Source organism: Monodelphis domestica, chromosome 2 (genome assembly GCF_027887165.1).
Source record: "Monodelphis domestica isolate mMonDom1 chromosome 2, mMonDom1.pri, whole genome shotgun sequence".
NCBI lineage: Eukaryota > Metazoa > Chordata > Mammalia > Didelphimorphia > Didelphidae > Monodelphis > Monodelphis domestica.
The window spans coordinates 191316889-191605246 of record NC_077228.1 but is presented as its reverse complement, the minus strand read 5'-3'; the positions used below and the strand labels follow the sequence as shown (position 1 = coordinate 191605246).

General features: G+C 37.7%; 1 protein-coding gene and 2 pseudogenes across 4 annotated transcripts; 2 read left to right on the top strand and 1 right to left on the bottom strand.

Moving 5' to 3' along the window:
* The first annotated feature begins 19112 nt into the window (after nucleotides 1-19112).
* On the top strand, nucleotides 19113-25902 carry LOC130457213 (dihydropteridine reductase-like; annotated as a pseudogene).
* Nucleotides 25903-61157: 35255 nt separating this feature from the next.
* Nucleotides 61158-287637, bottom strand: SPAG9 (sperm associated antigen 9). Of its 4 annotated transcripts, XM_003340183.4 has the most exons (30): nucleotides 287141-287637; nucleotides 217699-217819; nucleotides 183416-183486; nucleotides 157753-157847; nucleotides 144716-144869; nucleotides 122064-122262; nucleotides 121532-121631; nucleotides 119618-119739; nucleotides 116408-116465; nucleotides 114195-114347; nucleotides 113860-113911; nucleotides 110635-110765; nucleotides 107401-107457; nucleotides 105594-105767; nucleotides 104686-104815; nucleotides 94695-94784; nucleotides 94280-94447; nucleotides 93901-94072; nucleotides 92351-92569; nucleotides 91254-91449; nucleotides 89818-89943; nucleotides 88797-88877; nucleotides 88025-88092; nucleotides 86562-86710; nucleotides 77923-78094; nucleotides 74776-74889; nucleotides 73274-73312; nucleotides 72189-72365; nucleotides 70766-70912; nucleotides 61158-64812 (listed from the first exon to the last, which is right to left on the bottom strand). In XM_003340183.4, exons 1-30 carry the CDS (start codon nucleotides 287441-287443, stop codon nucleotides 64697-64699), a joined length of 3954 nt encoding a protein of 1317 aa, XP_003340231.1. In that variant the 5' UTR covers nucleotides 287444-287637; the 3' UTR covers nucleotides 61158-64696. The 4 variants fall into 4 exon arrangements, with proteins under 4 accessions (XP_003340231.1, XP_001363858.1, XP_001364104.2 ...); XM_001363821.4 differs by lacking the exon at nucleotides 73274-73312 and having other exon boundaries at nucleotides 287141-287629; XM_001364067.5 differs by lacking the exons at nucleotides 157753-157847; nucleotides 183416-183486; nucleotides 217699-217819; nucleotides 287141-287637 and adding an exon at nucleotides 156821-157497.
* Nucleotides 169755-171848, top strand: LOC103095449 (heat shock protein HSP 90-alpha-like; annotated as a pseudogene).
* Nucleotides 287638-288358: the final 721 nt, after the last annotated feature.

The window sequence follows — 288358 nt, the reverse complement described above, 5'->3', positions numbered from 1 at the left end:
TGTCTCAATCATCACCAGGAAAGAGAGAGCTCAAGCTGTGCCCTCAGAGAGATATAAAAGCAACTCTTAATCACCAGCAGACCCTGCTTTATAAGAATCCAAAGTGTAATACTCCAAGTTAATGAAACAAAAGGGCAACTAGATAGTGCACTGGATAGAGCCCTGGGCCTCGAGTCAAGAGACACTTACTTAGATGTGTGACCCTGGAAAAGCCTTTAACCCCATTTGCCTCAGTGTTCTTCTCTGTAAAATGAGCTGCAGAAGGAAATGGCAAACCACTCCAATATCTTTGCAAGAAAACCCTAAATGAAGTCACAAAGAGTTGGACATGACTGAAGTGACTGAACAAGAACGACAAGATATAGTTTTCTTTACAAAAGGATTCTTCCACTTCATGAAAAGCTTAGCCACCATGCTACTTTAGACAGACAGCACCCCTTGCATGTTCCAAAGAGAATTCAGTTACCTAAACTTGCTGTACATGGAGCTTTGGAGTAAAGTTTGGGTCCAGCAAAGTGAGAGAACAGAAAAAGAAGAGATCAGCAGAGTAGATAATACAATGATGATTTCTACTTAACATAGTGAAACAAAAGATCACTGAAGATGCCAGCTCTCCAAAAATGATCCTGAAAAATTCTAAAAATGCACAAGAAGGAAAAATTAAAAAGAAAAAAAGAACTATAAGATCTTCCATTCAGCTCAAGAATTTGCAAGAATACTGCCAGAAGGAATCTTCTTGCACACTTTGAATAGAGACAAGTCAGAAGAGGCAGAAGCCACAGCATGAGGTAATATAGCATGCAAAGATCCAGTACTTAATAAATATTTTTTGACTTAAGTATACTTGGAAAACAAGTCAAGGGGAAATAATTCTTAAATCATCAGACTCTTTTAAAACCATCACCAAAAAAAAACAAAAACTAGATACTGTATTGCAAGAAATCATAAAATAAAATTACTCAGATTTATTAAGAACCAGAGGACAAAGTAAAAATAAAAAGAATTCACGGGTCATTTTCTGAAAGAAAGCCCAAGCTGAAAACACCCTGGAATTTCCCTAGCCAAAATCCAGAGATTCAAAGTTAAAACAACAACAACAACAACAACAACAAAAACCACACACACTCAGCCAGAAAGGGAAAAAAAAAGAATTCAAATACCAAGGACCACAATCAGGTTATCTGACAGCAGTTACTACTACAAGTAAGTAGCTAGCAAATTAGATAAAGTTATAGACCTGTAGTCAGGAAGACATGAGTTCAAATTTGATCTCAAATATTTACTAGCTATGTGACCCTGAACAAGTAACTTAACCTTTATGTGCCTCAGTTTCTTTATCTATAAAATGGGAACAATAATATAGATAAAGAGTGATAAGTTTGTAAAGCACTGTGACAACCCTAAAGTGCTATAAATATTCTGGTGATTATTATTATTACTACAAAGGAGAAAAAATATTGGACCAAAGTCCAATATTCTAAAAGGCAAAATATAAAGGCTTTCAACCAAGAATAATTTACCCTTCAAAAATGAGTATAATCCTACAAGGTAAAAAATGCATTTTTCAAAGAAGAGAAGACATCTAAATATTTCTGATGAAATATTCTGCCAAAAGCTGGGTAAAACGAGAACACAGGAGACAAGGAAAACCTAGCAAGGTAAAAACAATAACTGAGTAATTGAAAGTAGCTAAATGATGATTTGGGGGCAACTAGGTGGTACAGACCTGGAGTCAAAAAGTCTCATCTCCCTGAGTTGAAAGTCAACCTTGGAAACCTATTAGCCATGAGACCTTGGGCAAGTCATTTTACCCCATTCTCCTCAGTTTCTCATCTGTAAAATGAGCTGTTAAAGGAAATAGCAAAGTTTTGCCAGGAAAACCCCAAATGGGTTCACAAAGGGTTGGACACAACTGAAATGACAAACCAACAACAAATGATGACTAAGTGCCTACATTCGAATAGAGTGAGAATAGATAGATGCCTTTGCAGAAACCCATTGCCTTCTAGGGACCCAAAGGGAGTAAGAAAGATGTATACCCTGGACCTGGGATGTTGCTTTTGAGAGAAATAAAAAGGACAGTGAAAGGGATACACTAGCAAATGAGCAACAAGAGGAAAAAAAACATCTTTCATAATATGATGCTCAAGAAGGAGAATGTACAAACAAGTAAGAGAAGGTGGGAGGGAAGGATAGGAGGATATGCTATAACATGACTCAAATCTGAACTGGGCAAAATAGGGTTGAACTCCTAACATAGGTTGGTGCAGTAATTCATTACACTCAACAGGGAAACAAGAAGAATCTGGGAAAAGTGGTGAGAGTAAAAAGGAAGTGTCAAGTCTTGTAGGGAAAGGAAAACAAACTTTAGCTTCAGTGGATGGATCATAAAGGAGGGATCAAAGGAGACAAAGAAAGTGTAAGAACCAAGGATCAAAATCCTGAGCAGGTGAAGAGAGGAGGGGCACAAAAATAGGATTAGACCATTTCAATTATACGTTACTGGAGCTACTCACATTTCTTTTTTCTTTTTTGCCATTTTCTGCTTCATTATAAAGACAGGAGTGGTGACAAAGAGGGGGAAAGTATAAAAGGATAAAGTAGAAGGGAAAATAAAATTCTCAGTCCTAACTGTGAAGGTGAATGAGATCAATCATCCACAAAATAGAGGAGACCACACAATGGATTAGAAATCAGAATGTGCCACATGTTGGTTACCTCTACACACACTCCCTGCAATTGAAATGTAAAGATTCACACAAACTTAAAATGAAGATTTAGAACCAAATTTATTATGCTCTAAATGAATTTTAAAAGCCAGGATTGCCAATCATGATATCACACAAGGAAATAGTAAAAATAGGTGTGGGGAAAAAGAAGGAAGGGAAAGAAGGAAAATTACATTCTATTTTAAAACACCACAGAGTCTTAGACTCTTCCTAACTGGGTGACCCTGGGCAAGTCACTTAACCTCCATTACCTGGCCCTTACCACTCTTCTGCCTTGGAATCAATATATAGTATTGATTCTAAAGCAGAAGGTAAGGATTAAAAAAAAATAATAATAAAGGCACCAGAGATAATGAAATAGCATTAATACATACATATATATATATCATAAATAGTTTTATGCACCCATATATATAGTTTTATATACCCATACATATATATATCAGATAGCATACCCTCTAAGTACTTAAAGGTAAAACTAATCAAATTACTGAGAGAAATAGATGGTAAAGCCAAGGCTATACAAGAGACTTCAATGTATCCCCTTTCAGTCCTAGACAAATTAAACCAAAAGATAAACAAAAAAAAAAATTAAGGATCCAAATAGAATTATTTTTTAAGTTACTTCTCTGGCAATTCCTTAATAATTAAAAAGAATATGCATACTTCTATCATGTGAATGGAGTCTTACTAAATATGTTAGTGCATAAAAACTTCATAAATGTAAAAAAGCAGAAATGTTCAACATATGTCATGACCACAATACAATAAAAACTATAAACAATCAAGGATTTTCAAATAAATAGTCAAAATAAAATGGAGGAAAAACAATTTCATTCTAAAGAATTGGTGAATTGAAGAACAAATCATACAATTAATAGGAAATTTCTTTAAAGAAAACAATAATACAACAAAGCAAAACTTTGGGGATGCAGACAAAGCACTTCTTACATGAAAATTTCTATTGCTAAACCTCTTCATTGAGAGAGGGATAAAGTGAGAGAGAGAGAGAGAGAGAGAGAGAGAGAGAGAGAGAGAGAGAGAGAGAGAGAGAAAGAGAGAGAGAGAGAGAGAGAGAGAGAGAGAGAGAGGGAAAGAAGGAGGAGGAGGAAGTGGAGGAGAAGGTGGTGGGAGAGAGAGAGGGAGAACAAATTAATAGATTAGGCATGCAGCTTAAAAGAACCTTAGAAAACCAACAAATCCAAAAACCCTAACTAAACACACAAAGAAAATAGAAAAAAATCAAAGAACCAATGAACAAAACTAAAAATAAAATGTATTAGTGGGAAAATCTATTTGAATTTATCCATTTAAACATACTGAATTAGCAAGACTTAGAAAGAGCCACAAAATGCAAAATAAATAATTTTGACTACATCAAATTAAAAAGCTTTTGTACAAACAAAACCAATGTAACTAAAATCAGAAGGGAAGCAACAAATTGGGGAACAATCTTCATAAAAACCTCTGGCAAAGGTTTAATTACTCAAATTTACAAAGAGCTAAATCAATTGTACAAAAAATCAAGCTATTCTCCAATTGATAAATGGGCAAGGGACATGAACAGGCAGTTCTCAGCCAAAGAAATCAAAACTATTAATAAGCACATGAAAAAGTGCTCTACATCTCTTATAACCAGAGAGATGCAAATCAAAACAACTCTGAGGTTTCACCTCACACCTAGCAGATTGGCTAACATGACAGCTATGGAAAGTAATGAATGCTGGAGGGGATATGGCAAAGTAGGGACACTAATTCATTGCTGGTGGGGTTGTGAATTGATCCAACCATTCTGGAGGGCAATTTGGAGCTATGCCCAAAGGGCGATAAAAGACTGTCTGCCCTTTGATCTAGCCATAGCACTGTTGGGTTTGTACCCCAAAGAGACAATAAGGAAAAAGACTTGTACAAGAATATTCATAGCTGCACTCTTTGTGGTGGCCAAAAATTGGAAAATGAGGGGATGCCCTTCAATTGGGGAATGGCTGAACAAATTGTGGTATATGTTGGTGATGGAATACTATTGTGCTAAAAGGAATAATAAAGTGGAGGAATTCCATGGAGACTGGAACAACCTCCAGGAAGTGATGCCAAGAGAGAGGAGCAGAACCAGGAAAACATTGTACACAGAGACTGATACACTGTGGTACAATGAAAGGTAATGGACTTCTCCATTAGTGGCAATGCAGTGTCCCTGAACAATCTGCAGGGATCTAAAAAACACTATCCACAAGCAGAGGATAAACTGTGGGAGTAAAAACACTGAGAAAAAGCAACTGCTTGACTACAGGGGTGGAGGGGATATGACTGAGGAGAGACTCTAAATGAACACTCTAGTGCAAATAACAACAACATGGAAATGGGTTAGAATCAAGAACACATGTGATACCCAGTGGAACTGTGCATCAGCTATGGAAGAGGTGGTGGGAGGGGTGGGGAGGAAAAGAAAATGATTTTTGTTTCCAATGAATAATGTTTGGAAATGACCAAATAAAATAATGTTTAAAAAAAATAAACATACTGAATTGAAAAACAAAAGCCAGAATTGGGTTGGGAAGGGAAAAACATCTAATAAAATAGATATTTAATTTGATATAAAATTAAAGGAATTAAATTACTAAAAAAGGAAAAAGACAAATTTATAATAAAGAAGAAATAAAGGAAATTATTAGAAACTATTTTGTTTTAATATCTAAAACAAAATTGATCAATGAAATGGATAAATATTTACAAAAATATTAAATACCCAGATTTAAAAAATAAACATTTTAAATAACTCATTTTCAGAAAAGAAAATGAATAAGACATAAATGAATACCCACATAAATCTTGGAACTAAATTAATTTACTAGTGAATTTTATCAAACTTTTTTTAAAAATTAAACTCTTACCTTCCCTCTTGGAATCAATACTGTGTAAGGGCTAGGCAATGGGGGTCAAGTGACTTGCCCAGGGTCACACAACTGGGAAGTGTCTGAGGCCATATTTGAATCTAGGATCTCCCATCTCTTGGCCTGGCTCTCAATCCACTGAGCTACCCAGCTGCCCCATTTTATCAAACTTTTAAAGAACAACTAGCTAAAATTTTAAAGAAGCAATTTGCAAAACTACAAGGAAGTTTTCTATATAATTCCTGCTACAAGACTATAAAGACTAGAAAGAATAACAAAGTTCATCTGGAGAAGTAAAAGATCTTGTATATCAAGGGTAAGAATGAGAAAACTATAAGAAAGGAAGTCTAGTAGTTGTCATTACTCTTGAGTCATTTCAGTCATATCTGATTCTTCACGACCCTCTTCAGCATTTTTCTTGGCAAAGATATTAAATGTACTTTGCCATTTCTTTCTTCAGCTCATTCTAAAGATGAAAAAATTGAGGCAAACAGGTTGAAGTGATTTGTTCAGGGTCTGAGCTAATTTGGGTCTGAGGTCAAATTTGAACTCAGGTTTTCCTGACTTTAGGCCTGGAGATCTATTGACTATACCCACCTAGCTGTCTATTACTAGCCATCTAGTACCAGATCTCAAAATATGCTACAAAACAGTAATCATAAAGACAATTTCATACAGCTTAAAAAAAAAAGTTAATCAATGGAACAGATTAGGTGCCCAGAATTCAGAAGCAACTGGACATAACAGTATAATGTTTAATGAACCTTAGGATAGGGTAGGATTTAACTATTTGAAAAAAATTACTGAAAAAAACTGGAAAATAGACTGGTAGAAATCACATTTTGATCAAATCTCAAACCATATAGCACAATAAGCTCCAAATGGATATATGACCTAGACATAAAATGGTTCACATTATAAACAAACTAGAGGATCAGAGAAAGAGATTTATTTCACAACTACAAAGAAGGAAAGATTTCTTGACCAAACAAGGGATAGAGAGAATCACAGGAGATGAATGAAATAATTTTGGTTATGTCCAAGTGAAAATTTTGATGATAAAAAAGCAATATGATTAAAATTAAAAGGAAAATGTTAACTGGGGTGGGGGGAGATTTAATGGCAATTTTCTCTGATAAATGTCTGATTACCAAAATACAGAAGGATTTGACAGAAACATATAAGAACAAGATCCATTCCCCAATAAATAAATGTTCAAAGAAAATGAGCAGTTTTCAAAAGAAGAAAGCCAAGCTATCAATGATAATATATATATATATACATATATACATAATTTATGCATATGCACTCAGTGCCCACAAATGACAAGCTGATACTACTGGGAGACTTCAATGCCCACGTTGGCCAGGACCATGAAAGATGGAAAGGAGTGCTCAGCAAACACGGCGTGGGCAAAATGAACAACAACAGCCTACTGCTACTCAGCAAATGCTCAGAGTTCAAACTCACCATCATGAACACTGTGTTCAGAATGGTGAACAAATATAAAACAACGTGGATGCACCCAAGATCAAAACAGTGGCATCTCATTGACTACATCATTGTACGCTGGCGAGACATCCAGGATGTAAAGATCACCAGAGCCATGAGAGGAGCTGAATGCTGGACAGATCACCAATTGGTTAGAGCGACTCTTCAAATGCACATTGTGTCTCGCCATCCAAAACACAGACAGTTCGCGCATTTTACAACGTGAGTCGTCTTAGAGATCCATCTTATTTGCAAACATTCCAGTCCTGCCTGGACAACAAGCTGTCTGCCAAGGTACCACTCACTGGAAGCTCAACCGAGAAATGGAACCAGTTCAGAGACGCAGTGAAGGAAACATCAAAGGCAGTCCTAGGCCCCAAAAAACACAACCACCAGGACTGGTTTGACAAGAACAACACTGCTATTGAAGACCTATTGAGCAAGAAGAACAAAGCCTTTATGGAGTGGCAAAATAACACAAACTCTGCTCCTAAAAAGGACAGATTCAAGTCTCTCCAAGCCACGGTGCAGCGTGAGATCAGGAAGATGCAAGACCGATGGTGGGAAAAAAAGGCAGAAGAAATCCAGCGGTTTGCTGATATGAAAAACTACAAACAATTTTTCAGTGCCCTCAAGACTGTCTATGGGCCATTAAAACCCACCACCACTCCCTTGCTATCCTCTGACGGTGACACTCTCATAAAAGATAAAAAAGTCATCAGCAACAGGTGGAAAGAACACTTCGGTCAGCTTCTCAACCGACCCTCTTCTGTCGACCAAAGCACCCTTGACCAGATCCCCCAAAACCGCTCCATTGAACAACTTGATGACCCTCCTTCAATAGAAGAAGTCCAAAAAGCCATTAAATAAATGAGTTCAGGCAAGGCACCCGGTAAAGACAGGATCCCAACCGAGGTGTACAAGGCCTTAAATGGAAAGGCGCTCCAGGCATTCCACATAGTGCTGACCAGCATATGGGAAGAGGAAGACATGCCCTCAGAACTCAGAGATACCTCCATTGTAGCCCTATACAAGAACAAAGGCACACAAGCAGCCTGTGACAACTACAGAGGCATCTCACTACTCTCCACTGCCGGAAAGATCCTCGCCCGTGTTATACTCAACAGACTCCTGTCATCTGTTTCAGAGCAGAATCTGCCTGAATCACAATGTGGCTTCCGACCAGATTGCAGCACCATTGACATGGTCTTCATGGTGAGGCAAATGCAGGAAAAATGCCTTGAGCAGAACCTGAGTCTCTACATTGTCTTCATAGACCTGACAAAGGCATTCGACACCGTGAACAGGGACGCATTGTGGGTGATCCTCAGCAAGCTCGGTTGCCCAGCAAAATTCGTCAAACTGATCCAGCTCTTTCATGTCGACATGACAGGGGAAGTCTTATCTGGTGGAGAGACTTCCGATTGCTTCAACATCTCCAATGGCATGAAACAAGGCTGTGTCCCATCTAGACCTGGGCGTCTACATCAAATACCGACTGGATGGCTCACTATTTGACCTTCGCCGCCTGACTGCAAAAACAAAGCCAACAGAGAGACTCATCCTGGAAGCTCTCTTTGCAGATGACTGCTCTCATGGCCCACCAAGAAAATCATCTCCAAACCATTGTGGACAGGTTCTCCACCACAACAAAACTATTTGGCCTGACTATCAGCCTCAGCAAAACAGAGGTGCTGTTCCAACCTGCACCAGGGAGGCCAACTAATCAGCCGTGCATAACTATCGACAGCACACAGCTTTCTAACGTCAACACTTTCAAGTACCTGGGCAGCACCATCGCCAGCGACGGGTCCCTAGACCACGAGATCAATGCCAGGATCCAAAAGGCCAGCCAGGCACTTGGGCAGCTGTGCTGCAAAGTCCTCCAACACAGAGGTGTAAGCACTGCGATGAAGCTCAAAGTGTATAACGCAGTGGTCCTCAGCTCGCTCCTGTACGGTTGTGAGACATGGACACTGTACCAGAAGCACATGAAACAACTGGAACAATACCACCAAAGTTCCCTCCGGTCAATCATGAGGATCCAATGGCAGGACCGAATCACCAATCAGGAAGTCCTCGACAGAGCCAACTCCACCAGCATCGAAGTCCTGGTCCTCAAAACCCAGCTACGATGGTCTGGACACGTCATCCGCATGGACCCACAGTGAATACCAAGACAGGTATTCTATGGTGAACTGTCAGCTAGACTCAGGAAACAAGGCCGACCAAAGAAAAGATTCAAGGATCAGCTAAAGTCCAACTTGAAGTGGGCTGGCATTACACCAAAGCAACTAGAACTCACTGCCTCTGACAGAAGCAGCTGGCAAACCCACATTAACCATGCTGCCACCACCTTTGAAGACGAGCGACATCGACGTCTTGATGTTGCGCGTGAACGCCGGCACCAGGCCACAACTGCACCTCCCGTAACAACTGGAGTCTCATGCCCCATGTGCCACAAAATTTGCGCCTCAGCCTTTGGACTCCAAAGCCACATGAGGGTACACCGTAGATGAAACTGCACAAAGACAATAGTCATTCTCGATCACCGAGAGACTACCACTACATAATTTAATGTTCCAAGACATTAACAATAAGATAATATCCATTAGACAGAGATGGCAAAAAATGGAAAATGACAATTGTTGGAAGGGATGTTGAAGAACAATAATGCTGCTGGTAGAGCTGAAAAGTGGTCCAATTATTTGGAAAAGCAAATTGGAATTATACTCCAAAAGTCATTAAACTTGTATGCCTTTTGACTCATCAGTACTTTTTTGGCCCTCCAAGAGATCAAAGAAAAAACATATCTATCTGGACAAAAATATTTATAGCAGCATTTTTTTTATTATAGCAAAGAACGCAAGAAGTTCCTATCAATTGGAGAATGGCTAAACAGATGATGGTATACCACTTTAAAGGGATATTATTACCATCATTAGCAATGCAAGGATCCAAGACAACTCCAAGGGACTAATGATGAAAAATGCTGTTCATCATCATGGAAGGAACTGGCATAGCCTGAATTCAGACTGAAGTATACTATTCTTCACTTTATTTCTTCCATGAATTTTCCTCTAGTGTAAGCAATAGATGTCCTTTCACTATATGATGAACATGGAAATATCTATTCTATGATAACACATGTACCATCAGTATCCTATTACTGGCTATCTTGGGAGGGACAAAAAGAGCATATATTGATCAGAAAATTATTGTTAAAAACTGTATTGACATGTAATCTGGAAAATTCTAAATAAAGGAATACTATTGTATTCTAAAATATATCAAAGGGTAGAGACAGAAGAACAACTTATACACTGATTACAACACTGTAGAGGGCAATAATTTTGAAAGGTTTGAGAAATCTGTTTAATGAATGCAATAACCAGTCAGGACTCCAGAAGACCCTATGTCTTGGAATAAAGGTGATGGACTAGAGGTATGGAATTAGTCATACATTTTCCAATGAAACTTCGAGTTTATTTCCTTTGACTTATTACAAGGGAGCGCTTTTATTTAAGGAGATGATGTGTTGTGGAGAAAATGAAAGTGACATCAAGATAAAGAAAAAAGAAATGAAAGAGGATCAATAAAATATTTTCAGAATACACAGAAAGGAGAAGAGAGGAACTCAGAAAGGGACACAGTTAAATTAATGTGTATATTTCTTTTTTTAAAACTCCAAACAATAAGCTGTCCAAGATAGATTCATTGTTTCATGTGTGAATTTTGTAAGTTTGTTTTTCCATCCTGTGTATGTAGAACTGTTCACATTTGTTGATGACTATCAAATTTATATTTTAAAATATGTATTTATTTTTTAAATAATACAAGGGGCAACTAGATAGCTCAGTGGATAGAGAGCCAGGCCTGGAGATGAGAGGTCCAGGGTTCAAATTTGACTTCAGACACTTCCTAGCTCTGTGACCCTGAGTAAGTCACTTAACCCCCATTACCTAGCCCTTACTGCTCTTCTGCCTGAGAACCAATACACAGTAATGATTCTAAGATGGAAGGTAAGGGTTTTTGTTGATGTTGTTTTGTTTTGTTTTTAAAAGATGAAGCAATGTAGGAGACAATTTAACAATCTTTGCTTTTTTAACCTTAGAATCATTGCATGTTATGGGGAAAGGTAGTGGGATGCCATAGAATAATCTTAGCACCAGAAGTCCTGATCTGCAGTTCCATCTCTTTACCACTAATTTATTGTGTGACCTTGTCTGTGACCTTTCCCTCTCTGGTCTCCACATTCTTATTTTATAAAATAAAGAGTCTGGAAAAGGTCTTTAAGATCCCATCTAGATATGATTTTTTTTTAAAGCAAAAGAGATTTTCCTTTGGTTCAGTCTCAACAAGCATTTATTAAGCTCCTATTATATACCAGGCACTGTGTATCCCTAAGTATACAAAGATTAAAAATAAAACAGTCTGTGGGAACAACTAGGTGACCCAGAAGATAGAAACCCAGGACTAGAGGCAGGAGTTGAAATCCAACTTCAAAGCTTTCTTAGCTGTGTGACCCTGGGCAAGTCACTTAACCCCCATTGCCTAGTCCTTACCACTCTTCTGCCTTGGAACCAATACATAGTATTGATTCTAAGATGGAACATAAGGATTTTAAATAGAGAAATAATAAAATAGTCCCTGCCTGAAGGAATTTACATTTAAAGGTAGCTAATAGCAAATGAGTCTAGGTTCCCTACCAAAGTGGAGAGCCATCATGGGGTAGGTGGTTGGAGGTCTGGGCAGGAAGAATTGGCCATAGCTGACCCCCACAGTGGAGAGAGATTCACAGATGACCTGAGATTGGGCTGCACAATTTCTCCCTGTAAGCTATCACATCATCTCTTACATAACCTTTCTCTAACCTAGTTTCCCTGAATTAGTGTCACAGTACACATTTCTCAGTGTTAAAAACAGAATGTCTAGTTTTCTTTTTTTAAGTATGAAGATAGGGTTGGCTTTTTATTTCTCTAACTGGGCTACCCAGGTAGCCACCATCCCACCCCTTCCCACCCCAAATCCCCTAGATAAAAGTGTTCTCTCCCTCCTGGCATTTTCCTGGAATACTTTCCATGGATCTTTGCTTTGCTCTTATTACATTCTGTCCTTATCATAATTATTAGTGTACATGTTTTATTCCCCCATTTGATAATAAGCTCTGAGGAGGAAAAGCAACCGTCTTATCAGTATTTGCTCTTTTTGATTGAATTAACCCCCATTCTGCTTTAGATTGAATAATAAAACCTGATTCAACTACTTCCAACCTGCTTAGGTGACTGCACAAAACCCTCTTTTTCCTTTCCTTTTCTTTCTTTTTCCCCCCAAAAAGGATGTCTTAGAATCATTACTAAAGATTGGTAAGGGCTAGATAATTGGGGTCAAAATGACTTGCCCAGAGTCACACAGCTAGGAAGGTTCTGAGGCTAGATTTGAATCCCAATTTCCCATCTCCAGGGATGGCTCTCTGAGCCACCTACTTGCCCCCAAAAAGCCCTCTTTAGTTGTTCTTTACCACACAAGTATTGCCCCTCACATAGAACTATTCCAGTTCAACTTTGCTATAAGGAAATATTCCAATGCCACAGAATACTTTGAGCTATTGTATCCTCTGGGTAAGCCTGAAAACGCCATATAAACCCAGTCTGTACCCTAGAAAAGTGAAGCTAATACCAGCAAGCAATCTTCCTTAGCATGCTAGTAAACTTCTTTTCCTTTGAGTTTATTGACTCATGTTTATTTGACTGCCAGTCTTTTAGATCCCCTGCTGGCTGAGTTTCTCCCTGGGTTCTCAAGGAAGTCAGACTAAGAAATTCCCCAATGACTTCCAGAAGACAGAAACTCTGTAGTCTTTTATCTTTTGTCTTCTCAGCTCTCAATACTGTTGTAAGGGATTTTACCAGGAACAGGAAATCCTGAAAACCAGGAAGTCATACAAGGCCAACCAGGAAGTCCTAGAGAGCAAGAGGGATTCCAGAACATTGGGGAAGAGATACTGTTGCTTTTCCCTAACAGTCAGGAGAGAAACCAGAGGGTTTTCAGTCTGGTTATTCTGGGGTGGACCCAGAGAGCCAGTGATTCCCTCTCCTGTGGGCTTTCTGGAGACTCTGCTTATCCTTGCTAATGCTGCTACTGCTGAGGAGTGGTTGTTCAACAGAGCTGCTGGTGACTTCCTACTGAGACTGCTGCTGGACCCAAAGAAGGACTCCAGTTGTGTGACATCTACTTTGGCTTGTTCTTGCTCCTAACATATCCTCCCTACTATTAAATAATAATTTAATGAGTTAGTTTAGAATAGTTATAGGAAGTTATAAGGGTTTTAATCTCTGTTTTGGAGGAAAAGTTAGTTATTCCCTGATTCCCTTTCTCTTCTCCCTTTAGTTTAATAAACCTGTTGTTTTGTTATGTATTTATAGTTTTGAACCCTTATTCTACCCACATATTTCAGTTGGTGAGTCAGTAGGGTGAATACACAAGAATGGGCCTAGGCCAGAGGAAATTAGTGGTAGTTTTATAACAGCTGACAGAGCACCTTGAAACATTCCATTGTCCTTCCTAGCACCTGGTTGCTCTCCAAGGTCCTAGTACACAGAACTCTGACTCTTGATTGACACAGAGGGAGGTTTAAATTTTAAATAGACTAAAGGACAAATGCACATATGTTAGGAAGACTTTTTTTTTCTGGTTCTGTTATTTGGTGATTGTAATTGCTAACCAAGGTGGATACTAATAACATATATCCTGTGTTTTATAACAACTTCCTGTATACTTTGAGCATCATGTCAAGAGACATGACAAATGCTATTTTGTATTTTTTCTGGGATTCTTTCCTCTATATCCCTTATGGGATTTTCATTTTATTCCATAATTACTGTTATATTATCTTGGGTTATGTGACAAGGAAATCACTTTAAAAGACTGATATATATTAATTTAAGGTCGCCAAGGAATTCAGCTATGTAATTCCTAAATGAAAACTCAAGTCAGCAGTCAACCTTTTATGGAGTTTAATTACAAACAGGAGGAAGAAAGGAATTAGAGATAGAGAGAGAGAGGGAGAGAGAAAGGGGAGAGAAGGGAATAGGGCTTAAATACCCCTTCTGTTTAGGCTGGGCCAAAAGGCCCAAGCCCTTAGATAGCTGAGGCAAAGAAAAGAGATCAGTCCCTATTACTCATGTGACCAAAATGGAGAAACAGTCTCAGAGGCCCCCACCTTCAGCTTCCTTCCGAGCAAGCTTCTCAGAGCACACTCCAACCACTCAGACAAACTCCTCAACCACCACCCTGAGTCTTCAGACCCCTCTATCTTTAAGGAAACCATCCAAGTTCCCTCCCCTCAGTTCTCACATCTACCAATCACTGTCCATCAATTTCCCTGTGCCAATGGAGGCTCTAGCTTAACCCAGGACCGCCCAGAGGTCTCTGGCTTTGCACATGTCTGTTGAAGGTCATATTTTCAAATAATTAAATCTTTGATCCTTTGCTACAGCCCTTCCTAAATCCTGTTAACTTGAGTAGGGTAGAGATTGGAATAATTAAATTTTGATCTATGCTGCAGCCCTTCCTCAATCCTGTTAGGACTGAGTAGGGTGGAGATTGATTCCAAGTATCTCCATTGTATCAATTCTAAAATCAATCATGACTCAAAGAAATTCCTGTTTTATGCTTAAGCATAGGTCAAAGTCCTTTCCATTGTTCAGCAAAAGGTTTCTGTCCTAAAGTAATCTTAAGAAGGGAGGAGGAGGAACCTCCCATGCCAACAGGGTTCACATTCCAATAGACTATCAGTAAGAAATTTTCCAAGTACGAAATTTCCCAATGGTGAAATTTCCAACATTTATAAGTCTAAGGAATTTTAAGGTTTACAGTTATGAATGGATGGAACCAGTAATGTCATTGTCTGTAAGAACTATTTTGGCTTATGCACCGTTGATATGCTTATGTATAATTGTGTTGTAAAAATGCAGATTCTTGTTTTTTGGTGTTGGTTATAAATTAAGGGCAATTGTTCAATGGATAACAAAAGATTCAGAAATGAAGCAAATGATAATGATAATGAAAGATAAAATAGAAACAATGGAACTATGTATGAAGGAAAGACTGATTTTAAATAATGGTATTTTGAATGATTTAAAGGATAGTGGTATTGATAAGGAATTTAATGAAGGAAATATTAAGAAAATATCCAGATTGGAAAGGGAGAATAAGAATCTCGTTTCTTTGTTCCCTCTAAGAGATATCCCAGTAGTTACCAGTAGGATGAGATATATAGTTAAAACACATAAGTTATTTACTTCAGAAGATTTAGAAACTATCAGACCTAGAATTCCATGCTTCTGTAATGAACCTAATAAAGTGATAAAGGAATTTCAGAGGGTGATAAAGATCTTTGACCCTGACTATGCTGATTTTTTCTTACTGATGAAGGAATTACTAACTGAGAGAGAGGAACCAATTCATAAAAGATACCAGAAATGATCCTTCTTTGACTCCATGGCCACAAGATTTTGAAGGAACAGATATGAATTCATCCCCTGATTATAGAAGGTTGAAATAAGCTAGGACATCAGTCATTGATGTAATGAAAAGGCATTCCAAACACCTAAATGCTTTGTCCAAATTTGAAAGCATAAAGCAGAAACTGAATGAATCACCAACGAATTTTCTAGAAAGAATTACAGATGCTGCTGAATTAATATTAGGACTTGATATGTTAGCAGATGACACAATTGCCCACATCAAGAGACTATTTGTTAGGGGCAGCTGGGTAGCTCAGTGGATTGAGAGCCAGGCCTGGAGATGAGAGGTCCTAGGTTCAAATCTGACCTCAGACACTTCCCAGCTGTGTGACCCTGGGCAAGTCACTTGACTCCTATTGCCTAGCTCTTACCACTCTTCTGCCTTGGAGCCAATACACAAGTATTGACTCCAAGACAGAAGGTAAAGGTTTAGAAAAAAAAAGAGAGACTATTTGTTAAAAAACACTTGTCCCGGGGCAGCTGGGTGGCTCAGTGGATTGAGAGTCAGGCCTAGAGATGGGAGGGAGGTCCTAGGTTCAAATCTGGCCTCAGCCACTTCCTAGCTGTGTGACCCTGGGCAAGTCACTTGACCCCCATTGCCTAGCCCTTACCACTCTTCTGCCTTGGAGCCAATACACAGTATTGACTCCAAGACAGAAGGTAAGGGTTTAAAACAAAAAACACTTGTCCCAAGATAAAGTAATTTTTTTTAAAGAATAATTGCCCAGACTGGGAAGCAATGGGGTTGGAAGAATTAAAAGAAATGCAACTTATTTCTGCATAGATAATGATGATAGATATGAAGATGGATACAGTAATTGAGGATTTGAAAAAGAAATTAAGAGATGCTAAAATTAAATCAAGGGATAGTGAAATAAAGGAAATAAAAGCAGTGGCAACACTTAGATCTGTGCAACCAAACAACCAATACAGGCCAAGAGAAAGGAAATCTAGATCCCCAAGATGTTTCTTATGTAATCGAGTAGGACATTTTGTGAGGAAATGTAGATTCAGAGGACAATTTTCTAGGCAACTTAATCAGAATAATGGATATAATAGGCAGTATAATAATGGATGGAATAACAGTAATTATCAGAAAAGAAATAGTAATAATTACCAAAATGCTTGCTGTCAGGGAGCTCAAGCACCTGATTTGAAAACAATGCAAGAGTGGGTAAAATCAGGAATGAGACCCAAGTAAACCAAATAGTTAGTGGACATAAGGGTGATCAGAACAAAGGGGCATGCTCATTATGAAGGTGTACCCGGAGTTCTCAAGTATTTGAAAAATCAAGGAAAAATGGATTGTAATTAAATGGAATTGAATGTAATAGATATAAAGTTAATGAATTTATAAATAATGTGATTGAAACAAAGGATAATGGAATTAGTAATTGTGAGGAAAAGGAAAGTTTTAATGTAAAATTAGTTGGAAATTCTAATGATTGTGAAATAATGGAAAATAGTGATGAATTTGATTGGATAAAGATAATATGATTGTAAATGAGAACAATGATACCATGGTAGAGGTTATAAAGCCCAATGAGAGTAGTGAAAATGCTGATGATGTTGTTAAAGATGTGAAATCCTGGGAATATCATGCAATTCAAGCAGATGTAAATTTGAATGGACAGGAAGTGACTGAGCTTTGTACTGATGTTACTGTGCTAGCACCAGTGTTGGAATCATTTCAACCACCAAATATTACAGAACCATATGTGTCTATAACTATTGGAGACCATATTTATGACCTTCTGTTTGATACTGGAACCAGTAAATCAGTTTTACACATTTTTCCTAAGAATTATAGAACTGTTGTTACAGTGGAAGTAATAGGTGCTACTGGTAAACCACAGAGAGTAGCAAAATTAGAACCAAAAAATGATTACTTTAGGTCCATTATTGGTGGAGCATGCATTTCTGTGTATGCTAGACTGTTTAATGAATCTTTTAGGTAGAGATTTATTATGCAAATTAAGGGCAACGATCCAATGTACTGATACTGGTGATATCTCATTACATCTACAAGAAGAATCTCTGAAAGCTTTTCCATTGGTATTCTTAGATGCAGTCAGTACAGAGGGTGACTTAGATTCAATCTATCCAATTCTGGAGGATATCCCTGAAGATATTTGGTCAAAGTCTTCCACAGATGAAGGTTTATTGAAATCAGCTACTCCTGTCAAGTGTTATGATTAAAATTTGCCAAATTGTGGCAGGTAAAAATTAGTTTCTTGCTAGAAGTATTATATTTTTATGAGGTTTATTTAAGACTAAGAATTTTTAAAAATCCAAGTAAGAAAGCATGTGCCTAGGTGGGTCAAGAGGCCCAATTCAATTTCACTTACATCATGAGAGACCCATCTGCTTAGAGGTGGAAGTAGGAAGAGAGCTCAGTAGGCAGAGAGCTCCTTTTAATAATAATTTGTCCTTGGCCCAGGTGAGAATTCAGGTGAGTTACAAAGCATCCTGGGAACCAGAGCAAGGACTTCTGGGGATTGAAGTCCTAGGTTCATATCTCCATGTTTACACAAGGTGAGGACTAAGGAAGGACCAGTTCCTTGTGTACTTCAATATCCCTTAACTAAAGAAGCAATTGAGGGTATAAAACCAATCATTGAAGCCCTAATTCAACAAGGAATCATAATACCTTGCTTCTCAGAATTTAATACTCCTATTCTTCCAATCAAAAAGCCAAAGTTAGATCAGAATGGCGACCAGCTGCTATAATTTCTTCCATTCCAAGTCAGGCAAGATATTTCACTGTGGTAGATTTATGCTCAGCTTTTTTCTCAACTCCAATTCATGAGGATTGTCAAAAGATCTTTGCTTTTACCTGGGGGAAAAAAACAGTTGACCTGGACTTGTTTGCCCCAGAGATTTACCAATTCACCTAATCAATTTTCACAAATTTGGAATAGAGATCTAAAAACTATAACATTCAAAGAAAGTAAATTGGTGCATTTTGTGGATGATATTCTTCTCGCATCTCCAAATGCTAAGATGTGCCTGAGAGATAGTGTAAAAATGGAGATTTGAACTCTGGACTCCAAACCTCAGGAGTCCTTGCTAGCTCCCAGAATGCCCTCTAATCTCACTGAGATTTCCACCTGGGTGAGGTCAAGAATTTCTATTTAACCTGGCTGTAAAGGCTATTGGGTCTCTTTCCTACTTCTGCTTCAGAGCACACGCGGCTCTCCATCTAGCAGGCAAGATGTGAGTGGTCGTGAATAGGCTCTTTGGGCCTAGACACGTGCCTTACTTACTTGTATTTTCTTTATATTTTAATCTTTAATAAACCTCATAAAAATATAATACTCCTTGCAGAGATAAACTAATTTCTACCTGCCTCAGTTTCCCCTAAATTTTAATCATAACAGTTGAATTTTAACTCTTACAATAGCAAGATTCTTTTGTTAGAATTATATAAGCATGGGCATAAAATCTCCAAGGCAAAATTACAATGGGTTTTGTCTCAAGTGCAATAACTTGGTTTTGTGTTATTGGAGGGTTCAAGAAGTATCACACAGAAAAGAATAGCAGATATCCAGAAAGTGAGTGCTTCTAAGACCAAAAAGCAACCCAGAGCTGTTCTTGGAACAACTGGATTCTGTAGACAATGGATACCTGGATATAGTAAACTAACAAAATGTCTAACAGATTTAACCAGGAATACAGAACCTGAACCTCTTAAACTAAAGCCTGAATATCTGTAAGCCTTATTAAACTTACAGAAGCCATTCTATCTGCTCCAGCTTTGGGTATTCCAGACTATACAAAACCATTCCAACTATTTGTCAATGAAACTAAAGGTATTGTTTCTGATGTACTTACACAGATGTTAGGACAAAGCTATCATCCAAATGGATATTATAGTTGTTAGCTTGATCCAATAGCTGCAAGTACAGTTCCTTGCCTAAGGGGTGTAGCAACTGCAGCAGTGTTAGTCCAGAAGTTAGCAGATTTAGTTTTGGGATGTCCATTGACTGTATATTGTTCACATCAAATAGAAGCACTAATGAGGAAATTTCATGCTCATGCTTATTTAGATCAATTAATTTCTGAGTATGAAATTATTCTCCTGGGTAGTGAGAACATCCATTTGAGAAGGCGTAGTAAATTAAATTCAGCTATGCTTCTTCCTGGTTTGCCAAAAAATAGTGAACCATTACATGAATGTGTAGTAGTAGATCTAGTGGATCTGCCTAGGATGGATTTGAAAGACACTTCTATTGAAAATCCAGACTTGGTATCATTCACAGATGGTTCTTCATATCTGTGTAATGGAATTTGATGTACTGGTGCTACAGTGGTCACAGAATTTGAGACACTGTGGTATGGCTCATTACCTAGTAACCTTAGTGCTCAAGGAGCAGAGTTGGTGGCATTGAAGCAAGAATATCTTCTAGCTGATGGTAAAAGTGCTAATATTTTTACAGATTCTCATTATGCATTTTCATTATGTCATGCAACAGGGAAGATATGGAAACAACAAGGTTTTATTACTCCATTGGGAAAACCAATTGCACATGCAGAAAAAATAACTGAGTTGTTGAATGCTATCCAAAAACCTAAACAGGTAATAGTGATCCATTGAAAAGTCATACTTGTGGCAGAGATTTAGTCTCTAAAGGAAATCACAGAGCTGATATAACTGCTAAGTTTGCAGCTCAGAATGCTCCAATGTATGTAATGAATTTGTAAACTATTGAGTCTGATGATTTAGAAAGAGCTCATGTAGACTCAGAAATTCAGAAGTGGAAGGAGAACAAGAGCTCTCCTTAGAGGAAGGAAAGAACATGGAATATGGGTTGCAGACACTGGAAAACCGCTGTTACGAAAAGATTTGTATACCTATTTGTGTCAAGCCATTCACACAAAAGGTCATTTTGGTACTCAAGCTATAGTAGACTCTGTAAAAAGGCAATGGGTAGCTCTGGGAATAAGTACTGCTGTAAATAAGATCTGTACTAGTTGTTCTGTTTGCCAAAAATTCAATCAAGATGCATTCAGAAAGAAAGGTAGATCTTTGGCATATTGTCTGTTCGAGAGTTTATAAATTGATTACATAAGTATGCCAAAAGCTGGAAGATACAAGTTTTGTCTTGTAATTGTAGATAGATTAACAAAATGGCCTAAAGCTTTTCCATCTAATACGAACACAGCTAGCTTTGTGATAAAAGTGTTGCTTAAGGAAATTGTTCCTAGGTTTGGTGTACCAATTACCATAGATTCTGATAAAGGATCTCATTTCACACAAGATATCCTGAAAAGAGTCTATGAGAATCTAGGAATAACACCTAAATCTCATGTCCCTTATCATCCCCAAAGTTCAGGTCAAGTGGAGTGTGTAAATAGGGAACTCAAGACTATGGTGGGGAAAAATTTGTGTTGAAATTCATCTAAAATGGCCAGATAGGGCAGGGCCCAGAGCTTGAAGTCACCAGTGGAGCCCTGTGGGCAGGCACAGATGATGGCAGCAGCCTCAGGGGACATGCGCCAGGTGGTGCTGGTGTATGGAGGCAGAGGGGCGCTGGGCATGAAATGTGTGCAGGCATTCCAAGCCAAGGACTGGTGGGTTGCCAGCATTGATGTGGTAGAAAATGAAGAAGTAGAAGGTAGAAAATGACAGTGTGATTGTCAAAATGACTGATTCCTTTATGGAGCAAGCTGACCAGGTGACTGCTGATGTTGGAAGGCTTCTGGGTGATAATAAAGTGGATGCAATTCTTTGTGTGGCTGGAGGATGGACAAGAGGCAGTGCCAAAGCTAAATCTCTCTTTAAAAACTGTGACTTGAAGTGAGCATATGGACCTCAAGCATCTCCAGTCACCTCACAACCAGACACCTCAAAGAAGGGGGCCTCCTGACTCTGGCCAGGGCCAAAGCTGCTTTGGATGGAATTCCAGGAATGATTGGCTATGGCATGGCAAAGGGAGCCATCCATCAGCTGTGCCAGAACCTGGCTGGGGAAAACAGTGGAATGCCACCCAGTTCTGCTGCCATTGCCATGCTTCCGGTGACCCTGGATATGCCCATGAACAGGAAGTCAATGCCCCATGCAGACTTAAGTGCCTGGATCCCATTAGAATTTCTTGTTGAAACTTTTCACAACTGGATCACAGGGAAAAAAAAAAAACAGGTCAAGCTCAGGAAGCCTAATCCAGGTGGTCACTACGGGAGGAAAGACTGAGCTAACACCAGCTTACTTTTAATAAGTTATCTCTGAGTGCACCAGGGAAGAGAGAACTAACACACTGTCCCCCCTCTGCGTAGTTTTCTGACACCTCCATGTTGTCCAGCAAGTCTGTGATTGGTATTTCATTCATTTAATGTGTTTCTGTCTCCTTTCCAAAAGTATCAAATGTTCATTAGAAATAAATAAAGAAGAACTACAAAAGTGAAGACCCCTCCAGGTGATCATGACCCGGAAGCTGTGCTCAGAGATGTCCTCCAGGGACATCATTGTTTTGTGCCTCCTTCTGCCCCAGTCATGACATGGGATGTGTTGGTAGCTCCCCTTATCTCCTCTTGGTAGTCATCTCTCTTCTTCACTTCTTCAGTGATATGTGTACATTGGTGTGTTCCAGTCTGCTTTGTTGTTTTTTTTTTTCATTTGTTTTGTTTTTTGGCCAAGACATTGCTTGATCCAGTATTTGTGAAATAGCATTAATCATTTCTGCCCTGACTTAAATCACCTTAATTGTCCATTAGCAGTATAGGTGAGGGATGGCTCTTGACCATTTGTTGTTATAAATGTTTCATGTGACTCCTGGGATCCCCTGTGAATGAGGGAGGGATGGAGAGAATAGATGGATGGATGGATGGATGGATGGATGGATGGATGGACGGATGGACAGATGTCCTAGCAATGGGAAGCATTGGTGGTTATCATCCCATGGTGGATTTGAGCCTTAATAAATGCTGCTCAGTTTACAATGTTGAATACATTAATCAAAATTGAACACATGATTTGCTGTCCAAACAGCATTGTTTGTACAATGACACAAGTGGATATTGGGTATTTCCTCCACACTGCAAACTATTTCTGTGATAGTTTTGTACAGAGCTAGATTTTTTCCTAATTGAATAGTCAAATGTATTTGTTTCTCATTCTCCTTTACTTCTGGATGTTAATAATTAATTTAAAATAAATAGAGATTATTCCCCCCCCCAAAAAAAAACATAAAATAAAATGGCCAGATATTCTCCCCATAGCTTTGTTTTACCTAACTACAAGAACAAAAGCAGATTTACATATATCATCTTATGAAATGCTCTTTGGACATGCTCCATTGCAGGCAAAAACTTGTAAGGCTGTTTATACATCTCTCTTAGGAGGAGATTGTCAACTTGCTTCATATTTAAGTGTTTTACAACAGCTTAGAGCACTGCATGATATGGGAGTATTGATCCAATCTGGTCCATTGGATTATTTTCTTCATAATTTTCAACCAAGTGATATGGTGTATGTGAAAAATTTTGCAAAAATATCAGCAACTCAATAGAGTTGGGTAGTTCCTTATACAATTGTGTTAGTTTTACCATCTTCAGTGAAAGTATTAGGAAGATGGTATCATTGCTCACATATTAAATTAGCTCATGGAATTAATAATGAAAGTATAGAATTGTTGGAGAAGAAAATTAAGAATAGTTCATGGAAAGTTGAGATTCATCAGTCAGATAGAGTCTGCAGTCAAAAAGATCAGTAAGGAGAGGACCATTCCAGTGGAAGAGGAAATTTGGATGGAAGAGGACATTGCAGGTGAAGAGGAGGATTCAGAAAATTGGTAGACATTGTAAAAAGATTGAAAGACATAAATATTAAGCAGATAAAGACTTTGAAGGGAATTTTCAATGAAGAGGATCAGTGATTGATAGAGTAATGGTTTTAAGGAATTTGGGTAATATAATATAACATAACATATATTCATAAGCATTCATCAATGCATTTTACTACCATGGATTTTGGAGAGGAAGAATTCTTCAAAGATGAGAAGGAATAATCTGAAGTTGTGGTAAGTATATTGCATGCAACAGTAAAACAGTAACACAACAATAACACAACAGTAACACTGGCATAACACTAACAAAACAACATAACATAGCATGAATAACAACATAAACACATTTACACAAAAACATAAACATGGTTAGGTTACATTGATTCACTAGTTGAATAAGTAAAACAATGTATAGCTAGATACTAACAATGTTATAGTTAGTTATAAAGTAGTTAATTACTAACAAAAATAGTTAGCTACTTAGTTTAAGAATAATAATAGTATAGGTAGATAAGATTAATTTTAGGAGATTTTATTAAGATAGGGTTGGATTAGAGCTTAAGGTTGATAAGATACTGAACTACACTACAAAATACATTGCAACATACATAACAGCATACATTACATAGCACATATAACATATAACATCACAGATCACACAAATTATAAATACATATGTAAATAGTGTATATTATAGTTAGGATTGTAAAAGTGTTTGTATTGTGGTGTGTATATGTATAGATATAACATATGTGTAAATATGAAACATACGTGCATGCAAATATATAGCATACATGTATGTGTATATGTGTAAAATGTATGTGAAAAGAGAATATTTACTAAATTCTTAACAGAATATGGTTATGTTTAATTTTTAGCTATTGTTAAATGTATTTTGTATAAGTAACTTTGATGGTTTGATTCTTTTATAAAAACTAAGCAATGTTGTGTTTATTGTATTTTTCAAAAAGTTTTGGTTGTTTGCTGTTTGTGCATTGTAATAGAAGTAGAATTTTCTGTATTAGTTGATAGTAGTATTTTATGATTTTACTGTTTTGCATGAATTTGTGTTTATCTTTTGATTTTGATGTTATTTGCTTATCTTTCCTTTTGCATATGTTAGATCTGTATTTTGAACTTTGTATGTGTTCATTGTATACTTTCCCTTTTTCCTTTCCTTAATTAAATCCCTAGAATAGAATAGTATTAGATAGGATAAGATAGATAAGTTTGGTTGTTTATTATTTGGGGTAGAAATTTTAGTTTAAGGAAAATATAAGCTTGTTAGTGCACAAATGCCAAAATCGTGTTTTCAACATAATTTTGGCTTTGTGCAAAGGGGGGAACTGTTTGTAAGGGATTTTACCAGGAACCGAAACTTCTGAAAACAAGGAAGTCATAAAAGGCAAACCAGGAAGTCCTAGAGAGCAAGAGGAATTCCAGAACATTGGGGAAGAGAGACTGTTGCTTTTCCCTAACAATCGGGAGAGAAACCAGAGGGTTTTCAGTCTGGTTATTCTGGGATGGACCCAGAGAGCCAGTGATTCCCTCTCCTGTGGACTTTCTGGAGACTCTGCTTATCCTTGCTGCTACTGCTACTGCTGAGGAGTGGTTGTTCAACAGAGCTACTGATGACTTCCTACTGAGACTGCTGCTTGACCCAAAGAAGGACTCCAGTTGTGACATCTACTTTGGCCTTGTTCTTGCTCCTAACTACCCTCCCTACTATTAATTAACAATTTAATGAGTTAGTTTAGAATAGTTATAGGAAGTTATAAGGGTTTTAATCTCTGTTTGGGGGTAAAAGTTAGTTATTCCCTGATTCCCTTTCTCTTCTCCCTTTAGTTTAATAAACCTGCTATTCTGTTGTATATTTATAGTTTTGAACCCTTATTCTACCTATATATTTCAGTGCTTAACATTGTTCTTTGTACATAGTAGGTATTTAATTAATGTTTGTTGATTCATAGATATTGTATTTTCCAATGACATGTAATAACAATTTTCAACATACAGTTTCTGAAATTATAAGAACCAAATTGTCTCTCTCTCTTCCTTCCCTATCCCCATCTTGGAGTTAATAAGCAATTTTATCTGGATTATACATATATTAATGCTGGTTGGATGGATGGATGGATGGATGGATGGATGGATGGATGGACAGATGGATGGATGGTTGGATGAATGAATGAAAGAACAAATGCTCTCCTGAGAACTGGGAAATATTTCAGCTCACCAATAGCTATCTAGGCTAGGTGATCTTAAACTTTTTTATGTCAGAGTGGCAATTAGAGGGTACTATCCACTGGGCCTGTTGGAAAGACCCAAGCTCAAACCCAGCCTCAGATACTTTCTAGCTGTGTGGACCTGGGAAAGTTACTTCACTTCTGTTTGCCTCAATTTCCTCAATTGCAGAAATGTAGGTAAAAACATCACCCACCTCTTAGGATTATTGTGATAATCAAATGAGATAATATTTGTAAAGCGCTTACACAGTACCTAAATCATAGTAAGGGCTATATCTTAAATGCTTATTCTCCCCTCTCCTCCAGGTACTTTTTTGGCAGTCTGGTAAAACCCATGGACTCCTTATCAAAATAACATTTTTATGTAATGAAGAGAAATGCTAAATTTGTTAGATATTAATGAAAATGAAGATGTACTTTTTTCCCAACCAATTTCATAGTTCTGAAGTCAATCCATAATCCTTTTGGGGACTATTGAATCCATGGAGAAGAACTTCTGATCTAAAAGAACAAAAACCAGGGCACTTTTGAACTACTTAAAATTGATTTTGGACCCTGGGAAAAGATAAGATGCACATAACAAAATGAATGGAAGCTAGGACTTTCCAGGAATCATGAATCATCAGATTATAAGATTTGCCATTGGAAAGAACCTAATGGTTATCTATTCCCAGTGCTCAAATTTTAAAAATGAGAAACCTCAAGCCCAGAGAGAATTGTGATTTATCTAAGCCCTCAGCAGTACTATAATAAATGTCAGAATCAAGATTTTAGCCTAAGTTTTACAGTTTTAAATGTTCTTTCCATTGTCACCACAATCTGGAAAGATCTCCTTTTGCCCTTGTCTGTTCCAATTACCACAGAAATGTTTGTATACAAATATTTGTATTTGAATACAAATATTTGTATATTCACTGTATAATCTCACTGGATGGAATCTCCTTACATATTGGAAGGTGTTGCTTGTCCTCTGAAAACCAAAGATATCACATCACAGAGTGATGTCTTGATTTCAGCATGAATAGGATTTAAGTGAGGCAGAGTTGCACAAAGTCTTCAGCCTTCTCTCTTTCAGAGTCCTCCAAATCCAGTGGGGAGACAAAAGTCAAAACAGTTGTCCATGGCCTAGAATGCAATGGATGACCTTGACCTCTTTGGGAGGATTCTCAGAGTGGTTCAAACTTTTGCTCCTTCTGAGCCACCATCTTGGCTCCCAATCTTGCCATCTTTGTTGTTTGACCAAACTCTAATGGCTCCACAGTGCCTGCTTCCACCACCTTCATGACTATTGGAACAAATTGTTCTCATCTTCTCCTTCTGTTAGGGGAAGTCTTCATATGCTTGAGTGAGGTTATGAGGTCATACCCTAATTCACCAATGGGCTTTTGAGGCCTATCGGTTACCTTCAAACTAGTTTAAAGAAGGTAGTGTTGGCTGCTTAGAAAGGAGAGGCACAGAGAGGGAAATTCATAGAAAAAAACTGAAGACAAATTTTTCTTGGTTATATTTTAGGCTGGATCAATATGTAGGAAAGTGTTGTTGGGACCCTCCTGTTCAATTGATTCCCCCTTACCTACTTGATGAAATTATAGGATATAAGGAGCAAGTAACAGAAATAATGAGGTGTTAAAATTCTGCCCTTTCAGACTTTGAGTGATTGCATTCAAAGCCTTGTACAGCACATTTTGAGAGGCTCATGCCCTGAGTGGCCCATTTGAACCTCATGAAGAGCCCACCCTTTTCAGATATGGAAAGACCAGTGTAAAGGAAATGTGAAGAAGTTTTTGCACTTTGTTTCCCCCTTTAGACACAGAGAAATTCCTCAGTCTATTTTGGGGTTTAGAAGAGGCTAACCATCAACTGCTGGACGATCATCCATGCCCCCCCTGGTGACCTTTAAAAGCACGCAAAATTCTGAGAAGAGAGTCAGAAGTGGAGGAAGAACACAGACCCTGAGAGGTGATCACTCTTTGTCTCTTCCCTTTTTATTTCATCCAGAAAACTGCAGGAAAAAAGTGATTTCTCTCTCTTTTCTCCTCTCCATTAATGGAGAAAACCGCACCCAGTACAAATGAGCTTTAGAGAGGATCTGGTCCCATGAGCCCAATCTGAGCAGCTTGCCCTGAAGAGATGTTCCATCTAGAAGGAAGGGCATAAGGATACCAGGAAAAAAGAGAGGACATTGGAGACCAAGAACACCAGAGATGTGACTTGCCTTGGCCATGTGCCTCCCTCCTGATAGACTCCTGATTTGTGCCCACTTTTGCCACTGAGGTTGTGTGTATTTTTGGAAGGATGTACCCCAAGTTGACAGGGTTAGTATACCCTGAGTTTATGGAGAGGGGGGAATGTTTAAAATAGCTACCGATTTTACTATGCTATTTCAGTAAATGCCTTTATTTGAGCTAATTGTATCCTCTGGCTGTTAAAAACAAAAACACAGATGATGCTTCCTGAGCTTTAGTTTAAGAATGTGGAGGGCATGACTATGTTCCTGGAGTAGCTGCCTCAACCTTTGAATGTGAATGAAGGTGGCATTAGGGGGAACAGTTCTGGGAGCCTGTGTGATGCCAAGCTGTGCCTCAGAAAGCTCTGTTCCATTTCAGAGAAACTACATCATCTTGCCAGTTTTATAAGGCCCTTGGAGGAGCCCCAATCAGAATTGAGACTCTTGAAAAGACACATCTTGGGAGCAAGTTGGTTTTTCCTTCCAGGCCTGGGAACATCCATGTAGAAACCCTCTGAGTCCCACCGATGGGAATCCTGAGAACTTGAACATGAGCCTTAAGGCTTGTACCTGAGTCAGGAATTGAGGTCTGATTCCAACTATTGACTAAATGGGGGAAGGGGGGAGGTGGTCAGCCCCCCCAAAAAAGAAGCACTGGCTTCAGGGGACCCTATTAAGAATCACAATGGGTCAGCTAGGTCACTCAGTGTCTAGAAAGCCAGGCCCAGAGTCAGGAGGACCTGGATTCAAATCTGACATCAGATATTTTCTAGCTGGGTGACCCTGGGCAAGTCACTTAACCCCCATTGTCTAGCCCTTTACCACTCTTCTGCCTTGGAACTGATACTTAGTATGGATTCTAAGGCAGAAGGTTAAGGGTTTTTTTGTTGGTTTTTTTTAAAATCATAGCCCTCATTCTATTCTTATTCTTTTCCAACTTGGGTTTTCAAGGGCATCTCTGTGGCTGGTCACTTGGGTGAGGGGGACAATAAGAGAAGGACTATAACTTGAAAATTGGATTTGGGCCCTGCTATTCACTAGCCAGGTACCCATCTGCCTAAATACACACACACACACACACACACACACACACACACACACACACACACACACACACACACACTCGCACTCCCCTCAGGAAAGAAGAGAAGACTGATCCAAGGAGACAAGGCTATAGAAAGGAGATGGATGAGATGGCTGCAGAGATGTTTTTGTTCCCCTTTGTTCTTCACTGTCCTTCATCCCAATGCAGTCTGTTAGGATGAACAGAGGAGTCACAGCCATGCAATGATCCCAGACAACTCTGAAGGCCCCAGGGTGGAAAATGCTATCCTATCCACCCACCAGACAAAGAAGTGATGGAAGCGGATCAGTTTTCACTATTTTCTATGTGTGTGTGTGTGCATGCACACACATGACAAAAATGGATTTTTTTTAAAGAGTCAGAGGATTTGAGTTCAAATCTTACTTCTGATGTTTATTACAGTGTGAGCTTCAGCAAATCACTTCCTGTCCAGTTTCCTCCTCTGTAAATTAAAGGAATTGGGCTAGATGGCCTCTGAGGTTCCAGCTGAGTCAGTGGGTCCTCCTCCCCTCATTCCTATTTGCTCTGGGTAGGAAAGAGAAAGGCCAAAGCAGTTACTATTTCTATAACCCTCTAACATTTGTAAAAACCTTTCCATACCTTCACATGGGATCCTCACAACAACACTAAAGGGAGATATTATTACCGTTCCCTTTTTACAGGGGAAGAAGCTGAGATGCAAAAATGAAATGATTTGCCCAGGGTCACATAGCTTGTGAATGTTTGAGCTCAAATCTACCTGATTCCAGGCCAGCTCCCTCCTGGAAGGCCACAGCTTTGTTCCTAGGGCCTTGGAAGGGAACCCTACACAGCTGCTGGATCTTTTCCCTTGGGGGAGGGAGGAACGTGGAGGGAAGCGAAGGTAAGTTCAGTGGGTTGGGGTAGGCTGCTTTCCCTGCGGCCTGACAAAAGGGGCAGGTGTGTGACTGCTGGCCCCCGGGAGGCTGTGTGACCTTTTTCTCCCCCCACCCTCTACCCCCCAGCACCCTCCTGTCTCCCTCCCTGCAAAGGTCCCAGCTCCCAGCCTCTGCGGGTTTTGTTTCTCTGAAGTCCGAAGGGTGGAGGGCACGCGCACGGGTGGTAATCAATACATCCCCATCTTCCTGGTCGGCAGGAGAGGGGCGCTTATCAAATGGTGCTGCTCTCAGCAGCCAGGCTTGGTTATTTATATCTCTGGCTTGGGTTACCTCCTGACCTTCAGCTCCAGCCCGGGCCATCGGGAGGGATTCTCATGGTCTCGCCCGCTCCAGAACAAACACACCTCTGTCTCCCCAGCTGGCCCCGGGCACAGCCTGACAATGAACAGCCTCGAAAGGGAAGCAGGATGTTGACATTCAGTCGGGACTCCAAGCAGCTCCCTTCGGAGCAGATCCTGCCACGTGGGAGGGGGGAGGAGGGAGCAGCCATGGGGAGAAAGAAGGAGGGCAGCTTGGGGAGGTGGGGTGGGGGGAGAAGCTTTAGGTGAGAGGTGGAGTCACTTTACTTTTTTCTGTTTAGGGGAAAATGAAATCGAATTCCCCTACAGAAAACCAGCCCGGTTTGCTTGGGGCCCCGGGGGCTCCACTCCCAATAGCAGTGGGTCCTCCTCTAGCATTCCTGCCATTCCTGTTTGCTCTGGAAGGGAGGGGATGGGTGGGAAAGGGAAGGTGAAAGCTCGACTTTATGGACACATCTCCATGGAGAATTTAGAAGGGGAAGGAACCCTGGAAATCAGAGGAATGAGAGCATTGATCTGGGGGGTGAAAGGGATCTCCAGGACCCTCTAGTGGGACACAGCTGAAACTATAGAACAATCAGCCACCAAGGCATTTTATGCTTAATGTTTAATGCCTTGATGGCTGACTGTTCTATAGTTTCAGTGGTGAACAACACTCTGTAGCCCCGTTTGGGGTTTTCTTGGCAAAGATACTGGAGTGATTCACCATTTCCTTCTCCAGCTCATTTGACAGAAGAGGAAACTGAGGCAAACAGGGTGAAGTAAACTAGGTCACAGTAAATGGCAGATGGCTGATCCCTGATGGAGCCCAAGGGGCTGGCACTGGACTCCTGAGGGGTAAAGGAGAAAACAGAGAGGGGACAACAAACTCTTTAGGCCCCCTTCCTAACTCTGTGGAACTTCACCAACCCCAATGGAGCCAAGCCATAGCTCTGACCACTCAGTGAACTCGGGGTCTGATGGAGTCAGCAGGTTTTCCTGCTTGTTTGCCAAAGGGGATGTCAGCAGAGAGATCCTATAACTGTCGGGGAGGGGGGAGGGAGGGGAGAAGGGAAGGAGGGAAAGGAGCAGGTGGGAGATAGCCATGGGGGGGGGGACAGAAAGGTTGGGAAAGGAGACAGTGACTTCATAGGAAGAACCCCGTCCAGAGATGGAGCAGCTGGGGAGGGGGGGAGGGGGGGAAGAAGGGTTGGCAAGAACCAGAAGCCTTAGGAGCTTCCTCTTCTGCACCTAGCCTCAGGGTTGGGGGGGAGCACTTTAGCTGGACCTTCGCCTGAGCCCCAGCCTGGAGTTTTCCATTTGGGAGGAGGGGGTAGTTTCTTTACAGGTTGGGCAAGGTTGTGGGAAAGGGAAATGGACAGGCCAACAGAATTCACTTAGGATCTTGGGCTTTAGAGTGGGAAGGGACCTTAGAGGTCATCTAGTCCTACTACTTCATTTCACAAATTAGGAAACTGAGACCAAGAGCGTTAATAAAGTGGTCTGTCTGAGGTCACAGATATAGTAAGTAGCAAAGGTGGGATTTAAATGTCAGTTCTCTCACTTCAAGTCTAATGCCATTTGCACTAGTGTTCATTCATTCATTCATTCCTTTACCAAACATTTCTTTCTAAGCTTTTTTCAATATCTAAGCTGATTATTTTTTAAATTATTATTAATTTTTTTACCAATTACATGTAATAAATTTCCTCCTTAAGTTTTATAAATGAACTTATCGCCTTTCCTCCCTTCCCTACCCCCTCCTGGTGCTGGCAGAGGATTCAATCTGGGTTATGCATGCTTTACCAAATATTTATTGAACACCCACCAAAAGCAATCCATATAACACTTTATGGTTCCAAAGCATTTTACAAGTTTGTTTGTTTTTTTTTTAACATCGAATACTCATAACAACAATAACAAGTTGAGTTATTTCCCAGGAAACTGAGGCTCAATTTGATAGTGAATGATCTCTAAGAAATATTTCTTCCCTTTCTAGTTTTACTTCATATTACTCTCTTACACTCACTTCTTCATGCTAGACTGCCTTGCCAGCTGTTTCCCATTACCTATAAAACATATCATCTCTGATAGCTAGGTAAAGGGCCAGACCTAAAATTAGGAAGACCTGGGTTCAATTTTGACCTCAGACATTTCCTGGCTGTGGAACCCTGGGCAAGTCACTTAACTGCAGTTGCTTAGGCCTTGCCCTTCTGTCTTAAGAGTCATTACTAAGACAGAAGCAAAGATTAAAAAAATAAAATAAAATAAAACATTTCATCTCTCACTTCCCTCTCTATGTGCAAATTTTCCCAAAATCTGAAATGTACTTCTGCTTCATAAAGTCCCACCTCCTTTCTTGGTTTCCTCCAATGATTAACTCTCTCTCCCTCTTGGACTTATTTGGTATTCATTTACTGGTGTATATGGAATATCCTTAGGAAGAGGCAAGCTTTTTGAGGGCAGGGATCATTTAGATTTTCTTGTCTTTGTATCTCCCAGTACTTAGCACAGTCTTCCACTAACTGAGAATTTTATGTTTATTGAATCAAATTATTCTAGGCTGAGAGACTTGTCCAAGGCCACTAAAAAAAGCAAGAAATAAGAGTTTGGACTTGAATTTGGGTCAGTGCATTCTGCTCTATCAAGATTTCTAGACTCCCTCACTCCTCTCAGAGCTATGCTTGGAGTGAGTGATAGGAAAAAGCACAGAATCTACTCTAAAGGTACTTATGCTTTTATTTTGTTTTTTTGTTGTTGATTCACATCCAACTCTCCATAACCCCATTTAGGATTTTCTCTGCACAGATACTGGAGTGATTTGCCATTTTCTTCTCTAGCTCATTTGACAGATGAAGAAACAGAGGCAAACAGGGTGAAGTTGACTTGCCCAGGGTCACCCAGCTAGGAAGTGTCTGAGGAATGAATCTTCCTGGCTTCAACTCCAGTACTTCATTTACTACCTTAGAACATTTCAGTGACCCAAACTCCATTGTGTACATGAGGAGCTGGGACCAGATTGAAGAGTCTCTGAATTCTCCCAGCAGCATTCATCCAGGGAACCTTGTGGCAGCCTCACTCTCACTCTCCCCTCTGTACTGGAAAGGGAGGGAGGCCTGGAGTGCAGTCCAGTTTGCTGGACCTTCCCAGAGAAGTTCAACCCACATCCAACATTCAGCCCTGGTGGCTCGCCTCCTCTCAGAGCAGGCTCCTCCTTCAGAGACGCCATGGGGACCCGCAGTCCCTAAAGAAGGAAATGCTGCCTCTCCATCCCGCCCCCACCCCACCCCAAAGAGGCTGGGAGAAGCCCACACAGTCAGAGACCAGAGAAGACGTCATGGATTTGGGGTTGGCAGGGACAGGAGCTGGCATGACAATAACGTATTAGCCAAATATAGAGCAGAAACACAGACAGGGGCAGGCGGGTGAACCAAGGTTCTCCACTCAGGGATGAGGCGCCCTGCCCCCAGCCTCCCTCAGAGAGGACAGATGGCTGGCTTTCTTATCCAGGTTCTTCTCCTTTCTCCTAGAAACTTGGGGTGTGGATTCGGCCTTGTTGGAGTTAGGGAAGGAGGTCTCCCTCAAGCTTCAGACTGTCCCACCCCCCTCCCTCATGCCCCCAAGCCCAGAGCTGCCTCTCAGTCAGTCTGGCAGCAAGCATTTATTAATTGCTCACTGTATTACTGAGGATCCAAAGAAGGGGAAAAACAAAAGCCCTTGACCTCAAGAATGCAAGTTCTTTTTTTTTTTCTATACCCATACTTTCTGTCTTAGAATTTATATTAAATCTAGGTTCTAAGGCAGAATAAGAGCTAGACAATTGGGCTGAAGTGACTCATAAGGGGTCACACAGGTATGGTATCTGAGGTTGGATTTGAACTCCTATCTCTAAGTCTAGCTATCTATCCACTGAGCCACCTAGCTGCCTCCAAGAGCTCATGTTCTAAAAAAAGAAAATAAGCACATAACTGTACCTATCAGAGATAACCAGTAAAAATGGAGGGGCCTGGAGAATAGGGGAAAGAAGAGGGGGAAAGACCTCTACAGATGGTGGGAGAATGTTGAGAGAAGCCAGGAGAGACTGAAGAATGGAGGAAGAACATTCCAGGCATGGGGAACAGCCAGTGAAAAGGCAGAATCAGGAGATGAACTGAGGTGTTTCTTAGACATTTTTCTTTGTGGCCCCATTTGGGATTTTCTTGGCATAGATACTGGAGTAGAAATATTCTCCAGCTCACTTTACAGATGAGGAAATTGAGGCAAACAGGATGAACTGATTTGCTTAGGGTCACATACCCTAGGAAGTGTTTGAGATGGGATTTGAACCCAGGTTCTCCTGACTCCAAGCCCCACTTTGTCACTTAGCTGCCCTGCTGTCTTGTGTAGGCAAGAGTAACCAGAGCCTAGAGAAATATGTGAATGGGAGACTGAAAAGGTAGGAAGAGGTCAGGTTGTGAAGTACTTTAAATGCTGAAGAAAGAATTTTATGTTTTGTACTGGATTCTGAAAGCAATTGGGAGCCATTAAAGTTTATTAACATAGTCACACCTGTCGGAGCAGTTGAGGATGGACTGGAGTACAGAGAGAGTTGAGGCATGTGTCTTACCCTAGAAAGAGCTAACAAGGGTGCCCCCACAAAGCCTGAAACTGTAGGACTTAGAGAGGTGGCATGGGGAAAGCACCAGCTTTGTAATCAAGTGGTCACTCTATTATCTACTATCACCTGCCCAGTCATTTACTATCTGGGTGACCTTGAGAAAGTAGTTTCACTACTCATGGACTCAGATTGTCAAGGAAAGGGTCCGATGAGGTGGTTTCTAAGGTCCCTTCCAGCTCTAAGATTCATGGAGTCTGTAAGCCCAGGACTATCCAACAAGTCTAAGGTGTGAGGGTGAGACTACTTTGTCCCAGACACTTTCATCCCAAGGTTCCCAGGCATTTTTATAAGCGTTGCTTCCCTGGAGCTCCTCCCTGGGTGGAAGTGTGGCCCTTCCCTCTGGTAAGGGAAGGAATAGGAGTGGGAGTGAGGAACTTTGAAGGAACCTGGGTTTCCTATCTTCCACAGAGAGCTAACCAGTAGGGTGGCCTTCCCTGCTCTAATCTTTCCAATTTCCCAAATAAAATCCGGAATGGACAATGAGTTGGGGAAGGAGTGAGAAAAGTAATCAGTCCTAAAAAGAATTAAAGCCGTTGGTGATTAGGGTGGCATTTGGCCTTGTGGCTGCCATCCCTCTTGCCAATTCCCCCTCCAAAAAAAATAATAAAACCCATATTGCTGGTTCCCAGGAGCGCCTGGCTCCCGGGGCTGAAAGTCAAGGGTCAATCTGCTGACGCAAATGGTCAGGGAAAGGGGCACTGAGTGGAACAGCTGGGGACACTGGCAAGGTCCAAAAGTGGCCACCCCCTAATCCCCTTCGCCACCCCCGGGAACATTCTGGCTCCAGCAGCCGCTGTGCCCACAGCTCAGCCGGACAGTTCTGATTCCGAGCTGGGAAGTAGCCCAGCCTTTCCCCGGATCTGGGGAAAGGGGCAGCTCCGAGCGAACACAGTCAGCCATGCCGGAGGGACCAGCCTCCTCCCTTCTCCGGAGTCCCTCCTCCTTCGCTACCCCACCCCCAAGTTCAATAAACTATCTGGAGTTAATAAGTCACCCGGCAGAACGTATGACGTCACAGCCCTGCTCTTAGGGACTTTGGATGGGGGGAGGGCGCGGAGAGGAGGGGTAGCTCTAGATAGGAAACGTATCTTGAGATTAGAGGGTCGTAGCTTTAAAGCTAGAAGGGACCTTAGAGGACGCTTCGGCCACACCACTCTTTTTACAGATGGGGAAACTGAGTCCCAGAGAGGTTGCGATCTTTCCAAACTCACAAAAATGGCGAGAGCGCGGATTTGACTCCCTTTGGCTTCCCCAAACAGGGACCAGAACAAAAACGAGCGATACCACAAGCCAAGACCCCAAGCCGGCTTCTTCTCCCCCTCACTGGCAAGTTTAGTTTTCCTCCCAGATCCATGCGCCGCCAACACGCTCGGAACATTTCATCGGGAACGGAACCGGATAAAGGAGCTAGGGCGCCAGTTCTCCTGTTGGATGATTTGTAAATAGCCTTTGTGCAGAAGTAGTGACACCCAGTGGTCAGTGCGGAGTGCGTGCTAGTGACCCTTCATCCGTACATAGAAACAGTCTGTTAGAGACCTAAGGGACCGGCTAATCCCTTCCCACCCCGACATCGCCTCCCACCATTATAAGAGTTCCAGCTGAGCCACAATTAGAATTTAGGTCTTCAGACTCTGCCCTTCTACTTCCCTGTTGGTTTTAACTGTTTCAGTCGCGACTGACTCTGACTTCGTGATCCCATTTGGGGTTTTCTTGGTAAAGATCCTGGCGTGGTTTGCCAATCCTTTTCCGGCTCATTGGACAGATGAGGAAACTGAGGCAAACAGGGTAAAGTGACTTGCCCAGGGTCAGGGCCACACAGCTAGTGAGCCTGGATTTGAACTCAGGTCTCTATCCAATGTGGCACCCAGCTGACACCCTCCTCCCCTTACAGGGAGCTTTTATTTCACCCACCCCAGAAAAGGGAAAGACAGAAAAGATCCTCCGGAGCCTAGGACAATAGCCCATGAGACTGATTAGCTTTCCCTCCCCCCGCCGCAGCCCCAGGTCTTTAAAACCCTGCGGGCCTGCTGAACAAATATTTCCCATTCTCCAGGGCTCCCAGCCATATCTTGGAAAGGTTGGCAAAATCCAGTTCTCCTGGCCCCTCTAGGCAAGGCTTTTACAGTCAGCCGCAGCCTAGTCCTTCTTCAAGTATCCTCAGTGAGAAAAATCTCCCCAGAGGGGTCTACACCAGAGACTCTAGAACTTGGGGAATCTCCCATTTTGGATAACACCCCCAAGGCTGGCCATAGCCTTGCTCAGAACACTAGTCCGTGACCTGTTCTCAGAAAAGGAAACAGAAGGAAAGACAACAATCAGAAACTGGAGGTCCAGGAACTCTAGTCTCTGGTTAAACCTAAGCCTGTGTCCAATGTATTTCTCTCCTGATGCTTCTGGGTAGGAAAGGAAGGCAGCTAGAGGGTGCAGTGGACAGAGCACTGGACTTGGAATCAGGAAGACTCATCTTTATGAGTTCAAATCTGACCTCAGACATTTACTAGTTGTGTGACCCTGGGCATGTCACTTAACCCTGTTTGCCTCAGTTTCCTCATCTGTCGAATGAACTGGAGAAGGAACTAGTAAACCACTCCAATATCTTTGTCAGGAAAATGCCAAATGGGGTCACAAAGAGAAAGACATGACTTGAAGAAACTTCTGAACAACAATTGTGGGAAAGGAAGAAATTCCCTCCTAGCACCTTGTTGTCCTTTAGGTTGGAGATTCAAATGATTATGGATATGGAGAAAAGAAAGGCAAAAAGCAGTCTTGGGGCAGACAGTTGGTTCAGTGGATAGAGAGCCAGGCCTGGGGGGAGTGGAAGGTCTTGGGTTCAAATATGACCTCAGACACTGCTTAGCTGTGTGACCCTGGGCAAGTCACTTCACCCCCATTACCTAGCCCTTACCACTTTTCTGCCTTGGAACCTAAACACAGTATTGATTATAAGAGAGGAAGAAGAGACTCCTTCCTCTGTATTGCATCCCTATTCAATCCTTACTCCTACAGATCATAGATTTTAGGGTTGGAAGGAATCTTAGAGATGATCATCTATTCCAATTCCTTTCCTGGCCAAAAAAGTGAGGATTGGGGAGGGAAATGGGGCTCAATGACACCTTAAAGACATTAGGAAGTAATGACTCTCTCGGGGTCACACAGATGGTGAATGGTACAACCAGGTTCTGAATGCAGGTCTTTTGATTTCAAGTTCAAGATTATGAAGCTGGAATAGCTAGGTAGCTCAGTGGATAGAGAGCCAGGCCTGGAGATGGGAGGTCCTGGGTTCAAATTTGACCTCAGACACCTCCTAGCTGTGTAGCCCTGGGCAAGTCCCTTAATCCCAGTGGCCTAGCACTTGTCTATCTGTGTTAGAGGTGTTACTGAGATAGAAAGTGAGGGTTAAAAAAAATTTTTTTTTAATTGTGAGGCCACAAGGTTTTTTATCCCTCTTAACCCATAACATGTTGTAGGAAAAGTTGGAGGAATTTGCTCCAAGCAAATGCTCATGGATTTATGAATTGGTTTTAGATTTAAAGCTGTTGGGTACCTTAGAAATCCAGTTCAACTCTCTTACTTTATTTTATTTTTTAACCCTTAATTTCTGTCTTAGGAACAACTCTAAGAAAGGAGGGCAAGGGCTAGGCAAATAGGGATCAGTAACTCGCCCAGGATCACACAGATAGGGAATCTAGATTTGAACCCAAATCCTCCTGACTCCAGACTTGGAGTTCTATCCACTGGGCCACCTAGATGTCCCAACTCCCTTACTTTAACAAAAGAGGAAACTGAGGTCTCTAGAAAGGTAAAATGTCTTGGCCAAAGCCATATCACTAATAATAAGTTAATAATAATCACTTCAAATAAGGATTTGAACCCAGGCCCTTTGATTTTGAATCCAATGCTCCCAAGCTCTCTCAGCATTAGAAGAAAAGAATTTACAAGGCTGGCCCTCTGCCTTAAGGCAGGTGTGCCATCATTCACTCTGAGGTCACTGAACCAGGGCATGTATTTTGCAAATATTTTTCGTGATGGGGCTGACAGGCTGAGCTGAACCTGCCATGAGTCATCCAGGCCCATCTGTGAGGTGAGGAGTGACTTAGAATGTGTTGGCTCCCCACAGCTATGTCTCACGTGCCCAGTGGCACGTATGGACATATGCCACACTGGCTACACATGGGTCATTCCAGGAAGGATGGGACCAGAGGGGCAGGAGGGGCTCAGTCAGCTCCCTCCTGCTACCCCATCCCAGACACACATGAGGATCACCCCCACATCCACCCACCATCCCCCTAAACACAGCCCTTCAGCCACCTTCCAGACCAGGGTGAATTCAGCATGAAGTGGCCAAGCAGAGAGTCAAGTCTCATTGAGCTTCATGCTTCTTCTTCCCTTCCTTTCCCCCTCTGCCTGGGGGCTGCTTTGGGAGGAAGCCAGGGCTTCTGCTCTTCAGTCCAGCTTCCTCTCCCCACCTCAAACTTGCCAGAAGTTGTTCTGAAACTCCTGCCCCACAGGCTTTGAAATTCCACCTCCCCTGCCATCTTGCTGTCCCCTCTAACCCTAGAGTGGTTTGTTGGTGTTGAGGGGAGAAGGATGAGAAAGGGAGGGAGTGTTTCACAGGCAAAAGACAACTCAGTCAGCTCTCAATCTTCCTCCCTATCTTTCTTTTAAAAAATCAATATATTCTCTTACAAAAATGAACAGATATAAGTGCTGATACACATATAAACCAGTGGAATTGCTTGTCAACTCCAGGATGAGGGGAGAGAAGAGGGAAGGGATGGAAAACTTAGGTGTAAATTTATTCCTGGAATAAAATAAAGAAAATTGTTTGTAAAAATCAATAAAAAAGAAATGTCTAAAAAGATGGTTTCAGAGAAACCTGGGAAGACTCCCTGGAACTGATGCAAAGCAGCACCAGAAGAATGATTTCTCTAATGGCAATAACAGTAAAGACAAAGACTTTGAAAGACTTAGGAACTCTGCTTGGAGTGAGTAGCCAGGATTCTACAGCGCCAATGATATCGACATATCCCCTTACACATTGTAGGGGTTAGAGCAGTACCCCAGTGATCTGGAAAATCCATGGAAAATTTTGGGGTCCTCCCTCCCTCCGTACCAAAGGAAAAGTTTGAATTTTTTCTTCTATGGCGTGTTTATGTATGTAGAACATATAAATTATGTATATTTATGGAATGAGAAGATAAGATATACAGATATGCTATAACACTTGTCAACGTGGAATCCAGAAGTCCCCAAACTTGTAGCTTGGAGGGATTTGGTGATCCCCAGTTTATTTAGTTGGGAGGTAGAAACCCCAGGTTTGTCCTTGTCACAGGAGACTTTCCTCCCTCAGGGAAGGTCCTACTTCACTGATCTCAGACTAACAATAGACTTTAAGATGTTATATCTCTCTTTAGTCCTTTACAAAGGGGCCCAGCCCGGGGCTGGATCTTTCACTTTGGTGTCCATTGTAAAGCATCAGCCCCTCACTGTTATTCCTGTTGGTATCTCCTCATTTTCCTTTATTACCATTGTAAAGTCAATCAACTGTCCCTCTCATCCTCAGCTCCTTGTTTCACCTAGAAAGGTATTTAAACTCCCTGACTTTAATGGCTCCTTGGAAAAACATGATTGGCTTTTCCAGGGGTCAATGGCCAGAGAGGCCAGAGTTCAATCCTTGGACTCTGTGCAGTTGCATGTGGCATGCAGGCCTACCAGCACTGAACCCCTTTCCCTTGATTAGAGAGTGATTTTGACTAATAGTTCTGGGTTTTTCCCAGTCAACAATACTCTACATATATTTTAGGCATTTCTGAGTTTCTAAACTTTTTCTGTGTCATCTGCTTGTCTTCTTGGGTTATCTATAGCTTCCCCCAAACTCTCCCAAATTTCTATTTGACTTCTTTTGCCAACCCACAACCACAATGTGTTGAAACCGCAATGGGGAAAGTTGCTTTGTTGAAGGGATATCTGTATTTTTTTTGGATGTGACCCATGTGGGAATGTTTTTCTTGACCATGCTTATTTATTAGGGCAACTAGGTGGTGCAGTGGTTAGTGGAAGATCAGGAAGACTTGAGTTCAAATTCAATTTCATCTCATCAACTCAGGGATGTGGGAGGGAGACAACACTCATATAACTTCCAAAAATTTATGTGTAAATGTGCTATTAAAATAAAATAAAGATAAAACAAAAAAACCCATCCAGTTTCAAGTGGATAGCAAAATGATGGATGATGGGAGTCATTTCAGTTGTATTCAATTCTTCATGACTCCATTTGGGGTTTTCTCAGCAAAGACACTGGAGTGGTTACCATTTCCTTCTCCAGTTCATTTTACAGGTGAGGAAACTGAGGCAAACAAGGCAAAGTTATTTGCCCAGGGTCACATAGCTAGTAAGTATCTGAGGCTGGACTCAAATTCAAGTCTTCCTAACTCCAGGCAAGGTACTCTGTCCACTGCACTGCCAACTGCCCTACTATCTGGATAATCCAGGGCAAATCACTTACCTTCTGTGCCTCAGTTTCCTCATCTGTAGAAGGGGGATAAAAATAGCACTTACCTCCTAGAGTTGTTGTGAGGATCAAATGATATCATAATAACTATAAAGGGTTTAGTACAGTGCCTGGCACAAAATAAATGCTATAGAAATGAGAATTATTATTATTATTATTAACAAAATAGTCCCCCCCCCCAATTGGGGGAAAGAGGAAAGGAGAACAAATAAATGCTCATCAATTAAAAAAATTAAAACTGCTCCAAAAACCAACTAAAGATAAAATAAGGACCCATTTGTTGGGGCATATGAGGCTCTGGTCTCAGGTGAAAGGGTGATGGGGAAATGGAGGAAGTTCCTCTGAAGGTCTAGATCAAGACTCAATGGCCAAACTCTTCTCTACCACTTGAGGAAAAGGTTTCCATGAATAAAGGTCCTCTTTGGACCAAGCCCTAAGATCCTAGGACTCTGGAGCTAATGGAGGCAAAGAAAAAGACATCTGGAATCTGGAAGCAGGAACCAGGATCAGGCCTTAGTTACCTTCATTGTCATGAACCAAGTTCTAGTTGTACTTCTACTACAGAAGGGAAGTCAAGGGAGAAAGGCCTTCCTCTGGAGAAAGAAGGGATGCTGGACCTAAACCTGGAAACAGTCAATGAACTAATTTTTAATTAATTATTATAAATTAGTGAATTTATTAAACACCAACTGTGTACAAGGTTAACTACTGGGGGTATTAAGGAAGACAAAAGCAGGATCTCTACCCTAAAGGAGCTCTTAGTATGATGAGGGAGACAACATCTAAACCACAATGCCCATACAAGATAGAATCAGTGTAAAAGGAGGGTAATCTCAGAGGGAAGGCACTAGCAATGTGTGTATCTGGGGGCAAAGGGGAAGAATGGAAATAGTGGGATTTAAGACAAACCTTGAAGGAAGCCAGGGCAGCTAGTCAGCACAGTGTAAGGAGCACCTGGCCTGGAGTCAGGAAGACTCACTTTCCTGAGTTTAACCAGCCTCAGACACTAGTTGTGTGACCCTGGACAAGTCACTTAACCCTGCTTACCTCGGTTTCTTCATCTGTAAAATGAACTGGAGAAGTAAATGGCAAACTACTCCAGTAACTGCAAAAGGAGTTACAGAATAAAATATGGCTGAAACCACTGAACAGCTTGAAGGAAGCTTCTATACTACACTAGCTCCCCAGTCCTGAGACCAAAGAACCCGACACTGATGCAAAGAAGACATTTGGATGACTCTCCTACAGGTTCAGTTGCTTATTCCAACAGAAGGCCCTCTGGGGATTCTTCACCAGGAGTCCAAGAATTTGGGATTTTTTAAACATCTCTTTTGAAAACTGAGTTTCTATGTCATTGATTCCCTTTGTGATAGGATGGATTTTATTCTGTGCATATAAAAATGTTATTTGGAAAAGGGGTCTGGAGGTGTCACCAGTTGAACCCCTGCTAGGAGATTTCCAGTGTGGACAATTCTACTAGTGCCTTTTAGGACCAGGGACCAGCCCTGTGATTTCATTGGTATAAGGAACTCCCACATGAGGAAAATCCCTCTGCCAATGCAGCTGTATGCCTCTTACCATGAGGAATTTTCTTCTAACATATAAAGCCTTCCTTCCTGATACTTTTCATTCCATTCTAGAGACAAAGACTAAAATGCCTACTTGACTCAGTGTATTTATTATTAGCTTAAAAACCACCCCAGACTTTCCTTATCTAGAACTCCAGAGACCTCTGAACAGTCACAGAACCCCAGAATGTGACCCACCTACCTTTCCTCTTCATTGAATCCAGAAGGCAGCTCATTCATTCCCAAAAAGAGGGATTTGTTTGTCCCAGATCATAGCTAGTCAGATGTAGAAGGCAGAATTAGAACCCAGGTCTCCTGACTTTAAGTCCTGAGCTTTCCCCAATACCTCATATCATTCCATGCTCTCCTCAAGGGTAAGCTCAGAGTTGGCTGGGACAAGTTGAAGAAATTTTAGGGAGGAAGGACAGCTAGGTAGCTCAGGGGATTATGGGAGGTCCTGGGTTCAAATCTAGCCTCAAACATTTCCTAGCTATGTGACCTTGGGCAAGTCACTTAACCTCCATTGCCTAGCTCTTACCATTCTTCTGCCCCAGATCCAATACTTAGTATTGATTCTAAGACAAAAGGTAAGGGTTAAGAAAAAAAAAGAATCCCTGAGTTAGGGACACCTGGGTTGCTCAGTGGATAGTCAGGCCTGGAATCAGGAGGACACAGGTTCAGGGAGGAAGAGAGAGAAATGAAGAAAAGAAGGAAGAAACAATGAAAGAAATGTTAGAGAGGAAGCAGAGGGACAATAGAAAAGGGAGAAGGATCCAAAAGCTGTTTGCAATTGAGGAGAGATCTCAACTTTGAGTTGTTTCTCCCAGCCCAAAGCACTGCCTGAATCCTAGTGATTATCCCAGTTGGGAAAATAATAAATACATCCCTCTGTGCTCCGTGGGCTCAGAGTTTTTGTCTCTTCCTCTCCAGGGCATCTCTGTTCCTTCAAAATGCTATTATTTTGTCAACTAGCCCTACCTGCCTTCTCTGTTACCAGGTTCTGTCCAAATATCTGTCTGTGCTCTTTGACACCCTTTGACATTCCTCTTTACCCTAGAAACTTGCATCCCCCTGGGTCACCTTTCCCCAGCTCATCTGTGAGAGCTAAGAGTCATTTGGATCAATAGGAAGGTCCGGAAGCTTTACCCAAGTGGAGAACTCTACAAATCTTAAGGATAGAGGGGTACCTATAACTTTGGGATGGGGCTTAGTGGTGCTTACTGAGAGCCAAGAGTTATGGGTAACTCAAAACACGGTATCCCTGTCTTCACTCAAAAGCACTTCCTAAAAGCTAGGATATCTCTCTAGCCCAACCCTCTATCCCCCCCCCCCCTTATACTGAGAGCTTCCTGAGGGCTTTCAGAAGTGTTTTTTTTTTCTCCTGCGGTTACATACAGTCTTGCTCTCTCTGTCTCTCTCAGGGTCTCTCTGTCTGTCTCTCTGTTTCTGTCTGTCTCCTGTCTCTCTCTCTTTCCTGCCCCCCCCCCTTCCCCAACAATTACCCTAAGAACTCCCTAACAGTAGTTCTGTGGTCTACTGCAATCAAAGAAGGAGCTCCTCAGGGCAGAGGTAGTACTCCCTCTTTGTGCCCCATTACACAGAGATCTCCCAAGAGTCTCCTCCATCAGAACGAGGACCCTTCTATCCAGTTCCCCTGGGGTCTGTGCTCAAATTACCGAGTCCATCCACTTGGACTGGAGGAAAATTCCATCTTTATTTTCAGTAACTTTCCTTTGTGATCCCGCGTCTTTTATTTTATGCATTTAAAAACACGATTCTGAGAAGGGCAGTAGAAGACAGTAGAAGACAGTAGACGTCGCCACTGTCCAAGAGGGGTCCGTGACCCAGCAAAACGGAAGAGCCCCCGCCTGCCCGAAGGCCCGGAATAAAGTTCGCCCCTCTAGCAATGGAAGCTGAAGGCCAGGCACCTTCCACTCTGCTGAGTAAGGATGGCTTTGTGCCCACAGGGCTGGTAATGAATGCGAAGCCAGAGTGATTCATTATCACACCGGAGCCTTTAACTTCTGGGCTAAGAATAGCAAATGTTGGTTCAGGTGTGTCCCTGCCCTTATCCCACGACTAAGACGGGCCCCAGCTTCGACCCGGTGCGGGAAATAAGGTCGAAGGTTTCCCCAGAGGAAAATGGAATTCTGCCGCCCCAACAGCTCTGGGTCTTCGGCCGCTTCCCTCTTCTCCCCAAAGAGACCCGGACCTTTGTGTGGCGCGCCACCCGCTTCCCTTGACTATTCTGCGAGTCTCCGAATTTGTGGGCAATGCCAGCGGCTTCTGGGCAAGCCCCCAGAGGGGAATCCGCTGTGCGGCGTGTTGGGAGAGGAGTGCGGGAGGAATGGGACTCTGAGGAAACGTGCTTCCCGGGCCCTGGAGCTTTCTGCCAGTCACATATGGCTGCTCCCCCAGCCTCCCTCCTCTGAAATCCAGGAAATGAGCTCGGCGGCTTCCAGGCTCAGAGAGGGCTTAGCTGAGGCTCTGACCTGCTGCTTACATAACTCGATTTTTTCTTTCTTTTCAAGCTGGCCTTCTATGAAGTCTCTGTGCAAAGAAGTTGCTGATTTGGTCGCATTCCCTTTGGAGGGGGCCGCCTTCGAAATGTAGGCCCAGACATTCCTAAGGGGCTTCAAAGCGGAGAGCTGGCTTGTACAGAGAATCTGCCAGGTCCCCTCCTTCTCCTTGGCCGGGCCGCTCTCCCTCATGGGAGAGGAAATCAGGCTGGGCTGGATTCCCCGAGGGGCCAGTGGGGGCCTCTGGGTGTATGTGGGGGTGCAGGGGTGGGGTGGGTGGGGGAATGTGCAATCTCAGTCTTTAGAGAGCCTGAGGGGAAAACGAGGTGATAGAACAGGCCTGGAGAAGATAGAAAGCTCCCAGAAACAAATCTCTAAGTCCCCCAAATGAGGCATTTCCAGGGACAGTGAGGTGTAGTGGATAGAAAGAAGGAAGCATTTGTTAAGCAACAACTGTGTGCCAGGCACCGTGAGAATAAGTGTGTTGCAAGCATTATTATGACAACCTGAGGGGGTAGGTGCTATTATTAGCCCCATTTTACAATTGAGGAAACTGAGATGAGCAGAGATTAGGTGACTTGCCCAGGGACACACAGCTAATAAGTGTCTAGAGCTGGATCTGACTTCAGGTCTTCCTGTCCTCTGGATAAATGCTTCATCCACTGTACCATCTCCCTTCCTCTATCCCTGAAGTCGGGAAGCCCTGGGTTCAAAACTGACTTCTGATATTTCGCTCTGACTTTGGGCAAGTCATGCAACCTCTCAAAGCAAAGACTGCATGTGGCAGAGAAGGTGTTACCTGCATTGGAGAGTTTCCTCACCTGGGAGTTCTCTGCTACCACTGAAAACACTGGTCCAGGCTCTATTCATTCATTCATTCATTCATTCATTCATTCATTCATTCATTCATTCATTTGTTTGGTTATCTATCTATCTATCTATCTATCTATCTATCTATCTATCTATCTATCTATCTATCTATCTATCCATCCATCCATCCATCCATCCATCCATCCATCCATCCATCCATCCATCCATCCATCTATCTATCTATCTATCTATCTATCTATCTATCTATCTATCTATCTATCTATCTATCTATCTAATTTGTTTATTAAGACACTTACCTTCCACCTTAGTATCACTACTGTGTGTTAGTTCCAAGGCAGAGGAGCAATCAGAGCTAGACAATGGGGATTAAGTGACTTGCCCAGGTCATACAGCTGGGTAGTGTCTGAGGTCAAATTTGAACCCAGGACCTCCTATCTCTAGGCCTGGCTCTCTATCCACTGAGCCACCCAGCTGCCTTCTCCAGGCTCTATTTAAGATAAAAAAATTTAAAAAGAGCACAGCCCCGGGGGTCAGAAGACCTGGGTTCTCATCCTAGCTCTGTTTGACTTGGATAGGTTGCTCCCCCTTCCTGGGTTTATGTCTTCTTCCAAAATATGAGGGTATTTGGATGGCTAGTTTCTCTCTGTAGTGGTACCGTAGAGACAGGGAGAGATGAGTTTGACTCCAGCCTCAGATTCTTACTAGCTGTGTGATCCTGGGCAAGTCACTTCACAACTCTGTCTGCCTCAGTTTCCTCATCTGTAAAACAGAGATAACAATTGTAACACCCCTTTCCCCCCCTCATTTGTAAAGTGCTATATAAATGCCATCTATAATGAGTATATTAGGAGTACCTTCCTGATCTGGTATTTAATAATCCTCTGCACCTATGCCCAGGGTGCACGTCCCTGCACGGGGGAAAAGGAGGAAGAGACGGTGGGCAGCTGGAAGGCAGCTTTCTTGCTCCTTTCACCAAGTAAGAGCCGGAGGACACAGATCCAACGCCCAAATTGTGCCCTCTTGTGTTCACGAGGCAGAAATGCTCAGTCCTTCCTGGGGCCCCATAATTCCTCTTTTCTCTCCCTTTTAGGGCAGCTGCATCCCTTGCCAGATTTTCTGTCTATTTCTCACCCCCAACCATCTCGGTCCCTACCGGATCTATCAGATTCCTTGTCCTCCCTCTCCCCTGTTCGACCACCTACAGAACACCTTCACCTCGGAGGCCTTGTTTTCTGGGTGCTCAGGCGTCCCGGAGCCGTGGCGCGGACACCCACCTTCTGGTGCCATCGCCCCTGCCACTCAGCCAACCAGCGGCTGACAGGACAACCTTTGTTCTGCTGCCGCCGCCAGGGGCCAGGCTCTTCTGCTCCAAAGGGAAGGAGAAAAGAGAGGAGGAAGCAGAGGGCACCTGCTAGGCCCCCGGCCCCTGACGGCTCTCTTGAAACAGGCGAGACTCTAATTCGAGGCACATCATGGGCTCCAGAGACATCTCTCGAACCCAGAGGGGCAAAAAGAAGAGAAAATGTGCCTCCAGAGATCTTTAAGCCAAAGTATAAAAAGGTCAAATGTTTTAGTAGCCTGGGAGCCCTAGAGCCTCTTATGGACCGATTTGGGGAGATTTAGGAAGTCAAATAGGAAAAAAAAACTATAATTTTAATTTTTACTAACCTCTAGCTGAAATTTAGCATTTTCTTCCATTATGAATGACAGTAAAAAACATTCTGAGAAGGTTCTATATTTTGTATATGTATTTATATTATATATGAACATGACATATCTATAGCATATAACTATTATATTGTATATTATATATTATATATAAATTTACATTATGTAAATATCACATTTATATTGTATATAAATATATTTGTATTATATACATTGTATTTATACAAATATCCTATATCTGTATTGTATATATTCATATTTATCTAATATAATAATAGATATATCTATCTAAATATAATATATTGAAATAGCATATATGTGTATTATATCTAAATATAATAGATCTATATTATATCTAAATGCCATATGCTTATATTATATTTAAATATATCTTGAAATAGCATTTATTTATATTCTATCTAAATATATTTTATATTCTATCTAAATATATCTCAAAATAGCATATATTTAGTATAGTATAGTGGTAGTCTCTCGGTGACCGAGAATGACAATTGTCTTTGTGCATTATCATCTATTGGTGTACCCTCATGTGGCTTTGGAGTCCAAAGGCTGAGGCGCACAGTCTGTGGCACATGGGGCATGGGGCGCCAGTTGTTACAGGAGGTGCGGCTGTGGCCTGGTGTCGGCGTTCACGCACAGCTGCAAGACGTCGACATCGTTCATCTTCAAAGGTGGCGGCGGCATGGTTAATGTGGGCTCGCCAGCTGCTTCTGTCAGAGGCAGCGAGTTCTAGTTGCTTTGGTGTCATGCCAGCCCACCTCAAGTTGGACGTTAGCTGATCCTTGAATCTTTTCTTTATATTACATCTAAATACCATCTATTTATATTCTATCTAAATATAATTTGTTTATATTATATAAATATATTTATCATACATTTATATTACATAAATATCTATTTATATTACATATAAATATTATATCTATATTTTATATGAAGTCTGTAGGTTTCTGAAGGCTTTTTAAAAAAATCTTACTTTCTGCCTTGGAATTGATAATAAGTATTGATTCCAAGGCAGAAGAATGGTAAGGGCTGGGCAATCAGGGTTAAGTGACTTGCCCAGGGTTGCACATCTAGGAAGTAGCTGAGTTCTGATTTGAACCCAGGATTTCCCAGCTCCAGGACTGGTTCTCTGTTCATTGAGACACCCAACTGCCCCTCTGAGGATTTTTAAAGGAGGCTGAGACAAAGTAAAAAAAAAGGTTAAGCATCCTTGGTTTGAATAAACTAAGGGATGGTAGATTTACAAAGAGGAATTGATGATCATAGCTCCAAGCTCTAATGACTCTGTGTAAGGCATTTACTATACTCTCATGGATTTGCTATTCAATTAATCAACAAGCATTTATGCACTTATTATATACCAGGTACCATGCTAGGTATGAGGAATATAAATACCAAAAAATGGAACAATCCCTAATCTCGAGGAACCTTTTTTTTTAATGTTTGTTTTTGTTTTTGTCTGTTTTTAAGCCTTACTTTCTATCCTAGCTGTGTGACTCTGGGCAAATTATTTAATCCTGCTTGCCTCAGTTTCCTCATCTGTAAAATGAGCTGGAGAAGGAAATGGCAAATGACCCCAGAATCTTTCTCCTGGACAATCCTAGTTGGGGTCACAGAGTTGGACATGACTGAAACAACTGCACAACAAAAAAGTGTAACTCAAGAACATCTACTCTGCCTTAAAGAATGAGCTCTTGCCTTGTGGAGGACCTAAAGGCCACATAGCCTGGCATAGTTACAGACAGTTGCAAAACTCCAAAGAGACAGTGCGGTGGTGATGAGAATGCAAAGAAGCACATTGTGTGTTTAGCATTTCTAGTTTTGGCTGTAAAGAGGAAAATCCTTTTCGGACTTCAAAAAAAGTGGATGAGATTAAACAACAGCAACAGAGCCAATTGCTGTCTGCAGGATTAGGGCCATGACTATAAGGAACAGCTAGTTTTTATTATAGCACTTGAAGTTTTCCATTGTTTTTTACAAATATAACCTTAGTTTTTCTTTCATGGTACTTTGTTGTTACTTTTTATTTTTCTTTATATTGTCATGCAAGACACTCTTCCTTCCATATGGAGAGTTGTTTTAAGAGCACACTCATACATAAACAGAACCCTAAACTAAACCCAGAAATACACTGATGCGAAAGAAGACTCCAACAGTTCTTTCTCTGGAAGTAGACAGCATTCCCCGTCATAAAGCCTTTCAGGATCGTCCCAGGTCATTGCATTGCTGAGTGGAAGTCAAGTTTTTACAGCTGATCATTGTACACTATTTCTGTTGCTGTGTACATTGTTCTCTAGGTTCTGCTTAGTTCATTCTGTATCAGTTCTTGCAGGTCTTTCCAGCTTTTTCTGAAATCATCCTGCTTATCCTTTCTTATAGCACAACAGTATTCCATCACCAACATGGACCACAATTTATTCAGTATTTTCCCCAGTTAATGGACATCCCTTCAATTTCCAATTCTCTGTCACCCCCAAAAAGAGCTACTGTAAATATTTTTGTACAAGCAGGTCTTTTTCATTTTTTATTATGTCTTTGGAATATCCATGGTACTTTGAATGAGAGGTTAAAGTAACTTGTTCTGAGTCACCCTACTTGTATCTGGGGCGGAATTTGAATTCAGGTCTTCTTGACTCTAGGTCCCATTCTCTAACCATTGAGCCACCTCAGAGTAGCTAAAGTGAGATAAATGCTAAAGAAATAAAGAACTATAGAACCTCCCCAAAGATAAGTTCCACCTTGATGGTCCAGGAATAGTTTCTTGAAGACAGGCTGTGAAGCAAGGGGGCCATATTGTAGAGGATATCCTGATATCAGAAGTCAGAGAGAATTGAGTTAGAAATGGGACTTTGGACAAAACTGTGCACCTTGGAAAGGTAGAGGACCCAGGGAATGGAAGCCCCAAAGTCCCATTACAAGAACTTCTGGATCCAGGGGCAGCTAGGTAGTTCAGTAGATTGAGAACTGGGCCTGGAGACAGGAGATCCTGGGTTCAAATCTGACCTCAGACACTGTCTAGCTGTGTGACCCTGGGCAAGTCACTTAACCCCATTGCCTAGCCCTTCTTCTGCCTTGGAACCAATACACAGTATTGATTTTTTTAAAACGTCCTTTAAACCCTTACCTTCCATCTTGGAATCAATTATTAGTTGATAAGGGCTAGGCAACTGGAGATTAAGTGACTTGTGTGAATCTTAAAAATTCTCAGACCCTACTTCAGAAGATTTGGTTAAGACCATTCCCTATTTTAAACAATGAAGGTACTTGATCAGGAATGTGAGAACTCTACTCCACCCATACTTAAGCATACTTTAGGGGAAGATAAAGTTGTAAACTCCTTTCTGAACAATGAAAAGTACTTAACCCATACTTAAAGTAAAGCAAAAGCCCTTAAGCTAAGTCTATTTTTAGATCTAATACAAAAAGGTGCTAAGTACCTATGAAGGTCAGGCAACTTGCAAACTTGCAAGGGGCAAAGAGGTGTGAACTTACTCAGAAGTTTTAGTCTACCTGGAGAAGTTGAGAACTAAAGAAGGTGTGAATTAAGAATGGTCAATCCTGTGAAAACATCTACTGTGATTGGTAGATGTGAGAACTTAGGGGAGGTGACATAGGAGAAAATGCTCTTTAAAAGGAGAATCAGAAGGCCTCTGAAGGGGAATTCAGCCTTGGAAGCTGAAGTGGAGCTCAGGAGCTGAACTGGTGGGTCCCTTTGAACACTAGAATCTTGATTGGAAGGATCTTGTGGTGAGTGATAAAAGACTGACTACTCTCTCTCTTAAGGCTCAGGCCTTTCATACTATATCTCTCTTATTCTCTCTCCTTTTTCATTAATTCCTTAATTTATATTAATTAAAATCTCTATAAAACCCAGCTGACTTGGGTATATTTCATCTTTGGGAATTTTCCCATGGCGACCACTTTATTTTTAATATAAAATTAAGATACTGTCTTGAAACCATATTTTTGTGGTCACAATTTATGCCACACAACTCTTTTAACAGTAACACTTGCCCAGGTCAAACAGTTGGGAAGTGTCTGAGTCCAGATTTGAACCCAGGACCTCCTGTCTCTAGGCCTGGCTCTCAATTCACTGAACTACTCAGCTGCCCCCCCAAATTTTTTTTCTTAAATAAAAAAGAATAATTCAGATTCGGCAGAAGTATCTATACATCTAGCCAGGCAGCAATATTAGAGACTGCCCTTGTAAAGAGCAATTTCTATATAATTATATCTATTTATGGATGTACACATCGCTGCATGTTCAGCCAATACTTCTGCTTTATTATTTTTATTCCATTGATTTGCTTATATACTTGTGTTTGTAGTAGAACAACATCTGTCTGATAGCTATGGAATTCTGTTCATTGTTTATTCGCCCGTCTGCTAATGGTTGTATTTATTTTTGTTCTTTCTGTCGAGACAGTGTAGCATAGTAAGTAGAGAACAGGCTACAGAGCCAGGGATAGACCTAGGTCAAGTCTTGCCTCTGACACATTCTGACTGGGTGACCATTAGCTTCTTGGGGCTCCCAAGCAATGTTCTAGTTGTGGAGAAGATGCTGACCTACATCGATCCAGGGAATTTCCCTATCAAGGAGTTTCCTCTATCAGTGAAATCTCAGGTTCAGTCTTTATTCTACATCCTTGTGGTTTATAGTCCCATGATTAGAGGCAGCTTGTTTTGGTGGGATTTGGTGTTGTTATTTTAGGGTTTTTTTTGAGGGAGGTGTACTTTTAAATTTTTTTAAATTTAATTTTATTTTTTAAACCCTTACCTTCTATCTTAGAATCAATACTAAGTAATGGTTCCAAGGCAGAAGAGTGGTGGGGGCTAGGTAATAGGGGTTACATGACTTGCCCAGGGTCACCAGCTAGGATATGTCTGAGGCCAGATTTGAACCCACATCTTACAGACTCTAGGCCTGGCTCTCTATCCACTGAGGCACCCCAAGGATATTATTTCAAGAGCCCATTCCAGCATTCAACACCTGAGAATGATATGGAAATTCTCAGACCCCTGAAAAATGATATGGGAATTGGGAAACTCAGTGAATGTGATAGTGGCACTGACCTCCTTCAGAAGTGGGGAAAGGAAGCCATAAGAGAGAAGGATGTGTTAGGTGAGAACTTGGATGGGAGCTGCAGGGGTAGCAAATAACTACTATCTTAATGACATGACGTGTGTTAAATTTCATTGTGGTTGAACTCTGAATATTTATATAGGTGGTCGCCAGGGATTTAATTTCTAAATCCCAAAATGAATTACTAAAGTAAATGGAATTTATGGTAGTTTATTTACAATAGAAGGAGGATATTAAGGAATGAGAGAGAGAGAGAGAGAGAGAGAGAGAGAGAGAGAGAGAGAGAGAGAGAGAGAGAATGAACTCTGTCTTCTTCTGATATCAGTTAGAATTTCTAAGCTCCAGCCAGGGGAAGAGAAAAGCAGGGCCACTAAATCAGCCTTTCACTCACCAACAGTGATAGTCTAAATGGAAAGAAGTCTGGGTGTCTGCCTTCATCCACTCTTATATCTATCACAATTTAAGTCTTCAACTATTTTAACTTACTACAGTTTATGACGGCAACAACTATTTTAACTATTACATCACTCCTCAAAGGTCTTTCTTCCAGTCTCTCCTCCAAGTCAGAGCTTCCAACTCAAAACTCAAATAGAAATACCTATCCTTCTGGCCTTTGGTCCTCTTTTTAAAGATCTTTTTCTCTTGTGTCACCTCCCCTAAATTTCATTCTACCAATCACAGCAGATGCTTTTCTCCAGGACTGCCCACTCTTTAGTTCACACCTTCTTTGGTTAGATTATACCTTTTGGGGTTACTTAACCCCTTTTTTGTGGTTAAAATGGGTAGATGTACTTCAAATACTGAGTTATCACCTTTTGGGGATTAAAATCTAAAAATAGATTGTGGATTACAATTCAATCTGCCCAATCAAGGAAGAGCTAAGTATCTTCATTGTTACAATCAGGAGATAGCTAAATCCAATCTTCACACCTGAATGGGCTATGGGCTGCTGTAGGAGAAAACATCTTGCCTTGTCAAGGAGGAAAGGGGCCAATATAATCAATTTGCCTGCCAGGAGCAGGATGAAAATTCTATTGGATTCTGCTCTATTGGTCTTCTCGACTTGGGAGCTCCATTTAGTGCTATTGGGGAGAAATAGCAGCCTACTCCTTAGCCAAGGGGAGAATATGGTCCAACACCTCCTGAAACATGGCATCATGGCTCCCATCCTCATATTGGCAAAGGACTCAAGGTCCAGCATTGGATGCCCACCTCAGCATTAACCTGGGTTGCTCCAATCAACAGAGGCTAATCGATGTCTGATAGGCACTGACATATACCAAACAAATAGGTAAAGGAGGTGCCAACAACACCCTTCTATTGGTTGGTCCTGATCCCAAAGGAATGAACTTTTGATTGTTTGGATTTGTTCTCCCCAGACCCCAGACTCGGGGGCTAGATGTGTGGCTATTGACTAGGAATTAGTGTAGATGAAGATCTTACCTATGACATCCTTCAAGGCTTTTTCCCAGACTATCCTTGCCAGAACCCTCAGTATATCTCCCATTAATGGCTGTCAAGGTCTAGTTCATGCTTTTCTTGTAGAGGGTGGAACCCTTGGTGAACCAGGCAAAATAGCATTCCTTCAAATCAGGAAACCATTGGTAGGGGGCCATTCTGCTAATGGAAGAAATAAGGCATTGGTGCTGGGCCTCAAAGTCTCAAAATCGAAACTTATTTATGAAAGGTACTAATACCCAAAGGACCCAAGGGTGCATTCAGTCCTGGATGTTCAATTTCCATTTAATGATAGCAAATAACAAATCCTGTGCCCTATGCATCTTACTAGAGGTACCATCTTGTATCACTCAACTTAAAATATGCACCTCTGGATGGAGAGTTGTAAGAATTGAATTAATATTGCCACCCAGATATGTATTTTATAAAGTTTATTAGAAAAGGTAGACAATCATAGTTTTAAATCTCATCATTCCTATAAGTAACCTGACCATGAGTTGCCTGGCCTGCGAGTTTCTTCCTCCTTCCCCCTTCCTTGCCTGCTCTCTTCCCACTTCTTCCTTCTTCATTCTCTTCTCACTTCTTCCAAGCCTCAAACCCAAAGCCTTGACTTTTATTGATGGACACACACAGACGCAAACCTGGTGAAACTGTGTTATGTGAGGAATGTTGATGGACAGGTCAAACTTCTCAGGCGGGGGAGGGAATGAACTTCCTTGACACAGAGTGATGGCATGACATTGCATCTTCTTTTTAGTAGCAACTAGGGTCTAGTAACAAGGGAAAACTATTTTTATTTATTTTTAATATTGATATCTTCAGTTTTTATATAACCTGAATTTACCATGTAATTCTCATCTTCCTTTCTCTCATAATCATCCTTTTTATAACAAAGACTTAAAAAAAATAACAAGGAAGAAAATGTTCAGTAAAACTGATTATAAGTAGATCTACCCCCTCCCCAAAAGACTTGTTATCTGCAATTTTCTATACTTGTGGCCCCCAACTTCTACAAAAGAGTGGGATGAGGTGTTTTCTTATTCTCCTCTTTGGGGTCAAGTTTTGTTACCTATAATTTTGCAACATTCATTCTTGACTATTTTGCGATGACTATTTTCATTTACACTGTTGGTGGTCATCGTTTATATATTTTTTACCTGTTCTGCTGACTTCATCTTGTATCAATTCATTCAAGTCTTTTCATGCTTCTCTGTCATTAGATATAACATTTCTTACAGTAGTGTAAGACACGTTCCTTAATTTGTTCAGCCATTTCCCAATGGATGGGCATCTACTTTGTTTCCATTTTGCCAGCACAAAAAGGAGTGACTACTTTTCAAAATGGTAATGGTACATGGCTACCCTGTGGAGCTCATGGCCCCAGAGCCCCAAATTGTTGAATCCAGCCACTCTTTAGTAGCCATCAAAGGTTCCATTCAGTCTTATCTTTATGGACAGAGACCTCAAAAACAAACCCGGGCCCCACGGGGTCATAAAATCATGAGGAAAGGAACCAGGAAAGGAGTAACTTTAGGTCTGTCACAAAGTGGGACATTCCTAGAGACTGGAGGGTCCCCAGCATGGTGTTACCACAGCTCTTGGGGTCTAGCAGCTTCTCTTATTGAGGAAGGACTTTCTCCTCTCCTGATAACACTGTGACTTGGGGCCCCTCAAAGTCCTACAACTAGGATGAACCAAGCTTTGGGGGAAACCTTGGCCTTCTCTCTAGTGGGACCCATTCCCAGAAGTCCCTGTCTGGAGAGAGATGGGCAGCCCTGGCCTGGCAAGCAGGCAGGGGTTTATGGGGTGACTCAAACTTGGGTGGGACACAAGGACCCTTTATTCTCCCATTCCCAGATGTCATCCATAGTTTTATGGCACTCCCAAGGGCAACAGATTCTCTTCTTTATCAGCCCATGCTTCCTAAGGCACACCCGATGCTGCTTGAGGAAGAGCATCATCAGCCTCCATCCACTGAGCCTGGTAGTGCATCAGCCCTTCGACCACTGTGGGGGGGAAATAGCTAACATGGCGACCTCACCAATGGGTCTGCCCAGGCATGGGGGGCAGAGGGCTGAGATCAGAGGGCACAGAAGACCCTCTGGCTAGGCTGCACCGAAGACCAGATATAGATGCTCCCTGCTTTGGTTAGGACCCGGGGACTTCCTCATTGGGCCAGGCACAGCTCCCCATCCTAGCCAGTGAAGAAGGGACAGGCTCAGCCTCCACTAAGGTCTAGTGGCAGCAGGGATTCCCTCTAGGCTGGGGGGGACACTGGCTCCCCTCCCCCCGAGGTTGGGGAATTTTGTAACTTATGGGACTGGAAAACTACCTCCTGGTCCCCTGGACCAAGTAATCCTGGAAGACATTTTCCTTGTTCTCTTAAAGATAAGCTAACCCCAGGGCCGCCAAGTAGCTCAGTGGGGAGAGCCAGGCCTAGAGACAGATGGTCCTGGGTTCAAAACTGGCTTCAGACACTTCCTGGCTGTGTAATCCTTTTGTCACAATCCCCATGGCCTAGACTTTCCCCCTTTTCTGCCTTGGGACTAACACACAGTATTGATTCTAAGATGGACGGGGAGGATTAAAAAAAAACAAACTACCTGGCCTCTGTACAGTACATGTTGCTTCTCCCATACCCCAGGCCATGAAGCTAGACCCCTTGTGAGGAAGGCAGAGCCAAAGCAAGCTTCCCCCAGACCAGGAATGACCATCATGTTAGCGTCTTCCTGGTGCTTTATAGTCTGCAGAATGCTTTCTAAATCCTCACAACCCCCCTGGGAAGTAGGTGCTTCTATTGATTCCTTTTACAGATGTGGAAACTGAGGCTAGGAGAGGCTAATGATTTGCTCAGTCATGTGAGCATCTGAGGCGGATCTGAATTTGGGTACTATCCACTGTATCCACTATCTAGCTGTCTGGCTGCCCAGTATATCCTTTGGAACGCATGTCATACCATCTGGTGTTGAGATTGTGGAGGCAAAAGGACCAGCGGATAGAACCTGGAGGCAGCTTCAGATACTCTCTGGCTCTGTGACTCTGGGCAAGTCATTTAACCACTATTTCCCTCAGTTTCTCCACCTGTAAAATGGAAATAATAGCTTCTTCCTTCTAGGGAGGTTGTGAAGATTAAATAAGATAATAATTGTAAAGTGTTTAGCACAGTGCCTGGCATATAGTGTTATGGAAATGCTGGCAATCAAGCAAAAAACAGACTCCTGGCCAAAGACTGAGGTCTTTTTTTTTTTTTAACTCTCACCTTCCATCTTAGAATCACTACTGTGTGTTAGTCCCAAGGCAGAAGAGTGTTAAAGGGCTAGGCAATGGGGGTTAAGTGACTTGTCCAGGGTCACACAACTAGTAAATATCTGAGGGCACATTTGAACCCAGGAATTCCCATCTCTAGGCCTGCCTCTCGATCCACTGAGCCACCCAGATGCCCCTGAGCCTTGGTCTTAAAAGGAAACACATCCTGCTGCACTACATCCTGGAATCTCCCACCCAAGGATTCATCTAGTCCTTCCCTCTCTGTTTCCTTCCTCACTAATCACAAGAGGGTGGGAGCTGTGGGTCATGGCTCTGCCCCTGCTTTGTCCTCTCTTGCTGTTCCTCCCTCTGCTGCCACTCCACCCTCCTCAGGGCATCAAGGCCTGGCTTGGTGTCTCTGAAGTCCTTGACCTCCTGCGGAATGGAAGAAACTCTCACACTGATGCAATGATGCCTCCATGGACCCATCCCAACAGCTCCCATCCTGGCCAGTTGAGCACAAGCCTCTAGAGGGGCAAGAATGACTTAAGATGCCACCGAGTCAGGGCAGCTGGGGAGCACAGTGCATAAAATGCCAGGCCTGGAGGTGGGGAGATGCTGGTTCAAATCTCCTCAAACACTTCCTAATGGGCAACCTGGGCAAGTCACTTAACCCGATTGCCTTGCCTTTGGCTGCTCTTCTGTCTGAATGTCATTACTAAGACAGAAGGCAAGGGTTAAAAAAAAAAGATGCTACCAACTCTCATTGGAGGAACCATTTCTTTCCTGTAATGGACATAAGAAACCACACAACTCATCAGTAAAAAATGGTATCTTTTATTAACAGAGCAAGCAGATAGGATTTGTCTAAAGCCTTCCTCCACAAAAAAAAAAGCCAAAAGGAAGCGAAAGCAAAGGACAATATCTCCTATTTGGTTGCTGCCTTACAGTTGACAAAGGAATTTCACATACATTTTTTTGGCTGGCTCAAAACCACCGTCTTTTTAACAGAAGGTACTTGTATGCTCTTTTTACAAACAAGAGAACTGAAACAGAGAAGGGCCTTGATCAGTCATGTGGTCAGACCGCAGAGTCAGGAGGATTGAGTTCTTCCCATCCCTTGTCCAGAGTCCACTGAGAAACCCGCTGAAGGCTTTTTATCCTTTGGTCTGTACTCACTAATGCAAGGGATCTTGGGATTGTAGGGCTAGAAGGGTCTCTGGGGATCACAGTCTGACTGGCCCATTGTTGGAAGGTAGCTGGCACAGTGGAGAACTCTCCAGGCTAGAAGTCAGGAAGATGTCAGTTCAAATCCTGCCTCAGACACCTACCACCTAGGCACCCTCAGACTGGCATGAGGAGAATGGGTGGAGTGGTCAAGAAGGGATGGGAATGACGAATGGACTGCGAAGAGGGACGAGTCTCAGCGAGGAGGCTCATAAAGGAAGCCTTCAGGCAGGGACAGTGGGGGCTTGAAGAGAAGGGAGGGTGGATGACATGAATTCATAGAAGACCCAGTTGACAGTGTTGTGACTTGGCATCATTCTGCAGCTAAGGAGGCAGAGGAGGCATACAGGGGTGGGGATCCAGGGGTGAGAACTGGCAGGCCACGCACCAGAGAAGGACCGGGGGGCAAGAAAGGAAGGCAATGCCCGCAACTGGTTTAGTATAGGAGCAAAACTGAAGGAGAAGAGTGAGACCAGAACAGGAAAAATGGGGACAATGGAGGGATGGAGGCCAGAGGTGAGACAGGAAGGATGAAGAATTGGTGTAAGAGGAGTGAGCCTGAGGGAGAAGTGGAAGGACAGGAGATTGTCATCACAGAGAGGGATTTCCAAGTTCCATGAAAGGGGGATAATTTTCTTGGAACGTGAGATTTAAGGTAGCAGCATCATGTGATAGGTGGCTAAGGAAAAATGGAGATGGAGGTTGTCTGTGCTGTCTGATAGGCTGTCCTTAATCCAGATACAATGGGGTGGAAATATCAGATTTATCCTGTATTAAGGCTACATATACCTGCTCACTGTACCTAGTTAAGAACATTTTTGGAATCTAGTTTTAGATGCGTGTAACTAGTGGGACAGCCAGTGAATTCCTTTTTTCTAGGGTTGCTGGGCCTGGGTGAAGAAGAGGCTCAGGCTTAGGCAAGGCTCAAAAAAACCCCGACATGACTTCTTTATGTGGATTGGACTCAGTGCCTTGGTGCCTGGCCCCCTAAGTTTCAAATAATTCGGGAAATATTTAAACCAACCTGAAAAATCCAATTATATTCACCCGGTAGCAACACCAGTTAAGGGGGAAAAAGCAAATGAATTGCTTCATAAAGGTCAGGGAAATCTCCTAGACTTCTTGGGCTTGCTATCAGGAATACTGCCTAATAAACAAATAGGACCTAAGACTGTACTCTGAGAAACCCTTTCATAATGCAACCTGGATAGCAGTTCCCTAGCAGAAACCAGCAATTGCTCGGAATTAAACTAACTCTTAACTAAAGTCCTTTGCCGGAACTACAAAGAAAGCCCCTTAGAATAATTACAGAGAACTTAGGAATGGAAACCATATTGCTATTATTGGGGTTTGTGAAAGTCATCCCTGCTGCTGGATCAGGTCTCAAGAGAATCCACCAAGTGGGTGGGGGGGGGGGAATTCAGAAAGGAGAATAAAATTCACATTGGCCTGGGAGAAAACTGAGTGAGTTTTGTCTTGTTTTGTTTTCTACTGGCAGGTCTGGTCAGGACGGAGCTGACTATTCAGTGACTAATAACACGCATTCATCTCTAAAACAATGACTTATCAGGCACTAGGAAGGTGATTGGGAATTAGGATAAAGTCCAGCCCAGGACTGACTAAGGCTATGAATTACTTTACATTCTGGGGCATCCCAAACTTACTGGGTGGGTCACCCATCCAAGAATCACATGGTTTTGACTAGCAAAAAGCAGTAGAGCAGCAAAGGCAGATGGGACTGGCATGTCGTAGGACAGGCCACGTAATGAAGTTACAATCAATAGCGCACAAGTTGTTCCAAATTAGATTTGCCGTACTGAACATGGGTTACAGCGTGAGCTACAGCATGGCTGGCTTTAATCTTCCTTTGGGATTTTCTACTATATTATTAAAACTGACATTACAGACTGCCTGTTACTACTGAGTAATCCGGCAAATGGCTTGTCTTAGTCTCATATGTGGGCTGTGACTCAGCTCCCACACTGCTCCAAAGCCTAATCGCTTGTTGTTATTCCTATCCATGGAACACATGACCCAGACTGACAATCAGTCTTCTCCACCCCCCTTCTGGTCACTGCCAAAGGGCACCAGCTTTGTCCCTCAGAAATAATGTCTACGGTGTGATTTTGGTTTTCTAAAAGGAGCTAGGCCTCGGCCTCTGGTGTAATGCAAAAGAAGACACTTAATCTCATGCATGTTTCATATACATATTTATATATATTTCATGTACAAAGTTACATTCTGAACCCCAAGGATTCAATAATAGAAATAAATACTGAAATAACTACATTACTAGATGAGCTGTTTGCTCATAGAAACAAAGCCTCAACCTCAAATGGGACAGCCAGTGGATCGCTGTACGGTAGTAGCACATGTCAGGTTACAGAGGCAAGGAGAACTCAGCATAAGATGTCTAGGACAAAACTTAAAAAAAAAAAATTAGACCATAAAATGTTTAGAATATGTTTACGAGATTTAAGAAATACGCAACTGAATTAACAAAGGAAACAGTTTTGTTGAGAAAGAAAAGACATTTAACGTATAGAAAATGTTCTGAGGGGCAGCACCAGTGGTGACAGGGGTGGGAGGCATATCTCTGTGGAAACACGTTCCCATTTCCACGGAACTACACTTAAGTTTTCTTCTATTTGTCCCAAGTTGTAGACCAGGGACTCAACCTGTCCCTATCTCAATGGGGTCCATCAAGAAGAATCCTAAATAAGGTTGAATCCTTTGGTAACTTTCATAATACTCACAGGGAAATAAATATTCAGTTACATACCATTTGAAAGATGAGGCTCTTTAGAACAGTTAGTAAAATAAATCAAGAATTTTTTGTTTTGTTGCTAAGGCAGCCTATGTTAAAGTGTCTACTCTCTGCCAACTCTTATCTGTTCAAATGCAGGAAGACCTTTACCAGAAAAAGAAGAAGAAGAAGAAGAAGAAGAAGAAGAAGAAGAAGAAGAAGAAGAAGAATAGCAGCTTTGAGAATTCATTTTCACTGTGACCATGCAAACATATTCATTCTGATAAGTTACATGCTGCATATTTTGTGCTCCAAATGTTTTCACACCATCAAAAAGCTGCAGCTACCAAGAGATTCACTCCTCTTTCCATGAAATTTAATCCACATGAGACTGATATTCATCAACATACTCTTAAAATTGCAGAATTCCTAGAGCAGACAGATTCTCCCTGTCACATGGGGACCATATATTCATGATGCCATGAAGAGGCAAGTATGGGAACCCTGTTGTAACAAATGGAGAATTCTCAATCATCCCTCACTTCTTTCAACAGAGTTTTTGTAGCTGTTGTTGCTGTCATTAAAACAAACAAACAAAACCACACAAGTTAATAAATCCCCTGTTTTACTGTACCCCATGTGGCAATTTTACAGGTACTGTTTTCCCCCTTTTTGTTCCATGCTAGAATTATTTGTCCTGGCAGCTCTTTCCAGAAGGCTGTCAATACACCAGGGTATCATTATAGAAAACAAGCCATCACTGGGGCCAAAGCAGCAAAGTATCTGAATGATTTAAAAATCCAATAGAAAATCTCAGAGCCCTCTCTCCAACCTTCCCACCACTAATACCGAAGAAAATTTAGCAGCTAAATGCTTTGGATAAAGTGTAGGATGCCTGCATTTCTTTTGCTAAAGCCTACAACATAAAAAAGGAGTAATTGCATCTGCCTTTTCCATCATTAGTGTTCCCCTCCCCTGCCCCAAAATTTCTCTTTAAACCCTGATTTCCTGAACTTGATTCTGTCATGCAAACCTATTACTGCTTGATCATCAGTGGATGGAGTGAAACTCTAGGATTCAAGCATGTCTCATATATCTGTACAAGGCCATAACATTGAATAACATTTTGTATAAAGTACCACAACAATTCACAAGTAGCTTTCATTTTCAAAACCAAAAACATATCAAATAACTTGTGAAAGAATGGCCTCAGTTTTGGTGATCTGGAAAGAAAAAAGTGACCTGAAAACTCAGAAATTGACTACTTTTGAAAATGCAACTTTTACTAAAATAGTCCTTCTTCCTAAGCAACTGTGTGGTAGTTTTACTGTACAGACTCTGTGCTGCTTATATATCTAGAAGGAAATGGTTTCTAAATACCCCTGCAGGCTATTAAGAAACAACTTACCCTAAGCATTTTGGTGCAACAAGTCATGGGCAGACATAGCTCTCTCTGTAGCTTTCAGAAACTTCTAGCAAACAAACAAACAAACAATCCTGTCTGCTCAGAATGCTTAGGTAGTTTCATACATTCTTCTGCTTTTCCCTTTTTTGAAGCAGTTACTAGAATTTGGAACATCTATACTATAAGTTTACATTTTAAAAAATTATCGCTTAATTTATCTCTGCTTAAAATAACAGAGAAGGAAAAGTAACTATAGATTATACACTTTAAAAAAGTTAAGGTGAGAATCATTATTGCAGCATTATGGTTTTAAAAACCAATCAAGTGAGAAATATTGGTGTTAAAACCAGAATCTTTAATCTGGTTGAAACAGAAGAAAGAGGGATGACCACAGTGAATGAAGAGATGTAGAATCAATCTTATAGTAGTAATACATATTGGCTTGGTTTCCCTCATGCAATCTTTCCTCATTAACCATGGCCTTTTTTCATTTCCACATGGTGCAAAAACTTGTGTTATTTACATCTAGAGTGCCAAGTGCTAGCTGTTCTATAGTTTTACACATATAATAGAAAATACTTTCTCTAATCAGATCTCTCACTTGGTTAGGATCTACTCCTCTACCATTAAAGGTTTTATCTTATTAACAGCAAGACCTCTTCAGAAACAAATAGGAAAGAGGCAAATTTTTACATGGGATGACAAAACAATTAAGAAAGCCAACAAAAAAAATGCCCCACCATCCCCTGTACAAGGAATACAAAACAATTTTCCTTTTTAAAATCATCTCAGTGCTGAAGAATGTCTTTTTTAAGTCTTATTAGTAACACCTTCAAGACTTATCAGTATGAAAGTGGGAGAGACTGTTCTCTAAACAATTTAGAACATTCAGAGCAACAGTCCTCATAAATTTTAGAGCTCTAAGAAGTCAGAAACATGAAACTTTTATTTAAATAACATAGTCTTAATTTCTTTAATACAAACCCCATCCCCCTAAAATCTGATGGAAACGACAAAGTTTTATATACTATATAAACAAGATTTGTCAGATTTGAAAATTAAAGTTAAAGTAATTTACAGTTTGCTTTTTTGCCCTCCAAGGACATTTAGATAAATCCAGATGATTCCACCTGATATTAGTTTTTGTCAGTTTTATAATACACAGGGGGAGAAAACTTTGCTATTTTGCTTAATAGTACAGTTTAATTTATCAAGTGTTTTCCATTAACTCCATTATTAGAGACAGCTAAAAAGTGATTCCATCAAAAGAAGTGAATTATGTTAGACAGTGGTACGGTAAACCACATTTGGATTGCTTACTATAGTTCACCAGTTTCAAGAAAGTAAACATTCTTTGATTTGTTCATAATACACTGAAGTTGCCTATAACACTGGTGCAGTAAAACAGCTAGTTCCTGTATTGTTATGGTAGGACAGATTTGGTAATAGAAAGTTAACAGGAAAAATGCTCAAACATTATGTAGTGAAACTGATTCCACAAAGAGCATTAAATAAAGGGGTAGGGAATGGGGGGAACCATGCAGAAGAGACTTCTCTCCTCCCCAGCTGTTCCTGCTGCATTCATTCATTGCCATGCATCACTTGCCACACAATCAAGTGACTTCTTTCAGCTTTGGCCACAGAGGGTTCAAGTGGGAGGGTGTCTCCCAGGAGTTCTGAGTCCCCACCTTCATCACCTGATGGAAAGAAGACAAAGTGAGCTGAATGCACCAAATTCCAGCAGGCAGAAGGACTGCCAGCTCAGTAGACCTGTCATTCCTGCTTAACTCAATCAGTTAAGGCACAGGTCTGTCCCCCACCTTAGTTTATGCAACGATAACATCAGGAAAAAAGGTAACACAAGCCACTGCTGAAACTATAAAATAGGGAAGTTTTTCTAGACTAGATTTGTGAAATGTGGTTGATTATAGCATTATATGATGGAAACTAATCCCAAGACAATGACATTGAAATCTATACATGAAGCAAACATAGCTTAAGTGGGCTAGTTCCGTATCCATCTCAAACAGTGTTTGATTTAACTTAGACTCTCAAACCACATCTGCTTTAATGAAGAAGGAATAGATAGAGAGCAGACAAATAATTAAACATTTGTGTGGGTTCATCATTAGTGATATGAGGGTTCTACAATAGGCCAGATTTGCAAATCTGAAAAAGGACAGTTAAGTATCTTCCTCTAGTTCCACATGAAGTCAAATATGTTATCAGTCAGACAATTTATATTTTCTTCCTAGGATTCCTAGGCCTTTAATTAATAGCACTTGACTTAACTGTGTATAGTGGGGATAAAGGAATGGAAAAGCTAGGTGAAAATGCAATTAAGATTTTATTGCTGGATGCAGTCAGTACGTCAATAAGCACCTATTTGCCAGGCACTGTGCTGTTTAAAGCCTTAAGTGCTTCCTAAAAATGATATACCATGTTATTTTTAAAAAGTCATTTCAGGGGGTGCAGCTGGGTGGCTCAGTGAATTAAGAGGCAGACCCAGAGACAGGAGGTCCTGGGTTCAAATCTGCCCTCAGACACTTCCTAGGTGTGTGACCCTGGGCAAGTCACTTAACTCCCCCCATTGTCTAGCCCTTACTGCTCTTCTGCCTTAGAACCGAAACCCAGTATTGATTCTAAAGTGGAAGGCAAAGATTTAAAAAAAAAAAGTCATTTTGGGGCAGCTAGGTAGCTCAGTAGCCAGGCTTGGAGACAAGATAGGCCTGGGTTCATATCTGGCCTCAGACACTTCCTAGCTGTGTGACTCTGGGCAAACCACTCAACCTCCATTGCCTAGCCCTTACCACTCTTCTGCTTTAGAAGCAATACAGAGTATTAATTCTAAAATGGAAGGCAAGGGTTTAAAACAAAACAAAAAAAATATCACTGCAAAGTTTTTCCACTCTTCTTTACCCACTCACTTCGCTGTATGCTTAGCACAGTCCCTAGTATATAGCAGGCACTTAATAAATGTTGAGTGGGAGGGAGGAAAAGAAAATGATCTATGTCTTTAACGAATAATGCTTGGAAATGATCAAATAAAATATATTTAAAAAAAATAAATGTTGATTAATTGATAGCTTATAACTAATCCTGATTTTACAGAGCACTATCACTCTGAAATAACCTAATGACAACTGGCATATTATTATGCCAGGATTTCTAGCAAGGCTCCTAAAAAGGTGTGCATCAGAGTTTAATGAAGATATTAAGTTAAGCTAATTTGCTTGTTTTGAGAAGTTGTAAAAAATAGACTCAAACTCTGGACTTCAACCCCCACAAGCCTTTGCTCCACTTCCCCAGAATGCTTTGGAATTCTCATGTGGGCCAAGATCAAGAAGGTATTTAACCTGATTGCAAGAGCTTTTGACTCTCTTTTGGACTTCCATTTTGGAGCAGAGGCGTCTCTTCCATGATGTGAGGTTATCTTGTCTAGGCCTCTGGCCTAGGCATGTGTTTTTTTCTTATCCTGTATTTTCTTTAATCCTTAATCTCTAATGAACCTCTAAAAATATAATACTCCCTGCAGAGAGAAACTAATTTCTACCTGCCTCAGTCTCCCCCAAATTTTAATCTTTACAAAGTTATGTCTTAGAAGGTAACAGAGTGCTTGAAGATTATAGCTGGCCAGAAGAAAGCAGAGTAGCTATAGAAGAGAGGTGAGAGGGGAGCATCTCAATAGTTATTTGGATTGTTCCCTTTTTAAAATACAAACATTCCTATGTACATTCTCATGATGGTCTTTTTATAGTTTATTGCAGTGCAGAAACTAAAGAAAGGCCTGAGAAAATAAATTTCTTGAAATGTTTGTGGAAGCATATAAAGGTATTTATATTAAGAAATTAAATAATTGATTTTAAAAAGGAAAGTTGGATTTGCTTGATCACATGGGTCGATGGGGATATGATTGGGGATGTAGACTCTAAATGATCACCCTAGTGCAAACATCCACAACATGGAAATAGGTTTTGATCAAGAACACATGTAAAACCTAGTGGAATTGCTTATTGGCTACAGGGGTAGGGAGGGAGAAGGGGAGGGAAAAAACATGAATCATGTAACCATGGGAAAATATTCTAAAATGAATGAATGAATGAATGAATAAATAAAAGCAAAATTGGCTTTCTACATTTTTTTTAAAAATCCTTACCTCCCCTCTTAGAATCAATACTGTATATTGGTTCTAATGGGGTTAAGTGACTTGCCCAGGGTCATACAGCTAGGAAGTGTCTGAGGCCATATATGAACCTAGGACCTCAATCTACTGAGCCACCCAGCTGCCCCCAACATTTTGCTTTTCTTAACACAATGGATTCACATCAGCAAAGTTGGCAAAAGATGGAAATAGTCAATGATGAAGAGGTTGTGAAAATACATTTGTTGGTGGAATGGTAAATTGATGAAAATCATTCTAGAAAACAATTTGGAAATAGGCAAAGATTGTTAGGCATACCCTGGCATGTGTGTGTGTGTGTGTGTGTGTGTGTGTGTGTGTGTGTGTGTGTGTGTGTGTACGTACACACACATAAAAGAAAGGTTACATATACACCAAAGGTTACATATACACCAAAATATTTACAACAACACTTTTTGTGGAAACAAAATAGATGTTCACCAAGTAGAGAATAACTAAGCAGGCCGTGGTCCAAGAATGTAATGAAATTTACTATGCCACTAGGGGAGAAAAATCATGATGAATAAAATAAACCATGGAAAAAATTCTATAAACTGCTGCAAAGGAAGGCAAGCAGATGCAGAAAAACAATATATACAAAGAAAAAAGAAAACTGAAAAGAAAAAAGTCTTCTTTCCAATCATCTTGATTTTAAGTTACTTCAACAAAAAGGCCATTTAAGTTCAATTTCCCATTATTAAAACAGTACAAGAAAAAAAGTGGTCAAGGCTCAAAACAAGCTTTAACTATAACCATCAAAAAATCAAGAACAGCTTAACTGTCAAATACAATTTTCCAGCCTATCTTCATGAGATATTGCCAACATCTAGTTGATTTACTTTTTCACTTTTCTTATTCACATTTTACTTATTCACTTTGGGGAGGTTCAGCATATGTGAAAATCACATTTAAAGAATTATTTTAAAATACTTAAGTAAATATTTTAAAAAATTATTTTAAAGTATTTTTATTAATTTGTTCCTCTGACCGGCTCTTTGCTTTAGACCAGCTACCATATTTCCTACCATGACAAGGTTCTGAGATTTTGCCTGCAAAATTGTATTAGGAAATTCCAGAGATGAATAGAAATTTGACTCTCAAATACAAGACTCAAGAGAGGCATAAAAAAGTAAATAGGTTAAACTACTTACATTCCTGCATGAGGAGATGCTACTTGTAACTCTTAAGAACTGCATCTTTAGTAAGGTAGTTGGGAATATATATAGGCTGAGGGCACATGAGTGAATTGAATATAATGGGGTATCTAAAAAAATTAAATTGAGAGATGAGAATAAAGTAATATGTTAGGAAAAGGGAGAGAGAGAGAGAGAGAGAGAGAGAGAGAGAGAGAGAGAGAGAGAGAGAGAGAGAGAGAGAGAGAGAGAGAGAGAATGGAGTCAATTAACTTACATAAAAGAGGCAAGAAGGAGCTTTCAGAGTGGAGGGGAAGATGGGGGAGTACAGGTGGGCAAAGTACTTGAACCATACTCTCACCAGAACTGACTCAAAGAGGGAATAACAATCATACTGAGTTGGGCATAGAAATTTATCTTACCTTACAGGAAAACGGGAGTGGAAGTGGAAAAGAAAAGGGATGGGGGCCTGATAGAAGGGAGGGCAAAATGGGGAAGCAATCAGATTGCCAGACTAGGAGGCAGTAGTCAGAAGCAAAACATTTGAAAATGGACAGGGTGAAAGGAGAGACAGAGAGAGAGAGAGAGAGAGATAGAGAGAGAGAGAGAGAGAGAGAGAGAGAGAGAGAGAGAGAGAGAGAGTAGAATAAACAAAAGAGAAAACAGGACTGAGGGAAATAGTAATCATAAATGTGAAAAAAAATCTGAAGCCAATTTCTCTGTGAAAGGGCACATTTCTAAAATAAAAAAAGATCCAAGTCAAATTTATAAGAATATACATTCACCAATTAATAAATGTTCAAAGAAAATGAACAGAGTTTTCAGGTGAAGTAATCAAAGCTATCTATAGTTATATGAAAAAAAATGCTCTAATCACTACTGATTAGAAAAATGCAAATTAAAACAACTCTGAGGTACCATCTCATACCTAACAGACTGATTAATATGACAGAAAAGGAAAATGACAAATCTTGGAAGGGAAGTGGGAAAACTGAGACATCAATGCACTGCTGGTAGAATTGTGATCTGATTCAACCATTCTGGAGAGCAATCATGTCCCAAAAGACTATAAAAACCATGCATATCCTTTGACTCAGCAATACCCTTACTAGGTCTGTGTCCTAAAGAGATAAAAAGGAAAAGGCTTTATATGTAGGAAAATATTATAGAAGCTTTTCTGTGGTGGCAGAGAAATGGAAACTGACAAGATGCCCATCACTGGGGAATGGTCAAACAAGTTGTGGCATATAATTTTGATGGAATACAATTGTGCTATAAGAAATGATGAGCAGGAATGTTTCAGAAAAGCCTAGAAAGACTTACATGAACTGATGCAAAGTAAAGTGAGCAGAACCAAGAGAACACTGTATATAGTAATAGCAATATTGTATGATGATCTAAGACAGTTCTGAGGACTTCTGAACTGATGGGAGTCTGAATGCAGATCAAAGCTTATTGTTTTACTTCATTTCTCATTTTGTTGTGGGATAGGGTTTTTGTGTTTTCTTCCAAAATGACTGATGCTGAAATTTGTTTTGCATGACTAAACATGTATAGCCTATATCAAATTGCTGACCTTCTCAAGGATGGAAAGTAAAGGGAGGAAAGGAATTTAGAACTCAATTTTTTTTAAATGTTAAAAATTGTTTTTAACATTGTTTAAAAAAAGTCAAAATAAGATGATGATGATCAAGATTATCAAGACAATGATAATCCAAACAAAGCTAATTTCTGTCAGCTCAGCAATGTGCCAACTTAGTCAACAATTCTGCTATCACCAGAACCAGAACATTACCACGATTCACAACAAATACTTGAAATATCAACTCAAGCCCTTGGCAATTTCAGATTAGAATTTGTGATCACATATGAAATATTAGTATTTATGTATGAGCCCCAAAGTCCTATACACTTAATTCTGGATCAATTCATACTCTAAAATATAGCACTTGCCAGCTGTACGGTTTAAACATCTTTAAATCCCTTTTGTGGCTATTTTAGGAAATTTCTGGTCTATAAATATTTTGACTAGCTCAAGTTAGCCCTTTATTTGTGTTCAAATAATTCTAACTCAAAACTGATATTTTTTGCTTTAAGAAAAAGTTCAAATTTTATTACTAAGTTAAAGATTTATGGTTCTGCTCTTTATTACCTGTGTGACCTCGGGCGAGTCAATGTCTCTGGACCTCATCTGTAACCTTCAAGGTTTCTTTTAGCTCTTTGTGAATCTATGCTCTTATGGCACAGAGATATCATAATGAGGATGGTTTTTTGGCAAAATTAAAATCCAAATTACACATGTATATGAAATCCCAATTAAGAGATCCGCATACTCACCCATTCTGAAATCAATATATCCCTCGCCTCCACTAATCACAAGCATTGATTTCAAAGTATTCTGGATGGATTCCTGTGTAGGTGGTCCTGGCTTGTCACCTGCTAGTTCTGTGCCACTACCACCACTTGGTGGGCTGACCACTTGACCTGTTTTCGATGAGAACAAAATTAAACATCACATAAACAAATCAATTTAACTCCTGAAAAGAAAAACTAGACCTTTTCAAAATATGTTAAAATGCCATTAATGTGGTTTAGTTTTAGATTAGTCATCTCTCAATATTTGCAGAGGTTAGGGGCAAGGGATCCCTCAAATATGAAAAGCAGTGAACTACTCTAGGCCCTTCCCTAAACCCTTATCTTTAATCATTCTTATCATATTTATTTAACATAAAAAATAAGTAAAACAACACAGTGCACCCATCAAAAGAGTTTGCAGTTTCTATGTGAGAGATTAGTATCTCTAATGCCATAGTCTTTGCATTCATGGGTATATCTGCAGCAACTGCTTCACAGACCTACTTCTCCAAAAAAGTACTGAGATACAATCATCACAGGGCAGGTAGGGGGCTCAGTGGCTCAGCCAGGTGTGAAAACAGAAGATCCTGGTTCTGGGTTCAAATGTTGGACTCTTGATATTTCCTAGCTGTGTGACCCTGGAACAAATCACTTAACCCCAACTGTCCCTAGCCCTATCAATTCTAAGACAAAAGGTAAGGGTTTAAAAAAAAGATGCATCATTACTGTGGGAGAAAATCACAAGACTGAGTCTGGATGGTCAAGAGACAAAGAGAAGGCATTCTCAAAGAGAGTGCAGTTTTTAGCACAATGAAACTTTTAATAAAACAACTATTTATATAATAAATATATTTATGGATACTTATGATACTAAATGACAAAATATATTCATAATATGTAGTATTTACGACTTATTAAATTAAAACCCCCTTTTTACATATATGCGTCATCTGTGATTTTCCATAGTATAACACAAATCTCCAAAAAATTCTCACTTAATTATTGATGCCAACTCACAAATGATCAAAACCACAAATGTGAACCCCAAGAATGTCAAGGGAAGACTATACTTAAGTTGTCCTCACCTAAGATGTCACTCACTTGCCATCCTGGCCATTCAACTCAAGAAGCAGTTACTAACTATATAACAGTACACAAAACATTGGATTTTGCACTCATTTTTCTCATTATTTCAGTCTAATTATGGACTTATAATTACTGAAAAAAAGGAGGGGGTTTTCCATGAAGTAATGGATCCCATAGCTTTTTACAAGTAAGCATTTCTATATCTAAATAAATATAGAAGTTCATTTACCAGTAGGAATCTTATAAGTTGATAAACTATGAAAAAGTTTGAGAATAAAGAGAATCCTATAGAATATCTCACAAGCAGAATCCATCTTACCTGGTACTGCAACAAAGAATTTGACTGCATCCCTGTGCCCATGGAAACAGAGTTGGGCATGAGCCATAGAGCAGTATGGTATAAATGTTCCTGGAGTTACTTTATCACTATTTTCATCACCATACACACGAATTACACTTCCAGGACGGTTTCCAGGTCCTACTGAGGTTTTATTTGCTAAAATAGAAAACCAAAGACCAAATATTTTCCCTTGAAAAATATTGCTAGTGTGAGAGGTTATTGGTTAATCCTTATGGTATCATCTAAAAAGCTACAGCCATTGAGATAAAATGAAACAGAAGGGCAGCAATGTCAATTCAGGATAGAGCTGGGAAAAGAGAGCATGCTAGTTATTTTTAAAGTACCTCAGTAAATGGATTAGGGGATTTGCCAGTCTAGCATATATCAAAACTTATTTTTTTAACAAATCTTGTAAAAATTCTTTTTGTAAACTAAAGATATTGAGCATCACAATTGGTCTTAAATTACTTTCTTTCTTTTGAAAAAAAAAAGACTAATTTTATAGTGAATAAAGCATAGACTTCCAATAGCCAAGTGTATTTTTAAAAATAAGATTTGTCTTTAGAATTAGACTGTTCTGCTTTTTACTATAAGTTTCCCTCAGTAACAAGCAACAGAATACTTTCCTTCTTTAGCCAGAAAGTAATGTCAAAAACAAACCAAGTACTATAATTTGCTGGCTAGACCTTGTGCTAGATAACTTTAAATCAGCTAGACATACAAACCACCCCCACTCCAAGGACTAGTCAATGAGTGAAAGAAACATGACTGATAACAGGAATAAACAATGTAGATTAATGACAGTTTTAAGAGATGGTTTCATGTTTTTACTGGAAGAAAAACAAAGCCTGGATGGAAGTTGAGCTGCAACAAAAGATGATACAGACTATACTGCTGAGCAGACTTGGTGGCCATGTAGCAACAAACAAACAGAAAACTGCTGCAGAGCAGTGACTGAGGGTGAATGGCATTAGGAACAGAGAAGAGGGGTTCTAAGTGAAACACAGCCTTGTAGTGGCCATTAGCAGCCCAGAAATAGAGTTTGGTTCAGGATCTGCACTTACCCCTCAGCCCCAGTAAACGTCCCTGGTGGAGGATTACAGCTACAGTGAGAAAGGAGGAAAGGGGAAATGGAGAGGTATGTGACAGTAGAGGAGAAGGAGAATGTGAGTCACTTTCATGTTTTGGTATCTGATGAACTGGAGCTCTAAAGCTCCTCATTAATTTAACAAAATCCCAAAAGGAATCAGAAAAAGCAAAACACATAGAGGTTCTTGTTTTCAAATTTTCAGTATAAAGAAAAAAAAATCAGTCTGATCCTTAAAGTTACTCTAATTCCAATGGCTCTAGATTGAAGGTTGAGAATTCCACAAAGGCAGTTTGCTGTTTTCCCCCTTTTGCTCTTTTTGTAAAGAATCCTGCTGAATTAGACTAGGCCAAAATGGAATTAACCCCTATAAAGTAATAATAAAACCTGGGACCCCTTACAAAAAATAAAATGGCAACCAAGACACAGAAGACATTTCATTTAAAATGTGACAAAGTCACAAGGTTTGGCTTTAATCAACTACCCTGATCACATGATCCCTATTAGCTCAGTTGCCACAGAGCAAACATGCTGATTTTTAGCAGACAGTATACTTGATTTACTGAAGACAAAGAGCCTTTACTGTGTTTAAACACCTCATCTTTCACTAAGAAATGGACAATACAGTACTTTAAGTCTATGACAACTAACAGATGAGAGAATTTGAGGTTCACACATCAGGATCTTGAAGGGTTCTTGGTTTAAGATGTTTGTTTTTGAGTATGAAGGGAAGGAGAAAAGACAACAATCTATTTATAGTCTTAAAACTTGGCATCTTGTGAGTAAGTGTTATTTATTTTATGGAATGTGGCACTTGGCTGCCTTTCTTCTCTCCCTCTCCAGGAATCATAACTGAACGTGCAACATAAAAACATTTATTTAATGGATGATTGATGTAATGGAACACAGTATGAGAAACACGCAATGCATGTGCTGTTCATAAAAGCACGCCAATCACATCCTACCCAAACAGTACAAAGCACACATCTTCACACTCAAGAATCTGCTGAAATTTTACTACACTGTTTTCAAGTGTTTACAGATTTTTTCTTTAACCTAGGTTTTAGCCATAGTAGAAACATCAAAATCTTTATTAGGGAATATTTTTAAATGAATATTCAAGTTACAAATCTGAATGGAAAAAAGGGAATAGTAACAGAAAAAAAGTCCTTTAAAAACAAAGTCCTAAATCTGAAAGGAGGAGCATGGGAGTGGAGGAAGTAAGGGGAGAGAATATATTCATTTAAAGATATTAATTCTGACACATGAAAATCATTTACTTAGGGATTTTATGGGTGTCACTGCTATATATAGAAAACGGCTCATTTTTGCCAGCAGTTTATTTCCTGAGATACTATAGATATGCTAGGTCCACAAAAGGCCTCTATCTGAAATTTGGGGGGAAAAAAGACTTAAGATGATGACTATCTCCTAAAACACTCCTATATGCATTTTAACTGTTATCCAAAATATACTTACTTTCTGTTAGTGGGATGGAGATAATGACACCATTTCCTGTCCCCACCCATAAACGATTACAAGATACCATAAGAGCGGTGATTCTCACAAAAGAGAAGCCCAATTTTCCAGTACCTATAAAAGAAAGACAATTTGCAAAATGATAGTGGAAGATATCAATACTGCAAGAAACACTGATTAAATACCTATGTGTCAGGAACTGAGAGAGACATTGGAAATACAAATATAAAAGTGAGACAGTTCCTTCCCTCAAGGGGCTTACATTCTATTGGGAGATACATGTTCAGAGATATGTAAATATAGGATATATGAAAAAGTAGACATGGTAACATGGTAGGAGAGCACCAACTTGGGGAAATCAAGATGAGTTTCTTAAAGAAGGCAGAAATAAGGAAGGAGAGTATTCCAGGACTAGGAATAACCTTTGTAAAGGCATGAAGGCTGGAGATGGAATGTCCTCTGGGGAAGTCTTTAAGGTTGGAGACAGAGTACTTAGGGGTAGGGGATGAAAAAACTGATTGAAGCTAGATTGTGAAGGGCTTTAAATGTAATAACAGAAGAGTCTGTACTTTATTTAACCTGAGGACAATGGGGCCCCATCAAAGCTTCTTGAACATAAGAATGCCATAAATAAACTTATACTTTAGGAATATCAATTTGCCTATTATGTGGGTGCTGAATTATAGAGAGGAGAGCCTAGAAGCCCAGAGACCAATTAAGAGGTTATTGCAGGGGCATCTAAGTAGATCAGTGGGTTCAGAAACAGGCCTAATGTCAGGAGGTCCTGGGTTCAAATTTGGCCTCAGACACTTTCTAGCTGTGTGACCCTGGGCAACTTTGCTCTTCTGCCTTGGATACAATACATAATATTGATTTGAAGATAGAAGATAAAGATTAAAAAAAAAAGTTACTGCAGTAGCCTCAAAGAGAGGTGATAAGGGCACAAACTAGATTGTGGGGAGAGTAAAAAGAAGGGATGAGATGCTATGGAGGTAACATTAATTAATCATGAATAATTAATAAGTGGTTGAAAATTGATGGGGAGGGGGTGGTACAAAAGCTTCAGGCAGTCAACAAGCATTCCTCAAGAGCCTACTATGTGCAAATTCTGGAGATATAAAGAAAGGGGAAAAATAACCACAAAAGAAAAACATGTAACTGATGCACCCAGAATACATACACACTCGGGGACATATGAAGCTTTAGTGGATGGGGGGATCTTTAGAAGGTGGGCTTTGAGTTGAGTATCAAAGGAAGTCAGGAGGACTAAGGATTGGGGGAACTCTTGAGGGGAGAGCACTCCAGGCAGAGGAAGCAGCCAGTGCAAAGGCCCAGATGCCAGATATGAAGGGTTGTGTTAGAGGAACAGCAAGTCATCCAGTGTGGCTAGATCATTGAGGGTGGAGGAGAAAAAAAAGGGTAAGAAGACGGGAATGGTGGGAAGGGGTGAGTGATGGGCAAGAATAAAGAATGCATCTGAGGGTCTGAATATCTGGGTATCTCAGAGGATGGATCATGCCTAGAAGGGAACTCAGAGACCATAAAATTCAACTCTCCTCACTTTAAAGACAAGGAAATATGAAATTTGGAGAAGTTGAGGACTTTGTTCAAGGTAACATGGTCAGCTAAGGAATAAATCTAGAATTTGAACTCAGATCATTTGAGTGTCTACCCAGCATTATCTTTTACTCTACTATCTCCCTGGTGGTGCCCTCAACAGAAACAGGCAAGTTGTGGAGTTGTAATAGGGCAGGTTTAGGAGGAAAAATAATTAGGGTTTAAAAAATACATATGTTGAGTTTTAAATGTCTATGAGCCATCCGGTACAAATGCACAGCAGGAGACTGGACCTCAGGAGAGAGATGATGTGGCCTGGGAGTCATATGCACGGAGATAGTAACTGATTTTGTGGGAAATGATGACATCACCAAGAAGGCACAGGGTGAGGCAGCACAGGACATGGAACTTGCTGTTATGAGAGACCCAGAAGAGCCACTGACAGGTCCAAAAAGAAGCATGGCAGGCATGGGAGAGCCCAGAGGACAGACCATCATGAAATGTTCCACACTGCCCACAGGCCAAGGGAGATCCGGGCTGAGAGATTGCGAAAAAGGGCTCGCTGTGACCTCAGAAAGGGCAGTGTCTGCTGAATGGGGAGGGATGAATAATTCTACTTAGACACCAAGCTATCTGAACTGGCTCAATGTGGCACTTGAGTCTGTTTCCTATAACTATCTGTATTTGGGTTTACCTCAAAGTAGTCCATATGCCCAGCATCGTGGAGTTAACAGAAAAGCAAATTCAAAAACTAGTTGGTATCGCATTATCAGTTTAGAGAGAAGACACAGCTAAGGAGAAGATCCAAACCAGGATGTAAGCACGGTGAAGAGAATGTTATATTTAACAGATCTGTTAAGACCAGAAATCAAATTCTGCCTCATATACTGAAAAGCTGTTATGACCCAGGATAAGACTCAGTTTGGTCCTCCATAAAATAGGGAGAATAACAGTATGTACTTACCTCACAAGGTTCTTGAAAAGATATGAGGTAACATATATAATGTTACTTATATAATAATAATAAGGTGCTTTGCAACAATCTTAAACTGCTACAAAAGTGTCAGCTATCGCCTGGTGTTTCTTTTCATAAACAAAAAGCTCCCTTCCTTCTTTATCTGAACCTAGGTAAGGCTTGAAGCAACTAAAGAAAATACAGCATTTGGGGCCTAGAAGCTGATAAGAAAATTAGTTGTAAAAAGTCACTTAGAAACAAAACTAAAGTCAATTCCTTTTTCCCTCTCTCCCTTCTTTCTTAGTTTCTTTCCCCTTCTGCCTTAAGATCAATTCTAAGACAGAAAAGCAATAAAGGGTCGGCAACTCAGGGTTAAGTGACTTGCCCAGGGTCATGCTGCTAGGAAGGGTCAAACTCCAAGCCTGGCATTCTATCCAGTGAGCCACCTAGCTGCCCCAAGCCAATATATTTTCATAAAAGTCATCTTCTACCTATAAGATTAAGTTTTATTTATGAGAATAGTTTATGCAAATTTATATTCCTTGACTCCTTACACAAGACTTTCAACAACTAAAAACTCCACCTGCACAATTATTCTGGAAGGTTGTTACAAGATAAAGGGCTTGGAAACTTACCTAACATTTTGCTTACATAAGGTTCAATGTCCACATCCTGTAGATGCTGATATGTATGTGCATGATAGAGGCGGAGGGTCGAATCCAAACGAATTGAGACCCACACCCCATCACCAACCCAGGCCAGTTGTCTCACTTGGCTCTCTTTCCTTGGGTGGGCATCAAATGATTTCTAGGAAAGATGATTCAAATGCCATAGTTAGTCTGGCTATGTAGAAATTAATTTTTATAACCTTTTCAAAGCAATTGGGTTGGTCTTGTGCTCTAAAAGGTGAGCATAAACTCTCATTTACAAAAAAGTTGCTAAAATTCTGGGACATAACTGCTCCAAGAAAGAGCACAAAGTAAGTACAGGTGATGGCTAAACATTGCATGATGTCTTAACATAGTCCAATATCATCAAAGATGCAAAAGCAACATTAATGATTTAAAAGAAAATATTCAAGTTCCACAACTGTGAGACTCAATATGTGATAGTTTTTAAATCCTTTAAGAAATTGTCTTTTCACATGTGCCACTGATTCCTGTGAATCAGGGTTGAACCCCATTAACCCCTTGATATTTTCGAGAAGGCAATCAATAAATGTAGAAGGATGTTCTTTTTTTTCCTGGGTCAAACAATCAAACTTTCCCCATGCGTTTGGCCTTTCAGATAACTGTTTTATCGCCTATAGCAAATCCTTATGGCACCTTTTAAGATATACCATGCTCCTGGGACTTGCAAAATCAAAATCCTCAACAGTTTCCAGTCAGCTGGTAAGTGAGGAATCTTCTCTAGTCTGTGCAATAAAATTCTTATGTGTCTGGGGCGTAAAAAGTTCTGATAAAAGGATCTCAACATCCCCAAAATCCAGTTCATATAAACTAAATGCACTTTTTAGTTCTTTCAAAGCATGGCGAGGAGGCGGAGTCAAGATGGCAGCCTAAAAGCAGCAAAAGTTCAAAGATCTCTGAAAACCCTTCCTTACCAATCACAAATTGAATGCTCCTAGGGGACTAAAAATCAAACCTAACAACAAGACAGAGCAAAGGCCTCCTGTTGGACTCAATCCAAAAGGTACACCCCCCCAAAAGCCGGAATTTGAGAACATTCAGGTTTAAGGGGAAGGCAGAAGGAAGGTCCCAGGACAACCCCCACCCCCAGAGCACTAAGCCTCCAGTGGCAGCGGGAACCTCTGGGTGGGCAAAGGTGCTTGTCTGGAGGGTATACCTTGTGGGCAGGGCTGTGCCAGGCTCAGAGCATCAAACACAAGCGGTGTGGAAGGAGCTGGAGAGGGAGCGCAGAGCGGACTGCCTGGCCACAGTGGCAGAGACCCTCCATATTGATCCAGCCTTCCAGGAGGCTTTGGCCTCAGAGCACATCCAACCCAACCCAGCTAAACTTAATCCCATCAAAAGTCTTCAAAGGTTAGGGAAGCCCAAGCTCCAACACCCCTCACCCATAGACTGCTGGACTTTAATCCAATCAAAAGCCTCCAGAGGACAGGGAAGCTCAAACTCCAACACCCCCCCGCCCCCACTGCACAGAGAGATCTTCTGTCAAAGTTCCAAAAGGGGAGACTGACAGAAAACCCCAAAACAAAAAAAAATGAGAGGAGCAAGAGCACAGAAAAATACTTGGAGTAAAGAAGGGGTAAATATGAGCAAACAACAGAAAAAGAAAAAAGAAATTATAATAGACAGCTTCTATACAGGCAACAAACAAAGAACAAACGGAACAGAGGAGAGATCATCAAATGATAAATCAGAAATCCCAGAGAATTGGATACAGGCTTTGGAAGAACTCAAAAGGCAATTCAAAACACAATTAAGAGAGGCTGAAGACAATTGGGAAAAGAACTTAAAAACTAAGATAAGTCATCTGGAAACAGAAAATAGTGTCTTGAAAACCAAAATCAACCAGCTTGAAAATGAGGCAAAGGAGATGAGAGATGAGGCAAAGAGGATGAAAGATGACCTCCAAAGAAAATCAGACCAGAAGGAGAAGGATGACCAAAAAGCCGGGGATGAAATCCAGTCTTTAAGAAGCAGAATACAACTAGAATTAAGTGACCTCACAAGGCAGCAGTATACTATAAAACAAAAATCAAAGCACGGTGAGGTTCTGAAAGAAATTTTGGTATTCTTTTCCGCAATGAATCCAAGTCCTGTGTAGTAAAGGACTTATGGACCTTTGTGTGAAGAATCCCAGAATTATCTGTGACCTGAACCACATCTCGGAGCAGCATGATCTTATGTGTCCCTGATGCATTTGCATTTGCAGGTGCATTACTGCCTTGTGCTACCGTATCATTTTCATTGTTATTTCCCCCTACTGCCTCTAATGGTGTTTCAATATTAGTATTAGTAGCTTGAGCATCCTTATCTGTCTGTCCCTTCATGCCCCCAGTCACCATGTCGGTTCCCTTCCCAATGCCTTGTTGTTTCTTTTTAGTGTAGTCCTGGCATATCTCAGTTAAGATAGGTATTTTCCCAAATAATGCCTCTAGTCTGTTATCAATGACTAGGATATTGGCTGTTTTCTTTTGGAAAATGAGGTTGGCTCCAGCTTTGATGTGTTTCAGAGTATTAACCAAATACTGTCAAGAAAACTACATATAGTAGGGTAAGGTTTGCCAAAGGAAAGTCATATCCACAGGGATCTGTGTCCAAGCTATTTTTATATTAGCCACAGTCCCAAGAGCATCATTAGCATTCCAGCTACTGTATTGTAAATTACACAGTAGCTCCAATATATTAGTAACATTGCCACCACAGCAGACCAGAACATGCTGCCCATTTGTCTTTTCCACCACCCTATATGCTGGCTGCCCTATCACTGCCCTTTTAAAATGGTTTCTCTTTCCCCTGTATTCCAACTGTCACAGAGTGGCAGTTGGTGAATGGCTTTCAGTAGTCACTGTTCTCCTCTACCAGGAATCAAGCTGTCTTTGTTGATCCTATCTGGTAACTCTTAGGCAGTGCCACTCAAAATGGCTACTGGACTGAAGAGTTCCAACTTTTGTTTTGTGACAGTTGGTCACTAACGGTTTTTCTATAATGAGGGTCCTTTTGAAAATCTGGGGTGCCAAGATGTAATGGAGGGTTAAGTCTGTCAGTATAGAGAGAGAGGGAGAAAGAGTAGAGTCCTCCTCTCTCAAAGTGGGGTTCAGGGGAGACAGTTGCTGTTTAAATTGGCCAAGGGAGAGGAGAGAGGGAGTGAGTAGTTCCCCCCTTCAGCCTCCCCTCAGCTATGGCTGCTCACCTCAAACTGCCTTTTGACTTCCTCCTACTATTAACGTATAGAGGTTCCCTCCTCAAAGAAAGAGTTACCCTCCCTCTTAAGCTGGAACTGTTTCCCACTCATGCTAGAGTCAGTTGGGGAAAAATGACAACTTTTATTCTAAAACTAATTCAGTTGAGGAATAACAAAAGGAAATGGCTGCAGGAAGGGTTTTTGTGAGGAAAGGAGGGGGGGGAAGGTATCCCTATTCTAGCTACCCTTATCTCCCTCCTCAAGTTGGGGAACCCAGGCCTTGGCAGCCTTGGGCCCCTGAGAGATTCAGGCTTGGAAGGCCCTGGTCTTGGCCCATGGGCATAGTTCAGACCTAGGGCACCAGGAGCTGTGAGGTGATCTTGTCATTTGCTTGGCTGTCTTCTCCAACTGTCCCTTCAGTTGGGAATCAGTGGGAGCAAGGGTGTCCAAATCACCAGGAGAAAGATGTAAGTTTTCCTCAGGAGAAAAGTCTTGACCAGACCTTTCCTTAGGCTGTCTCAGGATTGAGAGCTAAATGTCTCTCTCCAACAGAAACTCTTGCTCTCCCAAGATTCCAGAACATCTCCTGGGGCCCCTCCCCCACTGTGGCTGAGACTCCATCAATTTCTCAGACTATAACTCCAGTTCTAGGGTTTGAAACCTCTATCACAATATCTCTTTTAGGTAAGGAACATATGGAATAATAACATATGCCAGTAAAGCAGCCCTCTCACAAACAAATAGATAAGCATAAGAACAGAACCCAGATATTGAGTGTAAGATAAATCAGAAAAACAGAATGCCAGAAATGGGAGGGACCTTTGCCACCATGAGGTCACATTCCAGCCACCTTACCAAAGAAGGTGAAGGAAGCACAGAAAGGAGAAATGACGAGTGGCTTTGAAAAGAATGTTAAGAAGAATCATGCCCAGAACCTAGGGCTTCTAATGCTCAATTCTGTGCTCTTTTCATCCACTGCCTCTTAGATGTCTCCCCAATTTGGGCCCATGTGTATAACCTTGGTGTGGGGAGGGCAGAAGAGAGAGTGACAATAAGGAGAGGATGTCATTTACTTCCCTGACACAACACTTTAGGAAAACCTGCCACCATGGTCATGCTATGGCTTTAGAATTATATAGGAGCCAAAGTTGGTAGAATAGTTGTATTTAGTCACTGGTCCTCAAGTTTAGTCCCAACCTAAGAACTTTCTATCACAAAGCCTTCTCAAATAAGGAAAAGCATATCTCTGTAGTCTGGCCACTGGATCATGAATTCTTTGACCAACTCAGGCTCAAATGGGTTGAATCCAATCGACCCAAGGAACAAAAAATAAATTAAATATTCAAATGACCTTAAGTCTTCTGCAATGACAATGGAAGAGTAGTAAAAAAAAGAGCAGGGAAGCTAAGAGTATCAAGTTTTAGAATATTTATAAGTAAACCTTAGTTGTTCGTATATTTTAAATGAACTTCTTTGTCCAGAGGCCCAATGTCTATTTTATAAAGTTAAGGAATCATAAATCTTGATAGTCTTACTACAAATTAAGCCAGAAAAAAAAAAGCTAGAGATATCTAATTAGGACGATAGCTCATAGGTTCTCCTTGGATAGGTAAATGAAGATAATAAAATAGGGTTTACTGTTCACCCAAAATCAACACAAAACCATTTCATAGGCATTTGGTAATTTGCCATTATAATGCCCATATTAATATAAGTTTATGTATTTGCTCCACTCATTTCCCCCCAAAAAAGAAATTTAAAAAATCACCATGCAGGTAATTACAACTTATGTAACAACTATTATAGAGGATGAGGAGCAATAGAAATACTAAAAGGAATTTTCCAAATTAGATCAACATATACTTGAATCACTTCTATGCAAAGGTGAGCACATGTTAGGAGAAAAATATCCTTGGAAAATATGGTTCAGGAGGAAACTACACAGAGACTTCATATCTATCCATCATAGTTTCTTCAAGAAAGTGCTGGGAGGTGCTCAAGATAAAAATCAGTAAGAGGAAGAAATAATGTGGAACTGAGGAAATTTCTACTTGACATATAAATAAAATTTTGACGCTGGAAAAAGAACAAAAGAATAAACATGATCTAAGATTATCATCTTTTCTTAAGGCAATGTATGTAAATCAACTGCCACAATGACCAAAAAGAACCTAGAAACTATCTCGAGAAAAACTGTGGTATCTTTGTGAGCAGCAGCTTAGAACATGACCTTGTTTATAAAAACCTTACAGAGAAGGATGAAAAAGATTATGAGAAGAGGCACTCCCAAGACAGAAAGAAGTAATAGAGAGAGAGAAACAAGTTTTAAGAAAGCTTTGAGAGACAACCAACCAAGCTAAGATATCCCTAAGGATGACTGCAAGGACAACAAAGAATAGATAAAAGATGAGGAAGATATGTAAGTATCCTAAACTTCTAAGTTACAAATTCTTTTTATCATCAAGGACAGTGAAGTCTCCACATTTGAATACTATCATCACAGTCCCACATATTCTACATAAAGACTGGCAGCAAATATAGGTGGCAAGAACAGTTAGAGCTGACTGATCACACAGAGAGTAGATCTGTGCTGAATGAACTCCACTGTGAGCATGTCTATAGAGACGGGTCCTCAAGTCATACTGAAAGAAAGACACCAAAAGTGAGCAGGGGAAAGCCAGAGACCTTAATATATGCCCACAAAAGGAACTGAGAAAATATCAATTAGCTAGTAACCCATGTGTTACTCTTTTCCATTTCCATAAAATTGTTGTTAAGATTAATATACACACATGCGGGCAGCTGGGTGGCTCAGTGGATTGAGAGCCAGACCCAGAGACAGGAGGTCCTGGGTATAAATCTGCCCTCAGACACTTCCTAGCTGTGTGACCTTGGGCAAGTCACTTAACCCCCATTGCCTAGCCCTTACCAGTATTGATTACACTGTATTGATTCTAAGACAGAAGGTAAGGGTTTAAAAAAAAAAGATTAATATACACACAGAGTGTCTCTGATGTTATGTGATTAAAGGTTCTTCTCAAAAGTGCCTCCTATAGGAGTAGCAAGATGACGCAGTAGATAGAGAGGCAGGCCTGGAGACAGGAGTTTCTGAGTCCATACCTGGCCTTAAAGAGTTCCTACTTGTGTGAACCTGGGCAAATCACTTAACCCCCATTGCCTGGCCCTTTCTACTCTTCTGCCTTGAAACCAATGCTAAGTATTGATTCTGAGACAGAAGGTAAGGGATTTTGCTTTTGTTTTTTTTTAAAAAGCACTTCCTATAAACTGAGAGGATATTCAGCAGTTGGGGAAAGCCTGAACAAGTTGTGATATATAATTGTAATGGAATGCCACTGTGCTATAAGAAATACTGAGCAGGATGATTTCAGAAAAACCCAGAAAGAACTACATTAACTCATATAAAATGAAGTGAACAGAACCAGAACACCATACACAGTACAAGCAATATTGCACAATTTTCAACTAAATGACTTAGCTATTCCTAACAATGTCATGATCTAAGACAATCCCAAAGGACTCATGATGAAAAATGTTCTCCATTTCCAGAGAAAAAAGTAATGGAGTCTGAATGCATATAGAAGCAAACATTCTTCTCTTTAATTTTTTTGAGGCTTTTTTTTTTTAATGTGCCCTCTTCCACAACGTATGGAACAATATGGAAACGTTTTGTATGATAGCACATGTATAACCACTATTAAATTGTTTACTATCTCAAGGCAGGGATAAGGGAGGGAGGGAAGAAGAAAATGTGTAACTCAAAATGTTAGAAAATAAACACCAAAAATTGCTTTTACATATAATTGGGAAAAAATACATTACAGAAGAGAGGAAAAAAGGTTCCTCCTATGCATATGTCAATATCAAACAAAAAATATGTAGCCCAAGAGAGAACTTTGTTGTGTGGCTTATAAAACATGGAGAAGCATGCTAGTCAAAGGGGTTTGGATCACCATGTAATATCTGCAGAGTCCAAATGAAAGAAGTAGTTCCTTTAGAACACCAACCCATTCAGATGCTTCTTTTTGTGGATAATATTGTGCTGAATTGCATCAGGCCCCAGAATTATGCAGATCAATAAACACTCAAAAGAAAAGAGGAAGCAGACTTTCTTTGTCCAGACAAAAATATATAAGCAAATGGATAATCTGTAATCTTAGATGACATATATGGATAATGGATGAGAAGAGAAGCACTGGATTGCTTTTGGAAAACAGTTGTCTTTTCATGCCCATGGTTCACTGTGAAACATCTTCGGTGTTTTGGTGATGCTATATGATGCTATATGAGGATGAATGAGGAAATACCAATCTGAAGGATTCAAGCCATGGGTCACTCAAAGGAAAATGGAGAACTGGGAGATGAATCTAAATGCACTACAACACATTAAAAATGAAGAACTAAGCAGGAACAGGTATATAAGCAGCATAAAGGATATCATGAGTCAGGTAAAAAGAGGAAGTAGGTGTACCAGGTAGGTAGTATCAGGAGCTGAGGCTCATCAGGTGAGGAACTGCCTGCAGGCTCCACTTGATTTACTAAGAAATGGAGGGCAAATTCTGCCACCACACCACACAGACCTCTCTGAAGGGCTGATGGCAGGATATGGATGAGAAAGCACAGACTCATTGTGATCTCCACAATTGGGAGGAGCATCAATAATACTTTAATGAATCTGTGATCTCATTGTGATCTCTACAATTGGGAGGAGCATCAATAATACTTTAATGAATCTGTGATCTCAAGGACACCTATAGCAAGTGTTCCTGACTTGTTTCACTCTGAGACACCCCTGTGAATCTGCAATCATATACACACACACACACACACACACACACACACACACACACACACACACACACACACACACACACACACACACACACACTCTTTTCCCTGGTACAAATCAACAGCATGGTTGTTCATCTATAAATTTTGATGTTTTACATGTTGCTTTGAGGTCTGTGAAGCCCTTTATATATGTCACTTGATCCTCACAAAAACCCTGAGAGCTAAGGGCAGGGATTTTAAATCAGTTCTTCTTGACTCCAGGTCCACTGCTCTAACCATTACATCATGCTGCTTACCAGTATGTCTGTATAAAGGCAGGCAAGACCCTGCCTCCCCCAACCCCCATATATACAGAGCTAATATACACATGTAAACCAAACTCTTTCTCCTCTAAATCCAAGTTACTAATAGTCTCTATTATCCCTAGTTAAAAAAAAAAAACTGGCAAAGGACATATGAAGAAACTCAGCATGACAAGACATACAAAGAATATCTTTAAAGCATTCTCAAGTAAGAGAAAAATGATTAGTTCTCACATTCTTTAGAGGATAAAAGTAAAGGGACTGCATCAGCAAAAGATGGATTTTTAACTTGCCTCTATTTTCATGGCCTTTGGTTGAACCACATAGATTTTATTCCTATAGCCACACCAGACTTTATCGTGTACCACAGTCATGCATCGGATGGAATGGTGAGGCCGTCCTAGGTCCAAAAGGTGATAGTTTGACAAATCCCACTGACCATCTTTAAAATCAAAACATGGAGGGAAAATGTAAGAAAGCAGTTTTGTAGCAAATGTGCTATTTGTTATCTTATGCATATCTCTTGTGCAAATTATATTCTATATTTAAACAGAAAAATTCCGCTTGTGTGGAACAATTCTAATTGTTAATGAAATGTTACAAAGTACATATGAATGATTTCAGTCTATCCCTCCTTTTCTGGAACCATCTACTCTTAGGAGAAATTCATTTGAATTGATCCTCACTTACTCAGACTATTACAATGAAATCAGTGAAGTAATTCATGCTACATGCCCTGTCTATAGTAAGTTCATGACTGACTTTCTACCCACCAATACCATAACCCTTTAACCTATAGGCCTGGATGATAGTAATAACTGGAATTACTCATAAGGAATAGAATTTATCATTTGAAATAGGACATGAAACAATAAAAACTCATCCCTGAACCAAAATTTAGTTTGTTTTGAAAATGAACTTCTAATTTAGTCAAATGAGTTCACTTAATAAAACAAATATAATATTTTTTAAATTTTGGACAAGGGGAACAAAAGTGTCTCCACAAAGTATTTGATGGAATAAGTTTGGCTTAGCTGAACATGAACTCTTCTCAACAAACACTCACATTTCTAGAGCCCTTTAAAGTTTACAAAGTGCTTTCCTCATGACAACCCCATGAGATCTAGTATAAATATTACTCTCACTTTACAAAAGAATAAACCAAAGCTCAGATAACATATCCATGGCCCTCCTGCAGTTGCCCTTTGAAGCTGGGTGTACTGATTTCAAGTCTTATGTGTTTTCTACTGAATCATGTGACCTTCTGGGTACAAAGAGGTTCAGGGCTTGACAACAGTCACATAGCCAGGAAGTTAAGCATAGGGACTTCTGACTCAGTCTGCTCTTTCATGATATCCACAGCTAACTCTGTTAGATATATTATTTATTCTATCCCATGTCCCATTGCAGCCCCCACCATGACCAGTTTGTAAATGGAAGCTGTTAAAGTATGGCATAGTGTAGCTGCAAAACTGGAGACAATGTAAATATATTTTACTCTAACATAATACTATGTAAAGTATCACTAATTTGCCAAAAATTCAAGCTTTATGATACTACACATTATTAATACTTAATATTTCAGTAAAATTTTTCCTACTGTATCTTAAAATATGAAAAAAGGTATTTTGCATGAAAATATATTCTGCAAAGCAATAGATCTCGGAACATTTTAAATACTTAGACATTAGTATGGAGTCTCTTTTTATCATCTTTTAAGAATAAGTAAAAATAATATAGGAGTAAAAATACCTACCAACTCCTCTGTGAAAAATTGCTAGTGTTCCATCAGCTAGTGCAACCAATACAATTCCTTTTACATGTCTGCAAAAAAAAAAGAAAAACAATTCAGTAAACTTAACTTCTAGGGACAAAAAGCACCAAATATTACTGAATTCTCTATTCAAAGTGGGATAACCAAGTGAACAGGTATGGTTTTTGTTCTTTGATAGAACCTAAATAAGTAGACCATGCCAAAAACTTGGTTAAAAGCAAACTCCACAGAAGTCATCTGAAACCTTAAGTAAAAGAGGTACTTGTTCTTCCAACATAGCAAAGAATTTATAATATATGGAAAATCTTAGATATGTTTTATTTAAAATGCTCTGTGTTGTCTCCCTTTTAAAAACTAAAAATCCTCTTTTACTTCTATCGTCTCAGACACATGGTGAAGATAATTTTTTCCCAATCTAGCACCATTAAACTAAAGTTTGGTTGGGCCAGACATTGATTTTTTAAAAACAGTATAGTGATTATTGTATTTCATCAGGTGCAAAGGTAGACATTAAAAAAAAACAACAACCCTTACCTTCCATCTTAGAATCAATACTTTGCATTGGTTCCAAGACAGAAGAGTGCTAGGCAATGGGAGTTAAGTGACTTGCCCAGGGTCACCCAGCTAGGAAGTGTCTGAGGCCAGATTTGAACCCAGGGTCTCCCATCACTAGGTCTGGCTCTCAATCCACTAAGCCACCTAGCTGCCCCAAGATAGATATTTTTAAAAGAAAGTTCCATAAAATAAAACTTACACAATACTGAGAATCGAATCTTTAAGTTTAATGGAATGGAGACATTTCCTCCACTGGGCAACTGAAGAATGGACATATAAACTGTAAGAACAAAGGCAAGAGGCATTAGCCATATATTGAGTTTCAAGGAATCACCTACATGTAGCCACTGACAACTTAACCTAGGAAAAAGGCAAACAACAGAAAACTGAAGAATACAGAATAGCTGTTCCTGTGCTATTATTAAGAGTGATAAGGAAACAGTGATGTGGGCAATGCTCTGCCTAAATAGAGTGCTCTGCAAGTTGCCAACAGAATCCCCATGACAACATGGAGGGGAGAAGCCAAGCCTGTGTCATGTGCTGGCTGCTCTCAGCCTCTCTTTATCTGTCCCTCATTACAGAATCTTTATCCATGACAAGTGCTAGCCATAGAATGTTAAGGAAGGCACCTCTTCCATGCCTAGCCTTACCTAGGCAAGAGCATAATGCATAATAAAGAAACCTCACCCTGCTGCTAAGTAAACAAACCTTTCAAACTATAAAATGCCCACCCCACATAGCTTGCACAGTTCAGTTTTTGCCTTCCCTCATAATCATTCTAAAAATTCTTTGTTTGGGATTGGGCCTGCCCTGCCGCCAAATATATTCCTTTTATTTCTTGCTTTTCCTTCTCACACTTCTAGCCTACGTAAATCCTTGCCGCATTAGGAATCTCTCTTCTTCTGTGTTTAGATCATCCAAATTTAATGTTTAACTTGCCTCCTTTCCCAAGAATATTGTTATGTAATAATGGAACATTCTATGACAAAAGACCATATGGTTTACCATTTCAAGTGACAGCAAACACAGTTACAGAGCCAGCTGCTTCACAACCTCAGCATTTGCCCATATGTGGAATTTCTTTCCATTAACATAAGGCAAACCAGGTACACCAGTCATATTGCTACCTCAATTATTGCTTCCATCTCAAAAGGAGGCCAAGAACACAAATTAAGAGCCAGAAATAATCCAATATTAAGTTTTTGCTCCTTTGCTCTTACCATCCGTTCTGTGCTCCAAGCCACATGGTTGGTAAAAGGCTACTCATTTTCTGAGCTTCTTCTCGTACCAGGTCCTGTTCACTTGGCAATACGGTTATTTGATCTTTGTATACATCCGATTCATTACTGGGAGGAGAAAAAAATAATAAAAATGATAAGATCTGTAGTTGATAAATGAAATTTTCTATAGAATGAACATTTCCACTCAATCTTGTTAATCTAATGTTAATAAAAAACCACTAAAAATAAAGTCCCCCCAAGCCTAAAACCAAGTCCTTTATAATGTCAAGTAAGACAGAAATAGCATTAAAAAGTCAATGGTTAGTTCAATATATAGGAAAGAAATAGTGAAGACAAATAACACCTAGTTCCAATTATACTTTTAATGCGGGGAAGTTATTGGCAGTTTTATGATAGATTTCAGGCTACCAATCCAACATTCTTTCAAATAAAGGCATTTCTTTCTTTCTTTTTTCTTTAAACTCATACCTTTCATCTTAGTATCAATTCTAAGCCAGAAGAGCAGAAAGGGTTAGGTCAATCAAGTTTAAATGACTGTCTGAGGCCAGATTTGAATCCAGGTCTTCCCAACTCCAGGCTTGGCACTTTATCCACTATGTTACCTAGCTGCCCCTAATAAAGGCATTTCTTAAAACCCACAAAGGAACCCCCATAGGTATCTGCAAAATGCTTCAAAATAAGTCTATGAATCAAATAATATGTATCTAAATTTTGCCCAAAGATCCCATAACTTTTAAATAAATTGGCAGTGGTTAATTTGGAAGTTTTAACCAGGTCAAATATGGAAAGAAAAAGTTATTTTTCCAGTTTATCACTTACCCCATATCTAAAGAACTAACAAATTTAATTTATTAAAGGTGAGATCCAGTTCAGACAGAGTCCTATCCCACTCCTTGAAGAAAAGGAGAAAACAACTGCTAGAAAACCTAGCTGACCAAGACAGAATTCTAACCTTTAGGTAAAGCACAAAATCATCCAAAATATTCAATGTTGAAACATAAATTAATCCAGACAGGCAATTCACAAAAGGTAAATTTTTTAAATGGGTAATCATACAAATGGCAAAAGGAGAAAATGGCTAAAACAGAAAGTTTATGCTGACAAAATTGTAGAAGAAAGGAAAATGCCAAGCCATAGTGGTAGAAAAATAACCAAGAAGATAAGACCGAATATACTATTTCAGGACCAGATTAAAAGTCTCAAAGTGAAAAGGAAGAAAATGAGAGTAAACTCCACAGAAAGAATAAAGGAGCCAGAACAAACTGAAACCCAGTGAGAATAGATCAAGTATAACAATCTGTATCCCCTTGCAACAATGACCAGTAGTAGGATTTCTGCTGCTGGAGATTTTGTAGTTATTTATATCCATGAATTGTTGTTCAAGTTTCATAATATGTTGATATATTTTTGAATACCTTGAGTGATATACAGGAGATCCTTCTTCAGTATTCTGCACCCCCAAGGGATCTGTAAAGACATGTTCCGTGTAGACTCCAGGCTGGGTGAGATCCACAATATCTTCCCCTGATCCTGCATTGCCTTCAGTTGCTTCAGTTGCTTCTTCTGCTGTGGGAATGGTTTCATCTGCCTCATTATTTTCTGCTTCTGTTTCTAGAAAATAAAAATGGAAGGAAGCAATTTTAGGTAGGTAGGTCTTTTTGACTTCCATTTTCCTAGTATGTCACTTCCTTGACTGTAACTCTTCCCAGGGGGAGCTTTATTTTTCTTCTTACTCTTCATTTTTATGTTCTGGCCCTGTGATTTCATCATCATAGGGATGTGTGTGGAAGCTCTCTGTGCCAATGCAGACTGTCAACTCATCCATAACTCAATCTTAGAGAGCTGTTTGGGTACTTAAAAGGTAAACCATCTTGCTCACTGTCAGACAATAGCATGTGGCATAGGAGAGATTTGACTCCAAGGCTGTCCATTCCCTATCCCCTATATGCCTTTAGTATTTCTTTCATGTGTTTTTCAGAGAGTAATAAAAGGATGCTCTTTTTTGGAATGACCCAGGTACACAGTTTAGTCACCAAACTAACTTGACTAATTCCTAATCTTTTCTACCCATTTTCAATCTCTCCTCTATAGTAGTCTTTAATTTGATGCATCTCACAATAAATAAGTCTAAAGGTAGCATAAACCCCCAGCAGCTAGGTGGCACAATGGGTAGAGCACTGTGCTTGGAGTAAGAGAAACTCATCTTCCTGAGTTCAAGTTCTGTCTCAGATACTTACTAGCTATGTGACTTTAGGGAAGTCACTTAATAACCCTCAATTATTAAGTTTCCTCAATTTGTTAAATGAGATAGAGAAGAAAATGGCAATCTACTTCAGTATCTTTGCCTCAGTTTCCTCAATTTGTTAAATATGATAGAGAAGAAAATGGCAATCCACTTCAGTATCTTTGCCACAAAAATTTCAAATGGGTTCACAAAGAGTCAGACATGACTGAAAAACGACTGAACAAAGCTTGGACTCCCTTCCAACGTAAAGGAGAAACACTTGTATACCTGGTGGCTTTTCTATCACAGGGGAAGAACCATTGGTATTGGGTGAAGCAGCTTGTCCTATAACACCTTCTGCAGTACAGCCAACCACGGTGATACCGCCCAACAAACTATCTGTTTCTGTTGAACTGTTGCTAGTCATACTTCCACACAAAGAGGCTTTGTCCACTTGACTAGATTCTGTAGTCTCTTCTCCTACAGGGTAGTCTGTTTCTCGTGCCCCTAAGAAAGAAAGATACACTTGATTTTGTGCCACAAAGCAATAATGGTAATGATTTACATTTATATATTTATTATATTTTTTCATCTTTTAAGAGTAATTTTATTCAGTCTTCTTGTACATACTCAAATTCAAACAAGTGGTCAATCATTTATTCACCAGAAAGGAAAGACAAAACTTTGAAACAAAGTAGAATTATTCCTAATAAATGAGAGCATTCTGAAATAGCAAGCCTCACACAATATATAAAGTTCATGTATAGCATTTTCTGTCAGAAGGATTTTTTCTACTAATTTATATACTGTATTTGCATATATTCATTTTCTAAATTTTGACTAATATGAAAGACATAAATATTCTATGTCAAAGATAAGAACTGTTATTAAGATTTAAAGGAAGATGTTGCAAATTCTATATTTACAAAGATTAGCATCATAAAATACCATTGATATATTTAACCTAAGTTTTGTTAAAGTGTTTTTTTCCAAACAGGCAAGTTTTTCTCAAGAATATGAACCCTCAATTTTCTTGCTGACCTTAATCTTGTAAATAAGATGCTGCATAGTCAGGAACTAATTCATGATTTTGGGGCAATATCTAAGGCTTCACATTATATTACATTTGTGTATATTATATTTCTATTCTCCACCCCACCCTTGAAAATGAATAATCCCAAATTTCAAGTTAGGACAGATAATCCAAGTTGATTTTTAGCTGCTGGAAACCATATTAATGAGGCAAAGGCATGTTAGTTTTTCTATTCCACAGCTATAGGCTATCCTTTCTACCAGATGTCCTTTTTTTAAAAAATCTTATTTTTGGGGGGTGCTCCTTTGTTGGTTAGTTGGTTTTTTAAAAACCTTTACCGTATGTCTTCAAATTGATACTAAGTATTAGTTCCATAAAAGAAGAGCAGTAAGAGCTAGGTAATTGGGGTTAAGTGTCTTGCCTAGAGTCACACAGTAAAAGTGTCACAGGCCACATATGAACTCAGGTCCTCTTGACTCTAGGCCTGGCTCTCTATCCACAGAGCCACCAAGATGCCTCTTGCTTGTTGTTTCTTACTTAATTACAGTGGCATAAGGAGATCCTGGTAAGGAAATCCTTCTACCAATGCTACATCTACTCTAACCTTCAAGTTTAGCAGAACTGCCTGAGGCTTCAGTATGGCTTAAATTTGTTTCCTGGTCACTCACTCAGTATCCATGCATTTATTTTCTTGTAAAGCCCATTCTTCCAAAACTTTAGAATAATTTTGTTGGTGTATAGAGAATTTAATAATAAAAAAAACAAAGTAAAGAGTATTTCTGGATTCACTACACCTTCCTCTTACCTGGGACACTTGCAATGCAAAGAACGTGGGAGTTGCAAACGGTGAAACTATCAAGAATGTTGCCTGGCTGATTAGCATCAACAACAAGAACTTTGGAGGCTGAGTGAGTGCTGGTGCAGATCCAGACAAGACTGGATAATTCTTCTTGATGTTTTAATTCTTTCTGCTGTTCCTATATGGGCAAATAAGATGAAGAGGCAGTGGCTTATAAGTAGTATGTACTACACTGAAAGGCTCTTGGGTAGCTATTCTGATGACAGAACAATGTCACTTCAGGTTAATTTGGGTATCATTTGTGTTATGTAGAAAATCAGTTAAGAAAGAAAATGAATGAGTCCCTTAGAATAATGACCAGGAGCCCTCTGATTTCTCTGGTCACCTTGAGTTCCTGGTCTAAGCGGTCCAAGCTGCTCTGGGAGGCGCTTCGTTGCTTGTTGTCTTCTGTGTCCAGAGTTGTCACATCATTATAAAACACACTGGCTCCAACCACAGAGCCTCCATCTCTTGTCTTCCCACCAGATAAGTTGACACCAACGGCACACCACAGCTTAGGGGAAAGAGTTTAAGGAGTAATCAGTTTCTAAAATATTTATATCTTTCCAAATCTTTTTTTGGTGGAATCTCAAAGACTAAGATCACAGCAAGCAAAGAAATCTTATGTACAAGGCATTACTACATTCATTATAGTTCTCTTTCTTTTATGTGAAGTTATTCAATAATTTTCTATTTTATAAGATTAAAGTTGCCTAGAATATTAGGAAAATCACTTGCTTAAGTCCATAAACCAGACCTACCTTCATCGATGCATCCTTTTCATCTAAGGGTCTGAGATAAACAGGAACAGGTAAATTTTTCATCTTATTTTCACCCTGACCATTTGCTACCTATTAAAAAAAGGGACATATGAGATATGAGAGAAAATGTCAATAATTATTGAGCCCAACTCTGTTCTGATCTGAAACATGGGTAAAAAAGCCATGTTCATCAGCCAACAAACAATGTCCATTTCTTGTTTAATGAAGAAAGGAAGGTTTTGCAAATTATGTAGCTCACTTGATGTCGTGAGCTGTTAATGACTAGTAAGAGACCAATTAAAACCTGGCAATCTTACATAAAAGCCAGGTAAGGATTTTGACTTTTTTTTGATACTTTCTTAAAATAATAGATAACAGTATTGGAGTAAATGAAGTACTTATATTTGTAACTATACACACAAAGAACATTAAGAGCACCAGAGATAAACGTTGAATCTTTGGAATATTAGAGGAGTAGGAGTTTAAGCAGAATCCACCAGAATGATGCCAGCTAGGAAGTTCAATGAAGGCAAGGATCATAATTAAGTTTTCTATTTCCCCCAACAACTAGCATACTCAATAAATGATTTTTGAATGAAAGAGAATATGGCTACTTAGAAGGCCAGAGTTCACATTAGAAAATAAGCAAATATGAACTGAAAGCCTTTTTTACATTTACCATCTTTTCTATAGCTATGTAATGTAGTTAAATTATAATATCAAACACAAGAGAAAAAGATTTCAGGAGCTTATATTTTTAAGAGAAAGATAAAAATGCATGCATAATTCAATAAAATAAAAGGTCTTCTAAGATGCCCCAAGATCTATAGAATATTTGGAGGAGCAAAGGAGGGTGAAATCATGCCAGATTTGGATGAGATGGCAGATAAGGAGATAGATAGACGAAGGAAGATTTCATTGGGCTGGATGTTGAAGACAGATAGGATTATGATAGGTAGAGATCTGGGGTGAAAGGATGGGAGGTTTTCTAGATGAATGTAATGTCATGACCAAAGGCATGGATAGAGATAGGAAAGGATGAGCCTTTGGAGTAAGTGATCCAGTCTAGTCAAGGAATTGGTAAGGGATAGCAGGGGAAAAAAATAGTGGAAGAAGAATCTGGAGATTAGATGGGAGACTAGTTAGGAGTCTGCTCAGCTTAGAAAAGAGGTGGTTAGGGCCTGATTTTATAGTTATGACAGTGGGAATGAAAAGCAGGGGAGAGATACAAGAGCTATTTGAAGGTTGATGTTTTTCTTCACTTAATTTTTTTAAATTATAAATTTGATGGCCATCAACAAAAAAAATTGAATATGTAAATAAAACATAAAAGTCTTAGTATATCTTTTTGCACATTTTAACAAAACAGAACCAAACAAATGAAAAAAAAAAAGGTTTTCTCTATGTCTTCTTCTGAGTCCACTTATAGATTTTATGCTTTGGTTTCTTTTTTAAAATTTAGTTATAGTCACACAAATACTATTTTGAATTTATTCATCTCTGTTTATATCACTGTCTTTCCATATATAGAAAGTAGATGGCAAGGTACTGGATAGTGAAGAGTGAAATCAAATTTTCTTTGTCTATCAATCAGCAACTTCTAAATTAATCAGTCAAAAACTTAAGCACCCCTACTTAACACTAAGTAAGAGAATTCACACGTCACAATTCCAGAAGTCACTGCCAACCCCCTTGGGCAGTAGTAAGCAACTTGAAAGACTGGGATCAGTTCCCATGAAGTGGAGGAAGGGACAGAAAGTGACAGGGGGAAAAAGGTCTATAAAAAGTCCTGAACTTCTTCAGCAAGGGACTTTAGCTTCGCTTTTGGACCTCAGCTTTGGATTGCTTCTTTGGAGGACTTCTCCTGAGGACTCCGCCTTGTGACTTCTCTTTCTGGACTTGGCTTTTGGTCTTCTCCTTTGGAGTTTGTCTTGGGAGACTCTGCATCAGTGAGCTAAACTGAAGGAAGAGATTCTTTCCCTGAATCCTGCATTGGCTTGCTGGGTGAGTAGATGGCCTACCTTTCCTGGCTTCTGGAGAGATTGGTTCTGGAGAGGCCTTCCTTTCCTAGAGGAGGCTACGTTGGTGGAACCCTTGCTGAAGACACCACCAGGTCCTCTAGCTGAAGGTTATCAAGCCCTGCCAGGGCTGAGCCAGACACCAGATCAACACTGAGGGTGATAGGCTAGATATTTCTCTACCTTCTTCTTAAATTTCACCACTTTCACTCTTTCCACCTCTTTGCAAAGAAAGCTACAAATAGTCATTTTGACTTAAACTAAAATATTTTTAAATGAGTGAAAAAAAAGTGAGTTGTTTCACTTATAAAGATATTAAGTTGATAACTCCAGCGTCTCTGTCTGGGTCAGGCTAGAATCTGGCCAGAATGGAAGGTCTTAGACCTAATCCTGAGATAAACCACAATCTGACTGCTTTTCCCTTGTGAACAAGAGGGTTTATTTTAAAAGATTGAAACAGGGAAAGGAAAGGAGGGCTGGGGAAATTTCCCTAACTATAATTTCTAGTTCTCCTCCCTCCAATACTAAAAGATTCTCATGAATCTTTCTTCTTTTTCTTGAAGTTAAGTAGCACCTTAACCTCTCTGTCTGTTAACCCAAATTCCTTAATCTAGCTTTCCTGACTATGGCCTCTCTCAAAATAGTCTTGGTAGAGAAATACAGTTCAAGTAGCTTTCATAAGGTGGTGACAGAATGATAGTCACCCTCAAGGCCTTCAGCCCTGAGGCTAAAGGTTTCTCTTAAAAACACAGACAGGTTTATCTTCTTGGTTGGCTTCTTTATAGTATCTCAGTTGTAATTTTGAAACTGGAATCAAGAACACAGAAATCGATGCAGCACACTGGCCATCTCAGGATCCCGAATGGGACTATAACTCTTGAGGATTATCTACAACTATACCGTTGAGGAGAGACCATCTTAATAGCAATGAGAGAGTGTGCAGACAGTACAGTTAAGTGGACAGAATTTGAAAGAATTAAACAAAATGAGGAAGAGAACACCCTCCAGATTCATGGACAGAATAATCGAGTTTGGGGGTAGATACCTGGATTTTGACTTATCTAAAGAAAATTGCATAAGACAAGTTAGAAGGCACTTTGTCAATAACTCTTGCAAAGTGATTAGGGATTATTTTAGAACACATTGTCCAAGATGACCAGAGATGGAACTTGAAGAATTGTGGAAAACAGCTCTATATGTTTCAAAGGGAAGCAAAGAAAAGGAGGAAGAAAATAATAATCTCATGGAGGAAATGAAGAAAGAATTGAGATATTTAAAAGATATGATTACTAAACTGAACGGTGGGCATGATACTCAACCAATGGCACTTGCCCCTCTCCAGGAATTTAATTATTGATTCGTTACCTGCCAATTTTGTGAGAAGAAGGGCCATAGAATGGTAGAGTGTAGAATTTTACTCAAGGCACTCAGAAGGAGTCTGCAGTTTAATAACAACTACAGAAGTGATAATTATAGAAATAACTATAATAATGATAATGGAAACCACAACCTTAGGAATGATAGGAATGATAACTATAGGAATAGATATTGGGAAAATGATAACTCAAACCAAATGACCACACAACAATATAACTTAAGTGGTGCTCGTCCAAAAAATACTCGAGGTGCTAATGCCCCTCAGGGGGGTCCCCTTCAGGGGAGTGCCCAAGGAATTTCCCAAATACAATGAAGGTGGGGGGTGGGGGGCTGGGGCACAAGAATCAGAGGATACAACCTTTAATTTTCCGGACCCTGATGTCCTACTACCTGTTGTCCCTATCTACTGCCCCCCATACCAATGAACCCCATGTTACCTTAAAGGTGGGTAACACCTATTATGATTGTCTTTTAGACACTGGAGATTCCAGGTCTGTATGAAAGAGTACACCTGATTTAAATTGTTATTCTGTTGGTTCAGAAAGTGTAATGGGAGTGTCAGGAATACCCCAAAGTGTTAAAAAAAATTTCCCCTAGAATGGCGTCCATAGGACCCCTAGAAGTACAACATACCTTCCTTTTGATGCCTAACTCCCTGGGGAGGGACCTTCTATGTAAACTCAGAGCCACAATAACTTGCTCCCCAGATGGTTCCTTATCATTAGAAGAACCTGAGGAATCTTTAAATTTACTCTCTGTAATTCTCTCAGAGTCAGAAGGGGAAAGAGTATCCCACCTTTGTAATACCTGCAGATATACTGGAATCTATTTGGGCCACATCTCCTTCCGATGTAGGCTTACTTAAGTCGGCTGTTCCTGTGCAGATAAAAACTAAATCTAGCCCACCTCCTTCCATTTCTCAGTATCCCCTCTCAAAAGAAGCAATTGAGGGTATTACCGTAGTAATAAATTAATTGACCAGGGAATAATAATCCCTTGTAAATCTGAATACAACACGCCCATCCTGCCCGTTAAAAAACCAAAAAGGGGGCCTGATGGAAAGCACCTCTATAGATTCGTACAGGATCTGAGGACTGTGAACAACCATGCTATAAAGAGACACTCCGTAGTTTCCAACACACATATGATTATTTCTTCTATTCCTAGCACAGGTACGTACTTTACAGTAGTAGACTTGTGCTCAGCCTTCTTTTCCATACTCATAGATGAGAATACCAGGAATATCTTTGCTTTCACCTGGAAGGGGTCTAAGTATACATGGAGTCATCTTCTACAAGGGTTTGTGGAAAGCCCGAGTTTATTTGTACAAATTTTGAGCCAAGACACAGATAATATAACATTAAAAAAAAGCAAATTAATCAAATATGTAGATGATCTACTCCTGGCTTCAACAGACACAAAAGCATGTCAGGAGATAGTAAGCACCTTCTTTTGGAATTGCACAAAAGAGGACATAAGATCTCAAAGGATAAAGTTCAGTGGTGTCTCCCTAAAGTAGAATATTTGGGTTAATCCTGACTATGGGTGCCTGCTCTATTTCTCCCAAACAAATTGAGAATATTCAAAATTTAAGTGCTCCTACCACTAAGAAACAGTTGAGAGAAATTTTAGGAGCAACAGGGTTTTGTAGACAATGGATTCCTTGCTATGGGGAAATGACTAAACCCCTTATAGCACTAACAAGGGATTCGGTCCCTGAACCCCTCAAATTAGTGCCAGAACATCTGTCAGCTCTATCAGATTTAAAACAGGCTATCCTGTCTGACCCCACCCTAGGCATCCCAGATTACAACAAGCCATTCACTTTGTATGTACATGAGCTAAGAGGGGTAACTTCAGGTGTTTTAACTCAGACTTTGGGGCCTTCTCAGCACCCAATTGCTTATTATTCTTCCCAACTGGACCCAGTAGCATTAGGAGCACCACCATGTCTTAGAGGTATAGCTGCTACAGCCTTACTAGTGACAAAAACTGTTGATCTAGTATTAGGATGCCCATTAACAATTATGTGCCCACATGAGGTAGAAGCATTGCTGCTAAGGCATAGAACACAGGCATTCTCGGATCAGTGAATTACAAGATATGAAATAACCTTGTTAAATAGAGAAAACATTACCTTGAAACACTGTACAACCCTTAACCCTGCCACCTTGCTTCCAGATTTGCAAACTTCTGGAGAACCATTACACAATTGTGAAACATTAGTGCCCATGGCAGAAAAGCCTCGAGATAATTAATCTCTTGGACACTCCCTTAGACAATTCAGATCTGGTCTTACTTACTGATGGTTCCTCTTTTATGAGAGATGGCATACGTTACACTGGAGCTGATGTAATCATAGAATTTGCCACTGAGTGGTCAGCTTCACTGCCCTCTAATATTAGCACTCAAGGGGCAGAACTCATAACTCTGAAACATGGCTGTATAATTGCCAGTGATAAAAAGGCAACAATTTATATGGATTCTAGATATGCTTTTGGAATTTGTCACTTAGTCGGGATGCTATGGCTCCAGAGAGGATTTTTAACCTCAGCTAGAAAATCTATAGCTAATGCAGATATTATTAATGAAGTTCTTTCTGCTCTCCAGCTGCCTGAAGCCCTTGCTGTAGTTCATTGCTCTGCCCATACAGGTGGCACTGACCTTGTCTCTAGGGAAAATGATTGAGCAGATGCTGCTGCAAAGCTAGCAGCCATAGAAGGGCCTGAATTAATTTTAACATTAACAACCACTGATGACTTAAATTTATCACTTTCCTGAGATACATTTAAAATGGTCTGAAATCCTCCCTCTGGCCCTATTTTATCTTAAAAGCAGGCCTAGAGGAGACCTACACATCTCACCATTTGAGATGCTTTTTGGATATCCGCCTATACAGGCTAAGCCTTTCTCCCCTGCACAGACATCACTATTAGGGGGAGATACTACTATTGCTTCCTATATACAGGAATTACAGCACAAACTGTGTGAACTCCATGAATCCGGAGCTGCAGTACAAGCCAGACCACTAGACTTTTCTCTTCATTACCTGAACCCAGGAGACAAGGTGTATATTAAGAATTTCCAGTGTCTTGGAGTGACTCAGCCTTCCTGGGAAGGGTCATTCCAAATATTGTTAACTACATCAACATCTATAAAGATTGGAGAGAAGAACTCTTGGATTCATTGCTCCCATGTGAAGAGAGCATCTTCTGTTGAGACTGATTGACTGTATCCTATCATATGCAGTGGAGATAATAATCCATTGCCAAGTGGATGTTGTTTTTCAAGAACACATTGAATTCCTGATTTTTTTCCTCTTTCCCCCTTGTTTTTATTATTGCTTTCCTTTTATTTTGATTAGAATATTTGATTTTTCCCCCTTTTTTCTCATTTCTTGTACTAAAGGTACATACAATTAATATTTTTTTGCAGTAATATAAGTTATACACACACACACACACACACACACACACACACACACACACACACATATATATATATATATATATATATATATGCTTGCTATATATCAATGCATACCCATAAAGCTTTAAACTGTGGGAACCTGCCATTTATTGATAAAATGTTATGGGACTGATTAATGTTTGTGTCTGATTCTAGGAAATGGAATAAAACAAGGAGCACAGACTTAACCTGAATAGTGACAAAAAAGAGCACACAGGAAAAACTAGTGTGAGACTTGAGGTTGCATCTATACTCTTTGTGACATATTCAGACATGTACCAAAGTTTGACTATCATCCTGGCTCCCCATAAACCCAGAGAATGAACTGTTGCAGAAAAATGCCAGCAAACCTACACTACATCAAGAAGATCAAGAATGAACTTTGGGTGTGGTTGATTGAACTGAAGTTTGATTGAACATTTATTGTAAATGTACACTTTTATGACAAAGGGGACTGCCCCTAATTTGGCTTTTTGTCAATGAGCCTAGCAAAACATTGATTTTGCTTTCTCTCTTTTCTATTACTCCCTAACTATTGTAATTTCCTCTTAGAAATTGAATATTGTATACATCTATAGTTAGAAGTACTTTAGGACTACAAGATGATTATGTTAAATGATCAATGGGGAGACTAGTCTCCCAATGATCATGGGGGGGGGGATTGTGAACTTTAAAAACTACTCCACCCTACTTAGACCGTACTTTAGGGGAAGATAAAGTTGTAATCTCCTGATTGAACAATGAAGGTACTTAGTTCTCACCTTATAGTGAAGCTAGAACTTTAGGCTAAGTCTATTTTTAGATCTAATACAAAAAGATGTTAAATAACTATAAAGGTTAAATTAATCACAAAAGGTTAAGTAACTCACAAAAGTTAAACTTAACAAAGAAGTGTTAAGTACCTCTAAAGATATAATCAAATCAAAGAAAGTGAGAATTAAAAGTATGGGCAGTTCTGGAGAAAAAAAATATTTAATGTGATTGGTAGATGTGAAAATTTAGAGGAGGAGACACAAGGATGAAAGGTCTATATATCTGAGATTTTTCGTCCCTCAAGGGCTCTCTCTCTCTCTCTTTCCCTGATTAGTGGTAAAGAGTTAGCTGAGAGCGGGTGCTGAGCCTTTTGGTATCTTAGCATGGCTATAAACTATTGTCCTGTTCTGTGGTGAGTTTCTGGCTGAATTTTCCTCCTTTACTTTCCAACTTTTTCCTCTCAGAAGCCTCTAATCTTCTTCAGAGACCTAGAGGAGGAGAGTTTAAAACTCCCCCTGGCATAGCCCAGGTACGAGAAATCATATATCCTCTTTCCTCCTTCTCCTTAAATTCTTTCCCTCTATATTAATTAAATTACCATACATTTCCAGACTGATGTGGGAATTTTATTTGGTGACCATTTAAATCTAAATTTAAAGTCACAACCCTAAAATTATCTGACAGTCATCCTTGGCAGACCAAACAGATGAGTTGAGAGGAACCTCAGAGGCAGGGTTCAACGGCTTCCACAGAAAGTTAGTTAGTCTCCTAATAGGAAGTAATCTCTCTCTCAGCTCCAGAAAGACAGGAACTAAAGAGGGCTCCTTTCAGCCCTCTGGTCCTTTTTATAAAAAATCCTTGACAGTCCTTTGGAACCTTCACCTTGTGTTTCAAGGCATGAGCCAACTGCAGAGCAAAAAGCAAGCCTTTACCTTTGCAAATTCTTCCTTTCTTTTCTATATTTTAATATCAGCAACCACAATATTACTTTAGAACTTTCACATTAGCATAAAAACCTAAATTTTTATATTCTTACAATATGAGGAACATCTACAGAGATGAGAATGTAGAATTTTTATTTTTTGGATTGACCTGGAATTTTAATGTTAAGCATTGTAGGGCTTCTTTCACTGGGGTTTCTATTTTCCAGTTTCAGTTTCTACAGTCAACCTGATCCAGGGCCTCAGATGTAGTCTTCTTCTGCTTTCATTTTTAAAAGGTTGGGTTTATTTGTTTTGTTGGGGGGAGGAGGGAGTACATATATATAAATATATAGGGCCAACAGGTATTTCACTTAGAAGACAATGATCTAGTTGCTAAATGCCTTAAAAAAAAATGACCTATAGGTCAATGGACAATAATCCCCAAAGCACTACAAAATGAAAAATGTTAATAGTATGAATTTCAAGGAGAAAGCCTGAATATTAGAAAAAGTAGGGTCTGAAACTGTTATTGGAGATAGAGAAGTCCAATTCCCTCTCCAGGACCAGTATATATTAATTTTGAGGTGTGTGAGAAATTAGGATTCAGTGAAAACAAATAAATGGAAGGAATATGAGAAGAACTAGAATGAAGGGAGGTTTATTCACTACGAAATGGGAAGGTGGGGGTGAAAGAATGCAAGAAGAGGCTTGGGGTACTTTACGCCTGGTGAGGAAGTTGTGCAGACAGTAAGAGTAGATGGCAGATGATTTGTGTTGCTCATAGGCACCATGCGTTGGCGTGCAGGGGACAGGCTAGGGGTGCTGGGCCATGGCCATTCATCTACTTCTCTAAACTGGGAGGCAGGAAGGTCTAAAGAGTGCAAGGGTTTTCAGATCCTTGGTCACCCCACCAATGCTATTCTGGACTGGGGCACAAGGAAGTAGCCAAGAGGAGGAAGGAGTGCTTGGCTTTAATAACTTCACTCTAAGTAAAATCCAGCTTTCCTACACAATAAAATAGTCCTTTAGTCTCACAAGTGAAGTGAGATGGAGAAAAATTCTATTTGTTTCTGAAAAGCAGAAAAGTCAATTCAAAGATACGATTTGGGTCTTCTCAAAATATGAAAATATATGTTTGTGCATACACACAGCCAAATAGCCCAAGCTGAAATTTGTAAATAAGTTACCTCTCCTAGAACAAAACAGTGAACCCTATGAAAGGTATGTTAGAAAGCATATAGGTTTTGAAATCTATGATGATTCTGAAAGGCAGAAAAAGGGCTTTCCTTTTAGAAAGGTTTTTTTCTTTGCATTCAAATTAGCTTGAATGTCTAAATAAGTTTCTTAATATGGACAGCATCCATTCACGCAGCTTTTCCTAAGTAGATTTCACATGTGTTTGAATGAATACATACACACCTCTCCAGTATATTCAACATATCAACAGTGTACCTGTTTATACTTCTGGGGCAAACTCCAGCCAAAAGCTTGCACTCTGCCATCTTCCTTCTGAACATGTGCCTTCACCTGACGGTACTGTTCTCTCTTCTGTTCCCTTCGGGAAGCTAAACTGGCTTCAGTTCTAGACACAAAGGAATTTTTAAAAGAAAAAATTTATACAACCACCATCTCATTTTCTTTTTAATTCACCATCTACCTAATTATCAAATAAAGTGAAATATAAAGGCTTTTTTAAAAACTCAAATTCTGTTTGTCTTGAAAGAAATTTTCTCTTTATGTTTAAAATGTACCCATTACACATTTGTGTAATAAAGATTACTAACTTATTTTAATCAATGGGCATATAGTCAACTGAAATAAGATGAATCATCAACTAAGCACTTTCACTAAGGTTCCAAGGTTTGGTTATTCAGAAAAGATTAACCCTTACGTTTTACTTCACCTCCCTCCTCATATCTAAAAGTTACTACTTGTAATAGGGTTCCTTTATACATATTAAAAAATTACTAAAGAGCATTTTCTTAGAAAGAATAAAGATCATGCCTCTCTAATCAATTTTCTTTTTTGCCTCAAAAATGCAAAACTTTAAGATGACTTTAATTTTACTTTTTAAAAATATAATTTCCCTATATTTATTAGTTTAGGCCATCAGCCTAAGAAATTCAGCATAAAGAAAGGCATATATAAAATATTAAAATTTTACAAGAATTTAAAGTGTTCCTCTGATTCCTTTTATCATATGAAAACTGGTCAACCTCTGTCTCTATTAAAAAGCAGCTTCCTTGAAGATTTTTATCTTAATTGTTCATAACTTCTGGCACATAATATTATAATGTTCTGTAAGTTTTCCAACTCTTGTAGCATGACCATTTCTATAACCATGGCCTAAAGTAACTTACTCTTCACTAAGGAAGTCAAAAGCTTTTGATTTATCCCCAGGTAGCTGAGATAAAGTGCTGCTTCTTTTCTTGACAGAGGGGGTAACATGGGAGGTTGGTGCATTGTATTTTAGATTAACTGGCGGTTCAGGCTTCTTGGAGGTATTACTTGAGGAACTAAAAAGTCGGCTGAAACTGAAATGAGAAAACAAAAATGCCACATTTAAATTAAAAAACCAATCCTAGCTTTATGTCAGCTCTGCTAGATCATGGCCAAAACAACCTGTGTTTTGAGGAATGACAGGGTAAATCTAAGAGAGTGCCTACATTAAAAATATGAATTTGCATTCCCTCTTAATAACTGAAGCAATAACTCAAAACCAGCCTCAGATATGCACAAGGACAGAAAGGAAGAAAGTAATGCTTAACACATGAAAACCGGGGACTGCAAAGCAGCCCCCAGGAAGAATGTAAACACCCATTGAAACCCCCCTAAGTGACTTTCCTTATTAACATCCACTTATTATTGGAATTACTATGATTATTATTCTTACTTAGCCCCAGGAAAAACAGACAAGAGTAACATGCTTGCAGTGTTAATACAGATGTCCCACTCTGTGCCCCTAGGATATTACCAGGAGATCCCACTTACAAAATTAAACCTAAGGATTCTTATATACCCCCTTAGATAGGACCCTCTTTTCTAGGCATAAAAACTTCTGGCAAATCTGTGCTCTGAATTCCCCAACCTATATCTGGGTCATGTTGATTCTACCCTCTGACCCTGCACTTAGCAACAATGTTTTATTGACTATCTCCCTAGGCTTCCCATCTATTGTTAGGTTCTATGGAAACATATATGTTGAGAATGAAACTGTGCCAAGTAGATGTGTGATCATGAAGGTACAAAATAAAGCCAGGCCTCAGCCAAGGCAGAGCAATTTATCCTGTGAAACCTGTGCTATGAGTTGAATGTGAAAGCTGTGTCCCATCCATCATTCTGCCGACACTGTCCCACCTCCAAGACTCCATCCTCTGTGGGAGGTTGGCCCAGCCCACAGCAATCCATCACTCTTCTGAAGGTTTGTTGAAAAAGGCCACTTAGTGTAGCAGAATTTCCCTGTTTGGGTCAGTCTTAATAAGATACTACCAGTAACAATGTAAAAGTGGTTGCTGGGGAGGGGCAAGATAAAAGGTCAGCATTCGACCTGAATCTAGGCTACATGCTGGAACTCTTACAATAAAGTGTTGAAATAATTTCACATTGGTTTTGTTTTTCTAATTAATCAGAAATAGAAATAAGCTCATCGAACATTAAGTAAAGCAATCACAGCTAAATGAAGGTGGCAAGTTAATTGGAAAAGGACATAAGCACAGAAACATAATCATCAACACATAACCAAATGCAAAAGTTCAGCACACAAACACTACTCAAACCCCACAAACACTGTTTCCCATCTTAAATTCAAAATTTCTTATCAATCATTGAACCAATGACCCAAATACTAAAGGGAGACCATTCTGTCATATACTTCATAAATTCATCATCATCACTTCAATGCATTAAGGCATAGTTTTCCACTACTTCACTAAGTGCATAACCAACACGAGAGGATGCAGCTTACGAGATCCTACTTTTGTCTCCAAGAACAGTCTTACCCAGTTGGCATGCTACATGTCAAAAAAAAAAAAAGGTTCAATTTAGTGATCTTTAACAACAGGGGAAAATCGAATAAGATACAAAGGATATCAGTAACAAGTTATTTTTAACACAGAGCTTCCTACTTTGAGTGTTCTTTACTATTCTGACTTGTTTTTGGATACTTACAATTGCCAAATGCTTGACCTTTTTTTTTCTTGCATGGCTGGATTTTCTCTTGATGCCCTAAGGAAAAAATAAATATGCATATCTAAAGTCAAGCATCAAATATTTCAAAGCATGTATAAAAACATGAGTTAGATTCATGCTAACATAGAGTGGACAAGCCTGCTTGTTTTTCTGTGTAAGTTGCTATTTTTTTTAATAATGACTGGGATAGAGTACTTTAATATCTACAAAACATTATATATAAAAGTTTATTTAGGTCTCACACAACAATCCTTTAAGTACCACAGGTGGAATTATGAAGAAACTGAGACTTGGGGAGATATAGTTTGAACCCAAGATTTTCTGACTCCAAGGGCAGTACTTTAACCACAGCACATACTTCTTTTTGTCAAACAAATGACCTCCATTATTTTATTTTATTTTATTTTAAACCCTTACCTTCTGTCTTGGAGTCAATACTGTGTATTGGCTCCAAGGCAGAAGAGTGGTAAGGGCTAGGCAATGGGGGCCAAATGACTTGCCCAGGGTCACACAGCTGGGAAGTGTCTGAGGTCAGATTTGAACCTAGGACCTCCCGTCTCTAGGCCCGGCTCTCAATCCACTGAGCTACCCAGCTGACCCCAACTCCATTATTTTTAAAGGGATTTTAAAAAAAAGACAGGGCCTCTCTATCTTGCTTAAGCTGAGGGCAGAGCCTACTCATGGGCCCATTTACACTGAGATCACATAAAAGCAACCTGGGCTGATTTGCCTCTCCTTAGGCCACTAGGTGGCCTTTCCTCCTAGGAGCCAACTATACTGACCCAGAGCTGACTGATGGGCATAGCCCCCTGAAGCTCCCAACTCTTGATGTCATCTCAGGCTTGGGGTAGCTGGCACAAAAGACATTTGTAATTGTCTCTGGCTGGCTTTCAGTATTTATTCCATGTTTTCCCATTAGGAGACTCTGTAGCAGAGTCTAACAAATAATAGTCTGAAGTCAAAAGAACCTGGGTTCAGATCTGGCCTCAGATACTTCCTAGCTGTGTGACCCTGGGCAAGTCACTTAATCCCCACTGCCTAGTTCTTACTTCTCTTCTGCCTTGGAACCAGTACTTGTATCAATTCTAAGACATAAGGTACTGGTTTCAGAAAACAAACAACAAATCATACCTGTGTCAATAGTACCCCTACATCCCACATCTCAAAAGTTGCCATCTTGATGGTGACACCATAAATAGCCATCAAACACAAAACAGGAAGTTCTTTACTATTCAGCACTAACTGTAATTTGGCTAGGTTAGGAAGTATTAGTGATCTCAGAAACATTGAAAAGCTAGTGTAGAAAGTGAAGAGAGAGATGGGAAGAAGTCAGACTGATAGAGAGTGGGATGGAATTTTAGAAAAGATATGCTTTGCTCCCCTTAACTGGGAAAAGGATGAAAGCAGTCAGGAGCTTCACTTTCTTGCTTCAAAAAATGAAGGTAATTTTTTAAAGGTCAGTAGCATTTAAAATATAAATTACAGTTTTCTTTTAGTTTGGAAGCCAAATGATCAAAGACCAATGAGGTGCTGGAATTAATAATGTTAGTAAAATATAAACACTTTTAAGGAACAGTTAGAAATTCTACAATGGCCTCGGAACAAATTAAAACCTTTTTTGAAGTTGGGAAACAAAGTATGCCCAGAAGATGGGATGCATAAAATACTAAAAACCTACTACTTCTAAAAAGAAGAAAGCTTGCCATAATCATCAATTAATGTTTAATATTAGATGCTACAGAGTCAGTGTGGTAGCTAATAGCTACCCTAAGAACCATAAAAACCTGAGTTCAAGTCTTATCTCTAGTCCTATTGGTCTACATGGTTAGCAAGTCTAACCTTCACTCAATAATCCAAGCAACTCTTTAAATTGCCTAGAGAAGAGGATGACCTACATGAATAGAGGGAAGTGCTTTGCCCCCTAGACCAGAGGGATCAAGGTTAAGCATGCAGTCTTAAGGCAGCATGTGGCTCACCATACTAAAAATGTGACCTGAATTAGATTAATATATAATTGGGAATTTTAAACAAAATAAATAAAAATATATGAAATATAGTTAATATTGATATGTAGTTTTCTGAAAGATCCTTAGGTACAATTAAGTGGCCCTTGCTTCTATTTGAGCTTGACACCACTGCCATAGAACAATAAAATCACAAGGTTAGTCTTTATACCTATCCTTGATGGAAGTCATATTATCTATTAGTGGCCATATTTTGAGAACATAACTCCTGATGTTCTAGTTTTTTCATCTGTTGAAAAGAGATTAGAAAATAGAATTCTCTGAGAAGCTATATAATATTTAAATAACTATAACATATATAACAAAGCATACTATACATCATTTTAAAAAAGGAAATATGGCTTCCTAAATAAAAATACACACCTCCACAGAAGTTAATGTAATAGGAAAGAAAACATGCTACATAATTTTAAATCTAAGTTAAGAAAATCTAATAAGTGAAAACTCAAAATTAAAATTTGTGATGGCTTAGTATGACAGAATGATTATTCGTTTTACAAAATTATTCGCACAAAAGAATTCTTAGGAATAGTAAGCTCCTCTGTCTCTACAGTCCATTTTTAAAGAACATACTGTGTTAGCTCAATCCTAGATGATCTGTTCTAGGTACATGTGACCAATAGATGGCAGCATTAGGTGAAGAAGGAAGCTCTTTGTGTGTTAAGTGACAAGAAAGAATTCAAATAGGAGCTATACTTTTGAAAAAGTTAAAAAGAAATTTTATTTCCTGACACCTCTTATAAAGTATTGTCAGACTAAGGATGTGGAAAATGGGATCAACAGAACTGTTCATTTTGTTGAGCTGTTCTTTTTTTCCTCTTTCAAAATTTTTGTTGGGAATGCATGTGACATAAAAACAAAAGGAATGAATAAAGTCTAAGTGAATGAATAAATAATAACGTACTGTCAGGGATGATGAAATGAGATACTAATCACTTTCTAATGAGCTGACAATCACTGCTAAGCTACTAAGATAGTATTCATTAGCATGGCCACATGAACACAACCCTAACTGGCCCAATTTTATAACTGGTTCGGTAGCATTACTTTGGGCAATAAATAAGCTATCCTTTCAGTGGATTAAGCAAAGGGTTTCAACCAAAGAAGCAGGTGTCTAATGACCAAAGGAATAAATGAGACACTAAAATAATAACAAAGAATACAAATATGGCACCTTTCCAATACTAACCTTATCATCTCTGTCCATCGTACAGCTTCTTGAAGTTCCATCAACCTTTCTTTATATTGGTTTCTTTCCATAAGGACACGTGCCATCTCTACTCGAGTAAACCGTTTTCTCTGAGCTGTGGGTATGTCACTCTACAAAGAAAAAAAAAACAAAAGTATCACTTGTAGTTTCACATTAGATTTGAACCACAGACTTTATATAATCTGTTTTTAGAATTAAAAAACCAAAAATGAGTCTTGTATAACTTCAAATATCTGGTCATACATCCCATATTTATTGTGAGTTCACTAGTATTCTAGACTACTATAAGGTTTCTAAGAAAAATGTCCCCCCAAAATTTATTTCCTTTTTTTTCTTTAATTATACTTGTGATTTCATCTGTTAGGATAGGAGGTAATCCTTCTACCAAAGTGGGGGTCTGTACCTGCTATGCAACTTATAGTCTTGCCTGGGCACTGAGAGGTCATGTGAATTGCCTAGGGACACAGAAGTAGTCTGTGCAAGAGCAATCTGAAAACAACTCTCTCCATTCTGTCATGCTAAGTCTCTTCTAAAAATTAAACAGATAAAATGACTATAATTTACTACCTTAATAATAATCAATTAGGGACAAAGGTAAATGATTCTGGCATTGGTAATTAAGTGGTGACAGAGATTCAGAAAGCCAGCTAGTAGTAAAAAGTATAAATAGATACAAGTATTTTAAAATACTATTATGTAGGAATTTGAAATATGCAAAAAATGACTAAAATATTCATACCCTTTAGACCTATAGTGATTCTACAGTGTAAGACTTTAAAAAGTTTTTACTGACTGTTGAAAATTAATGATAAAAAAGAAAAGCTTCATATATGCTCAAATATTTATAGCAGCACTTTTTTGTAATAGCAAAACATTGAAAACAAAGTAGATGTCCATCAATTGGGAAATGGCTAAACAAGGTGCAGTACATGAATATAATGGAATATCACTGTGCTTCCAAGAAATGATGACTAGAAAAGCACGGAAAATTTATGCAAAACTGATGAAAAGTGGAGTATTAAGAACCAGGAAAATGATTTACATCTTTAGAGCTTTCTTTCTTTCTTTCTTTTTTTTTTTAAACCCTTACCTTTCGTCTTGGAGTCAATACTGTGTATTGGCTCCAAGGCAAAAGAGTGGTAAGGGCTAGGCAATGGGTGGTCAAGTGACTTGCCCAGGGTCACACAGCTGGGAAGTGTCTGAGGTCATATTTGAACCTAGGACCTCCCGTGTCTAGGCCTGGCTCTCAATCCACTGAGTTACCCAGCTGCCCCCTAGAGCTTTCTTGTTGTCTGTAAAGATGAGTCTGTGGAAATTTTCTCAACATCAACTACAGTGCTTTTAATGTGCTTTATACAAAAACATTGAGATCAACTGCTCATAGTGGTGGGATGCTAAAAATTTCAGATTTTATCTGGATTTGTTCACATGTTATGATTGTGCAAATAAATGCTCACTCCAAATTAGCAGTAAAAAAAAATTCCACCAACAATGTAACTAAAAAAAAAAACAAAAACAAAAACAACACAGAAAACTGCAAAATTTGAATGGTCACCCACTGTTACAACATAGGATTAGAGGATCAGAAGTTTAGAACTGAAAGGGACATTATTTCAGAGAACTGAATAAGTTAAGCAATTTGTCCAAGGTTTCAGGGCAGATATAACATAGTTGGGACTGGTGCTCTGACTCCAAATGCAACATTTAAATTAAGCACTGAGGCATTAAAATTTTTATGTAAAATTTAAAACGCTATTTTATTTGTCAGACTTAAAATAACATTTTCATTGAAGTTTGAGGCACTCTATATATAGATGGAAGAATTTCACAAGCTAACAATCTATCTTTCAAGTAATAATGTATTTCATTTAGGAGTTTTTAAAGAATGTCTGGTGATTTCATGAAATCAATATGCCATTTGCAAAAAGGAGCTCAGCTTTAAAATAACAATCACTCTTGCTTTATACTGTACCCAATATTTACAGATTGCGAGTCAACGTTACCTTTGGTGTTGCATTCTTTAAAAAATATTATATGACTTTAACATACATAAGAGACATTTTGGAAGAGAACCTTTAAAGTGGTAGTACTTTGACCTATCAAATTTAATGCCCCTTTGGAGTTTAAAAAAAAAAAAAGGAACATGTAGTAAGAGTCAAGGGTAATGAATGGGTAGCCCATATGCTCCATTGTTGTTCATACTATGTCAAGAGCAAGGGAGTAAATTCCTCAAGCCTTTGGGTGGGTTTTTCTAAGGAATTTACAGAGGGTTGTGAACGAAATACCCATCTGTATCCAGGAGAATGAGAACACAGATCTAAAGAAGTAACAACTTATTGCAAATTGACTAATGAAGATCGAGAGAAAATGCTAATGACTATTATTGGTTGGCCCAGTTAGCCAAGTTACTGTGTCGATTTGCCAACGTCTTAGCAGGTTTGAATGCCACGTTCCATGGTCAATTGAGACAGCCAACTGCTTCTCATAATTATGCAAAGGTAAAAAGAGAAACTTCTTAGCAGTGGTGCGCTGGCAAATGTTTAACAACCAGATTTCTAGGGAAGAAATATGCATGTGATGCATTTCTAAATTTAATCTTTATTAACATTTTCTCAATTTCTTTCTTAAGTCTAGATAGTTACCAAAACAACAAATCAAGCCCTGATTTGTGGCATTTGCTAATTATTAAGATGCATCTGCTCATGCTGAAAAGTTAACAGTTGGCTTTCGTGCGCCACATAAGTTAGCTCTACCACACCAATACCTCTTAAGCATACAAGAATGGATTAGTGTAAACTTATACCACTGCCCCAAAAGTAACTCACAGCACAGGTCATATTGGTAAAGAATAAGTAGTGCCACCTTTCTTTAAGGGCAGTTTGGAATATGATGATTGAAGGAGCAAGTGTGTAGTAATGGATATATTAGCATCATGAATAACTGCCATAATTCTGTCATATGATTGGTGGGGAGTGGCGGCACCAGGCAAAAACCCCTATAAACCCTGTAGGAATGTGCTGAAGTGCACAAGAGACCCTTGCTGTTAACAAAACAGCATCCATTTTCTTTTACAAGGTTTTAGTTCCTGTTTAAAATGTTACAACTCCAAACTACGTGAACCAACTTTTTCTACAATATATATTGCAATGCAATAGGGAAAAAAGCTTTTCATATAGATTAGATAGGGTAAAATGATACACCTACATCATCATCATCTTTTGCTTTTTGCCTTGCTTCTTCAGCTTCTGCTCGAGCTCTAGCCAAAAAAAAAGAAGAAAAAGAAATGTGATTCAAACTGAATGGACGGGAATCTTTTTAAAAAGTATAAAACTATGCCTAAGTACTATAAGGTTATCAGCATTTAATTGGTGACATCTCTTTCAACAAGATCTTTTTAGGTTTATTAGGTGCCACTTTTCAGGGCAAGTGATTTTGATGCTATGCCTAGTAAATCAAAATTAAAGGAAAATCATAACAGAAAGAGTGTTTCAAAATTCCTAACCGAATTCATTGTAAAGTGAAGCAATAGAATCACTTACTTCCTAAGTTCTTCTTCCAATTCTTTGTTCTTTTCCTCCAACTTCAGTTTGGCTTGTTTCACAGCTTCTAGTTCCCCTTGAAGCACATCCTTCTCACAGGTCAACTCATCCACTTTTGCTATCAAATCATTCTTCACTACATTCAAAGCATTTCTACAAAGCAAATATTTGAAAATCATGATTAACAATATAAATACTAGTTTTTGTACTAACCAAACCAATTCTGCCATAGCAGAAAATCGAGAAAAAAATTTTATGGCAACTTCCCTTTATAAAAGTTTAATTTCTAAAATATATAGGAACTGAGTCAAATTGATAAAAATAAGTCATTTCCATATTGATAGTCAAATAATACAAATAGGCAGGGCATTTGGGTTTTTTTTTTTAACCCCTGTCTTAAAATAAATTCCAAGTGTTGACTGTAAGACAGAAGAGCAGTAAGGGCTAGACAGCAGGGGTTAAACGACATAACTAATGAATAGGTAGTTTTCAGAAAATTAAATCGAAACTAACAAAAACCATATTAAAATGCTCTAAATCACTAATAAAGAAATGAAAATAAAATACTATCAAAGTACTACTTCACACTCACTGAATTGGCTAAGATGACAAAAAAAGGAAAATGACAAATGCTGGAAGAGACATGGGAAAACAAGCACACTAACTGATGCAACTGATGCAATGTTGTTGGAACTTTGATCTGTCTAGTCCAACCACCATGCACAGCATTTTAAAGGAACTATGCTGAAAAAGCTATAAACTTATATAACCCCTTCTAATACAGTTACTAGGACTTTACCCCAAGGAGATTAGGAAAAGGACTTATAGGTACAAAAAATATTTATAGCTACTCTTTTTGATGGTGGCAAAGAATTGGAAACTGAAAATATGCCCATCGACTTAGGAATGGCTGAACAAATTGTGGTATATGAATATAAGGGATACTCTTGTATTATTAGAAACGAAGGGAATGGTTTCAGAGAAACCTGTGAACCTCTATGAACTGACAAGAACAACCTACATAAAGAAAAAATATAGGAAACAATAATGTTAAAGGAAAATTTTGGTGTATATCTTTGCCCTTTTCCCACTTAGAGGAATAAAATAAAAATAAGAGGTAAGATGTAAGAAATGAAAACAAAGCAATTATAAAATGAAGTCTGAAAAAAAAATTTTAAGATGTTTTTAATAAAAGTATCCCTGTTGACTTACCCAGAAAATAATTTGTGTAACTACTGTCTCTAATAAAAAAGTAAAGACTTGAATTGGAAAAGAACTCCTGAAATCAAACATCTACTGCCTTTTGGGCAAATTCAGCCCTTGCATAGAAGCCTATTTTTATCTTCAATCCATTTATCTAAGAAAAATGTAAATTTAATGAATGTTGCAGAACTGAGAAACTGACTTCTCTCCAGACTTAATAATGTGGCAGATCATTCTTAGGCATGAAAAAGAATCAGGATGGTACCATAATTAGAGCACTAGATTTGGAGTCAGGAAACTAGCACTGGAATACTATCTCTGATATTTACTGGGCCTGAGACCTTGGGTAATTAAGTTACTCCTCAGCTTCAGTTTCCCCATCTGTAAAATGAAGATTAATAATAATACTTCTACCTTATAGGCTTATTGTAATGATCAAACTAGATATAACATATAAAGAAGCCCAGGAAATAAAACACTTGACTTGGAGTCAGGATAATTTGAGTTAAATTCTGATCTCAGATATGTAACTGCTATGTGACTATGGTTATATGACTTTACCTCTGCAGAGCCTCAGTTTCCTCATTTGTAAAATGGTAATAATACCTCCTTCACAGGATTGTTGTGAGAATCAATGGAATAACATATACTAAGCACTTGGCTAATCTTAGTTGCTGTATAAATGCAAGCTAGTGCTATTATCATTATTATGTGCCAGAAACTGAGAATCTATGGGTAAATGCACCAAATGGTCTCTAATAAGGAAAAATTCCCCCAAAAATAACTGATAGAAGATTTCAGAATATAGCCCAAAATATATACAAAGATCAGAAAGGAAATGAAGACCTAGGGTACCCTATGTACGGACTGTACAGCATACACTCTAAATTAGATATAGGTAAAAATGGGGAAGGGAAATTGGGAAATGCATCCTTTTGTTGGATGAAGTAGCTGAGGAGGAAGTCATGATGGAGCATTAGTTGAATTATTAAAATTCTGAGAATACCTACTTGGTTTCCAAGAGTTGTGTGTTTTCCAGAATAAGATTCTCAACTTCACGACCCATTCCTTCAAAACAAAACAAAAAAAAGATAACAGTGAATTTAGAAAAAAAAATATGGTCAACTAAAAACCATGCTCATTATTAATACTGTTTTAGAATTTTAATCTCTGTTTTTTATTTCATCTGGCAAACATCTCCATGGATTAAAAATTGTTAAACTTCCAGCACAATAGAAAGTCTTAAAGTATATTGATCTATCCCTCATAATTGATGCTTTCTTCTCTTTCTAAAGATAATATTTTTAAAATTCTGCTAAATATCAAAAGAAGAAACTACAGTTTCTATAGAACTGACTGACATTCCACCCAATTAAAGATTAGATGAAATGAAGGTGATGCAAAAACAAAGAGTCAATTTGAATTACTAAAAATATCAAGGAGGAAATGAAAGGAGTATAAATCTGAAAAGCTTTATACTTTACATAATGTGTATAACTCATATACTTTATATAACCTACTTTTTAATCAAGTAATTAAAAGGCTTGAATCTGAATCTTTTTTTAAATGGAGATTGTGCTTCTGATAATACATTAAAAAATAGAGGGAATATATTTAAAAAGGCCAGAGAAAGTAAAAAAGCTTTGCAGTACCCCAAAGCAGATGGCACCTTACCCAAGAAATTATGGTCTTAAAGCCCATGCATTCCATGTACAGCAAAAAACAAAGAACAAGAAACGTTTCATGTAAGAAACAGTATGAGTGTATATTGACAACCTATAAAGTTTTTATGAATTTTGTGGGGAAAAAAAACAACCACTAATAACAAAGAGTAGGAATCACTATGGTATGGTTTGGTGGAAAATGATGTGAAGGAAAGGAGGGGGAAGTGATAGAGTAGGCATTCTACAGCTTGGGAAACCCTTTCCAAGGAATGCTGAAACTCTGAAGTCCAAATAAATATTTTTTCCTTTTGCCTCATACTGAAAATAAATATGCTTAAGGTTCACAAATCTGTTGGTTTGTATTAGATTCTTTTCATTAAAGTGTCAAATCTCTTATGATCATGTTCAGTGATTTTTAGAAATATAATTTTTAAAAAATCAACATGCATGACATTCAAAGCAACAACTTCTATAGTTAACTTTGTGAGAAATATAAACTTCCAAATTAAAAAAAAGCCAACTAAAAAATGTATGTTTTCTGTCTCTCATGTACAGACACTGATACAGACAGACAGATATACACACACATAATGCATTGACCCCAATGTGTTCAAAAGCAATTTCTGTAAACAAAGGTTATTACAGATACTAATTTCTCATTTAGGAGATGAAGTTGGGCAAAAGTACCACAAAGAGTTAATTAAGAAAAGTCTAGTTAACATGAGGAAACCATTTTTAATACATTAAACTAAAACAAAATACATATCAATGTCTTCATAGAGAAAGGAGATTCATTCATTGAGATCAAGTAATTTGTAAAATGTATGTATTTGTACATTTGTAAAAAGTGTATTATAAAGCACAACATCTGGTCCACAGCAGGTGCTATATAAATCCTTCTCTTCCTCTCCTTCTTCCTTTTAGATCAAACTTGTGGTGTTAGTAAAAATTGCTTTTTAAAGATTTAAAAATCATTTAAAATTTAAAATCAGAAAGTTTCCATGAATCTATATTATTATTTAATCAGTCTTTTTCACTTTGTTAGAAATGTTTTGTCTTCAGATACCAAGAAAGACTTCAAATTCCAAATCCAAACTAAGCCTTTTAGTTAACAAATACTTAAACACATATTAACATATTAACTACTTACACTATAAATAATTAATTTAATAATAAAAGTACGTACAAGAAATAGGCTCTATCTTGGTTTGAAAAATTCTTGCTAATTACTATGTTTTCTAAAGCTTTTCTACAAATTGGGAGAAAAGGCTTAAAAGCTGAAAAAATATGCAGGGCAAAAAATATCAGTGAGCAGAAAAATGAAGAGAATGCACTGAATGACAACAGCAGCCAAAAACGCCTAGCTGTAGAAGCAACAATTTGAATGTATTTAAAAACATACACACCAGAATATTCCCCTGGGTAAGCAGCCCAAGAGAAAAGAGATTGGAGAATCTCAATTAGCTTGTTTTAGGAGACTAATAACTAAGCTTGCATTAATTTCAAATGAGAGAGAAAAGACATGGTTAACCAAACCAGATAGAAGTAATGTATGGCTCTATAGTATGAAAAAAATTTAAATATAAATGTTATATGGAAAATACATATTCTTGTACTCTGTAAAATCTATTATTAATGAAAAGGCACTTCCAACAAAGATTTCTCCTAGAATAAAGTTCTGAATAAAGATCCAAGACGTGATTAACATGAATAAATAAAAATAAAAGTATCATTTAAAATGAAATTAAATGTTTCTTCCATTTTAGCATCAATACAAATCTAATAGCCTTTGGATAACCCAATTTTCATTGAAATGCTTAAAACTAAACATCATCTTTGGGGAGTTTTTTGTTTTTATTTTGGTGGGCAGAAAATCCATCATTTTTGATGGTGGGAAGGAATGTTTTAAGAAATAACTGTCTTACACTGAACTGGAAAAGAAGATCTGATAACTTTTACAACACTTAATCAGAGTAAAAAATACTCAGTTATTTGAATCAAGATAAAGGAAAAGTACTTTTTCATTAGACTTTTGTGTTATTAGAAACTGATCAAGAAAAATGACTTGGGTAACAAGGAGATGGTGGTTTAAGGAAATCTACAGGCTAGTACACACAGAGGGCAGACAGGTTGATAACAATCAGTGAATGTTACACAACTTGTCATTTCTGGTTTTCTTATTTAAGCCAATCTTGATTTGTCTACCAATTAAGAGTTGCTAAAAAGAATTCTGGGCAATAATTGTGGTGATATAACCAAATTGAAATCTGAGAACTATTATTTTATCAACCACCAAACACTTGGAAAATTAGCTTTAACAATCTTATAAGATACTGAGGACAAACACAACTGTAAACAAAGTTAATCTTTTGGGCATATCCCAAAGCAGTTTTTTGTTTTAAGACTCCATTATTATAAATACACCTTCACAAAAAGCTATGAGAGTTGTAGTAGCCCACTTAGGATAGTAATTGGGCTCAGGAGGCTTTTATATATCACAAAACTTGGAAAGTCTTTTTTTGACCAGTAAATAATCCTTTGCCCAAGTTGCCATACCCAGTAAATCTGCTCCTTCATCTACATCTCCAATCAAGCCAGAACCAGCTGAAGACAGTTCTTCAAAGAGAGATTCTGTATTTCTGTCAAAAGCTTTGTTCTCTATACCTTTGGTAGGAGTGCTGCACAAGAGAAAAACAAACAATTGGGATTTTTTACAACACTGTAAAATGGGTATCTGAGTTACATTATTTAGAAATAAGACATTTATTTAACTTCAATATAATACAAATGATTATTGGGTAGGTCTTTTCTAAGTTTGGGTCTATAGTTCAGAGAACTTATTAACATTTGTGGGAAGCAGAAATGAGAGGAGGTTGCTACAAAAATCTATCAGGATAACTACTTTAAAATGTGCAGAAATATAGACTAAGTAACAAATGAAGGACATTACCCCAAAGTCTTGAATTTTAGTGTCACTTCAAATATCCTGATTAGTACAGTTTATGAATTCTCATTTCATCAGTCAGACAAATGGCCTATCTAGGGACAGTGCCACACAAGCCAATGTCTTTCCCCTGTTAATCTCTGATTGTGATTATTGCTGGAAATCACATAAGGAGATCAGAAAAGACACACAGTCTCCTAGACTTGAATGAAGCAAATTATTGAGGGGGCATCGATCCCAAGTATAGAGTTTAGCCCTGACGTCAGCATGAGTGTCACCACGGAGGGAGGAGCTAGAATGGTTTAAAAGGCAAGCAGGGGAAGGAGTCTCTCTCTTAACTTCCACTCTTGAACTTGACTCCCTGGGCTGATGCAAATGGCAGTGAAGAATAGAGGGGACCTATCTGGGCTGAAACCTGAGACATGATCTTACCTTAAATTAGAAAGGCTGAGACCTCTCTCTACCTCTATCAAGCTCTCTCCATTTTCATACCAGTGCCTAAAGGGCTGGGGTTTTGGCTCTCTGAGCTGTCCAGGCACTGGCTCTATGGCCTTAGCTGGCCAAATGAAGAATGAATTGTACTAAGGTTCTCTCTCAATCTATTTCTTTTCATTAATAAATGCTTATAACTCTGGTGCTGAGCCTCTACACCACCTTTTATTTGTTATAGGACTGATGAAAGAGCTAGGAAACCCTAATTTCCCTTACTTCTACTTGTCTCTTCATAGGACTCCCCAATTAGACCCTAGTTATTTTCTATATCTCTACATTGTTCTGGGTCCTTAGATCTATTTGTTGTTCAGGCCTAATTCTTTTTGGCCCTGTCTGGGGTTTTATTTGTAAAGATACCAGAGTGATTTGTTATTTCCTTCTCCAGTAGATTAAGGCAAACAGGTTAAGTGACTTGCCCAGGCTCACACAGCTAGTGAGTGTCTGGGGTCTGATTTGAACCCAGGTCTTCTGGACTCCAAGCCCAGTGCTCTATCTACTGAGTCACCTAGCTGCCTCCGATAAATCCACTAGTAAATGACAAAAGATAAATGCACAAAGCAATAAGAGTTCAGTTTCAGTAACAACAAGAATAGGCATTCCTTAACTTGATCTAACTAGGCAGCTAGGTGTTACGCTGAATAATACTAGACCTAAAGTCAAGAAGATCTGAGCTTGAATTCTACTTCAGATAATCCCAAGCAATGTGACCCTAGGCACATCACTTCCCCACACTCAGTCTCTTTTTCTTTATCAGTAAAATAGGAGTAAATACTACCTCTCAGGGTGGTTTTGAGGATCAAAAAAGAAAACACATGTAACGCATTTTTCAAACCTTAAGACTAAATGTAAGTTACTACTATTATTGTTGTTGTTAGTCCACAGTAAAGCACCTGAATTTCTCTCTTGTAGTAATAAATATGTTAAAACTGACAAAAGGCAGAAAGTTTGTAGAAGGGGAAAAAAACCAGAAGCATTCCACTTTTTTGTTTCACTTCCATGACAACACTGACTAACAAATCAACATCCTGAAGTACCTTGAACCTTTATATCCACTGAGATCTTTATCCATATCCAACTCAGGAGTGGATTCAATGATTGCTTGTACTTCTGATTTATCTTCATTTTCCTTAGAGCCTGAGAAAAGAACAATTTTTGTGTAAGCAATAGCCATGAATATGTCTATGTTCTAATGCTTGCACATTATCATTAAATTACAAATATTTTAAGCATTCTCTTCAACTTTCACATTCCAAACAACATAGTTAGAATATGCATGATATGTTTTAACAGAGAGGCAAGATAAAAACAGAGAAAAGAAAACAAATTATAATCTTTCTATCTTCATATTACAAAATGCTGTGTATCTCAGGCCTTAACTTACTTTCTTGTAGTTTTCTACCTTCTCTCTTTCCCTCCCTCAATTTTAAAGTTGTCCATCATCATGTCTTTGCTTACTACTCAGTAAGATAATTCTTTGTTTAGCACTAGAGCAGGCAACAATCAAATTTTAACTGGCATTCTCCCTCAATCCCAGAAGCTATAGAAACACAACTAAGAGCCACTCACCAATTGACACACTCCTAGTATCTTGAGCTACCTGTACTTCAATATGCTTGCCTGCCTCTGACTTATCTGCAGTCTTCAAATATCCTTCATTGTCCTCTTTCAAAGGAGTATCAGTAGGAATTGTTGCAACATCTGAAGCAGCTGTAGATGCCGGAGTAGTAGCCTTTGATCCTCCTTGGCTAATATCAGAAAGTTCATCCTAAAAATTGTAAACATACTTTGTAAATACATTTGAATAACAGGCCTGTGTTGAATGGATATATAAAAATGTTGAGAAGTCAAGTTACCCAGAGACTTCTCCAATAAATTTTAGAATATCAAATTCTGGAATTAGAAATAGTCATAGAAACTGAAAAGAAAACTTTACATAATATTTACAGATTTTCTTAAACAATCAAGAAATAAGCAGCATTATTATTACTAAATAACTACAAAGAAGACAAGGGATAAAAATATTATATCAAAGAAACGTACGGCTGGAAAAAGAGATGGACCAGATTTATAGAATGTCGTTTCTTCTTCTTTAGCATCACCATCATCATAATCATTATTTAGTATGAAAATAAAGGGATAATAACCAAGTGGACTGCCTGGGTGTTCCACTTGTGCTCAAATAATGGCAAGAGATACATTGTCCTAGCACAGGGAGTGATTCTCTGTGTAGATGTTACAGGATGACATGTACTAGGTTCCTAAGGAATTTTAAAAAAGCATAGTTGGGCTGAAATCTGTACCAGAGGAGCAAGTAGCCACATCAGTGAATGCATAGATGCAAAGTATGGAAGTAATATATACATAAGTGAAAACAAATTATTCTTACCAGATGTACATAATAGATACCCTCTAAAAAGGAAGTCAATAGTGTAAAAAATTGAGTTCAGGGGGCAGTTAGGTGGCTCAGTAGTTGAGAGGGAGGCCCAGAGACAGGAGGTCCTGGGTTCAAATTTGGTCTCAGACACCTCCTAGTTATGTGGCCCTGGGCAAGTCATTTAACCCCCATTGCCTAGCCCTTACCCCTCTTCTGCCTTGGAACCAATACACAGTATTGATTCGAAGATGGAAGGTAAGGGTTTAAAAAAATAAGTTGTGTTAAATATATATATTTTTAACTGGCACAAAAAAGTCACCAACATCAGAATATCTAGGAGTATTTACTGTACTTTCCAGTTATATATATATATATATATATATATATATATATATATATATATATATATATATATATATATATATATATATATATATATATATATATATATATATATATATATATATATATATATAGTAGTCTCTCGGTGATCGAGAATGACTATTGTCTTTGTGCAGTTTAATCTACGGTGTACCCTCATGTGGCTATAAAGTCCAAAGGCTGAGGTGCAGAGTTTGTGGCACATGGGGCATGGGACGCTAGTTGTTACGGGAGGTGTGGTTGTGGCCTGGTGGCATTCACGAGCAGCGGCAAGACATCGACATCGCTCATCTTCAAAGGTGGCGGCGGCATGGTTAATGTGGGTTCACCAGTTGCTTCTGGCCTTTTGGATCCTGACATTAATCTCGTGGTCTAGGGACCTGTCGTTGGCGATGGTGCTGCCCAGGTACTTGAAAGTGTTGACGTTAGAAAGCTGCGTGCTGTCAATTGTAATGCATGGCTGGTCCGTTGGCCTCCCTGGTGCGGGTTGGAACAGCAGCTCTATTTTGCTGAGGCTGATAGTCAGGCCAAACAGTTTTGTTGCGGTGGAGAACCTGTCCACGATGGTTTGGAGATGATTTTCTTGGTGGGCCATGAGAGCACAGTCATCCGTGAAGAGAGCTTCCAGAATGAGTCTCTCTGTTGTCTTTGTTTTTGCAGTCAGGCGGCGAAGGTCAAATAGGGAGCCATCCAGTCGGTATTTGATGTAGACGCCCAGGTCTAGATCCATCACAGCATGTTGTAATACTTGGGTGAAAAATAGGTTGAATAGTACAGGAGCGAGGACACAGCCTTCTTTCACCCCATTGGAGATGTTGAAGCGATTGGAAGTCTCTCCACCAGAAAGGACTTCCCCTGTCATGTCGACATGAAAGAGCTGGATCAGTTTGACGAATTTTGCTGGGCAACCGAGCTTGCTGAGGATCACCCACAATGTGTCCCTGTTCACGGTGTCAAACGCCTTTGTCAGGTCTATGAAGACAATGTAGAGACTCAGGTTCTGCTCAAGGCATTTTTCCTGCATTTGCCTCACCGTGAAGACCATGTCGATGGTGCTGCGATCTGGTCGGAAGCCACCTTGTGATTCAGGCAGGTTCTGCTCTGAAATAGATGACAGGAATCTGTTGCGTATAACATGGGTGAGGATCTTTCCGGCAGTGGAGAGTAGTGAGATGCCTCTGTAGTTGTCACAGGCTGCTCGTGTGCCTTTGTTCTTGTATAGGGCTACAATGGAGGCATCTCTGAGTTCTGAGGGCATGTCTTCCTCTTCCCATATGCTGGTCAGCACTATGTGGAATGCCTGGAGCGCCTTTCCATTTAAGGCCTTGTACACCTTGGTTGGGATCCTGTCTTTACCGGGTGCCTTGCCTGCACTCATTTGTTTAATGGCTTTTTGGACTTCTTCTATTGAAGGAGGGACATCAAGTTGTTCAATGGAGTGGTTTTGGGGGATCTGGTCAAGGGCGCTTTGGTCGACTGAAGAGGGTTGGTTGAAAAGCTGACTGAAGTGTTCTTTCCACCTGTTGCTGATGCCTTTTTTATCTTTTATGAGAGTGTCACCATCAGAGGATAGCAAGGGAGTGGTGGTGGGTTTTGATGGCCCATAGACAGTCTTGAGGGCACTGAAAAAATTGTTTGTTGTTTTTCATATCAGCAAACCGCTGGATTTTTTCTGCCTTTTTTTCCCACCATCGGTCTTGCATCTTCCTGATCTCACGCTGCGCCATGGCTTGGAGAGACTTGAATCTGTCCTTTTTAGGAGCAGAGTTTGGGTTATTTTGCCACTGCAGCTACAATTACAGATATAGTTTGGCATACACTGAAATAAGGTTATTTTAAAGCAAAGGCTAAGGACTGAGCAAAAGTCAATTGGGTGAGATACAGGGATAGGATCTGGAATTGGAGCCAACTAAAAACCAAAGACAGCTTGTGGGCTTGTGTAAAGTGTTCCTATGTACCATTAGTCTTTACACTCACACAAGTCCACATATCCAACAAACACTAGGAATAGCATCATCCTTAGATATAAAGCACAAAAATAACAGAAACTTTCAGCAAGAAAAACACTGGAGACATTAACTGCAATTCTATATGACTACAAATTACTCTTTTTTTACTTTTTCTTGGAAATTAAAATTCAATGGATATTGAAAAAAGTATTCAAGAAACATTTCAAAATCTCTCCAATTTTTGTCAGATGTTAAATTAAATTATATGGAGATCACCTAATCTAACTTTACATTTAGAGAACAGAATCTGAACTAGAAAGTCAAGGGCTCTGCCTACCAAGCAAGTGTTTTTTCCGCTGCAGTGCACTTTTGCTTCTACTCAACTTCTGTCTGGTCATTGTAAGGAAAGTCTGCCAAAAGGTATATTCTGGTCCTTAATGAAAAAAATTTAAGATTTTTTTTGGTATCATAACTATAATTTTATTAGAGACTGAAGAGATTCCTAGAGAAACTTCTAGCAAAGCAGATCAGCAGCTTCTTGAAAATTTTTAGTTTTGGCTATCTGGGGCCCTGAGACAATGGTCCGCCTAGGGCCCCAAGGCCAGTATGTTGCAGAAGCAAGTCTGGAATCCAGGTAGGTCTTCTGGCCTCACATGCCCCTGGGTTTAACTGTCTCCATGCAGATGATGCCCAGCTCTCTCTATATATATTGCCCTTCTCTCTCTCCTGAGTTCCAGTTGTGCATTTCCAATTTCTAATCAGACACTTCTAAGTACCCATAGGCATTTCAAATTCACGTCCAAACAGAAAGCATTATCTTTCTTCCAAAACTGACCCTTCTTTTGGACTTTCTTATTTCTGCTGAGTGCACCACCATCCTTCCAGGCACACAGGCTCACAATAAAAATGTTCACCTTAATTCTTGCACATGTAATCAGCTGTCACATCCTGTCATTTTTGCCTCCCCAACATCTCTCAAATCTGTCCAATCATATAGCCAATAGCCTAGTTCATATCCTTATCTTCTGATCAGGACTGCTACAAGAATTGGTCCTACTATCTCCTTACTCCAAACCATCCTGCATACAGCTGATAAGATGGTTTTCCTAGAGCAGAGGCCTGATTATACAATACCCCAAGTCACACCACTCCCACACCTTAACTTCTAGTGGTTTTTACTGCCCTAGGATTGAGCCCCTCTCTTTGGCATTTGAAGCCCACTTGGCCTCAACCTAGCCTTCTAGCCTCATTACACTCCATTCCCTCCTCCAACTCTTCAGTCCAGCCAAAATGGCCTTCTGGCCATACTTTCACATGACACCACATCCATCTTCCTCCTCATCCACACCTCATAGAATCCCTTATTTCCTTCAAAAGAGGCCTTTCCTCATCCTCTCAGCTACCAGTGTTCTCTTCCTCCTCTCCTCCTCTTCTCTCTCCTTCTGCTTCACTAATTCTGACCTCAGAAGATTGATGATTTGAAACACATTTCCTGATTCTGCATGAGAATGTAAGCTTTCTGGGAGCTGGGATTTTTTTTTTCTCTTAATATTCTCAACCCCTAGTCTATACATAATAGGTGCCTTAATAAGTGTTTGCTGATTGATTCACTCATTGATGTTTACTCTTTCCATAATATAACCTTTAAATCTTAATTTCTTCATTCTTACCTCAGCCACACACCAAATCTTACCATTCCCCACAAGTCTAATTAGAAATTCTGACCTTTCCCATCTGACCATAACCTCCTACGCCATGACCTCGAAATCCAATATCCCTTACACACATTATGACTTTACTTTCTTCCCTTTCCTATCTCAATGCAGTAGTTCGCCACTACAACTCTATAGGGATCCTTTGCTCTTGAAACAGCCTCCATGTTGTCTTGGCTAATCTGCCAAACTTCAGCCCTGGACTATTCCTATCACCTATTTTTCTGTTCCTGCTGAATGCAGCTGAAGGCAATCTCACAACCAGGCTCACTAGGTACCCTGCAGATTCATTTTATCCAACTTCAATGGGACATTCATTATCACAAAGGAAGAATAAAAGCAGTTTTTTCATACTTCCATTTTCTTCTAGACTTCAGTTGCCCTCTTCTTTCACCCATTCTTCTTCCAAAGGCAGAGTCCCTCCCAGAATCTCCATTCTGAGAAAAGGCCCAGATCAACCACCCCTCATTCTCCAGACTTTACCACCATGCCTCTGCATTGTTTCTCCCTTTCCTCCCTACTCCACCTCTACTTTAGCTCTTTTTTATATATTCTATTCCCTCATTAGAATGTAAGTTCTTTGGGGGCAGAGATTATATTTTTTTCTATTTGCATTTGTACAGTATTTAGTACATAGTAAGCGCTTAATAAATGCTTAATGGACTTGACTTTTACTCCCCACAGGAGCTATTCCAAAGATTCTTTTCTCCCCTCAGGTCTCCCAAACCTTCCCTACTCTCAGTTATTACCCTTATCTCTTACTTTTCAGGTTTTCTTCCTCCCCAGTCCAGTCTGAGACTTCATGACCCCATTTGGGGTTTTCTTGGCAGAGATACTTCAAGAGTAGTTTGCCATTTCCTTCTCCAGCTCATTTTATAGATGAGAAAACGGAGGCAAACAAGTTTATGTAATTAGGAAAACACAAATTAAAACAACTCTAAGGTACCACCTCCTCCTACCTATTGGATTTGCTAAAGTGACAGAAACAGAAAATTACAAATGCTGGAGGGAATTTGGAAAAATCGATAAACTAATGCACTGCTGATGAAATTGTGAACTGACCCAATCATTCTAGAGAACAATTTGGAACTATGCCCAAAAGTCTTAAAAAAAAAAAATCCGTCTAACCCTTTGACTCAGAAATACCACCAATAGATCTTTATCCAAAAAAAATTTATTTTATGTGACTATACATATTTGTAATGAGTTTTCTTTTTCTTGCCTCCTCAAAGAATGAGGTAGAGAGGAACTGAAAAATTTCATTTAACTGAAAAAAAAAAGAAAACATCAACTGTGTGCACTGATTGCCCTTTGTCCAGAGATTTATCAATTCCTTAAAAAAAAAAAAACTTTTTATAAATTAATTAAACGTTACCTCTTTATAAAAACCAAGGTGTCTTTTCCTCAAATCTACTTGTATATTCAATGAATTTATACTTGGTCATTTTTCCAATTTTTTTCCCCTTGCATTTATCATTTATTTTTTAAATTGGAACATTAGGATCTGCAGAACTCAACAACTCTTCTCTTGCTAAAAGCATATTAAAGTACTAGAATGCAACTTTCAAATCCAAGTTAATATAGCATCAATTTTCAAGCTGGTATGTTGTTTATATTTAGAAATGTATAACCAAAATACCCAGGATATACGCCTCTGAATAATCTTTATTATTCAGCAAAATCAATGTGCTCAAACAAGAAGGTAGAGGGGGAAAGAGAACACCTTCCACTTGAGCTTCAATAAAGTCATTTTCTATATCCACTAGCAAAGAGCAAATTCTGCCTCCTCCATTCTCAAAGCAAAAATCTGATAGATATCTGATAATCAGATAGAATGAGAAAAAAGTTTTCTTCATTCTTCTCATTAAGTCCCAGACCTTAAAGGTCACATGGGAGTTGTCCCCTAGGTTATTAGTAGTGAACATTCTTGGGAAAAGAATGAATAATTATAATAATAATGTAATAGCTGATATTTATATAGCATTTTGGCAAAGCATTCTAAATTTCACAGAAGTTCTGTATTTTACAAACATTACTTAATTCAATCCTAACACTATCTGAGACAGGCAGCACTACCCGAACTGGGCCAGATTAAATGATTTATTGTTGACCACATTGCTAAAAATGTCAGAGGCAGGATTCACATCTAGCTCTTTCAACTCTACAAGTCAATCAATCTTTTCACTATACCACAGAAAAATAATTTGAAAGTCTCTAGCCATAATCCACTGATTAATTCCATTGTGAACAGTTCATTTTAGATAAAATTGGGAGCCCTTAACAATAATCATATTTCCACAGGGCTTCAGAGTTTACAAAGAACTATAATTATCTCATTGGAGTCCAACAGTGGGGTTAAGGAGGTGGTCCATTAAGCACTAGTCATGTGCAAATTACTTGAGCCAAAATAAACAATTTAAATTAACTGATACAATAAATCTGGCAACTTTTTATATGCATGTCTTCCCTTTGCTGCAATCACAACTTAGCAATAAATTTACAAATTGACATAGATTTTAAATTCTTAATTGTGAAACTAAACTTCTCACACTTGGCAAATATTTCATTTTTCCAAGTCTCCTCTTGAGTACAGTCAGATTATTTTTTAAAAAAAGTTTAAATCAAGTAATTTCCCAGACTCAGGTTAACTGCTGTATATCCAATTAATTTCTTAACTGTCATGATATGTAACATGATACATCACTGTGTTATGGTATTCTCTCTGTGGGAATTTCTGTAATTCTGGGATGATTCTGTTCAGCATAACAATGTATTTATCAATCTCTCAATGGGCAACAAGATTGCCAGGTCCAATGAAAGTAAATAATTCCGCAGATATTTTTTTACCTTCCATCTTAGAATCAATACTGTGTGTTGTTTCCAAGGCAGAGGAGTGATAAGGGCTAGAGGTTAAATGGCTTGTCTAGGAGTCACACAGCTAGAACATGTCTGAGGTCACATTTGAACCCAGGACCAATCTCTAGGCCTGGCTCTCAATTCACTGAACCATTTAGCTGCCCCATCCCCAAACATTTTGTATGTGTTGGGGGGAGTGGAGGGTGGTGGTGCATGGGGTAGAATTTTACCCTCTGATCAAAAGCCCTGTATCTTACACGCTACCCCCTGGACTCCTCTGGGCAATAGTTTTGGTACAACTTTGAATGCAAAGAAAAATGAATTCCATCAATAAAAATCACCTTTTTCAAATCTTCTGTACTCTAGCTTTTGTACTGTCTTGCCTATACAAGTACTTTTTAAAAATAGCAACAATTAACTTAAAAAAAAAACAACTATTCTTCTTGCTGTTTTTCCAACTCAAAGGAGTCTATGGGACAATAAAGGAACGAATAATAACCTTTCCAAGCAGCCAGGTCCTTCTGCAGACATTTTCATTTATTCAGTAAATATTTATTAACCCCCAACTATATTCCAGGCACTCTACAATGTGTTGGGGGTACAAAAAGAAGCAAAAGATAGTCTCTGACCTCAAGGAGCTTACAATCTAAAGGGGGAGGAGACAATATGCAAATAAATATATACTATTTATAGTAAATAATACAGAATAAGTAAGAAATCATTAAAAGAGGAGTTAAGGAAGACTTCCTATTGAAGATAGGATTTTAGTTGGGACTTAAAGGAAACTGGAGAAGTCATTAGTCAGAGGAGAGGAAAATGAGCATTCTAGCCATAGGGAACTGTCACAGAAAATGCCAGGAGCTGAGAAAAGGAGTGTCTTTTTCCTGAAACAGTCAGGAGGCCAATGTCACTGGACTAAAGAATACATGTTGGGGAGTAAGTGTAAGAAGACAGGAACAGTATGAAGGGCTGCGTTATGAAAGGCTTTGAATGACAAATAGAATATTTTGCAATAGAGAAGTTAACAGGATTAGTCCTGAACTAGGAAATCTACTTCAGTGGCTGAGTGGAGGATGGATTGGAGTAGGTGAGACTTGAGAAAGGTTGACCCATTGGGAGATACATTGGCAGGTAGTAATCAAGAAGTGAGACAATGAGGAACTATACTAGAGTGGTGGCAGGGTTAGAAGAGAGAAGGGGGCACATTCAGAAATGTTGCAAAGGTGAAATGAATAAGTCTTGGAAACAATTGGATTGGTGCTATTAAGGCATAAGAAATAGTGATGCATACAGATACAGGATGGCTCCTAGGTTAGGAGCCAGAGAGGATGGTATAGTCTTCTACAGAAGTAGGCAAGACAGGAGAGTTTTGCTTTGCACATAATGAATTTAGTATGTTTACTGGATATCCAGTTCAAGGTGCCCAAAAGGCAGTTGGAGATGTGAGAGTGGAGGGTAGCAGAGAGAGAAAGGGGGAAAGGAAAGGTAGATTTGAGAATCATCAGCATAAAAATGGTCATTAAATTCATGGGAGCTGAAGAGGTCACCAAATAAAGTAGTATAGAAGACAAGAGAAGAGGGCCCAGGACAGAACTCTGGGGGGAAGCTACAGTTAAGAACATGATTTAGAAAAGAATCCAGAAAAAGGAGAGAGAAGCAACAGTAAGATTAGAAAGAAGAAAAACCAGGAGACAACACTGTCCTGAAAAAAAAAGTATCAAGGAGGAGAGAGTGATAATAGTGTCAAAGATACAAAATGTCAGGAAAGACATTTGAGAAAAGGCAACATTAGCTTTGACAACTAAAAGTTCATTAATAATTTTGGAGAGAGTTGTTTCTATGAAAGGATATTGTTGGAAGCCAGATTATAAGGTGTTAAAGATAATGAAAGGAAAGAAAGTGGAGAGGACACACACGCATACGCACACATAAAGCTATCTTTAAATGAAACCATATCTGAATTATTACTATTCTCAAATAATTTGTCCATCATTGTATCTCATTTCTACATGAGGAAGTAGATTCAGAAAATACAAAGGAAATATTTCATAATACCTTCACTGGCAATGTCCAGAATTTTTCTAATGGCATAAAACCAAAGCCCATTCATATTTCCTTTCACAGTACAATCATTTCCCAAATGTTTTGGAATATTTTTGTATTTTTCAATGGTTGTTAGGTAATGCCACAAAATTCTCACATTAAAGTAACTAAGAAATTTTAATTTTTTAAAAATGAGCTTCATTTGGTGAGGGTTTTTTTGGGTGGGCAGTAGGGAAGAAAGGCTGATACTGTAAAAAATAACAATTAGAGGCATATTAAACCCCACCTAAAAAAATTTTGGAACTGTTGACTGTATTTTAAATATGCCTAATTATGCTAATGAAAACGTATTTAATAATAGTAATCATTCATTGTAGAGCAGTAGAAATAAAGTCTAACTACTATATACAGATTCAAATGAGAAAATTCAGCCTAATAGAAATAATTTCTAAACTTAATCAAATAAAGAGGAGAGAAAATTTGTCAAGGTGAATGTGAGCTGTTTAGACAATATCTTTTCTGTATGCTAAGCACATCCACACAAGAATGCAGCATGCATTGCCCATTAACTTGACATACAAAACTTAACAAATCTGAATCTCCCATCAGCAGTTCTGCTGAAGCAATTCAAGGTTAGCAACTTTCAAATTCCATAGAAGGAATTTACATTACACTTTAGTTTACATTAAACATGCTCCCTTTTGTCATTTAAAGACTTGTAGACAAACAATTTAAAAATAATTCATATATTTGACTGAAAGTAGTGGTAAAACACAAAAAAGGAAGAAAAGAGTCAAAGGTCTTAGCAACATCTCTGTATTTTAGTTTTTTCTCTTACTTTGTTATAACTAAGATATATTGTAAATTTAAAATTCATAAGCATCAAAACAGTTAACTGATACTGCCAAAATACTTACTAATATTAGATAATCCAAATGAAAAATAAGATTTTTACTTTACCATTTTCTAGATCTTAAGTTTCTAAATTTTATTTTGTTTTTATTTATATAATTTTCATTCATTAAATATTTTTATTTATTTCTCACATAATAGATAGGTATACATGAAAAGGGCTAGGAGCTCTATCTTGGAAGAAAAGTTAATACAAGTACAATGCACAAATAATGCTACTGGATTATAGAAATTGCAATCCCAGATTTTCATTGCTTCTTTTATCCCATTATAATTTCTTCTGAGAACTTCCATTTAGGCATTCTTAAGCCATATTTTCACAGGCTAGTACAACTACCTAAATATAATATGAAGAGAATATACAAAATAAATCCTGAAAGACATAGAATTAAGATGCTAATAAATCAATATTTGCTAAGAAATATTACAAATTATAACTAGTTTCTGCCAGACTGTTTTCTAATTTTTCCAGAAATTTTTGTCAAATGGTAACAAAAAAAAAAAAAAACTTGGATCTTTGGAATTCTCAAAAACTAGATTACTATTATTTACTACTAATGACTATATACCTAATCTAGTTCAATCACTACTCTATTTGTTAACTAATCAAAACCAGACTGTTTTGATGATTACCACTTTGTAATATAGCTTGAAATTTGGAACTGCTAAGCCACCTTCCTTAACTTTTTTTTTAATTGAATCCACTGATATTCTTGACCTTTTGTTCTTCTAGATGAAATGTAACTTTTTTTTTAGCTCTATAAAATAATCTTTGGTGGTTTGAATGGTGTGGCATTGAATAAATAAATTCATTTAGGTAAAATTTTTATTTTTTATTATATTGGCTTAGCCTTCCCATTAGCAATTAATATTTCTTCTGTTGTTTAGATTTGTCTTTATTTGTGTGAAACATGTTTTATAACTGTGTTCATATAATCCCTGGGTTTGTTTTGGCAAGTAAATTTTCAAGCATTTTATATTTATATTTAATACAGAGTCTGCATCTATATTAAATGAAATTTCTCTTTTTCTAGCTGAATTTTGTTGGTGGTATAGAGAAATTATGATTTATTAGTTTATTTTATGTCCTGCAACTTTGCTGAAGTTAATTGTTTCAACTAGTTTTTTAGTTGATTCTCTAGGGTTTTCTGAGTATGCCATCACGTAATCTGCAGACTGTTAATTAACTGTTTCCTCACTGACATTTTTATTCCCTCAATTTCATTTTCTTGTATTACTGCTATAACTATCAGTTGAACATTCTTGCTTCATTCCTGAACTTACTGGGAAGTCTTCAAGTTTATCACTGTAAAAGATAATGCTTGCTCTTGATTAGATAGATATTACTTATCATTTTAAGAAAGGCTCTTTACTGCCTTGTAGAGGGGAAAGAAGAGAATTTGAATTGCAAAATGTCAGAAAACAATTATCAGAATTATTTCTACATGAAATTGGAAAGAAAAATTTTAAGTTAATTTTTAAAATGCTATTCAAAGCCAAAGAAGTAATTATTATAATCTGATTGCAGATAAACTCATGGCATTTTTAATTTTCTTTCTATCAGGAGTTTTTATTGTCTGTGATATGTGTCTTCTGTCATGACATGGAGAATATGGAAATATATATTGCATGAAAGTACTTATATAATCTTTAACAGAGTATTTATTGCTGGGGGGGAGGGTAGTGAGTTGAAAAATGTCAGAAAACAACTGTAAAATTGTTTCTATGTGGAACTGGAAAAACTTTTTTAAAATTTATGTAGTAGTAGTAGTAGTAGTAGTAGTAGTCTCTCAGTAACCGAGGATGACAATTGTCTTTGTGCGCTTTCATCTGAGATGAGTGTGCACAAAAACACTTGTGTGTGAAGGAGATTTAAGTGGAAAAGTCGATGCACAGAGACAGTCCCACTCTCTCGGCATTGGAAGCCTGGGTCCAGTGGCACAAAAAATCATTACACCTGGAGACTTCCTCAGCTGCATTGGATGGCCATGTTGTCTTTTGTGCTCCAACACGCCCTAAGCACTCCAGTGCTTTGCTGCGTTGCCCTCTCAGCCGTTGAACCTTCTTATTGGTTTCTTCCATCTGTTCGGCTGAAGCAGTCTTCACATGCTGGGTGAGCAAAGCCTTAGTTCACCAGGGGTCTACGACCCAATGGCTACCCTCACAAGGTTTAGCCGGCCTGTCGAAGCCATAGTCCGGGGTGTGGCCGCTGCTGCACGCTAGCAGCTACTAGGAGCCACAAGTGAGAGCTGGGTGTCAGGTGAGGGTCAGAGGTTGGAGAGCTGCCCTAGGAAGGCACGACAAGCCCTCCATACCAGAGATACTACTCCTCTCTGAGCACCTTATGCTCAAAGGAATAATAAAGTAAAGGAATTCCATAGGGACTGGAACAACCTCCAGGAATTGATGCAGAGTGAGAGGAGCAGAATCAGAAAAACATTGTACACAGAGACTGATATACACTGTGGTACAATCTAATGTAATGGACTTCTCCATTAGTGGCAATGCAATGACCCTGAACAACTTGGAGGAACCTACAAGAAAAACCACATCCAGAGGAAAAACTGTGGGAGTAAAAACACCAAAGAAAAACAACTGCTTGAATACATGGGTTGAAAGGATATGATTGGGGATATAGACTGGAAATGAACATCCTAGTGTAAACAACAACATGGAAATAGGTACTGATCAAGGACACAAGTAATACCCAATGAAATTGTGCCTCAACTGCAGGAAGAGTGGGTGGAGGGGAGGGAGGGAAATAATGTGATTATTGTAACCAAGGAATAATGTTCTAAATTGAGAAAAAAAATTTTAAGGTTTTAGTAAAATTTCCATACCCTTTGACCTGGAAATCCCATTACTAGGCAAATACCTCAAAGATTTAGTGATACAAAAAAAAAATTCTGATAATACACTAAAATATTTATAGCATCACTTTTTATGGTAGCAAAGAAACTAAAAATAAAGTATATGTCCACCTATTGATTAAACAAAATATTATATTTATGAATGTAAGGAAATATTACTGTGCTAGAAAAATAATGTATACGATAAACATAGAGAAGCAAAGAAATATTTACATGACCTGATGCAAAATAAAAAAGTAGAACCAAGAGAACAATATACACAATGACTATAACAATGTAAAAATAGAAAGAACCACAAAAAAAAATTTATGTAACATAATAATAATAGTGCATATTAAACTCAGGAATATCTCATGCATCAAAAGGTTCCACTGATTTCTAGGATAATTTTTTAAAATGAGAATGGGTCTTTTATTTTATCAAAAGCTTTTTCTGCATCTACTGATATAATCATATGATTTTTGTTGTTTTTATTATTATAATGACAACCATATTGATATGGTCAATTGTGCTGATAGTTTTCCTAATATCAAGCCAGCTCTGCATTACTGGTAAAAATCCTACCAGGTCATAATATATGATCTTTGTGGTATATTACTGCAATCTCCTTGCATTTAAAATTCTTATATTGATATTCATTGAGGAAATTGTTCTATAGTTTTGTTTCTCTGTTTTTTGTTCTCCCTGGTTCAGATAGCAAAACCCTATTTGTGTCATAAAAGGAATTTGGTAGGATTCCTTTCCCTATTTTTTCCAAATAGTTTATGTAGTGTTGGGATTAACTCTTCCTTAAATGTTTGGTGGAATTCAGTTGCAAATCTACCTGGTCCTGAGAATTTTTTCTTAGGAACCTCACAGATGGAATACTATAAAACATCTATTTAAAATCCTATAAAAAATGATGAGATGGATATTTTCAGAAAAATCTGGAAGGATTCATATGAATTCATTCAACATGAAGAGAGGAGAACCAGGAAAACAATGTACATAGTAACAGCAATACTATTTCTTTTTTCTTTTTAAAAAAATTTATTTAAGTATTTTTTGTAACAGTAATATTGTAAGGAGGATCAAATGTGAAAAACTTAGCTCCTCTGATCAAGACAAAAATTGAAGACAATTCCAAAGGATCCATGAGAGGGTACTCCATTCAACCTACAAAAGGAGAATTAATGAACTATGACTGCAGAGTGAGGCCTATAGTTTTCTAATTTCTTTTTTATTATGTTTTATTTTCTTTGTGTCTTCTTTTGCAATATGGCCAATATGGAAAAATGTTTTGCACAATTTCCTATGTGTAACCAATATTGCTTGTCTTCTCGAAGAGGGTAAAGCGGTAGAAGGGAGGAAGAGAATTTGGGACTCAATTTTTTTAATGACTTCTCAATACATGTATAATACAGATCAAAATGCTTTCCATCTCTGGAAGGGGGAAGGGAGACAGGAGAAGGGAAATAATCTAGCTCTTATATTTTGGAAAATGCATGTTGAACACTTCTTAGCTGTGTGATCCTGGGCAAGTCACTTGACCCCCACTGCCTACTCCTTACCACTTTTCTGCCTTGGAACCAATACCCAGTATTGTTTCCAAGACAGAAGGCAAGGGTTTAAAAAAATGTATGTTAAAAAAATTGTTATTACATGGAATTGGGAAAATAAAATCTCTTTGAATTAAAAAAAATACTGTTCGTTTCAAATCAAAATGATCCAAGTCAAAGACAAAAGGTACTCATAAACAGAATTATAGAAGAGCACTAATACAAAAGAAATGAAATAAAATATTTTTTCTCAAGCACTTCACTGGTTTTTCTTTTACTTTCCTACCTAATAGATGTTCAGTTACCTTTTGCTTTTTTTCTCTCAATTCTTTTAAAGACAATTCCAAAATGCTAAGGATGGGAGGATGTTGTAGGAGAAGGAGATTAATCTATAAATAAGTCACTCAGGAGATCAGTATCACTCTCAGCAGATAACAGTAATACTTCAATGAAGTATACTTTAAGAGTCTTGCCTCCTACAGCAAGCTGACATCTCTTCAGCAGATCTAAGGTCCAAGGAGTAGGGAAAGTAATCCTTTTATAGTCCTGGGGGTGATCTCTTCCTCTAGGTTGACTGTTTGCCCAGCCAGTAACCTCTATCCCAGGGCATCAACTGAAGTAAGTTGCTTGTTAGCCCTAGCTCAGTATCTGGGTTGGCAACTTGATCCAATTCTCTTAAGACTATCACAGGAGAATTTAGTTGCTGTCTCCCAGGTATCTGTGGAAGTGAAGCTAAAGATATATGTGCCATGATTGTCCAAGACTATCTTTACATTATTCTTATTTTAATTCACTATCTGTTAAAGGCCAAGCATGACCATACATGGGAAACATTGCAACTGACTCCTAGTGGTTTTCCCTTTCTCCAATTTCTCTATCCCTCCACCCCATATATCCCTCCACCCAGCATACCACTGCCAGATTACTTTCCCTAAAATAACCCTTTCTTTCAGCTACTACTTAATTAAAAATATTTAATCACCTCATCCACTGGTCAGCCTCACAGGGACTTCAGAAGTCCCTTATAAATAACCACTGCCACCTCTGACTTGGGAAGCCAGATGGAGCAATGGATAGCGCATGCCAGGCCGGGAGTCAGGAAGATTTCTTTTCTTGAGTTCAGATATGGCCTCAGACACTGCATGATCCTGAACAAGTCTTTTTTTTTTTTTGCCTATTTGCCTCTGGTCCTTATCTGCAAAAAGAGCTGGAAAAGGAAATGGCAAACCACTCCTGTACATATGCCAAGAAATCCTCATATGGTATCACAAAGAGTTGGACCCTACTGAAAATGGCTGAACAACAAACACTCCTGTCTTGCTCCATTACTTGCAATTCGGATTTTTGAGTATTGGGGAAGAGAAACTTGAAGCATTTCTGGTAACTTTGGAAGATGAGAAATAAAATTCAGGTCAATATGTATATATTAATGCCCAAGGCACCAAAGACACAAGTTAAGCAGTCATTGTCCTTAAGGTGCTTACAAGCTTCTTACAGAGTACAACACAAACATAGTACAGAGGAAGATGAGGAGAGAACAAGCACTAACCACTTGGAGGAACAGGGAAGCCAGGAATCAGGACCTGACTTAAGCCTTTGAGAAAAACAAAGATTCTAAGAGCATAATGCAAGAATGAGGAATGTGCTTGTACACATGCAAAGAGATGGAAGATGAAGGGTCAGGTTTGAGGACCAGTGTCAGGGTGAACAGAATGTTTAGATCATGAAGAAAAATTGTTGGAAAAAAGACTGGAAAAGTAGGTAGGAACTAGTCTATAAAGGTTTTTAAATGCTAGGAGGCAGATTTTATATCTTATAAGCAAAGGAGAATCACTAAATTTTTGTGAGTTTAAGGTCAGACATATATTAAGAAGATTATTTGGTAACTTTGTAGAGAAGGCATTAGAGACAGGAGAGATTAGAAAGAGAGCCCTGTGGCTCAGGACAGCTGATCTGAGATGTAGTGAGGGCCTGAATTAGAAGTGGTGGCTATGTGTGAGCAGAGAAAAGGAAGATGTAAGATATTATTATGAAAATAAAACTGATAAGACTTGTACCATAATGTATATGAGAGGAAAGAATGAATTTATGAAACCCAGGTATGCAAAGTATAATGGAACAATAAACAGAAACAGAGAAGTTTGGAGGAGGAAATTATTATTAGCAAGGAAAATATCGAATTCCATTTTGTTTTAAACATCTTGGGTAGCCTAGGCTACACCCATCTGACAGAACCAAGAGATGCCACATCTTATATGAGGAATAGCAAATAGGTCAATCTAGTCAGACTGTAGAATACATGACAGGACATAGTGTGTAAGAAGTCTAGAAAGGTGAGAAGAAATGAGATTATTAAGTGCTTTAAATGCCAAGCAGAGAATTTTATGTTTGATTCTATAGGTAATGGGGAGTCATTAGAGTTACTGACTAGAAGTGTAACACAGGCAGATGTTTTAGAAAAATGATTTTTGGCAGCTGGATAGAGATAGGACTAGAGTAGGGAGAGAGACATGGCAAGAAGACCAATTTGGTGGCTACTATTAACAGCCCAGGTAAGAGTTAAGGATAACACCAAAGTTGCAAAACTACATGACTAGGAAGATGGTGGTACCCTGTATAGCAGTAAAGAAATCTGGGAAAAGTACAAGTGTTAAGAAAAATTTGTGTTCAATTTTAGACTTTTTGAGCTAACATTCATTTCAAAACATCCAACAGGTAGGTGGTAATACAGGACTAGAGTTCAGGAAAATAAGGATAGATAGATAGATAGGTAGATAGATAGATAATCAGCATAGAGGAATAACTTAATTAGGGGGTCTGATGAGATTATCAAGAGAAACAGTAGAGGTAGAAAGAGAAGAAAGATTAGGACAGAAACTTCAGGGATATCTACAGTGAGCGGTTGGGTCATAGAGGAAGATCCAGTGAAAAAGAATGAGGAGTGTTCAGACAGGAACTGGGGAGGGCATGTCAGGAAAATTCCAAGATGAGAGAGGATAAAGAAGATGATCAGATTGCCAATTCTTAAGGGAGGCCAAGAGGGATAACGACTGAAAAAAAAAAACCACCAATATATCTGGGAATTATGAGAGCAGTAAGCTACAGGAGAGAGTAGTTTCAGTTCAACAGTAAAGTCAGAAGACAGGTTTAGAAGGGGAAAAAAAATACAGGCATGAAGCGCAAAAGATTTTTTTAAGGAGTCTAGCTGAGAAGATGAGAAAAGTTGGTAGGTTCCAGTGAGGTATTTTAGAATGGGAGAGACTTGGGCATATTTTAAGTGGCATGAAAAAAACCAATAGATAGGCAAAGACTGAAAAAGAGTAAGAATGACAATGAGGTAGAAAACAGGAAGATCAAAAGTGGAAGAGATCAAAGGTGCATACAGGATCTTTGAGGAAGATCCAGCAACAAGAATGAGGAGTATTCAGATGGATAAGAGAGGAGGGGAGGACAGTATCATGAAAACTTCAAAAGGAGAGAGAATATAGATAAATAACCAAGCCTTGACAAGAAGGGCCACTTCATCAGAGGCTGGCATCTTTTTCTTAGTTTGTGAAAAGTAAAATATGTTCAGTCTTTGTAAAGTGAACTTATGAAATGTGGCCATTTGCTAATTACTTAAAGATATGGCTTTTGTATTCTTTACAAACTTATTTGAATACAATTCTACTGAATTGAAATTTTCTACTAGAAGACTCAGAGAAAGAAAGAGCTTAGTATTAAAGGACAAAGCACCTGTGTCACCAATCTCTTTTTGTGTCACCATTTTCTTTAGCTCTCAGTTCCCTTGGTTACAGTTGGCCTGCTTTTTGTTGTTCTTTCAGAATATTTTTTATTTCAACCACTTGTGAGGAAAAACTAGGCTAACAAAACCACACTGAAAAATACAAGTCTGGATGTTCCTAGGTTAAGGCAGAACATATACATATTAAATATGTTGCCACTTTACAACACACAGTTAATTCAAAGAATCCTTATATGGAAAATCAGAACTACAATGAACCTTGGGGATCTAGACTAATTTTACAGCTAAAGAAATCAAGTCCAAGAGGAATTAAGTGACCTACCCTAAAGTCCACACGGCTCATTAATGGTTATCATATATAATCAAGAAGTAGGGCCACCAAAAGAGATGTTTAACTCCATATAGAAAAAGAACCACTGTTCAGAGTTTATAAAAAGAAAAAAGTCTACAACATTAAAAAAAGCAAAATTAGAAATATTTTATAAAACCAGTAATCGGAGACATCCTTTCTCCTTTTTCTGTTCTGCTCATTTCAAAAAGTGAAATAACTGCTTCCATCTCCCTCCTCCTAGTTTTTAACTGAGAAGTGCAACCATCACCCTGTCCTGCACAGATGAAGCCTGCAAACCGACTTGTGAGCAGTGAAGATATGGTCTTGGCACTGCCTTAATGAGAGAGTCTGAAGAGATCTTTAAAAAAGTCTATTATTGACCTGCTTTTATCTTTTCCAGTGAAATGCTATTTCTTCAATAGTATGCCCATAAAGTATGAAGCACAAGACAGAAATTTCTTTGAACACATACTGTGATTATTTAACTTCTTTGCCACAGCTAAATATGTTGAAGATTGTATCACAAAAGATTACAGAAGATATTTTTGCTGAAGTTTTTAAAAATCTCCTTTTATTTTGTAGGGTGGGGTACAGCTCAAAGTGGGAATGTGGGTCAGGATTTCTGTGCTTTTTTATAACTATATTTTATTATTTCAAAAGTTTGCATTTTGTGTTTTGCATTGTGAATTTCTGTAATTGTATGTTTTGCACTTGTATTTGTGAAAGTATGTTTTCATTGAAATTTTCTTTTCTTTGACTTATATACCTAGTGCAGGTTAACATAGATAAGGTATATCAATAAGAATGGGATAAGATAAGCATAAGATTAAGACTATTTTGGGGGGGAAATATAATAATAATAGCTTTAGAATTATATAGAATAGCGAGCATATGGGAGAGATTTTGTATTAGAAATTGGGTCTTGTTATATTAGTTTAGAGAAAAGAAGTAGAGAAGCTGGCTTGAAAAAGAATTAAGAGTTTGAAGCAAATCTAAGTCAAGTTTCAAATGGTGACTGTGTGTGTGAGGTTCGCAGTTGGCAGTCTCTCTCTCTCTCTCTCTCTCTCTCTCTCTCTCTCTCTCTCTCTCTCTCTCTCTCTCTCTCTCAGATAGAAGGAAAGGAGAGAAAGACCTGAAGGATCTAAGTGTTTTCCTCTCCTAACTTAGGAAACACTAGTGACTATTGTTGTTTTAACTCTGAGAAGACCAAAGAAAGACTTGGTCTTTGTTTTGGACTCTGAATCTGCTGCGGCTCAGAGTCCTAACTTGGTTCTTGCTGAGGCTCAGACCCTAGCCTTTGTTATTTTTATAAGATGAAGTTAAGAATTATAAGGATAATAGTATTAGTTTATTTAGAATAGTAAAAATTTGCATTAGTCAGATCAGGAAGGATCAGTGTAGCTTGTGGAAACAGGAGAAGTGATTACTTGCAGAACAAGAGAGTTTTATTTGGGTGGAGTTAGAATCCCTTTGAGTGAGAAATCCTTTTTATCCTTATATTTTCAATAAATATTTTATTTTTTTATAACAAGAGTCTCTTTAGCATCCTTGTGCCTGGCCCTGAAGAGAAGTTCACTTATAAGCTTCACTTCACTGATATAAACTGAAAATACTTTGTAAGCACAGCAAGCAGAGTATCTAAAATCAGTTTATAATCAATAATCAATTCATTGCTTTATTATTTTTACAATTCTTGCTTTTATTTTTACAGTTTGAAGGATCTTGGAACAGAGAAAGAAGACATGGTCAGTATATCAAAACCTATTCCAGCAAAACTATAATTGAGCAAGAGTAGTCTTTAGCAGCAACTTAACAGTGTCTCTTGTTTCCTGTGGTCTAACTTTGGCCTGATAATGAATAGCTGCACTTTTAACTCTGAACAAACTTGGGAAATAAGGATGGCAGAAAAGAGAGAAAATACCATGTCAGTCTTTACTTTCAAAAAGAATTTCATATAACATGTAATTGGTAATAAATAAACATTTTAAAAAGGTATTTCAATAGCAGCAACATCACAACATCAAGTTAAAATATTTTTGAGCATGAACCTGAGCTTAACTTATGATTTTGAAAGTTTTTGCTTAATGCAAGAAAATCTGAGACAAAAAAGGTAGAAAAACACGTAAAAATCAAATCATCCTCTATAACGTGAGTAAATTAACATGTTTTAAGTAAAATTAATAATATGGCCAAGTTGTACTTTACCTGTTTTATATATAATTCATGTTACATTAACCTCTAGCATAATTAATATTTATAGTACATGTATGAACATTTTAAGGAACTTGAAACATAGTAAGGGAGGCAGTATGGTCTACTGTAGGTATCGTTGGGCCAAATTCCCTACAGAACAAGAGCTAAGAATGATTTTTACATTTTAAAATAAATTTACTGTATTTAAAAATGTAAAAATCATTCTTAGCTCTCAATCTTACAAAAACGGGCAGGAAGTTGAGATTTGGTCCTCTGGCTAGATTTGGTATAGTGGAAAGAGTATGATAACATAATAGGATAATATAGAATCATTTTAAGTGGAAAATATTTATAGGAAATTCCAGTACTATAGTTCTGTGTAGCTTCCCAGATTAGAATCTGTCTTAGACCCTTTTTATAACTACATACTATATCTATATGTATATATATAAAACTAAAAACAAAATGAACAAAAATGAATGTGACATATACCCTGAAATATGTACTTACAATGTATATTATGTACATACTAACTTTAACTATATAAAACCATATGAAGATAGTTGGAATATAGTAGACAACAAGTTGGCTTCAGAGTTAAAGTCCGAGTTCAAGTACTACCTCGGATTCCTATTAGCTAAGTGATTTGGGACAACTGTCAACACACCAGCACTACGGAGAACCCTCTAAGACTTTAACATCAGAACAGCAGATATGCTTCAGTTCAGTGAGTTTCCTCCCCAGGAATACCTGACACCAAGGGTTCTTAGTTTTTTGTCATGGAACTTTCTGGCAAGCTAGTATAGCCTATTGACCTCTTCTCAGAATAACATTTTTAATTACAAAAAAAAAAGATATGTAGAATTATAAAGGAAACCAATTCTACTAAAATCATTATAAAATGTAAAAAAAAAAAGTTCACAGATCCCAGATTAAGAATTTCTGTCATATATTGGTAAAATAAGGGGTCAGCCTATTAAAATAACTCCATTCCTCCATAGGATACTATTTAAGTAGGGTATCTATAATGCATGTATGTATTTATATGTATGTATGCATGAATGTACATTAATAATAAACAGAAGCACACTGGAAATTATAAATCATTTAATATTAAGTATATACATGAATATAAATATATAAACATACATATGCACATACATGCATAGAAGTTTTTGAAAACTTCTTTATGATCAAATGCTTATATGAATCTGTAGTTCCCCTCATGTACTAGGCACTATAATTCTTAAAATATACAAATAGAGGGATTGGGGTTTGGACCAGGTGGAAAGAATTAAGCAATAAAAAGCTTACCTTAAGGCTGGTATGAGAACGGGGTTGACTTAATTCTTGGAATTTCCAATGTTCTGATCCTGGTGTATCAACTCCTTTCTGAGTATCAGGGGTAAGCAGTCCATCTCCTGCAGGCAGTGGGAAGATTCCTAATGATATAGGGCGTTGTTCTTTTCTGTTTTGGGGGAGAAGGTAGAGATTTTATTAATACAATTAATTAAAAAGTAATGAAATTAGTTTTGTGAGGGGGCAAATGGTTTCTCTGCTCAATTAACAATTAGACCTAATGATTTTCAATTAAAACTTATCACCTATGAGCACAAAGAACCTCTATGAAGACTGAAGAATAAATCCAAGTTTTCTACCATGTGAATATATGGTGGGGAAAATAATAGGTCAGAAAAAATCCTTCTTGACTACATCTGGTTTTATTGAAGAAACTGTCTGATAGTATGGTCTTTATAGTGAAAATAGTTGTTTTACTTATCTTTTTTTTTTTGGTGAAGTTAAGCTTCAGAAGCAAATTCTAATCCCAATTTCTCACCCTGATACTCCTTGCTGTTATACTTGAAAAATCTCAAATGTAGAACATTACTATGGCCTGCTCTTCTTGGGCACAGATTCCAATGCACCAGATATTTTCTTTTCTCTTCTCCTCTGTCAAAAGGGCCTAATTCTATGCTTCTTTATCTGCACTTAGATGCATAATCAGTTTAATAAATAATTTCTCACCATCATATTAATGAGAAACAATTATTTAATTATCTAACTGCATTTACATTTAAAAAGGACTTTGTGGAAGTCAAGACCTGAAAACTAATAAGTGAATCTAATGATGGGATTTTCAGGAATCATGAAGAGGTTTTTCAGGTAGATGAACACTACTACATCAAGTTGTGCATATGGCTTTCTAAAGGTAAAGCTAACTCCAGTTATATAGCTAAAGCTCAGTTACCAATTACCAAAATAAACATTAAAGCATATAGTATTATAGATTCTCCTTTTCTTTAAAAATGATAAATGAAAGTGAAGCTAAATCCTACTCCAAAATAGGATATTACTTACGAACAGTATTTATTTTCTGGAATTTCTCTTTTTCCTTTGAAGATAATACTACAGTAAATCTCTCAAATTAAGGTTCATGATTATATCATATTAATTTAGTACATTAATTATACATTAGGGACTTCCTTTAACTTAAGATAACTTATTTCTATGTTGAAATGGTATGCTCATGAACATTTTAAATGGACCGGAGAGTAAAATGTGGTAGGAGTCAGTACCAAATTTCTCAATCTTCTAATTCCAGATCAAATGAGTTAATACCTGGGCCATAAGAATTGCAATACAGAAGTAGAAAGTTCTCATTCCCCTCCAAAAAAAATAAAAGTTAAGTATCCACTAGATGAAAACAGGAAGAAAAGTAATATGTACTAGAAAACAAGAATCTAGTTTATCTAAACCGTTTTAACAGTTTAAAAAATTAACTCAAAGTTTTATCATTTTGCTGAAAGTCTCAAAAACAATTGGCATGTTTTTTTTTTAAACGAACAATGGGGTTCCAAAAATGAAACAATTCTTCTTAAAATACTTTGATTTGTGGAGCCCTTTATGTAGCCCAAAATGGGAGCTACTAATATCATTACATCATCAATTCACAAGAGAGAAAAGATGGAAGATCGGCTGAGTTCCCAAACAATATTGCTGTAAAGAATTTAAGTCATCTCAGAAACAATAAGGTTTTTTAAAAAGTGGCATTTTGCAGTACAATCAGAAAGGATTAACAAACAGACAGCCAATATCCAAAGCATTCATCTATGTAAGGATGAGATCAATGCTTTTAAGGATTCTTTGCATCAAAAAAACACATGAGGATAAATAGAACTCTATGCTATATATAAGCAGTCAACTCTTCATTTTTTTTCAATATTTGCAGTATTTTCCCCTTTCCTACTTAGAAAAAGAACTGAAATCAAAAAGGCAACAAACACACAGCTAAGTAGAAAATGCTTATCTAAGATTCTATGAGACTCAATTATGAGTATCTGAAAAGTGCTAAACAAGTATTTTACCTAGGCTTTGACAAACAATAGATTTGAAGGGGGGAGGGGGAGGCATCCTGAGCATTTTAGTGTCTTAGATCATGCCCTCAAGTCCCGCCTAATTTTATGATCTTCATAATTATTAAGGAATATTATTAAGGTAGTCAAGAATATACGACTGATGCTTCTAAGGGTAGCATGAAGTAGAAGAAATATCACTGTTCTCACAGTCAGAAGATGTGAGCCCTTAACTATATGACCTTGAGGCAAGTCACTTAAAAGCTGTTTCTTCATGTGTAATATGGGGTAAATAATAATCACTATACATACATAACCATAAAGACCCAATTAAAGAAAGAGAGTTGAGGCAAAAGACTACAAAATGCTAAAATATTGCCATCTTTATCTATGAGTAGAAAGTGAATGGATTGGAAAGGTGTAAAAAATTAATTCAAAGTTTTCTCATTTACTCCATGATAAAGGGCTCCACAAATCAACACCCCAGTTATGTTAGGGAGTTAAGAGGGGCTGAAGGAGAATTTGATTATCTATATCCAAGAGGTATAACAGATATTTACACCCTTTGAATATGGAATCAGAGAATCTTGCCCTTCCTTATAATTTTTGTCAGTATACATCTTAATTGTTCTTTGTTCTTTGAGGGGGAACAGAAACCCAAAGATGATATAATATATATAAAGGTGCCTTGTAAAGAAGTACTATAATAAACATTATCATTATTATTATTATTATTATTATTATTAGCCATTTAGATGTATTAGATACCATGGACACCAATTATACTTATAACCCTGAGTAGCTGGGTCACAAATATATGCTACTCTTTACAAGGGGAAGAGGCAAGGCAAGTGAACCACTGGAAATCCTGGAATAATAACTTAAAACACCAGTGAATGATAATGGTTTTCTATGAGTCAACCTAAAATATTTAAATATTTAAATAAGCATTAGGATGAATCACAAATAGATGATTAGACAAGTTACCAAACTGAATAGATTAAATAGATGAGTTAAACTAATTAAACAAATGAGTTAGTAAACTAAATGGTAACTAGATCAATAGATCAAAGACTGATAATATAACATTCAGATTTCAAGTAAAGAATTTATATAGAGGTCTCTCATATCATTCTTGTGGACAAGATGGAGAAATGTGATTTACATAATAAAATTAGTTGAATTCTGAAAAGTTCACTACCTGGACCAAAGTAATCATCAATCAAGGGAAATTTCTAATAGAAGATCTAAGGGATCTGCTATTTAACAATTTATCAATGACTTCAATAGTCACGGATGCCATACTTATCAAATATGCACATGACAAGAATCTGGAATAGATAACACATTCAAGGACACTGGAGCTTTAAAAAAAAAAGCCAATGTGCTAGAATAATGCTTTGAACCTAATAAGACAAAATTTAGTAGGAATAAATGTAAAACTATGTACTTGAGTTTGAAAAATGAATTTCACAAATGTTTGATGAGAGAAGTATGATTAGACAATGGCTCATGTAAAAAAGGTAGGGGAGAATTACTGAACTGCAAAATCAAAAAATAAGTTAAGAGCATGCTATGGCTGTAAAAAAAAAAAATCTAAAGTGATCATAGGTTGTATTGAGAGACACAGAATCCAGAATAAGGTAGATGGTAACCCTTCTATAGGACAGGTAGGTAGCACAGTAAATAGAGGACATATATTAACGTAATCCTGATTGCCCTAGATCCTCATCTATAAAATGAACTGGAGAAATGGCAAACCACTCCAGTATCTCTACCAAGAAAACACAAAATGGGGTTACAAAGTTGGACACCAACAACAAATCCCAATGTACCCTGATCAGAGTATTTTATTCTGTTTTAGGTATCAGATTTTTAGAAGGACACTGGCATTGTTATAGCATTTCCAAAGAAAAATGACCACAATTGCAATAAGGGGATTTGATAGGCTGAATGAGGAATGTTTTTCTGAGAACACGGAAGGAAGCACATGTCAGTTATCTTAAAATATTTGGAGGTTTGTCAAATGAATAAGGAGTTAGGCTTATTTGTTTCATCCCAGAAGCCAAAATTAGTCTTGATGTAGAGGAAATTTTCCCAATAATAAAAGCTTTTCAAAAAATTTCATGCAATGGATAGGCCAATATGGCAGCAAAGGAAAGTGATCAATGTTGGAAAGAATATGGCAAAATTAGGACACTAACACACTGCTGGTAGAGTTGTAAATTGGTCCAACCATTCTGGAGGGCTTTAAAAGATTGCCTGCCCTTTGATCCAGCCATACCACTGCTGGGTTTATACCCCAAGGAAATAATAAGAAAAAATGCTGAGTGAAAGGAGCAAAACCAGGAGATCATTGTACACAGAGACATTATGGCACAATCAAATGGAACAGATTTTTCTACTAGCAGCAATGCAATGACCCAGAACAATCCAGAGGAATTTATGAGAAAGAACACAATCCACATCCAGAGAAAGAATTGTAGGAGTAGAAACACAGAAGAAAAACATATGATTGATCATGTGGTTCGATGGGGATATGATTAGGGTTTTGATGTTAAAAGATCACTCTATTGCAAATATGAATAATATGGAGGCAGGTTTTGAACAATGATACATGTATAACCCAGTGGAATTGCTTGTCATCTCTGGGAGGGGGAATGGAAGAGGGGTAGGAAAAATAATGAATCACGTTAACCATGGGAAAATGTTCTAAATAAAAAAAAATTTTAAAGATTACAAAAATGGCTGTCTCTAGAAGCACAGAATACCTAGACAACCAACTAAAAAAATGAAGTGAAACAATTAACAATTTCAGGAAAGTTGCAAGATATAAAACAAATCCATATAAATCATTAGCATTTCCATCAATTATCAACAAAATCCAGTAGGTAGATATGGAGAAATTCTTTCTAAAATAACTACAAGTAATATAAAATACTTGGGAGTTTAACTGCCAACACATACAGACAGGTATTAAATGTATATATATACACATTCACACAAAATTTCAAACAACTCTTTACACAAATAAAGACATTTAAACAATTGATGAAATATAAATTGCTTATGGGTAGGCCAAGCTAATGTAGTAAAAATGACAATGCTACTTAATTTACTTATTCAGTGTCATACCAACCAAACTACCAAAAAAAAAATCAACTGTAGGAACAAAAAGTCAAGAATACCATGAGAATTAATGAGAAAAAAATGGGGGAGGGGTCAAAGAAGAGGGCCTAGCAGTACTAGATCCCAAACTATAATTACCAGAACAATTTCTTTCTGGGTAAGAAATATCAGTTTATTAGTGGAATATACAATATACAGATGCAAACACGTATAATTGCCCTCATCATCTTGATAAACTCAAAGATCTTGGCAACTGGGCAAGAACTCACTAATCAACTGTTGGGAAAACTGAAAAGTGTTTTGGCAGAAATTAAGTATACCTACATCTCACACTGTAGGTATAACAAGACAAGCTCCAAATAGATGCATGATTTAAGTATAAAGAGTGACAATAAACACAAATGAGAGGAGTCTAAAAGAAAGTACCTGTTATATCTATATAGTAACGGTTCATAACCAAAACAAGAGAAAGAGGCTTATAGAATATAAAATGGAAAACTTTGATCATATACAATTGTAAAATGTTTGCATAAACAAAACCAATGGTGCAAATATTAGAAAAGAAGTAGGAAACTGGGGGTGGGGAGATGGCTATCTTTATTGCAAATTTCTCTAATAAAGGTCTCAGTTTTCAGAAACATAGGGAAAAATAAGAATCTTTCCCTAACTGATAAACACTGAATAAAAGAACACAAATAGGTAGTTTTCAGAAGAAGAAATCAAAACAAATAATAGTCATAGTTAAAAGTGCTCTAAATCACTAATAATTAGAGAAATACAAAATAAAACAACTTGAGGAACCACCCCAAACTTATGAGATTAGAAAAATGATAAATGCTAAAAAAACTGTGGGAAAACAGGTACATTAATGCATTGTTGGTAGAGTAATGAAAGCAATTTCAACCTAGTGATACTGATAATAGGGTTTTACTCCAAAAAGATCAAATAAAAAGAAAGACCCATGTGTACAAAAATATATTTATCAGCTCTTTACATGGTGGCAAAGAACTGGAATCTTAAGTGGGATATGAATGTGATGGAATATTACTGAGTTATTAAAAAAAGAAGATAGTTTTATTTTATTTTAATTTTTTTGACATTTAAATTTTATTGAAAACATTGTTGTCCCCGGATAAAGCTGGGCCAGAATCACCTCCACCCAGATAAACACACAGCCAGGGGCAAATAGATATATGTATGCACACAACACAAAGATATGACTACATGTATATATATATATGTACATGTACACATTTGGTTTTAGAGAGACATACTTGTACTCACCCATACATACATACACACACATACATATATAAATATATATACATACATACATGCATACACTAAGCCATCTTGTGGTATGCCAGAAAGAGTCTTGGGTTCCAATGCCAACTCAGACAAGAAGATAATTTTAGAAAAGCATGCGAATACTTGTATGAACTGATGCAAAGCGAGAACCATGAAAAGGGTTTATGTTGTAAAAGGCAAACAACTTACAAAAACTTAAGAATATTGATCAATACAATAACCAGTCAAAATTTCAGAGAACTCATAGTGAAATATGCTACCCACCTCAAGGATGGCCTTAAAGGGTAAACTGAGGCTTAAATTTTTTTTTTTTTAATTTTTGGGCATGGACAATATGGAAATTTGTTTTGCTTGCTTTCTTAATTTGAAAGAAGGGTAAGGAGAGTTGGGAGAAAATTTGGAACTGAAAATAAAACTGAATTTAAAAAATAATGGGAGGGAGTTGGACTAGATGTTCAACTAAAATCCCTATCAGCTCTTTAAATTTAGTATGAAGCAGCTACGGCAGCAATGGGTTCCCCTTTTTCTGTAGATTTTGAGGCAGAGGGTGGCTGATTATTTGGCTGGGATGTCTGGATAAAATAACCTGTGAGTCAAGGATTCTGTGACACCTGAGATATAAAAATATATGTTTCTTAAAACTCTCATTCAAATTCCTCCTTGAATTTCACTACCCCTAAGAGGAATAATCAGACTAGTTAGGGTCTGTTGGGGATCTCAGTATTAGCTTATTTGTCAGTGTACTTGAAAGTCAAGGGCAACAAAGTTCAAAGGAAGGAGACCAGAATACAAAGGAGTCTTGAAGTAATCACATATGATCATTAGTTAAAAGAATTGGGAATATTTAGGGAATATTAGTATAATGAAGGGTTAGTACACAGGAATTAGATTTGTTCTTCTTGGCACCATAGAATAAAATTAAGAGCAATGGGTAGATTAGAAACCCTAGCAATAAAATCAGGAGTGAAGCAAGGAAGCCCCATTATCACCAGTATTATTTAATATTGTACTAGAACTGTTATCTTTAGCAATAAGAGAAGAAAAAGAAATTGAAGGTGTTAAAGTTAACAATGAGGAAACTAAACTATCACTCTTTGCAGATGATATGATGGTATACTTAGAGAACACTAGAGAATCAACTAAAAAACTAATTGAAATAATGACTTTAGGAAAGTTTACAAGATACAAAATAAACCCACATAAATCATCAGCATGTCTATATATTACCAACAAAATCCAGGAGTAAAGGAAAATCTTCCTAAACTATTAAAACTATCCAAAATTACAAGGTCTTTAAGGAAAGGCTGAATGACCAATATATATGCTATGGAAAAGAGTGCTACAGATCATTATAGATTATCTCATCAGCTCCTTCTCTCCAGCCCCAACCTTCCCCGCCCCCCCCCCCCATTCTTCCTCTTTCCCAGGCTTGTAACAGTGACTTTATCCTCCTTTACTCATTATCCCTGACTCCATATGTCCAATCAATTGCCTGGTCTTGCTATTTCTATTTCTGCAGTCACTCTTCAATCCGATTCATCACCTCTTGCCTGGACTACAATAGCCTCCCTCCTCAAGAGTCTTCTTTAAGTCTCTCCCGCTCCCCAGTCCATCCTTCATACAGCTGCCAAAGTGAATTCCTTAACTAAAGAACTGATAAAGAGTCAATTCCCTTTATTCAATAAATTCAACTTCCTTTCGGCACTAGCATCAAAAATAAACTCTTCTTGGGGTTTTAAAGCCCCCCTTTTCAACATGTCTAGAATTTATCTTTCTAGAGACATTATATAATTTACTCCCCTTCCTTCACTCTACATTTCATTCATGCTGGCCTCCTCTACATACTTCACACCCTAGACTTCATCTCCTTTATCTCTGAGCCTTAGCACTGACCATCATCCCTCAAGACTGGAAATCACCTCCTTATCTTAGAATAACTGTTTAGTGCAACCAAGTACTACTTTCTCCATGAAGTTTTTTCTAATATTCCTGATAATGCCTATCCTTCATCTTTTCTCAACTTTGTTATACTTAATTTCCTTGGGTTTATTGTGTATTCATACCTGAGTTCCTTATAACACTGTAATCAGTTATAGTTCCTATTCCTATCCTGCCTGTATTATCTATATTTATTCTGTATATATTTGTAGATGTTATCTCCCAGGAGAGGAAAGTAAGCTTCTTGATAGCAGGAATTCTTTTTTTTTTTTTGCCTTTATATCACCAGCACTGAGCACAGTGCCTAAAAGAATACAGGTACAATTTAATAAATTCTTGTTATTCAACTGACAGTTGGGTACAAGTTGGCTTCTGAAACCTCCCTTCTGTTTCTCAAATTATGTGATTCCTTATTTCCCTAAGCTCATGCAAAATCAGAGCAAAATATTTAAAATAAAAATGTGAAAAGGAATTTTAAAATATGTATTTCACACTAAAAAATTAAGAAAATGTTCCAGTTCTCTCTGAAACTACACTTAAATACTGCTTATGCAAAGTAAAAGAAGTTATATGCTCTTCAGCTTTTTTACTATTATCAAATCTGCAAAGGATCTGCTCTGTTAACAGAGACTTGGTTGATAACAGCAGGCTGCCAAAGAAGGAAATGATTCAGAATCAGACTACCACTTCATCATAATAATATCATGATATATTCACCTTCTTTTTATAGTGTCCTACACTTTGGAATAAAAATCCAGAACCCAGAGATTGTGCATTTTTGAAACACTATAGCTTTCTTGAAACAAAATGGCTTCCTTAGCAGAATTAAAGAATTCCAAAAGGATGAAAGATGATATACAACATATTCAAATGAATTAAAAGTATTGAATTTAAAGTACCTTACCTAAAATATCAATTTTATGACATCATGAATATTCCATTTCATTTTCATGGACCATATATAAAAGTGATTTAGAAAATTTCATCTTAAATTGGAAGCATAATGTGCTTCTTTGAATCATCTTCCATTACAGTTCCCTAGAGTATGCAGAAATAGTTTAATAACTATATTTTAAAAGATCAGACTTTATGAAACTCCAATAGTTTTAATTTTTTTCTTTTACATGCTTTATGCTTACTTAAATGCTAAACAAAGGGCAGCTGGGTAGCTCAGTGGATTGAGAGTCAGGCCTAGAGATGGGAGGTCCTAGGTTCAAATGTGGCCTCAGACACTTCCCAGCTGTGTGACCCTGGGCAAGTCACTTAACTCCCCATTGCCTAGCCCTTACTGTTCTTCTGCCTTGGAACCAATACACAGTATTGATTCCAAGACGGATGGTAAGGGTTTAAAAAAAATGCTAAACAGTTCAGAAAAACCACTGACAACCAATTTCTAATAGTAACTTTTTTACTATGTTTAAGTGTGCGTAAAATAACTGACAGTTTAAAAGTCAATGACAAGCTAGAGTATCTGCTTCTTTACAAAAATTTATTTAATCAGGGGGCAGCTGTGTAGCTCAGTGGATTGAGAGCCAGGCCTAGAGATGGGAGGTCCTAGGTTCAAATCTGCCCTCAGACACTTCCCAGCTGTGTGACCCTGGGCAAGTCACTTGACCCCCATTGCCTACCCTTACCACTCTTCTGCCTTGGAGCCAATACATGGTATTGACTCCAAGACGGAAGGTAAGGGTTTCAAAAAAATTTTTTTTTATTTAATCTTAAGTTGAAATATAAGTACATTTTTAAAAATTCAATTCTAACAATCACTTTCAAGATATGGAAACTCCTTGAGGCTAAAGTTTATTTTTTATAAATAATGCAATTATCTTTAATATTTTTATTTTTAAAAATCACATACAGATACAGATTCTGAAAGATCCGTGTCTGTATAATAATGATTTCAAGACTACTGATGCAATATTTTATTAGCTTTTCAAGCATTTTCACACATATCATTTTTGTCCATCACAACACTGTTTTCCATCACAACAATCATTTGATTAAAATATATATTAACACCATTTTACACATAAAGTGAGCTAAAGAGTTAAATAGCTTCCCCATTGTCACATGGCCAATGAGTTAAGACTTAAATCCAGAACTTCTGAGTACTAATCCAATGCTCTCTCTCCTATCATATTTTCAATAATCAAGTTAATTCTAATGTCAAATAGATAGCAAGCGACCCTTGTGTGTGTGTATTACAGTCAGCTACTCTCAGTTCTTAATATACCAATTACAACAAGGCCTGTTTCAAAAGTCTAAGGAGTCTAAAAATTTACTGGAGGCCAAGCATAAGTCAGCAACTTTTTTATTCAACTGAATTAAAATTTTTAATGTAGGCTTTCTATACAGTATGTTCAGTTACTTTTTCAAAAAATCTAAAATTCAAAGTAATTAATATAATATTCAGCATGTTTTCTAAGAGCATAGTAGAGGGGCTTTAAAATATGGAGAATAAGAATTGAGTTTCTATTCATGGGCTAAAATACTTTAGTTTCATAAATAATATGTTCTATAAATTCTTAATAATATCGATTTGAAATAAAGAACTAAATACCACCAAGAACTTATTATATAAATGTAATTTCTGGGCTTTAAAGACAATTTAATAATTTGGGCTATGAATATATAATCACAAAAGCCCTTAATTGAATGGGCACTGATTGTTTCTAAATGGATTAAATTCACTATTAGGATACTTTGGGTAAACTTTTCTTTTGTTTGAAATTTAACTATCAATTAAAGCTGCCCAGACAAAACAAGGAAAGGGAGGGGAGTTAGTTTTATTGGAGCTTTTTTTAAAGCTAAAAGGTAGACAATGGTTTTGGCTCTGTTCTATTAGAATGAACAGCAGCCAACGTAAAGAGATTACCAAATAACACTCCCCAAGCCACCACCCCCACTTCCCAACAAGCATGAGCATTTGCCACCCAAGTCTCTACAAAGAAAAGAAAGGATAACATCTGACAAAACAACAGTGAATAGGCTTTATAAAGCTTTCACAGCTTTAATGCCTAAATAATGAAAAAATGAATCTTCTGTATAAAAATATTTCAAAATCTTTTCAGTTTAAAAGTCTCCTTTTTTCCAAATGAGGAAAAGAATTGATTTGCTGATTTCTATGAAGAGTAATATGAAATAATAAGCCCAATGATATAAGAATTCCCATCAATCCATACAAAATACACCCCCATGTTTGGGGCGTAAGTTTCAAAATCTAGGATCTAAAAGCTTAGGTAAAGGGTTAGGTGCTTAATAAGAGACAGCATAAACTTGGGTTGCCTGACTCCATAACTGCTCTCCTATTCATTCACTTTGCCATTAGCCAGTTTCCAAGCACACGTTGTCCTTGTACTCACGTAGAAGCCCAAAGTAAACATTATTTCTTTCTTCCGCCATTCAGTTGCCCACAAAAAGCTTTCTCTTTCTAGGTCCCAGCTCCTAATCACTTTACCCACAAACAGGGCGCCTAGCTTCGGGCCAACCCCCATTGTTTCATTCTGCAAGCTAAGGAATACAGCAGAGAGCAGGCAAGCAGGAAGAGGTGGGGGTAGGGGAAGCCCTGCTGCTACCGCTGCTGCCTCCAGAGCTAAGGACCAGTAGAGGAAGGACGGAGGCAGGGCTGGATGGAGGGAAAGATGCCCAGGCGGGCGGCAGAGGAGCACCAGCAAGGGGAGGAGGAGAGTACCTGAGTATCCTGGGCAGGTTCTGCGTCAGAGCTGGCACACCAGTAGAAATAGAAAAGTGCACAAGCAGCAGAACAGAGAGAGACACCAAGATAGCAGAATTAATGACCACCGCCCCGCCAACGAAGCCAAACACAAATAGCAGCATGCATCCAGGACTCATGGCGCTGTGCTGGCATGGTGACCTGTCGCTGAGAGGAGCGAGAAGGCTACAGAACAAGGGCCACTGGGGGATCTTTGTAGTGCAAGTTTGTCATTCAGCCGCGGCCACAAAAACAATGCCATCAGCAGCTCTCCACTGGGCTCTGCAGCGGCGGCAGCGGCGGCGGCAGCGGAGGCAGCAGCGGAGGCCGAGGCAGCGACTCCCAATCAATGACATCACCCTACACTCTCTCCACCTCACAACCATAGAGCTGCCGCTCTGAGCATCTGTGCAGCAGCCGCGGGAGACAGCCAGCTTATTAACTGTTTTTCACCCTCCACGAATTGTCCTGGCTTAGTTCATTGGTCACACGGCCTGGTGATCTACATAATTTATTCACGATTCCACATGAACCAGATATCCAGTTAATAACCCTTTCAAACCCATACCGTGGCACCAAAAGCCAGACTAAACACAAAGTTATTTTCAAACTCCCACAAACTTGAGGATAACTAGCCCCTCTCTCCGAACCCCCCCCCCCCAACCTCCTAGCAAGATTTTTAAAATACCCAGATATCTCAAAGCTGCCCTATATGGCCATCTCATGATTTGGCCTTTTAATAGTCAAGGCTGCTTCCATTCTTTTCTACTCTGTTCTCTCCCACAGCATTCCAAGCATAGAACAGAACTTTCTGAATCAGCCTGACTGTTCTAGGACTGAAGAACACAGCGAAACAGAAATAAATAGATGCTTTTGCCCATTTTCAAGGCAAAATGCTTAACAAAGCTTACCTAATTCTACTATGAGTTGTGGATTCTAGTTGATCACTCCCTGATAGCTGATGAAGTTTTGTTTTTTCTAAGTGTTCCATATAATTATGGATCATCTATTTAAAAAAAAAAAGAAAGAAAAAAACATGAATTAAAATGAACATTACTCAGAATTAAAGTATACACTATATATAGGAATTTCATTTTTATACAATTTCATATTTATATCTGAGGACTACTCAGTGACATGCAAATAGCTATTAAAAATAGACATTTTTAAAAGAACAAAAGAATATGCAGATATGTAAGTTTAGGAATGGCACTGTTAGTGAAACCAACATCTTTTTAAATATATCAAAACACTTTTCATAACTGTTTACATATTATTTCTACTAGATTTCAAACTTGATAGGCAGTTAGAAAATAAGAATAAGGGAGAGAATGAAAGGTCACTGGTTAAAAGCATAAAAACATTTTTTGGAAATCCACAGAATAAATTAAGAAACAAAGAGAGTTGTAGAGGAAACATATAAAACCTGAAATAAGCCAGTCTCCTGATGTGATTTGTCACCAGTCAGACAAAAGGATAGAAGTGTAAAAATCATTTCCAATTTAGTATGTACAAAAAATTATTGTACATATATAGCTTTAACCTGGTTCTATGGGAGATAAAATCTCATTTCTAATTCAAAGAAGAAAAAAATTAACTTCATTAAGATATTTTTAAAAATATGAATTGTATACATTTCTCAAGTGATTTTGAAATATACCTGTCTCTGACTTCTCAGGTCATGAAATAAAATTTTAGAAAAACTGTACCCAGAATATTGATTAGAACCTTAAACATACAAGGTAAATTCTAAGAAATGTGAAGTGTCCAGTATGATTTAAAAATAATCTTCAACTTTTAACTTAATGAAAAAAATGCACAAAAATGCAACATGTATTTCAATTACATGCTTAAAATTTTTTTTTTACTATAGAAGTCTCATATTGAAAAAAAGGTAGAAAGATTTAAAAAATTAGGACCATGAGACTAACTACATTACGATGTTTGTGTAGTGTGGCAAGTAAAAATTCCAAGAGGCTGGATACTGGGTACAAAAAATCAATTTATTGATTAGGCTAAGCAATAACCAGTATTTTCAGCATCTTGACTCATTCAATACAATTTTGGAAGATTTTTATTGAGTCTTTCCTAAGTCATCTAATTGTTATCAAATAAGGAAGTAGGCCAATATTATTCTCTAGTCCAGGGGTCTCCAAACTTTTTACACAGGGGGCCAGTTCACCTTCCCTCGGACAGTTGGAGGGCCTGACTATTAAAAAAAATAAAACGAACTATGAACAAATCTGTATACCATTGTCTGGGATAGCGGAGGCTGTAATGCTAGCTGTGATGGGCCTGTCACACCTTGCACAGACCCATCACTGCCACCACTATAGGGAGCAGCAGTATAGCATACACAGTGCGGAATCCCCTCCCCCAGATCACTGCTCACCGTGCTGACATCTTCCATTGTGCAGCCACATAATCCTTTGCATGGTGCCTCGTTCTCATTCAGTTACTCTCAGAACAAGGCACCATGCAAAGGATTATGTCACCGGAAGTAGTACTTTACATGAGCAACTCTGCACTTTGCAGCGCTACCATATACAGTGCTCCTCTCACTGACCACCAACGAAAGAGGTGCCCCTTCTGGAAGTGCAGTGGGGGCTGGATGAATGGCCTCAGGGGGCCCCATGTGGCCTGCTGCCTAGTTTGGGGACCCCTGCTCTAGTCCCTCCCTAATCCTCTCATGAAGATGGGAAATCATATGCCTAATTATAGGATTCCAATAGTGAGATGTAAAAATACTAGATTATGCCTGATTCAGAATTATTTTCTCCAATTCATATAAATGGGAGATTCAAAGGTATTGTCCTACTGCCTCTCCCCCCCCCCCCCCACATATTTGGCTACACCCAAAGCTGTTTACAGTAAAAGATCAATCTTAGATTCCCAATCCTGATTATCCTAATTTTAGAAGCCATGCTGGTGTAAGGAATGTGAGTGTATTCTTTGAATTGTTAGGACAAAGGAATGAGGAAAGAAGTTAAAAAAAAAAAAGACCAAGCCCCAATTAGAAATTAAATTATACAAAGCATTATTTAAAAATAAAATTATTCTATATTTGTAATAAATCTCAAAATTATCTTCTCAAAAATATTCAAAATCTGTCTGCAACTGTGATATGAGCTGTACTTTATCAAGTGCAATTTACTGATCAAATCACAATTTTCTTTTGAACTAGTAACAGTAAAGCCCTTGTTTTATTGACAAATCAAAAAGTGGCACAAAAATTATCCAAAAATCCATCATGCCATTTTAAAAAGAGAATACTCTCACAAAAAGGCAAATGGGCGTAGAGGGTACTAAAGAGGGCAAGAGGAAAGCATTTAATGCTTTAAAAATACATTGAAAATACTAGAAAATAGTTACAGCATTTGAGTTTAAAAGATCCTTTTTATCCTATAAAGAGGCAATATTTACAGTCACTTGAGTTTTTTTGGAGACCTTGTGTCCAGCAAACCTTGGAAGTAAGTTACCTACTTTCTAGCAAATAAAAGAGCAGCTAGGGAGAAACTTTCTAAAAGCATAAGGGAATGGATTATAATGATATCTGAGTTTAGACTGGGTAAAAGTTTTAACTATTCTCATCTAAATCTACTGTAGTACTAGTCCTATCATAACCAAAACACAATTAACTTTAAGTGTTACCTGTAACAGTCAAAATCTCAAACAATATTGAGTTGTAATTTAGAACTTGAATGGATATGAAAGACATTAGAAAAAAAATTTTTTAAATAAAGCTAATTCTTCTTAGCAAATTTAATTTAGTTAACTGTTAGTTAAGTCAATCAGCTGATGTGATAATCAACCATTTCTTGAGCTTCATACCGGAATTAAAAATGGTAAGATTGGATGTTTTTTGACTCTTAAATAAAAGAGGCAGGGAATTCCTCCTTCATTCCTCATTATTAATACCTATTTTCTACAAATACAGTAATCAACCAATAAGCATTCATTAAGTGTCTCTGAGCTGGGCACTGATAAGCACTAGATTAAAAAATGAAACAGAGGTAGAGATAGGTTCTTCCTTCCTTCCTTCTTTCCTTCCTTCCTTCTTTCCTTCTTTCCTTTCTCCCTTCCTTCCTTTCTCCCTTCCTTCCTTTCTCCCTTCCTTCCTTCCTTCCTTCCTTCCTTCCTTCCTTCCTTCCTTCCTTCCTTCCTTCCTTCCTTCCTTCCTTCCTTCCTTCCTTCCTTCCTTCCTTCCTTCCTTCCTAGAAGCTTGTGGATTACATGTGGACACATACAGATAAGGAATTACAGGGTAAATTAAAAATCCTTGGGAAAATCAGGTGAGGTCCCTGGCTCTTAAGCTGGGCCTTGTAAGGAGCTAAAGTATCAAACAAGTGGAGGTAATAAGGGAAAGCAACCAAGGCACTGCTAAAGCATATACATCCTAAGTTCAAAGGAAAGACCTCTTTTCTACAATTATACCAGCAAAGTTCTCAGCTACTTATCTCTGAAATCAGAAATGCCTTTTTTTGGGAAACTTTAACCAAAAGCAATTGAAAAATGGGGAATTGAAGAATATCCTTTTCAAATGGTTGGGTCCAGGTCCCATTTCTTTTTTTTAAACCCTTACCTCCCATCTTAGAATCAATACTCTGTAGTGGTTCCAAGGCAGAAGAGCAGTAAGGGCTAGGCAATGGGGGTTAAGTGACTTGCCCAGGGTCACACAGCTAGGGAGTGTCTGAGGCCATATTTGAACCCAGGACTTCCCATCTCTAGGCCTGGCCCTCAATCCACTGAGTTACCCAGCTGCCCCACTCACATTCACTCCCCTGGTTCCCATTTTAAATAGTCTACAATAGCATATCCAGGTTGGCTTCCAAAGTATGAGAAGATCCCAGAATTCAAGAGTTGAAAGACATGTCAACATGACTCAAAGTCACCCAAGATTTGAAGACAAACTTCAGTGTCATCCCCAACTTCTGCCATAACTCATCCCATTGGTCCCATCTGTTGCCAAATATTATTTCTATCTTCACAATAACTCCCACATACATCCCCTTTTCTCCCCCATAGACTCCTAGTTCAGGCTTTTATCACCTGTTGAGCAGACTACTGAAATTGCCTTGCAATTATTCCTCCTACCGCAAATCTCTCCCTATTCCCCATCTTTCACTCAGTTTGTTGTTGTTCAATCATTTTCAGTCATGTCTGTCTCCTTGTGACTTTTTTTGAGGGTTTTCTTGACAAAGATACTGGAATGATTTGCCACTTCCTTCTCTGGCTCATTTTACAGATGAGGAAACTGAGGCAAACAGGGTTAAGTGACTTGCCCAGGGTCACATTGCTAGGAAGTATCTGAGGCTGGATGAGTTAGGTGTTCTTGGCTAGAAGCCTGGTACTCTAATTGCTGCCTAGCTGCCCGCTCAGTTACTAAGGTGATTTTTCCACATTATAGCTCTCACCCCTGTGCTTAAGAAGTACAAGTGGCTCCCAAATTCCTCTAGAATCAAATGTAAAATCTTCTCTTTATATATAAAGCTCTTTACAACTTAACCACTTCCTACCTTTCTTCTTTCATTTTACTCCTTTGCAGGTACTCTATGATTCAATTATCATGGCCTACTTGATGTCCCATGCACATGGTGCTCATCTCCCATTTCAGTGTCTTTGTACTAGCTAGCTATCCCCCATGCCTAGAATGATCCACCCTTCCTACTGCTTCTTAGTTTCCCTGGTTTCCTTTGAAACAGTTTAAATCCCAGCTAGAACAGGAGGCCTTTCCAACTCCCCATTTGCTATTGCTAACAATTAGAGGTACAGATGTAAATTTAAATCCTGCCTCAGTTGTATACTAGCCACATGGTCCTGGATAAATTACTTAATCTCTGTTTGCTTCAGTTTCCTCAAATGTAAAATAAGAATTATAATAGCAACTATCTCATGGGATTAAATGAGATATCCATGAAGTACCTGGTACATGGTAGGCTCTATATAAATATGTATTCCTTCCCTGCCTTCCCTCTTTCAGATTACTTTCTACCTATTATATAGACACACATGTTTACATGTATATCTATGTCTTTTATTTACATAGTTATTTATATGATATCCTTGCTATTACAGTGTAATTCTTTTAGGGCAGAGATTTTGGGGAGGCATGGGGGAGGAGAGTCAAGAAGGGACATCTGCATCTCCCAACACTTAGTAAAGTACCTAACATATAATAAACATTTAATAAATGCCTCATGACTGATAGTTCCTTTTCTAATGTTAAGAGGGCAGAAAATTTTCCATGTCCATTAGATAAAAATCTAGTTCTCTCTGAAAAGGAAGATAAGGAAAGATTTTATCTTCAGAGGTCTTTCTTTGAGAATATCTACCAGATATTTATTTCACTAAAGCAATTAAAAGAAAATAATCTTAAGAAAAATTTTGTCTTTTTAAAGAAATTAATATTTGAATGAATATGTCTGAATTCCATGGCACAGAGATATTTACGTATAATCAAAATATTAAGGTGAAGAAAACTAAGTTCCTTTGTTTAAGAAAGAAAAGATGTTTGCTGGACTCAAGAACCAAAGCCTAATTTTTAAGCTTGACATTCAATTATGAGGAAAATGCCAATGTTTAAATTTTCTGAAATAGTATGCTTCTGAGCAATTTCCAGGATTACAAGAAACTGATATAGTATGACCAGCATTATGATTACCTAAACAGAAAAGACGAATCCTGAGTTCTTTTGCAATTACTTGAGGTCTGTATACTTGTTTCTCTACTGTCTACTGAGCCACCTAGCTGTCCCTGTTTATTCTTCACTTTCTGTGCTGTTTTTTTTTTATGAGATTTTCCTTCTGAAGATTTCTTTCTTTTCCTTCTTTTGCAATTCTTTTACTTTATTTGAAGTATTTCTTGTAGTTTTGAAATGAAAAAAGGAGCATATTTAGATATAAGCTCTAATTCAGCAATCTTGCCTGAAATAGATGTAGTTACACTGAAAACCTATCCCCAAAAAATGAAATCCAGAATTCAAATTAAGCATTTACTACATGTTATAGTAGACAAAGTACTTAAACTTCTGAGTATCTAGAGATGATAAATTAAGAGCAGGAATAGGACCTTAGAAGTCTCCTAATCCAATCTCATTTTACAAATGAGGAAAATGAGTCCCAAGGAAATGAAGTGACTCACCCACTGTCTCACAGGCAGAGTCAGTTTCTTCATATGTGAAATGAAGGTAAAAACATCACAAAACACAAATTGTTGTTGGGATTTAAGAAATACAATTGGGGGGGGGGGGGGGACTGGCCAGCCAAGTAAATGGTTCCCTGCATAGAGCACTAACAGTAATTTAAGGGATGACTGTTTGCTTTATAAAAGAATTCTTTCACTTTGTAAAAAAGATTCACAGTATTGTATTAACACTATACTAGAATTGAAAGGAACAAATCCCTCAGATGAACTAACTTGCTTCTAAAAAAAAAAAAGTAGAACCATGACTTAGAACCTTCTTAGTCCTACAATGATATGTTATCATCAACCATTCAAACAAGTCACTGATTCACCCTGACTTCTTCAAGCCTAATCACCACATGTGTCTCCTGAGAGTTCTGATTGGTCCCTTGTCCTGATATGCCAGCTTGGAACTGGAACATTTATTCTGATCTTCCATGGTCATCCACTATGAGAACTCATATACTTATGTACTTAATAATCAAATGGATCTGTAATTTCAATCTATTTGGGAGAGCCCTCTAATAGTGTATTTCAAAACCCATTAATTCATGTTAGAAATAAAGACATCTCTAGGTTGAAGATCCAGACTTTAACTGTGGAAATTAAAGCTTGAGGTTCTTACCATGTCCACCCTGTGGCAACAACTCCCTTTAGATGTTCAAGTGTGTTTTTATAGATTTTTGACAATTAATTAGCATAAGTCATTAATAAGGCAAAAGGTACACTATAATTCTAGTATAAGGTCAAAGTAACCTATCTAGGCCCTAAGAGTGAGCAGAACCTATAGTGAGTGTAAATCTTCACAGGATCAAACAACACTTGGACACACCAGCATTGTTTTCCTCTGATCTCATCAGGTCTGCTATGCACTCACCATTCCAAATGAGCACAATTTACTTCCTGCTGCATGTGTTTCAGTTTTTATTCCTCAGAAGTCTTTAATCTAGTTAGTTCCTATAGTATTCTAATATACCAAACTATATCCTTTCTAATATTATGGCTAATATTCTATTATTATAATTGATATCTTGTATACAGTTAGTTTACTAACTGGGTCTAACTCCTAAACATCATAATTACAGTTACCTATTTAAAGGATTATATGTATTCACTTAGTTTATGATCAATAATATAAAAGCAATAAAGGCAAATTCCTTTTCATTACTGGTCAATCCCTGCAACTCTTGTTCATTTACTCTATGAGTTTGCCATAAGAGGTTCCATCCAATGTCCTAAAGATCTTCCTTGATTTCTCCTGATATTAACAGGGTATCAGTGAATTCTTTGGCTGTCCACCATTTTATTTATTCCTTGTTTGCAACTTTTATTCCTGTTCTTCAAAGTTCTTCATGCAATATGCTGCAGTCTGTTCACAGCCACCTTAAGTCTTTCCATTGCTGCCTGTATGATAATCATTCTTGATTATTTGGACATTGTTTTTTTATTCTTGTCTTGAAACATTGGTGAAACAGATGTTTAAAAAGATGGGCCTTTGATTTCATTAAAAGAGTAGGGTTGTTAAAATAGATTTATTAATTTCCCCAATGCAATACAGCTCATCCCTCTACTCTGGTTTAATTATAGGCCCAACTCATCATTCCTCTGTTCTTTCAGTGTCAGGCATACTTAACTAATGGTTGACTTTTGATTTCAGTACAAATGTGTGTCCTACTCTGAGCCACAGACATTCTTTATCCATTTGATCCTTTTTTTGTGGATGGTCAGATCATCCTAACCATTTAAATAGTCATAGATCTCTTCTAAAAGGGGCAACTGGGTAGCTCAGTGGATTGAGAGCCAGGCCTGGAGATGGGAGTCCTAGGTTCAAATCTGGTCTCAGACACTTCCCAGCTATGTGACCCTGGACAAGTCACTTAACCCCCATTGCCTAGACCTTACCATTCTTCTTCCTTGGAACCAATACACAGTATTGATTCCAAGATGGAAGGTACCGGCTCTTAAAAAATAAATAAATAAAAGGCTCTGTAATAATTACAGACTTGATGCAACTAGTACCATGTCATCCACAAACAGAAGCATCTGTAAAACTTCACCATCCACAGAGAAGTTCAACTTGGATTCAATGTAAGATCTCCATTATTGTGGTAGGTACATATATCTAGCTGTTTGTTGCTTCCTGATATTTATGATTAGAAGATCACTAAATAGGGTTATGTCTGTTATATATTTCAAGAAATCTTGAATGATTTTGATGAATGAATGGGAGGCATCTTCTTGGAAGAACCTATATTAATACAGAACATTACTCAACCAAATCAAATGCCTTCCCATAATCAACAATAAGCACAATGGGATCTTCTACTCCGTACATTTTTCAGTCAAATGCAAAATGGTAGTAAAGGTATACTCCATTGCTGAATATAATTTGTGAAAAATTAATTGTTCCTTACTCATATCCACAGAAAAGTAGTTTTAAATTACATATTTGGATAATTCAACATCAATCACTAAGGACTCTCATGGTTATATATCCTTTAGCAATGCAACCACTCTATAAACATTGGTATAATCTGGCTGGCTAATCTATTTTTGTTCTTTTTACTATTTCTACCTCCCAGATGAATGTGCTTGCAACTATGATATTAGATTCCAAATTCAGTGGTTCCACTGATCTTGATGGTGAAAACAAGTTTGTCATAATTTTTTTGAATCTTTTTATTTTTCTACTGTTTCTTTTCCTACTCCAGTTTCGTCTACAAGTTCAACCATTGCGTGATTCTACATATATATATATATACACACACACACACACACACACACACACTCTCTCTCTCTCACACACACACACACCATGTCAAATTTTTTTAAAAATGATTCTATTTTGTCTATTTTATAAGGCAATACTGTTCATAATTGTCAACATCCCTCTTTAAAAAATTTTTAAAACAAGTTTATATTGTAACTTAGTACTATTTTGGGTAGCCATCCCTTTCCACTTAGTAAGTCAAATGCTCACTAAGTACAGTCTTTATTGAGTTCTTTTCTTATTGTAGCAATAGATTTATAATGCTTAAATTTCTGCATAAAATTACTACAATCACTGTTCACATCATTTCTGGTATCTATTGCCCATTTCCCATTGCTATTACTTGCTTAAACAATTCAGGATTGAGTTGTTTCAATGATACACCATCTTTTTCATTACTATTCTTTCTTCTTGCTTTTTACAAAGTCCAGTCTTTGTTCTGACAAGACAATGGTATGATTGTACATAGATAACTGATTCAAGGTTAGCTTCCATGATGACAAAAACAAGTCTTTTCCTGTCCATGAACAATGTAATTCAATTTCATTTTTTGTGAAATATTTGGTAGCTGCCATTTCCAGTGTCTGCCAATTCTTTTCTTGAAAACTGTGTGCATGATAGAAGGGTGAAAGACTTCTTTGAAATCTATAAATGTTTAGTCTTTTTCATCTTTTTTCCTCATATTTCCTTTTCTCATATTTTTCTCACTGTCCTCATCTTTTCCCCAATTTCTGACTTAAGTCACAAAATACCAGTGTCTACAGATTTAATTTGGAGGGGTTTATAAGGCCTTCATTACATTCTTCTACTTCTTTATCATAAGCATCCAATATTAAAATACATAAGTTGTAATTATTTTCAAGGTGGTCTTCCTACAAATATTTATCACTGATAAAGAAAAACAAGGTTACTACATCTCAATTGTTGCCTTTACACATATGATAAAACCAAATCATCCAACTTCTTTCTTTGCCTCTCCAGGAGAGGACACAACTCATCTTTCACTTAGCTGCAACATCTTTGTTGTGGTTTCATTTAAAACAAAAATGTCAAATTTGACTGATGTGACTCAGCTCCTCCATCAGTATATCTACTTGTTCACTGGACTAAGATCCCACATTTAGAATGCCAAAAAATGGAAATTTACAGATAAACTAAAAACTATGTGATTCTTATCACCTTCTGAACATTTTCCCATTTCTATGGTGACTGAAGAAAAAGAGGCCAAGTATTTTGTGAGTTGCCTTAGTCAAGAAATTGGTCACCAACAGCCAACCTACATGATGGTGAGGTTCCTCTTTACTTAACTAAGCTGGTTCTTGAAAAGCATACTGAGTCTGCTGCCAAGGCCATACTTAAAGCCTTCCAGGACAATAGAACCTGCCAGAGCATCCATTTCACTTACATTGTCCCCAGAAACTCCATTCCACATGGAGTCATCTCCATTCCACAATGAAGCAACAGAACAGGACTTTTTGGAGTAATGCTTATTGTTTGTGAATCTAAACTTACTCTAAAAACTCTCATCATTCTGTTCCATATTTACAGGACATTTCCTAAGAAGAATTCACAAAATGTAAAGAGTAAAACAAGCCCTAATAAGATCCTTGAATCAATTAAAAAAAAAACACAACAAACATATATTAAATGTCTAGCATGGGCCAGTGTTTGCCCTCAAAGTGCTTACATACTTACAGGGAAGATAATATATAATAAGTACATAAAGAATAAACAGCAAACAGTAAGTTTGGGGAGGGAAGGCACTAGTGGAACAAGAAAGGGTTCATGTAGAAGGCAGTACACAAGCTAAGTTTTGAAGGAAAGCAGAAATGGTAAAAGTGAGGAGGGAGTACATTCCAAACATGGGGGATACTTAGTACAAAGGAGATGGGACAAAGATCATTATGTGAGGGACAGCAAGTAGACCAGGATATTAATTATAGAGTATAAGAATTGATAGTTAAGAAGGGGATAAATTTGTAAAGAACTTTGCTGCTAAACAAAAAAAGGCCAACATAGATGAGAAGATAATTTAAAGAACAAAACCAAAACACTGAGTTCTTTAAATAGGCTCAGATCTCCAAGTCCAGAAAAATTCTTAATGCAAGAAACAGCAGGTAATTGTGAAACCATTGCTGGTTATCTTTTGAGAAATCATTAAGGAGGGAGACAGCCAGCAGAAAAACAGAGAGAGCAATGAGAACTGGACAGGTGCTAGCTACAAAACCAGAAAATGAGTAGATGATATTCCAAATACTTTAAAAAGTCAAAGTAGAGTTTTTATAGGAATAAGGAAAAGAGAGGGGGAAAAACAAATAACAAGAATGTGTTCATATTTTTGTCATGAGAAAGCTACCAATACTGCAACTTTCAAAAAGACACACAAAGGCACAGCTTATAATTTTCAGACTTTGTTCACATGGATTCATACATGCCTTTTTAAAAAGGGAAGAATTTCCTAAAAGAGAACTACTTACAATGCAACTACATGCCATGCTAGTAAATTAGAAAAATATCATTGTATCTGGGGGAGAAAGTATCCCAAATGTGGATGAGGTTACTACAGAGTTGGTCTAAGAACATTTCTTGATAAACCATTGAGAATGAAAAGTGAGATATTATGGATGGGGTCCATGTGTGAAAATATAACATTAAAGCAAAATCTCTGACTCTCAGGAGCCTGTCTGTTAAGAGGGGAGAAAAATTCTGTAGGACATTTGCAAACTAGTATTTTTTTCTTTAATTTTTAATCTTTTCCTTTCTCTTGGATTCTTCTTTGTTGCCTACTACAATCATGCCCAGAACTCTTCTACCCTTAAAGTCTCCACTTCCTCTTCTTCCATAGATTGGTCCTGTGTCTGTGTTACCTCAGGCATCTTCTACTTGGCTTTACATAATTCTACTGTGTAGCTAATCTGGCCTTGGATTAGACACTCCATCTACTCTCTCCATAAGAACAGAATGCCAGGCCTGGAGCTAATTACACTTTTTGTGGAAAAAGAACGGGATAAAGAAGTCAGTGATGATGAAGCAGAGGAAAAAGAAGAGAAACAGGAGAAGGAAAAAGAGGAAAAAGAGTCTGAGGATAAACCAGAGATAGAAGATGTTGGCTCCGATGAAGAAGAAGAAAAGAAAGATGGTGACAGGAAGAAAAAGAAGAAAATTAAAGAAAAATACATTGATCAAGAAGAGCTTAACAAAACCAAACCAATTTGGACCAGAAATCCTGATGATATTACTAATGAGGAATATGGAGAATTCTATAAGAGTCTGACAAATGACTGGGAAGATCATTTGGCTGTGAAACACTTCTTGGTGGAAGGACAGTTGGAATTCTGAGCCCTTCTCTTTGTACCATGACATGCCCCCTTTGACTTATTTGAAAATAGAAAGAAAAAGAATGACATCAAATTGTATGTGCACAGAGTTTTCATCATGGATAACTGTGAAGAGCTGATCCCTGAATATCTGAATTTTATTAGAGGTGTGGTGGACTCTGAAAATCTGCCTCTAAATATTTCACGGGAAATGCTGCAGCAAAGCAAGATTCTGAAAGTGATTAGGAAGAACTTGGTTAAAAAGTGCTTGGAACTCTTCACTGAACTGGCAGAGGATAAAGAGAATTACAAAAAGTTTTATGAGCAGTTTTCCAAAAACATTAAGCTTGGAATACATGAAGACTCCCAGAACCGAAAGAAACTTTCAGAATTGCTGAGATACTATACTTCTGCTTCTGGTGATGGTTTCTCTTAAGGACTATTGCACAAGGATGAAGGAGAACCAGAAGCATATCTATTATATCACTGGTGAAACCAAGGACCAAGTGGTTAATTCAGCATTTGTTGAAAGTCTTCGGAAGCATGGTTTAGAAGTAATATATATGATTGAACCTATTGATGAGTACTGTGTGCAACAGCTACAGGAGTTTGAAGGCAAGACTTTAGTGTCTGTTTGGAACTCCCAGAAGATGAAGATGAAAAAAAGAAACAGGAGGAGAAAAAGGCAAAGTTTGAAAACCTCTGCAAAATTATGAAAGATATCCTAGAAAAGAAAGTTGAAAAGGTAGTTGTGTCAAATCGATTGGTTACTTCCCCATGCTGCATTGTCACAAGTACATATGGTTGGACAGCAAATATGGAAAGAATTATGAAGGCTCAGGCACCAAGAGACAACTCAACAATGGGTTACATGGCAGCAAAGAAACACTTGGAGATAAACCCTGACCATTCCATTATTGAAACTCTAAGGCAAAAGGCAGAGGCTGACAAGAATGATAAATCAGCAAAGGATCTGGTCAGCTTGTTGTATGAGACTGCACTGCTGTCTTCTGGGTTCAGCTTGGAAGATCCCCAGACACATGCCAATCGGATCTACAGGATGATCAAACTTGGTCTTAGAATTGATGAAGATGATTCAACAACTGAAGAAACCAATGCAGCTATAACTGAGGAAATGCCACCTCCTGAAGGAGATGATGACACATCATGCATGGAAGAAGTAGACTAAAGCATTCCAATTCAAGGAGCAAAAAGCATGTTTCCTAGACTAGTCTGAATAAGTTATTTTGTATAAGATGTTGAAAGAAAATACTTCATGTCTTCATTCCCTCTGATGTATATTTTCAGATATGTTCTCTTTATTTTTGTTAAATCACTTTTTTAAAAAATGTATGGCATGAACATGCGTTTAAGGGGAAGTTTAGGTTTCTTTTAACTTCTAAGTATAATCAATACTGTGATACCTTAAACAATTCAAGCAAGAACTAGCAATCATAGTAGTTTACTTTGGTTTTATTTTAGGGAGGGAGAAATAATATCTTTAATATGTCCAGACATTGTAATCCTAATGTTAGCTTACTAACATTCTTGTGGTCTGAAAACAGTATGTAGCTATCAGCTGAATAATGGAATTGAATTACTCCTTGGTCTCTAAAATACACTGTTGAGGTATCTTAAAATGTCTATAAAACTGTGTTTCTTTTATACACTTAAAAGAATTAAGTTGTATTCTATTCCACCAATTTATGCATGTAATAAACCCTGGAAGTCTAGGAAAATAAAAGTTAACACCAAGAGAGAAAAAAATAACACCTGTGGCCCTCCTACCACCACTAAGGGGTTAACTGGGGATGTCCTCTCATATCTTTTCATTTTAATCCTCTTAATTTTTATAATTTTGTTACCATCACTTTTGATTTTTTGATATGTAGACTTGTGTTGTTTTCCTGGCTCTGCTTACTTCACTCTGTATCAGTTCATATAGATCTTTCCATGTTCTACATTCATCACACACATATTTCATCACACAGAGCACAGTAATATTCCAGTAGCTCAATCACAACATATTTTGTGCATTTTATAATCACCCGGAATGAGATTTCTCTTATTATTTCTTTTGTTTTGTTATTATTCTATAGAAATGCCGCTGATTTTCAAGGATTTATTTTGTAAGTTACTACTTTGCTGAATCTATTGTCTCAATTATTATCTTTGTTAATTCTCTAGGATTTTTTTCAAGTAAACTGTCATATGAACAGTAAATAGGCAAAGCTTTATCTCCTCTTTACCTATTTTGATTTTTTTAACTTTTTTTCTTATCTTATTACTGTTGCTAGCATTTCCAGAACTATATTTTTAAAAAGTGGGATAAATGTGAATCCTTTTGTTAAGCCTGTATTTACTAGAAATGATTTTAGTGTATCCCCACTGCATATGATCATATGATGATATCTTTTTATATTTAAAAAAAAAAAGATTTGTCTATGACTGTAATATATAGGGTTGGGTTTTTTGGGTTTGGGGTTTTTTTTGTATTGTGAAAATGAAATCAACCCTCCCCTGATTGTGAAAATTAAATTAATTCCCCTGCCCATTTTTAGATTTAATCACCAAAAGTGTAAACACACTACTTACAACTGAGTAGGGAGATCTGCCCATTTTTATACTTAATCACCAAAAGTGTAAATATCCCACTTAATCATTTAGTGGGAAGGTCTGTGACCCATGTGTGCAATAGTGGGTGACAAATCAGAATCAAACTGACTGCCCCCTGGGCAGTCCTAAAGCAAAGCTTCAACTGTGATTGGTAGACTTAAATTAGGGGCAGGAACAGGAAGTGATGCAAAAGAATGTGTCTTTAAAAGGAGTTACAATTTCCTGTGGAGGAGATTAGTCTGAGATTCATGGGAGATTCTCTAAGATCTTCAGAGAGGACTTTGGCTTCTTCTGGAGTTCTGAGTTCGAGTTGGAGGCTGGTGAAGAATCTGCTTACTGGACCTGAGACCTTGAACTTGGTGTGACAGTTCTTAAATCTCTCTCCCTTTGGACTGACATGTGGTGAGTGAAAAAGCTGATTCCTTTCCTGGATTTTCTGAAGAGACTAGCCTCAGGAGAGACCTATCTCTTGAGAGATACATCCCCAGGTCCTCAGCTTTGCTGAGGCCTTTTCAGCTAAGGACTAACTTTCCCCTGCCCTGGCTGAGCCAGGGACTTGGGAGTAAATTACTTAGTGCTTAGGCTAAATATCTTACCGTATCCTCTCTCTGATTTCTTACTTCACTCTCTCTATATTTTGTAAATAAATTGTAAATAAATCTCTTTGAAATAAATTAAATTCTTGGCAACCCTATTCTTAAATAATCCAATCCAACCTTTTTATGAAATAATGCTCTCCCCCCCCCCCTACAAGTGTTATACTTTGTCAAAGGCTTTTTCTGCATCTATCAAGTTGATTATATGGTTTGGGATATTTGAGGTTTTAATGGTTAATTTGTTGAGTCAACTTCCATTAATGATATTGGCTTATAGTTTCCTTTCCATGTTGACCTTTTCCTGGTTTAGATTTTAAACTTAATTTAAGTATAGTCTTTTATGAGAATATATGCATCTCACAAAAGGATTATTAAAGCTATTTCCTTATTTCTTTTGTGTTCTCAGTTTTCTTAGCATATAATGTATTCTGATTTTTCTTTTTATTTCTTCTGGTTTTACTGTGATTTCACCTTGCTCATTTACTATTTTAGACATGATTTTCTGCTCTTCTTTTTTACTTCTATATTTGTTTCCAAATTATCTTTTTTCCCCTCTATATTGTAACATTTTCTCTTTTCTGTTTAGTTTTTTATTAGCTTCCTAATTTTTCAAAAGGCATATTCAATTGATTAACCTTCTCTTTTTCTATATTTTCTATATTTTGTAAGGATATGATTCCAAGTACCAATTTAGTCACATCCTAAAAATGTCGGTCTATTGTTTCATTATTGTCATCTTATTTTTTCTAAGATTTTTTTCCTTGACCTAGTCATTTTTAAGGATTTCATTGTTATATCTCTATTTGGGTCTGTTTCGTTTATTTGTGGGTCCTTGAACTGATTTCTATTTTTATTCCATTATAGTCTGCAAAAGATATGTTTACTATTTATGTCATTTTATATTTGTTTGAATTATCTCTGAGCCTTAGTACATGGTCAATTTTTGTTAATATATCACGTATTACTGACAAATTTTCTTTTGCTGTCCTAGATAGAAGATTTAAAGTCTTTTAACTCTAGTTTCTCTGGCAATTTGTTCAGTTCCACATTTTCCCTTCTGTTTATCTGTTAGACTAATCCAAAACTGAGGGATATTGAAGTTTCCTGTTACTATCATTGCTGTCAATGTGTTCTTGTGACTGATATTTCCTTTCAAATTTAGATGTTAAAGGATTTAGAACATATGCTGATTACTGAAATTAGGTTTGTTGTTTATGGTTCCTTTCCACATAATATGGTTTTCTTGTTTATCCCTTTTTATTATCTCAAAGTTTGTTTTTGCTTTGTCAGCATGACTGAAACTTCTGCTTCTGGAGATTCATTTCAGCCCCCCCCCCCCATTCCTTCAGTTTTATTTTGTGCATTGTTTTTGTTTTTCCAAGCATGTTTCTTGTAAGCAAAAGGGTAGGGTTTTGGTTTTTTTATCCAATCTGTCAGCTTTTTTGTTTTGTTAAACTGTTTAATCATTTCATATTTACAATTAGGGGAGTGAGATTTATGTTTTCCATATAGGCTTCTAATATTGGGTTTGGTTTTTTCACATTAGGATTTTTTCCCTCTTCTGCTATACACACAGTACCATGTCCCTACAGTTACTTTATCTTAATCTTTAAGGCTGTCCACTTCCCACTGGCTCTCTTCCTCCCACTCCTAATCCCCTCCTCTCTTTTGTTATCCTCTTCTCTTTAGGATTTTGTTTATTAGTTCCTTTTTTCCTTCATCTGTTTTTGTGGTTACATAATTCTTCTCATCTTTCTTTTCCTCTCAGTCAAGTAGATCTGCTTCTTTTCCTTCCCTTTGACTACTCCTGTTAATTATTTTCTCAAGTTTCATTTTTTTTGCACCCTTTCCAAAAAGGATTTCTCTCTTACTCTCATTATCCATCCTCTCTATCACTTTCAACCCTCACTCTTTCATTCATGACCTAATCATTTGATCTCTCTCTTTTTCTCTGAATTCCTCATGAAATCTCCAATTTATCCTTTCTAAGCTCTCTCCTCTAGGTGGTTTCTGCCCCTGCCTTCTAGACTTTGCCCTGGGGATTCTCCTTTTCTACTGTGCTTCACTCCCCAAACAATGCTAATTATTATAGGAATCAGAAGGGACAATGCCCTATAGTCTCTCCCCTACCAAGTTCCTAATTATATAGTCTAACACTGCTTACCTTCCCTAGTTACCTTTCTTTCCCTGTTTTCTTCAAAATCTCGCTTCCCTAAGGTAGTGATGACAGTGTTAGAAATTGAAAATATATCTATCAATTGGGGAATGGCTTAACAAACTGTGGTACATCTTGGTGATAAATACTATTGTGCTATAAGACATGCAGAGCAAAATAATAAACAGGAGCAGTGTATCCAATATTGTACAATAATCAACTGTGAAAAGTTGACTCCTCTCAACAATCCAATGATCTGGGACAATCCTGAAAGATTTATGATTGGGAATGCTATCCACCTCCAGAGAAAGAACTGTTGAAGTCAGATGGATGCAGATCAAAGCATATCATCTCTTACATCAGTGTATTTACAGTTTTGGGGTTTTGGTTTTGTATGAGTTTTGTATGCTCTTACAACAATGACCAACATGGAAGAGTTTTGCATGAAAATAAAAATAAAATTTTAAAAAACTATATAGCCAAAACAAAAAAAAATCTCTCTTCCCTGAGGTTTATGCTCTCTCACACCTGCAGGTGCCAACTGCTCCCAGAGATGTAGCCAATTATTTTTACTGTGGTCATAAATTCTGCTCTTTTAAATCTATCTTTCAAACTGCTCATTTACCTTTCAAAATGTGTTGTGATTCCATATAGTTCCCCCTCACAGGCCAGAATCTTCCATCTTATTAAGAAATGGATCATTTTCTTTCATTCTATATTATTTATTCACAATTGATTCACCAGATCTTAGGGCTATCTTTCTTGCTGTTGTTGCTGCTGTCTTTCCCTGATTTATTTGCTCAAGGACTTTGATTTTTTTTCTTCCTGAAATCTTTGATAATTTCCAGGGTTTTTTCCCCTCTTTCTTTTATTGCTCACTGACTTCCTCCCTCCCATCCCCTTTGACTGTGGTTTCCTTAGGGGCTAGATCTCAAAGTATCTTAATCTTCTCCCACAATGGGCACACAATTCAGGGTTCACTAGCCTGAGTCTCTGTCTCAGAGAGGCAATCAGCACTGACTCTATGCAGTGCTTTTTCCATCTGGTTTAGTAGAGTGTGCTACCCAGCTCACCATACACCTCACTTCCTAACCTGGTATCGTCTTGCTCTGTTCCTTATTTCCTTAGCCTGGTACCAGCAGTTCAGAGCTTTGCAGCACTGGTGCTATGTGACCCCTGATAGGCTTTTGCTCCTGATTGGCTGCAGCTATGCTGTCTGTCATGGCCAGAGAAAATTTCCACAGGCTGGAACCAATGTTTCTGGTTCTTGGGGTGGGGTGAGTTATGTTTAAGCCTGTGTCACATCCTTGGACTTGTTCATTTTTGCTTCACTATCAATAGTATGGGAGGTAAGGAAAGAGGTACCAAGGAAGTTCAGAGTCAGACAGTTCATGAATTGGCTTTGGTGGGAGGAGATGGGGTAAATTTTTACCTTCTTTTGGATTCTGGGTGTCCTAGACCATGGAGACAACTAAAGTTGCTTTATCTTTGGCACATACGCTCTATTTTCAAAAGGTCTGAGAGATCATGGAAATCAGAGAAAATGTCTAATCTTATCTTGTTGTTCCCATGACCTGGAAGTTTCCCTGCTTGTGTTTTAGGTTTTTAAACTCAGTTTTCTTACTCCTAAGACTTTTTCTTTGTATTTCCCTATTGCTCAATTTCTGTCTCCTTCATTGACAGTAAGTCTCCCAGTGAATCTCAATGATGTCTCAGACTCCTCACTTCTTTTCATTGCCTTCAGGCTCTGCCCCAAGAGGTTTCTCTCAGAGAAAGAGTTGGCCCTCTTTCCTTCAGGCTTTGTATAGCCCTGCATATATGCATGCTAGCACTCTAGTCCAATTTCCTCTTTTCCTTCATTCTCTGGCTGAAAGCTGCCATCAACTGGAAGAGTTCAGGCCCCATCCTTCCTATAGCTCCTTCTCTTCCACTAGTAGGTGAGCACAAAAGACTATTGCATGTTGCCAAAGAATGGTTGGGGTAAGGGCTGAGTAAAAGAGTTTGTATCAAAAGCAAAGAAACCACTGGATCCTAGTGATCTTTGGATCTTAGGGTACAGGCCAGTGGATGTGGAGAATGGAAGCTAATGAAGAGTCAGAGATGCTGGAGATGAGTGTTCTCAGCTGCCAATTCATAAGGCTTCTAGTTAGGTTTCTTTGATATTTGGTCTATAGAAATAGTTGTAATTGCTTTTCTTTTTTTTTATATAACACATTAGAATCCAAACAGTCAACACAGTGCCTGACACATAGACTAAACTTAATAAATCTTTATGGATTGTTTTACTAGTTGATCTCTAGAATAAAATAAACATGCTTTTTTATTTGACATTTCATATCCTTTGCAATTTGGTTCCAATTTACCTTTCTAGCCTGATTATACATTACTATCTTTCATATACTCTACATGGTTTAGCCAAACTGACTTTCATCCTATTCCTTAATTTGGAATTTTATCTGCCATTTACATGCCTTTGCACAATGTCCCTGATGCTTGGAATACATTCCTTCTTCACTTAGAATCCTTATCTTTCTTTAAAGTTCATCTTAAGAACTACCTCTTTTCTGAGATCCTTCCCAATCCCTCCAAGTGCTAAGGCTTCCACCAAAAAATGATCTTGTATCTATTTTGTATAGACATTAATAGGTGCATGATATTTTCCTTGAGGTGAGAGACTGGCTCTTAGCTTGGTGTTTCTTGTTGATGGACTGACTGATCAATCCTATCCTGATTATATAAAGCAAATTCATAATATTCCTCTCCTGCTTTAGTCTGCTTTAGTTCTTACTCTTGAGAGGAAATAGATAGCTGAGGAGGACCTACACCTGATAACAACTGTCTCAATCAAGAACACATAGTATCTCTTCCTTGCTTAGCATACCAGACATTAGATTCCTTAAACATATATGGATTAATAGTTTCTTTAGATACAAGAGATTCTACTGACAAATACCCATCCCAAAGGACATTCCCCTAAACAAGTAATCAAAACTAATAAGAGTGATTGGAACAAATAACACACTCACATTCCACTTTTTCAGTTTATTGTCAATGGAAAGGAAACGAGATATTTAGATTTGCTAGCATGGCACCAACACTGTTCAGCTCATTTGTTTTAAAACTGTTGTCTCTTAGCTTTAGTTTTATTTCTATTGTTATAGGCACAGTATATGCTTTTTTTCCCCCTCTGTGTTTTGTTCTTATCACTTCGCAAGTTTTACAATATTTTACAATATTTCTCTGAGTTCTTCATGTTTGTGATTCTTTATAGTCAATATAATCCTCTAAATTCATTTGCCATATTTTATTTGTGTATTTTCCCCAAAGATATTTAAATTTTTAAAAGAATTTTTATTGATATATTTGTTTTTACATCCTCTAAATATCCTACCATGTCCTCCTATCACTCCTCAGAGACCCACTTAATAAAGAAGAAACAAAAGCAAGGGAGAAACTTTTGCAAAATTTACCAACATATCAAAAAAGAATGATGTCATTCATAAGCAATTTTCCATACCCTGAGAACCAATATTTACAAAGGGTTGTAAAGGCAGGCAGGTCTTCTATATAATTGTGGCTAAAAGGGATATTTTTACATATCTGCTTAGCTTTCAAAAGCCTGCCAAATCCTGCCCACCCCTACCTATCTGTTAAAACTCATTTCCTAGCACCCAAAATAAACATCCTAAGATAGATGGGTCAGTCACTTTGCTATACCCCAAGCTCATGTTCATACTGCTTCTCCTGGCATGGACTGCCTTAGTTTGTGTTGCTAGGACATTTATGGCCCAGGTCAAGTCCAATCTCATCCATAAACTTTTTACCAGATATTATGAACTTCAGTATCTCTCCCTTCTGGTTGGGACTCTTCTACTTGGCAATTGACCACAATAACTTGCTTTACTAGATGTGCCTTAGGCTTGTTTCTCCAATCAAAATGTAAGGTACTTGAGGGTCAAGATTTTACCTTTCATCTCTTGTATCCCCACCAAAGGGCCTATCATCCAGGCTAGACTTAAAGCAGGCACCTAAGAAATACCTATTTGATTGAGAAAATATCCAATGTATTAATGATTAACCATCAGAAATCTCACAAGCCTAAGGCAGAGACAAGGAAAATTCAGATTTTTACACTAGAAATTACTAATCCTTCCCTAAGGAAAAGGAAAGGAAATCAGGGGCCATTTTGACCCTATGGAGGAAATCTCAGGAGGGATCAGGTGCCTTCATTTAAAAGAATAGCTCTGACTTTCCCTTTTTTTTTTTAAACCCTTACCTTCCGTCTTGGAGTCAATACTGTGTATTGGCTCCAAGGCAGAAGAGTGGTAAGGGCTAGGCAAGGGGGGTCAAGTGACTTGCCCGGGGTCACACAGCTGACTTTCCCATTTTAACTTCCTTCTTGCCTGTCCCCTAAAATATCCTTGGTAACTTTAATTCTTCCTTCCTAGCCTCTTCTGAAAGAACAAGAGGTGTGCCCCCCCTTTGGGGGGGGGGCATGGTCATTACTATTTCTCAGTTCCCTTTTATCCATTTACTGATACTCCTCTATTATTCCCATCTTCTACCCCATCCTCTCCGTACATACATTTCTTTCTGCCTTCTTTGGAAAGGCCTATCTATTATTCAATTTTTAATTTTTTAAACCCTTACCTTCCATCCTAGAATTAATACTGTGTATTGGTTCTAAGGCAGAAGAACAGTAAGGGCTAGGCAATAGGGATTAAGTGACTTGCCCAGCTAGGAAGTATCTGAGGTCAGATTTGAACCTAGGACCTCCCTTTTCTAGGCCTGACTTTCAATCCATTGAGCCATCAGCTTGCCCCTCCCCCCCATCTATTATTCAAAAGGGGCTTTTTGGTTTTGCTTTTTTTTAATGTATTCATAAGGTTGTTGAACTGCTTTTTCTCTATTTTTTCTTCTTTATAAAAGATGACTGATGAAGAGGAGAATATGCTGGAAAATGAAAATGTTGCAAAAATGAAAAAGATTAATAAATTAATTTTTAAAAATTAGAGAAATCCTTAATTAAAAAACTAGCTTGGCCATTATCTTGCTAGCCCCCATTTTTTGTAAAATTATTTTGTTCCTTTCATTAGAATATTATTTACCAAGTTCCTATTCTGTACATAGTACCCTGATTTACCCAGGTGGTTGTGTTATATATAGTCACCTGCACAGTATAACCTCTCCAATGTCTTTATCAGAAGAAAAAATTTTAGAATATATGTATAAAGCACAGACCTACATAGTATGCTGTGGGAAGTTAGAAGACATACAAAAGACATATTAGCAGAAGACATACAATTTAAATAAGACATAGTCTCTCCTCTCATATTAAGAACTAAATATATACATATAATTAATAACCATAGGTGATCAATGCAATAGAGAAGGGGGGAAAAACCAAGCATTAAATGAGGTCCAAGGGGCAAAGTGATTACAAAAAGAGGGTTTTGAGCTACATGGGAAGGAAATAAAGAAATATTTTGGGGAAGGTATTGCATTTGAACTGGATTTTAGTGGATGAGTAGGAACTTTGGCAAGCAAAGACAAGGGAGGGCATTCCAGACATAGGAAATACCAAGAACAAAAGCACAAAGACAGGAAGAGAGGGTGTGCTTGCAGTCTAGTCTACATGGTACATAATAAAGCACATCACAGAGGGGAGTAATAAGAGATCTCTGCAAAGGTGGATTTTAGAGGGCCTTGCATACCAGACAAGAGTCATCATTTATTTAGTAGGCAAAAGGGAGTTATGTTTTTTGAGTAGAGGAGCAATATAATTAGATCTGTGACCAGAATTTTTTTACAAGCAAGCTAGTACATGACCATAAAATGTTATTTATAAAAAAGTCATTTTATGAACCCTTTCTGGAGTAGAATTATTTCATGTAAAGCAAGATTCACTGACAGGAAAATGAAGCTTATCAGGGAGCACTGAGGAGTTAATAAATCTTTCATCAAAGACTTCCTAGAGTTTAAGAATTAAATGCCATTTTTCTTTCAAATCAGTAAATTTTTAAAATTGTTGCTAATTGACTTCTCTACAGCAAAAGAATTAGGACTAATACAGAATTGCCTTTCTTCCTATAACAATTCACTACAAACAAAAGCTAAAGAAAAGCAGGCTGAGATGAACAGTAGGTAAATGGAAGAGAGGAGATAAGAGGGAAAAAGGCCATTGTTTTATCAACTTGTTACTTTCAACCACAATTTGCCTTGACTAATGGGTAAAGTGTGATTACCAGTTTCAGTCTCATTTGGGGAATGGAAGAATAATTAATAATCCCATTTGGCTTTTCTTAAAATTTTCCTCCTTGATTCTGTTCTCCTCTAAAGGAATTAAACCAATTATAAGAAAATGTTTATATCTTTATAGAAGAGTCAGGGTGCCAAAGTTGAGGCAAGATTATTCTGTAGGATTAGAGATCCAATTTTATTGGGCAAATCAATGGGAAAAAAATGAATATATAGCATTTCACCTTTCAAAAACATTTCAATAATACATCTATTTTACATATGCCGAAAGGATACCATACATCATTTTTAAACATATCCCAAAAATGCAATGATAGCATTTGTAAGAATGTGTTGCATTAAGCCATAATATCAGTGATTTAGAGCTAGAATTTAGAGCAATTCATCTAATCCAACTTCTTCATTGTATAGATGAAGAAACTGATTCCCAGAGAGAGACTTGCCCAAGACCATATAAGCAATAAGCAGCCAATTTCCATTTTTCCTTGTAGGTGAACATATTTCTTTAATGTATTTTTTAATAAGGCAGGGCAATGTAGTGCACAGAGGACTGACCTAAAGTCAAGAAAGTAGTTCATGTGCCATCTCTGACCCATGCCAGCAGTATGACCCTGACCAAGTCAGTTTGGCTCTCAGTACTTAGAGAAAAGGTGCATCAGTCTGCATTTCCTCACCTAGGATTTCCCTCTACTAGTGAAATCAAAGGTCTCACATTACTGAATTCTTACTATGTATTTAAGGCACTGTACTAGACACCAAAAATCAATACTGTAATCTATGTAAGGCATGAAAAATGAATTCAGTAGCCTCAGTACTCAAAATATTTACTATTAAATGTGGACATTTTTATACACTGCATTGGTATTATAGTAACATAGACCCGAGTTCAAATCTCCTTAACCACTGTTTGTCTCAGTTTCCATAACTGTAATAGCATCTATCTCACAAGGCTATTGTGAGGAGCAAGTGAGATAATATTTATAAATGCATTTAGCACACTACCTGGCACTTAGCAGGCTCTACATAAATGCTTGTTCTCTTTCCCTGAAAAAGTAGTTAGGTGTGCTCCTTCTACTTTCCACTGAGCTCTATGGTTCCAGCCTTCTCCAAGATATTCTTCCAGGTATACTCTTGAACACCAAAATCTGTGTGTGATGTTTCATGATCCTGACAACATATGTGACTATGTAAGCTAAGCTGCAAAACATCAAATCTCATGTGTCAGGGAACACATTAATTTTCTAAAACCTGTTTTGGAGACATTTTCACTTAGTATAACTATGAACTATAAATCCATAGAACAGATTTATCAGACATAAAAATTAGCATAATAAATTTATAAGCTCACATCAATATCTTACCAATCCATCCTATTCCTTTTATGAATACTGGCAACAAAATAAATTATATTACCACTCTTTTTACCAAACTCTTTCCAAATAAATTTGTACTTACCCTGCACAAGGACACAAGTAATTCTTTTTAAACAAATGCCATTAATCAGTGGCATGCAAATTCAGGGCCAGTTATCTGATGAAATGACACATTTGTTAACAGATAAATACAAGATTCAACTGTTTCACAAAACATAAACTATTCTAGATTTCAAAGGAGTTTTAATATACACTAGATGAATTTCTTTTGTTCAAATGATGGCATAAAAGGGACCCAGAGACTTACTTCTGTGTGTCTTTGATGTAGTGCATTATATTCTTTCTTCAACTCTGATTCTCGCTCCTCTAGTCTGCTAACTGAAATGGAGAGAGACAGAAAGAGTCAGAAAGATCAGTATCACCAAATTATACACAATCAACCTGGAGGAAAAAGAAGCCAGTCTTAAAGTCAGAAATCTGGTTTATCAACTCCTAATCATTCTAGTTGATTTCCATGAAGAATTGAGTGATCTAATTTCTTCATCCATAATCATGAAGAACTGAGTGATCCAATTTCTTCCTACATAATCAATTCAAAATTTGAGAAAGAAAAAACTATTTTAAAATAGTATTGCTTTAGGAATCATTTTCTTAATGTAATTTTGAAAACAAGTCATCAGCTTTGCCATATATAGTCCTCCCTCACTATATCATGGTTCACTTATCGTGGCTTCACTAAATCACGGGTTTAAAATATATATATATATATATATATATATATATATATATATATTTCTATATCACAGAGTTTTCACTATATCACAGGATTTTGTGGATGAATAACATACTGTATACAATGGAAATGCAGTATGCTGTCACCACTTGCACAAGTTTACTAACATGAGATTGTACACAGCACACTATTGGCTGATGGAATAAAAGATGACCAACCACAGTACTGTGTTCTGTATCCAGGGCGCTGATTGGCTCAGTGACTGAAGCATCAGTCTGTTTGCTCTCCCATATTGTACCCATAATAAAATAAATAGAATGCTATTACTTCACAGATTTTCACCTATTATGGGGGGTCTCTGGAACATAACTCTCGTGATAGGTGAGGGATCACTGTACTTATTAACTCCTCTGAAAAATTTCCTGTTTCATCAAACCATTTAAAAAAATCTCCCTGGATCCCTCTCTCCACATCCCAACTCAGAAACTAAACAATTATATTACAAACACAAGACAGTTATCTTTTTTCACATACATGAAAGTATCAACATTTATTTTTTACAATCTTTTCTTCTCATGCTTTAAATCTCTCTGGACTTATCCTCCTGCAAATTTGGCTCCCTCTGCTGATGTTTTTTGGTAAATGCATGATACTTTAGTTTGGTCACTTGACTACTCTCGAATGTTTCTCTGAAAACAAAGTTTAAAATAAAAAAAATACTAACAGAATATTCTATTAAGAATTTGTGCTATGCAGAGAAAGGTCAATAAAGCAAATAAAAATATCTATAAAGAAAATTAAAAAGACCTATAAAGACCTGGCAAAATATCTATTTCATTTATTTTTAATAATAAAAAACATTCTTGGGGCAGCTAGGTAGTAAAGTATATAGAGACAGGCCTGTAGTCAGGAGAACCTCAGTTCAAATGTGACATTTCCTAGCTGTGTAACCCTGGGCAAGTCATTTAACCCCATTTACCTAGCCCTTGCCCTTCTCTCTTAGAGTCATTACTAAGAAAGAAAATAAAGGTTTCTTTTTTAAAAAAAGAAAGAAAAAAACATTCTTGATTAAAATTATCAAATATTCTTTCCTAACTCAGAATAATAGTCCAAGTGGAGCCAATTTGGGAATTAATCAGACACCTGTGTACACACACAGCAATTTGTGATGTAAAAGAAACACTATGGTTTTCAGTCTACCTAGATGAATACATCTACAAGATGTATTCACACAAAACAATTAGTGAAAAATACAAGCCAAAGCATAAACCAGTATTATTATTCAAGACACATAATACAAGCTAAGAGTCATAGGAAAGCACAGAAAGAAGAGAAATCAGCATGGCATGGGGCAATCAGAAAAGGTTTTCATGATCAAGATGAGGACTAAGCAGAACCTTAAAAAAACCTAGCAGGTCTCCTAGCTGTGTGACTTTGGGCAAGTCACTTAATTTCACTTGCCTAGCCCTTGCCTTCTGTCTTAAGAGTTACCAAGACAGAAAGCAAGGGTTTAAAAAACCCTGAAAAACCTGTCAGGTAAAAGAAGAGTATTCAAGGTAATAGGAATTACATAAGTACAAGGATAGAGGAAAAGTAGGTATGACACAGCAGATAGCACAGAGAGATGTGGCAGGAGGAGACGTTTAATACTAGGGGATACTTACTTAGTATCTTAGAAAAGAGCTTAGTAAATTAGGAGAAGGATAAGATAAAAGAGTAATCTGGGAATCATATAACAGATGGGTTGAAGAAGAAACGAGCCAAAAAAATGAGTTGCAGTGTTAACTCAGACATGATGGTGTGGTGGCAGAGGGTAGAAAAAGAAGGGTACAAATTTGAGCAATGAAATCCTCATAATAGGCATCTGATAAATGTTTACTGAATTAAGGGAGAAAAATGGTATCAGAGCCTGGAATACTAGAAGATTATCATTGAAACAAATGAGGAAAATAAGAAAGAGAACCAGTTTGCAAGATAAAGATGTTCAATTTTAGACATAAGTTTAAGGTGATATCAGAAAATCCAATTAGAAATGTGTTATAAGTAGCTAAAATTACCAGGCTCTATGAAACAACATAACAAGTGATGGCTGATAAAGAAGAGATGAGCTCTCCAAAGCAGTGAGCTGAAAGGCTTAAAGAAGCAGAGGAGACCAAGAATATAAAATGGCAGATGTTTAGACTTACAGCAAGGATTAAAAAGGTTAATGAAGGAGACAGAAAAGTAAAAGGATAGGAAGAAAATAAAAACCAAAGAGTCATGAAAACCAAGAGATAAAAGATTTCAAGAAAATACTCTGCTCACTCAACTACACTCAGTGCTTCCAACTTTGGCAATCTGGCTTCTGGTTTCATCATTCACCTGAAACTATTCTCAAAAGTTACAAGTATCTTAACTATCAGATTCTATTGGTCTTTTCTCAATTCTCTTCCCTCTTGACTACTTCTCTTCTCAATGAGGCAAGAAAGTTGATCAAAAGACAGGAATGCTATCTATGCCTGGAGTCAGGTAGATCTGAAATCAAATCTGGCACCAGACACAGTAGCTGGGTGTAAAATTAGGATAATAGCACTTAAGTTTCCAGGGTTGCTGTGAGGATCAAACAAGATAATATCTGTAAAGTGATTAAAACAGATTACAGTCAATAGTGCCTGACACAGAGTAGGAGCTTTTGAAAAATCCTTGTTTCCTTCCTTTCTCAGCAACCCTCTCTTGATTTTCCTCTACCTGTCTGATTCTTCTCAGTCTCCTTTACTGGACTTTATATCCATGTCACACCCACTCACTGTGGGTCTTCCAAAGCTCTATCCTGGACCTGGATCTCTTTTCTCTTTATATTCTCTCACTTGTTGATCTCATCAGCTCCCATGACTTCACTTAATCATCTCTATACAGATAATTCCCAGATTTATAAGTGCAACCTACCTCTTGAAGAAGAATTTAAGTTCTAGTCTCCTCCTCCTCCCAAAATCTCCCCACCTTCCCAATTTTCCAGGGCATCATCATCCTTCCAGTCACCCCAGTTTGCAACTTCAGTGTCATCCTTTAACATTCACACTCATTTTATATATTCAATTGATTTCCAAATTTTGCCATCTATTTCTCCACAATTTCTTGCTTACAAATCACATCTTTTCCCTCAGCTCCTTTCAAATGTAAGCTCTGCAAGGACAGGAATTGTTTTTTGTTTTTTTTCCTTGCTTCCCTGGAGCTTAAAATAGTAACAAAGAAAGTACTGACTAAATGAAAGGGTGACTGATAGTATTAAATACAAAGAAAAGCAAGAGTATACAGGCCCTCAAAAGATCAATAGATTTGACTGAAGGATGTCACTCACAATATTAGCTAAAGGAATTTCAAAAATTAATGGAATACTAGGAAAAGAAGCTAGATAATAGGGGTTAATCTGGGAATCGTATATTAAGAAATAAAGGTAGACATTTCTTTGGAGTTAGGTAGCAAAAGAAAGGAGAAAAAAAAGATAATTATAATGAGATTCAGTTTCAAATTAAAAGGATTTTTTTTTTAATAAAGAAGACTTCTTTTTATCTGAAGAAAAGACAAAAAGAGAGGAGTTAGCAGAGAAAATAACTGAAGGAATATTCTGCCTTGGAAAGACAAAGGGTTTAGGATTTATATCAGCTAGGAAAAACAAAGCTATTTCTGGGGAATTCTTCCTCTGAGAAGAGAGGGAATGATGAAAAGGTGATACAAAGGAAACATAAGGAGTTGGAGAAGAATGAACTCATATAGATGATATCTTAATTGCCAAACCCAGTGACTTTTTCTTAATCATCATCCTTCCTGACCTCTCTGTAGCATCTGGCACTATTAACTATATCAACAACATCCTGGATACTCTTTCCTCTCGAAGTGTTCCCAACAATGATATTTGTTGGTTTTCCTCCTTTCTATCTGACTACTCTTCAGTCTCCTTAGCTGGATAATCAACAATGTTCTGCCCCTTCAATGAATGTATGTGTGAAGGTTTTATTCTGTTAAAACGATTTCCCTGCTATACTCCTTAATAATTTGATCAGCTAAAGATATCTAGTCTTAGTCTCTCTTGAGAATCTGTTCCAGATCACAAACTATCTCCTGGATATTAGAAACTGGATGTCCCATAAACACCTCATACACAACATGTGCAAAACAAACCTCATTTTCATCCTCCCCAAATCCATCCTACCTTCAAACTTCCCTGCTTTGTCAAGAACACCACCATTTCATCAGTCATTCAAGTTTGAGATATAGTGCCATCCTCAGTTCCTCATTCTCCCTCATGCCACATAGTGCTCTCTCTATGTAAATGGCTATTACCACTGTAGTTCAGGACCTTATCACCTTACATCTTGAGCTATTGCAATAGCCTCCAAATTGGCCTCCCACTCTCAATCTCCCATCTAATGCATTCACGCAGCTGCCGAAGTGACATTCATAAAGTACACATCTGACTATATCAGTCTCTCAAAAACTTCAAGTGGTTCTTTATTGCTTCTAGGATCAAATACCAATTCCTGTGTTTAACATGTATAGTTTGTCACAATCTGGTTCTAACTTCCCTTTTTAAGAATATTACACTACTCATCCTTCTGCATCTTCTAGTGCAGCCATACTGACCTTATTGTTATTCCTCAAATAGGCATGCCATTGCTCTTTCCCATGACTTTGAACAGGCTATGCCCTAAGACCCGAAAAACATTTCCTCCTCACTTCCTCCTCTGAAAATCAACAGCTTCCTTCAAAGCTCAGCTCAAGTACCATTTTCAACATGAGTCCTTTCCAAATTTTCTTAGCTGCTAGTGCCTCTTTCACATCCTAGGAAATTAGCTTATTATTTACCTTTAGTATTTTGTTATTTACCCATATGTACTGTAATATCAGGATTTGGTAGGGGAATGAACAAGAAGGAAAAATAAAAATCAGGTTTATTTTTTTGGAAAGGGAAGAAGGAAAAGGGGTAAGGAGAATTATTATAATTAATCTTAAACCATAATTTCTATAAACCTATCTTAACCTAACTTATCTAAGCTAAAACAATAAGTTTCTCCAACACCAAATCTTACAAGTGGAGTCCAATCAAATGGGCCAGGATCTTCAGATGAAAACTGACCAAAGCAGGTCCAATAAAGAAGTGGGTCTTCAGTCCTCTGTTCTAGCTGCCAGCAGTCAGTTCAAAAGATTTCTCTTTCTTCAGCTAGTATCACCAAAAGCCAGAAACCTTTTGTCAAACCTCCAATCCAAGGTCCTTCAGGAGAGAAGTGCCAAGACTGTTGGGACCTTAGAATCTTTACCCAGACCTTGACCCATGTGACTCTCTGTCACATACTCCTGTCAATCATTTGCATTACACAGTTCTTTTGCAAATGTCCTCTTCCTATTATATTCTGCAATATTTATAGGGAAAGATAAGGATAATGAAGAATAGGGGATATGGAAGGTTTGTAGCAGGGAATGGAGGAGTTGAAGGGAAAGAGGGAATATGGCTGCCTGTGAGGAAAAGGAGAGAGATGCCCCCTGGTGAGAGGCTATTTTTGAATAAAATGGAGTGTCCAAGAAATGAACCACTTATGATAGCCTGTGGAGATGTCTTCTCTATGGATTAATGCCAAAGATGCCCCAGAGCAGGTAAACATGGACCCTCCTGAGGGACAAACCTTTCCCCAGACTTTGGTCGCCCAGCATGTGTCTGATAAGGACCGTTTGTAGTTGAATGACGGAACTGAGGTTCAGCTCCCTCTATGCCCCAGAGAAGATAGTCCACTTATCTGACTGCAATATTCAAATGAGATAAATTTTAATAACCAGTTCGGATTAGAGAGATATCAGGGAAAAGGGAAGAGGGATTTCCCTAAATAAGGTAGCAGTCTTTCTCAGCTTTGGAGCTGAGGCCAGGCCTCACAGGCTGGTGGAGGGTTTCTCTTATTTTTCTCTACGCTATATATGTGCTAGTTTTCTTAATTTCAAGATCTTAGCAGTAGACAGCAAGCAACAAGAAAAGTTCTGACCTTCAGAGCTGGGTGGACCTGTTTCTTCGGGCTGAAGAAAATAGAGGCACTTCTATCCAGAGACTGGAAAGGAAAAACTCCTCACACTCCCAACGCCAGGAAGGAAGTGCTTGTTACAAGACCAACTACCACGCCTACTTTCCCCTTCCCCCACCAACTGTCAGTCTTGTCAATTTCTTCTCTCTCTAATATTCTCACTGTTGCTTGTTCCAACATAGTGGCAGAAAATCCAGAACTTGTTTTAGTTTCCTTTCCACAATGTTGGAAACATGATTTTTGTATTCATACACAATCTAAAATACTTACCAATTACCTAAATTAAGAAATCTACCCAAAATAACAAACAACCTACACTCAACTATTGTACTCTAACTAATACTAACCTATTAGAGGGAATTTAACAAGGAAAAAGGAAAAGGAAAAGGAATTAAATAATGAACAAATACAAATGTCAAACTGAAGCAAAAGCAAAACAGCAAATAACATCAAACAAAAGATGAACATAACTTCCACGCAAACATCAAACTCAAAATACTCTTATCAGCTAACACAGAAAATTGTGCTACTATTGTAGTACATTAACATTAAACTTAAGAGAAAAATTTTTGAAAATTATAAACACAACATTGCATAAGTTTTACACTGAAAATCAAACCAAACAGTAAACTTACTTATGCAAATACATGTAACAATAAACACAAGTGGTTTATGTACACAATTTACATATAGTACATATACTATATACAAGTATGCTATACATATACACATATATACACTCATGTACATTTCATATATTTTTTACATATGTATATACACTAATACAATTAGGAATCCTATTATACATTCTACTTACATATATTTACATAATTATTTACAATATTGTTTGATATGTGATGTCATATGTTGTTTGTGTTGTATAATGTATGATGTAGTAAAAAGCAGTATCTAATTTTCTTATCTTATCAACTTAATCCTACCTAACTAATCCCTATCTTTAAAATTCTTCTAACTAGATTTCTATACTTAAAACTAAATTTAAGTATCTAACTACATTTTGTTACTAACTAACTTATCTATACCTAATTATAACACTGTTAGTACCCTAACTATACATTGTTTCACTCATTTAAGTAGTGAATCAATGTAACCTAATTATGTTTATGTTTTGTGTTTATGTCTTGTTATATTGTTACATTTGCTATGTCATGTTGTTTTGCTATTTTAATGTCAGTGTTACTGTTATCTTAGAGTTGTGTTACTGTTGTATGCAACATACTTACCCCTACTTCGGATCTTTCTTTCTCTTGAATAATTATTCTTCTGCAATTCTATAGTAGTAAATATATTTGTATTTGTATGTGAATAAATGCTATGTTATTTTGTACTATAATACATTATCCCAAAGTATCAATTCATTAGTCCATTTATCCTATAATCCCCATCATTGCTAATTTCTCAAAGTCTTTTAAATTTATAAATTTTCAGTCTTATAACACTGTTCATTAATTCCTGAATTCTCCTCTTCATCTGCATTGTCCTCTTCTATCCTCTTCCACAGGAATGGTCCTCTCCTTACTGATCTTTTTGACTGCAGACTCAATTTGACTGATGATTCTAACATCCTGCAATCTCTTCTTCATTTTCTTCTTCTTTGATGTCCATTTTCATTACTAAGACCATGTGCTAATTTTATATGTGAACAATGATACCATGAATCTCTACCCAAAACTTTTACTAAAGATGGAGAGACTAACACAATAGTGTAAGGACCTAACCAACTTTCTTGTGTTGCTAATGTTTTAGCAAAATTTTGACATATACTATATCTCCTAGTTTGTAATTATGAAGAGAATAATCCAAAGGATAAGTCTGAATTAATACTCTCATATCATGTAATTCTTTTAGTCTTTGTTGTAAAGCACTTAAGTAAGAAGCAAGTTGACAATGTCCTCGTAAGAGAGATGTATAGATTCTTACAAGTTTTTGCCTATAGTGGAGCATATCCAAAGAGTATTTCATAAGATGATAGATGTAAATCTGCTCTTGATCTCGTATGTACATAAAACAAAGTATGGGAAGAATCTCTGGCCATTTGAGATGAGTTTCAGCACAGATCTTCCCCATCATAGTCTTTAATTCCTTATTTACGCACTCCACTTGCTCTGAACTTTGTGGATAATAAGGAACATGATATTTTGGTGTTATTCCTAGATTTTCATAGACTCTTTTCAGGATGTCTTGAGTAAAATGGGATCTCTTATCAGAGTCTATTGTTAGTAGTACTCCATATCCAAGTATAATTTCCTTAATCAACACTTTCACCAGAAAGCTAGCTGTATTTGTATTTGATGGAAAAGCTTCAGGCCATTTGGTTAATCTATCAACAATTACCAAGTAAAACTTGTATCTTCCAGCTTTTGGCATGGTGATGTAATCAATCTGCAGACTCTCAAATGGACAATATGCCAAAGGTCTACCACCTAAATGTTTCTGTTTGACTGTCCCTTGATTGAATTTTTGGCAAATGGGACAGCTTGAGCAGATCTTATTTGCTATAGTACTTATTCCAGGAGCTACCCATTGTCTCTTTATGGTGTCAATTACAGCTTGAGTACCAAAATGACCTTTTGTGTGAATGGCTTGACACAAATAAGTATATAGGTCTTTTGGTAACACTGGCTTTTCGGTATCGGCTAACCATATACCATATTCTTTTCTTGCTCCAAATTTCTCCTTCCATTTTTGTATTTCTGAGTCTACATAAGCTTTTTCTAGATCATCAGATTCTATAGTTGATAAGTTCATAATATACACTGGAGCATTTCTGGCTGCAAATTTCGCAATTATATCAGCTCTATGATTTCCTTTGGCAACTGAGTCTCTGCCATAAGTATGACTTCTACAATGGATAGCTGTTTTGGCTTCTGTATAGCATCCAACAACTCAGTTATTATTACTGCATGAGCAATTAATAAAACGTTGTTTTCAGATCTTTCCTGTAGCATGACACACTGAAAAAGCATAACGGGAGTCTGTATACACATTTGCACTTTTACCATCAGCCAGAAGACATGCTTGCTTTAAAGTGACCAACTCTGCACATTGAGCACTAATGTTACTAGGTAATGATCCATACCACAGTGTCTCAAATTCTGTGACAAATGCAGCACCCATATATCTAATTCCATTATAACAAATATGAAGAACCATGTGTGAATAAAATCAAATCTGGACTTTTGATTGGAGTGTCTTTTAAATCCATCCTTGGCATAGCCACTAGATTTACTACTTCTACACGTTCATGTAATGGTTCACTGTTCTTTGGCAAATCAGGAAAATATGTAGCCAGATTTAATACACTACATCTCTTCAACCTGATATTTTCACTACCTAGAAGTATAATTTCATTCTTAGATATTCGTTGGTCTGAATAAGTTTGAGTACAAAATTTCCTCATTAGTGCTTCTATTTGATGTGGACAGAATACCATCAATGGACATCCCAAAACTATGACTTCTGAACTAACATAGCTACAGCAGCTACACCCCTACCTGAAGCAATTGGATCTTGACAACTATAGTATCCAATTGGATGATAACTTTGTCCTAAAGTCTGTGTCAGTATACCAGATGAAATTCCTTTCATCTCATTCACAAATAATTGAAAAGGTTTAGTATACTCTGGGATTCCAAGAGCTGGTATAGATAAAATCACTTCCTTAAGCTTACTTAAGGCTTGTAGATGTTCAGGTTTGAGTTTCAGAGGTTCTAGTTCTGTATTCCTAGTTAGATCTGTTAAACATTTAGTAATTTCATTATACCCATGTATACATTGCCTACAGAAACCAGTTGTTCCAAGAACAGCTCTGAGTTGCTTCTTGGTCTTAGGTGCACTCAGTTTCTGGATATCAGCTAATCTTTTGTGAGTGATACTTCTGGAACCCTCTGACAACACAAAACCAAGATATTCAACGCAAGGCAATACCCACTACAGTTTTGCCTTAGAGCTTTTATGTTCATGTTTATATAATGCAATCAAAATAATATTGCTATCTCTTAAACACACTTTAGCAGATGGAGATGCTAGGAGGATATCATATACAAAATGTACTATTTTACTTTCTTTGAATGTTATTGTTTTAAGGTCTCTTCAAAATTTGTGAGAATTGGCTCAGAGAATCACAGAAACCTTGTGGAAGACGAGTCCAAGTCCACTTGGTTTTCTCCCATGTGAAAGCGAATATCTTTTGAGAATCCTCGTGAATTGGAATAGAGAAAAATGCTGAACATAAATCTACCACAGTGAAATATCTTGCTTGACTTGGGATGGATGAGATTATAGCAGCTAGACTTGGTACTATAAGATGTGTCTATTACATGATCATTTACAGCTCTCAAATCCTGAATGAATCTATAGATGATTCTGCCATCTTGATCAAACTTCTAACTTTTTTTATTGGAAGTATGGCACTGTATTCTGAGAAGCACAGTATTATGATCCCTTGTTGAATTAGGGACTCGATTATAGGTCTTATCCCTTCTATAGCTTCTTTACTCAAAGGGTATTGAGGAACACAAGGAACTGGTCCTTCCTTGGTTCTCACTGTTATCAGAGTAGCTGATTTCAATAGGCCTACATCTGTGGAAGACTTTGACACATGTTGTTTCCCCTGACAGACTGCAAGTTTCTACAGTGCAAGGTCTATTTCCTTGGTTTTTGTATCCCTTGAACCTACCATAATGCCTAACCCATAACAGTTGTTTTATACAATGTGTTGATTGCAATTGGGCAGAGTAGAGGCTTGGTTTTCTTAATGAAGAAGCAGAATTTTCTATTAAAGTTTAAGGTCTAGTTTAATGAGAAAGGTGGCCTCTAACACTCTTGGCAGTAAGTCAACTAACTGGTCAATAAGAAACTGATTGAAAGATTGCTAAGTATCTAAATATCTACCAAGGTGAAGAAATCTTAAAGTGAAATCACTAACTCAGTATTCCTTCATTGAAAGCAAAACCCATACTCTATGTAGCTTTTGGTTCCAAGTATTTTCTAAGTATCAAAAAAACTAGATTTGGAAGAGGGGACTAAGATTATTACATTTCATGTAGAAATTTCTGATAATCTAATTAATCATTTTTCCCCTTAGCATGTTACTTCATGCCTCCCTCCTCACACATTAAGTAATAAATCTGTTTAATTCATTGCCATGTGACATATTCTTATAATCACTCCAAATTGATAAATGAACTACCTATCTGTTCTTTTTCTCCCTCTTCCAAAATGTATATTGATCTCAAAAAAAGATCTACACTGTTATTGGCATTAACATATATCATTTATATGTATATGATCACAAGATAATGGGAGCAAATAATGAGGCAGCTAGGTGTCTTAGTAGACAGAAGGCTCTGGGACTAAAGTCAGACAGACCCAATGAGTTCAAATCCCATCTCTGACACTTAGACTCTGAGCAAGTCAATTAACCTGTTTCCCTTATTTTACTGGAGAAGGAAATGGGAAACCATTCCAGTATCTTTGCCAAGAAAATGCCATGGGCAGTATGGTTCAACTAGGTTAAAAAATAGTCAAACACAACTGAACAACAACTTACACAGACACATGGGGACAACTAGCTCAGTTTGCTACTGGCTTTGATATTATCACTTTATACAGATTTGAAATCAACTTAGTAAAGCTTAATGGAACCATATTGTCTGACTATATTCTATATAATTTAAGTGAACCTGTGATTTTACTGGCATAGTAAAATCTCTTACAAAGAAAATTAGTAACCACTCACATAAGAAGCCCTCTTAATGATAAAAGAAAGGAGAATTAAATCTCCTGGATGCTAAAGTCTGGCAGGAAGAGCAAAAAATCTAGCATGCCCTGGTTCCTACTGTTTTAGAAATCTGGATCATCAACAACATATAAAAAATTAAGTTATCTTTGTGCATTCAGCAATTAGAGACATATGAACAAGCTTTGATTGAATTTTGGTTTTTAAGTGATATGCCTTTAAGTCTCATGGATTCAATAACACATAAGTGAATAGGATAATGCTGACAAGGGCAGAGAGTGAGTCCTACCTTAGATTGTGATCTCCCTCACTGAGGGTGAGCAGGTACCTTTTGCCTTTCTCTGTATCTCCAGTATCACCACAGTGTCTGCTACTTGGTAAGTGCTTAATAAATGTTAACTGGCAGATTAACTGGTCTCTGACCCAGCATTCCCACTAGGAAAATTTATAGAATTTCTCTAAGATTAGGGCAATAGGTGAATATAATGGAAATATTTTTATATATTTTTTAAATTTTTTCCATGGTTACATGATTCTTGTTGTCTCCCTCCTCTCTTATCTCCCCCATCCCAGAGTTGACAAACAAGTTCACTGGGTTATACATATATTATCACTCAAATCCTATTTCCATATTATTCATTTTTGTAATAGGTTAATCTTTTAAAACCAAAACCCCAAATCATATGCCCATATAAACAAGTGATAAATCATATGTTTTCTTCTGGATTTCTATTCCCGGAATTCTTTCATTGTGGATAACATTCTTTCTCACAAGTCCCTCACAGTTGTCCTGGATCATTGTATTGCTTTTAGTAGCAAAGTCATTTGATCATACCACAATGTTTCAGTTACTGTGTATAATGCTCTCCTGGTTCTGCTTATTTCACTCTGTATCAGTTCATATAGGTCTTTCTAGTTCTTATAGAAATCAAGCAGTTCATCATTCCTTACAGTACAATAGTATTCCATCACCATCATATACCACAATTTGTTCAGCCATTCCCAAATTGAGGGGTACTCCCTCATTTTCCAATTTTTTGACACCACAAAAAGCACAGCTATAAATATTTTTGTACAAACAGAACCTCCCTCTCCCCCCCGCCCTTTTTATCTCTTTGGGATTCAAACCTAATACTGGTATTGCTGGCTCAAAGGACATGCATTCTTTAGTCCTTTAAGTATCATTCCAAATTGCCTTCCAGAATGGTTGGATCAATTTACAACTCCACCAGCAATTCATTAGTGTCCCAATTTTGTCACCTTCTCTCCAACATTTATTATTTTTCTTTACTGTCATATTGGCCACTCTGCTAGGTATGAGGTGGTACCTCATAGTTGTTTTGATTTGCATTTCTCTAATCAGGAGAGATTTCAAATTTTTTTCATGTGGGGAATGATAATGGAAATAGAAATGTGAATGAAATGGAGAATCTTGGAATGTGAAAGAGAGCCATGGGTAGGCTCTTCCCACTGAGGAATTCAGAAAACTAAAACAACAGAATAAGACTTTACAAAGATCAGACAAAGTATGGTGAAACTGGACCAACTCTGTGGCTTCCCCAGGCAACAGAATTCTATAAGTTTGGAGAAATCACAGATTTAATTCTGCAAAGCAAGTTAAATCAATCAGATTATGCCTTTTTAAATAACTAGGATAGAGGGTTTTAAGTACACTAGATCCATAGAATGATTTCCCTCTAACTGGGTCCAGTAATGGCAAGGGAGAAATTCCTAAAAGAAATGCATTGGCAGACTGTAACTGCCACTACTAAAGTTCTTACAAAATAGATCCTTCTTCCTTAAGTGCTCCTCTGCACTGTCTCTGATCAGGGCACTATTTTTTACAGAGAAGATCTTAGATTTTGTCTGTCTTTATTTAAAGAAATGGAAATTCAACTGGAAGAAAGGGGATCTCTTGGCTGACTTGATAGCAATTTTGAGTCTCTGGATAATAATGAGGGTAGAGACACTCTATTCCCTCCTCCACAAGGGGATAGTGGAAAAAAAAGACAACAGCCCCTGAATTGAGGAATCTAAAGGGACAAAGATTTTATCCCCTATTTTGGGGCTCCCTCCCAGAGAAATCAAGGTTTATATGGTGGAACATTGAACACTCAATAGGTAGCCAGGAAGGAATGAGTTCCTTTATCAACTTGGGCCCTAGGATAAGTCGAAGGCAAGAGATTTATGATTCCTTTCCTACAGTTGTCCCTGGATAAGAAGGAGAAAGGGGTTTTCAAGGGCTGTCAAAAGTGTTGCCACTGTTACAATAACCCAGTTTTTTTTTTTATTAATAGCTTTAGGGATCTATAAAATACTTCCCATGAAGTGGTGGTATATTATGGCAGTAGTGATGCTTATTGTACTAGAGCCATGTGGCAAACATATGGCATGCATGCCAAAGGGGCACTCAGAACCCTCTCTGCAGGCACGTGTGAAGTTGTCCCAGCACAGAATCCACCAGAGTTTGTTACTAGAAAGTCAGAGGGATTGGGGGGGAGGGGTTGGGGCCTAACTGCTCCCCTACGCCCATCCACACACAACTGAGGACATTTCTCAATCACCCCCCTCTAAAAGGTTCCCCATGATCATAAGGCAATAAAAATAATGATCAGTAAGGGTACATGGAGAGCAAAATCAAAAATCAATTGGAAATTAAATAATATTATGCTCTAAAATTGGTTAGAGAACAAATCAAAGAAACAACTAATAATTTCATTGAGGAAAATGACAATGGTGAGACATCCTTTCAAACGTTATGGGATGCAGCCAAAGCAGTACTCAGGGCAAAATTCATATCCCTGAGTGCACACATTAACAAATTAGGGAGGGCAGAGATCAATGAATTGGAAATGCAACTCAAAAAATTTGAAAGCGAACAAATTAAAACCCCCCAGAAGAAAACCAAATTAGAAATCCTAAAAATTAAGGGAGAAATTAATAAAATTGAAAGTGAATTGAACGAATTGATAAATATTGAACTAACTATTGAACAAATAAATAAGACAAGAAGCTGGTACTTTGAAAAAACAAAACAAAATAGACAAAGTACTGGTCAATCTAATTTAGAAAAGGGAGAGAAGAAAAGCAAATTAGCAGTATCTCAGATGAAAAGGGGGAACATACCTCCAATGAAGAGGAAATTAAGGCAATCATTAAAAACTTCTCTGCCCAATTATATGGCAATAAACATGCCAATCTAGGCAATATGGATGAATACTTACAAAAATACAAATTGCCTAGATTAACAGAAGAAGAAATAGAATTCTAAGCAATCCAACAGGCCTTCAAAGAACTCCCTAAGAAAAAATCCCCAGGGCCAGATGGATTCACAAGTGAATTCTATCAAACATTCAAAGAACAGCTAATCACAATACTATACAAACTTTTTGACATAATAAGCAAAGAAGGAGTTCTACCAAATTCTTTTTATGACACAAATATGGTACTGATTCCGAAGCCAGGCAGGTCAAAAATGGAGAAAGAAAACTATAGACCAATCTCCCTAAATGAACATAGATGCAAAAATCTTAAACAGGATACTAGCAAAAAGACTCCAGCAAGTGATCAGGAGGGTCATTCACTATGATCAAGTAGGATTTATACCAGGGATGCAGGGCTGGTTCAATATTAGGAAAACCATCCACATAATTGACCATATCAACAAGCAAACCAACAAAAATCACATGATTATCTCAATAGACACAGAAAAAGCCTTTGATAAAATACAACACCCATTCCTATTAAAAAACACTGAGAAAGCATAGGAATAAAAGGTTCTTTCCTAAAAATAATAAACAATATCTATCTAAAACCATCAGCCAACATCATCTGCAATGGGGATAAACTAGACGCATTCCCAATAAGATCAGGAGTGAAACAAGGATGCCCACTGTCACCTCTATTATTTAACATTGTACTAGAAACACTAGCAGTAGCAATTAGAGAAGAAAAAGAAATTGAAGGCATTAAAATAGGCAATAAGGAGACCAAGCTATCACTCTTTGCAGATGATATGATAGTCTACTTAAAGAATCCTAGAGATTCAACCAAAAAGCTAATCGAAATAATCAACAAATTTAGCAAAGTTGCAGAATACAAAATAAACCTGCATAAGTCATCAGCATTTCTATATATTTCCAACACAGAGAATTAGAAAGAGAAATCCTATTCAAAATCACCTTAGACAAAATAAAATACTTAGGAATCTATCTCCCGAGACAAACACAGGAATTATATGAACACAACTACAAAACACTCTGCACACAACTAAAACTAGATTTCAGCAATTGGAAAAACATTAATTGCTCATGGGTAGGACGAGCCAATATAATAAAAATGAACATCCTACCCAAATTTATCTATCTATTTAGTGCCATACCCATGGAACTTCCAAAAATTTTTTTTTTTACTGAATTAGAAAAAAACCATAACAAAGTTCATTTGGAAGAACAAAGGATCATGGATATCCAGGGAAATAATTAAAAAAAAATACAAAGGAAGGTGGCCTTGCAGTCCCAGATCTCAAACTATACTATAAAGCAGCGGTCACCAAAACAATCTAGTACTGGCTAAGAGACAGAAAGTAGGATCAGTGGAATAGACTTGGGATAAGTGACCTCAGTAAGACAATATATGACAAACCGAAAGACCCCAGCTTTTGGGACAAAAATCCACTATTTGACAAAAACTGCTGGGAAAACTGTAAGACTGTGTGGGAGAGATTAGGTTTGGATCAACACCTCACACCCTACACCAAGATAAATTCAGAATGGGTGAATGACTTGAACATAAAGAAGGAAACTATAAGTAAACTAGGTGAACACAGAATAGTATACATGTCAGACCTGTGGGAAGGGAATGACTTTAAAACCAAGCAAGACATAGAAAGAGTCACAAAATGTAAAATAAACAATTTTGATTACATCAAATTAAAAAGGTTTTGTACAAGCAAAACCAATGTAACCAAAATTAGAAGGGAAGCAACACATTGGGAAACAATCTTCATAACAAAAACCTCTGACAAAGGTCTAATTACTCAAATCTATAAAGAGCTAAATCAATTGTACAAAAAATCAAGCCATTCTCCAATTGATAAATGGGCAAGGGACATGAATAGGCAATTCTCAGCCAAAGAAATCAAAACTATTAATAATCACATGAAAAAGTGCTCTAAATCTCTGATGATCAGAGAGATGAAAATCAAAACAATTCTGAGGTATCACCTCACACCTAGCAGATTGGCTAACATGACAGCAAAGGAAAGTAATGAATGTTGGAGGGGATGTGGCAAAATTGGGACATTAATTCATTGCTGGTGGAGTTGTGAATTGATCCAGCCATTCTGGAGGGCAATTTGGAACTATGCCCAAAGGACGATAAAAGACTGTCTGCCCTTTGATCCAGCGCTGCTGGGATTGTGCCCCAAAGAGATAATAAGGAAAAAGACTTGTACAAGAATATTCATAGCTGCACTCTTTGTGGTGGCCAAAAATTGGAAAATGAGGGGATGCCCTTCAATTGGGGAATGGCTGAACATATTGTAGTATATGTTGGTGATGGAATAGTATTTTGCTAAAAGGAATAATAAAGTGGAGGAATTCCACGGAGACTGGAACAACCTCCAGGAAGTGATGCAGAGCGAAAGGAGAAGAACCAGGAAAACATTGTACACAGAGACTGATAACACTGTGGTACAATCGAAGGTAATGGACTTCTCCATTAGTGTCAATGCAATGTCCCTGAACAATCTGCAGGGATCTTGGAGAAAAAATACTATCCACAATCAGAGGACAAACTGTGGGAGTAAAAACACCGAGGAAAACCAACTGCTTAACCACAGGAGTTGAGGGGATATTATTGAGGAGAGACTCTAAATGAATACCCTAATGCAAATACCAACAACATAGAAATGAGTTCGAATCAAGGACACATGTGATACCCAGTGGAAACGTGTGTCGGCTATGGGAGGGATGGGGGGGGGGTGAGGAAAAGAAAATGATCTTTTTTTCCAATAAATAATGTTTGAAAATGACCAAATAAAATAATGTTTAAAATGGAAAAAAATAAAAAAATAAAAGGTTCCCCACCACTGTACTAGGGTCTCCTGTATTCAGAAGTAGGTTAGGTCAGAGGAATATGGCCTGAACAACTGGTATTGCTCCCTTGTTGCCTGAAGCAAAAAATTCCAGATTATGGATAGCTTGGTGGTAGAATTTTTATGAAATTCTTAACACCTTTTGGGGCAGCTTTCTGAACCAGCATTGCCAGACTGACAAATGTAGAAGCAGATCTGAATTGTACCTTTTAATATTATGAAAATTTTATTTTTACTGAATTTTATGGCACATGAGTGTTTAGTTACATTCTAACCTTGTACCTGAATCACTGCCCTGACCTGAGTTAGCCCTATCCCAAAACATTCTTAGGACACAATGACATTCAAACTTGATATCTTATAGAAAGGTACAAATAAAAATCCTTTTGATTCAATTAGGACCCCCATCCACTGTACAATCAAACTACAAATCTGAGTTCTCTTAAATTTTCCTACTCGGTGCCAACTGTTTTAAAATCCTTGCTAACAAAGTTAGTTTTATGAAACAACAGGAGACAGAAGCAATGATACTTTGAATGCGTAATAACTTTCTGTTTAAATAAGTAATAACTTGTATAATAAGGGAAGAGAAATGGATTTGCAACATGTGAAAGAGAGATTTTATCAAAAAGGGGATCAGCAAAAAGGGGCATGTTCATTATGAAGGTGTAGCCAGTGATGTACAGAGCAAGAAATAACTAGGCAAGAGGAATTGGCTAATGGGGTACATGATAGGAGCAGTGTAATACAAACTAACAACAATGTAATAAGTACTGAGTGTAAGGAAGAACAACAAATAGATACAGTAACAACAGTAGCTAGTATGTGCAATGAAGCAATAGTAAACTGTGAAAACATTCAAAAGCAAGAAGAGCAAAATGTGAGCAATGAAACAGAAATTTCTCCTCATCCCTTGTTATACTTGGTTTCACTTATTTTAGCTATCTAGAGGAGAAAATAGAATTTTCTTTCTGATTATGGAATTCTAGTTGTGAAAAGAGCATGAGAGATCACCAACTTCAACCTGATCAAGTGATTTACCTAGTGCCACATAGCTAACTAATATATTTTTGTTTCTTATGAAATGAAAACTTTGGAACTGTACTTAACTTTGAAAGATATCTATTGTATGTGGAAAGTTCATTTGTTAAATCCACAATGACTACCATATTTATTTTATGTTCTCCATATAGTCCCATGTTTATGGTACCAAAGAAAATGTATCCTGAAATGGTTTATCTCATTTACTTGTAAAACTATGATCACAAAACACTAATAAAAATGTTTAAGATAACCAACAGTTCTTTCCTAATGCCAACCTTCTCCAAGAAAAGAATTTTGTAAAAGAACTTGAAATTATGGCCTACAGAATTCTGCCCACTTCTAAGTTATTTCAGGGGCTTCGTTTGATGGTACAAATATTTGGTTAGATATACCTGGCCCCTAATTCAGAAATTCACTTCCAATTTAAAAAAAAGAAATTTTGACAACTCAATGTTAACAGCATGTTAGGTAACTTTTTTTTCCTGTACAAGTATTTTCAAGAGTGTATTAAACTCCAGAAGTCAGATGAACAGCATTCCAATACTTATGTCAACAGTACTAAGTCACTTGTGGTTAGCTACCAGCTCAATACTCACCCTAAACATAACTGTAGGCAAACAACATCCCTTGGCTTTTAAAAAGACTTTTGTGAGATTTAATATGGTAGTGCTCTACTCCCTCTAGTATAAACAACAGATTTCTTACTCCTCTGTCTAGAAAAAATAAATGGAAACATGTCTTATCTACTTTATTCTAAAATAAATAAAACTCATCTGTTACTTTATTGTACTGCTAAATACAGGTACATGAACCTTAGTAGTTATTGCACCAATTCATGAGGTTAATAAATATTTATTGCTAGGAAACAGCAAATAGGGTTCCAATGTAGCAACCCTTAAGCAGTCATTTTAGTCATTTATCTTAAGCCCCAGTATTCCTTACAAAACATTCAATCTTTTACAGAACAACATTAAAAAGTAGTGTTCTCTTATTATAAAGGAAGAGATGAAAGTAATTACATCAACTCAAAAAGAAGAAAAAAAATCAGAAAATTTCTAAGTCCCTCCCCGATTTGCACTTTAATGTTCTACTTTCACAGGATTACCTAGAAGAAATTCTTTCCAGAGAAGTGGGCACATTTCTGGTTGTCTCTAGCTTGCAGGTCAAAAAAAAAAATATAAGAATACCCATGAGCATAAACAACATTTTAGATCATTCAGAAGCTATTCCTTTGCTTAATCTAAGTAGTCAGAGTATCTGATCAGGGGCAGCTAGATCGCCCAATGGATAGAGTGACAGGTCTGAAGTTGGGAGGACCTCGGTTCAAATGTTGACTCAAGACACTTCTTAGTTGTGTGACTTCTGGAATATCACTTTATCCTAACTGCATAGCCCTTGCCACTTTTCTGCCTTAGAACTGATACTGAAAGAGAGGGTAAAGACTAAAAAAAAAAAAAGAAATACATATAGATATTTATTATTTGATTTGAGGAATACTGTGACTATAAAGATAATTCTAATCTTTAAAAAACCCTTTCCTCAAAAAAAAAAAACAAAAAACCCTTTCCTCGCCTTGATTCATCCTTTGCCTTCTCTAAAATTAGCAGCAGAAGTAGAATATTAAAAGATATACAAAGGTACAAAAACATCTCAAAGGACATATTCCTTCTGAATATACATACAATATAAAAGGACCACTAGCTTCATTATATTTATATGTGAAATTTAAAGTACAATTTTTAAAAACAAGGAATTTCTAATAAAATAATTCCCACACAAACTCAAACAGCTAAAGAATCTCATTGAAAGACCTAAAGAATTTCATTATCTTGTTCTTCAAAATCAACTACAACCTGAGATTAGACAGAAACAAAATTATAGCTTCAGTAAATCTATCAAAAGTTGAAACATCTAAGTGACTTACTGCTTTTAAAATATCCACAATATTCTAAATGACTAAACAAATCAATTCATCAAAAAATATTTTTAAAGGAATGGAGAAGAAGGTGGATAGAAAAATTGAAACTAACACATATCCTCGTCAAAGAATAGCCACAAGAGAAAATTTTGCCTCCTTTTTCAAATTATCCTGCCATAATAGTGTGTGACAATGACAAGTGAGAATGAGGGGAGGTCTCATCTTTCCAAAGAATGATGGATTGGTTAAGGCAGGAAGAGCTACCTGCTCTACCTGCTCAAAATCAGAGCTTACCTCCTTAGATTGATGGCCTTTGCCAAGTTTGGAACACCTTCCATCTCTGTTGTCTTCTGCCCAATCAGACTGCTGATAGGCCTAGGGGGGAAGAAAGAGAAACAGACCTGCTAGAAAGCCAAATCCAACTCATATGCCTTCTCACAAAGAATCATCAATTCTTATTGTTTAAGGAAGGCAGACAAACCAACTATTACTAGCTCTCAAAAGATTGACACAAAGCCTTTCAAAATTTTCTCCTTAAACAATTTAGCATCAAATGCCCTAAAATATTAAGGAAAACTCAGACGAAAACAAAAGAGTACTTAAAACACTAACCTCAGAAACAAGTCCTCTATGTAGTCTGTAAGCCTAAGGAAAAGTTATTAGATAGATTTTATAAATTGTAAACTAATGAAACAAAGCCTTAGAAACAATATATATTCAAAAAGTGTCATTAAAGACTCACAAAACAAATTCTTAGAAAAGATTTAGACAATGTCAAAGATTAAAGCTGAAAGGGACCTCTAGAAAGCCTGTGGTGTAGAACCTCTGCTTTTAGAAAGAAGTGTCCAAACTATCTAGGATAGAAGGTTGACTGACTTGTCTTCTTGAAGGTCTCCAAGTCTGAAGAGTCCACAACCTCCTTCAGCAACAGTGAAGATTTTTTAATCATCCTAATGACCAAGAAATACCTTTTTTTTTTGTGACCAACTAAACTCTCCTTTGCTTTACACCATATATCCTCTTATCTTCAGTCTTTCACAAATATACAGAAAACTGTTTGACATACACCTCAGCCAAAGCCTTCATCTATTTTGTAGTAACTAAGTCACCGCTGAACCTGCTCTGTTCATAACTACAATGACCTCAAACCATATGCACATAATGACTTTCCATGCACAAACCTTTGGCAGGGCTTTCCCACCCCACTTAAAGCACAAAGATTGAAATGGCTAAAACAATACCAGAGTATATCTTCAGCAAGCTAACAGTAACCAACAAGCAGTTAGATAAGTTCCTTCAGAATTTTGAAATCATTACCACCAATCTTCAAGGACTAGCATGTATAGGACAAAGAAATGAATTCTCAAGTACTGAATATATAAAACCTGAAAATGAAGTTAAATCAGAATTATAGGTTGTAGAATGCAAAACCAACTCTAAGATTATATGTTATCCAATGAGAAAAAAAGGAATAAAAGATCTCATCTATCAATATTATTTCTAAATCATTTAAATTGTCTATAAAGCAACTATCTATTTTATTCCTCCACTGTATTTCAAATTACAGGATGCATTCTCAATAATTCTAAGTTTATTTTACATAAAATGTGATAACTTCAAAAATATTCAGAATTTTGTAGAACTAATTTTTATTAAGTAGCCCTGAACAAGAATTTTAATTAAAATAGAAAATATAGGGGATAGCTGGGTGGCTCAGTGGATTGAGGCCAGGTTTAGAGATGGGAGGTCCTAGGTTCAAATCTAACCTCAGATACTCCTTAGCTGTGTGACCCTGGGCAAGTCATTTAACCCCCATTGCCTACTCCTTACCTCTCACTCTTCTGCCTTGGAACCAATACACAGTTATTGATTCTAACACAGAAAGTAAGGGTTTAAAAAAATAAAACAAAACATAACATAACATAAAATGTAAACCATAATCTTAACCAGTGGTTATGTGACTATAATTCACAAATAAGTATATCAACAAATCTGTAAACTTTAATTTTTAAAAAGATTTTAAGTCACCATTTGAAACTTGTGCTAACATATGAATAAAGAAAGTAGCTAGGGCTAGCTTTACATTAAAAAAAAAATCCTAAAAGAAACTTACAAGTATAGCTAAAGGGATCTCCCAAATTTACTATAAATTATAAATATAAAATAAGGTAAAATCTAATTAATTATAATGCTACTTCCTCTATGAAACCTTCCTTGAGTAACCCTAAGAGAAAATGCTCTGCTCATCTGAAAAAATATTCAAATCCACCATATTTTTCTATGTTAACCTATGAATAGGCATATTCTAATTTTTAAAATGATCTTTTTTCCATTTAGTAGGATTCGTGTGAAGCTGTCTCTCAGAGACTAGGAAAACTTGACAAAATCAAGAGCAGATATGAGCATCAGATTCTAGAGTGACCTATAGCAATCCTAGCAAGGCATTAAACACTTAGCCAAATCCTTACCCAAGTATCCACACACAGCATCTTTTTTTAAAATATATTTATTTCAATCAAATATTGTAAAAGAATAGGTAAAAATTTGTATAGGCAAAAAGTTTGGGAGCAGAGTTAACCTCTTTTTAAGTATTAAAAAGATGGATTTTGGAGAGAAGCATGTTAATATAAGGTTTCAAAGCCTCTTGAGAATTAACTTCAAGGAGAAGTTAGGTAGCACAGTGAATAGAGCACAAGGCCTGGAATCAGGAGAGATCTGGCCTCAGATACTTACTAGCTGCATGACCTGGGCGAATCACTTAATTCCAATTACCTAGCCCTTGCTGCACTTCTGATTTGAGAACTGATATTAAGACAGAAAATAAGAGCTTAAAAAAAAATATGAGCAGCTGTGTGACTCAGTGGATTGAGAACCAGGCCTAGAAACGAGAGGTCCTGGGTTCAAATATGACCTCAGATAGTTCCTAACTGTATCACACTGGACAAGTCCCTTAACCCCTACTGCCTAGTCTTTACCACACTTCTGCCTTAGAACCAATAAATAGTATTGATTCCAAAGTAGAAGATAAGGGTTTAAAAAAAATTAACTCCAACATAAAATAAATCACTACCTAAATATAAGTCAATTTTTCTAAGGTACAAGCTTTCTCTTTATTAGATATATCTATGACAGATACAAAGTTCTATTCCTTTTTAAAAATTTCTATCGTATCCAATCTTTGGTCTCTTGATGGGTACAAAGAAAGGTGTAGGTAAATCAGTATAATTTTCATTTTAGTGGAGGCTGCAAGTGACAATTTTGAAAATTAAAAATATTTCTCTCTATAGTGTTAAGACTACAAATTATATACACAGAACCAATCTTCAATTTCTGCTCTATCTAGGAGTGCTAATCCTGAATGGCATTGTTCCTATAGGTTATAAAATAACATGCTAGCCTCTGGCCCCAAAGCAGTTAGTTCCTTAGTCACAATAAAAATAGGACCATTATACTAAAATCAGAACTTCTGAAATCAAAACTATTAATAAGCACATGAAAAAGTACTCTACATCTCTTATAATCAGAGAGATGCAAATCAAAACAACTCTGAGGTATCACCTCACACCTAGCAGATTGGCTAAAATGACAGCTATGGAAAGTAATGAACGCTGGAGGGGATGCGGCAAAGTAGGGACATTAATTCATTGCTGGTGGAGTTGTGAAATGATCCAACCATTCTGGAGGGCAATTTGGAACTATGCCCAAAGGGCGATAAGAGACTGTCTGCCCTTTGATCCAGCCATAGCCCTGCTGGGATTGTACCCCAAAGAGACAATAAGGAAAAAGACTTGTACAAGAATATTCATAGCTGCGCTTTTTGTAGTGGCCAAAAATTGGAAAATGAAGGGATGCCCTTCAATTGGGGAATGGCTGAACAAACTGTGGTATATGTTGGTGATGGAATACTATTGTGCAAAAGGGAATAATAAAGTGGAGGAATTCCATGGAGACTGGAACAACCTCCAGGAAGTGATGCAGAGCGAAAGGAGCAGAACCAGGAAAACATTGTACACAGAGACTGATACACTGTGGTACAATCGAAGGTAATGGACTTCTCCATTAGTGTCAATGCAATGTCCCTGAACAATCTGCAGGGATCTAAAAAATACTATCCACAAGCAGAGGATAAACTGTGGGAGTAAAAACACCGATGAAAAGCAACTGCTTGACTACAGGGGTTGAAGGGATATGACTCAGGGAAGACTCTAAATGAACACTCTAATGCAAATACCAAAAACATGAAAATGGGTTCGAATCAAGGACACGTAATACCCAGTGGAATCGCGCGTCAGCTGTGTATGGGGGGGGGGGGTGAAAAAGAAAATGATCTTTGTTTCCAATGAATAATATTTAGAAATGACCAAATAAAATAATGTTTAAAAATAAATAAAATAAAATCAGAACTTCTACATAAAATACAATGCACTCAAAGCTAATTAATGAGAATGGGCAATGAGTAAGAAAGAAAAGACAAAGTACAAGGATCTACCAGAAATGAATTTCTTTTAAAAATCAATTATAAATCATTTTAAGCTTTAAAAAAAGTTTCTACCAAATACATGATTCTAATAATGGCTCCTCGATGAAATGAATGAAAGGCAAAACTTGGGCAAAAACTAAAAACAACACCCTTCTCCACAAAAAAAGTAATGCATCTTTTATCCAGGGACAACTCCAAGAGCTGAGAAAAAAAGTAAACTATAAGAAATATACGTAAAGAAGCTAGAGGCTAAGAGTTTTCCTCCAATAGAGAACAAAGGAGAAAGATACCCTCATTCCCTTCCCTGGGTATTGTTTTAACCTAGACACTACTACGATTACTTTGGAATCATGTCTGATTCAGATCTCCAAAAAAAGATTCAAGTTCCAGAGTAGCTGGGGGGGGGGGGGGGGGGCTAATTTATTATGCCTTTCACTCTTGCTCACTGTACAACTATTCCTTAATTGATAAATAATGAAAGGATATAAGCAGGAAATTTTCCAGGAGAGAAATCCCAGCTATCCAAACCATGTTCCAAATCACTGAGTGGAGAAACACAAATTAAAGACACTCACACCCACCAGATTGGCAAAGATAACAAAAAGGATAAGTGACAGACATATTGAAGAGACTAGGAGAAAACAGGTACACTAAATGCATTGTTGCCAGAGCTGAGAATTAGTACAACTATTCTGGAAAACTAGTTGGAGCCATATCCAAAATATCACTAAATTGGGCATAATCTTTGCCCCAGGAATACCATTATTATCCCCAAAAAGATAAAAAAATAAAACTGGATCTATAGATATAAAAATATTTGTAACAGTTCTTTTTCTGTGGTGGCAAAGAACTGGAAAATAAAAGGATACCCATCAACTTAGAATGGATAAACAAAGTATGGTTGGAAGAAATTATGATCTATGCATTTAATAGAATGTTATTGTGCTGTAAAAAAATATGATGGAGATGGTTTCAGAGAAATCTGGGAAGACTGTATGAACTGATTCAGAATGAAGTGAGCAAAATCAGGAGAATAATTCATATGATAACAACATTGTAAAGACAAATGAGTTAAAAAAAATCTAAGAATTTAATCAATGCCATAACCTATCATGATTCCAGAGAACCAATAAGGAAGCATGCTACCCACCTCCTGATAGAGAAGATTGACTCAAAATTCAAAATGAGATATAGATGTTTTACATGAGCAATGAAGGAATTGTTTTGCTTAATTATACATATTTCTAATAAGGGCTTCTCTTTTTCTTTTTTTAATTGAAGGAGGGAGGAGAGCAAGAGGAAAGGTCACATCGGATGGTTAATTCTGTTTCATGTATGTATTTCTTGCCTTATGAACAAAGTAAGCAATAAGAGCCGATATCAATTTTGTAAGCTCATAGAATCTATGTACATTATTTTTTTTATTTTAAACATTATTTTATTTGGTCATTTCCAAACATTATTCACTGGAAACAAAGATCATTTTATTTTCCTCCCCGCCCCCCCCTCCCATCACCTTTCCCTCTCCCATAGCCGACGCACGATTCCACTGGTTATCACATGTGTTCTTGACTCGAACCCATTTCCCTGTTGTTGGTATTTTCATTAGAGTGTTCATTTAGTGTCTCTCCTCAGTCATATCCCCTCAACCCCTGTGGTCAAGCAGTTGCTTTTCATCGGTGTTTTTACTCCCACAGTTTATCCTCTGCTTGTGGATAGTATTTTTTAGATCCCTGCAGATTGTTCAGGGACATTGCATTGACACTAATGGAGAAGTCCATTACCTTCGATTGTACCACAGTGTATCAGTCTCTGTGTACAATGTTTTCCTGGTTCTGCTCCTTTCGCTCTGCATCACTTCCTGGAGGTTGTTCCAGTCTCCATGGAATTCCTCCACTTTATTATTCCTTTTAGCACAATAGTATTCCATCACCAACATATACTACAATTTGTTCAGCCATTCCCTAATTGATGGGCATCCCCTCATTTTCCAATTTTTGGCCACCACAAAGAGTGCAGCTATGAATATTCTTGTACAAGTCTTTTTCCTTATTATCTCTTTGGGGTACAAACCCAGTAGTGCTATAGCTGGATCAAAGGGCAAACAGTCTCTTATCGCCCTTTGGGCATAGTTCCAAATTGCCCTCCAGAATGGCTGGATCAATTCACAACTCCACCAGCAATGAATTAGTGTCCCCACTTTGCCATATCCTCTCCAGCATTCATTACTTTCCATAGCTGTCATGTTAGCCAATCTGCTAGGTGTGAGGTGATACCTCAGAGTTGTTTTGATTTGCATCTCTCTGATTATAAGAGATTTAGAACACTTTTTCATGTGCTTATTAATAGTTTTTATTTTTTTGGCTGAGAACTGCCTGTTCATGTCCCTTGCCCATTTATCAATTGGAGAATGGCTTGATTTTTTGTACAATTGATTAGTTCTTTGTAAATCTGAGTAATTAAACCTTTGTCAGAGGTTTTTATGAAGATTGTTTCCCAATTTGTTGCTACCCTTCTGGTTTTAGTTAAATTGGTTTTGTTTGTACAAAAACTTTTTAATTTGATGCATTCCAGATTATTTATTTTGCATTTTGTAACTCTTTCTAAGTCTTGCTTGGTTTTGAAGTCTTTCCCTTTCCAAAGGTCTGACATGTATGCTAGTCTGTGCTCACCTAATTTTCTTATAGATTCCTTCTTTATGTTCAAGTCATTCACCCATTCTGAATTTATCTTGGTGTAGGGTGTGAGGTGTTGATCTAAACCTAATCTTTCCCACACTGTCCTCCAATTTTCCCAGCAGTTTTTATGAAATAGTGGATTTTTGTCCCAAAAGCTGGGATCTTTGGGTTTGTCATATACTGTCTTGCTGAGGTCGCTTGTCCCCAGTCTATTCCACTGATCCTCCTTTCTGTCTCTTAGCCAGTACTAGATTGTTTTGGTGACTGCTGCTTTATAATATAGTCTGAGATCTGGGACTGCAAGGCCCCCTTCCTTTGTATTTTATTTCATTATTTCCCTGGATATCCTTTACCTTTTGTTCTTCCAAGTGAACTTTGTTATGGTTTTTTCTAAATCAGTAAAAAAAATTTTTGGAAGTTCCATGGGTATGGCACTAAATAGATAAATGAGTTTGGGTACGATGGTCATTTTTATTATATTGGCTCGTCCTACCCATGAGCAGTTAATGTTCTTCCAATTGTTCAAGTCTATTTTTAGTTGTGTGGAAAGTGTTTTGTAGCTGTGTTCCTGTGTTTGTCTCGGGAGATAGGTTCCTAAGTATTTTATTTTGTCTAAGGTAATTTTGAATGGGATTTCTCAATTCTAGTTCTTGCTGCTGAGCTGGATTGGAATTATACAGAAATGCTGATGACTTATGTGGGTTTATTTTGTATCCTGCAACTTTGATAAAGTTGTTGATTATTTCGATTAGCTTTTTGGTTGAATCTCTAGGATTCTTTAAGTAGATCATCATGTCATCTGCAAAGAACGATAATTTGGTCTCCTCCTTGCCTATTTTAATGCCTTCAATTTCTTTTTCTTCTCTAATTGCTACTGCTAGTGTTTCTAATACAATGTCAAATAATAGAGGTGATAATGGGCATCCTTGTTTCACTCCTGATTTTAATGGGAATGGATTTAGTTTAACCCCATTGCAGATGATATTAGTTGATGGTTTTAGATATATACTGTTTATTATTTTTAGGAATGGCCCTTCTATTCCTATGCTTTCCAGGAAATATAAATACAATTTATGTTATGTAAAAGGAAAGGAATGACTACTATTGATACACTAATTCAATAAATATCTATTAAACACTTACTATAGGTAATACACTCTATTAAGTGCTGGGAATACAAAGACAAAATGAAACAATATTTGTCTTCAAGGAGTTTACATTCTCTTTAGAGGATACATCCTATATACAGGAAAGTAATTTCAATTTGAAGATGAAGAGAACATTTGACAACCAGATGTCTTAGGAAAAGATTTATTCAGGAATGGGGCAGATAAGCAGGATAATGAAGGAAACTAGAAGTCCAGGAGATAGAAGTAAGGAGGACAATTCCAGGAATGTGTAATTATTCAAAGGCAAAGAAGATGGACTACTTAAGTTGGGGGAAAGCAAATAAACCTATCTGACAGTAACAGAGAACAAGAAAAGGAATAATGTAAAATAAATCTACAAAAGTTGGCTGAGCTCTCTCTTAGCTGTCAAGCATATCTGGATTCTCAAGCTCTTTCTAAAATGGGTGATGTGTAGACACATGCTGGCCTCAAACCTAAAATGAACTTCAAGGCTTCTTTTGCTTTGTGTCCTTTCCTTGATTGGAGATGGCCCAACAGAGATTTCAGCCTTTGCAGAAATATCAGGAGAGGACAGGTCAGGGTGCTAAAAGCCATGAAGGAGGTAATCTCCAACACATCTTTTAGAGGAAAAGATGACAGCCTCAAGGAGAATAAACCCAAGCCATAATCTATCCTTACAGAAGTTATGGACACTGATTTGTTTAGTAATGTGGAACTGAGGAAAAGTTAAATTATCAGTCTCCCAGAAGGGTATATATGGAATGATGCCTCAAGTATTTGTTAATACATAATTACTAGCCTTTTAAAAATATATCTTTTGCAGAAGAGAGAATCAATAATTATCCCATATGTTGGGGAGAGGAGGAAATTAAGCTGCAGTCAAGATTAGAGAAAGCTTTAAATGCCAAATTGAAGAATTTGTATTTTATCCAAGGGGTAATAGGAACCATTTTTAAGTAAGGAAAAGATATGATAAGATCTATGTTGTAGAAAAACTATTTTTATAGCTGTGTGAAGGATGGATTGGAAAAGGGAAAAACTACAATTTTAAAAGAAGATGAGCAAGGGCAACTAGGTAGCACAGTGGATGAAGTGTCAGGTCTGGAACGAGAAGGACCTGGTTTCAAATGTGTTCTCAAGGCCCTTCCTAGCTGTGTGACCCTGGTCTCTTAACTTCAGTTGTCCTTAATGCTCTTCTCTCTTATAATCAATACTTAGTATTGATTCTAAGAAAGAAAGTAATAGTTTAAAAACCTTTAAAAAGGATATGAGTCAATTGTGATACACCAATAGGATGGTTGTCACATTGTAAGTTAGCTAACAAAGTGTCCAGGTAGCATTCAGGAAACAACTCATAAATAAAAAAGTCTTTGCAAGTGCCAGGAGAGTACCAGATAATAAAATGGACAACCATTTTATAATAATAATAATAATAATAAAAATTCCAATTATATAAAGAAAAATTTGTAGGTTGGAAACTGTCCTTTTTAAAAAAAAACCATAGATAGTAGAATTAATACATTTTCAAAGCACAAAAAATGTTTTAAAGATGGGCCTTTCTAGGAGAAAGTTTGGGATCATTAAAGAAGTTCTGTGATTTCCCAATGGCAGCATAGCTTACTGCTTCTCAAGAATTTCTAACTATACATCACTCATTTAATTCTGGGCCCAACTCATTGTCTATCTGTACTATCTGTCCAAGATATAGATACATATGAATGCTACAGGCTGTCCATCTAAATGCATTACATAATCCTCACAAGACATTCTCATTCTTTTGGCTTTTCATATGTGGATTACTGGACAATTCTTAAGTGACAATTTTTACTAAGAAGCTCTGCAATAGCATCTGAAAAACCCCACGAAAATAAACTTCTTCAACTTGGAATTTGAGCTCAGAATTCAATATATGCCAATATTCTACTGATGTGTTGTAAGAATGGCAATGGAGATGTGTACAGAGTTGAGAAGCCTGAAATATATAACTCATTGGGAATTTCAAAGATGAACCAGAGAATAAGGAATAGGTAGACAGTCCGAGGGTTCCATTGGTATCCTTGTGATTTCTGAAGAAAGTAAAAAAGACTCTACCCAGGATGTCAAGGCTAGCTCCTGTGTTGAAGTTATAGGAGTATATGGACAAGACTCACACCAATGGCAAAGTATGTATGGATTGCAATCTGCAGAACTGAAGGGAATCTTCAAATTTATGAGCTCACAGAACCGTAAGTCTGAATAAATCATTTACAGTATTTCCTATAACAGGTTGGCTCATCCTGGCTGTGACTCTGGGCAAATGACTTAATCTCTGAGTGCTCTAAGACAGTAATGGTGAACCTTTTAGAGACCTAGTACCCAAACTACAACCCTCACACAGCATGTGAGCCCTCCCCCCACCCCTCTTCCCCCAGACAGGAGAGGGAGAAAGTACTCCCATTTGGCTGCTGGGCAGAGGGATGGGTCATGTAAGAAACTTCCTCAGGCGCACATGGAGAGGGGAGCAGGCAACATGACCTTAGGCAGTCTTCCAAAATTATGAGTTGCTGAGAAGGCATCAACCAGCATTGACAGAACAGTTTCCCTATACCAAAGAACACAGATTCAGTCTATTTCATTTCTTTCTTTTTTTTTTTTAAATATAAGCCCATACCTTCCGTCTGTGTATTGGTTCCAAGGCAGAAGAGTGATAAAAGCTAAGCAATGGGGGTCAAGTGACTTGCCCAGGGTCACACAGCTGGGAAGTGTCTGAGGCCAGATTTGAACCTAGGACCTTCCATCTCTAGACCTGCCTCTCAATCCACTGAGCTAGCCAGCTGCCCCCTCTAATTCATTTCTTATATACTCTGGAGAAAGTACATGGAGATCAATTATGTTCTTAGGAAATATTTCTAATTTTTTTGAGGTATTATTTTGTTTTCAATCAAGACAGCTTGAAATCTGATCTCAAATTGGTTTTATCTTATTCTAATGCAGAGATGAAGATTCTTTGTTAAGGGATGGGGTAGATACAGAAAACCAGTATAGCTGTGGCTTTACTTTACACAGTTTCATTTATCTGTGGTATATGTGGTCAACCCAAAGCACTGGAAGGGCAAGAACAGAGAGAAATTACATAAATATATAGGGCAGCAGATGTTCACTTATATCCACTGTTTTAGCTGTCAGGTCTTGGAATGCAGTTCCAGAGAATTGAGGGAGTGCTTACTTCAGCAGCACATATACCAGAGGATTCAGGTGCCATACTAAGTGCCATACTAAGCTTTCCATCAGAAGACTTTTTAAGCTGTGTTAACTGTAGGCAAATCACAACTTCTGAGCCTCGGTTTCAAATTTGGGGATTTCAAAAAATGGGTATGCCTTCTAAACCACCAACTTTTCATAGAGTTGCTTCAAAGAAAGTATGATATAGATTATAATGAATGATTATTTTGTTATATATTGAAAGTCATATGGAAACAACAAAGGAGGGAAGAAAAGGAAAGGGAATATGGCTTTTTCCTCCTCAAGAGCAAATGATTAAACTAAAGCAAACTGAAAATAAAGAGAACTACAAAATTGTTATTCCATGTCTATTACAAATACTTTGAAATATTTGTATTTATTACTAATAACCAATTCAGAGGCAAACAGAAGGAAAGAGAAATAAGGAGGCAATAAAGGAGGAAAAAGTCACAGAAAGAAAAGGAAAAAAGAAATGTTATGATTCAGAATTCTGGAGTTCGATCAAACTCTTGACCATCTGTTTCAGGCATGAAACATGCTTGTAAACTTTTTTCAAGTTCTTTTCATGAGTGAAATGCCACTTTACACAAAAGAAAATACATGGAATAATACTCAATGAGGGTTCATTCATTCACTCCTACTGCTTCATAGAAGGAAAAATTACTTACCTGATACATTTATCAAGGTGATGTCTGAAATAAAATTCATAGTAGGTCACCTATTAATTCTGTAAAATGCAGGTTCCCTACTGTTATCTACCCTGGGCAATTTTGGCATTAAAAGAAAACAAAAACAATTCAGGGGTTAAGACATTATACTTTGGATGCCTGGGAAATAGGTCAAAAATCTCAAAACCAAATAATTTCTTTTTTATATTCAAGGAGGTTTAGAATGAAGCAGAACCTATGAACTTAACCAATTTTTAAAGAAATAATCCATGTAATTTTTTCCTTATTCTTGAAACCTTGAAAAGTTCAAGAGTATATTCCAAGTAGTAAGAATAGAACAGAATAACCTTGCAACAAGAAAAATCCAAACTTAATGCAATAAGGGGCAGTTAGGTGGCTCACTGCTAGAGAGCCAGGCCTGGAAACAGGAAGTCCTAGTTTCAAATCTGACCTCAGACACTTCCTAGCTGTGTGACTCTGGGCAAGTCGCTTAACCTCAACTGCCTAGCCCTTATAGCTCTTTTGTCTTGAAACCAATACTTAATATTGATTCTAACACAGAAAATAAGGGTAAAAAAATTAACAACAAAATAGCTGAGAAAAACCAGTCTCTTCAATCTTGACACATTTAGCCATAAGCACAAAATTAATATGAAGCAAAGGCTACACTTGGTTTTCTGGTCTTGCAGACTTTAGTCAAGAATTAACAATTCAAGGCATGTATTTAAAAACATAGTCAAACGCCAGGATGAGTCATGGTGTTATTAGAACCCAGTGTTGACAGTATACTTATGAGGAGTGATATTTTTACTTACTCTGGTCAGCATAGTTTTTTGCTTTGAGTTCAAGTTGTCTTGTTTGGGACTCTAAGGATTCCACTCGAGTTTGTAAGTCCTTTTTTTCCTGTTCTTGGGAATCTTCAAATTCAATAAATTTCTAATAAAGAAGAACATATATTATTTTCACTAGAGGAACTGAATGTTATTTAGAATTTTCAATTCCTGAGTCCCTTGCTGACAGGGACTAAGGATAAGACGGAACTCCTAAGAGAAATAAATCTTGAGATGTATGTAACCTAATATTTTAGTTTATCTCAAAATTTTTAGAAAATAAATTTTATTTAAGATATATTCATGACCTAATATTTAAGCACAAGACAAAAAGAAAAAGAATTTTGCTAACATCATCAAACATCCAGTGCTTTTTTCCACTTTGTATAAAAGAAAAGTCAAAGTAAGTCAACATATTCTGCTCCAAATTCAGCAGCTACCATAAAACCAGAAGGATTCTTATACATTTAGCTGAATTCAAAACAGAGTACAATTTTAATTCATACCACCTGTAAGACAGCACATTGCTGAACGAAGAGTAAGTTGCTCAATGAATTTTGTTAATAGTAAATCATTGTTGTAATAGGTTTATACCTGAAATATATTGGTAAATTCTAAAACACAGAATTAAAGTTAAGGTTACTTATAAGGTAATGTTGAAAAAGGTATATATAGAAATCAAAACTGAAATTAAACTATGGTTAAATATAAACTGACCTGTCTAAAAGCATAAAATATTTTCAATCTGTAGTGTCAAAACCCATAATTATGACAAATGGTCCCCACTTTCATGAAAAACTCCTTAGTGATTATATGATATAAATTTATCTTCAGTCCTTGGTATAAAACAATCTGTCCTCAAAAAATTAAATTGTTTAAATTTTAAAGGTCAAATATGCTTAATAATACCAAAATATCAAGAAAGCACTTTCAACTAGGGGAAAATTCAATCAAACTGCTTGAAGACTGAAATATATATATGTCACAAAATATTCTATTAATTTATGCCAAACTACTACATTTATAGAAAAAAAGGTAATACCAACCTCACACTTATTTTTAGATTTCTGGCTGAAAATGAGTGAATATAAAACTATATAGAAGTGTGTGATATTTCAAAACAATGCCAAGCATAAAACAGGTATTGTGACAGACCATCCTGCCAAACCTAAAGATAACTCTTTTAATTAAACACAGGTAAAAAAAAATTGCATGGCTATAGAAACCTTTTAGATTGGATTTGTTTTTTACATAATATCAAAAAAGAAAACCATTTAAAATAGATAGATAGATAGATAGATATAGATATAGTGTTTTTCTTTGTAATTTTTTCTCAGAAAACCAGATGATATAAGATCCAGGTTAACCACCTAAAAATAACACACTTTAGAAATATTACAAAAACATTTATAAACATGGTCACAAATGTCATTTAAGAAATGGTATTTCACAAAGGGCTAAGTAGGCAAATAGTATTTTAAATGACTCTGCAATTTCCAAATACCTTACTTTCTTCAGTTTCTATGTTACCACCCTCCCATTTGATAAAGGAGACAATATTATGGAAACACAAGCTAGCATCTACCTTCTTTCTTAGCTACTGTCTGGAGGAAAAAAAAATGTGAATAATCCATAGTCTTCTAGCTCTGCTGTTTGTATAACAAATGGTCTATAATACTAGGATCTAATGACATACAATAAAGAATCCTCAAATTTTTCTTCATCTTTAACTTCAATATGATTCTTGGGAATTGGCATTTAAAGTACCTTAAGTGAATATAACCAAAAGGAAAGGAGATTAGTAAAAAGCCAAAATAATACCATAGGCCTATGGTGAAATGAGTAATTTACTTTTCCCGTGAATAGTAAGCTCTCATTTTCACATTTCTCTTGAAAGAAAAGGTATACCATCAATCTCAAAAGTATTAGCTGTCCTTGTTCAGGAATACCTGTTTTTCCTCTTTGCATTCTGAAATAATTTAATATCTTTTCTTTGAAAATGTAAGGTTTTTACCACAGTGATTTAAACAAAGAAACAGTATTAAACAAATATTCCATTCTCTTTCTCATTCTACAATGGTGTTTTCTGATTGGAAAGTACAATATTAATAACTATATAAGTGACTTGATATAAGTGTTAGAAGCAGTGTAATACTAAAGATGAGATAAATATCAATAATTAAGAAAAAGTGGATGAATGACACAATGGCTACTGAATCTTTTAATATATCATAGTAAGGACAGCGAGATGGCTCAGTGGATGTCAAGCCTGGAGTCAGGAAGACTTGGATTCAAATATGGTCTCAGACAGTTCTTAGTTGTGTGACCTTGGCCAAATCACTTAACAGCAATTGCCTAGCCCTTACCATTCTTCTACTTTGGAATCAATACTTAGTATCAATTCTTAGAAGGTAAGGATTTTTTAAAAATTATAGTAATAAAATCTTTTAAAATACTAGGCTTTACAGATGATATGATGGTATCCTTAGAGAATCCTACAAAAAATAACTAAAAAGCTAGTTTAAATAATCAACAACTTTAGCAAAGTTGCAGGATACATAATAAACCCAATAAGTCATCAGCATTTCTATATATTTCCAACACAACTCAGAAGCAAGGATTAGAAAGAGAAATTCCATATAAATTCAACCTAGACAATATAAAATACTTAGGAATCTCAATGCCTAAACAAACACAGGAACTATATAAGCACAACTACAAAACACTTTCCACACAATTAAAACTAGATCTAAATAATTGGAAAAACATTAATTATTCATGGATAGGATAAGCTAATATAATAAAAATTAAAATCCTCCCCAAATTAATTTACTTATTCAATGCCACACCTATCAAACCACCAAGAAACTTTTTTATCAAATTAGAAAAAAAATATAACAAAGTTCATTTGGAAGAACAAAAGATCAAGAATATCAAGGGAAATAATGAAAAAAAAATTGTGAAGGATGGGGGACTAGCAGTACCAAATCTTAAACTATACTATAAAGCAGTGGTTATCAAAACAATCTGGTACTAGCTAAGAGACAGATGGATCAATGGAATAGACAAGGTAAATGTCCTCTACAAGATAGTATATGATAAACCCAAAGATCCCATCTTTTGGGATAAAAACCCACTTGACAAAAACTCCTGGGAAAATTGGAAAACTGTATGGCAAAAATTAGGTTTAGATCAATATCTCACACCCTATAACAGTGATGAGGAACTTTTAGAACTGTGCCATGCTCCACCCACCCAGAGTGCATGCCATGCCCTGCCCCAATTGCATGCCCCACACCTTGACTGTGAGAAGTGCCCCATCCCACCCCACCCCCTGCAGGACTGCCAGCCCTGCTGAACTCCACCACAGCTACAGTGGAGGGAGGCTTGAATGCCACACACACATACATTCAGGGGCAGGGCCAAATTAGAAAAGATGAGGGCCTGTGCTCAGAGAGAGGTCTCCGTGTGCCATCTATGTGTGAACCTATGGCACATGTGCCATAGGTTCCTCATCATGACCCTGTGAACCTCAAAATTTCTTAGACTTATAAATGTTGGAAATTTCATGATTGGGAAATTTCATACTTGAAAAATTTCCTATTGATAGTGGGTCTTGACTATTGGAATGTGAACCCCATTGGCATGGGAGGTTCCTTCTTCTCCCTTCTTAAGATTACTTTAGGACAGAAACCTTTTGCTGAACAATGGAAAGGACTTTGACCTATGCTTAAGCATAGAACAGGAATTTCTTTGAGTCATGATTGATTTTAGAATTGATACAATGGAGATACTTGGAATCAATCTCCACCCTATTCAGTCCTAACAGGATTGAGTAAGGGCTGCAGCCTAGATCAAAATTTAATTATTCCAATCTCTACCCTACTCAGGTTAACAGGATTTAGAAAGGGCTGTAGCAAAGGAGCAAAGATTTAATTATTTGAAAATATGACCTTCAACAGACATGTGCAAAGCCAGAGACCTCTGGGCGGTCCTGGGTTAAGCTAGAGCCTCCATTGGCACAGGGAAATTGATGGACAGTGATTGGTAGATGTGAGAACTGAGGGGAGGCAACTTGGATGGTTTCCTTAAAGATCAGGGGGGTCTGAAGACTCGGGGGGGTTGAGGAGTTGGCCGGAGTGGTTACGGTGTGCTCTGAGAAGCTTGCTCTGAAGGAAGCTGAAGGTGGGGGCCTCTGAGACTGTTTCTCCATTTTGGTCACGTGAGTAATAGGGACTGATCTCTTTTCTTTGCCCCAGCTATCTAAGGGCTTGGGCCTTTTGGCCCAGCCTAAACAGAAGGGATATTTAAGCCCTATTCCCTTCTCTCCCTTTTTCTCTCTCTCTCTATCTCTAATTCCTTTCTTACTCCTATTGTAATTAAACTCCATAAAAGAGTTACTGCTGACTTGAGTTTTCATTTAGGAATTACATAGCTGAATTCCTTGGCGACCTTAAATTAATATATATCAGTCTTTTAAAGTGATTCCCTTGTAACAACCCTATACCAACATATTCAAAATGAGTACATGAATTAAATATAGTGATATCACAAGTAAATTAGATGAATGTAGAATAGTTTATCTGTCAAATCTATGGGAAGTGAAGAATTTAAGACCAAGCAAGAGAGAGAGAACATTACAAGATGTAAAATGAATGATTTTGATTATATTAAAAAGGTTTTGTACAAACAAAACTAATGCAACCAAAGTTAGAAAGGAAGCAAAAAACTGGGGGAAAAAATTATAACAAAATTCTCTGACAAAGGTCTAATTTCTCAACTATATAATAAGGAACTAAGTCAAATATATAAGAAATCAAGCCTTTTTTCCTAATTGACAAATGATCAAGAGATATGAATAGGCAGTTTTCAGATGAAGATATCAGAACTATCAATAATCATATGAAAAAGTGTTCTAAATCTTTACTGATTAGAGAAATGTGAATCTAAAGAACTTTGGGGTACCACCTCAAACCCATCAGATTGTCCACTATAACAGTAAAAGAAAATAATAAATGTTGGAGGGGATGTGGCAAAATTGGAACAATAACGAATTGATGCTGTAGTTGTGAATTGATCCAAACCATTCTGGAAGACAATTTGGAATTATGCCCACAGGACTTTAAAAGAGAACATGTCCTTTGATCCAGCAATACCACTACTAGGTCTGTTCCTCAAAGAGATTTTTTTAAAAATAGGGAGGGAACTGTTTGAACAAAAATATTTATAGCTGTGCTTTTTACAATGGCAAAAAAAATAAAAAAACGAGGGTATGTCCCTTGATTAGGTAATGGCCAGAACACATTGTGGTATGTGATGATGATGATGGAATACTATTGTGAAAGGGAATTTTTTTTATCTTAACTTAATCAATTACTTGCAGTGCTCCACCCTTTAAACTTAAACAGTCAGGAACTTGTAAATCCTAATACTAAGAGTTCACACCCTCAGAGGATAGGAGGTGGATCCCATAGACACTGCCCCATGGGCAGTGCTATACAAATTGAGAGACTTTGAAGAGTTCCTGTGAAGAGGGGGAGAGATGGGAAGTAACATGGAAAAAGGAGTATAAAAGGCGAGACCAAAGGACAAGACATACTCTTGGCTTCCTTGGTTCTTCGGGGAGAAGACCCTCTCTCAGTGGTGCTTCAGTGGGATACTCTTTGTCTCTGGTGAGCTCTAGTCACCTTTTCCTGGAATCATTCTAGATTGGAGCTTTCTTCTCTGGAGAAGCTTGGTGGATGAGTGACTGGAGCTGAAGGAAGAAGCCTACGCTGGTGGATTTCTGCCTGAAGACTCCAAGAGGATTTCCAAGTAGAGATTGAGACTTGAGGGAGCCCTAGCTAGGAGCTGAGTCAAACTTCACTGGAGCAACACTTAGGGCAGTAGGCTAAACAAGGTTCTCTCTCCTTCCTACACATCCCACTTTCAATATCTCTACCTTGTTGTAAAATAAAAGTGGTTAACAGCCATTTCTCACTTAAGGGCTAATATTTTATTTTTTTAATTTTATTTAGTCAATTTAGAACATTATTCCTTGGTTACAAGAATCATGTTCTTTCCCTCCCTCCCCTCCACCCACTCCTTCCCATAGCCAATGTGCAATTCCACTGGGTATTACATGTGTCCTTGATGAGAACCTATTTCCAGGTTGTTAATGTTTGCACTCGGATGATTATTTAGTCTATATCCCCAATCATATCCCCTCGACCCATGTAATCAAGCAGTTGTTTTTCTTCAGTGTTTCTACTCCCACAGTTTTTCCTCTGAATGTGGATAGTGTTCTTTCTCGAAGATTCCTCTGAGTTGTTCAGGATCACTGCATTGCCACTAATGGAGAAGTCCATTACTTTCGATTGTACCACAGTGTATCAGTCTCTGTGTACAATGTTTTCCTGGTTCTGCTCCTCTCACTCTACATCAATTCCTGGAAGTCATTCCAGTTCACAGGGAATTCTTCCAGTTTATCATCCCTTTTAGCACAATAGTATTCCATCACCAACATATACTACAATTTGTTCAGCCATTCCCCAATTGAAGGGCATCCCCTCATTTTCCAATTTTTTGCCACCACAAAGAGTGCAGCTATAAACATTCTTGTACCGGTCTTATTCCTTATTATCACTTTGGAGCACAAACCCAGCAGTGCTATGGCTGGATCAAAGGGCAGACAGTTTTTTAGCGCCCATTGGGCATAGTTCCAAATTGCCCTCCAGAATGGTTGGACCAATTCACAACTCCACCAGCAGTGCATTAATGTCCCAACTTTGCCACATCCCCCCCCCCCAGCATTAATTACTTTCCTTTGCTGTCATGTTAGACAATTTGCTATGTGTGAGGTGATACCTCAAAGTTGTTTTGATTTGCATCTCTCTGATTAAACAGATTTAGAATACTTTTTCATGTGCTTATTAATAGTTTTGATTTCTTTAACTGACAATTGCCTATTCATGTCCCTTGCCCATTTATCAATTGGAGAATGGCTTGATTTTTTGTACAATTGATTTAGCTCTTTATAAATGTGAGTAATTACACTTTGCCAGAGGTTTTTGTTATGAAGATTGCTTCCCAATTTGTTGCTTCCCTTATAATTTTGGTTCCATTGATTTTGTTTGTACAAAATCTTTTAAATTTGATATAATCAAAATTATTTATTTTGAATTTTGTGATTTTTTCTAATTCTTGCTTGATCTTAAAATCGTTCCTTTCCCAAAGATATGATATGTGTACTATTCTGTGTTCACCTAACTTACTTATAGTTTCCTTCTTTATATTCAAGTCATTCACCCATTATAAGTTTATCTTGGTGTAGGGTGTGAGATGTTGATCCAAACCTAATCTCTCCCATATTGTCTTCCAATTTTCCCAGCAGTATTTATCAAATAGTGGATTTTGGTACCAAAAGTTGGGATCTTTGGGCTTATCATAGACTGTCTTGCTGAGGTCATTTACCCCAAGTCTATTCCACTGATCCTCCTTTCTGTCACTTAGCCAGTACCATATTGTTTTGATGACCACTGCTTTATAGTATAGTTTGAGATCTGGAACTGCAAGGCCACCTTACTTTGCATTTTTTTTTCATTATTTCCCTAGATATCCTTGATCTTTTGTTCTTCCAAATGAACTTTGTTATGGTTTTTTTCTAATTCAGTAAAAAAGTTTTTTTGGTAATTCAATGTGTGGCACTAAATAAGTAAATTAATTTGGGTAGGATTTTAATTTTTATTATGTTAGCTCATCCTACCCATGAGCATTTGATGTTTTTCCATCTGTTTAGATCTAGTTTTAATTGTGTGGAAAGTGTTTTGTAGTTGTCCTCATATAGTTTCTGCTTTTGTCTCGGCACATAGATTCCCAAGTATTTTATATTGTCTAGGGTTATTTTAAATGGAATTTCTCTTTCTAATTCTTGCTGGTGAGATGTGTTAGAAAAATATAGAAATGCTGATGACTTATGTGGGTTTATTATGTATCCTGAAACTTTGCTAAAGTTGTTGATTATTTCAACTAGCATTTTAGTTGATTCTCTAGGATTCTTTAAGTAGACCATCATATCATCTGGTATCCTCATTGCCTACTTTAATACCTTCAATTTCTTTTTCTTCTCTAATTGCTACTGCTAGTGTTTCTAGTAAAATGTTAAATAATAGAGGTGATAATGAGCATCCTTGTTTCACTCCTGATCTTATTGGGAAGGCTTCTAGTTTATCCCCAGTGCAGATGATGTTTGCTGATGGTTTTAGATAGATACTGTTTATTATTTTTAGGAAAGGCCCTTCTGTTCCTATGCTTTCTAGTGTTTTCTTTTCACTAGATGTGAAATATAACACACTAGGAATGTGTGTTATATTTTGTCAAAGGCTTTTTCTGCATCTATTGAGATAATCATGTGATTTTTGTTTGTTTGTTAATATGGTCAATTATGTGGATGGTTTTCCTAATATTGAACCATCCTTGCATTCCTGGTATATGTAAAATACCCATGGAAGTATGGTTGATGTATTAAATACTTGATCAGATCAGTTAATGATCAATGTATATGCAGTTCTAAGGGCAAGAGAATTACTGGGCCTAAGCCACAAAGGCTTAGCCCTCACTTTGTCAAACCTCATTCCTCTGAAAAGCGCTTGTAGGTGAATCCCCACCTCCTCTGATCTTGTCATTGTCTATACAACCAATGTGAATCAACTATGCTTTGTTACTATTCCATTGATCCTCGCAATCCACAATAAAGCCTGGGATGAGGTGCTCAGTTCTCTCTCTTATTTCCTGCAACCTTGAAATTCTCTCTGCTGTTTCTGTCTTTATCTTTCCTAGTGCCACTCTTGGCCACATGCTTTATATCTCGGAATTCTTACTTCCACGTGTTCTATTATTTATCATATTTTCTTTTAATTATTTTTCTAAGGAAAATAATATCAGGGACCAGCGCCACTCCCCATTTAAATTAACTTGTCTGTGTCTCTTTATTTATCACCCATTTTCTCAGACTCCTTGCTCCTTCTCGAGCCCAAACCCACTAAGGAAAACTTATGTAACAGCCGCAGGTCTGACTATTATAGTATAAATCCTACCTGGTCATAATGAATAACCCTGGTGATCTGGAGTCTTTTTGCTAGTATCCCATTTAAGATTTTTGCATCTATATTAAGGAGAGTGGTTTGCAGTTCTCTTTCTCTGTTTTTGACCTGCCTGGCTTTGGAATCAGTATCATATTTGGGTCGTAAAATGAATTTGGTAGAACTCCTTCTTTAAAAATGAATTTGGTAGAACTCCTTCTTTGCTTATTCTGTCAAATAGTTTGTATAATACTGGGATTAGTTGTATTTTGAATGTTTGATAGATAACATTTGTGAATCCATCTGGTCCTGGGGATTTTTTCTTAAGGAGTTCTTTGGCGGCTTGTTCAATTTCTTCCTGTATTAGTCTAAGCAATTTACATTTTTGTAAATATTCATCCATATCACCTAGATTGCCATATTTATTGTCATTTAATTGGGCATAATAGTTTTTAATGATTGCCTTGATTTCCTCTTCATTAGAGGTGAGGTCTCCCTTTTCATCTTGGACACTGTCAATTTGGTTTCTTTCCTTTTTTAAATTAGATTGACCAGTACTTTGTCTATTTTATTTGTTTTTTCAAAGTACCAGCTTCTAGTCTTATTTATTAAATCAATAGTTCTTTAACTTTCAACTTTTTTCATTTCTCCGTTGATTTTTAGAATCTCTAATTTAGTTTTATTTGATGATTTTTAATTTGTTCACATTCTAGTTTTTTAATTTGCATGCCCAATTCATTGACCTCTGCCCTCCCTAACTTGTTAATATATGAACTTAAGGATATAAATTTCACTCTGAGTACTGTTTAGGCTGTATCCCATAGATTTTGAAAGGATGTCTCATCATTGTCATTTTCTTCAATGAAATTATTGTTTCTATGATTTGTTCTTTAACCGATTTTGGAGAATCGTATTGTTTCATTTCCAATTAATTTTTGATTTACCTCTCCATGTACCCTTACTAATTATTATTTTCATTGCATTGTGATCTGAGAAGGTTGCATTTATTATTTCTGCTCTTTTGCACTTGTTTGCAATGTTTTTATGCCCTAGTACATGGTCAATCTTTGTGAATGTACCATGTGCTGCTGAAAAGAAGGTGTATTCATTTTTGTCCCTATTTGTTTTTCTCCACATATGTACTAACTCTAATTTTGCTAAGATTTCATTCACCTCTCTTACCTCTTTCTTATTTATTTTTTGGTTTGATTTATCTAGTTTGGATAGAGGAAGGTTCAGGTCTCCCACTAGTATAGTTTTTCTATCTATTTCATCCTTAAGCTCCTCTAGTTTCTCCTTTAGAAATTTGGATGCTATGCCATTTGGTGCATACATGTTGAGTACTGATATTTCCTCATTTTCTATACTGCCTTTTATCAGGATGTAATTATCTTCCCTATCTCTTTTGACTAGATCTATTTTTATTTTGGCTTTGTCAGATATCATGATGGCGACTCCTGCCTTCTTTTTATCAGTTGATGCCCAATAGATTTGGCTCCATTCACTTACTTTTACCCTATATGTGTCTACCTTCCTGATATCTGTTTCTTGTAGACAGCATATAGTAGGGTTTTGGATTCTAATCCACTCTATTTGTTTGCATTTTATGAGTGAGTTCATTCCATTCACATTCAGAGTTATAATTACCAGCTGTGTATTTCCCTGCATTTTGATTTCCACTCCTAGTACTGCCCTTTCTTCTTTCACTATTTCCTTCTACACTAGTATTTTGTGTTTAATCAGTCCCCCTAATGCCCCCCTTATTTTACTTCCTTTTCTACCCCCTCCCTTCTTATTTCCCTCTTATTTCCTTTATAGTCTTTTTAAACTACCCCCACCCTCTCCCTCCCTTGTATTGCTTCCCTCCCCACCAGTTCATTTGTTACCCTTCTACTTCCCTATAGGGCACAAATCAATTCTCTACCCCCATGTATTTGATTGTTCTTCCCTCTTTGAATCAATTTCAATGCATGTAAGAATTGAGTATTTCCTATATCCAACCTCTTTACCCTTCCAGTGCATTGATGTTTTCCCCCTCTCCCACCATGCGCTTCTTTGTGACATATAAATTTACCCCATTTTGTTTCTTTTCTCATTTCTCTTAGTATTAACCTCTTTTTAAAAAACTCTAGTTGTGTATATATGTGTGTGTGTGTGTATATATACGCACATACATATATATTTATGTATACATATGTCTATATATATATTTATTTCTTGGCATTTCATCCTATATAGTTTGTCATTGTTCCCTCTAAGCATAATTATTCTAGCTACCCAGGTGATAATAACAATTTTTAACAGTTACCAACATCCTCTTTTCTTGTAGGGATACATATCATTTTAACTCATTGGGTCCCTTAAAAAAAGTTTTTTTTGTTTGTTTTGTTTCTTTCCCCCCTTTCTTAATTACCTTTTGATGATTCTCTTGAGTTCTGTGTTTGGACATAAAATTTTCTGTTCAGGTCTGGTCTTTTCTTTATGAATGCTTGGAATTCTTTTATTTTATTAAATGATCATACGTTCCCCTGTAAGAATATAGTCAGTTTTGCTGGGTAGTTGATTCTTGGTTGTAGACCTAGTTCCCTTACTTTCCGGAATATCATATTCCATTCCTCTTGGTCCTTTAGTGTAGATGCAGCCAGATTCTGTGTTATCCTCACTGTAGTTCCATGGTATCAGAATGGCTTCTTAGCAGCTTGTAATATTTTTTCCTTGGTCTTGAATTTGGCTATAACATTCTTGGGTGTTGTCAGTTGGGGATTAAGTACAGGAGGTGATTTGTGGATTCTTTCCATCTCCACTTTTCCCTCTTGTTCTAGAATATCTGGGCAGTTTTTTGAGATAATTTCCTGTAGGATAATGTCCAGACTTTTTCTTTTGTCATGGTCTTCCAGTAGACCAATGATTGTTAAGTTGTCTTTCCTGGACCGATTTTCTAAATCTTCTGTTTTGTGAATGAGGTGCTTCATATTTTCCTCAATTTTTTCATTCTTTTAATTTTGTTTTATAGTTTCCTGCTGCCTTGTGAAGTCGCTTGTTTCTAGTTGTAGTCTGGTTTTTAAAGACTGAATTTCATCTCTGGCTTTTTGGTCATCCTTCTGATCTTTCATCTCCTTTGCCTCATTTTCAAGCTGATTAATTTTGTCTTTCAAGACACAATTTTCTGTTTCCAGATGACTTATCTTGCTTTTTTAAGTTCTTTTCCCAGTTGTCTTCAGCCTCTCTTAATTGTGTTTTGAATTGTACTTTGAGTTCTTCCAATGTTTGTGTCCAATTTGCTGAAGTTTCTGTGTTTTTTCTTGGTGTTCCTTTTCCTTCTCTGTTACATTTGCTCTTTGTTCATTGCCTGCATAGAAGCTGTCGATAGTAATTTCTTTTTTTCTTTTTCCGTTGTTTGCTCATATTTGTCCTTTCTTTCCCCCCTGTAGTTGCCTGTAGTCTTGCTCCTCTCATTATGTGCTGGATCTGTGGGTTTGGGCTTTTCTGTCAACCTTCACTCTTGGAGCTTAGCAAGACTCTCATTGCAGTCTGTGGGGGAGGGAACTCCACAGCTTGTAAACGGCAACCACAATCTCACTTTTATAATTCTTATATTGGGTCAGACCCAATTTTAATTCTCATGCTATTGTGCTATAAGAGATGATGAACTGTGTGATTTCAATAAGAATCGGACCTACACTAACTGATGAAGAGTAAAATGAGCAGAACCAGGAGATCATTGTACATAGTAACTGAAACACTGTAGAATGATCAAATGTAATGGATTTTGCTACTAATAGCAATGCCATGATCCAGGATAATCCCAAGGGACTTATGAGAAAGAATGCTATGCATATCTAGAGAAAGAACTGTCAAATTAGAAATGCAGAAGGAAAACCTAAGATTTATTACCTTTTTATATGGGTAGTTGATTTGGGGTTTGGGTTTTAAAAGATTATACTATTACAAAATTGAATAATATAGAAATAAGTTTTGAGTGATAATATATGTATAACTCGGTGAAACTGCTTGTCAACTCTGGAAGGGGGGAGGGAAGAGGGAAGGAAGAGAACATGAATCATGTAACCATGGAAAATATTTTAAAAAATAGAATTACATTAAGATAGATAGATAGATAGATAGTTAAAATAAAATACCTGGGACTTCTGATAAGTCTTCAAAGATCTAGTTGACTGAAATGGCTAGATTGGAAAAATATTTATGCCAGTATGAAGTGAATGAAAATTCTACATTGTTCAAAAATATCAATACTGTTGTTTAGCAGAATAACTTAAACCAGTATTGGTGAACCTACGGCATGTATGCCAGATGGGGCTGCTCCCTTCCCCCTCTCCATGCACGCCTTAGGACATTTCTCAAACAACTCGCCCCTCTGCCCAACAATCCAATGGGAGCACTTCCTCCTTCCCCTATCTGGGGTAAGGGGGAGACTCATATGTAGCATGAGGCCTGAAATTTGGGCATTCAGGGTTCAGACTTTATGATATATGTTCCATGATCCCAAAGTATCACCTGTGGTTGGTATACTTCAAATCCAAAAAAATATTACAGACTAGAGTCAGGAATTAGAGCCTAGCAGGTAGGATATATGACAAAGCTCAGAGGCAGTGAGAGATAAGGAACAAAGATCTAAAAGGATAGAGTGTAAGTAAATAAATACTGATTATGAGATAGTCAAGAAAAAAAGAAAAAAAACATGATAATGGAGGAAGCTGTTAAAAGATCTATAAAGTTCAGTCAGATGACAAACATGAGCCCTAGAGGAAAAACATTTGAAAACCACTGAATTGAATCAAATTATCATTGCTTAAGGGTAGGAAGAGGTTGGGAGTGAGAGAAATTACTTTATTCTATCCCTAATCTCTCTCTCCTTTTCTGTAAAGATGATATGATTATATTCATTAATAAATAGTAAGGATGGGGGGCAGCTGGGTAGCTCAGTGGATTAAGAGTCAGCCCTAGAGACGGGAGGTCCTAGGTTCAAATCTGGCCTCAGCCACTTCCTAGCTGTGTGACCTTGGGCAAGTCACTTGACCCCCATTGCCTAGCCCTTAACACTCTTCTGCCTTGGAGCCAATACACAGTATTGACTCCAAGACGGAAGGTAAGGGCTTAAAAATAAACAAACAAACAAACAAACAAACAAATAAATAAATAAATAAATAAATAAATAGTAAGGATGATATTTCATTATAAGCCACTGATTTTTTTTCCCCGTATAATTTCTCCTTTTCCACTCATGTTTACAATACCTTAAATCTCCTGGTGACATAAATGGATGCTGCCAGATCTACATAGTAGCAGTAACAGCGAACAGATTTTATCTCCTATTAGAAAGCCTTATTAGCTTGTTTATATATTTATTGTCAATGACCTTCTTATGTCTCACAACTGCCAGCTAAAAGAGGGTGTGTTCACTGTTATCATGCTTAGTTTCAATCATTGCCCCTTTCTTCTTACTCCTTCCTTGATTTCCCTGCTCCCAGCTATGTATGATCTTCTCATTCCTCCTCTGCCATCACTGTTCTCAATTCCCAGTTTTACTTTTATTAAATAGCAATATATTTTGTTTTGATACAGATAACTTTCCAAAAGAACTCTACCCCTCAACATAATGAACATTCCCTTAAATGGTTAAACAAAACCATTCTGAAGTTTACATAAACAAATGTGTGCTAATACTTTACTTGATATGAAAACACAGATTGAATTATCTAGAAAAAAAGAAATAAACTATTATTTAATAAACAAAAGTTGCTGTATTTTTAAGGCTCACTTATATTTGCTATTTTCCAAACGTTAGAGGAAGAACAAAAATCGGAGGAAACAAGGGTTTAATTACCACTTACTGGTTTGTTCGTAAATCCCTTGAATCTTTCTGAGCCTCAGTCTTTTAGTCTATAAAAACAGGGAAACAGCATTTGTACTACCTACCAGTGATATTTTGAGGAAAATGCTGTTATAAAAATGTGAATTGTTATTAATATTGTTGTAAAAATATTTGTTACCATTCATATAAGAAAGCAGCTGAACACAGATAACTCACTAATTAGCAAAAGAAATTTGTCATTGAAGGATGTCAGTTATTTTTAAAGAGAAACAGAGATTAGAGAGGGAGGAACTAGAAGAGTAGCAGTTCAAGAATTCCTTGTAAAATTCCTTTTTTCTTTTTTTCTTTTTTTTGGGGTTGTGGTGGGGGTTTAGAGAAGATACTCTCTATGTCACTCAGATTATTAGGGCACTCAAGGACCATTGTCAATACTGATTGGCAAAGAAACTTTAATGTGTTCCTCTATCATTCTGCCTTGGGCTAATTCATCTCTCTTTATTCAGGCTGCTGGCCCTCTACTTCCTGGGATTACCATGTTAGTGCTAGACTTGATGAAGACACCTGATTCATTTTAGGCCTACTGCTCTTCAGATCTGAACAAGTGATCTACCAGTATATGTCATCATGCTCAAACACAAATTTCTTGCAGTAGCATTTTCTCCAGACTAGAAAACAGTATTTAAGAGATAATTCTTAGAGGTCAGAGGGTAGCCTCAGTGATCATAGCTGCATTCTTTGAGAATTTACCCATCCTGGTCCAAATACTGCTGCAGTTCCACTAGTTCAGTTCTGAGTTAGTTAGTACCTATGCTTCTGGTACCAGAAAGTTCTCTGTAATAGTAATCGTCATAGGCATGCAACAGCAGAAACTTTATAAAAATTAGTAAATTAGAAAAAAAAAAGATGGTGGTGAAAGGAAAAAAGTAATTCAACATGAAATCCCCCAAATTCCTTAATGTCTCATGGTCAAAATAGTTTCCACAGCAATGTGTCTCTAATCTTATGAAGTCAAAGTGAAAAGTAGAACTCAATCTGTACAAATTCACTTTCTATTAAAAAAGTCTCCTATGCAAGTTCCTGATAAATTTTCTTGAAAGATTCCCAAGCAACCTTTGGAAAAAGAAACAAAACATTAATTCCTTAAGGGGATAACTAAGCTCAATTAAATGTGCTATGTACTACACATTTTAATTTTTAAAAAATTCATATAGTGGGGGCAGCTGGGTAGCTCAGTGGTTGAGAGCCAAGTCTAGAGATGGGAGGTCCTGGGTTCAAATCTGAATTCAGACTCAGCTGTGTGACCCTGGGCAAGTCACTTGACCCCCATTGCCTAGCCCTTACCACTCTTCTGCCTAGGAGCCAATACACAGTATTGAATACTCCAAGATGGAAGGTAAGGGTTTAAAAAAAAAATTCATATAGCTAGTCTTCACAAATGAGATCTTAACCTTTTTTACAATTTAACATTCCCAATTAAGAAAATTTCACATTAACTATAGTCTTGTATATTGAACAAAATGTAATTTTGGCAAAATACTTCAATGTTCCCTCACAGATTTAAAAGTGAATTATGAGCAGCTAAGTGGCTCAGTGTATATCTAGCATCATGCCCAGAGACAGGTGGTCTTGGATTCAAATGTGACTCCTGATACTTCCTACCTGTGTGACCTTGAGCATGTTACTTAACCTTTACCACTCTTCTGCCTTGAAAACAATTCTTAGTATCAAGTCTAAGACAGAAAGTAAGGGTTATTTTTTTTTTAAGTGAATTACGTTCCTATCATCACAATAAGACTGTTAAGGCACCAAAACCAAAATTGGTGATCTTATTCTATCTCATTCCTGACCTGGTTCAATCTCTTTGGCTAGATTGACATCCCACTGAGGAGAGAACTGACTAATGCTTATATGATGTTTATACTTCACTGTGATATGAATTCTTTTCATTAAATTTTAGTATTTAGTAGGTATAGGATCACAGAATTTCATTGTCTTCCAAATGTAATTAAGCTAAATTCTAATTCCTAATCCTGATGCAAAGAATTGTGGATGACAGAAATACATTTAATTTAAATTTCTGCAATTTATGCTATGCTGTTTGGTCAATTTGATTTGCCAAAGTCTAGAGTTGGAATGCTCTGAAATGTTCAGCTCAAGAATGAATCACCAATGTGGAAAGCTAAAATGAAAATTAGAGAACACTTTCTACAAGACTCATTTCTTTTCTTATGTGCTATTTCCCTTTTTTTTTTTTAAGATCACCATAGGGGGCAGTTGGGTAGCTCAGTGGATTGAGAGAGCCAGGCCTAGAGACAGGAAGTCCTAGGTTCAAATCTGACCACAGACACTTCCAAGCTGTGTGACCCTAGGCAAGTCACTTGACCCCCATTCCCTAGCCCTTACCACTCTTCTGCCTTGGAGCCAATATACAGTATTGACTCCAAGATGGAAGGTAAGGGTTTTAAAAAAAAGAAAAATAAAATAAAATAAAAAATCACCATGACAAAAAGACCAATTTCTACAAAGCTCAATTTTCCGTATCAAAACACACACACACACACAAAAAGGAAGGCACATGCCTGACAATAAGGCTTAAACCCAGGCCTTGGAGATTCCTAGGGCTATCTTTTCTTTCTGCCGTTCATCTCTCACACTATGATAAATGTAAAAACATAAAAAGGGGAAAAAATAGATATTTAAAATTTCATTCTAGACAAGGAGATAAACTTTTTGAAAGAGTTAATAAAAATAACTACTAAAAATATATAATCTGTGGGGACTTCATGTTTTAAAAATAGATCACCTCTACTTTTTCAAATAATAGTAATTACAATAAACATCTTTAATAACTGCCTCTTTCCCTTATCATTAACCAAAAAAGGACACGACAAGATAGCAATACTAACATTACTTCAAAAGCATTATTGCAATGACAGTAACTAGATACTGTAAAAATGGCAGGGAATAACATAGGCTGATGTCAAGGTCTTAAAAAGAACAACCCATGATGAAGCAAAATGTCACAGACTCTCTCTTTCTCTCTCTCTCACAGACTCTCCCCCCTCCCCCCCCAGATGGTTTCTCAGGAAGGCAAACTTCAGAAGACGATGGAAAAGTTTGTGGGTTTATTTTTCATAAAAGACATCAAAGCACAAACAATTCATTTAAGTAATTGAATGATTTAAAAAGAAATACAAACTACATCAAAGGCTGACTTGTGTAAAGTCAATGTAAAGCATGTGACATATTGCTAAATATCTCCTAATTATTCTCCATCGTGCTCATAAGGATACATTTTTAAAAATGGATTTCATTTATACTGAATAACTCATTGAGAAAGTCTAATAAAATTGTAATGTGCTGGGTTTGTTCATACCACAAACTAAACAACAGTGCTTTCAAAAGGCTAATGGAAAGTCATCATGAGATCTCCTAAATAGTGTTCATGTGATCATCTCAAGGAAAAAGTTTAACCAGCATCAAGATCCAACATTCAAAAAGCAGGTGAACAAACCTTTATGGGTTTCTAGACTTATAATCTGTAACATGCTCCCTTCTGATACCATTATGTAGAGATAGATTAGAATTATTCAGATCCTACTAGAGAGAGGTAGAAAATTTTTGTTTTAGATATTTTAGCATACTTTAATGTATGGTCTATTCAACAAAATGTTCCATTTCATTCTATTTTAGAACCTCTTAAGTAAAAATTTATATCATATTACTGAGCCTTTATTACCTAAAATATTTTTATATAGGGCAGCAATAAAGCTATACTTTCTACTTAAATGTTTTAAAGACAAAAACCTACCCAAAACTTTTATCATCTCCATCTCACACTAGAATATCACTCATCATAAAGTTTAACAAACTAGAATTCTATTGAAGGAGGAAGAAAGGAAGGGAGGGAGGGAGGGAGGGAAGGAAGAAAGGAAACTGGGCAAAAAGTAAACCTATTTTATCCTGAAATGTTTATCCTGAAAGTTTTAAAATTTTTTCTCACTTGGTAAAACAATCACAAAAAGACTACTGCAAAAGAATGAAGCAAGTGAGATAAGAGAAAAAGGGGAAAGGACATTTATTATAGAAATCTAAATCATTATGCTGGTCTATACAAAATAAAGCTAACACAATTCCTTTTAAAGAATATTTAAATTTATTCTCATGTATTTCCTTTATTTTTAATGACAGCCATGATTTCATTGACAGTCATTTTTATATTTACTTTCTTTTTATATGAACTTTACTTCTGAATATATCCCATTCCTACTCTTCTACCTACCAAGACTTCCTTTGTAACAAAGAATAAAAGATTAAGAAAAGGTCCAAAAAAAGCAGTTCAATAAAACTGACTAAGATATCAAACAATTTGACATTATATGCAATGTTCTAGGCCCATGATGGCAAACCTATGGCACATGTGCTAAAGATGACAGGCAGAGGCCTCTCCATGGGTGTAGGCCCCAGACTTGGCTGGCTTGGAGACTGGCCCTATCCCCAAACACAGGGGGTGGGGCATTCTAGCCTCTGTCCACAGGTGCAGGGGCTGGGGGCAGCTGGCTGAGCACAGTTGGGCTAGGCTCAGCCCAAAGCATGGTCCCTCCCCTCCTCCCCCCCCCCCACAGGAGCTGAGCAATGTCAAGCACACCCTATGCCATTCCCCCCCCCACATACCCCACACCCCCAGCCAAGATTGGTGATAGATTTTACCCAGCTATCACCCTGCAAAAGGTACAAAGTCCTTTTAGTCTTTGTGGACCCTTATTGGGTGAATAGAAGAGTTAACAGTCCTACTTTTATAAGCAAAAAATTGATTGGATCCAGGCCCTCCATATTGCACTGACCCTAATTAAAATAACCCCCTGAACTAATCTAGGGCTGAGCCCCATTCACCAAGCCCAAAGAGAATATGCAAATCAGATCTTCCCCAATCCTTCAAAGGAGGATGGAGATGAAATCACACACTCAGCCCAAATGAGGGAATTGAAACAGCTCGATAGGAGGGTCCCCATCTAGCCATCCTATCCACCCCCATGCTATAAAACTGGAAGGGCAGAATACATGGACTCATGTCTCTCTCATTAAACCCTTTATCTCCACAGAAACAGGTGGGTTTTGAACTATGTGCACCCAGCTACCTGGACAGATAATTCCCTAATTCAATTAGCAGTAGCTAAAGAGGGTCCCACAAAGGGAAGAAAATCTTGGCCCCAGTTCCCTAGCCTGAGGTCTCCAAGCCTCAAAGGTCTACCAAGTGCCTGAGACTTCCAGGAAATTTACATCAACCCATTATAGCCCCAGCCTTTCAATTTGAATATCCCCAGGCCCAACACTGGGGGGGGGGGGGGGGGGGGGAGGGGGGAGATATGCTCATTCAGAATGGATGGGTTAATCAAGACCCTTTCCAAAATAAATGCTTTGATAAGGGCTGGGTCACTGACCCTTTTCCTTTTAATATGACTCATGCACTGTGTAGAAATTGCACTGGGAACCCTGTCACCTCCAGGAAGTAATTGTATATACTTGTATCCTAATGTAACATTGGCAGCCAGGCCCCTGCATGCAGTCAGAGGGCGGGCACATAATCAGGGATGGGACATGGCACAAGCAAGGGGGGGAGGGGCGCGCATGGTCACATTTGAACCCAGGACCTTTAGTCTCTGGGCCTGGCAGAGGCACCCAGCTGCCCCCAAAGTTACCAATTCTTAATTGTCAAATTGAATATATTTTTCTCAATTTTCATCCTTGAAGCCTTCCCTACCCTCTCTAATTCCAGGACCTTCTTTCTGTTAATTGTTTCCTGTTTATCCTGTAATAGCTTATTTTGTACATATTTGTATGTCTTCCTCATTGGATTGTGAGCTTCTTGAGGTTGGGAACTGTCATTTGCCTCTTTAATATTCTTTAGAGATTAGCACAGTTCCCAGGCACTTAGTAAGTGCTTAATAAATGTTGACTGACTGACACTAGCACCTCTCCAACAGGGTTGCTGCTGAAATCAATAAGGATAATCTTTTTTTATATTTTTATTTATATTTCTCATATTTTCCATATTTCCATGATTCATTTTTGTTCCCTCCCCTCTTCCTTCCCTGCTCCTGGAGTTGACAAGCAATTTCACTGGGTTATACATGTGTTATCACTTGATACCTATTTCCTTATTATTCATTTCTGCAATACTCTTTTAAAACCAAAACCCCCAAATCATATACCCATATAACCAAGTGATGTCATGTTTTTCTTTCTGCATTTCTACTCTCACAGTTCTTTCTCTTGATGTGAAGAGCATGCTTTTTCATAAGTTCCTCGGGATTGTCCTGGATCATTGTACTGCTACTAGTAGTAAAGTTCATTACATTAGATAGTTCCACAAAGTTTCACTTTCTGTGTACAATGTTCTCTTGGTTCTGCTCATTTCACTCCGTATCAGTTCATTGAGGTTCTTCCAGTTCATATAGAAATCCTGCAGTTCGTCATTCCTAACATCACCATCCTAAACCACATAAACCACAATTTGTTCAGCCATTCCCCAATCAAGGGGCACTCCCAACAGAGATAATCTTTGTAAAGTGTTTAGCACAGTGCTTTGGCAGATAGTAGGCGCTAATTTTTAATAAATGCTTATTTCCTTCCTGCCTACCTCTCAGAACAGAAGATGGTATATATTTTGGATTTGGTCATGCTATTGAATATTATTGCTTAATTATTTTCCTTTGTCACAAGTAAGGGTTTAACCTGGTGGGGAGATAGGGGATACTGAAATGACAGTGATGTAAAGTTAAAAGGCATCAATAAAGTGTACTTCATTTTGGGTTTGTTTGTTTTTTTTAAAGAATAGAGAGCTTTTAAATGATTGACAATGGCAGCTAAAACCAACCTCTGAGGCACCTAGGTAGTACAATGGATAGAGCACTGGGTCTGTAGTCAGGAAGACTCCAGTTTAGATCTGGCCTCAGACACTTACTAGATATATGACCCTGATCAAGTCACTAATGGTATTTGTCCTTAAAAAAAAAAAAGCCAAACCATATCAATACCTAAGCTAAATATAGAAGTAGTAAGAAATAAGGGTAGAGATTTTACCCCAACCTCTGTGCGCGTGCACACGTGCGCACACACACACACACACACACACACACACACCCCACAAGGGAGAAGAGCAAGCAAGAAAAGTTGTGGGAAGAAAAAAAATAATGATGAAAGTGGCAAGATAAAGACCCACTGACCGGAGGCAGAAATGAGAGCATTAGGACTCCTCCAATACCTTCTTTGCAGTGATGACAGGCTACACAAGTGTTGTACATTACAAGTATGATCTACTGATTAATTACACTGATTTTTCTTTCTCTTTTTAATCTTAAAAAATGAATTGTTATACAGAATGGCTTTCTGGTACTGGGAAGAGAAGCTACTGAGGTGCTATGATGATATAAAAAAAAGACATCAATAAAAATTTGCTTTTAAAAAAATGACAGAATAGAAGAGATCACTCAGCAGACAAAACAAGGAAGAAACATGAACTAGAACAAAAGGAAGTCGTAGGAGACAAACCATTTAACCTTTCTGGGCCTAAGTATCTATATCTGTTAAAAATTAAAAGGCTATGCATGCCTTTTTATCTAGTAATACCACTACTAGGACTATATCCCAAAGAGATTTTTTTTAAATGGGAAAGGACCTGTTTGTCATTACATTCCTCTGTTGACAGAGGGATAAATTCAGGAGGGTTCCTGGTCTTGCCTTCTTTGCTTCTTGGGTTGCGACTGGGTGGTAAGCAGGGTTTTTGAACAGGTAGATTAGCCATGAGCATGTGGTTTTATTTTATCTTTTTATTCCTTTATTTCTAATTATCATTAATAAATCTCTTAAAATATAATACTTTTAATTACTGCATATTAATTTTAATTTTTATAATAATGGCAACCATGGAAGTTGGAGAAAGAATTCTCAATTTTTAAAGATAGCTTTGCAAAGCCATGTTTCTCCTGCCATGGCTTTTTGCCCCACTCGCCACCTCCACCCTTGAGAACTCCAAGAGAACTTTGAACTCTCTTTGGAGTTGCTGCCCTGCTTCTGTCAGTTTTTTCCCTCCACTTTTTGCAGGCCGCCCGCCCTACTGGCCCAGCCACGTTAGTTTGAGTGACTTAGCCAGGGACTCTTAGCAGAAAAGAGATAAGTCACTTTTCATGCCCATCTGCTTGAGCCAGCATTCCTTGATGCTGCATCTGGCATTGCCTCCTTCTGATCTTCCTGATCCCACTTGTTCCTGATCCTGCTGCTGTAGCTGTTCCTCTTGCTGCTGCCACCACGTCTTTAAGAACATACAAGCATACAAGCTGGGAGTCCTTGAAGCCACTGGTAAAAGCTAGGGTGCATTTCCCTTAGGCAATAAATAGCCTCCTAACTCTCCATGTGTCTGGGGAAGCAAGCTATTCCCTAGCGTTTTACCCCAAGGGGGAGGCAGAAGGAAAGTTACTCTTCCAGACAAGAAGTAAAATTTCAAGAATGGCTCACTCTATGAAAGAGCAGAACCTTGTCTATTTCAAATAGCTTCCAGCTTTAGGACATTTTTTTCTTCCTACCATTCCTAGTACTTTCAATTATCTTGCCTGAGATTCAGGGGAGAAATTCATCTCCCTGCAACCCCTTACCATTTGGGCCTCCCCAGTCTCTAAAATGCATCAAATTTGGGATTCCTCCACACCATGTTCAGTGAGGAATTCTCCCTCACTATGGGAGATCCCAGCAGTGTGACAAAAGGAATCTAAATAGAGAAAAAACTTTAAAGAGTCTGGAGGTAAAATTTTTAAACCTTTTTAGACTCCAATGTTTTATGAAAGTCTCTGTATCTTATTGCATTTTGCTGATTGTCTACTTTAAGATTTAATTTTGTTGTTTTAAGTTTATATATTAATCTGATCAATACTATTCTATTACATTAAATCATTTTAATCTACTGTGTTTTGGTTATTGGATATATTCTGTTACCTTTCCCCTATGACTACTGAACAAATATCATTGTAAAAGCCCATAAATAGCCTTTTCTTCCATTTTGCCTTTTTTAATTGTCACATAGATGATGATGGATAGACTTCATCAAAACTGGTTACAATTATATACAACCTTTGGAGAATTTAATAAGCTAAATATCTCAAATTGATTTTAAAGGGTCTTCAGACATGACATTTAGATTTTTTTCAAGAGCTCTGAATGATCACCTTGCCTGCTTCTGAGTTATTTGTAACAAGAGATAAAGGATTCATTTAGTAGCTGAAGTGCAAGTATAATCCCCACCTCCACATTAGCAAAAATGTAAATGGATGAGACATAACAGTGTCATACCAGAGGAGCTTGATACCCCCTGGATGGCTCCCAAGAGGGAGCATCTCCCATTTGTAACTCTTCAGCTTACTCTACATTTCCACCAGAATGATCTAGATTCTTGGTGATGTTTTTAGACCCAAAATCAACAGTACAGAGCTTTGTGTCTTTTCTAGATTCATCTGCCACATTTTGTAATGATGGCAGTAATAGATTTAAAAAAAAATCTCAGCCAAAGTTGAAATATTTGCTGCACCTGAAAAAAACTTGTGACAAGTATCCATGAGTTCATAAGTTTTTTTTTTTAATGTTACCCAGCAACTCAGGTGAATTCTAATTATAGTGGGTTTGTTTGCTATTATAACTAACTGGGCTATTGTGAATTTTGGGGACTTGGGTACTTTCTTTACACGTACATTATCTACTCTACTGTTACTTCTAAAAACTGTTACTTTGTGAAAATCATTTGCACCCACACCATGGATCATAACCAAGTTAAAAAAAAAAGGAAATGGAATTCATTTTCTTAGTGAGAAACCTTTGTATTCTACCTTTCCTTGGCTGATACAGTGTGTCACTGATTGTAAGCTAAATATTTTTTATTTATATTTTTTTGAGCTTCCCATTATTTATCTAGTCAATTTAGAACATTATTCCTTTTTTACAATAATCACATTATTTCCCTACCTCCCCTCCACCCACCCTTACCAAAGCCAATGTGCAATCTCATTGGGTATTTCTTGTGTCCTTGATCAGAACCTATTTCCATGTTGTTGGTATTTGCATTGGGATGTTCATTTAGAGCAGCGGTTCTCAACTTCTCAATTTGTAGCAATGAGAATACATAATGCATATCAGGTATTTGCATTCCGAATCATAACTGTAGCAAAATTACAGTTTTGAAGTAGCCACCAAAATAATTTTTTGGTTTGGGATCACTGCAACATAAGGAACTGCATTGCGGAGTCATGGCATTAGAAAGGTTGAGAACCACTGATTTAGAGTCTACCACCCCAGGTATATCCCCTTGACCCATGGATTCAAGCAGTTGTTTTTCTTCTGTGTTTCTACTCCCACAGTTTTTCCTCTGAATGTGGATTGTGGTTTTTCTCATAGATTTCTCCAAGTTGTTCAGGATAACTGCATTGCCACTAATGGAGAAGTCCATTACATTCAATTGTACCACAGTGTGTCAGTCTCTGTTGTACAATGTTCTCCTGGTTCTGCTCCTCTCACTCTACATCAATTCCTGGAGGTTGTTCCAGTTCCCATGGAATTCTTCCACTTTATTATTCCTTTGAGCACAATAGAATTCCATCACTAACATATACCATAGTTTGTTCAGCCATTCCCCAATTGAAGGACATCCCCTCATTTTCCAATTTTTTGCCACCACAAAGAGCACATCTATGAATATTTTTATGTGTCTTTTTCCTTATTATCTCTTTGGGGTACAACCCCAGCGGTGCTATGGCTGGATCAAATTTTTTTTAAAAAAACATTTTATTTTTACTGTTTTCCCTTGCATGTGCAATATAGTATGAGTTTTATTTTTTCTCTCCTTTTTGCATTTGAAGTACATGTCACCCATATTGAGATTTTAATTTTTTTTATTTTGCAGTAATATAAGTTTAAAATACATTTGCCCTAATGGCAATGCATACCCAAAAAGCTTTAGACTATAAAAATTATGCCATTGATTATTTAAAAATTATGGGACTGCTTGATGATTCTGTCTGATTCCAGAACAAGGGAAAACAAAAAGAGCCATTGCACAGTGCTAAAGAATCACAAAGCTATCTACATAGTGCCTAAAGAGCACAAAGGTCAAAGAGACAAAATCCCCATGGGACTGATGTAATTTTGAACCAAGACAAGAGGACTTGAACTTGTTGGAGTTCGAGGTTGCACCTGGTTTGACATATGTCAGAGGCCAGACTACCTCTAAGTCACACTCTACCAAGTATCTCACTTTGGTTGCCTTCCTGACTCCTATAATCTAGACCCTTTTCTGTCTTTCATAGCTTGGCAAACTTTTTGTAGTCCTTGCTACTGATGGGGTAAGTGCATAATTATATAAATCACTTTAAATGGACTCTGATTCAAGGACCTGCTATAGGTTTATTTTCCTTAGAATTTTTACACATAAGACTTTGATATTTTATATTTCATCCACAAGTTATTTTTTCTCTTCAATTTGGAATTTTTGTTGTTTTTGATTTCTCTTGCTAATTGATTCATATAACTCATAACTCAGCCACGCATCCCTAAGTGATCCCTGTGTTTTTTATCATCTTCGGGGGGAGGGGGGGAATGTGTAATTATCCTATAATACAAAGTTTAAATTATTTTGAGAGAAATTTCAGCATAAGAAACATGCTACCTCTCCGAATGCAGAAAGTGAACTATTTGGACAAGGCACCATGAAGATGCCTGCACAGACCACAAGCTCTATCAGAAGATCCAGAGTGAACTTTGGGATGTGGTGATTTGAACTGTGTGGGGTTGAATGAATTTGTTTTTGTACTTATACTTTTATGCTGAAGCGGACTGCCCCCTAATTGGCTTTTTGTCAATGCACCTAGCAATCATTGGTGTGTTCTTTTTCCCTTTTATACCCAAATTATTGTAATTTAAAAGTTGATTATGTTAAATGATCAGTTGGGGAGATGAGGCCCCCAAATGATCATCAAGAGGGAATGAGTAATTGAAAATCTGTTACTCTAAAAACTACATTTCCCAGGAGCCCACTGACTTCCTGTCATTACATAATTCCTGTAGATAGAAGAATAAATTCAGTGGTGTTCCTAGTCTCTCTTTCTTTGCTTCCTGAGTTGCAACTGTGGTGGTAAGTGGGGCTTTTGAAGAGGTAGATTAGCTATAGGCACATGGTTTTATTTTGTTACCTTTTTATTCCTTTATTTCTAATGATCATTAATAAATATCTTAAAACATAAATTTTTAAATTATTGTTTATTAATTTTAATTTTTACAGCTGGAAAGACCTATGTGAACTGATGCGGAGTGAAATCAGCAGAATCAGGAGAACATTATACACCATAACTACAATATTGTGGAATGATGAAATGTGATGGATTTTGCTACTAACAACAGTACAATGATCCAGGACAATTCTAAAAGACTTTTGAAAAAGAATGCTATCCACCGCTAGAGAAAAAACTGTTGGAGTAGAAATGCATATGAAAATATGATTTATCCCTTGTTTATCTAGGTATGTATTTTGGGGTTTTGGTTTTATGAGATTGTTCACTTACAAGAATGAATGACATAGAATGGGTTTACGAGGAAGAACACTATCCACATTCAGAGGAAAAACTGTGGGAGTAGAAACACAGAAGAAAAACAACTGCCTGATTGCATGGGTCAAGGAGATAGGATTGGGGACATAGAATAAATGAACATCCCAGTGCAAACATCAACAACATGGAAATAGGTTCTGATCAAGGACACATATAATACCCAGTGATATTGCACATTGGGTATGAGAAGGGCGGGGGGAGGGAAAGAATATGATTTTTGTAACCAAGGAATAATGTTCTAAATTGACTAAAAAGTAAATGAATAAATAAATGAAAATTAAGTTTAATAAAAAGGAAGAGAACGGGTTGGACTGTGGCCTCTGAGAGGTTTTTTTGCCCTTTTTTGGAGTCCTCTTAGTTCTTCCTGGTGCCTGGCAGGTAACGCCATGAATTCCTATGGATTTGCCCATTTATGGTTCCTGCTGGTGCTGGGCTGTAACGTCATACATTCCTGTGGTTTTTACCTTTATATACGTTATGTGAATCCAATAAACTTTGCCGCTATGCATTTCATATAGTGTCCATTCGTTACTCTTCATTTTTGTTACCCCAAGTAAGGTCACACAGGACTGGCCGAACCTGTGCTGGAGCCTTACAGGTGGCGCCCTTGGGACAGGGACTTGCCGTCATAACCCCGATTCCTTTGCTGGTCATAGGATGACGAAGAGTAACAGCCTCTGCCGCGAGACTGCAGCTCGGGTGAGCAGAGGATTCGAACAGAGTTAAAGAGAGTACCGTACTTGCGGGCTTCCTCTGTTCCCCAATATTTTCTATCTCTTTTTTGTTGTTGTTGTTTTTTAGTTTATCTCTCAGTAGTTATGAGTAACTCAGTTCCTGTCCTTTTAAAGGACGGAGATTGGTGTAAACCTTAAAATTTCTTAGACTTATAAATGTTGGAAATTTCACCATTGGGAAATTTCATACTTGAAAAATTTCCTATTGATAGTGGGAACTCTATTGGAATGTGAACCCCATTGGCATGGGAGGCTCCTCCCTTCTTAAGATTACTTTAGGACAGAAACCTTTTGCTGAACAATGGAAAGGGCTTTGACCTATGCTTAAGCATAGAACAGGAAGTTCTTTGAGTCATGATTGATTTTAGAATTGATACAATAGAGATACTTGGAATGACAGAACCAGGTCTTGGAAAATATAATTTCCACCCCACTCAGTCCTAACAGGATTTAGGAAGGGCTGCAGCAAAAGATCAAGATTTAATTATTGAGAATATGACCTTCAACAGACATGTGCAAAGCCACAGACCTCTGGGCGGTCCTGGGTTAAGCTAGAGCCACCATTGGCACAGGGAAGACATGGACAGTGATTGGTAGATGTGAGAACTGAGGGGAGGGAACTTAGATGGTTTCCTTAAAGATAGAGGGGTCTGAGGACTGAGGAGGGTTGGTTGGAGAGGTTTTTGGTCTGAAAGGTGGTGCTTTGAGAGTTGGCTCTGAAGGAAGCTGGAGGTGGAGGTCCCTGAGACTGTTTCTCCATTTTGGTCCCGTGAGTAATAGGGACTGATCTCCTTCCTTTGCCTCAGCTATCTAAGGGCTTGGGCCTTTTGGCCCAGCCCAAACAGAAGGGGTATTTAAGCCCTATTCCCTTCTCTCCCCTTTCTCTCTCCCTCTCTCTCTCTATCTCTAATTCTTTTCTTCCTCCTGTTTGTAATTAAACTCTATAAAAGATTGACTGCTGACTTGAGTTTTCATTTAGGAATTACATAGCTGAATTCCTTGGCGACCTTAAATTAATATATATCAGTCTTTTAAAGTGATTTCCTTGTCACATTGGCAAGCTCAGCACCTTATACATGCTGCCTTAATGGCACATGGACTTAAAATACAGAAAAAGGTGCTAAAGAAATTTGTGTTTTATATAAGACAATTAGTACCATGGTTTCCTGAAGGGGAGATTATATCTAGTTCAGAAGGGGATCGTGTCGGATCAAAGATTGGTTCTGACGGAGTGACACCACCTCCTGATTTTGCAGTCATTTATAATGTAATCTCAGTTCAAGGCTGCATGAACAGTTCCAAGATCTCCTGGGAACGGGTTAACTCCCCTGTTAACACTCTGGGGAGGACTGGGGAGGATAGGTTGTGTCTCTCGAGAAGAGCTTTAAATCTGGTGTTCTGCTTACAATATACGTTCACTATCCTTCTTTGATAATGTTCCAATCTTTCTTTCTTGCGACTTCTCGGACAGCTCTAAGCTGTCCCCTATTGAGGACCCCCTTCCCCCCGGTTCTTTTATTGGAACCCTCCCTTCGGTTCTCTTTGGAGAACCCCCGACGCTGTGTGCTGGTCATGCAAAGTTTCGATGCTATGGAAATTCTCTCGGTGGTAAGTATATGAGATACTCTAAGGGTGAGAATGAAATTATATTTTTTCTTTAGAATGGATCCTAAAACACTGATTTTTTTTCAAAGCATGCTTGTCACAATGTTGTGTGTTTCTGTTTATCGTAGTGTTTGTCAAAGTCTCATCTCTATGTATTCTTAAATCGGACATTCACAAAAAGAAAAAATAAAATGGGATAGTTGCAAGATTGAACTTGCCTGTCAAAAATCCTCAGCAGAGGACAAAAGCAAATACCTACCTGTTCAATGATTTTTTCCTCTTTCTTCCTTTGGATGGGCCCCCAAAGGAGTGAAAAAGAGAAAAATTCAGAGCAGAAAAGGGAGATTTTTTACTCCACAATTAGAGACAAAATACTTTTCACTTAAGATTAATGGTTTGATGTATACAATTTGGGAGGATTGCTAATGATTTTGATATGATACAAATATAATTTCGTGTATTATGGTAACTATTTTTCATGTTAATAATGTTAACCAGATTTTATTGAGCACAACAAAGTTCATGGTTAGAAGTTTATTTTGTTAAATCTTGCTATGCATAATGGGTTCTGTGAATTTGAGAATTGTCTAAATGTGGCTGATAGCCAGACTGATACAGATAGGGAATATTTTATTCTATAAGGACAAAAAATTGCACTGGCCACTTTATAGATGTAAAAGTCATTCAGAAAAAGTTATTATGTTGTTGAGAAGAACTTATGCTAGAAATTAAATTTGGGATTTTTTCAAATCAGATTTATTTTCATGCATGTGCTGTCAGGAGTAGTAACAAGAAATCATATGACACACAAGAAGTTTAAGTGATTAATCTGTTCATGGGATTTAATAATATTAGTACTAAGAATTTGGTATTTTGCAAGAGAAAATTTCTAAACGTTGTTGTCTTTGACTAAGGTTATATGAATTGCTTTTATAAATGTGTACAATGTATAGGAAGGAATGTATAGGAAGGAATTTAAGGGTATATAATATGCAAACTGCAGCCTTGAAATCAAAAAGGGCTTGTCATGAGGATTAAATACAATTCAGGATAGTACCTTTCCTCTACTTACAATAATGGTAAAGAGGAGAAGCCAGAAGAAATAAGAGTAATGGATAGAGATATTAGTTGATACTGTGAATTCTAGTGTAAAATATATACAACAAATTATAAATTGGAATTTAATCAGGTATGTAGCAATATTTTGAGCTAAAAAAAAACTAAACTGGAGGATCTATTCTACTTTAGACAGAAATTTGAGAGGAGTGCACGTAAATGCTTTGTACTTCAGTTTGGTTAAACACTGAAACATCGCTAAAGGACTTAAAGTTATTTGGGAGTTGTGGAATTCAAACTAAAATCCACTGAGAGTAAATTTTTATGAAAGAGGTTTGATAAATTCAATATTTTAAATTGTAGTGAGCTCACTTGTTAGAGAAGGATGGGACAAGGCTGTTAAGTAATAAATCTAAATCAAGCCAAGTAGCCTTGGGATAAAATTTCTCAGAAGCTATTAACCCCTTCCTTGCACACAGGAAGGAGAAACAAATGCTTATAATTATTCTACACTGATACTTAGAAACTGAAATAGGGACCTCAAAGAGTTAACAACCACTGTGTGATATAACTTAAGATGAGTATATTTTAATTGTAGATTCAGAGGTTTTAAGATGCTCAAACAAACAAACTTTGCCAGCCCTGTCTGACCAAGTAGCTTGTTTGAAGCTGTGGAATTTTAATGCAAACATTCCATGTCCAGAATGATAAGATTATTCAGCCAACAATATGTAGCTTCAGCCCTTCATTAAGACTACATTTTCCTGCTCTGTACATCATCCATTATATGGATTATATTCTTATTGCGGCTGAAGATGAATCCCAAATAAGCAAGTGCTATAGTCAATTGAAAATTACCTTAAAAAAATACCATTTAGTCATTGCTCAAGAAAAGATTCAAAAAAAACATGTCCCGTACTCTATCCAGAGGCTCAGTTATATGCAACATCTGTTATACCTCAAAAAATACAATTACGAAACGACTGCCTTAATACCTTAAATGATAATCAGAAATTGTTAGGTGATATCAATTGGGTTAGGCAATATTCATTTCTTACTACAACTGAATTACAACCGTTATTCAAAATACTGGAAGGGAGTTCAGATTTGAATTCCCCTAGAACTTTGACACCTGAGGCCTCTCTTGCTTTAGAGATAGTAGAAGACAAATTGAATCAGGCTCCACTCAACCACTATCAGCCTCAATGAGCTGTGAAAGTGACTATTTTTGCAACTTTAATATTACCAACAGGTGCCTTAACTGAAAAACAAAGAGTCATTGAATGGTTACATCTAAAAAGCAAAATGGGAAAGGTTTTACAGAATTATGACTGTCTTATGGCTCAATTAATATGGAAAGGCATAGAACATGTGGTCTCAGATTTAGGACGGTATCCTCATGAAATCCGGGTACCTATTGCTAAAGATATACTACAGAAATATTTACAAAGTCATGACGAATGGTCTTTACTATTAGTGTACCCCATTGCTATTACCACCTACACTCCACAAGGTTTATTTTCCTTTTTGTCACAACATACTATTGTTTTTCCTCATATTCTATGAGATCGTCCGGTATCAGGACCTAATGTTTATGTTGATGCAAATGCTAATTACAAGGCAGGAGTATACAAGGAAGATAGCTCACCTGTCTTTTTTTACCACTCCTTATTCTTCTACCCAATAAAATGAATTAACAGCTGTTTTACTAGCTTTTTGGTTATTTCAGGAGCCTTTCAACCTTATAATGGACTCTAAATATGTTTTTCAGTCTTTGCAGGGTATAGAACAAGCTATCATCAGATCTACTCAAAGCAATGTACAAATGTAAATTACAAACTGTCATACAACAAGGGACACATCCAGTATATGTCATGCATGTACGCAGTTATACCACTCTGCCTGGACCTATTTTTAAAGGAAATGATATTACAGATCAAGCTTTAATTGCTCAATGTTACCTAACTAATATGCAATTAGCTGAGGAATCACATCATAGATTTCACCAAAATAGTACTGCTTTACGCAAAATGTTCCAACTCACTAAAGAACAAGTCAGAAGTAAAAGTGTCCTAATTATGTTCCAAGCCACCCTCCAATGCATATTGCTGTGAATCCCAGAGGCTTAAATAGTACAGATATATGGCAAATGGATGTGACCCATGAACTGCCCTTTGGACGACTTAAATATATCCATGTCACTGTGGATACTTGTTCAGGATTTTTATGGGCTTCCTGCTTGACGGGAGAAAGAACTTCTCATGTTATTAATCACTGCTTAATGACTTTTGAAATGACTGGTCCCCCCAGAATATTTAAAACAGATAATGGACCTGCTTATACTTCCAAACAATTTTTTCTTTTTTGCCAAACTTGGGGTATTCACCTCATAGGTATCCCATATAATCCACAAAGACAAACTACCGTGGAGCACAGTAATCAGATCTTAAAAAACATTTCTTTTAAAACAAAAAGGGGGAGACAGCACCCCACATCGATGATTAGCAATAGCTGTATATACTATAAATAATTTGATCTTTACTTCCAATAATATATCCAGAGCTGAAAATTTTTTCTCTGCATTTTCTTATGAACAAAATTCAGGTACCACCACTCCTGTGCTCCTTGCCCCAGAACAAAAATTTATCATGTGGAAAGATGATAATCAAACTTGGCAAGGACCACCCAGTGGTCCTGCAAGGCCAAGGTTTTGTTTGTGTCTCCACAGGTAAAGACAGAGTATGGCTCCCTTCCCGCTGAGTTCGAGAAATTGACCATAAAGAGAAGGACAAGGAGAGGACGTAGGAAGCCTCGCAAGGAGACTTGACAACATCTCCATAAGATACTGACTCTTCTGCTTCTATTCCAGAATTTAAGTACAGCTACTGGAATAAAGAGATGGTTTTTTGGGAATAACCACCTTGGGTAGAGCATGTCAGCATGGGACACGCTTTACCGGAAGTCATCTTATATACTAAAACTAACTGATATTCCTGGCATTTACCATTTTGAGAGACAAGCTAAGGACAACAATCAGGCCAACAATTTGTGCCTTTCAATTGGACTGGACTGGTTGAGGCACCCCCAGAGTGCCTCGCACAAGGCCATCCTGCATGCCTGCCCCTCAAATCTCTGCAGGCACATTATTATGGTCATCCTGACCTGTCAGACTCTTTCTGGATAGGACCTTATCGTGTAGACAAAGGGGTAAAATATGAAGGTTACGGCCAACTGCAATATCTAGGTTGGCTAGGGGAATCTTGTGATAGTATTTGGGGATAAGAAAGACCTATTTGTCCATATGTGATGGGATATGAACAAAGAGACACTGTTAATATGTTTCCGCCCTTGCTGTCATGTAGATCTAAAAGGGCATCGTGTATTCATTGGAAAAATATGATTTGGGTGTCTTGGCATAACGACACAAGGTATATTGGAAAGAAACTAGATTCTTATAAATTTCATGATTGTTTTATAGGAGGATACAGCTCGCAGATTTTGACTGATTATGGAAAGATAGCCCTGGCATTGGATAAAGTAAATATGTCTCATTATGTTAATGTTACTTATAATGGAAAAGTCCAAAAACCAGTAAATAGAAAGTGTTACATTAGACACTGAAGCTAGACACTCAGGGGGATGGTATCACTCACCAGCAGATAGAGCAATGGAAAAACTGTCTCAACTAATCAGCTCTAGGAAAAGAAGATGTATTTCTTGCATAGTTTTAGGTATTATAGCCCTTATAGCCGCCATTACTGCTACAACTGTCAGTAGTGTTTCTTTAGCACAAAGTGTAGCTAAAATACGGACCCTGGAACATGATGCGGAATACTTACACGGGCTTGCACAGAATGTAACCAAGGCTTTGCACATACAGCAAGATATTAATATAAGGGTTTTTTATGCTTTACAACAAATATCTAAAGATGTATTGTTATTAACCAATCAAGTAGAAATTTTAGCTATTAAGGGTAAATTAAGGTGTGATTATCACTATTCAGCCTTTTGTCTCCTTCCTGTTAAAGCTAACACGTCTGATGCATTTGAAAAAATTAGAAACGATCTGCAAGGTCTTTGGCTAAAAAGTTATATCTCAGAGGACATCCAATAATTGAACCGTATTATTGAAGAGATGGATAGTTCCTTAGCCGAGGACCTTCATCCTGAACATATTGCTGATTCTTTGTACAATTGGATTAAATCAGGCCAAAGTTGGCTGTCTCCTTTAGCTCAAATGAGTATAACCATATTGACTTTCATACTGTTTGTAATTATCTTAGTGTTCCTTCTTCCCTGTCTATTCCAGCTCCTTGTGTCCAGCTTGGGTAAGGTTGGACAAGTTTTAGCTCAACACCGGGTACTGTTGCAAAACAAAAAGGGGGAATTGTAGTAGAGGCGAAGCCTCCTCTTCCCCCCACTTGGGCTGCAATAGTCAAGGATGTGGGTTGAACTTTGTAGGACCTACCCAGCTGTGTGTTCAAGGTTGGAATAGTCAGCATGAAGGAGGTATGATAACAACCATGAGAAACTTGTTTTTCTGCCCTTTTTTGGAGTCCTCTTGGTTCCTCCTGGTGCCTGGCAGGTAACGTCATGAATTCCTATGGATTTGCCCATTTATGGTTCCTGCTGGTGCTGGGCTGTAACGTCATACATTCCTGTGGTTTTTACCTTTATATACTTTGTGTGAATCCAATAAACTTTGTCGCTATGCATTTCATATAGTGTCCATTCGTTACTCTTCATTTTTGTTACCCCAAGTAAGGTCACACAGGACTGGCCGACCCTGTGCTGGAGTCTTACAGGGAGACTGTAAACTTTTAAAAATAAATCTAAAGCTTCTCCAAAAAAAAAAGATAAATGACATAAAAATAAAAAATAATTAAATTAAATTAAATTTTTTTAAAAAATTTTAAAGGTTTATTCTGGAGGGCAATTTGGAACTATGCCTAAAGGGCAATAAAAGACTATCTGCCCTTTGATCTAGTCATAGCACTGCTGGATTTGTACCACAAAGAGATAATAAGGAAAATTACATGTACAAAAATATTCATAGCTGTGCTCTTTGTGGTGGCAAAAAATTGGAAAATGAAGGGATACCCTTCAATTGGGGAATGGCTGAACAAATTGTGGTATATGCTGGTGATGGAATAGTAGTAGTAGTCTCTCGGTAACCGAGGATGACAATTGTCTTTGTGCGCTTTCATCTGAGATGAGTGTGCACAAAAACACTTGTGCGTGAAGGAGATTTAAGTGGAAAAGTCGATGCACAGAGACAGTCCCACTCTCTCAGCGTTGGAAGCCTGGGTCCATTGGCACAAAAAATCATTACACCTGGAGACTTCCTCAGCTGCATTGGATGGCCATGTTGTCTTTTGTGCTCCAACACGCCCTAAGCACTCCACAGTGCTTTGCTGCGTTGCCCTCTCAGCCGTTGAACCTTCTTATTGGTTTCTTCCATCTGTTCGGCTGAAGCAGTCTTCACATGCTGGGTGAGCAAAGCCTTAGTTCACCAGGGGTCTACGACCCAATGGCTACCCTCACAAGATTTAGCCGGCCTGTCGAAGCCATAGCCCGGGGTGTGGCTGCTGCTGCATGCTAGCAGCTACTAGGAACCACAAGTGAGAACTGGGTGTCAGGTGAGGGTCAGAGGTTGGAGAGCTGCCCTAGGAGGGCACGACAAGCGCTCCATACCAGAGATACTACTCCTCTCTGAGCACCTTATGCTCAAAGGAATAATAAAGTAAAGGAATTCCATGGGGACTGGAACAACCTCCAGGAATTGATGCAGAGTGAGAGGAGCAGAATCAGAAAAGCATTGTACACAGAGACTGATATACACTGTGGTACAATCTAATGTAATGGACTTCTCCATTAGTGGCAATGCAATGACCCTGAACAACTTGGAGGAACCTACAAGAAAAACCACATCCAGAGGAAAAACTGTGGGAGTAAAAACACCAAAGAAAAACAACTGCTTGAATACATGGGTTGAAGGGATATGGTTGGGGATATAGACTCGAAATGAATATCCTAGTGTAAACAACAACATGGAAATAGGTTCTGATCAAGGACACAAGTAATACCCAATGAAATTGTGCCTCAACTGCAGGAAGAGTGGGTGGAGGGGAGGGAGGGAAATAATGTGATTATTGTAACCAAGGAATAATGTTCTAAATTGACTAGATAAACTTATTCAAATGGAAAAAAAAAGTCATTGAGAAAAAAATTTTTAAGGTTTTAGTAAAATTTCCATACCCTTTGACCTGGAAATCCCATTACTAGGCAAATACCTCAAGGATTTAGTGATACAAAAAAAAAAATTCTGATAATACACCAAAATATTTATAGCATCACTTTTTATGGTAGCAAAGAAACTAAAAATAAAGTATATGTCCACCTATTGATTAAACAAAATATTATATTTATGAATGTAAGGAAATATTACTGTGCTAGAAAAATAATGTATATGATAAACATAGAGAAGCAAAGAAATATTTACATGACCTGATGCAAAATAAAAAAGTAGAACAAGAGAACAATATACACAATGACTATAACAATGTAAAAACAGAAAGAACCACAAAAAAATCAAAACTGAATGTTGCAAATTATAATGAACAATCATGGCCTCAAAAAAGAGAAATTAGAAGACATTCTCAATCTACTCCTTTGCAGAGTGGAAGGTCGACAAGTATGGAACATTGTACATATTCAGATTTTTTCAATGTATTTATTGGTTTTACTCATTAAAAAAATTTTTTTAATTCTTTTCCTTTAAATTTTCTTTTAAAAATTCTTTTCCTTTTTAAATACTATTTGTTATGTACAATGGTGCTCTCCTCTGGGAGGAGGAAGCAAAGTTATATTGGGGGGAAATTCTGACAATATAAAAAAATTAAACATATCAGTAAAAATTATGCTGGGTTTCTATATGAACTGGAAAGACCTCCAGGAATTGAGGCAAAGTAAAAGGAGCAGAACAGGAGAACATTGTACACAGAAAGTGAAACACTGTGGACCGATCAAATGTAATGGACTTTTCTACTAGTAGCAATACAATGATCCAGGACAATTCTGAGACACTTATGAGAAAGAACGTTATCCAAATCCAGCGAAAGAACTGTGGGAGTAGAAATGCAGAAGAAAAACATATGATTGATCACATGGTTCGATGGAAATATGATTTGAGATTCTGGCTTTAAAAGATCACTCTATTGCAAATATGAAAAATATGGAAATTAGTTTTGAACAATGATACATGTATAACCCAGAGGAATTGCTTGCCAGCTTCAGGAAAGAGGGAAGAAGGGTGGGGAAAAGCATAAATTATGTAACCATAGAAAAATATTCTAAATAAATAAATATTTTTTAATTAAGTTTGAGCTACAGACCTCTAAGGTCCCATTCAGATCTAAAATTTCACAATACATGAAATTCACTATAGGGATAAGCAATAATCGGTGTTTATAATGATGACCATAAGAAAAAGGTCAAATTATGTTCAATATACTCTCAAAAAATGATGGTGAACTTTTTAGAGATAGAGTGCCAGACCCCACCCTCACCCCATTCCCTGAGTGCTGTACCCGCCCACCCAGATACCACATGCCATGCCCCTTCCCCCAACAGAGATCGAGGTGCACCTTGCCCCACCCCCCCTTGGGGGGGAGGGGGAAGTGTTTCCATTGTGCTGCTGGGCAGAGGGGGTTGGGTGAAATGAGGAATGTCTACAGTGAGTGTATACAGGGTGAGGGGAGCGGTCCAAGCCCTCTGCTACCTGTGAGAGGCCCACCTTACCTACCCCTCTCACCCAGACACCCTCACCCTACCACACTTTGTGTTCCCATTGGGCTGCTGAGCAGAGGAGCAGGGAGGTGTGGCAGAGAGGGAGAGGGGAGCAGCTTTTCTAGCAACAAATTCTGGGGATGGAAGGTAAAGAGGAAGGGTGGCTGAATGCCCACAGAAAGTGCTCTGTGTGCCATCTTTGGCACCCATGCCATAAGTTCGCCATCACTGCTCTAGAAATGAGTCAGTGTAGTATTGTTGAAAGGTTATTAAATATTCCCACCAAAATAAAATTTTGGTACATATTTTTCAGTAACCTAGACATAAAGAATGACCCATTTTTCAAATAAACTGACATTTTGTTTACCATGTATTCAAAAGCATACAGTTCTGGCTAAAATAATCTGTAAAGAATAAAGAGCTTCTATCATTATAGTACCATCAACCAAAAATTGTTTATTGAAAATTTACTATGATGTCAAAGGTACACTTGTACTCTCTTACATAACCAAAAGGCAAAAAGATAACTACATTCAAGAAAGGCCAATTTCTGCTTGCAAAAAAGGTCATCCAGGGACAGCTAGATGGCTCGGTGGTTAGAAAGTCAAGCCTAGAGAGAAAGGAAGACCTGGTTTCAAATATGATCTCAGACATTTCTAAGCTATGTGACTCTGGGCAAGCCAGTTAACTCTAATTGCCTACATCTGACAGTTCTTTTTATTTAGAATAACTTAATGTTGATTGTAAGCCAGGTTTGTTTTTTTTTAATTGAAAAAATTTGTTTAAGTTATCTGCCTTTTAAGTCACGGGTTTATATAAAGATACTCTTTAGAAACAATGGCATAGGAAACAAAGATTAATTTAGCACCAAGTACAGGGCACAAAAGTATATTTAGAGTGAAGTAACAAATAGTACAATATACCCAGTCGAATGAAAATGTTAAGAAAGAATAGCAACTACAGGAAAAAAAATCAACAATCAGTGAAGGTTAGCAACATAACTTGGATATGAATGATGAGGAAACCAAATCTGAATTACTCTAATGTACTCATTAGCCATATATGTAAAGTGAGGAAAGGCTTCATGTTTAAAAATATATTTAGAGACTTCCGGGTAATCATGGCTGCAATCTAGACGCCGCACGTTTCCTCTCCCCAGCACCGAACGAAATAGACTACATCAAAGGAGCATAAAATCACCTTTGGAGGAACAGAAGGACTCCCCAGTACCCCACAGAGGCAAAGGTACGTGGGGCTTGAACATTTCCACACTAAAATAAGAAGGAAAAGCTTGCACAGAAAAGTGAACTGAGCCGCCCTTCCCCCACCCCACCTCCCCCACTAAACCAGAGTGAGCTACCTGAGCGCTCACCAGGACAGCGAGTGAGTGGGGAGCGTCTCTGTCTGGGGGGGCACTCCAGGGTCCTTGGGATCTGGGGACTGCCAGGAAAAAACGTCTCAGGGCGCTTTCACTGGAGAAGCCAGCGGACTTCGGGCGGGCTGCGCTGAACAAGGCGCACGGATTATCTGGGCGGAGCTGAATACCTGGGCTCGGAGGCTGGGAAGAACTAGTCTGAAGCAACCTAAATTCACAGAAAAACCACTCTTATAACCCAGACCCCAGACCAAAAAGGAAAGGGAAATAAAACCACCAAAGGGATGGCTCACATGGCCCAAAATCAAGCCTCCAGGAAGAAAGGGAAAAAAGTGACTATTGAAAACTTTTATGGTGGAAGTACCCAAGGGAAAGAGGAGAATGAAGAGGAAATCCAAAAAAATTCAGAACACGCCTCCCAAAATGGAAACTATCAACAAGCTCTGGAAGATCTCAAACTGGAACTTATCCAAAAGATGCAAACCTTCTGGAAAGAAAAATGGGAGAAAGAGATCAGCTGTCTGACAGATAAGACTGCTCAATTGGAAAAAGAACTCGAAGCAGCCAATACAAGGGCAGACAAGGCTGAAAAGCAAATCCAGTCCCTAATGACCAGAATTAAGGACCTCGAAGAAAGCGAGATGATAAAACAGCAAGAATCAATAAAGCAAACCCAAACAATTAATGAATTGGAAGAAAACAGAAAATATCTCACTGAGAAGGTCACGGACCTGGAGAACAGAGGAAGACGAGAAAATCTCCGTATCATCGGTCTCCCAGAAAAACCAGAGGTAAACAACAAATTGGATTTTATTCTAGAGGAGATTATAAAAGAAAATTGCCCCCACGTTCTGGAGCAAGGGGGCAAAATAGAAATAGAAAGGATTCATAGAACACCTTCTATACTAAATCCCCAAAAGACAACGCCTAGGAATGTAATTGCCAAATTCAAGAGCTTCCAAGTAAAGGAGAAAATCCTACAAGAAGCCAAGAAGAAGAGCTTCAGATACAAGGGGGCTCCCATAAGGATCACACATGACTTAGCGGCTAACACACTAAGAGACCGCAAAGCATGGAACACGATATTTAGAAAGGCAAGAGAGCTGGGTCTCCAACCAAGAATCAACTACCCAGCAAAACTGACTATATACTTCCAGGGGAAAGTATGGGCATTCAACAAAATAGAAGATTTCCAAGCATTTGCTAAGAAAAGACCAGAGCTCTGTGGAAAGTTCGATATCCAAGCACAGAAAGCAAGAGAAACATGAAAAGGTAAATATGAAAGAAAGGGAAAAGGAGATAAATCTTATCTTTCTCTTTAAGTCAAACTCTCTTCTATAAGGACTACATTTACATCTAATTATATATATTAATATGTGGGGAAAATGTTTTGTGTAACTCTTATAAATTGTATCATCATAAGAGTAGTTAGAAGAAACATGCATAGGGAAAGATTGGGGAATCAAGAAGATTTGGGGAAAGTTGGGGCAAAAAAAGGAAAAGGGAGGGGGGAACCGTGATAATACTAAGATTAACTTCAAGAAATAGGGGGGGAATCAATAGAATAAACTTTCCCATATAAAGATACACATGGGAAGGGGAGGGGAAGAACTCTCATATGAGAAGGAGAGGAAGAGAGCGTGAAGTGGAAGTACTTAAACCTTACTCTCAGTGAAATCAAATCTGAGAGGGAAGAACATCTAGATCCAGTGGGATCCTGATTTCTATCTTATCCATTAGGGCAAGAAAGAAAGGAAAATTAAGGAGGGGGAGGGGGGAGGGAGCACAAAAAGGGAGGGAAGGAGAGGGGGGAGGGGAAGGGAGCATAAAAAGGGACGGGCTAGAAAGGGAAGCATCTCAAGGGAGGGGACTAGGGGGACCGACCTAAAGTAAATCACTGGTTCAAAAGGAGAAAGCTAAAGAAGAAAGGTCAGAACTAGGGGAAGACATCAAAATGCCAGCGAATCCACAAATAACAATCATAACTTTGAACGTGAATGGGATGAACTCACCCATAAAACGCAGACAAATAGCAGACTGGATTAGAACACAAAACCCTACCATATGTTGTCTTCAAGAAACACATATGAGACGGGTTGACACTCACAAGGTTAGAATTAAAGGTTGGAGTAAGACCTTTTGGGCCTCAACCGATAGAAAGAAGGCAGGAGTTGCAATCATGATATCTGACAAAGCCAAAGTACAAATAGACCTGATCAAAAGGGACAGGGAAGGTAAATATATTCTGCTAAAAGGAAGTATAGACAATGAGGAAATATCACTAATCAACATGTATGCACCAAATGGTATAGCATCCAAATTTTTAATAGAGAAACTAGGAGAATTGAAGGAGGAATTAGACAGTAAAACCATATTAGTGGGAGACTTGAACCAACCACTATCAAATTTAGATAAATCAAATCAAAAAATAAATAAGAAAGAGGTAAAAGAGGTGAATGAAATCTTAGAAAAATTAGAATTAATAGACATATGGAGAAAAATAAATAGGGACAAAAAAGAATACACCTTCTTTTCAGCACCACATGGCACATTCACAAAAATAGATCATACACTAGGTCATAGAAACATGGCACTTAAATGCAGAAAAGCAGAAATATTAACTGCAGCCTTTTCAGATCACAAGGCAATTAAAATATTGATCGGCAAGGGTACATGGAGACCCAAATCAAAAATTAATTGGAAATTAAATAACATGATACTCCAAAATCATTTAGTTAGAGAAGAAATCATAGAAACAATTAACAATTTCGTTGAAGAAAATGACAACGGCGAAACATCCTTTCAAACCTTATGGGATGCAGCCAAGGCAGTACTTAGAGGAAAATTCATATCCCTGAGTGCATATATTAACAAATTAGGGAGGACAGAGACCAAGGAATTGGAAATGCAAATCAAAAAACTTGAGAATGAACAAATTAAAAACCCCCAGAAGAAAACCATACTAGAGATCCTAAAAATTAAGGGAGAAATTAATAAAATAGAAAGTGACAGAACTATTGAGCTAATAAACAAGACTAGAAGCTGGTACTTTGAAAAAACAGACAAAATAGACAAAGTACTGGTTAATTTAATTAAAAAAAGGAAAGAAGAAAGGCAAATTAATAGCATCAAGGATGAAAAGGGGGATCTCACCTCAAATGAAGAGGAAATTAAGGCAATCATTAAAAACTACTTTGCCCAACTATATGGCAATAAATTTACCAATCTAGGCGATATGGATGAATATTTACAAAAATATAAATTGCCTAGACTAACAGAAGAAGAAATAGTTTTCTTAAATAATCCCATATCAGAAATTGAAATCCATCAAGCCATCAAAGAACTGCCTAAGAAAAAATCCCCAGGGCCTGATGGATTCACCAGTGAATTCTATCAAACATTCAGAGAACAGTTAACCCCAATATTACACAAACTATTCGACATAATAAGCAAAGAGGGAGTCCTACCAAACTCCTTTTATGACACAAGCATGGTACTAATTCCAAAGCCAGGCAGGCCAAAAACAGAGAAAGAAAACTATAGGCCAATCTCCCTAATGAATATAGATGCAAAAATCTTAAATAGGATACTAGCAAAAAGACTCCAGCAAGTGATTAGAAGGGTCATCCACCATGATCAAGTAGGATTCATACCAGGGATGCAGGGCTGGTTCAACATTAGGAAAACTATCCACATAATTGACCACATCAACAAGCAAACCAACAAGAATCACATGATTATTTCAATAGATGCAGAAAAAGCCTTTGATAAAATACAACACCCATTCCTACTAAAAACACTAGAAAGCATAGGAATAGAAGGGTCATTCCTAAAAATAATAAACAGTATATATCTAAAACCATCAGCTAATATCATCTGCAATGGGGATAAACTAAATGCATTCCCATTAAGATCAGGAGTGAAACAAGGATGCCCATTATCACCTCTATTATTTGACATTGTATTAGAAACACTAGCAGTAGCAATTAGAGAAGAAAAAGAAATTGAAGGCATCAAAATAGGCAAGGAGGAGACCAAATTATCACTCTTTGCAGATGACATGATGGTCTACTTAAAGAATCCTAGAGATTCAACCAAAAAGCTAATTGAAATAATCAACAACTTTAGCAAAGTTGCAGGATACAAAATAAACCCACATAAGTCATCAGCATTTCTATATAATTCCAACACAGCTCAGCAGCAAGAACTAGAAAGAGAAATCCCATTCAAAATTACCCAAGACAAAATAAAATACTTAGGAATCTATCTCCCGAGACAAACACAGGATCTATATGAACACAACTACAAAACACTTTCCACACAACTAAAACTAGACTTGAACAATTGGAAGAACATTAACTGCTCATGGGTAGGACGAGCCAATATAATAAAAATGACCATCCTACCCAAACTCATCTATCTATTTAGTGCCATACCCATGGAACTCCCAAAAATTTTTTTTACTGATTTAGAAAAAAACATAACAAAGTTCATTTGGAAAAACAAAAGATCAAGGATACCCAGGGAATTAATGAAAAAAAATACAAAGGAAGGGGGTCTTGCAGTCCCAGATCTCAGACTATATTATAAAGCAGCGGTCATCAAAACAATTTGGTACTGGCTAAGAGACAGAAAGGAGGATCAGTGGAATAGACTGGGGGCAAGCAACCTCAGCAAGACAGTATATGACAAACCCAAAGATCCCAGCTTTTGGGACAAAAACCCACTATTTCATAAAAACTGTTGGGAAAATTGGAGGACAGTGTGGGAAAGATTAGGCTTAGATCAACACCTCACACCCTACACCAAGATAAATTCAAAATGGATGAATGACTTGAACATAAAGAAAGAAACTATAAGAAAATTAGGCGAACACAGAATAGTATACATGTCAGACCTTTGGGAAGGGAAATACTTCAAAACCAAGCAAGAATTAGAAAGAATTACAAAATGCAAAATAAATAATCTGGATTACATCAAATTAAAAAGTTTTTGTACAAACAAAACCAATGTAACCAAAATCAGAAGGGTAGCAACAAATTGGGAAACAATCTTCATAAAAACCTCTGACAAGGGTTTAATTACTAAAATTTATAAAGAACTAAATCAATTGTACAAAAAATCAAGCCATTCTCCAATTGACAAATGGGCAAGGGACATGAACAGGCAATTCTCAGCCAAAGAAATCAAAACTATTAATAAGCACATGAAAAAGTGCTCTACATCTCTTATAATCAGAGAGATGCAAATCAAAACAACTCTGAGGTATCATCTCACACCTAGCAGATTGGCTAGCATGACAGCTATGCAAAGTAATGAATGCTGGAGGGGATGTGGCAAAGTGGGGACATTAATTCATTGCTGGTGGAGTTGTGAATTGATCCAACCATTCTGGAGGGCAATTTGGAACTATGCCCAAAGGGCGATAAAAGACTGTCTGCCCTTTGATCCAGCCATAGCACTGCTGGGCTTGTACCCCAAAGAGATAATGGACAAAAAGACTTGTACAAAAATATTCATAGCTGCGCTCTTTGTGGTGGCCAAAAATTGGAAAATGAGGGGATGCCCCTCAATTGGGGAATGGCTGAACAAACTGTGGTATATGTTGGTGATGGAATATTATTGTGCTAAAAGGAATAATAAAGTGGAGGAATTCCATGTGAACTGGAACAACCTCCAGGAAGTGATGCAGAGCGAAAGGAGCAGAACCAGGAAAACATTATACACAGAGACTGATACATTGTGGTACAATCGAAGGTGATGGACTTCTCCATAAGTATCAATGCAATTTCCCTGAACAATCTGCAGGGATCTAAAAAAAAAAATACTACCCACAAGCAGAGGATAAACTGTGGGAGTAAAAACACCGCTGAAAAGCAACTGCTCGACCACAGGGTTGGAGGAGATAAGACTGAGGAGAGACTCTAAATGAACACTATAATGCAAACTCCAACAACAGGGAAAAGGGTTCGAGTCAAGAACACATGTGATAACCAGTGGAATCATGCGTCGGCTATGGGAGAGGGAAAGGCAGGGGGGGGGGGGGGGGGGAGGGGGGGAGGGGAGGAAAAGAAAACGATCTTTGTTTCCAGTGAATAATGTATGAAAACGACCAAATAAAATAATATTAAAACTTAAAAAAAAAAAAAAGAAAAAAAAAGAAAAAAAATCACCAGTTATGTATACCTGAAAAAAAAAAAAAATATATTTAGAAAGAGAAACCCTTGAAAATGTATTTACATTGACTAGAACTATCCAAAGGAAACTCAAAAGCAACATAGTTGCTCCAGTTTAGTATGGTTAATAAACACAGTGATGTAAAGTAAGAAAAAAAGGAAAATGGTAACAAGATAAATGAATGAAGACAACAAAATCAGGACAGAATGCTGATTAATTAAAATAATCAGGTTTGACCCCAATGAATAAACAGGAGATTAAATCTCACTGCCTTCTTTGCTAAGATGAGGTCATGGTGCACCATCAAACATAATGCAAAGGCTTCAAGGATGTTATCTCTCCCCACCCCTTTTTTAATTTTATTGAACAAAATGGCTCTCAGTTAAGGAAAAGGTGATATACACATCAATTTTTAAATGTTTCATTTTAAAAAATAAATACATGTAATCAGCCTTTCTTTTGTCAATAAGTAAGAGAATGGGAGGGTTACATAGCAAATCATTTGATATCATTTTTAAAGATGTTTTGAGATTTTATAAAGGCTCTTTTTTTGTTTAGTCTGTGGCTTTAATTGGGAGTTTAGTTTGTTTCTGTTATTATTCTTAAATAGAATTTGTCTAGGACTGTTTTTTTGGTTCTGATTAGCCTGTCTACTATATATATATATATATATATATATATATATATATATATATATATATATATATGTATACATATAACTTGATGAAAGCTGAAACAAAATTTATCAATTAATAAAGAAAATCTTCAGCATACACGTACAAACTTTATAGAAAACATTTAAATCAAACAGTGACATGCACACAACTGAATTTTTTCTAATTATGAAGGAAAAACAAAGAAGCATTATCAGCTTGTTTAACTGAGTATTCTAGTGCTTTTGCTTTATTTAGCAGGCATAACTGCATTTATTAAAGCTAAGTACATTTTCCGTAACCTTAAAAAAAAAGGTCCTAGGTATCTGAATGGAGTGCTACTCAACAATGAGATTAATCAAACAAGCATGTATTTATAAAACATACACTACATGCCAAGAAATGCCAAGCCCAGGAGGTATAATCACATATGACTGTTCAAATAAAAAGTCTCTTTCGTCAAAGAGGGTCATTTAGATGGTAGTGAGCTATAAATTGGAGGATACACTATATTAGAGTCAGCAAAGGAAACATGAGAACTGGGGAGAGTAGCACAAATATTTAGCATGCTTGCAGCTACTGCCTGCTGGAGCTGTGCTGTGATGCCAAGCAATGAGGAGGACATGCAAGCAACCTTTCTCCATCCAGCCTTTTGCCTGTGATCCTCTAGCTTCTTTCCTCCATTTTCACCAGAAGCAGCAGGGTCAAAAAGGTTTTTCATATTCTTAATGAAAAAAAAGTCTGTTAGTGGCACCTAGGTAGCACAGCAGACAGATTACCAAGCCTGGACTTGGGAGGACCTGGGTTCTAGCTGTGTGACCCTGGGGGCAAGTCACTTTACCCCAGGTGCCTAGTCCTTACTGCTCTTCTACTGTAGAACTGATACTTAATGTTCATTCTAAGATAGAAGATAAGGATTTTTAAAAAAAATAAACAAAAAAATAATTTATTTCTTCATCTCCTTTATATAATTTATTTTTTTGCATTTTTTATAATGTACATCAGAGGTGTCAAACTTGTAGCCTGAAAAACTCCAAAATGGCATGAACCAGAGTAAAATGTAACTCAGAAATGTTAAACAAAATAAAAAATACAAAATGACAGATAGTTTTTATTTCTTTTTCTAAGTCAATATGGCTTTTGGTTTTTTAAATTAACATGTGGCTTCAGGGGTCTGTTTCTACATGAATTTGACACCATTGATGTATATAACAGTACAATAGTATATGTATGAGCATAAATATCCATACATTAGATTGTGTTCAAAAACTTTTTACCAATGGATGCAATAAAAGAACTTTAGAGAGTATAACTATCGGTGAGAAAACATATTTACATAGAATTATAATTCAGGGCAAAGAAAAGATAGGAGAATAGCAGGAAAAAGTACAAAACTCTCCACTCCCACACACACAAAAAAATCCTCCAAACAGATCTAGAAAATGTACCAGACCAAATAATAACTGGGAAATCTAAGAAGTCAGGGAGTCATTTTTCCAGCCCAAGGCAGCATAAAGAAGCACTCTAGGGGGCAGCTGGGTAGCTCAGTGGATTGAGAGCTAGGCCTAGAGACGGGAGGTCCTAGGTTCAAATCTGACCTCAGACACTTCCCAGCTGTGTGACCCTGGGCAAGTCACTTGACCCCCATTGCCTAGCCCTTACCATTCTTCTGCCTTGGAGCCAATACATAGTATTGACTCCAAGACAGAAGGTAAGGGTTTTTATTTTTAAAAAAAAGAAAGAAAGAAAAAAAGAAGCACTCTAAAGCCCAAGACACCAGGGCAAGAGAAGGTCCCAGTCACATTCCAGGGCAATGCAATGAGAACAAGTACCAACTGGCAGCTTTGTCACCTATTATCCAGTTCCAGGATGTACAGAGATTCAAGGTATTTAGAGCAGGGGCTTTCCAGAGTAGGAAATCATCTCAAGATCCACACAGTATATCAAGAAATGAGTAGAAGCAAGCAGCAGTAATATGCCTCAGGTCCTAGAAACTGAGAAGGATCTCAGTTTCAGCTTCTAGCCCTGTCTGAAGCCTGTAGAGAAATAACACTAAAAGATGTTCAAAAATATTTATAGCTACTTTTTGAGGCAGCAAAGAATGGGAAACTATGGGGAGCTCCTAAATTGGGGAATGGATGAACAAATTATGATATATGGATATAATGGAATACTACTATGCTTTAAAAATGATGAAGGAGATAGTTTTAGAGAAACCTAGGAAGATTTGTATGAACTAAGACAGAGAAAAGTTTATAGAAGCAGAAAGACTAACACAATACTGATGACCAACCACAACCACAATTCCAGAGGACTCAGGATGAAACATGCTACTCTCCTTCTCTTAGAAAGGTAAAGGAATCAAGAGTGCAGAATATGCCATATTTTTATACAGGACCAATACAGAAATTTATTTTACTTACTTATGCATGTTTTTAACAGGATTTTTGTTTTCCCTTCATTCTAAATGGAGTGGTGGGGCAGGGAGAGTGAAATAGGGGGCAGAAAGGAGGGGTAGATTTTGGTTAGTTTAAATTGATAAATAAAAGTTATGAGCTACAGGAAAAAATAAGTCTATCCAAAGTGTATATAAAATAAACATAAGGATACATGGTGAGAAGTTGCATGAGGTAGTGGGTGTATTAAAAAAAGATAAAAGGGGAAGTTTTGTACCCCGAGGGAAGCTTGGACTTTCAGGATGGAGAGGGGGAAAGAGAGGAGAACCCTCCTTCCACAAAGCAGGGTTCAGGGGAGACAGCAGATGTAACGAGTTGGCTCAGAGAGAGGAGAGGGGATTTGAAGATTTTCCCCCTTCTGCCTTCCCTCCTTAGCTAAAGCCTCTCTCCCAGATTCCCTCTTGTCCCTCTTGTCCTCCCTCCACTACTCAAGACCAAAGGGTCTCCCCCTGATCTGTTCACTCACACTCAGCTTGGGGAACAGATAACTTTTAATGTTAACTCAATCAGGTAATACAAAAGGAATAACAGGCAGGGAAGAATGAGAAAAGGAATGTGGGAAAAGGGGTCCCTGTCTCTATCTAAACCCTTTTCCCCTCCCTCCTCGAGTTTGGGGGGGAATCAAGCCTTGGCAGCCTGAGCCCCCTGAGAGAATGTCAGGTTGACTCACCCCTGGGCAACAGGAGCTGAGGTAAAGTCTGCTCAGGTTTTTCTTCAGAAGTCCCTTCAAGTGGGAAGTGCTGGGAGGAAAGATTTCCAGTCACCAGTAGGAAAAATGGGTAACCCTCAGGATAAAGCCTTTTCCGAACTTCTCTCTTCAGTTTCTCAATACCAAGAGACCTCACTGCTCTCCCAGCCAGAGACTTCTCTCAATTCCACTGCTGGGGCCCCTCCCCCGTCGAGGTGATCAATTTCACATACTCTTCAGCCTGGCACTTTTTCTCTAGTGCCAGTCTCTGTCACATGGGTACAGAACTGGTCTCATTCACAAAGATATGGCCTCTAGTCCTATCTGTGTCACATAATGGTTCAGTGACCCTGAAAAGGCTGCTTAATGTCTTGGTAAAAAGATACAAATTGCAGAGAAGAGGTCTCATTTTTATTAGAATGAGTAATAACTCATATAACATTTGAGGTATAAAAAAACAAGCATAATGATACTAGGAATACAGTTAAGGGATAAATCTATAAATGCACATCTAATACACTAACACATGTATCCAATGGTACACATTTATTAAGCACTTACCATGTGCCAAGCACTGTGCTAAATGATGGATAGGACTTTATAATGCAGATAGGGGGGGAGAAGAGGACAAACATATATACAAACAAGTGCTACATAGGTTAAATAGGGAAGAGTTAACAGAAGGAAGGAACTAGAATTAATAGGGGTTTTTGAAAGGCTTCCTGTAGAAGGTGTGGATTTAGTTGGAACTTAAAGGAAGTCAGAGAAACCAGTAGGTGGAAATTAGGAGAGAGAGCATTCCAGACATGAGACAATACCCAGAGGCAAGAGATGGAATGTCTGGTTTGTGAAATGGTGAAAGGACCAGTGTTACTGGACTGAAGCATACATGCTGGGAAGTAAAGTATAAAAAGATTGAAAAGGTAGAAAAGGGCTAGTTTATGAAGGGCTTTGAATTCAAAGAGAAGACTTTATATTTGATCCTGGAGGTGATAGGCAGCCACTGGAGGTTTGAATGAGAAAATGACGCTGTTGGACTGCACTTTAGGAAAATCACTTTTAATGATCCAGGCCAATCCAGAGGAACTTAGGAGAAAGAACACTAACCACATCCAGAGAAAGAACACTAACCACATCCAGAGAAAGAACTGTGGGAACAGAAACATAGAAGAAAAACATATGACTCATCACGTGATTCAATGGGGATATGACTAGAGTTTTAGTGTTAAAAGATCATTCTACTACAAATATGAATAAGATGGAAATAGATTTTGAACAATGATACATGTTTACTCAGTGGAATTGCTTGTCAGCTCTAGTAGGGGGGGTAGGGAAGAGGAGTGGGAAAAATAATGAATTATGTAACTATGGAAAAATATTCTAAATAAATAAAATAAATTTAAAAATAAGGAAAATCACTTATTTACTAAATTAAAGAAGGATTAAAATGGGGAGGGACTTAAAACCGGCAGAGACCCACCAGCAAGCTATGAGTATAAGTATGAGGTGAAGAAGACCTGCACAAAAGTGATGGCAGAATCAAGAGGGGAGGAGGAGAACTATTCAACAGATACTTAAAACTGAGAAGCAATGATAAATAGGAGAAACAGGAGAGAATGGGGTTCAGAAAATCTAAAAAGAAGAGAGTATCAAGGAGGAGGGAGTAACCAACAGTGTCAAAGGCTGTAGAGAGGTTGAAGAAAATTAAGATTAAGAAAAAGCCATTGAATTTGGCAATTTAAGAAACTGATGGTAGTTTTGGAGAGAACAATTTCTGTGGAATGATAAAGCCAGAATATCATTTGTTAGGGATCCCTCTTTGAGGAAATTAGCCACAAAGAGCAGAAGAGATATAGGAAGATAGTGAGAATGGAAGAATCAATTGAGAGTTTTTTTCAGAATAAGGTAGACATAGGCATATTTGCAGGCAGTAGAAAATGCGTCAATAGACAAGACTGAAAATAAGTTAGAGTGGGGATGACAGTGAGGACAACCTGTTGGAGAAAACATGAAGGAATGAACTTGAGCAGGTGGAGTGTTAGCACTGATAAGGAGTAGGGGTCACCTCATCATGTGAGATGGACTGAAGTAGGAGAAAGTATAGGATATGAGCAATATGAGATAAGGAAGAGGGAGCTAAAGGCAAATGACTTCAATTTTTTTATAAGATATGCATACATATATTAACATACTGTGAATTTTTAGATTTTCTCTGCCCTGATTAAATCTTTAAAATCCTAACAAACAGGAATGTCTACACCCCTACTTAAGGATTAAGTGTTGAGGAGGATGGCCTATGACAAACATGTGCTAGCAAATGACAAATAAGAAACAACTGACAGACCCCCTGGGCTGTCCTAAGTTAAGCTTAAGCTACCATTGGTACATGTGAGAAGCAGGAAGTGATATAAAAAAAAGTCTATATATTCTTGTGACTTCCTCTTGTCGCTCTTTTTCACAGCAGAGACGTAGCTGGTGGCATTGTGCTGGGCGTCTTGGTGTGCCTGCAGCTCTTGTCCAGTTTTGGCAGTGAGTGTCCTTGGTGTGGTAACTGGGAGAAGCTCAGTAGCAGGGGTCAGGTGAGGCATCTTCCCTGAACTCTCTCAGAGTTTAGGTTGATTCCTTTTTTTTTCCTTTACCTTTCCTAAAATGCTATCCTCTTAGGAGGCCCCTCATCTCAAAATAGATCTAGTGGCTGAAAGCCCAGCTAGTTTTAATCTTGGAGGAGGCCTCGTGGCTAAGATCTCTGAACTTCCCTTGGTTTAGGCTAGGCCGAAGAAATGTTATGCCCCTTTCTCTCTCTCTTCTTCTTCTTAATTCCTTCCCTCTATATTAATTAAACCACCATAAAATTCCCAAACTGACTTGAGTATTTCTATTGGGATTTGAATTAATCCCTGGTGACTATCAGTATGATATATTAGTCAAAACCCCCTAAATTTACCCCTAACAATACCTATGCATATAGTGAATAGTAAAGACTCACATTTATAAAGTACTTTAAGATTTATTCTGGTTTTTTTTTCACAATAACCTTGTGAGATGGTTGTATAAGAATAACTATTCCCATTTTACAGATAAGAAAACTAAGCCTCAGAGAAGTGAAAGGATTTGCCCAAAGTAACACAATATAAGATTAGAGCCAATATTCAAATCTATGTCTTTATAAGGTAGCAGATTTAGAGTTAGAAGGAGCCTGTGCATTCATTCATCTAAGCAACATCCTCAAGAGAAAGCCCAGAAGTATTGTGACTTATTTGCCCAATGTCATATAAGGTGTTACATAGCAAAACCAGAATTTGAACTTGAATCCATTAACTCCAACTATGGCACAAATATGGCACTCTTTCTAAGATACTATAAGAACATCTAAGTGATTATCAATCCAGGCATGACTACACTTTGCCATCCAACCAGTTCCAAATGCACCTAAGACTATCTAACCCATAGTTTGCCAGCTTTATCCAGAACAGAACGAGAGAGTGCTAAAATCTGGAGAGACTTTGATCTATGGCATTCCCTTGATATACCATTCTACTCTGTCAAAAAAGGAAAGGAAGTTCTAATCTGGCATGCTCTACCTGTTTCAAGATCAAATGCAATATATGTCCTAAAACAGCATTAAAATAAGCTAATAGTTTTATACATATGACAATTACATTTGAACAATTCTTCAGGTGAATTATAAATGCAGTAAGAACAAAGAAAAAATAACATTTGAAGAATAAACCAAAATATAATGCTTATATTCCCATCTACATGACCTTAAAACAGATAAAATTCCAAAACTCTTCTCAGGATCTACAGTAGTAACAAGACAGCACATAACCAATCAGAAATAAAATATGCCAGAGGAAGAAAAAATTTTCTGCAGAAAGTATCTAAGACTAGAATCATTTACTTTTTTTTTTAAACCCTTACCTTCCATCTTGGAATTAATACTGTGTATTGTTTCCAAGGCAGAACAGTGGTAAGGTCTAGGCAATGGGGGTTAAGTGACTTACCCAGGGTCACACAGCTGGGAAGTGTCTGAGGTCACATTTAGACCTAGGACCTCTGGTCTCTAGCCCTGGCTCTCAATCCACTGAGCTACCCAGCTGCCCCCTAGAATCACTTACTTTCTAAATTACAAAAGTTTAACAAGCTACATATGTTCTGATAGGAGAAAAAAGGAAGATATGTAAAGCTTAAAAGCAATTTCAAGCCTTATTTTTTCAGACTATTTCAAGAATTTTATTCTTCATTAATTTAAATTCCTTAGGGAAAAAATTCTCGAGAGCAAACAACCATTCTTTAACTCATCCATAGAATTAAATAATCATCTTTTTGAAGAGGTGAGGGAGAAGGTTTATGACTATGAAACTGCATAAAACATGAGACTTTTTCCATGTATTATTGGTAAGTTTTGCTGAATTTTTTTGCTCTGTTTTCCTTTTTTTTTATAAGGGATAGATGAAAAAAGGAAAGGAGAATGTGGATAATGTAATAAGAAAAGATAACAAGAATCAATTTTTAAAAAATAATAATAATAATGCTATCTGGGGAATGCAAATGGGCAAATCTCAGAATCAGGATATCTGTTACATAAGCCTCTTTCTGAGACCAGGCTACCTGCCCAAGTAAAGGAGAGGGAAACTGGAGCCTAGATACAGGTCATGAGGGTAAGATAAGTCAAAAATATATATGCTTAGGTATATACTTAAAAATTAATAAATGCCTAGCAAGTGGTAGCTGGGGAAGACAGGATATCTTTAGTTCACAGCAAGGGTAATGGCTGAAGTCTCAGGGACTGAAGAAGCAAGACCTCCACTCTGGTTGCAGAAGTGGCATCTAGGAAACCAGGGGAACATCTGTTCTGGTAGTACCAAGGGTAAAGTAAAATGGCAGTAATGGTAGCAGGAGCAGTGGGGGTAAAGGTCTCCCAGGTTTCAATGTCATTTAGCTCCCTTCCTGCTCTAGGTGTTGCCAAGCTGTTTGAGTCAGTTACAATAATGACCCAGGTACCTGTAGCAGCTATTTAGGCAACATTAGGAAGCACCACCCATCATCCCCAGCCCCAAATAAACACAACCTATCCCAGGCAAAAGACTGCATGGATCCCTAGTGAAAGGACTGGCATGAATATTTGAAACATGGCTTTGCAACTGGCTATCCCAGAAAGAATACCATGTGAACCTTTTCTGAATGGTTGGTTAATCCCACAAGACCCATTCCAAAGGATCATCTCATGTACCCCACTTTGGAGACCATTAGTATTAAGAATTCTAACGTTGGCACCTCCTTTCAAACTTAAGGTTAGCACATTGCCCAGATATTAAACACTTAATAAATGCCCCTTTTTAAAAACCCTTACCCTTCCATCTTAGAATATTAAGTATTGGTTCTAAGGTGAAAGAGTAGTAAGAGCCAGGCAATTAGAATTAAATGACTCTCCCAAGGTCACACAGCTAGGAAGTATCTGAGACCAGATTTAAACCAGGGAGAATTCTGTCTCCAAGCCTAGCTATCCATCCACTGAGCCACCTAGCTGCCTCTAAGAAATGTCTGCTGACTTCAGGTATATAAATTACATATATCTATATATATGTATATTGGTATACACACACACACACATACATATATAGTATACATACTATATATAGTATATAAACTTCAGAAAACCCAGCAAAGCAAATTAAAGGTCAAGAATCCAACTAAGTAAATACTGGATTGCTTAACATTTACTTTTTTTTTTCAGAATTTTAAGCTTTATGTTCTATTGAAACAGGAAAAGGTTGAATATGAAAGATAAATTTCTATTGTCTTTTAAATATATATGTATGTATGTCATATATAGAAATATATGAAATTCAACACACTGTTCCAAAGCTGTTCTGCTTGTCTATATCACCCTCTGGATGTCTATCTGTTCTCTTCTGTGCATTTTGTTTAAAGGTTTTATTTCAAATATTAACTTTCTTTTCTTTGCAGGAAGAGAAAGAAGTATAATGACTAAATACCTCCCACTCCCACATAGTCAAAATATTTAAATTTAATAGTAAATCTGGTTTCATTTATAAACACTATTTACTTTATATTATTTGTTTATTTAGCATCAGATCTCTCTCTCTCCAAAATCTTAGCCTTGATTGAATAAATGAAGACTTGACCCACCACTTCTGAAAGTTTGTCAATCTCTGTTCTAGTTTAACTAGCTGAAAATTAACCAGTCTCAAAAAAGTGAAATCAGAACTTAAACCAAACATTTGGTCAACAGCTGCTAAAGGTATAAATAGGAAGTACTGTTATTAGCAACTTAATTCATGGCAATTCATTCCCTACAAGTCTGAATATAAATAATAATTGATAATCATAATAAAAATGGTATTTTGTCATGTCAATCAGTCAATAAGCATTTTATAAGTGCTTATTATGTGCCAAACACTGTGTTAAGTACTGAAAATAAAAGAAAGGGGAAAACATTGTCCCTTCCCTCAAAGAGTTCATATTCTAACAGGAGTGAACACAACATGCAAGTCATATACAGGGCAAATGGAAGGGCATCTCAAAGCAAAAGGATTGGAGGAGGACCAGGAAAGTTCTCTTCCAGAAAATAAGATAGGAATTGATTCTCAAAAGAGGTCAGGAAGCAGAAACTAAAGAGAACATCCCAAGAATAGGGGACAGTCTGTGCAAATTCAAAACAAAAACAACTATAAGATAGGATGCCCCAAGGGCAGCTATATGGCTCAGTGGATTGAGAGCCAAGCCTAGAGAAAGGAGGTCTTAGTTTCAAATCTGGCCTCAGATACTTCCTAGATGTGTGACCCTAAGCAAGTCACTTAACTCCAATTACCTAGTCCTTACCATTCTTCTACCTTATAACTAATAACATCAATTCTAAGATAGAAGGTAAGGGTTTAATAGAGAGATTTTTTTTTAATGAAGGAAAAAAAATAGATAAAATATCCTGTACATTTTGGAAGACATCCACGTCTTCCAAACAAAGGTCCAAAGAGCAAGACAAATGCAGCTGAATTGTTAGAGTATAATAAGAGGAGTTAAAGTGTGAGAAGACTGGAAAGAAGGAGCCAATTTGTAAAATGGCAAATGGAGCAGTTAATATTTGAACCTGGAAGTCATAATGAATCACTTGGGTGACATGGTTAGATCTGTGCTTAACGAAAATCACTTTGGTATCTTAAACTTGAAGCAGGGAAGCCAATAGAAGTCTACTGCAACAGTCCAAGACAGAAGTGTTGAACTTACACCAGGTGGAAAGCTTTTTGAGGACAAAATAGGGGATTTGTGATATGATGTGATGGGGATGAAAGAGGTTGTGAAGATAAAAACAGTAAGACTTGACATTAGTTGAGATATGTGGAATGGGTGTGAAAAAGGAGTCAAGGATGACACTGAAGCTTCTAACGTAATGTCATATAAACAGTTTGGGGCTTCCTAAATAAAAATCTAATGGCAATTTTTTTGTTGAAAGGTTACATAAAATTTTAAAGTTTAAAGTCCAACCCCTTCAAGATTCAGACAAGGCAAACTGAAAAAAAAAAAATATTAAGTGATTTGTCCAATCTCATACAAGTTGTGAATCAGCAATAGAAGGAAGATTTAGGCCCTGGTCATTTTGTCTTTGTGTTCTGTGGTATCCCAGTTAAGTGATTATATGCCATTAGTCTAAAAAACAAAAATCTCCATTATGCTTACTGTCTCCCTTCAGCTATTATTTCATTTTAACTGAATAAAATGTACTTGGCTCTATTCAATTAAAATTTATTTGGGGTCCTATTAGTTATCCAAAAACCAGAGAACTATAACTAAAATAATTAAATGATTAAGTAATATTTATTAACAAATAAAAATCCATAGTGAGAAACTTTAAAAAGGCAGCAAAATAAATGCAATATTAATAATCCCTAACTTCAACCAAATTTCACTTTATACTGAAAAAATACCCAAGATACCTTTGATAATTTCATACTACATATTATAAACCTACTTTCATTAGGATTAAATCAGAAGAAAAAGTTCATAAAAGATGCCCCCTTTTAAGAGACCTTTGTCAAAACCCCATTCATCCATGTCTTCCAAACAAAGGTCCAAAGAAAAGATTTAGGCAAAATATAAATCATAAAAATAAGAATAAAAGCTATGACAAAGTTAAAAATATAAAGCAATCCTTCACTGAAATCCTACTGTAATGCCTCATCATAAGATGAAGTTCTCAAAGGTTTTGCCATTAAAGGACCATGCTTTGCCAGCTGAAAGTACTCCAGGACACATCTGACCATAAGTCTTATGTTAAGTTATCCAAGAAGCTAGATAAGTTCTGAAAAGCTCAAGCAACACAAGAAAGCTGGCCACCAGGTAATTCTTTTGATCACTCAAAAAGATAGCACAGTGGGACCCAATGAGACCATCATCTGTTTTGTTTCAGTTGGATGTATAAATAAATGCTTATTTACATGTGATTTTAAATACATGTGGTTCAAGGTATGAAATGTCTAGAGATTTGTGATTTTATTAGGCTGGCCTTCAATCTACTACACCACACTACATGCAACTCCATGTAGATGTGACATAAATAAGAGGGACAGAAAGCATATGAATAAAGACCCTAGATTTTGGGAGAAGAACTCACTATTTAACAAAAACTGCTGGGAAAACTGGGAAATGGTATGGCAGAAACTAGTATAGACCATTATCTCACACTCTATACCAGTGATGGCAAACCTTTTAGAGGAGTGCTGGGCCCTGTCTCCACCCCACCCCCAGACTGCATGCCATGCCCCTACCCTCACCAAGTGCCAGGCCTGCTCCACCTCCCCCCCTTACTCCATATATGGGAGGAAGAAGCACTCCCACTGGGCTGCTGGGCAGAGGAGCAGGTGAAGTAATGTCCTCAGCAAGTGTAGAATGGAGGAGGGGAGTAGCCCAAGCACTCTGCTCCCCTCTAGCTCTACCACCTATGAGCAGTTCATCTTATTCCCTGTGCACTCCCACTGGGCTCCTGGGCAGAGTGGCAGGGGATGTGAAAAAAATGTCATCACGTTTGGTAGATAGGGGGAGGGGAGCAGCTCTCCCCAGGCCTTCTGCTTTCTAGTAATGAATTGGGAGGGAGGGGGAAAGTGGGGACATGAAGCATGCATGCCCACAGAAAGCACTCTGCATGCCAGCTTTGAACCTGTGCCATAGGTTCGCCATCATTACCCTATAGCAAGATAAGGTCAAAATGAGTGTATGATCTAAACATAAAGAGTGCTACTATAAGTAAATTAGGAGACCATGGAATGTTCTATCAGATTTATAGAAAAAGGAAGAATTTATGACTAGACAAGAGATAGAGAGCATTAGAAGATATAAATGAATATTTTTGATTAAATTAAATTTAAAAGCTTTTTGTACAAACAAAACCAATGTAACCAAGATTAGAAGGGAAATAACAAATTGGGGAAAATTTTTATGACAAATTTCCCTGAGAAAGGTCTAATTACTAAAATTTATCAAGAACTAAGTTAATTTTATAAAAATACAAAACCCCAATTGACAAATGATCAAAGGATATAAACAAGCAATTTTAAGATAAAAAAATCAAAGTTATCAATAATCATATGAAAAAGTGTTCTAAAGCATTCTTGCCTAGATAAATGCAAATTAAAACAACTCTGATAGGCCAATATGACAATAAAGGAAAGTGATAAATGTAGGTAGGAATGTGACAAAATTGGGACACTAATGCATTGTTGGCAGAGCTGTGAAATGATCCAACCATTCTGGATGGGCAATTTGGAACTATGCCCAAAGAACTAGAAAACTGTGCAAATTTGTAAATTTGAAAATTGTACATTGATCCTATAATAAATACCACTACTGGGTCTATATACCAAAGAAAGCATAAAAAAGGGGAAAGGACCTAATTGTACAAAAATATTTATAGCAGTTCTTTTTATGGTGGCAAAGAATTGAAAATTGAGGGGATTTTCATCAATTGGGGAATGGCTGAATAAATTGTGGTACTTACTAGTGATGGAATACTAATAAGCTATGAAAAATAATAAGCAGAATGATTTCAGAAAAAGCTGGGAAAATCTATATGAATTGATGCACAGTGAAATAAGTAGAACCAGAAGAACATTGTACACAGTATCAGCAATAGTGTCTGAAGGTCAATTATGAAAAACTACTACTCTCAGCAATACAATGATCCAGGAAAATTCTGAAGGACTTATGACAAAGAATGCTATCCACTTCCAGAGAAAGAACTATAAAGAACTAGTCAGATGCAGATCATAGCATACTATCTTTTACATCAGGTTATTTACAGTTTTATTTTGGGATTTTGGTTTTATGTATTTATTATCTTATAACAATGACCCAATATGAAAGTATGTTTTGTATGATAATAAATGTATAATCCAGACCAAATTACTTACCATCTCTGAGAGAAGGAAGGGAACAAAGGGAGGAACATAATTGGGATCTTTTATAATTCCAGGAAACATATGTGGAAAATTGTTATTGCATGTAATTGGGAAAATAAAATATCTTTGAATTTAAAAAAAGACTTGCAATAAAGAAAAAAACAGCTTTTAAATCACTAATGGAAATTAATCTTCAAATGAAGTGATTATTTATAGAATATACTACTTAAAACCATCAACCTTGAAGTCTCATGCAAGTGATAAGGAAACCATGTTTAACCACATATACCATCTGTTTATCATCTGAACCATTCACTTGGATATCCTTGGTAGAAGGAGAAACTGTAGATAAAAGCTTTCTAGAACTACATCTCTGCTTTATATTTTGCAAGGAATCTTTGCCTAAGGTAGTAATCTTTACTATCTTTGTTCACATCTATGTTTATTACAGAATCGCATAAGTTAGGAATGAAAGGAACCTTAGAAAATAAATCCAACCCATACCCAAAAAGGAATTCCCAATACAAGCTATGTGACAAGTAGTATATAATTTTTGTAAAATCCAGACTTAAGATATTTTTGAGAAAAAAAATAATTTTTTTTATTTTTAGAAATAAATTTAGAAATCTAAATTTAGAAGTAAATTTAGAAATCTAAGTTTAGAAATAAATTTAGAAATTTAAAAGAAACCTAAGCTGCATCAGAAGATCCAGAATGAACTCTGGGATGTATTGAGTGAACTTAAATGGGTTGAATATATTTATTCTGAATGTAAACTCTTATGTCAAAGGGTGTCCCCTAATTGGCTTTTTGTCAATTCACCTACCAAGCACTGGTTTTGCACTCTCTCTCTTATTTTCCTCTTATTTCCAACTATTGTAGTTTCCTCCTAGAAAGTGCAATGTTATATGCACCCTTAGCTAGAAGATCTTTAGAGGTATACTAAGCTAGTTATGTTAAATGATTCATTGGGGAAACTAGTCTCCCAAAGAATCACAGGAGTGATTATGAAGCTAGGATTAACTCTCCCCTTGCCTATTTTTTGCTAATCAAATCAAGAACTTAAAAGTACCCCTACTTACCATGTATAATTGAAAATCTGTTACCCTAAAAAAGAACTACATTTCCCAGGAGCCCATTGACTTCCTGTCATTACATACTTCCTGTAGATAGGGGATATTAGGTAAGGACATGGAAAGTCCCACCTGTTTATTTACAGTCCCGAGTTTGGTGGTGGGAAGGAGAGTGTTTGAAATGGCTGATCAGCCATGGGCACATGGTTTTTATTTTGTACCCTCTTTATTTCCTGATTTCTAATGATCATTAATAAAATTCTTGAAATATAATATTTTTATTAGATTTATTTTTTTATAACCATTAAGTATGAGAGTTCACAAGTCACTCATTAGAGTAAGTGACAACTCCAAAGGCCACTGTCCCCCTCCGCTCCCCCAACCTTGGGCAGTGCTAGGCAAATTGAAAGACTGTCACTGGTTTCTGTGAAGAAGGAAGAGTGACAGGAAGTGATGTGGAAGTATAAAAGAGACAACATGTTCTAGGATTCATTCCCTTCCCGGTTGGAGAGATTGGTTCCAGGCATTCCTTTCCTGGCTTCTGAAGAGATTGGTTGTGGAGATTCCTGCTTTGGCTTTGGAGGAGGCTGTGTTGGTGAGGAGACCCTCTCTGCTCCTTGGCGCTTCAGTGTGACATTCCTTTCAGCATGAGTTCTGTGGAGAGACTCTTTTCCTTGGATCCTGCATCTGCTTGCTGGTGAGTGACTTGGACTTCCATGTGGAGATTGGAACTTTGTGGGAGAGTGAACTGAACTTCATTGGATCAACACTTAGGGTAGGCTAGGCAACTCCTTACCTCTTTCCCTCCTACATTTCAGACTTCAACTCTTTCTCTTCCTCATTATAAATAAAAGCTAACAGTTTTTTTTTTTCTGGCTTAGAGATAATATTTTGAATTCATGGACCACAACACTTAATGTATAACTCTCTTATCTAGTCAAAACCCCAATTTAACCCTTACAGTAGTTTAATCCAGATTCTATCTGAAGATCCTTCAATGAGGGAAAATTCATCATTGTGATCCCATGATCCTGGTTTTGTTAACTCCCCAAGCAGCCAATTCTTCCACTTATGTATAGCTCTAGTTGTTACCAAGTTTTTCCTGACATCAAGCCAAAATATGTCTCTTTTCAACTACTACTGGGGTCAAATGGAGCAAGTCTGATCTCTCTTCAACCTGACAGCCCTTAAAATTCTTGAAGATAGCTCTGATTCCTCTCTAAAACCACTCCCCCAAGCAACCCCAGTCCCTTCAACCAATGCTTCAATAATATGGACTCAAAAACTTTCATCATCCTCAGTGCCCTCTTCTACATTTCTTCCAGTTTATTAATGTTCTTAATATGTGATATCCAGAACTGAACACAATATTCCAGATATAGTCTGATCTGAACAGCTTATTGAGCAACTATTGTCATATTTATATTTTTAATGACTCAAAAAACAAAAACAAAAAACTTTAAAATAAACTCGTTTTCTACTTTAAAAAAACTTTATCAATTCTTTGAAATACTATCAGAGCAAAAAATGAATTGTTTCAAGTTCTGCACATTTAGCTTATTTATCCCATGATCATATTCCTCCACTGCAGAGAAACTTATTAAAGTCACCTCAGAGAATAATAATTTTGTTACTGCTTTAGATCAAGTGCTGATTCTTTAGAGAAAACATTTTTTTTTTAAAAATTCACAGTATCCAACAACATGGAAATGGGTTCGGATCAAGGACACATGTGATACCCAGTGGAATCGCGCATCGGCTATGGGAGGGATGGTGGGGGGGAGGGGTTGAAAATGATTTTTGTTTCCAATGAATAATGTTTGAAAATGACCAAATAAAATAATGTTTAAAAGTAAAAAAAAAATTCACAGTACTCTCTTACTGTTACATTCAATCACACAGAATAGCACATCTTTAAAATAAAGCCATTAAATATGTGCTCATAACAATACAAATTCTGATTCTACCTTTCTTCTAAGGTGCTAAAACTCTACAAAAAAGAGTCTCTCCAGTTCATCTAGACATTCCTCATGCATGTCTTCATTATTATTATTATAAGCAACAGTGGAGATGTTTAGTCTTCACCTAGACCCAAGAATATTCCTGTAAGACTGATGATATGAAGCAAGTCTGAAGGGAAGCAAACTTTCCAGTAGTACAAAGCACCTTAACCCTTTTCTAAACAAATAATTCAAAAAATTCCTGCAATTTTCTATAAGAAAGAATAAAAAACTACTCTACTAGTAACAATGCAATAACACAGAAGAAAAACAACTGCTTGATCACATGGGTCTACAGGGATATGATTGGGGATGTAAACTCTAAACAATCACCCTAATGCAAATATTAATAATATGAAAATGGGTCTTGATCAATGACACATGTAAAACCCAGTGGAATTTCTCATTGGCTACAGGAGGTGGTTCGGAGGCAGGGAGGGAAAGAACATGAATCATGTAACCACAGAAAAATATCCTAAATCAATTAATTAAATAAAAATTTTCAAATTAAAAAAAGAAATAAAAAGATTAAAGCCCCAAACCCTGAAATTGGAATTCTGGATTATAAAAATGTGGAAAAAACTCTTATATAGAATTTTTTTCAACCTAATCATTAAAATTCCATTTGAATTTAAAAAACAAAAGCAAAAGGCTGAAAATATAGGTAAATATCAAATTATTGTAATAAAGATGGTATTTCTTATACCTTGCTAAAATAAAAATTATTACAGGAGAGGTTCTAACAAACTGACCACTCATAAAATATCAGATTCTACTGATTAAAAAGGGGCAGGCAGTTCAGAGGAAGGAGATCTAAATTTGAACAGTATCCCTGACACTTACTGATTCTGTGGCACTGGGCAAGTCACTTGGCCTTTCTATGCTTCTATTTCTTTATCAGTTGAGGTTGTTGAAAAAACTAATTATAAATCCTGACATGCTATACACAAAATGGCAAGCTATTATTATTTATGTTTACTAATAAACTTAAATTATAATAATAGTTAATATTTATAGTATTTTACATTTTCCATAATAATTAGTAAGGCATATTATTTCACTTGAGGTTACCTTTAAAAAAGGTACTACAAGTATTATGACATCCACTTTACAGTTAGAAGTTGTGATTTGCCAAAGCCACTAAGCTAGAAAGGCTCAGAAGCAGAAGTTGAACCCAGGTCTCTCTGACTCCAAGTTCATCAATATCTCCTATCAAGCATACTATCAGAAATAATAAAACAAAGAACTTTACTGTACAAGTAAGAAAACTAAGACTCAGACAAGCAAAGTCAAGAGTGTATGTGATGAGGACAGAAAGCAGTCCCAGGATTGTGACTTCCAATAAAGGTGCCACATACACTGCCTACTACATACACTGCCTACTTAAAGATGCCATGATAAAGAAAAAAAGCTGGCCAGAGGCATCCTTAGTGGCACAACAAATCCTGAAAGTATTGATATAGCCCTACCTTGGAAACACATACAATGCTGGTCAAAAACAACACAGTTTCTGGATGTAATCCAATTCAACCCCAAAAGTCTATATACCAGTGATGGTGAACCTTTCAGAAACTTTCAGAAGGTGCCATGCACCACCCCACCCCCACCCCAGAGCCTGTATGAAGGAGAGCCTACTTCTTTTTTAAACCCTTACCTTCCATCTTAGAATCAATACCATGTATTAGTTCTAAGGCAGAAGAGTGGTAAGGGCTAGGCAATGAGGGTTAAGGGACTTGCCCAGGGTCACCCAGCTAGGAAGTGACTGAGATCAGATTTGAACCCAGGACCTTTATCTCTTGGCCTGGCTCTCCAACCACTTTTCAAGATGTTGTTGACCACCTTAGGCAGCTCTCTTCAGGAAAAGCCAGGTAGGAGAAATTATTGGGCCAGTAAGTCCTGCCACAACTCAACTGAGGGGAGGAGAGGCAGCTTAGATAGAGTTCTAGAATAAAATAAGCTTCCCTTTTTTAAAAAAAAACAAAATGGTTCTTTGGGGCTATTCCTGATCTGGGTTCAAGTCAAGTCTGGACTTGCAGGAATTGCTTTACCAATGATTCTTGTCTGGCTGCACACCACCTGAACTGAAGTTTTCTAGATGATGGTAGTGCTACCAAGGGCCCTCGTGCTCCCCTGAGTCCTGGAGGGGGTGGAGTCTTAGTTTCCTTCCCTTCAGCCTTGCTAAAACTCTGATGGGAGTAAGGGTTGCTGCAGGCAGGCCTTGATGACCCCCCCAAAAAAGGGGGAAGGGAGTCTTGGCACAGCAGAGAGGACTCCTCCTGGGGAAGTTTGCTGAAAGCAAAGGAGGAGCCCCCACAGGCTCAGATGTCAGATAGGGGTGAGCATCCAACACTGTTTTCCATCCTGACACCCAGAGGGGTTACACATGACCCCCTGGCAGGGCTAGTTGAGGCTCCCCCAAGAGCCTTGGCCTCTCCTGAGGGAGGAGGGTCAAGGAAGCCCTGGGTCAGAGAGGGAAGAAAGTGAGGGGAGTGACCTGAGTGCTCCTCAGGGGAAGGAGTAAGCACAGGGGAGCAAGGAGGTGGGGGGGAGGGGGGGGGAACACAGTTCCTCCTCAGTTCCTCTGCATTTCTAGTAACTAACTCTGTCAAGAGCAGCCTGTCTGCCCATAGAGAGATATCTACATGATGTGCCATTGGTTGACCATCACAGGTTTATACTAAGTGTCTGCTATGTGCTAGGTAGTTCAAATAAAAAGACAACACAGGGAAATCTACCTCCAAAAGCACTCACATTTGGCAATAGAGGGAGAAATCAAGATTCAGGGGATATAATATATACAGATAGGTATTAACTATTATTTGAAGATGAGAAACATTAGCAACTAGCAAGAGATTTCTGCAGATTGTAGCCCACTAACTAAATAAATCCTGAAGGAGACCAGAGATTTTTAGGAAGTGACAGTAAGGAGAGATTGCATTCCAGGGAGAAGGGACAGTCTGTGCAGAGACAGAGGTAAGAGATAGCATGCTGAATTCTGGAGAGGAAAACAAGTAAACCAGTGTGTAAAGAGGAATAATATGAAATTAATGTGGAAAGGTAAGCTGGGGCCAGATTGTGATGGGCTTTAAATGCCAAACTGAGAGGTCTATATTTTATCCTAGAGTCAATAAAATGTCACTGAAATTCTTGGGGAAAGAATGACATGGTGTGGAGGATGGATTGAAAACAGAAAAGAATGGGATCCTAGAGTCTTAAGTAGAAGGCTCCAGCAACAGAATAGAAGTGATAAGTGATTAGGGTGGTGGTCATCTAAATGGAAAGAGTAAGACTTTATTGCAGTAGAATCAACAAGATCTTCTTCAAAGACTGGATATTAATTCAACTGATATTTTATCAATATGCACTCTTCTATGACCACTCAGAACCACATGCTCAAAGGTTTTCATAGCAGGGTATTATAAATTTGTTTTTCAAATTACAAAGTGTAAGGCTGATTAATAATTGTTAATTAACTCTCTGAACAACCTGATAGTAAATAAAATTTCAATGAGTAAAATTTTGTTTTAGATCCCTACAATTTATCTCCTAGACTAAGATTCTACAACCTGAGACAAGCAAAATGATTTTTTCATAATAGGGTACCTATCTTTCTAGAGAGAAAAAGGACTTTACACAGGAAAAAAGTGAGTTTACATAGGGAAACAGCCAGAGTCCTAACTCTCCTTCTTTTCCCTTTATTGTTACTAGGGAACTCAGTGCTATGGGTTTGACTAAGGAAGACCTAAGTTCAAATTTGACCTCTGACACTTTGCTGTGTGACAGTGGGCAAGTCACTTCATCTCAGTTTGCCTTAATCTGATGGAGAAGGAAATGGCACATCACTCCAGTATCTTTTCCAAGAAAACTCCATGAACAGTATGATCCACAAGGCCACCAAGAGTCAGATATACATCAACAACAAACATTGTGAGAAACCTGAGACTAAAGGGTGCATTCGCACAGGGTGTCTGTCCTCAATAGGACACCCTCCAGACAATGACCACTCTTCTTCCAAGGCCAAAATCTTCCCATTTACTGACTTCACCTCATTCCTAAAACTTGCCTAGTCCCATTAATTATCAATTATCAATCTCCAATACATGTGTGCATGTGTGGACACTCATACATACACACATAGCATGTCAGTTTGAAAAGGTTTCCCTTCTCTAGACAGTGGCAACTAAGCCTTTTGGTATTTGGAGCATTCTTTCATTGTCTGATTTCACCCCTCCCCTTAGCATAGGTGATATTCTTATTTTAAAAACTGAAGTGAACTAAAATTAATTTGGTTTTGATACATTCAGGACACCCCTTTAAATGACTGTTAAAAAAAACAAAACTCAAAACTCGAAATAAATACTTTAGTTTAGGTAAGCACAAGAAGGAAAAAAGCTAACTTAATTTGAGGTGGTGCAAATTATAGAGGAACAATGATGCATTCATTATATATCTGAATGCAGGATATGAGTCATAAAACAAATTTCATCTCAAGGAATCTTATAAATTATTTTTAAAAATTCAAAATTTTTTGAAATTGAATTATTCGTTATTGAAGGTTCATGGAACTGAGTATGAAGCATAAAAGAAAAGTTGGGATCTATAGCATTTTAAGATTAACAAACCGTTTGCACACATTCTTACAAAAACTAACCTAGTACCCCACAGAAATGGGTAGAATAACTATTATCCTCATTTTATAGATGAGGAAGGTAAGGCTTAGAAAGTTTCTGACTTGACCATGGTCAATAAAGTGTTCAAAAGAAAATTCAAAGCCTTGTAGTAAAATAGAATAACACTGGGACAAAGAGTCACAGGCTGCTGCCACTCCAGAATTACCTCCAGACAAGCCACTCAATCTCTCTGGGCCTCTGTTCCCTCCTCTGTAAAAGAAAGGGATGGCTTAAATGACTCCTAAGAGCATCACCAGCTCTAAATTTGTAACATTGGGAGCTAAGCCTACAACTCCTAATCTAGGGTTCTTTCCTCCTTCAAGTATTTCCTAGTTCTCCTTATAATCTAAATACCTTCTCTGGGAGAATTCCTCGAATTTATACCGAATATAAATCTTGTTTGTACAAAGTTGTTTGCATGTTGTTTATTCCGAGAGGCTGTGGGTGGACTCCTTGAAAGTGGAAATGGAGTGTGTGTTGTTTTGTTTTTATTTTTGTCTTTCTTTGTATTCCCCAGCGCCTGGCACATAGTAGGCATTTAATAAATGCTCTTTGTTATTGACACAAATTCTGCTTCCCTTCCAAGTTACACAAAGATTCTGGCAACCAGAGCTACCTGAAAAACTTTATTCTGCAAAAGGAAACGGGGCAGAAAAAGAGGAGGGTCCTTCTCTTCCTTCCTGCCCACCCCACTAGTTCTCGTTCTCCCTAGCCCAGCCCCGCTCTCTCTCAGGCTTTGAGAATCCACAACAGGTGAAGGAGGGAACTGTCCAAGGTTATCTACCTGACTCAGGGGCGAAGGAGAGGCCTAATGCAACAACACCTGGACTCAAGAGGACGGGGTCAACAACTCCTCCTAGGAGTTTAAAAAAAAATACTTCACTCAGAGGCATTTATTATGCTGACCGAGTGCCAGACGCTGCATGGAAAAACAAAACCAGCTCACTCCTCGGGGTGGAAACTTGAACCACGAGCAAGGCCCGAGATGACCAGGGGGAGCCCGAATAAAAAGGGGCTGCTGCCCCGGGAAAGCACTGCGGGGCGAGTCAAGCCAGAGCTCGCTGGGGGCGAGGAGGGCAGACGTCTTCGGCCTGGCTGCTGCTGCGGCGGCGGCGGCGGCGGCGGGCGGGCGCTCCCCTCCTCCCCGCCGCCCTCGCCTCGCCTCGCCCCGTGGGTCGGTCCCTCCCTCCCTCGATCGCTTGCTCACCTCCTCGGCGTGCTTGCGCAGCGCCTTCTCGCGCTCGTACTGGGTGATGAGCTGCTCGTTGTCGTCCCGCAACAGCTCGAGCTCCACCTGGTGCTCCTGGTCCTGCGCGAACACCGAGTCCAGGTTCTCGAGCACCGCCACAACCAGCGGCATCAGCTCCTTCACCACCTCCTCATCGTAGCGCCCGATCAGGCGCTCGAACTCGCGGTAGATGGAGCCCGCCAGGCCAGACACCCGCTCCGACATCACGGCCCCGGAGCCGCCGGGCTCCTCCTGGTACACCACGCCATCTTCCAGCTCCATGGTGCCGGCGCGGCCCAGCCCGGCTCCGGGGAGACTGCACGGGCCCGGCAGGGGAGGGGAGAAGGGGAGGAAGGGAGGGAGGGAAGCCTGCTCGCCCTAACTGCCACCCGCTGCCACCGCCGCAGCGCCGCCAACTGCCCGAGCAGCCTAGCCAGTGGCGCGCCGCCCTCGTCACCGGCGGAAGGTGGGGCTCCGGGCTGCCGCGTCACCAGAAAGGGGCGGGGCTCCTGCCGGCCGCAGCGGCCGCGTGAGGTGGGGCTTTCCCGGGAGGCGAGGCAAAAAGGGCCTTATGTCATCGGTAAAGCGAAGGAAAGAGGAGGGGCTAGAGGAGGGAGGAAAATCCTATATCATCCTTTCCCCCCTCCCCCACCCGAGTCTGGGGCACGTGGGGTGGAAGGCGTCTAGAATTTGGACGGTGCAAAGGTCTGCAGAAAAGAAATCACACCACTGTTGCTTGTGGGTGGGGCTTGAGGGAATGGGCGTGGCTCACACAGAGGGAGAGGTTATAGGGGAAGGTCGAATAGAAGGAGGGGGAAATTCCATTTGGAAGGAGGGGAGGGTACTCCTGGAATGGGCGTGACTTGCTGTGGTTTGTGGGCGGGGCCATCCGTGGGAGGGATGGTCTTAGAGGAGTGGTTTGGGAGTTGTCCAGTTTTGGAGAGCGGGATTTGGTGGGAAAGGCGGAATCTGTCTTTGGGGTGGGCGGGGAGGTTAACACCCTGTCTGGCCTCCTTCGGAAATTCTGACCCGATGAGAGTGTGAATCTCCTCTGCTTTGGGAGGGGTGTGCTATTTCCTCTCTTCTGCCCCCTTCCTTTTCCACCCTTTCCTGTAAAGCTCTGGAAGAAAGGGCGTCAGGGGCTCCTTAGGGGGAGAGGCCAGCTGGGGTAGGAAAGTAGAGGAGGAGGGGGATGAG

Bases quoted from the DNA above. Each gene is read 5' to 3' on its own strand.
- SPAG9 (XM_003340183.4), bottom strand. From the start codon at position 287,443: ATGGAGCTGGAAGATGGCGTGGTGTACCAGGAGGAGCCCGGCGGCTCC. The intron at 113,912-114,194 runs GTAAGTGATTCT...TTTTTTGGCTAG, and splicing joins TTGGAAGAAGAACTTAGGAA to AGCTCGAGCAGAAGCTGAAG. The intron at 89,944-91,253 runs GTATTCAAAAAT...TTCTCCTCCCAG, and splicing joins TCTCCTGTATATCACTCAAG to TAATGAATCGGATGTATACA.